The 245,132-nt window shown below is 38.0% G+C and overlaps 1 protein-coding gene across 7 annotated transcripts; it reads left to right on the forward strand.

Moving 5' to 3' along the window:
- The first annotated feature begins 9,224 nt into the window (after window positions 1-9,224).
- On the forward strand, window positions 9,225-233,877 carry MITF (melanocyte inducing transcription factor). Of its 7 annotated transcripts, none has more exons than XM_074404542.1 (11): window positions 9,379-9,469; window positions 129,048-135,634; window positions 148,375-148,624; window positions 203,002-203,229; window positions 204,283-204,366; window positions 206,419-206,514; window positions 214,035-214,152; window positions 216,665-216,739; window positions 221,212-221,287; window positions 225,162-225,309; window positions 230,372-233,877. In XM_074404542.1, exons 2-11 carry the CDS (start codon window positions 135,579-135,581, stop codon window positions 230,771-230,773), a joined length of 1,533 nt encoding a protein of 510 aa, XP_074260643.1. In that variant the 5' UTR covers window positions 9,379-9,469; window positions 129,048-135,578; the 3' UTR covers window positions 230,774-233,877. The 7 variants fall into 7 exon arrangements, with proteins under 7 accessions (XP_010348415.2, XP_003939510.2, XP_074260640.1 ...); XM_074404544.1 differs by having other exon boundaries at window positions 216,683-216,739; XM_074404543.1 differs by having other exon boundaries at window positions 148,378-148,624.
- The last annotated feature ends 11,255 nt before the right edge of the window (window positions 233,878-245,132 follow it).

Here is a 245,132-nt window from a genome sequence, read left to right on the forward strand (position 1 = left end):
CTCCTATTTTGCCTAACTAAACAATCTTTTTTTTTTCTTTTTGTTTTTTGGAATGGAGTCTCACTCTGTTGCCCAGGCTGGAGTGCAGTGGTGTGATCTCAGTCCACTACAACCTGTCTCCTGGGTTCAAGTGATTCTCCTGCCTCAGCCTCCATAGCAGCTGGGATTACAAAAAATTACCAACCACCATGCCCAACTAATTTTTTGTATTTTTAATAGAGACAGCATTTCACCATGTTGACCAGGCTGGTCTTGAACTCCTGACCTCAGGTGGTTTTCCTACCTTGGCCTCCCAAAGTACTGGGATTACAGGCGTGAACCACCACACCTGGCCCTAAACTGAACAAATTCTTAAATACTTAGCTGGATCCCTCAACTAGTCTTTCTCACTACGTGACTGGCACCAGTATGTTTAGTATCATGTAAGTGATAAACACATTATTTTTTTTAATGAAGAAAAAATACAGATTTATTTATTTTGCAAAAATCTTGGGTGATGCTGGTTATGGATCAAGCACTGTTCTATGCACCTGACATATATTAACTCGTTAGTCCTCTGACTGTCTCCTGGTGTCTGCTCTAATTCATCTCTAAGAGGTGAGGTCCCAGACAACTTTCCTTCTTCACTTGTCCCTAGGTGGGATGTTCTTTGTGTTTGTAACTTCTTGACTTTTGACCCCTGGATCTTGCTATTTTAACATACTACTTTAGCAAGTCAATTCAATAGCAGTACATTGAGCACCCATTCCTTACTGGGTTCTATGGGAAAACTAAGATGAATGTATTTTCATCTGTAACCTAATGCCTGAATGCGTGTCTTTAAAAACTCTCAGACAACGTTTTGCATTAACTTGAAGGGAAACATCAAATCCCTTGAGGTTTATCCCTGTAAACTTCACCACAGGAAGTGTATCTGCATCTTGGCTTATTGAGCTTCTTATTTCAGTAACCTTAATAAGTGCTAAATACGCTTCTTCCAGTTATTTTTCAGCATATTATTTCTCCAAATAACCCAGTAGCAAGTCTTAACATGTCTTATTGTTGTTTTAATGTAAAGATCTCAGCTCCTTGTCAGGAATGCCACTGGGACACAGGTTAAATTCTACACTGATAAATCAGTTCAGGCTAGGATAAAGCCTAGTGATAAAGCAGTTAGTTATTTTGTTCAATGAATATTTGCCTAATGGACACATGAACGCTATGGAAAACTTAGTCAAAACCCCATTTTCATGAGCATTGTCTTTGCTATTACTGAAAGAAGCCAATGTGACTTTACTAGAAAACATTTTTTCTTTTACTTATAGCTAATTTATTCACTCATACAATAGACAGGTACTGAGTATCTACCGTGGGCATGGTCCCAGCCCCGCAGGAGCTCACAGTCTGGGCAAGGGTAAGGGTGTACTGGGCATGTTTGTGATGGTGCTGGTGGATGTGTGTGAAAAGTTATGCAGATAATTATCATCCCATGTATTATAAACAGTGTATATGAGGGATCTAGAAATAGGGCCCCAAACCAGCCTGGGCATCTGGTGAAGGTTGGTAGAGATGGGTAAGGCTTCCTGAAGAAGAGCACCTTTTTGACGTTTTCCTCTCTCTCTCTCTCTCTCTCTCTGTCTGTCTCTCTCTCTCTCTTTTGAGACGAAGCCTCACTCTATAGCAGAATCTGAAGTGCCTTGGTGCATTATCAGCTCACTGCAGCCTCCACCACCTGAGCTCAAGCGATTCTCGTGCCTTAGCTTCCCAAGTAGCTGTGACTACAGGTGTGCACCACCACTCCCAGCTAATTTTTTGCCTTTTCCTAGAGACGGGTTTTCACCATGTTACCCAGGGTGATCTAAAACTCCTGAGCTCAGGCAATCTGCCCATCTCAGCACCCCTCAAGTGCTGGTATTACAGGCATGAGCTACTGTGTCCAGCCTGATTGAGTTTTTAAGTCTAAATAATTGCGTTAGGCCGAAAGGGAAAGGGAAAAACAGAGTGGCAAATTCTGAGAACTTCAAGTAGTCTGGGGTTATTGCAGTTGCTTAATGTGAAACTCAGGGGGTGATCTGAGAGGATGAGAAGGGTGGGTGGACCCAGGACATGGAGGGCTGGGTATCCAGTGTTAAATAGCTTGGCATTTTACTCATTAGCAATGGGAATCCTGAAAGCTTTCAATCAGGGAAAAGGGAAGGTGAGATATGTATTCTAGAAAGATACCTCCTCACAAAAGTTGTGCTTTTATGGCCTGGCAATTCAATTTCTAGAAAATTAATGTGAATAGGAGAAAATATGTAGCTACTAGAAAAATAGAGAAACTATCTTCACCTATAAGAGTGAAATCTTGGAAATGAATTAAAGGTCCAACAATACAGAGATTAAAAAAAAAACTCTAGTAAATGTATATAGTGGAAAGTATATATTTTTAAAATTTTAAAATAATTTTATAGACAAGGAAAACACATAATAAATTCAAGACAGGGAAAAGTCAGTGCCAACACTATATTCAGTGTGATCTCCTTTTGAATATTTCTTTCTATATATACATACATATGAACATATTGAGTTACATATACTAGGTATAAATATATGAATAATAGGATTATGAGTGCCTGTTTTTCTTTTTACTTATCTGCATTTTCTAATTTTTAAATAACAAATGTTATTACCTTTCTAATACAAAAATAAGTTTATTTAGAATATTTTCCTAAAAGCAAGTAACCTTGCTTTGGCAGCTGTGTAAAGGAAGACAGAGAAATGTCCACTTTGAAGTTTATATTTCTTTTTTTGCTATATTATGTCATGAAATATTTTGTGTTCTTCTTGCTCTAATCCTGCTATCTCAGACACTTTGGAAAAAGAATTAAAAGCATGAACCTTCAGTTACTGCTCAGTGTTAGATTTGGAGTCTTTAAGTCTACATCAGAGTCCAGCCCCTCTTCGCTCTGGGGTGACAACCATCTCTTGCCATCTGCCTGATTGGGGCTCATGAGCTACAAAGACACTTAATTGTTTTAAACAAGGTAACGCCATCCTCAAGCTCACTGCTCAGTTCTGAACCCTGTTGACTTTTCACAGTTGCTCCATTGCAATGAGTTACTCTTGAGACCTATCAGAATATCATTTCTAAATCATTTAAGTCACCTTGCAGGTCTCAGACAGTCCTTTCCTAATCCCTTTATGTGGCCTTTTATATTTCAGATCCAAGCTTCTCAGACTTCACATTGGATTATTTTCAAATTGTCTTCTTTTCATTTTTGTTGTGATTTCTTTCAGCCTGGTCTGATGTTGATCCTTAAAGTAGTGGTTCTAAAATTCTCACATGCATAAGAACTAGCTGGGGAGCTTGCTAAAAATACAGATTCTTAATCCCCGCCCCTTGGAGATTCTGATTTAATAGTTCTAGTTATGAGTTTGGAACTCTGCATTTTAATGGCACCCCAAGTGATTCTCACGGACGTGGCCCATGGCTGATGCCTTAAGAAGGGCAAAATACCTTCTTCTCCTGGTCTGCACCACACAGCACTCTTCCCCTGCCCTCTTGGCCTCTGCAGTGGCTCTAGAAAAGTACATTATACAGCCCTTTCAAGAACAATATATTTAGATGTTAGTCGTTCATGATACACAGACTCCAGCAGGAGCCATAGTAGACCACAGGGTGGTCATTGGTGCTTCTGAACTTGCAAATGAGATTTTTATTGTACACTTTTTGTTTTTTTTCTGGTGAGAAGGTCTACAAATTCTTGGAGAAGTCTACAGTCCAAAAAGTCAAAAGACCCTAAAAAGCTGTTAAACAGATAGATTTATGCCTGAAAAATTTTAATTTATAAAAATTAAAATTACCTTTGTATTTGACATGCTTCATATCTAAACTTAGATATTATTTTGGGGGGGCAGGGGCAGGACCCATGCCTTGGCATATATCCCACTGCCTTGGCACACATAGAAAGAATATATATGCTTGGGGGATGATGCAGAAAACTCTGCTGTTGATCATCTCCTCCCTTCAACCCCATCACGCTGTTTCCTTGGTATTTCTCTGTTATTTATGTTGTTCTTCAAGTATGCCGATCTTACCCTCTTTTTATATAACTGAATAGCCTCCTTACTGTTCACTCCTGTCCTCATTAGAATGTCTTTCAAATAATAGAAACAAAAGTTGAATTGCATTTAAGAAGGGAGGGGAATGGGAAGATTTTTGGTTTTTTGGACACATGACTGAATATTCCTCCCAGGGAGGCTGCAAAATAGGCTTTTCATTTTATAGTTTCTAAAATAGAGAAAGAGTTTTGGATAGCTAGCTTCTTTTGCAGTTAGGGCTTGAGCACAAAACCTAGATCCACCAACTGGTTAAGCAGGTGAAGTCGCTAGGACCTTGCTGAATCCATTTTGGTGGTGGATGGTGGTAGCAGCATTTCAAGTGTCCTGTGTGCCATATCGGAGGTGCAAGCTGGGATGGTTAGTGACACAACTGTGGTGGGAGGTGTAGTGGGGTGGGGGTGCCTTCACTAGCCCAGTTGTATGGCATAGATTTTGGAGTTTGTTCCCAGTTGTATAGTTTATATGCTAGGGTCTGCTGCCTTTTCTTAGGCTTGGTGAGCTACTCAGTCGACTTTCAAAGTTTCCTTTCTGCTGAAATATACCGAAGTCAGTTTCCATTAGCTCTTTTTCCCAAACATATTGGACACAAGCCTTCTGTATCTTCATCATGTCCATTTTCTCTTTTTGAATAACATGCTTTTTAATTTCATCAGAAATTATAACCCACTTAAGAAATTATGATAGTTGTTTTTCTTTATTTTTTTTTTTAAAGGTTTGATCATGACAATTTTCAAGCTTACACAAAAGTAGCAAGAATAGTATAGTGAATTCCCATAACCTGTCACCTGGCTTCAACATTTTACCATTTGCATTTCATCTTTCTTTTCCCATGCCTTTTTGAGGACAGAAGGAGAGGAGATGGAGTATTTTATGGCAGCTCCAAGACATCATATAATCTGACTCATAAATATTTTATATGTAATCCTAACAGAAAGAGTATAAAAATGAGATAAGCGCAATACTATTATCACATCTAATAAAAATTAACAATAATTTCAAATTACCATTCAATTCCAGCTCATGTTCAAAATCTCCCAGTTTTCCCCAGAATGAATTTTTACAATTGGTTTGTTTGAATCAGGGTTCAAATAAAGTCCACACAAAGTATTTCAGTAATATGTATCTTTTTGTAGTATTTATTTATTTATAATTTTTAGTAGATATGCAGTCTCTCTGTATTGCCCAGGCTGGTCTCAAACTCCTGGGATCAAGCAATCTTCCCACATTAGCCTTCCAAACTGCTGGGATTATAGGCATAAACCCCTAAGCCCAGCCTCTAATTTATTTTTTATTGTGATATAATTCACATGCCTCATATGTCTCTTAAATCTTCTAAACCTGTACTAGTTCTTCCTTCCCCTTTACTTCATGCTATTTATTTTTTGAAAAATTTCTCAATGTCCTACAGAATTTCTAAATCTCTGTGTTGTCTGATTCTATTTCTGTGATGTTATTGACATGTTTTTCTCTCACATTTGTTTTTTTTCCTGTGAATTGGTGGTCAGATCTAGGGGCTTGATTACATTCCATTTTCATATATCCTAGACTTTTTCCCTTTCCTTTTTTTTTTTTAAGATGTAGCTTAGTCTCGTCTCCTCCAAGAGTTCTTAATATCCTTACCCCCAATGATTGCTCTTTTCTTAGACACTTGTGGTATTTATCTATTGCTCTTGTTATCCATTAAATCCTGCCCATTTCTATTCTTAAAAAGACAAGGACCGTGTCCTAAGTGCAGGTACCACATATGTGTCATCATTGCTATTTCCTCATACCTAAGGCACAGTGTGCCTGGCACAGAGTGGGTGCACCATAAATACCTGTTGAGCTAAGAGGATATGAGAGTAAAGATCATACACCGGGTATCTGCTGCTTAGCATTGCTGCTTTATGTGTGGTTTCTCACTGTGTTACAAGCCTTGACTCAACTAGTGGACTGTACGTGTCATGAGGGCAGGGAGGACATCAAATACATTTTTGTACTCCAAGTACCTAACACATTGCCATGCCCATACCTTTCACGTATTTATTATAGAGTAAACTGGGAACCCTTGCTTATCCATCTCTGCAGGATTTTTGTGAGCTCAAATAAGAGATGCATGTGACAAGTATATGTAAAAAGTAATGTATTCCATAAATATATGTAATATTAATAACAACAATTATAATCCGTAGTCATTGCTTTTGTACATTTAATAGGTATAGTCTTTAGTTTAAATGTATAGATCTATTGACTGTTATTGTCTATTTTTCGAAGCAGTACCTAATCCTAGGGTTCAAGTCATTAATGAAGAGGGATTACGGGGGACATCTATCAGGTGGCCAACTTTTGGTTATGTGGATTAATGGTATACACATAACCAAAAGTTGGCCACCTGATAGATGTTCCCCATAATCTCTCATTACAAATAATAATAATAATAATAATAATAATAATAATAATTCTAGCAAAAAGGATTTTTTTTTTTTTTGGTTCATGTATCTAAAATGTCCAAGGATATCTGACTTCAGGTATGGTTGGAACAAGGAAGTGAAACAATGTTGTTGTACTTTCCTATTTTTTATCTTTGCTTGTTTCTGCTTCTTTTGGTTCATCTTATTATCTTCCATTTTAAATTGGCTTCCCTAAGTGGCCATGGGTAAGTAGTTCCAGATTTTCTTCCTTCTAGCACTCTGCTTTTAAAAAGCAAACAGTCTTCCCCTGGTGCCCCAGCAGCGGGGTCCTACGGAGGACTTCTAGTCATGTCAAGGTCCCCTGTCCAGTCTCAAAGGCATCAGACTGCATTGGGTAGCAGACTGCATTGTAATGGATAACCCTGCCATATGCAATGGAAAAGAAGTTTTCCTGAATAAGGAATAGGATGAGAGAAAAAAAAAAAAAAAAAAAAGGTGTAGGAGAAAAAAGTAACAGCTCTCTGTGTGAACCTCAGCTCAGAGGTCTGCATCCCAGAGATCTCTCTTGCAGGTGTACTTAGTTGAAGATAAATTCAGGGATCTTGGCACTCCTGATGTTTTTTTTTTCCTTTGAGTTTAGTCCCTTAGGTCTGAAAGGTCACTGTTTGATGTAATAAGTGACAGATAGACTGTTTCATTGCAGATCAAAAGATGTTATTAACTGCAGTTCTAACATAAAGTCTGTGATAGCCTTCAATAGATCAGCTGACCAAAATTATGCACAGTTTTGTTTCTGTCTGTATTTTCTGAGAAGAGGGTCTATAGCTTTCCTCAGATTAAAAAACTTCTGGCGAGTGCAAAGATTAGGCAGCCTTCAGTGTTTCTCAATGGGGATACATAGCACTGACATTTGGACAAGAAAGTTTATTATTGTGCAAGATGTTTAGTGTCTCTGGCCCACACCCCCTAAAGGCCTGTAACATCCATAAGTTATTATGACAACTCCTCCTCCCATATTGCAAGCACTGATAATTGAAAGCCCAGAAGAGATTAAAAGTCTAGACTGCATGTTTCCTTCATGTTTTATTGTTCTTTCTCTGCCAGAGAACATGAAGGAAACATATTTTCTTTGTTGGCTTTTGACAGCTGATTTCCAGCAGTCCATCTATTAAGGAATCTAGGATCCCGCTTTCCTTAGGGGTGTTCCCAGGTACTCTGATATATTTTAATAGTTTCAGGGAAGGGCCTAAAATTCTATGTTGAGGGCTAATTTTTATTCTGAGAATTTGGTAATTGATACTGCAACACAGTGTGTCTTTTGCATTCTTTCCAAATCTCCTTGAGAAGCCCGCCCTAACATCAATCCATCATGCTGGAGATCTTTTCTGATGTGAAATTAAAATGTTTCAGTGGGAGGCAAAGCATGCAAAGCGGCAACTCCTGGGAGGTGCTCAATCATCACTGTAGCCTCTTTAGAGTTTTCTCCTTGGATAGTCATTTAGTTTATTAATTCTAAAAGGCCAAACACCAAGATGAGATGCTAATCTGAAAGGAATAACTTCAAGACCTAATAAAGAATGACCACTGAACAGGGTTTTATAGATTGCAAATGACTTTCTCTTACATTTGACCTTGCAACATCTTCTAAAACTGGTTTGCCAATCTCTTCTTTTATGGATGAAGAAATGGAGGCTTCTAGGAACCAAGTGACATGCTAAGGATTGCACAGCTCTTCTTAGAAGCACTGGCAATTTTAACTCTGAGTCTTTTACCTTTAAATGCCACCGTAACTCTATACTGCCTCTCTGATGCCTCAAAACACTTTTAAAAAGAAGGAACACCATCTACTGGCACTAATCAGAGGGAAGGACTAGAAGTACAAATGAGCCACAACGGAGAGTTTTAAAAATTCTCTTCCCTAAGTGCCTGCCGGGAAGCTCGATAAGGGGTTGACACTTTTACAGTTCACTTGCACATCTTCACTCCTGAAATATTAGGACAATCTCATTTGAATTCCTAGTCAACTGAGAAATTAAAAGCAGAGAGCGACGACATCGTTTTGTAACTTCGTGCCTTTTGAAATTAACCGAATCTTTCAGTTGCTGCTTTAGATTAGAAGTAGCTACTTGGATAAAGGGGAGGAAAGAGTCACTCAACTGATGAACTGTACTGTAGAAGTCCAGACTTAGTTCTAGAAAAGGAACTCTCCAATAACGTTTTCATTACAAAGTGAAGGAAAGTTCTTCCTCGTTGTTCCAATCCGAGGACAAGCTGATACGTCGCAGTAGCCCAGGGAAGCATGCGGGCTGATAGGAAGTCTTTTTATTTTAAGACAGGCTCGAATGCTAAAACTTTCTAGTGCCAAAACCCTTCACTATCTTATTTTTAAAATAAGCACACGGCGTGCCCTCGCAGATGTCTGAGCTGAGAGGTGGGGGTGACGGTAGGAGAGCAGGCTGTGTCCGTTCCTATTCATATTAAATAGCCAAGTCTGTACCCTTGAAGCAAGTGGGGAGAGAGGAGGGAGAGGAGCTGCTGACATTGAAAAGGAATCCAAACAGGAGTTGCTCTAGCGGTGTCCACCACGTTGCTTCTCCCCCGCCTGGCCTTCTGGGAGTTGTAGTTTTTGTGGGTGTGGCTCCCCAGGCGAGCCGGGAATATCCCGCCCGGGCCGAACTACAGATCCCAGGCGGCGCTCGGCCTTCGGCCCCTCCCTCCCGGGTGTCAATGTAAACTCCCCGCTCGTTGGCGGGCGGCCGCGAGCCGGCGAGCGGGCAGAGCTCGGCACTGCGCGGGGGCGCACGACTCGGGGGACCCAGGCCCAGCTACCTTCCCTCCGCCCCTGAGCTCTGTTCTCACTTTCGAGCTGTGGAAGGACGGGAAGCGGGAGCCATGCAGTCGGAATCGGGGATAGTGCCGGATTTCGAAGTCGGAGAGGAGTTTCATGAAGAGCCCAAAACCTATTACGAACTCAAAAGTCAACCGCTGAAGAGCAGGTGAGTGGTGACAGCTGGGCAGAGGCGCGGCGGGCGGCTGGAGGGCTCTGCGTCTGCCACTCCGGGGCTAGGAGAGCGGATCGCGGGAGCTCTGGGACAAGGACCCAGTGCCCTTGCCCCGGGGCAGAGGGCGAACTGCCCCTCGCAGTTGGGGGCCGCGCTCGCCCGGCCCAAGTGCGCTTCTAGGAGGCTCGGATGGAGCGCACTTCGGGGGGCGCTGTGGGTATCCGGGGGCGGAGCGTCCCGGCGCCGGGACCCTCGGCCGGGGATGCCAGCTGCTGAGACTGAGTGGGGGCTGGGGAGCGACCTGGCGCGATGTTGGGGGAGGAGGAGCGCCCGGCCGGGACGCTGCTGTCCCGGTGAGACGGGGGAGAAAGAGTTCTAGTGAACTCCCTTTCTGAAGATCCCAGCGGGTTGACGGCTCGGAGAGGGAGAGCTTTGAGTGGATTGAGATGCAACATTGGAGGGAAACAATTAGTTTGCTTGTAGTCACCTCTGGGGAGTCCAGTCCTTGTGGGGAAATCGGCCCTTGGCCGCTTGCAGGTGAGGGTTCTCTGGGCTCCGCCTCTCACCTCCAGACAGCTCCCCGCGGGCGCGGGAGGGGCGAGTGCGGCGGTGGGTGTGTCCCCTAGCCCAAGTTAAACTCCCTGGAAATGGAGTCCCATTCACAACCAGGCCTTCCCTGCAGAGCGCAAGTGAGCCTTGGTCTTGGGGGTTACTGGGACTGTACCCTGCTTGGCAGAGACACGTGTTTAATTCTCTGGGGACTTCAACAACTTTTTAGGAGAGGAGTAAATGCATCCACTGCTCTGACGCCCCATCTCTTCTACTGCCCACTTCCTTTGCGCCAGCTTTTTTGCTGCCTCCATTCCCACTTGTCTGTCAAAATGGATTGGGTATCCTCCGTTCTCTCTGTCCCGCGGCCACTCTGGACTCATCGCACTTCTCATTTACAGTGTTTACTAAAAGGGACATGGTCAGTGGAGGTTGGAATAGCAGAGAAGGGTTTATTTCCATCCCGCTAAACTGTGAGCTAGGATAAGGCTATCTTTGGAAGCATCCAGCAGGACTTCTGCACCCGGCTGTACCTTCCTGCCCTGCCCTTCGCCAAGGGTGGGGCCTGGGTGAATGGGCCTGGCTGGCAGAGTGAGAGAAGGTCCTGAAATGAGGGTGAGTGAAGAAGGGCAACCGAATGAAGAGCCAGGTGGTGTAATCTTGGCCTCTGGCTAGCACTGGGCTGGTTCTTTTTCTAGCGGAAGGTGCAACCAGGTTTATTTCCTTCAGGGCTGTGGCAGGACTCTTTATCCCACTTGGGAAAGAAAATCTGGGAACAGCGGACCCACTGACTGCCACTGCTGAAGAAGCCTCTTTGTAGATGTTTCATGGCAGATTGGAAGGAGACCGCCTAAGCAGTTCGACCTATAAAACCAGCCTTTAGTTGGTGGTTTTCCCTCATAATGGCTGTTTTGTGTGTGAGCATAGATTGTGTGTGTTGGGGGCTGGGGGTTTTGAGTAATATTGTGTGAAGGGTATTGTTGGTTATGCTCATCAGGGCTTTATCTGCATTCGGCTGAAGGGACCAGTGTTTTACTGGGCAGTCTCTGCTTCTGCTTCTATAAGCAAATGCTTACATGGCCAGAATGAGGGAATGAGTGTGTGTGTGTGTGTGGAATCCTGAAAGAAATGAATTAACCGGACTGTTTGGAACATTTCTGATGGTGGCTGATACATAACATTAAATCAGTTTGAGAGAGCGAGGAAAATACCATCTGGAAAAACCCAAATGAGTGCCGTGAAACTCATGTTGAACGATTTGGGCTTGTTCTTTTTCAGAGTCAGCAAAAAATGACTTGCAAGGGTGAACATCCTCAGTAGCTAGCTAGCAGGCACGTGTCAGGAAAAATATGGGTATGTGGGAAGAAATGGCTTCACACGTTAATGCTAGAAACAGGTGTAGGCCTGAACCAGCAGGGAAAGGAAGGCTAAATTAAAAAAAAGTTGTTGTAAAACTTGTATATGGAGCACACACATGCTCTTTGAAATAAACCAGTTAAATAAAATCTGTGAATAAATATATGGAGTTGGCGACATTTCTCTGTACTGTTTCCCACAGTTGTCTAAGGTATTGTCGTCGGCATCTGTTGTGTGACTTAAAAGGGCTACGCATTGTTCTGGGCCTCTCTCATTGCTTTTTGTCTTACGTCTTTGCTGGGGCACCTCATTTCTTTTAAGTCTTTATTGGAAAAAGTTGAAATTGATATGTTAAGACTGCTGTAGCCATTCTGCCTATCAACTGTCTTCTCTGGATTGTCAGTTAGAGTTGAAAATATGTCCAGAATCTACCCGTTTCTTACCAACTCCTCTGCTACCACTTTGGTCCAAGCCACCATCAGCCCTTGCCTGGATTATTGCAGTAGTCTTTTAAACTGCAATAACCACATTTAGTGAATTTTCAGCATAATAGTCACAATGTTGCTGTTAAAACTGGTTTTCAGTCGGAGAGGATTTTGCCCCTGTGGTCATTTGACAGTGTCTGGAGACATTTGTGATTGTTACAGTGGAAGGGATCATTACCAATCTCTGGTAGGTGGAGACCAGGGATGCTGCTAAACATCTTACAGTGCACTGGACAGCCCCCACAATGAAGGATTATCTGGTCCCAAATTGTTAATAGTGCTGAGGTCAAGCAACCCTGTGTTAAACCTCAAGTCAGAACCCTGTCATTCTCTGCCCAGAACCTGTCCATGGCTCCTAGTTTCTCTCAGTAAAATTTGAGGTCCTTAAGATGTCAGCTGTGACCTTATCTCTTTCTGCCTGCCTCCTACCTCCCTCTGCTGCAGCCAGGTTGGTTTCTTCGCTGTTTTTGGAATACCCCAGGTCCTTCCACTGCTGGACATTTGTATATTGCACTTGCTTTGACCGTCTTTTGCCTAGACAGGCCCAGTGCTCGCTCTCCCACCAACGAGTAGGTGCCTGCCTCAAGGGTCTTAAGAATATTAAGTGTGACACTGAATGTGGGAAAGTATTAGCATGGTGCCTGGCACTTAGTAAGTGCTCAGGAAATGTTAGCAGATGTTTTTGTTATTTTCTTTACAGTTCTTTCTTTAAACATCATTCCCATCACACTGATAGTGTGGCCCTTTTTGATCACAGTATTTGCAGTTGCTATTCTTCCAAACTCTCAGTTTTCCTTGTCCAGCTATGTTATTTTCCATAGTGCTTATATTATAATCTACTGCATAATTTTGTAATATGTTATGTTTATTATGTGTATTTCCACGCTAGACTGCAAGCTCCCAGGGAATAGGAATTTCTATTTGTTCCTTATTCACTATTGTGTCACTAGAGCATAGAAAAAAGTTTCATGACCTCAGTGCTGTTAATATTATGGGCCAGATAATTCCTTGCCATGGAAGTTCCTATGCATTGCAGAATGTCCAGCAGCATCCTTTGGGCTCTTCCTACTAGAGGCAGTACTGCTGCTTCCATCAAATGTGGCAACCAAAAATGTCTCTGGACATTATCAGATGTCCCATGGTGGGCAAAGTCACCCCATTTCAGAACCACTGGCTTAGAACAATGTGTAACACAATAAACATTTGTTTGAACATGTCTTCCTGTCTTCCTTAATACTATAACCCACTCAGGGTAAGGTGTTTGGTTTTTGGTTTTGCAATGAGCATTTTGTTCGTTTTAAAATAGATATCAGCTGAGATTTCTCCAAAGAGGAATGTATATATTGTTCACGGGGGCTCAGCTCAGATATTCAAGTCTTTCATGAGGAAGGACATGTTTCATTTCTAACCCAGACATCCTTGCCTTCAGGAATCTGAAGTTGTTGCTGCATTTAGATTATATGAATCTCATTTTGGTCATGTTGGTCGGTAAGGCTGCGTCATAGGAAGACACATGCTATGGGGAAAGGTTCTAATGAATTGTTTGCACACTGTTTCCTCCAACAAGGTTTTTGAAACCTTTGTGTGTTCTCCTGGGAATGAGTTCTGAATGGTGGGTGGCAGAGGAAAAGTGCTGAATATTTAGAGAGAGTCAAGAATTCACACAGGCATAGTCATGGCAGGGAAACAAATGTGAAACTGTTGAATGAGCTCCTAGGGGCAAGGGAAGTCTCTACAGGTCTTTTGGACTTGAAAATATTTTAAAATATAGTAGCATCTTTAAGGCTCACAGTCTTTTTGTTTGGTTTACTCAGTGCATGTGGTTTTGTAGTCCTTCATGTCCTTTTCCTGGATAGACTTCACAGTTGGCTTAATTTAATTCCAATTTCTTCTTAAATCTTTAGTACTATTTTAGACAGCTCTTATTAAATTTTCTGCAAATTACAAATGGGAACGAAAGTGAGTATTAGGTTTACCATGGCAGGATAGAATACAGTTGTTATTCCCAAATGCTGATCAAAAAGGTTTATGAATTTTTCAAGGTTCAGGGTGAAATGAGAAAGACAAAGACTGTTGTGTCATACGCATACCTACATGTATTTGGGCATATGGCTGCTGCCATTTCTTGGACTTATGCTAAGATATTTCCCTCCTGTCTTCTTATTAAAAAATGACCTTTCTTTGATGACATGATAATTCATTCTTGGCAAAACAAAACTGTCAATCAATCATTTTTTGGTTTCTGAAAGTTTTCTTGATGTTTTTGGTCTGTCCAATCTGCAGGGAACCACTAGCATAGAAATGAAGAGCCTTGTTCTAGCATCAGTGTCTGTGCCTAACTAGTTGGGTGACCATGGGCAGGCTGGATGACGTCTAATTTCAGTTTCCTCAACTGGCAAATAGGGGCCTGCCTCCAGGAGTCTTAAAAACATAAGTGTGATATTGACTATGGGAAAAGTATTAGCATGGTGCCTGGCACATAGTAAGTGCTCAGTAAATTTTAGCAGATGTTCTTGTTACTTTCTTTATTACTTATCAGTGAGCGCTGGCATTTTGGAGGGTATTTGCATTTGCTTGACTATGGTTGTCTTTTCTGAGGCAGGTGGTGGTGTGCAATACAGTTCTTTCAATGTTAGTAAATTCATTTTTGCTTTTCTTCTAATGAGGTGTTCAGATAAATAATTTGCATTTTATAGTTTTTATCTAATCGTTAATAATTCTTTTATGCTAGTTAAATAATCTGCTGTATAATTTTCCAATACTTTATGTTTATTACTTGTATCTGTCTCCATGCTAGACTGCAAGCTCCAAGGGAACAGGAATTTCTGTTAGTTCCTTGTTCACTATTGTGTCCTCAGAGCCTAAAACAAAAAAATTCAGTGCATCCATAAAAATTCAGGTTCAACACGTATTTATTGAGTCCCAGTACGTGCAAATTAATACTAATAATGATGGGTAACATTTATTGAGTGCGTACTGTGTGTCAGTCTGTTCTAAGTGTTTTTACGTGTGTAAAACATACTTAATCTTTGTGAAATATGCATGAGGTGATCATAATAAACAAAAATAGTAATGATATTAATTATAATTTTTAAAACAGTTAACACTTACCTAGTGCTTCCTATGTACCAGGCACTATTCTGAATATTAACTCTGCATTACCTATGTTAATGCAAAGTTAATTCAACCTTGGGTATATGTATTGGTTTATTTTCATTCTACAGAGAGGGAAACTGAGGTATGCCAAGTAGGTGGAGCCTGGATTTAAACTGAGGCCATGTAACGGTAGCTGTGTGCTCTTGACCTCTAGTCTGTGCTGTGCCTGAGTGATTGTGCAAAATTCAAAGATAAATCACACTGTGCCCTCCCTGTGTGGTGAGAGAAAGAGAACTCACAGATCTAGCTAATTATACAAGGTAGGGTGGTACCTGTGGCAGGGTGGGCATCAGTAGTGGGTAGCATTTAAGAGAGGAAGGGGAACTGGGGAGGCGTTTTTTTTGACAAATAGGGGTATTTGAATTTGGCCTTCAAAGTGAAACAATAGGCAAATGTGTTTCTCCACACTATTAAATAAAATGTTAGACACCTTGGAGGGCATGATCCTAAAGTAGACATTTAGGGTTTTTGTTTGCCTGTTAGACTCCTAACATTTCTTTAAGCTCTTCTTTGTGGTCTCTGGGCACTTGGTGATAACTTGTGGTGGTAGAGAGGCTGCATGCATGTGGACAGGTTTAGAGGGAGCCCCGCTTAAGTGCTGTCCTTGGTCACTGCTTTGCCACTTAACTACTACATCTGCGTTCAAGATATTTAACTTCTTGCAGTCTCAATTTCTTTAAGCTGTAAAATGAGGTCAATAATACTCATCCTCTTAGGGTTGGTAGAACTTTTAAAACTAAGCAAAAATGTATAAATATGTTTAGCATAGCACCTAGCACTGTTAGTGAATGAGATTAATTCCTCCTTTTCTAGTAGAGTTTTACCATGATAGCAGTTTTTACGCTCATCTTAAGAATAACTAAAATGTGTGTAGAATCATGCATCCAAAGCAAAATAGACAAGATTGAGGTGCCTCAACCTGCAGATGTTCAAATTTTACTATGCTGATTTGTTTTGTGATATGATTAGATGGAACACTTGATTAAAGTGGGATTCTCAGTGTTGGTTTTGTTTGTTATTGGAGATTTCCTTTTCCCGATTACTACTATTTATAGATTTTATTTAAGTGGATGTATGCTTAATTCCCTTTGAGTTCTACAGTGCAGTTTGCACAGGCTGATGTTTATATCTGCTCCAGTTGTGCAAGAAGTGGAAAATATCCTTTTTTTAGAACAGATCACATGTGCTTACTGTCAGGAATAGGACCTCAGTGTAAAAAAATGTATCTTGGGACAAATCAGAGTTACTAAATTTCCCCCTCCAACTGCTTTGTTTCAGAACTGGCAGTATTAGGATAAATAATAGGAAAAAAATCCTTGGCTACTTTTTTTTTTGTCATCTTTCAAGGACAATAAGCAAGAGTTTCATTTGTTTTTTGTGTATGTGTGTGTGTGTGAAGTATAAAATGTACTTTGCTGAGGGTTTGTCTAATCGGAATAAATTACAAAAATATGTTTGACTACACTCCAAGTATGCATTATTTGGAAAAAATAATCATCAAGACAGGTCAAAGAGATTGAATGCAGTCACCACAAGCTTTTGATATTGTAAAAGCAAATTTGCAGTTTATTAGAAGGTTTTTGTGACTCTGGTGAACACTGTGTACTCCGAGGATAGGAATTATACCAAGGAATAAGTCTACATCTTTATTGATACCAATGAGGTCAAGAAGACCTACAAGGAGGTCTGGGATCTCTGTTGAAATTTCTTCCCCTCTCATTCTGTTGCAAAGGATCTTGGGAGAAGGACCAGGTTTGCTTCTCAATGGTAAGCTTTGTTTTCTAGCCCAACTTCTGAAATGTGGCTTTCTTATTTCTTTGCCTCATCTTTCCCTCCTGTGGCTTTGGATGCTGTGAAGAGTAAAGAAATGTACCTTTGGAGTGTTCACCTGAGACCTCTGTCCTGGGATTCAGAGTGATGAGGCCTTTACCTTTAATGGTTAACATTTCTGGGGACTTCTCAAGCACTGGGTGCTGAGTGTCAGGCTCTGTGCTGGCCATAGGGAATCAAGTGGAAAAGCTAATGCGTTCCTGCTAGCATGGTGCATACATCTTGGAGGTAGGGCACAGTTAATAATAAACCAAATACATGAGCAAGATAAGTTTTGCTAACTGCTATGGAAATCAAACAGAGCATTATTGGTAGAATGTGCCTGTGAAAGAAGGGGGCTTTTTATTAGGTTGGATAATCAGGAATGACCTATTGGAAGAAGTGATTTTGAGGCAAGACTGAATGTCTGACGTAAAGGTACAAATCTAGACACTACCATGCACTAGCTCTGTGACTTTGGTCAAGTTGTACAACCTTTATGAACTCCAATTCCTTCTTCTGTAAAATGAGACAGTTGCTACCTTGCAAGGCTGTTGTGAAGATAAAAGTAACGTATATAAAGCAGCTAAAGTTAGACTCGGGGCTTAATAGGTGTTCAGGGCTACCCATAGGATTGGTTGAAGTTAATATATGAATAGTGGAAAAAGAAACACAGACATTAATCTTTTTTATAAGTGTTTATAACTCAGTCTTAAGTGTTTTCCTAATGTTGAGTGAGTCAGAGATTCATGCTTGTCTTTATAAACCTAACCCTGGACTGAAAGAGGATATGGGTCTTGTTATTTTTATTATCCTTTCTTTCCTCTAGGATCATCCTACTTGATGTCATCCCTTGTTCTCCTGACCATTGTTGTCCTGACATTATTCATTTCTGACCATTCTTAACCTAGGTACAGTTTTTGGGGCTGGATTTTTAATTACTTTTTTGGTGTTAAAGAGAGGTCCAAGTAACTGAGGATTAAAAAGGAAAGCCTGAGATTGATTTCACAAAACATACACGCCCACCATGAACAAATAACCAGTGTAGAACTCCTGACTACTAGTCCTGTGTTTCAGTCCTGAGATCACACTTCCTGTCCATTCTGTTGTGAAAATGTCAGTGTTGGTGCAGAAACAAAAAAGAAGAAGTTCTCCTCCTACACACCACCTCCAGTGTTCACCAACTTTGACATCCACAGGCAATGATGTATATTTAATTTGACTTCTTTAAAAAAATCTTCAGAGCATTTGGATTTTAGTAGCTGTGTTCTTTGATTCAAGTACCCTTAGATTGATAACTTTCTTTTTTTTTTTTCTTGAGATGGAGTCTTGTTCTTTTTCCCAGGCTGGAGTGCAGTGGCACGATCTTGGCTCATTGTAACCTCCACCCTGGGGTTCAAGCAGTTGTCCTGCCTCAGCCTCCCAAGTAACTGGGATTACAGATGTGTACCACTATGCCTTGATAATTTTTTTTGTATTTTAGTAGAGGTGGGCTTTTGCCATGTTGACCAGGCTGGACTTGAATCCCTGACCTCAGGTAATCCACCTGCCTTGGTCTCCCAAAGTACTAGGATTATAGGTGTGAGCCACTGTGCCTGGCCAGAGTGATAACTTTCAAAAGGAAAAATCCTGGGTTGTGTGAGAAGAAATATTTTAAATCTAAATGCATGCCCTATAGAGGGCACTGGTATAATTCTGTCTTGTAAGAAATTGTGCCTTATTGAGTAATTTCAGAAAGGGATCTGTGGTCTTCACCCTACCCAACCCTGCCTCTTCTTCAAGGAGGGGTAACTTGCTGAATCATTCACACACATTTTTCAGTTTTTCCATGTGATTAAGGGCATCATTGGAAAAGTGGTTGTCCCCACTGTTGTGAGAACGCATAGCTTGTATTTGTAGTATAGGTTTCCTTCTGGGAAGGTTGACTTGTCTTGATGGGAATAAGACTTGAGGCAGAGAGGTTTCACTTAGCCTGGTGGCTGTGGTTATATATGAAATTATGAAATGACAGACAGGAAGGCTATATTTACTTTGGTACCTTTACCATAAAATGTTCCTAAATACTAACTGGTTCTAGGAGGCATGTTTTTCAAAAACATATATTTTATTTTCACAGCTGAAGATCTGAAATTTGGTGAAAGGAAATGCTCATGGAAATCCTAAAGATGGTTTCCTTGTTTAACTCAGGACCTAGCTCAGTCCTGGTGAAGGCTACCAGAGAACCTCACTGAGATGTAGCCACATCGTACCTCTTGCCTGCAGTGTGTCCTAAATTGATGGAGATAGTGCTCTAAAATTTTCATGAACGAACACACCGATATGTCATTGGTCAAATCGTAACATTCCCTTCCATCCAAAAGACTAGGTATATTTTTGTTATTGCTATGTTTTGTTTTTGGCATTTGAATTTTTTCAGCAAAAGGTGGGAAGGTATTATTTCAGTGTTAGCTTTGCTCTGTTGTATTAGTGAGCCTGCATAGTTGCACCATCTAAATTTAGGATGTTGGTACCTCAGCCAGTAAGAACCCACTGTAACTAATTCATAATGCTTTTGGCAGAGAATGCCTATGAATAAACATTAAAATACTGTTGGCCAGTTTAGGTCATTTACTTTCAAGGGAAGAGGGTGACCCCAACTATGTATTCTTGAAAATTTTATTTATTTATTTTTAAAGGAAGAGTTTACACTAGCTTATGTGAAGCAATACCTAAAAATAGAAGCAGCTGGCATGATTCCTGGTGACATTCCAAATCGAGGTTTACCCATTTGCTGCAAAGAAGTATGTTTGAAGGATAACTTGTAAGAGGTTGGCCACTGGCTTGTGTGTGTAATCAATCAGTGCATAGACTTTTTGGAACTGCACCTTGTATCATCTTAGCATGGTAATTTTTCCACTGGTCTTTGGGTAGGTACACACTAATAATGTTGTGTTTTTTTTTTTATCTAGGCAAATGTGGGATGAGTAAATGCGAAATGATAGGATTTTGGAAGGTAATTCTAACAATACTGATTATATATGTAAGTTTTAAATCTTTATTGATTCCGCAATTAATGAGAAGGTTTGATGGTGCTTGCTCGGTCATAATATCAAAATCAGTAAAGTGCTTGATGTAACGGCAGGGAGCTGAATGGCAAGGACAATTAATTGGGATTTGTTTTTGGGAGTCAATGATACCACATGCCAATCTGCTGTCTAGGGAGTCTCTCCCTAATGTAACCCCTCTTTCTAACTTTTGGGTTCATATACCTCATATCTTTCTAAACAGTTCAATTTCATGGCCCCAGGAGTAGAGAACTGGTTATAGGCCTTGCTACATATGCTTATCGCAGGGATTAGTTTCACAGAGGTACACATTGTTCAAAGTGAACCCCAGGATTTTCTTGGGTGCTACCACAACAGTAATGTAGATCTGATTACTAACTTTCTAGAGGAAAGTAGGGAGCTTTTTCTTTTTCTCTGTTCTTTTCTTTGCTTTCTTTCTTTTTTTTTTTTTTTTTAACAGTGAGTAATTATTATCAATGATTATTTCTGGGCTGACAATACAGCAATACAAGCAACACTTCTTTTTTTTTTTTCAACTAAATGTATTCTGATCTGGTGAATTTTTCATTTCAAAATAGCAATACAAAAGTATTTAATATGGAGATACGAGATTTGTGGTAAAATCATTAGGGCAATGGCTCTTAAACTCAAGTGTGCATCAGCATTCCCTGTAGGGCTTATTAAAACAGATAACAGGGATGCCCTCCCACAGTTTCTGTTCAGTAGGTCTGGGGTAAGGTCTGAGAATTTGCATTTTGAACATGTTTCTGAATGATGCTGAAACGGAACTTATTTCAAAGTGTCTGGGAATCACACTTTCAAAATCATGGCACCAAGGTGGTGGTGATGGTGTTGGGGGATGATTTGCTCAAAGAACTTGGAATAGAAAGCATAGCATATAGGTGGGATACAAATAATATATAGGCTTGGGTGACAGAACACCCACATTTACCATGTTTAATCAGAAAATGAATTTATTGGTTAAATAACAGAAAAGTCTAAAGATAGGGCTAATTAGGCCTGTTAAGGATAGGATTCTTTGTTGTGTGATATGATCTCTGAGTGACTTAGAGTTAACCTAGCTTTACTACCATAAGGAACCCTGGCCCAAATCTCAAAAAGGGGTTCTATTTTAATCTACACTCTTAAAGTGTGAAACTTGAAGCATACTGCAGTCACTTGACTGAAAGTTTTGGTTGAGAAACAGCATGATGGTGGTTTTGGGCATGTCCACATGACCAAATTGTTTTTCACAAAACTTCTGCTGAATAAAATGTGAAATACTACTGTCAGCCTGTTTTCCTGTCTTAATGAATTCCAGATAGTTTGTAGAGTGTGGGAGCTTCCAAAACAGAGAGGTGGAATGGATGTGACCAAACAGCATCTGTTTTGTCACAAATGAGGATGTCCTGACATAATGGAATCGTTCCCCTTGTTCTGAATCTCACCAAGCTGTTCACTTCTCTGATCGTGAGGTACAGACTGTGAGAGGGAAGGGCAAGGCCAATGTCATGTAACACAAGCCAAAAGAAAAATTCTAGATTCCTTACTTACCAGGAAATTTAGCCTACCCCTATGCTTCATCCACTCAGACCCAAGCATTTTGATTTTTTGTTCCTGCATGTTGACGTTCTTTAGAGAAAAAGCCCTGATCTGTTATTGTAAACTGGTCAAGAGTTCCAACCAGTCTGAGAAGTCTAAACTACAGAATAAGACAGATTTGAACTTAAATTCCAATTTGGCCACTTACTGGCTGTATATGTGTGTGTGTGTGTGTATATGTATATATATATATATATATATATATATATATATATATATATATATCTTTGGGCGAGTGATTCTTGTGGCCTCTGTTTCAGCAGAGGCAGATATGGTTTGGATCTGTGTCTCCACCAAATCTTATGTTCCATTGTAATCCCCAGTGTTGCAGGTGGGGCCTGGTGAGTAAGTCTTCATGAGATCTAGTCATTTAAGAGTGTGCAGCACCTCCCTGTCATTCTTTCTAGTTTCTGCTCTCACCATGTGAGGTGCCTCACTCCTTCCCTCCCCCTTTGCCTTTTGCCATGATTGCAGGTTTCCCGAGGCCTCCCCTGAAACTGAGCAGATGCCAGCATCATGCTTCCTCTGGAACCATGAAGCACCATGGTTCAATCACCCCATGGAACCATAAGTGAATCAAACTTCTTTTCTTTATAAGTTACCCAGCCTCAGGTATTTCTTTATAGCAATCTGGACTAATACAGAAAATTGGTACCAAGGAGTGGGGCATAAAGATACCTGAAAATGTGGAAGCAGCTTTGGAATTGGATATGACAGGAAGAGGTTGGAAGAATTTGGAGGGCTCAGAAGATGACAGGAAGATGAGGAAATGTTTGCAATTTCCTAGAGGCTGGTTAAATGGTTGTGAACAAAATGCTGGTAATGATATGGACAGTGAAGTCCATGCCGAGGTGGTCTTGATGGAAATGAGGAACTCACTGGGAACTACAGTAAAGGTCACTATTGTTATGTGTTAGCAAGTAGGTGGGCTGCATACTGCCCCTGCCCTAGGGATCTGTGCAACTTTGAACTTGAGATTTATGATTTAGGTACCTGGCAGAAGAAATTTCTAAGCAGCAAAGTATTCAAGATGCAGCCTTGCTGCTCCTAACAACCTATACTTATATATATGAGCAAATAAATGACCTAAATTTGAACTAGTATTTAAAGAGAGAGCAGAGCATAAAAGTTTGGAAAATTTGCAGCCCGGCCATGTGGTAGAAAAGAAAAGCCTACTTTCCAGGGAGTAATTCAAGAAACCTACAGAAATTCACCCAAGTAAAAAGGGGACAAGTGCTAATATCCTAGACAACGGGGAGAGGGCCTCAAAGGCATTTCAGAGAACTTCATGGCAGACTCCCTCATCATATGCCCAGAAGCCTAGGCAGGCATCCCTGAACTACGGCCCGTGGGCTGCATGCGGCCCCCTGAGGCCATTTATCCGGCCCTCCGCTGCACTTCAGGAAGGGGCACCTCTTTCATTGGTGGTCAGTGAGAGGAGCACAGTATGTGGTGGCCCTCCAACGGTCTGAGGGACAGTGAACTGGCCCCCTGTGTAAAAAGTTTGGGGATGCCTGGCCTAGAGGGACTGAATGGTTTCCTGGGCCAGGCCCAGGGCTCCGTTTACTTGCATAGCCTTGGGATACTGCTCTCCATATTCTAGTTGCTGCAGCTCCAGCCATGGCTCATAGGGGCCCAGGTACAGCTTGGACCACTGTTTCCAGGGGTGCAAGCTGTAAGTCTTGGTAGCTTCTATGTGGTATTAAGCCTGTAGGTACACATAGTGCAAGAGTTGGGGCTTGGGAGCCTCCACCTAGATTTCAGATGATATATGGAAAAACTTGGATATCCAGGCAGAAGCCTGCTGCAGGGGCAGAGCCCCCTTAAAGAAACTTTACTAGGGCAATGCAGAGGGGAAATATGGGTTTGGAGCTCCTATACAGAGTTCCCACTGGAGCACGGCCTAGTGGAGCTGTGATTAAGAGTACTACCATCCTCCAGACCCCATAATGGTATATCTACTGGCAACTTGCATTCTCAGCCTGGAAAAGTGACAGGCAGTCAATGCCAGTCCTTGAGAGCAGTTGTGGGGGCCGAACCTTGCAAAGCCACAGGGGTGGAGCTGCCCAAGGCCTTGGGATTGCACTCATTGCACTAGTGAGCCCTGGATATGAGACATAGAGTCAAATAAGGTTATTTTGCAGCTTTAAGTTTAAATGACTGCCCTGCTGGGTTTCGGACTTAACATGGAGCCTGTAGCCCCTTTCTTTTGGCCATTGAAACAGGATTACTTACCCAATGCCTATACTCCCATTTTATCTTGGAAATAACTTACTTGTTTTTGACTTTACAGGCTCATAGGCAGAAGGGACTGACCTTATCTCAGATGAGACTTTGGACTTTTGAGTTAATGCTGGAATAAGTTAAGAATTTGGGGACCATTGGGAAGGCATGATAGTATTTTGCAAAGTGAGAAGGAAGAAGGACATAGGATTTGGGGGTCCAGGGGTGGAATGATATGGTTTGAATCTGTGTCTTCACCAAATATGTAATCCCCATCTCAGATTGTAATCCCCAATGTTGCAGGTGGGGTCTGGTCAGAGGCAATTGGATCATGGAGGTGGTTTCTCATGAATGGTTTAACAACATCCTCTTGGTGCTGTTCTTGTGATAGTGAGTGAGTTCTCATGAGATCTGGTCATTTGAAAGTGTGGCACCTTCCCTTTCAGTCTCTCTCTCTCCCTCTCTCTTTCTTTCTTTTTTTCTTTTTCTTTTTTCTTTCTTTTTTTTTTTTTTTTTTTTGAGACAAAGTTTCACTCTGTCGCCCAGGCTGGAGTGCAGTGGCACAATCTAGGCTCACTGCAATATTTGCCTCCTGGGTTTAAGTGATTCTCCTGCCTTAGCCTTCTGAGTAGGTGGGATTACAGATGCACACCATCACACAATGTTGGCCAGGCTGGTCTTGAACTCTGTTCCCCTTGGCCTGGCAAAGTGTTGGGATTACAGGTGTGAGCCACTGTGCCTGGCCCCCTGTCACTCTCTCTTTCTCTTGCTCCCACCATGTGAGATGCCTTGCTCCCACTTTGCCTTCTGCCATGATTTTAAGTTTCCTGAGGCCTCCCTAGAAGCCAAAGAAATGCCAGCATCATGCTTCCTGTACAGCTTGCAGAACCATGAACAAATTAAATCTCTCTCTCAATCTCTGTTTTTTTGTTGAAATAAATTACCCAGTCTCAGGTTTTTTTTTTTTTTTTTTTTTTTTTTTTTTTTTTTTTTTTTTTTTTTTTTTGTAGCAGCGTGAGAATGGACTAATACAGAGGCTAAAAGAGGACACTGCATAATAATATGATCTAAGTTATGGGGTAATAGTACAGATTAAAAGAAATAAATGGATGGAGTGCTCAGCCCAAAACTTAGCTTTTAGTTCCCTCATTCTGATTACCTCTGTATCTATAGCATCAACAAGGTATTTGACTTGAATTTCTAGTTTTAGACACCTTAATAAAGAAAAAAATGACTCAAAGAATATGTAGATTGCGGGGAGAGGATCCATAGAACAACAGGGAGTAAGAGGGTGAGGGAGGAAGGAAGCTAAATAGTCTTTAAGTTAGATAATCAGCATTAGGCTATTTGGGAGTTGATAGAGGTCAAATAGTGGCAAAAGGTGGGATGCCTAAGAGAAAGATATTTAAGGATGGCATATGCTATTTACATGCATGGTGTTACTTTTGTTGCCAGAGCAATTTTTGTCTTTATCAACATGTTTCCTTTAATCATAATTATAGACTATATATAGCTAGGTGGAGGAATAAATAATGAAAAGCACTAATTGGAGTTACACAATACCAGGGCTGTGTAGCATTGCTGTCTCAACATAGAAATCTCTAATTCCTAACTGTCCTGTTTCAGCCTTGGCCATTGTGATTTCATGCCTTATCTTTTCCCACTTGACTTGGCAATGTTTATATAGTTATCTTTATCCAATATAAGCCTTAAGGCCCTATATTCTTGAGCCTCACAATCTTTGTATCTTTCACTCTTCTAGGATTTGCGTGTGTGTGTGTGTGTGTGTGTGTGTGTGTGTGTGTGTGTAATAGCAGTATATAGCCACTTTGGAGACTAGGATCTAAGTTTTCAGTGTTTTTTTCTTTTCCCCACACCAATATGATAGTTTGCTTTTCTTGATCATCACACAGTTTCTATTCTAAAAATTGTGGCTTAACTGGTCACTAGATAACATAAAGGGGGGAAAAAAAAAGCAGAAAGGGGAGTTAGCCCAAATGGTATCCATCTTTCTCAGGGGAGAGATTTCCAGTATATTGCACATGTATGTGGATGCCTTCATTAGTCATTGACTGAACTGTAACTTGGACAAAAGGGTGCCTACCTCATTGAATGCGACAAAGATTCAATAAGGTGATGAGATGCTACCTGTAGTAAGGATACAGTAGAGACCAGCTGCTGCTGTTCACCTTACTGCTGTTCTTCCTCTTATACTATGGTTATTGCTCATCTCTGCCTATTGCTGTTTTGTGCTACTACTGGTGTCATTGTTCCTAGAACTTAGAAGTTTGCATAAGAATGGAAGAAATGGTTAATCACAGAAACATTTCTCTGTGCAGGTGGTGTTGACTCTCTCATTGCCTTGTCATTATTGAGTAAATAAGCAACAGTTTGATTCTCCATAGCTTAAACAACTCTAACCACATAGTCAATTCTCAAATACTTGGGGTATATGTGGCAAGTTTTTTTTTTTAGAACTTTAAGTTTAGAGATACATGTGCAGAATGTGCAGATTTGTTATATAGGTATACATGTGCATTGTGGTTTGCTGTCAACCCATCATGTAGGTTTTAAGCCAGAATGCATTCGGTGTTTGTCCTAATGCTATCCCTCTGCTTCCCTCACCACCCAACAGGCCCTAGTGTGTGATGTTCCCCTCCCTGTGTCCATGTGTTCTCATTGGTCAACTCCTACTTATGAGTAAGAACATACAGTGTTTGGTTTTCTGTTCCTGTGATAGTTTGCTGAGAATGATGGTTTTCAGCTTCATCCATGTCCCTGCAAAGGACATAAACTCGTTATTTTTTATGGCTGCATACTATTCCATGGTGTATATGCGCCACATTTTTTAAATCCAGCCTATCATTGATGGGCATTTGGTTTGGTTCCAAGTCTCTGCTGTTGTAAATAATGCTGCAATTAAACATATGTGTGCATGTGTCTTTATAGCAGAATGATTTGTAATCCTTTGGGTATATACTAATAATGGGATTGCTGGGTCAAATGGTATTCTGGTTCTAGATCCTTGAGGAATCGCCACACTGTCTTCCACAATGGTTAAACTAATTTACACTCCTACCAACAGTGTGAAGCATTCCTATTTCTCCACATCCTCTCCGGCATCTGTTGTTTTCAGACGTTAATGATTGCCATTCTAACTGGCGTGAGATGGTATCTTATTATGGTTTTGATTTGCATTTCTCTAATAACCAGTGGTGTTGAGCTTTTCTTCATATGTTTATTGGCTGCATAAATGTCTTCTTTTAAGAAGTATCTGTTTATATCCTTTGCCCACTTTTTGATGGGGTTGTTTGTTTGTTTCTTGTAAATTTGTATAAGTTCCTTTTAGATTCTGGATATTAGACCTTTGTCAGATGGATAGATTGCAGAAATTTTCTCCCATTCTGTAGATTGTGTGGCAAGTTATTAAACCCTGTATTAACATTGGGTTGCAGCCCAGGAGTCTTCCAGACCATTTCCCCCAACTATCAGATGTTGTGTGCATAGAAATGAGATTACCAAGTTTGATTATCAACTAAAGGAAAACATAATCTATCAGAATCCATATATATATATATGTATATATTCATACAAACATATGTAGGATTCTCAAGGCAGTATTTTTCAAAATATTTTCAGACTTTCTCTAGTATTCTTACTAACCAAAACTTGACTCTTGGTTAAATATTTCCCATCCAGAGTTTTATAAAGAAAGAGGAAAAATGAAATTCTCCTCTTTTTGTGTAATTGAAACAAAAAGACAAATACACTGAAGAAAAAGACAGACAGTTGTAGGTGCTGTAGAGTAAGTGCTTATGTGTTCAGAGAAACTGTAAGCACAGCAGAGAAGGCAGCTGAGGACTGGTCAGAAGTGGATTGGTGTGATGGGCTTCTGAACTCTGCATTTTAGTGAGTGTACAGGATGAATCTGCTGTGTAGGCTGGTGTTGAAAGTTAGGACACCCTGAACTAGGGGAAGAGCTAGCCATCGAAGATGAAGAAAACAGTTTTGGACATTTTCAGAATAGATGTATTTCTTGAGCATCTAAGTGCGCAGATTTTAAGACTCTTACTCTTGTTTTCCCAGAGTTATGGTTTAAGAATCATTTGTAGGATCTTCAGGCAAATTTTCCTTACCTTGTAGTATAAAAGGATACTTAGTAAGTATTTTTGAGCTGGGATAATGGGGATCAGGAAGGGTCAAACTTGAACTTGAACCACTGTTGCCTTTGGCAAGTGGGTGGCTGTTGAGTGATGGCATGGACCCCAGCTTAGACCATCAAAGACCAGAGGAGGTCTTTCTGGAAGAGGAAAAGAACATGCTTGGTGGTTACATCAGTTACCTTGAGGCATGTGTGTGTGTGTGTGTGTGTGTGTGTGTGTATACACACACACATATATACATATATACACACATATATATACATATATATATATATATATGTTCTCTCACCACTCAGAAAGCATATAAAATATGTAAATAAATATTATATATGTATATGTGTGTGTATATATATGTGTATGTGTATATATATATATGTGTATATATATACACACACACAATTTCCCACTACTCAGAAATATATTTTATTTACTTTTTTTTTTTTTTAAAGACAGGATTTCACTCTGTCTCCCAGACTAGAGTGCTGTGGTGCTATCATAGCTCACTATAGCCTCAAACTCCTGGGCTCAAGGAATTCCCCTGCCTTAACCTCCGAGTAGCTGGAACTACAGGCATACACCACCATGCCCAGCTAATTAAAACAAAATGTTCCTAGAGATGGGATCTTGTTTCATTGCCCATACTGGTCTTGAACTCTTGGCCTCAAGCAATCCTCCTGCCTTAGAGTCCCAAAGCACTGGAATTACAGATGTGAGCCTCTGTGCCCATCCTGGAAATATATTTTAACTGGTATTCACTGAAGATGGCCTTTAGCTGTCACTTAGTTTAAAGGCTTTATTTTTTAAATGTGTCTTTTAACAAATCAAGTATCTTCTTATGTATCAATAGCTTAATCTGGTAATACTTACTTTATTATCTGTTAGTCCTCATGGGAACAGGGAATTTGTTAGTTCACTGGACATCTCAAGGTTCCAGGATACTGAGTGTCCAATAATATTTGTTGAATGAAGAATGACCTAGGTGGCTGATGTGTTTCTGTTGTGTTAGAAAGGGTCAATAAGTTTTGGAAACTTCATTAAATCCTTTCAGGAAAATGTGTAAGACATGATCCTATCTTTTCTCTTGTTAGCTATGATCCCTTGTCATGTGTTACTGAGCCTTAATATCTTTACCTATAAAATGGGGCTAATGGCATTTCCTTCCTGGGATAACTGAGGATTCTAGAAGATAATATGTAAAATGGCTAGCATATGTACATTCTCAATACAAAGTTAGTAGTGGTGATGATTGCTACTGCTGTTGGTGCTGAAGATATAGACTGCCAAAATACAGTCAGTTCTCATTATTTTTGTTTCATAAAACTGCTACAAATACCGAATTAGCAAATACTGAAAGATTACCAGTAGGGATATACAGGATAAGTTCCTTAGACCCTCTGGTCACGTTTAATCAATCCATCAATACATAACTTTATTTTATGTGTGTTTCTGTGTAAAGACACATTATTTAGTATATATTGTTGATTCATTAACATTGAACTCATGGCCAGCAGCACTATAACTTCACTGACTTAGGAACACTAGACAGCACTTTAGCACTAAGTTTGGGTGCCATATTGAATAGGGGAGTCACCAACAAAAACACAAAAGTGCAAAAATTATGGCACTACATAGACTGTGAAAAGGACACTTGTTTACAATATGAGTGACACCTGAAAGGAGAAGGCAGACCATCACCTTGATTGACCTCAGTTGGTAACATGAATGTTGGGAGGCTCAAATTTCTTGCTGTTCTGTGCATGTGATTGATTGACTGTTAAAAACTTTGAGAATATTGATTTTGGGGTTACAAATCAATACTTTTAGTAAGTAGGTGAATTTGCAAATAAGGAATCCATGAATAATAAGTGTTGACTATATTAAAAACTGTTTTCTTGCATCTGTATTTCTCTAGTGGTTTTTCCTCTGGACTAAAAAGCTTACCCACTGGGGAAAATATTTTAAAATACTGTGTGCTCAGATGTTGTGGATTACAAAGGAAGCCACATTAATAAAGATCTTCCATGTATTTGATCTCTCATTTTTATCAGTTTGTTTGCCAATAAAAATGGCTCATCATTTCCAGATCTTGAAAGTTAACTGAGGCTTCACTGTTCAGATATGGTAGAATTTTGATAGAATTTTGATCATTCTTTAATAAGGTGGAGTGTGAGAGTGGGGACCTGGAAAAAGAGCACAGAGAGATAATGGGACCATTGCTGAAAAATCTGGCAAAAAGCAGTAGGATGACACAGGGTAGGTGAGCCCCCAAACTGGGGGTTAGCCTGGGACGATTCTTGGTATTGTTCAGGAAAGAATTCACGAATGAGCTGGTGGTGGAAGAATGCAGGTTTAATGAAGCAACAGTGTACAAGAGAGTAGCTGCTCCTTGCAGAACAGGGCTAACTCATAGGCAGTGCACCCAAAGTAGCAGTGTATGGGCTGTAGATTGGCAATATTTATACCCACTTGGAATTACATGCAGATTGAGGGGTAGGTTATTCAGAAATATTTTGAAATTTTGGGGGTTGCCTTGGCATTTGTAAACTGTCATGGTGCTGTTGGGAGTGTCTTATGCTGATGAGCAGTGAGGGCATCTAGAGGTTGCCTTTGGTGCTATTTGCTAGTTCTGGTATGTTTCTTCATTTTATCCTGTTGAGACCAGGAAATAAGTCCAGATAGTCTCCTACTTCAGGATGGCTTCCAAATTCTGGTGTAGGCAGATTTTGAGGTAACCAGGCTCAGCTTACTCAGGGCCTGGAGGATAAAGGTGATGATTTTGACTTCTGTAAGCATTGTAAATTAGCATATTATAATTATCAGAATGATCATTGTTATAAACATTAACTGAGTACTTGTTGGGATTGCTTGGAATTCTTTTAGAAAAAGGGGGAAAAGAATTGGTTTCAGTAGGTTCTATACTTCCAAGTTGCCTGGCCGATAGATCACACAATTTAGTGACAACAAAGAAAACACAAAGAACAATAATAATAACAGTAGCATCTAGCATTTTTAAAGCCCTCTTTACAGGCTATGCCTTGTATTAGTGTTTTAGCCTACCTTTTGTATATTTCTATAGTGTTCTTATGTATGATACTGGGGGTAAGGAAGGTACCTATGTAATTAAAAAATTCTGCGTTAGAAAAATGAAAAAACAAAAACGTCAGGAGTTAATAATTTACATCTAGGTGAGTTATAAATATAATAAGGCACTACTATCTACCAGGTATGGTATTTAAGTGTTTTGTACAGTATAATTCTAATATGAGGTAGATAGGAACCCATTTTATAAATGAAGGACCTTGTGCTTGTCTGTCTTCTGTCACTTGTCTATCTTAAGTTATTCAAATAAGGTAGAACTGTGATTCAAACTGAGGACTGTCTGACTTCAAAGCTCACTCTTTTATTCATCATGCTGCAGTGGTTTCCATGTATTTTGGTGTTCAGAGGTTTGGAGGGAGAGGCAGGAGTGATCGGGGGTGACAACTCATGTTGATTTTGGAATGGAAAGAAGACTAGGTTTCTTATGAAGTAAAGGCAGAAGACTCAGGGTGTGGTTAAACATTCAGATCCAAAATAAATAGTTATACCTATTAAAGGTGCTCACAGCATGCCTGTCTGCATAGATTTTTGTTTCCAAAGCTACATCTGAAAAAGGAAAGTAAGTAGGCTGTGAAGGCTCCAAGAAAGATAACAAAAGATAGAATGGTGGATACTTAATCATTCACAAGGGTGTGGGGTATAAGTAAGTGGTAGATTTTTCTCATTTCTTATTAATGATCTTCAAATGTTGCTACTTGATGACATTAAGTTGTCTTGTCTACATACCCAAACTGTGTTCTGCTACTGAACATGGACACGTAGCTCCTAACATCTGGATGTTTTTCACTTGTCTCTCTGTTTTCCCCCTCTTTTGTTTTCTCCTAACCTGACTTGTTAATTGCTTTTTTGTGTGTGTCTTCATAAATTTATAGCCAGTCTGTTCTATTCTGGACTGTTTATCTTTAACATGCCAGAGGTCTTGAAACATCAGAGTGTTGTGTAATGAGCATAACTTCTGCCTTGACTTGTGGGTGTTAAGAGCATTAGTCAGTGCAAAGTATTGAGTTAAATATTTTCAATGAAGGGATATAATGATCTAACATAGAGGAAGAAGTTATAAAAATCCTAGTTAGTGCCATTAATGGTGAGCCATATACTTAGGGGGTTCCTTCCATGATGAGTTAGAGATTCACAGGAAGAATGTAAAAGCATTCTTACTCTTAAATTAGAGAGAGGAGAAAGACCAACAATAATAAGAAAAAATGGACTTAATTCTTATCCATACCAAGAAAAGTGTAAGCATCCAAGTTCCCAGTGATTCTAATCCTGATTCATTACCTTGCATGTATCTTTAGTTATCACAAGAAATGTTAAAGATTTCCATGAGATATTATTGAAAGGGACTCCTGGGCTGCATCATAAGCCTGATTGAAAGCCCTTAGCCTTGTAATGATCTCTTCTTGGAGGACCATCAGGGAATTCTTTGCAGCTCTATCAGAGAGTCAGGGCTTTCCTGAGCAAACAAACTAGGTCTTTACCTACAGAGCTGATTTTATGAAGAGTTTTGGTCAGCATTAGTCATTGTGAAACTATGGGCCTCCTGCTTTGGTTAATCTCTACAGACATCTCTCTATAGCAGAAGATTGAATCCTCATCTCTCCATGAGTCTGAGCATCTAAAGATGTTAGAGGTACATTAATTTGCTTCTTGCTGGGGAATGTGTATTGGGTCTTCTGGGAATAGTGTCTAGATGAATGTTTAATAATCAGTTTAATAGGTTGATGGGCTGTCTTATTTCCTGGGGTTGGAGGTTTAAACCAGGACACCCTGTGCTAACTCTGCTCTTTACATTGCCAGCAATCCTTAGTCGTCCGGTAAACAACTTCTGAGTTAAATACCTTTTCTTTTCTGGAGAGGTTAGGAACAAAGCAAATGGCTTTGATGTCAGGACAGGGGGCATAAACAGTGTTTATGGCTGCTGTTAAAAATTTCTCATCTGGGTATTTTCAAAAGAATTTCAAGTCAAAATGTATCACTTATGGGAAGTACCTTCTTTTCCAATATGATATCTTATACAAATTGATAATTATTTTCATGGTTTGAGTAGTAATTGGTGGCATTTTGGGGGCTGGAAGATTTGTGGGGAGGAGGAGATAGATTTTTATCAGATTTCCTCCCATCCTTTCCTCATGAGGATTATTGATCTCTAGTCCTCATATGTAAGGTGTTGAATTTATTTTCTAATGTTATTAACTGAATCTATAGATAAAGAGGTAGTTTTGAATGGGAGCCAAGTAACCTGTTGATGTAAAGTCTATTTTACCTTTTATGATTACCATCTAGCACCTCCCTCCTTCCTGGCTGAATTCCCTGTCATTTTAAGTAGGCAGCAATTACTGGTTTACTAAAGAAGCTGGCTCCTGCTGCCAAGGATCCTGTTAATTATCACTCTATCTCTAATTTAGCCTTCCTAGTGTTGAGAGAAGGTGCATGTAAGCGTGTGGCAGAACGTCTGCAATCTCATCTTTGTAATAATCTCCTTTCTGAGACGGTGCAGTGGACTCAATGTTCCGCCAAAGGGCCCAGGCGGCCCTGGTGAGTGTTTTCAGCTCTCTTCTATAGCTTGCTTGGTCAGTCCAGTTTGGTGTGATTGTCCTCTCCTTTTGCTTCTGACCTGAGTGAAAGCTAATGGTTAGCATTAATGTTGGGAATTCAGACCTATTCCTGCTGCATCTCCGAAGTCAAATGGGACACCTTGAAAATACTTCCCGTGGTTTTCCCACGAGCTATTTTTCTCTCTCTGTGAAAAGGAAACCATGGAATTGACTGTGTGCCTGTTTTCAAGAAGGTAATACAGATGATAGCCAAAGTACCTCAGTTTACAGGTTCTTATATAGCACATTTTTAAAGGTTTGTCAATCTTTGTATTTTATGGAATCTTTGGTTCTTGTTTATAAATGGCTAGATTGCTTTCTGTTTGTTTTCAGAAATGTTCAGTTCACTTGTTTCAGTGAACATTTTTTCAGAAGTTCCACTGGCTCATTTGATTAGGTTTGGAGTGCTTATGCTTCCTTTTCCACTTTTTATGTTATTTTTGGCAGTGTTGGTGTTTGAAGCTGTAGAAGTGATTCACTGCAAAGTGCATTAATTTTCCACATTTCCAAATGCGTTTTCCAGTGGCCCCCAAATTTATTTTCCTCCTCTCAGATGATTCTGCAGTTGTCCTTCTGTCATTCTGCTGGCTCAAACATAAATGCTGATGTCACTGAATTTCTTAAATTACAGCTGGTGGGGATTAACAGAAATTGTAAAAGAATACCACTTCCTCATTTTGCTATTTTCTTGACTAATTATTATCCTTTCAAGTACTGTAGGAGGATAGAGATTTGGAAATGAATTCTTTGTCTTGCAATTTAAACAGCAATTTTCCTTTTCCTTCTTCTGTTATACTTCAAAAATAATGTAGTGCTTAGGATGCTTCTCTGATGTACCCTTTAGTAACCCCAGACAGAAGAGTCTCACTCCTGATTTTGTACTTTGGACTGTCTTCTACCCTGGGTGAAGGGTTTTGAATACTTCCCTTAAGTAAGTTTCCTTATATAGAATATTTTTACTCAACAGTTTTTCTCCAACTCCAGGCTGTTACTGGTATTATGTGAAAGGTTGTGATTGCTTTATTCATTTGTTCAGAGCCTTTGCTCATTTAAGGAATGCTTAGCTCTGTTCTCATCATTTTATTGTTTAGAATCTGTGTTATTTGTGACAATTTTGATTGCTCCAGGCCTCTCCACATTAATTTTTCTGGCTTGCCTTTCCTTATTTTAACAGTGGAAGTCTGGGCCTCAGGCTTTCTTATCACTTGCTTTGTAGTTTGAGTGATGGTTTCGTGAACCTTGTCCTGTGAGTTCTCTGGGCTTCCATGCCAGATGCTGGAAGCCACCTGGAAGTGTGCACACAGGATGGCTGGGTGCTGCTGGGTGGTATTGATTGAACTGCAGTCCCATGGAAACAGAAATAGAAAGGGTTCAGCATTCGCACTTTCCTCTGGTGGCGTTTTTGCTTATTTTGTGTATTTAGAAAAGGTAGCCATATGCAAACTGCTGACTTACTATTTCCCATGGAATGGAAACCATTTGGATTATTTCAAAGAGTTTTAGCGAAGATTTGTTTGTTCACAGTATTGGTTTTGTTTTCTGGTAGCCTGTTTAGAATAAGACCAGAATGTGTCTTTTTACTTTATGGAAATGAGTGCTTACTTGGTGTTTGGAATTTTGCAAACCAACATGAATTTGAAAAGTCATATGTTTATTCCAGAGTCAAAATAGAAACTCTTTAGTGAAAATTATAGATATTTCCATCTTGGATCATTTACTTTCTGTGAAAAAAAATTTTTTTGACAAAATTGTTTAAGATTTCAGAGCAACCTCTTATCCTGGTTAATTTTCCCACAAATTAATTTCTCTCAGTTTTAAAAAGCAAAATAAGATTAAACTAAAGAATTGCAGACCAAGATAATACGTGCTGCAATATTTGCTGTAAGCTGGTGACTGGTTCTTTGCTGTTGTCTTGCATGAGAGAGTGGATTTATTTTAACTCTTAATAGTTAAGGTTTGGATTAGAAATACAAATAGAATTTCTTTACTATAAGACCTCTTAAGCACTGATTTGAGTTCCTGAGGTTATGATTATTCAGTCTCTGAAAAATTTGCATTATAAGATTCATATATACTTAGCCAACATTTCCTTCTAACATTGAAGTGATAAGTTCTTTCAATTGAGATTTTGGAATAGTATAGCTATCTGGAAAATATTTCACATGCCATTGTAGAGATTTTGGTTTAACGTGAGTTTTAAAAGTTTGATAAATAGAATAAAAAGGGGAAAGAAAAAATAGTTATGAATTGCTTGAATTGTTTGGGCTATGAGGTATCTTTTTGAAAACAATTTTTATGGTTATGTAGAAAATGTTACTAAATATAAGAAAATGGAAGATTAATAGCTGAATCAGGTAGGAATTGGAAAGATACCATGAGATCGTAACTTAATTGGAGTACGCATTAAACTAATTGATATTTCACTAGCTTGGTGACCATGAATGGTTTTGTTTATCATTTTATCTATCTTTTTTTTGAGATAGAGTCTTGCTCTGTCACCGAGGCTGGAGGGCAGTAGCACGATCTCAGCTTACTGCAACCTCTGCCTCCCAGATTCAAGCAATTCTGCTTCAGACTCCTGAGTAGCTGAGATTACAGGTGTGCATCACCATGCCCAGCTAATTTTTGTATCTTTTTTTCTTTTGGTAGAAATGGGGTTTCACCATGTTAGCCAGGCTGGTCTCAAACTCCTGCCCTGTAGTGATCTGCTTGCCTTGGCCTCCCAAAATGTTGGGATTATAGGCATGAGCCACTGCACCTGGCCTCTTTATCCTTTTATCTTATCCCAGAAAATAGCAGAATGCTGGACCTTGTAATTCTTCAAAAAAGTTGAATCAATGAATGAATGAATGCATGTTTTGAGAGGCCTCGTTGCAGATCCAGCTGTGCTGCTACCTAATCATGTGACCTTGGGGATCTGTCTCCTGTTATGTACAATGAAGGCTAAATATGGCATCAGGGATAAGTATGTGGGATTGTGTTGCTGCCTCCCTCTGCTGTAGCATGGTAGATATTGCCAACTGTTACCTCACTCTTTCCTGTGAACCTAGGAAGAGACTTGAGTCCTTCTGAATTTAGTGCATCAGGCTTCCATGACTCACTGTAGATCCAAGACTTACAACTTACTCTACCTTCTCCTTTTGGTTTTGGTCCCTTAAGTCCAGTTACAAATAGGCAATATTCTATGATGTTTCTTGGTCAGCAGATGTTTGTTTAAACAATAGCAACAACAGCATACACCATTATCCCTCCGTTCAATAATTTTTCTGATAGGTTTAGCAGATATATTAATAGATAGAACTTAATGAATGGGTATAGACAGTATTATTCCAGTGGGATAAGATATAAAGATAGAATTATATTAACAGAGTTTTTCACTTTTACTCTCCAAAGCACATGTCTCCATTGGGTGCACAATTATGGAGCACCTACTATATGCCAGCACTATGCTATTGATAAATAAATGGGCAGCCTATAATACATGGGCTCTGCCTTCCTGTAACTCACAGTGACATGAATATGATGCTAGGTCTGTAATTATTTCTTTAAGGACAAAAGATGGAGGGACATGTAATTCCGGCACTTTGGGAGACTGAGGTGGGCGGATCCCTCAAGTGCAGGAGTTCAAGACCAGGTTGACCAACATGCTAAAACCACGTCTCTACTAAAAATACCAGAAATTACGTGCCTATAATCCCAGCTACTCGGGAGGCTGAGGCAGAAGAATCACTGGAACCTGGGATGCGGAGGTTACAGTCAACTGAGATTGCACCACTGCACTCCAGTATTACTCCACTGGAAGAATACTTGTCTAGACCCATTCATTAAGTTCTATCTATTAATATATCTGCTAAATCTACCAGAGCAACAGAGCGAGATTCTGCCTCAAAAAAACAAAAACAAAAACAAAAACAAAAAATGATTGCCAAGCAGATGAGAGGAAAGCATTCCAGGTAGACCTAGGCATGGAGGTGCAGCATGGTGTGGCACTGAGACAGTCTAAGCATGGAGCATGGCTGGAGCACCAGGGAGTGTGGCCAGCTTCATGCAGAGGAATAGCACTCTGGCTGCCAAATGAAGAATGGGTTGGAGGGTGGCCAGGGCTGGTGTCACATAGACCAGTTAGGATGGTATTAGCTGAACTGTCTTTGTGAGTAACGATGATACACATGCACTGTTCAGCCTTGAAGATAGCTTGTGATTGCAAGAGGGTAAAAACCTTGTTAAAGATTTCAAGGGCAACAAGGACAAAAGTTAGGCTATGTGTAAACTGATTACTGCTAACAATAAAGTGACAGCTTGTCCATTCCTTTGTCATGTAGGTGGTGGAAAAGGGTTCCCCTCCTTTCCTGAAGTTGATTTATGGTTTGAAAACATGTTCTCTGCCCTCTATATGAAATTTTGCATAAAGTTAGATAAGAAGATAAGCCTCAAGGTCTGTGCCTTATATGGAGCATGCTTGCATGTACACAAAGATACATGCTCACATATACACCTTCCTCCCCTAATAAAAGATACCTGTCTTCATTCCATAGGTAGACAAGCACCTAGAATAAGGCATATGAGGATTCCCATAAGAAAATCTGCTCCAGGAAAAGTTTTAGGTATCTTCTCATATTTTCTGAACACTGATATTTTAATGGAATAATTCTGGCTGTTTAGTTGCAGATCCAAGAAGAAAAGTCTTCCGTATATAATTTGGCTTTGGTGGCTGCTTCAAATTAGCCATCCTGTCTGTATTCCAGGTTATTACCAGTGTTTGGAATTCATGCACAGAAGCAAGAATTTGCCTTGAGGCAGAAGACTGGTAGACACTAGATAAGCGGCTTATTTTAAAGAGATGTTTTGGTACAGAAATGGCAGTAACAACAAATTCCTCCCCCTAATAGAAATCTTCCCCCATTCCCTATCCAACCCAGAATCCTTTATTATAATATAGAGTCAAAATTCAGCTGAATGGGTTTTATACAAATTCATAGGAAGTCATTGAAGTTCAAGCACAGTGCTTTGAAGATGAAACATTCAAATTTATTAGGGTGGTAATTGCAGCTGTTGTAGATGGGGAGGGCGTGTGTCCCATTTAGCATGATTTGGAGAGGCAATAGCCTGTTGAGACTAAAACTCTGGAGTAGGACTGTTCTAGGTTTGCATCTGAGCTGCACTGATTGGTAGCTTGTGAATTTGGGCAAATGACTAAGATTCTGTCTTCGTCTGTAAAATGAGGTAGTGGTTAAGAATGTAAGCCCTTTGTTAAGTTTGCCAAGGTTTGAGTCTCTATTGCACTACTTTATGACATTGGCCAACTTGTTCTCTTTGAATCTTGGTTTTCTTATGTGTCAAATAATAATGATAATAGTAATATGATGATGATGATGATGATGATAATAATAATGGCCCCTACCTCATAAGGATGTGGTAAGAATTAAATGAGATTATGCACACATAGGGTTTTCAGCTTGGTAATCTGGCTCTAGTTAGCACTCATATCTTATGCAACTATTTTTTCTACCATCATTATATTGACCTTTCTAAAATATTATTTTTTTGATTACTTATTTTGTTCTTTCTGAAAGTTAGGGCTTCACAAAATATATTCATTGCTATGTGATTTTGTTTTTTCTCTTTTTGACATGGGGTCTTTCTGTGATGCCCAGGCTGGAGTACAGTGGCTATTTAGAGGTGAAATCCTACTACTGATCAGCATGGGAGTTTTGACCTGTTCCATTTCCATCCTGGTATGGTTTACTCTTCCTTAGGCAACATGGTGGTTCCCCAGGAGGTCGCCATATTGATGCAGAGTTCTTACCAGATCAGCAAAGTGCACTGTAGCCCAGAACTCTTGGGCTCAACCTATCCTTCTGTCTCAGACTCATGAGTAGCTGGGACTACAGACATGTGTCACTGCCTTTTCTTTCTTTAAATTGAAGACTCAATAATACAGTTTCTGAGTTTGGGGCAGAGTTGCCAGATAAAATCCAGAATGTCTAGTTAAATTTGCATTTCTGATACAGAATAATTGTTTACCATAACTTTGTTTCAGGTATTTCATGGGATAGCTAGACTAGAAAAAATTCTTTATTCATCTGAAATTCAATTCAACTGGGCATTCTGTATTTGCTAAATCTAGCAATGCTAGTTTGGTATTAAAACATACTCCTTTGCCCTCTTATTCATTTTTTTTCACACATATAGATTTATGTAGATGCTTATACAAACACAGTGAATGAGATCCTTGGGGCATAAGTATAGAAATAGTTTCATAAATTTGAAGAAAGATTTCTTAGTGTCTCTAGTAAATTTGCCTTCTAATTCATTCTACCTATGTAAGCCATGAGACCATCAAATTGATATTATGTTGACACCTGAGTATATAGTGTCAGGTTGCTTGAAAATTCTGAAATGTTCTAGTGCTGCTTTTACCCAAAGGGAATGATTAATGGTGACACATTAATGGGTAGGTATGCATTCCAGAGAATCCTGAAAGCTTTGTCATTTTTGAAGGAAATTACCTCATTACTTTTAGAGTCATCTATCCAAGGAAGGTCGGTCCCTATGGTTGACCTGATTTTCCAGGTAAGAAAATAAACACGTGGATGGTTAGGTTAATAACTTGGAGTGATTTCATTGTACTTACAATTCAAGTTAATTTTTAAGTAGGATTGGTCTTTAAGCTACTAGACTAGTTGGACACTCTGAGAGAATTGCATTCTAAGAGTGAGATCCTTTCAATTCAATCAGTGTTTACTGAGCACTGACTATGCAACAGCAACTGCATTGCTCCGGCCTGCAGAGCAACAGACAGGAACCCGGGCAAACCTATCGTGGATGAGAAGGGATGGGACAAGAGGCGCGAAGAATGGCAGCAAGACAAAAGTTCTGATCAAGCTGCAAAATTTATTTCAAAATGGGTTCCTTATATAGAGAGGGGAGAGGGGAGGGGAAAGTGGCTCTGATAGGTTGAAAAGCGAGTGCTCAGCTTGTGATCAGCAATCCCATTGGTGCAGCCGCACGTGATCAGCAATCCCATTGGTGCAGCCGCACGTGATCAGCGATCCCATTGGTGCAGCCGTGCGTGATCTTTGGTGGCCCGCCACCACGTCCGTGGTATGCTTCTGGCGGGAGGCTGATGCAATCTTTTGCTTTGATTGCAGCAGCTTAGCCTGGGTTCCCAACACTGCATATGAAGAGAGAGGAATTTAAAGTGTTTTTGAGTTCCTGCTCTCAAAAACCTTACTGTTTAATGGAGCACGAAAGCAAAAAGCAATTACGACAAAAGGCAGAATAAATCAGGTCAAAATTGAGGTCTAGTAAAGCCAGGTCCCAGGATGGTTGAATGTAGGAAGTGGTTAAATCTGGAGGCCAAGTGGAGTAGGAATGGCTTTTATTAAAAAGGGTTTCTTTGAAGGCAATATGGGAGAGAACTATCCGAAAATGAGAATGATTTCATTTGGGAAATGAAATGTTCCAGGTGTGGGCTTAGCATTAACAAATACCCAGAGGTGGCCACATTTTGAAATGCATGTGTTACTTAGACGTGACAAAAATATATACAGCACCACCATAACTGACCACAACCTCTTCTCTCATGGGTGACTGTTTATGATCTAGAATTTCCAGATCAGAAACTTAATTTTATGTAGGTGTACCTGAATTCAATCCATATTGGTTTCCTAACTATTTGTCATGCACCTGCTGTTGCTATGTATGAGACAGCCAAAGAGACTTGGGCAACATTTAGGAATTCTTTAAGGTGGTCACTTAAACCAACTGAATGTCACTCCATTTAAACATGGGATTTTTTTTTTTTTTTCTGAAATAAACACTTCCAGTGAGCTCTGATTTAAATTGAGCAAAATCAACAGCAAAATAATTCCATGAGAAGCCTCTTTGAGGCACTCTGACTTTTGAGTATTTGCTTAAATGACTTTAAAAGCCAGCTTAACTCATTTCCTGTTGGATGACACTTGTTTATTAGACTTGGCCCAAGTCAGAGTTAATAGCCTTAATGGTTTTGAATGGTCCCAAGTGACTCTCCAGCAGTGTGCCATTAGTGAACGGGGAGAATTCTACAGACAGGATGCAACACACACACAGAGCTGCTGCTTCAGCCATCATAGATTTAAGAGAAGAGCTATACCCATCTTAGATTTAGCTATGGAAACTGAGAATACTGGAAAGTTAAGCATTACCATTGCAGTAAGTGCTAAAATATTTTTCAACAGTTCAAGTAGTTTTCCTTTTTTGTTTCTTTGAAATGATTCCATGTGAAATTAATGCCACTTAAAAATGGCACCAGCATTTGGAACTTGAATCATCCCAAATTCTCTAGCAAATGAATTAAAATGTGACATGGGGTTTATGTTGATTGAGACAGATGGGTGTAGAGAATTGGATTGGGTAGCCTGCCCAATGCATGCTTGACGCATGAGAGGGATTGCTAAGACTGGGAATGGAAAACTTTTCTGTCTTTCCATTTATGTGTGTGTTGGTCTATAAAGCTTCAAGTTAGACTGGAAATTGGTGATGCATGTAGAGATCCTTGGTTTTTAATTTTCATCAATTAGGATTGATGTATGGATTTGGACAAATTGTTCTTTGTGGATGTTTTTGCTACTTCAGATACTGGTGGGGTAAGAGAAGCATGGATGCAAACCTTTAATGGGTTCTTATCCATGAAAAAGCATGAACTGCTTATGTTGGTTTGGGTCAGCCTGAATGTTATTAATTTTTTTTCCCTTGATGGCCAGGCCAAATATTATGTAGTTTTAATATCTACCCTTAGTTCCTACTGCCTTGTTTTTGGCCACTCTTAATGTCTTCCTTTATATATCTGTCATTAAGTTATAATTGAAGCTTCATGTTTTATATTTAGAATGATACATGGAGGTTCAGCTGTGCCAGCCATTCAGGCTTAATGGCAAATGTTGGTTCATGCCAGAAAGTTTTTGAAATCTGGTCTCTTTTTTGAAATGTCCAATCTAAGCAAGCCATCCTTTTATATCTTAAGCTGAGGGGCACAGGGAAGCAATTTAGAAGTGATTTCTGCTTCTGTGCATGTGAGAGCATCTTGTTTCTGATAAAAATTGTTTGTTAGATCTCTCTTTAACCCAGAGAGTCATGCAGCCTAAAAAGGGTTTGCTTTGACAAGTCTTTATGTCACTTTATTCCTTAGTATACTGACTTTCATGTAGAGTATCAGTGAGTGTCAGTTAAAAGTGGGCACATAGTGATAATAGATGACACCCATGCCACCAGCTGCTTCCTGTGGGCTGCCAGATGCTATGAAACATTTCACAGCTCTTGAATTCTCTGGATTTGGGCCTCTCTTGAACTCTATCCAGCAATCCATGCAACCACGTATTGACTAAAATTTAGTGAGGTTTTACTATGTTTCAGGAAGTTGTCTAGGTATGAAAAATACAGCAGGGCACCAAACTGTTGAAAATCCTTGTATTCATGGAATTTACATGGGTAAGCAGGTGTAGAAATAAATAGGTTAATGAGTAAGATGCATAATATGCTAAATGCTGTTAAGTGTTCTAGAGAACGATAAAACATGGATGAGTTTGGGGTGACTTGTAATTTAAAATTGAGTGGATAAGGACTGCCTGTGAGAAAATGACATTTGAGAAAGGACCCAAAGAAGATGAGAGAGTCATGCCAGTATTTGGGGACAAAGCACAGCAGACAGAAGCAAGAGCAGGTACATAGTATCTGGACAGGAGTGTCTGCTTCAGCAACAGCATCATGGCCATAGTGGCCGGACCAGGCTGAGCAAAGTGGGGAGTTGGGGGAATGGCAGAAGGTGGGGTCAGTGAAAGAATGGGATTGGGGCAGAGGCAGACCCTGTAAGAGTTTGTAAAGATTTTGCCTTGTACTCAGTAAAAATTGGGAGCCATTGGAGATTTCTGGCTAAAGGAGTAGCATGATCTGATTAATTCAGGTAGCAGCCCATTGTGGTAGGGGAAAACAAGGGTCTGTGAATTTGGAGATCCTGTAAACCATGGCTTTGTCACTACGTAGGGGCAAATAAATTTAGTGTCCTTAGCTTCAACTGTATTCCTTCTTATAAAACAATGCTTGTGGGTTGGATAATTTTTAGTGACCTTCCAGGTTTTGATACTGCTACTCTGGATTAGTTGCTTTCCTTTGAGTATTTCATATATGTGGCTGATTACATTTCTCCTTGAGTATACAGAGCTGGACCACAGATGCATACATTATCTTTCTGCACTTTATTTAATTAAAAAAAATTTTTCATAAACATCTCAAATTGAAAACTGTGAGGTATTAATACTTTCATATATTGATGTTAAAGGTTACTTGAAGACTAAATTGTATGGGTAAACACAGATTATAAGCTTTATCACATAGCCTTAATAAAATTTTTTCTTATAGAAAATAGAATTGACTTATAGAGTATTGCACTGTGCTGTTAATTGAGATGCAATGATAAACATGACACAGCTTCTTAAGGAGTTGAGTGGGGGAGAGATTCCTGGATAAAACAGTACCTCATAAAGTGTTGTTAATGAGGGAGACAGTGTTGGTTAAGAGAGTACCCTACAAAGTGGTGTTAATGGCAGAAAAAAGGGCCAGAAGCAATGACTAGGTGCAGGCCTGTGGGAGCCCAGGCAGACTATTATTTGGGTGCATCTTCACACCAATATTCTTTAAAAATGTTTAATATTTTCAACAACCAGTTAGACCTAGTGCCACAAATGCTAGGAGGTGCCGGAGGCCTGGCAGGCTTTCTTCTACAGCCCAGAGCAATTTGACTCTGTCTCAAACTTGCGTCATGATGTTTGGCACACGAAGTTCTGGTAATTAACCCTTATTAGAAGGTGGTTAAGGGACTATGTTTTATTATTCAAGAATGTCCTTTGGACATCTTTGTCCTCTCCCATCCATCAGAATATTTCTTCTACTTGCTGTGGTGTTGTAGTGCCACTTCTAGACTGGTACCCCAGGTAGCAGCGTGGCTAGTCAGTTTCTATATTTCCCCTGTGGAGAAGTATTGCTTTAGTTTTGCCTTGTCTTCAGGCCTCTGGTGCGAACTCTGTTGGGAGTCAGGTGGAGCCCCAGTCGTGTTATCCACTGACACAATCTATTCCTTGTGTTCTGTTAACTGGCTTCTTGGGAAGCCTAGGAGTATTATAAGTTTCCAGGTTGAAGATTCTGGAAGCAGCTTTCCAGGAGGTAGGAGGGCTGCCACTTTCCCAGACTGGCCCTTCAACTGAGGCTCCCTGTGTATGTTGGGGAGTGAGGTGCTAGAGGCCTTGTTGCTGAGGGAAGTTACCATGGTTACCAGCACTGTGGTTCTCAGGAGGAGGCTGGCATGTTAGCACCCTTGCCGTCCTGTGGTAGCGCTTAGGGGGAAAATGACCATGCCAATGAACACTGTTAGAACTGGAGGGGAAACGGAGGCTCAGAAGGTGAAGCTGGAAACAGGAGCCAAGAGCCCTTGACTTCCATATTGCTTTGTTCCTTTCAGTTCTTTTACCCTTCAGGCCTTCACACACATTATTCCTGCCATCTTGAACATTTTCCTGCCATTCTTCTGTTTTCTTTGTACTCATCCTTTAGCCTCCATTTAAAGGTTGCTTCCTACTCCACCTCCTTGCCCCTCATCTGAATTAGGTTGCCATGCCTTTCTTTTATGGTTTCCTAATCTTATCCTTCATGCTGCTTACATTATTCTATATTCTATATTCATCTGTATGTTCGGTGTCTGTTTCCCTACTCCAAAGGGCAAGGAGCACAGCTGTTTTGTTCACCGTTTTATTCTCAGAGGGTGAGCCAGGCTCTGACACAGATAGGCAGTGTATAAGTCCATGAATGAAAGGGTAATGACTGAAAAGAAGACTGGTTTTCTCTCACCTATTTATGTGAAATGTCTCTGCCTTTCTCAGCTAAGAGTAACAACTGTATGGATTTTGTGTATTATTGAGGATGCAGAAGATGTGATTCTTGTCTCTAACATCACCAAATCTGTGGCCTTGTGGAATTTTATCAAGAGCTGTCTCTGCGAAAATCAAAACCCAATGATACACACAAATCAGCATTCTCTAATTGGTATAGGCTTGACATGTGAAGCTGTTATTTGTCAATTTATTTTGCAATAGTTGCATTTTTATTTCTTAATTCTGTTTCTGGAAATGAGCTTTAATGCCATTTGGGTCCCCCAGTTTTTTTTTTTTTTTTTTTTTTTTTTTTTTTTTTAATAAAAAATGAATAGAGAAAATACTGCTTTTCCTTAATAGAATTCATAATGTTTTTTTTTTTTTTGGAGGAATTTGTTTTGGCTTGTGTAATGGAACTTTCAAGAGGGTAGGCATAGAAAACTGACTGGAACTCTTTCTAGAAGAAAGAGCAGAGTTTCCTACTGTGTATAAAAAGAAAAGCAGCAACAGCGGACTTTATTTCTAAAACTAAATTGCCCTAATTGTTCATATCAAAAGATGGGCTTTTCCCAAGCTGGGTTGGTATTTTTAATTTACAGAGAATGCGTGCATTGTTATGCAGCGTGCATTGTGGTTACATTGGCTCCAAGAAGATTAGCTCAAAGGTATCTTTGAATAGTCACACCCTAAATTACATGAACTGAACAGTTTTAAAGAGGTGGAAAATCTGATGCATGCAATTTCCCAGACACTCATGCCTTAGGAAAATAACTGGGGAAGTGGGAGAGTGAAACTTAGAAGTTGCTACTTTATATTCACCAATGTGACACTTGTTAACTGTGTGACCCTGGGCTACTGAATTAATTTCTGTGAGCCTCAGAATTGTAAAGTGAAGATAAAAATACCAGCTACCTTCAGAATGACTGTGAGGATTTCATGAGATAATATTGCAAAAGTGTCACAATGCCTAGCATGTTATAAATGCCTTATAGATAGGGGATAGTGCAGTACATAGGATAGTAGTTAAGGGCGCAGACTCTGGAGGGCCTGGCCTGGGTCTGAATCCTGAACTCATGGGCTGGGCCATCTTGGGCTAGTTACTTGACCTTTGCATGTTTGAGTTTTCTCATACGCCCAATGGAGATAGTAATAATACCTGCTACATAGGGTTATTATGAAGATTAACTGAGTTAGTATGTATCAAGTGATAATAACAACTCATGGCCCATGGTAAGTGCTATATAAATGTTAGTTGTTGTGATTAAGAAGGCTGGGTCTTGCAGACAGATGGTCTGGGTTCATGAACCAGACTTCATAATGTACCAGGTATGTATGTGAACATGAAGAAGTTGCTTAATGTTGAGCTACAGTTTTCTCTTTTGTAATATGCAGATGATTCTAGTTATAATGCCAATTTTTATGAGAAATCAGTGAGAAATTGCAGATGTAAAGTGCTCAGCATAGGGTTTGGAATGTGGAAAATACTCAATACTCATAAATACAGCAAAGACTTTTCTTGTAATTGCCCCAATTACTATGATTATTTTTATTATTTTTAGTTCTACTGTGGATATGTCTCTGGCTTATATATAACTTATGTTCTAAGATGAATTCCACAAACACTCTATGGAAATGAAAAGGATTAATATGTAAAAAATAATGTTGAGAGTAATGTTACTGTTGGTATATTTCTATAAATGGAGCTGTTTCAGCAAGTTGAAAAATGTCCAGTAAAAGTCTTATAATCATGCATTTGCAATTTTGTAGATCACAAAAGATCAGAGTTAGTCAGGGTCAGTGTTGGGTGGACAGTTTTATATTCATGGAAAATGACTCATAGGAAACATCAGGAACTAAAATTTCCAAAATAAAAAAAATTTAAAAAGTCATCATATAAACTATGTTTAAGTCAAGTCTATTTCCTATCTTAACTGAGATTATATTCACGGAGTAAAGTTTTGACATGGCCTAAATTTCAATGTTATTTGTAGTATCACTGGAAATGAATAAGTCCTGATTCCAGTGATGGTAACATTTTCCACTTTAGTCATTTGGGTCATTGTTGCTACAATATCCATATTTAAACCTGCGTGTTATTTTGCAATATGTCTTTAAGTTCAACTTCCCTTTTTGTTTCAAGTGAATAGGGAAGAAAAAGCAGTGATTATAATACAGAGCTACAAATGATGTTTGAAAAAAGCAGAGCTTTGACTAGCATTGGTACTGAAGTCCTCTGTGTTTTAGTGAAGGGTGGGAGCTTGCACTGAGAAGTTAGGTGTGCAGAGAAGTGCTAATGGTCGCATCAAGTCCTGGATGTCACATCCTCTCAAGTCAAAATATGGAAGTGCTGATAAAATTCCTAGATTATATCATCTGGAAGGACAAGTCAAGTTATCCCATCAAAAATACATGGGAGAACTTTCTCTAGGCATGTGCATATCTCTGCTAAGGATATAGCATGGTTGAAAGGCTGGGACCTGGAAGGGAAGATAAATTCAAGTTCTGTATCACGGGGACCACAGATTGGATTACTTTTTAAGCCATGGTAAGAAGGGTGGGCTTTATTTGAAGGCCAGGAGAGAGTCACGGAAAGGTTTTAAGTGGGAGGGAGGACATTCTATTTGTGTTTCTGAAAGATCATCGTAGCAATGCTGCAGAGAATGGATTGTAGGGGATGATGACAAAGAAAACCAATAAGGAGCAGTATAGGCAAGAGATGGGGCCGCCCTGGACTTGCCTGTGGAGGTGGAGAGGAGGTGGAGCTGAGAGATACCAGGGAGGGAGAATTGTAGGGTAGGTGATTTGTTGGACTTAAGTGGTAAGAGAGAGCAAGGAGGGAAGAATGGCTTCTAGATTTCTTACATGTGCAGGTGGGTAGAACAAATGGTGCTATTCAAGGAGATGGGGCCATTGGGAGATAAACAGATTGGGGAGGATGAATGTTAATTCTTCTTTGTATATGTGGTGTAGTAGATTGATGTATATGGGGTATAGTAGATGGGTATAGTCATTTGATTGTTTTAGGATGAGTCTGCTTCTTGGGGTAGAGTCTGTGTTTCAGTCAGGTTTGCATTTTGAAGCATGAAATTACATCGCCAATTAACAGTTGTGTAAACAAATAGGAATTTATTTATCTTCATACAAGAAGACCAAGCCTCTGTAATCACTGCCGTTGTTTTAGTGGCTCCATGATGGCAGAACCAGCATCTCAGTGTTTTGTCTTGACTTTTTTCTAATGTTTGTCACCTCTTGGTTGCAAGATGGCTGCTGCTTCTCCGGGCATCACACCTGCTTTAAGAGGAATGGAAATCAAGAAGGGAGAACAGCTATAATTTCTATACAGTATGAAGTGTGCTGAAAGTTTGACTATATTTTTCTTAGATACCTTCAAACACATATATCTGAGTGGTCTTTAAAATATGTTAAATATATTTTTCTCTGATTAAAATTCTCAACTTGTGAAAACCATTTTTTTTTTCTCACAGATGTATTCCAAATCTTTCTTATTACTAAATTCTCAGTGGACCTCTTTGGGTTTCAAGCAAATGTGGAAAATTCCATTTGGTGTTCGCCAACTGATGTGCAAGTAAAAGCAGGGAATGTATGATGGAAAATGTCATACCCTTTACTGTGACTTTTGATCTGTGAAGAATATAATTATTCTGTGTTTAAAACTACAGAAGGGAAATGTTTATTCACCCTTTTTGAAGGTAACATTATTCAGGGTATCATAAAGTTCAAATATTTGTCCTTTGCTTCAGTTTAACTCAAGATCGTCTCACCACCAAATGTTTGCAGAATTCTGTTAGTGACTGTTTTAGCTAACAGTGAGGCATAGCAGAAGGTGCGGAGATTTTTGGAAAGAGACATCTCAAGTATACCCCAATGCTGTGTGATTTTCTTTAACTTCTCTGAACTGGTTTGTTCTGTGAAATCAGGATAAGAGAAGGAGATATTCTTTACATCCTTTCAACAAACATACACAGAAACACCTATGAAACAAGGGTGGCTATGACACACTGAAGGTACAAGTTAAATATGGTGGAGTGTGGAATAGGGAAAGATTAATTTCTGCTGGGAGATATTGTTAACTCCATGTTGGAAAACACAGAAGATTTACAGGATAATGGAGGATGGCCCCAGGCTTATCACACACATATAGTATGCAAAGTAAGTTAGAAGATTTTAGGGATTTACTGTTTTTGAAAGGGTCAGAATCAGGAGACTCTTGAAAGTCTGGCTGAGTGAACTTGAACTTTGTTCTGTACATAATGGGGAGCAACTGGAGACTTAAAAATTCACAGAAACTTGGCCGGGTACAGTGGCTCACGCCTGTAATCCCAGCACTTTGGGAGGCTGAGGTGGGCGGATCACGAGGTCAAGAGATTGAGACCATCCTGGCCAACATGGTGAAACCCTGTCTCTACTAAAAATACCAAAAAAAAAAAAAAAAAAAAAAAAAAAAATTAGCCAGGCGTGGTGGCACGTGCCTGTGGTCCCAACTACTTGGGAGGCTGAGGTGGAAGAATTGCTTGAACCCAGGAGGCAGAGGTTGCAGTGAGCTGAGATTGTGCCACTGCACTCCAGCCTGGCAACAGAGCAAGATTCTGTCTCAAAAAAAAAAAAAAAAAAAAAAAAATTCACAGAAACTTAATGTTGATAGAAGTGAAATTTGTGGGTCAAATAATATATACAATTAAAATTAAACTTTTCATTTTGAGATAATTATGGATTAACACACAGTTGTGAAAAGTACTGAGATATCCATGCACCTTTTATCCAGTGTCGCCCAGTAGTGACATCTAATATAATTCACAACTGGGAGATCAACTGAAATCTTTTGAGGGGATTCCATGATATGCTGAAATCTGTGTGAAGTGGATTGTCCTAGTAGCTGTGGACTAGAATGGATTGGAAAAAGAACATGGAAGCTAAGATACCCTTGGGAGGCTCTTGTAATAATCTAAGAGTAGGGTCATAAGGATGGGATTGGGAAGAAGGGATATTTGGCAATATGGGGCTGATGAGAAAAGTTGATGCTCTGTGCAGTTGCTCAACAAAGAGGTGTTGAGTGTAAGTTGCGTGCCATGTAGTCTGATAAGTACTGTAAGTACTATAGGGGTTAAAAGATGATCTAATAGACACAGGGCGATGCAACTGCAGAAGGATGGGCCAGGTTGAAGCTATGTTAGATTGGACAAGACAGTGACTTCTGTCTAGAGGGATAACTACTATTCTACCACTGGTTATTACCGTTTGTGACTACAGGATCAGCATGGCTGGTATTTTGATTTCTTAGATGCCGGAAATCTAAATTTCTTTGTAAAATCTTCCAATTTTTAAATGCTACCTAATATAAAATTACAAAGAAGATGGATGCCAATGAGCAGTCATCTGTGAGCTAGAATCACCCCATGCATTCTTTGTTTTCTTGATGGAATGTTCAGAGCTTATTTCAGTTATCTACTGCTGGGTAAATTTAGTGGCTTACAGAGATAACTGTTTTATCTTCTGATCATTGACTGGGGAGCAGTTTTCCTGGTCTTGCTTGGGGTTTCTCATGGAGTTGGAGTTGGATGGTGGCTGGAGTTGGAGACATCTTGAAGTCTACCTTGGGCTCTGAGACGGCTATGACTTTCTCTTACTCCAATGGTTTCAGGACCTCTTGTGGCCTTTTCATGTGGCCTCTTCGAACAGGGTAACCAGACTAATTACATGTTAGCTTAGAACTCCTTATAGACTGTTTCAAGAGGGAATAAATGGAAGTTATTAGTCTTCTTGAGGCTAGGACCAGAATTGCTACCACATCACTCTTGCCACTTTCTGTTAGTTAATGCAAGATGCTCCAGCCTGGATTTGTTGTAGGAAGGGACTGCACAAATCATGAATGGGAGGACTTGTCCATTGACAACCATCTTTGGAGACTACCTACAACTGAAATCAAGATGTCTAGATAGTGGTGACACTGTTTATCGAAGGTAATGAGGAACATAGCAAATTCTCCTGCTTAGCAGCTCATGTTACCTTGAAGTTCTTAAAGAACCACGTAAGAGTAAGTCTGTTTTTTTTTTTTTTTTTTTTTTTTAATAGTAACTGTAATTCTGGAGAAACCCGGTTTTTAATACAGTGGCTTCCTTTGGAAGCATAATTGGTTTGTAGCTATTTGGTGTCCAGTTCTTTAAAAATAATACTATTAAGTGATAAGACAGATCTCTTCTGCTTTGGGTGAGCATGTTCTTTACAAATATGTGACCAGGTTGTTAATGTTGAGTCCATAATCATGTGTCTGCAGAAAAGAGGTCCTTAAATAAAGCCTGTTACGTAAGACTTCCAAATCTTTATTAGCCTGAAGACATGCAGTTAAAATGTCCTTTATCACGGCACTTTTCATGCTCCTGAGACTCAGAACTGGCTGCACACTGTGCAGGTCCCAGTATGAAATGAACATGTGGAGCCCCTTGTTAAGAATGTAAAGACGATACCAGCAGAACGTTAAACCAAGCCCAGGGCCCTGTGTACCTGCATAGATCTCATGCCTATGAAGTCAGCCCTGCTTAGACTTTTGAAAATGTGTGCAAAATGTGGGAGTATACTGTATTTTTTCAGTAAAGGGCCATTAACTCTGATGAAATTCTCATTAGACTTTGATACCCCAAAAAGATCTGGAACTACTGCTTATGCAAATTAGAAAAGTGTGAAAACTCTATGTTTTAAAAGATCTCTGCTCCCAAACAGTCCCTGTACCTTTAGGCACAGCAACAGGTCTTGGCAGGCATTAGTCTGAGCTTTCTGATGTTCGGCCTTTCTGAATTCCAGTGATTAAAACACAGTTAGGGGCAGCATACGTTGTCGAAGGCTTGGCATGCTTCTTCCTAAATGTACTTTCTCCCCCTTTACTGAGCTCTGTTCCTGAAGCATCCAGAATAGATTGCTGTCTCATTGATGTATTCTTAAGTTCCTTTGGAATACACACTGACATAGTTTATTACACTAAAGATTTAAGGGTCAGCATCTCCAGAAGGTAGCTGATAGACTCCAGAGAGCTTTGCAACATTGTACAACAGCAGAGGGCATGTTCAGATCATGGTCTAGGAATGGCAGCCCCTGGCATTGTGCAGTACACAGCCTGAGTGGCTGTACACAGAGGCCCTGCCCTCTGAGAATCTCAGTCTGCTATAATAATTTAGAGAGGTGGTTGTACAGTTGACTTTTTTTTTTTTTTGAGATGGAGTCTTGCTCTGTTGCCCAGGCTGGAGTGTAGTGGTGTGATCTCAGCTCACTGCAACCTCCGCTTCCCAGGTTCAAGTGATTCTTCTGCCTTAGGTTCCCCAGTAGGTGGGACTACAGGCACATGCCACCACACTCGCTAATTTTTTGCATTTTTGGCAGAGATGAGGTTTCACCGTGTTAACCAGGATGGTCTTGATCTCCTGACCTTGTGATCCACCTGCCTCGGCCTCCCAAAGTGCTGGGATTACAGAAGTAAGCCACGGCACCTGCCAACAGCTGACTTTTTAAATAAGGCATAAGTCATTTTGAATTACTTGTTTGGCCCCCTGACCTGTGGCTTCATAAGCTCTTAATTTTTTTTAATCATCTCTATCAATCAGTGGATGCCAAGGCCAAATTATCCCTGTACCCACACACCTGACCCTTATAACAGAATAATTGAATACTTATTATATGCTAGGAACTCTGCATGCATTATCTATTTCATCTTCACAACAAGTCTTTTATTTACTGTTATTCTTCCATTTAATTGATGAGAACACTGAGATTAAGTGTGGTTGCATGACTTACTCAAAGTCACATAGCTAATTAAGTAGTAAGCTGTGACTCGAACCCAGTTCTGATTTCTAAACCCAAGCAGCATTACAGAGGGCGTGTTTTCTCTATTCAAAGCCTGTTTTATTGTAGGCTGTTTCTTGCTTCTAGATCATTCCCCGGTTAAACATTATCTACCCACACTTATTTCTCAGGATTTTTAGCCCTTTCAAAGTAACCATCAGACCTTTAATAAATTTTGAATATCCTTTATTGCTGTCTACTTAAGTAAATCTAGGAATATTTAATGTCTTGTTTGGAATTACAAATGGCAAATGCTGAGAGGATTATGTTCTAGGTGAGTGTTTTTGTTTTGCACATACCTAAGAGAACATAAAAATTGACACATTTCCTTGACACAGAACAGAATAGAGCCCTAAACATCACCAGAGAATTTGTTACTAGTGATAAGAAAAAGTACTCTCATTTAATTTATACTGCTTTCAGTAAAAATTACTCTCATCTAGTTTATACTGCTTTATACTGTAGTATAAACAGTACCAACATGTACTGTAGGGTGAGAGGGAACAGACTACTTTCCTTGATAAACGCCTTTTGGCTTTATTCTCTCCTTTCCAGGAGGTGCCTAGAATTCTGATTCTCTATTGGAGTGATATTTCAGTTCATTTAATGGGTGTAAACAGACAGGTTCTTTTCCAGGTGTGAGAAAAATACTGGTTTGGAAGCAGAAATCTAGGTATTCTCTGACAGATTGTGGGGAAGTTGATATACCAATTATATTTTGCTTGGATGCCCCTTGTCTCTCTTACCCATCTGTATAGTATTAGATTTCCAACAATGTGATAGAATCTTCTAATATTCCTAGTTATTCTTGACTGATATTTATGTTGAACAAATAGAAAGGAAAGGTAAGGTACTTCCTTTGAATACAGAATACTTAGTCAAGTGTGTGTGTATTCAAAGGAGATTTCATATTATATGTGATATATAGGATATATATTATTTATATATTTAATAAAGGAGATTTTATATATGTACATATTTACATATAAATATACATATACACATATATAACATATGTATGCATATATAACACATATAGCATTTAATAAAGGAGATTTTATATGTATACACATATACAACACATGTGTATATATACAATTAGAATAAATAGGTCCTTAGTTACTATCTGTGGTGTAGAAAGCAGCATAACCCAACTTGGCACCACAAATTAGAGTGGAGACTAGCATAACTCAAGTTGGGTTATGTTGCTTTCTACACCACAGATAGTAACTAAGGACCTATTTACTCTAATTGAAATATCTGCCCAAAGACTAATGGTATACTTTATTATACTTATTTGCAAGGTTCTGATAGGGGATGTTTTAAATTTTCCAGAATATGGGTGTGTGTGTATATGTATGTGTGTGTGTAAAAGTGGTGTTTCACAGAGTGGAATTTGAGAGTCACCTGTGTCAGCGTCACCTGGGGGCAGGTTAAAAATAGGAGTTCCTGGATCCTTGGACTCCAGCTGTCTCTATTGATTCTTAAGGAATCTGCATTTTGCTCAGCTTCTCCGTGATTTTTACCCCCCTAAAGTTTGAGAACCATGGCCTGAAATGTGTCAACATGGGGATAAAGATTAAATTTAATTTTGCCTTTTTTTGTTCCCTTCCTCTTTCCTGTCTCTCTTCCTCCTCCCCTTTCAAATATTTCAGAGACAACTCTTTTAAGGAGTATTTTGTTGGCTTGTGTTTTGTATTTGCAATGAAAGGCTTTTGATAATGTTATCAACATCACAATTCCATCTTTTCCTTTGTGGTCTGTATAAAAGGAGCCATTGGGGAAGAGTTGTTTTTTGTTTTGTTGTTGTTGTTGTTTAACATACCCACTATTTTCCATACCACATCTCCAGGAAGTAACAACATGCTGTTTGTTCTTTTTTCAGGATAAACTCTGGCTTTCTTTGCTAGTGGGTGTTGTAATTAGTGCTTTTTAGAAGCAACTTAGGACTCCTCCTTACTATAAATCCCAGAATTTAGTGCAAAGATTTCTAAAGTTTATAGAGGCTACTTTTTGGGGTAAGAAAAGACAGGAATGAGAATTATTTGAGAAAACTTTTTGAGGATTCCGTGTGATCTCAGAATAGGTAGTAATGATTCCCTTAGTTTTAGTGTAAAAGATTTTGAGATCTTTTAGTATAGAAAACAGTTACAAAGCTAGAAGCTTTAATGGATTTTTTAAAATACAAAATTTTAACATCAGGAAGATGTTCCTGAAAGGCAAATTCCCTCCCTCCCTCTGCCTCCCCCATATTAGAGAAATTCCTCTGTTGAGGAAGCTGAACTAGCCAGCTAGTCTCTACTCTAATTCATGGTAGATAACTAGTTGGATTATCAGAGGTTAGAAATTTTCCTCGTGACTTGGATAGAGACTTGCTGAAGATATATTAACCCAAGCAATTTTAGAGGCAGATTCTTCTTTGTAAAGGACTCCTTAAAATAGGAAAATGATGATCTAAGTGTCATAAAGTTAAGAAACTATTGTGGTGATTTCTTCTGAAGGTCAGATCCAAGATTTGTGTTTTATTGAAGATCCCCAGGGAAGTCTCAAGGGTCCTGTGTACCAGTCTGGAGAGATTGGCTTGGACTGTGGGCTCCTGCACCCAGCTTCTTGGTTTTTGTTTATTTGCCTTGTTATCTTTGTCAAAGTGCTGCAGTTGGGTTTTTCTTTTTAATAGCACAAGATTGTCTTTCTGCTGTGTCTTTCACGAAAGCTTTGTATTAGTGGAGAACTTTTGGCTGCAGAGCTGGGCTCATCTGTGTGGCGCTGAGCATAATTCAGGTTCTCCTGCAGAGTGCTTGAACATTCCTCATGAGGGCTGAGGCAGGCAAGCTGAGTGGAGCAGTGAGTCACGGCTTGCTGCGGCAGTGGTGTCCTGAAATAACAGCAAGCAGCAGCAGCAGCAGCAGTAATTTAATAGCAGTAGTGAGCATTTATTGATGCTTCCCATGTGCCAGGCACTCTGCTTAGTGCCTTCTGTGTACTATCTCATTTAAATCAGAACAATCCCTTGAGCTCAGTACCATCTTTCATGTCAGTTTTTTACAGATTCTTGTCTCAAGTTCACATGACCAGTAAACAGTAGAAGTGATTGCTTGGGTGCCCAAATTCATGCATTTAACCACAGCACCACACTCTTTGACAGAAATACACATTGTTACTGCCTTTTTTGCTTTGCTTTTTCCTTAAATCACATCAGAACTGGTTTTTGCTTAATAATTTAGGCTCCATGACCTGAAGGTTGTTTTTTCCTTGTATTTATGAGTTGAGGTTTTGAATGAGAGGGAAATGCAACCTGAGAAAGTTCATCCTTGGGAAATTGAGCATGGCCTTCTGCCTGGGACCATGTCCATCTACTGAATGATCAAGGGACCAAAAAAGGAATCATAGTAGGTGAAAGTTGGAAAGGTTAGGCTAGAGAAAAAGTGATAGACAAGTAGACACATCCAGGGTGATTTGTACCCTGGATGAAGGAGGAAGAGGGATATTAAACATAGTTCAAGAACTGAAGTTCAAAGGTCAGCTGGGTAATAAAGCCATAGAGGGCTTAATGGGGGGAAAAGAACGTTCAGCGATCAAAGAATTGGAAATTGTACATTCTAGCATCTGTTCGGAGGACAACAAAAGCCCTGCAGCACCTAAGACTTCTTGAGTGCTTCTTGCTTGTGCTTTAAGTACCATGTCCCACTCTTAGATTCTAAGGTGGATAAGCTCTGCTAAAGGAGGTTTGACTCCTAGAGGGAAATCAGGGTAGCTTCCAAAGTAAGTGAGAATAGATGCAGATTTAAATATTTGAGGCTCATGCCACAATTTACCTGATGGTTTTCTCAATCTGCAACTGCCTGGTGCCTGGTGACCTTTGTCAGTGGCTTCATCTTGTTGTCTCTAGGGCATGAATCCCTTCTTCTCTCTGCTTTAGGGGATTGTTAACAGTAAATAAGTATGAAGTTCTTTGGGATCTGTAGAAGAAAGAAGATTTTGTAGTTCAAGGTCTTCATAATGTCATATCAAATATCTAGAGTTCCTTCAATGTAGTAAATGTTGAAAAATGAATGTATATCCTTTTAGGACAGATTAAATACCCTTAGCTTTCTCATGAGAGGAAAGGAAATGTATCTAAAAAGTGTTTACTGCTCTCAGGAGGCGTATCTTCAAGTTCTCATGGGTTGCACTGAGATGACTGGTGACAATCCTGGAGTAACATTAATATGGATTTCATATAAGACTGTGGAAAATGAGACTGTTTGCTTGTATGGGCTAATCCTTTTGAAGCCGAGTTATCTGGGGCACGCATCCGTGGAAATGCTATTATTGAAAAAAAATCTTTAAAATTAGGCTTGGAGGAGCATATTAGGTAAACATCCATTCAGTTGGAAATGAACAAAAGTTCAACTAAAGCATCAAAGGAGATTTATTCATTCATTTAGGTGAAGAGTTCAGATCCTTTTGCACTTGGTTTGACAGTCATGGTTGGATTGAACATAGGTCTAGAGTTATCATCATGTACCTGATTTCTCATCCAATCCACTCTGCCTTCATGGTATTATGTCACCTTTAGACTGTTGCTGGCTCAGTTCGTGATGATAAGATGTCTGCCAAATAATTTTGGGGCTGCTTATTTTCTCCTGCATGTGGTGAGAGAGAGAGAGAGAGTAGGGGAGAGAGAGGGATGTTTCTGGGAACACTTCTATGATTGCAAGAGAGAAGATAAAACCTTTCTTATTGGTCACCCTTAAATCATGTTCCATTCATGAGCCAGTACCTGTGATGAAGAAATGTGTTTTAGGCTGATTAGTATAGACACTGGCACCGTGTTTCACTCCAGAGTTCTACTGGGGGACTGAAGTTCGCCAAAGAAGGTAGAAAACCTAGAGGAAAATCAGGGTAGTTTCCAAAGTGAAAATGGATGCAGATTTAAATAGTTGAGACTCATGACACAATTTACCTGATGGTTTTCTTATATTCTCATGTTAGCAGTTATACGAAACTGGCCTTTTAATTAATAAATGACTAGATCAAGATTTAACTTCTGAAGGATTTGGTTCCAAGTTCCTCCTCATTTCTTAGTAGTATAGGCCAGACTAGACCAAATTGAGGCATTCTCTTTCTTTCAGCTTTTTGAAAAGTCTTGGTGTTTGGTTTTTGAATTTGTAAAGCATTAAGTTGAATCTGTATCTGGCCAGTGGTTTTCTCTTCCAAATGCCTTTTGGATGAGTTAATGTGAGGTTTCTTTAGGGCAGTATAAATTACCCTCACTTTATTTCTCTTTTTCTCTTTTTGATCTCAGTATGACTGCTCCTTGTTTCTGACATTCAGCTTTGTGCATTAATGAGTAAAATATATCTGTTATCAGATGGATCTCCTAAGTGTCCAACATTACATTTTATCCTACAAAATTACACCACTGATAAAAACAAAACAGTTAATATTGAAAGGCATAAATAACAAGAATGGTGATGGTAGCCAGAAGTTACTGAGTGCTGACTGTGTGCTGGGTAAGCACTGTGCTAAGTGCTTTACTTGCATTGTTCTGTTTATTCATCACAGCAACCCTGCGAAGGAGGTACTATCATTATCTCTGTTTTGAAGATGAGAAAACCGAGGTTAAATAAGGTTCACAAGGGTGCATAGACAGGCAGTGGTAGAGTCAAAACTCAAACCCCAATCTCTTTCATTCTGAAACCTGTCTTCTTAACCACTATTTTCTCTACCAGGAAAGCCACGATACTTTGAGTCTGCTATACCTAATGCTACTTTAAAAATTTCTGGAAAGTTGCATTATGTCTGTAAATTCTTCTTCAGTTAGTGCTTCTGTATACTACTAGTGGTAGAAGATTGGAAGAGAACACTTAACTACCTTGAATCTTGGAAAGACTTGATCCAGAAGTCTTTTGCCAAAAATTTGCATTTACCTGAACAGCCAAAGCAATTTTGAGAAAGAAGAGCAAATTTGAAGAACTCATACTTTCTGGTTTCAAAACATTACAAAACTACAATAACCATAACAGTATAGTATTGACATAAAGACACACAAATAGACCAGTAGAATAGAATAGAGAGCTCAGAAGTGAACCCTTGCATATATGGTCAAATGATCTTTGACAATGGTGCCAAGATGATTTAATGAGAGAGGGCTTGTCTCTTCATCAGATGGGGTTGGGAGAACTAGATACATGCAACGGAATGAAGTTGGACCCTTATCTTACACCATGTACAAATATTAACTCAGGATGGATTCAAGACCTAAATGTAAGAACCAAAGCTATAAAACTCCTAGAAGAAGATGTAGGGAAAATACATCATGATCTTGAACTTAGCAATGATTTCTTGTATTTGACATGAAAAGCACAGGCAACAAAAGAAAAAATGGACATAGGACAGTCTTCTAGGTGCTAGACAAAAAAAGAAAACAGACAAATGCTACTACATCAAACTTAAAATCTTTTGTACATCAAATGACACAGTCATCACAGTGAAGAGGCAAACTACAGAATGGTAAAAACTATTTGCAATTCATGTAAATGATAATTGGTTAATATCCAGAGTGCATAAAGAACTCCCACAACTCAATCACAAAAAATAAAATTACCTGATTAAAAAATGGACAAAGAACTTGAAGAGACATTTCTCCAAAAGTGGTATACAGATGACCAACAAGCACGTGAAAAAGTGCTCAGTGTCACTAATTATCTGAAAATGCAAATCAAAACCACCGAGAAGTAGCACCTCGTACTCATTAGTATGGCTACTATTAAAGAAAAATAATGAGTGTTGTTGAGAATGTGGAGAAAGTGGAAGTCTTGTGCAGTTGGTCGTATTGTAAAGTGGTACAACTGCTACAGGAAGGAGCATAAAGGTTCATAAAAAATTTAAAATGCTAATCCCAGCACTTTGGGAGGCCCAAGCAGGTAGATCACTTGAGGCCAGGAGTTAGAGACAAGCCTGGGCAACATGGCAAAACTTCATCTCTACTAAAAATATAAAAATTAGCTGGATGTGGTGGCACATATCTGTAGTCCCAGATACTTGGCAGGCTGAAGCATAAGAATTGCTTGAACCCAGGAGGCAAAGACTGTAGTGAATGGCCATCTCACTACTGCATTCCTGCCTGGGTGACAGAGTAAGACTCTGTCTCAAAAAGAAAAAGAAAAAAAAAAAAAAGAAAAAAGAATCTTGTGTGATCCAGCAATCCCACTTGTGTGTGTGTGTATATATATATATATCCAAAAGTATTGAAAGCAGGATAATTGCACATCCATGTTCATAACAGTGCTAGTCATAATAACCAAGAGTGGAAGTAACCCAAATGTTCCTCAGCAGATGAATGGATAAACAAAATGTGCCATGTACATACAATGGAGTATTATTCAGCCTTAAAAAGTGAGGAAATCCTGTCCTATGCCATCCTACAACATGATGAAACTTTAGGACATTATAGTAAGTTAAGTAAGCCAGTGACCAGAAGGTAAATACTGTATGAATCCACTTACATGAGGTATGCAGAGGAGTCTACCTCATAGAGACAGAATGTACAATAGTGATTGCTGTTGGGAGGGGGTCGTGGGAAAAGAGGAGCTGGTATTTAACAAGTATAGAGCTTCAGGTTTGCCAGATGAAAAAGTTTGGAGATCTGTTGCACAGCAATGTGAATGTACTTAACATCAATGAACTGTGTGTTTAGAAATGGTTAAGATGGTAAATTTTATGTAAGATGTTTGTTTGTTTTTTTACCACAATTTAAAATATTTCACATTTATCTCCTGGTACTGATTTTACTACTTCATTGAGTATTTCGACATCTTACTTGAAGTTGCAAACCCGAAGGCCACAGGCTTAATGTGGCTCTTGGACAATCAGCTTTTGACAAATGTGAAATAGTAGTCAACATTTTTAAAAAATTAGGAACTTTCACATCAAAACCCCTATTTCTAGGTTCTCTTAGAAAACTGGAAAATCTGGAAACTCCATGTCTCTAGTCTGTCCAGTCAACAAATGGCTGGAGCTGAGAAGTAACCACCCCCCTCTCAGACTGGTCATGAAATTCAGATTACATTTCTGTCACTCTTGAATTTCTTATACAAGACAGAAGTCTTCATGCAAGTATACTAACTTTCTGGCCATAGCATTTGTAGGTTTAAGACATTAAACTTCTTAATTCCAAATGCGTCCAGTAGCAATAGACCATAGATGGTGGATGCTCTGCAAGCCCCCACACTAACTTCTTCTTCGAGTCACTAATTTCTAGGTTTCCCCTTCTGTTTGAGGTCTGAGAGTTATAATCTCTATATTTCTATAGGAACAAATACAGTCCCAATGACCTTTCTTCTTTTGCTGTTTTGCATACAGCAAATGTTGTCCTGCAAGTCATGTTCTAAATATAGATGTGTTAAATTTCAAATGTGAAAGTTTTTGAAGGGTCTAAAGACAGTTTGCTAATCAGGGGAAATGCTGTGATTGGCGCCAGCGCTTGCAGTCCCTGAGGGGGATTGTGAAATCCTGCCTCCACAACTGTGATTCAAGTCTGGGATGAAAGAAAACTCCACGACTGCTGAAGAGCTCTCCAAGTTGTTTTCTTCTCGGCAGGGTGGTGGCGGTGCTGGTTCTTTCAGTGTCATAACATAGAAAAGATAAATAGTGCTCCTGAGTTCATTTTACTAGTACTGGATTAATAGTATGGTAATAAATCATTATTTTGCAAGCAAAAACAACCATGTTTTGCAATTCTGTATGTGCAAGCTTTAAGAAAATGCCTGTCAATAGAAAGGAATCTAGAGACCCAAGGGGTTACCTCTTCATGGCAAGTTAAGAAGAATGGCTACTTATGGAAAATATAAAAACCTTTGATATTTGAAGGTTCAAACTGGCCCAATTTTTTTTTTATCTTTTAAATATTATTATTCTGTTATTTTTAAAGATAAGGCTGGTGGCATCTGATGCAAGTAGAGGCAAAATACTGGAATGCAGCAGTTGTCCATTTTTAAAGCTGTGCACTGCATGACATCCGTGTGTGTGCATTTGAGTGTGTATGCAAGAGGCATTATTAGAACTGCCTACGTGTTTCATGCTGGGTCTGTTTCATTGGTGCAGTAGAAGTTGGAACGTGCATTTTCATGCTTTGAATAATAGCGAACAACAGTAGAGGAGGCCTTAGTTTCCAAGACTGGTGGAGCAGAGGTATTCAGGGAACTTTCTGGGAATGAGACTTGGATAATGAAGTTGCTGTGCCTGAGAGTTGGTCTTTGAAGTGGAGACGGATGTGCTGAATCCTTATCTGCGCTTACCAGAAGTAAAGCTGTCATCTAGCACAGTTGGTGCCTCTGTTTTTGAAAAGAGATATGACTAGTTGATGCTGTTACTATCTGATGCAGAATTTTCAAAGATGAGTAGTGGATCAGAGAAACAAAACAAAACAAAGCCAGTTGATCCAAACTGTGTGTTGCTAGCTGAAAGGGCCTGATAGTGAGCAAAGGGCCAGATGTTTGGAGTTGCTTTCTCCAATTTTATTTCACTGCTTTTATCCATTAAATTGGTCAACAGCAGCACTCACTGGTAAAAACAGGAACAACAGACTCAAGTTTTCCTATCTGCTGATACAGTAATGCTCTTTCTTTTCTTCTTTCCCCTCTCATCTCCTTCCTTTTCTGCTTTTTCTCTCCCTCCCTTCTGAAGCTCAAGCTTACATTATATGATTTTTTAAATTCCAAAATAATAATGATAATGTATAGATAAAATATGGTTAATTTCCATACTCACCATCCCTAATCCTACCCTTTTAAAGAAATCAATATTGAGAGTTTTGTTTGTATCAACAATCCCTCCCCATCCATGCAAATAAGATAGGTATCTAGAGAAATTTTTTTTTCTAATTTTTACAGAAGTGGACTCATTCTATGAACAGAATCTTGTAATTTTATCTCCCTGGCTTTATTTTATAGGCATTTCTCCAAATCAGTACATTTAACCCAAAATCACTATTTTTAATTGCCAAAAATTGTTTATAGTATAGTTTTATCACAATTTATTCACAGAATTCCTTATTGATTAATTTAGGTTGTTTACAGTTCCTTTTCCCCACTAAAAAGATAGTGTTGCCTATTTTAATTACACATATATGTATATATTTTTAAAGCTTTACCCTCTGTAATATTTGAAGAGGAAAACTAAAGGGTTTCTAAATGTTTCATTTGCTCTGATTTATTACTTTATAATTTCTTCCTGTTTTATGAGCTACAGCCTTTAGCTTTTTTTTTTTTGAAACAGGCCTTCCTCTGCTACCCATGCTGAAGTGCAGTAGTGCAATCACAGCTCATTGCAGCCTTGATTTCCTGGGCTCAAGTGACCCCCCCTTACCCCTGCACTTCAACTTCCCGAGTAGTTGGGACCATAGGCACTTGCCACCACACCTGGCTAATTTTTTGTATTTTTTGTAGAGATGGGATTTTGCCATGTTGCCTAGGCTGATCTTGAACTACTGGGCTCAAGCAGTCTGCCTGCCTCGGCCTCCCAAGGTGTTGGGATTACAGGCGTAAGCCACTGCACCCAGCCAGATTTTCTAATTTGCTAATTTACCTATTTGAATATTTGCATTATAGCTGTTTATGCTATATAGTGAAGGACTTCTCAAGCTCAGCATTTTAGTCATTTTAGGTCATATAGCTCTTTGGTGTGGGGAGCTGTGCTGTGCATTGTGGAGCACATAGCATCCCTGGCTTCTGCCAACTAGATGTTAATAGTGTGCACCCTGTCCCAACCCTCAAGTTATGATGACCAAAAATGTCTCTAGTCACTGCCAAATATTCCTTGGGTCGAAAAATTGCTCCTGTTGAGAACCACTGCTATAATGCATATAAAGAAGATATGTATAAAAAAACTCAGTTATGTGGCAGAACATTACTTTTCTTTATATATTCATCAACATTTGGCGACATGAACGTAATGTCACATTGCATTAGAAGTGAATCTCAGTGTTGGGCCTCAAATAGTGAGCTTCAGTTAGCTCCTGTGTACAAGCCAGCACTAGAAAGTTCTTCAGTTTATGTATGCCATTTTGGTGCCCATAATGGTACACAGACCCCAGTGTCCTCATCTATAAGCTGTACTATCTAAATCAGACAGTTTGAATATTTTCTGGCTGTGATTGGGGCAACACCTACTCAAATGAGGCAGGAATGCCATTTGCATCTGACATCAGTTTGTTTGACTGGGATCTGGGCAATTCACGAGGTTCACATTGTCCTATCCATGTCACCCCAGCTATATGAAGTGTGTAGGAGGCAGTGGCATCCAGGTAGCCAACCACCTCTTTCCTTTCCTTGTCTCTTTTCTACAGAGTCTTCCCAACTTCTGTCCTTGAGCAAAATAGCTCCCCTTGGGAAGTTCACTATCACTGAGAGAATCTGCTGTTTCCACACATTCCATAATCTTTTCTGGTGAAAATATGAGCTATATATATATAATTCTTTAAGTTTCTTCACATTTACAATTGGCTATTCTGGTTGGTTTGCTTAATTAAATGAGATGTGGTGTTATTGTATTTGAACAAAGCTGGGCATCAGGCCCTTCATCAGAAGCGTGGCCCCTTATTAAAACATTGTTTTTTGTTTTAACAAAAAGTCAGATGGCCTTGTGCTGTTTGACTTGGTGCCTTTTCCAAATAGGTGACTCTAAAGATGACCTGACGATCCTATGGACTGGGTTATAAAATCTGTACATCTCCCTTCTTGTGCCTTAATGGCAAGGTAAGATGTTGGAGAATCGATTCTCATATCTTTGGTTGGCATTTTAATCATGATAGCTTGGTCATCAGGGTAATGGTAACACATTAAAAATCAGATGCATTAAAAAAAATAATGTTATCCAAGCTGCTTTGCATTTGTGATTTGCTTATTTATTCCTGTATGTATGTATATAAATGTATGTATACACACACACCCATGTAGTTACTGCCCAGGTCAAGAATTAGGACATTTCCAGCACTGTAGAATATTCTCTTTTTCCCATATTAGCCGGTAAGCACCAAATCCACTAGTCTGACCTCAGTTGCTCTGACTTAGTCTTGTCTATTCTTGAATTCCATGGAAATAGAATCACATAGTATTTGTTCTTTTGCGACTAGCTTTTTTAATCTAACAGTATATCTGAAATACATCTGTGCTGGGACATGTAATGGTAGTTTGTGCTTTTTGATGTGTGTGTGTAGTAGGCTCTGTATGAATAATTTATTCAATCTTTCTACTCATTATGGTGGGCATTTGGGTTCTTTCATAGGTGAGGATACGAGGAAAGCTTCCCTGAACATCCCTCTACATGTTTTTAGTGGATGATGTACTCTTTTCTTTTGGGTAAATACGTGGGGGTGGAATGGTTAGCTCATCTTTTGATAGATTTATTCTTATTTACATGTTTTGATGCTGTTGTAAATAGATCTATTTAAAAATTTTAATTTTCTACCAAGTGATGTATTATGTTTTTATTCACAAACTAGTATATTTTAATAGATGCCATGAAACATGCATTAAAATTAATATTTGCCTCTTTTTAAGAGAGCCTAATATAGAACACTTCTAATTTTTAAAAATACATACAGAAACTTATGATAACTCTTGAAATAAAGATTGCATTTGATTTTTAAAAAATAATGAACTGTTTTACATTATTTAAAAATAAATAGGATAGGCATAGTGGCTTATGCCTATAATCTTTGTACTTTGGGAGGCTGAGGTGGAAGGATCTCCTGAGCCCAGGTGTTTGAGACCAGCCTGGACAACATGACGAGATCTCATCTCTGTGAAAATTTTAAAAATCAGCCAAGCATGGTGGTTTGTATCTGTGGTCCCAGCTACTCAGAAGGCTGAAGTGGGAGGATCGCTTGAGCCTGGGAGGTTGAGGCTACAGTGAGGCATGTTTGTACCACTGCACTCCAGCCTGGGTGAGAGAGTGAAACCTTGTTTTAGAAAATAAAAAAAATTAATTTTCTGTTGCTATGTTTTTTTCTTTTCTTTTTCTTTCTTTCTTTTTCTTTTCTTTCTTTCTTTTTTTTTTTTTTTTTTGATATGGAGTTGCACTAAGTTGCCCTGGCTGGAGAGCAGTGACACAATCTCAACTCATTGCAACCTCTGTTTCCTAGGTTCAAACAATTCTCCTGACTCAGCCACCTGAGTAGCTGGGATTACAGGCATGCGCTTTCATACTGGCTAATTTTTATATTTTTAGTAGAGGTGGGGTTTCTCCGTGTTGGCCAGGCAACTCTTGAACTCCTGACTTCAGGTGGTCTGCCTACCTCGGCCTCCCAAAGTGCTGGGATTACAGGCATGAGCAACACGCCTGGCATCTGTTGCTATTTTTGAAGGCTGTGTTTAGTTTGTATTCATTTAAGAAGTATGGCAGTGCAGTCTCTCTTATTTAGAAAAGGAAATCTAATCTGAAAGGATTTTTTTTTTTTCTTTTAGTGCCTATGAGGAATTTCTTAAATAGTTTTGCAGGTAGTAAAACCTTTAAAGCTGCTTGAGTGCACAGAAGTTTGTGAAGCTTATAAACACATCTTTCTACGATAATCATGAAAGAAAACCTGGGACAGAGTGACTTGTTAGGCCATATCTATTGCCTTGACAACAAACTAAACATTTCAAAATACTTGAGCAAATGCCAACCCCAACAAGTGATGTGTAGGGGTTAAATGTTTAAAGCAGAAGCACCAAGACTGTGTTTGTATGATAAAGGTTGCAGAAACCATACCCATTTTCTAGGAAACTTTTATTGCAGGTTTTCTGACTCTAACATAAGCTAAATACGTTAGCAATGAGAACATCTACTATTCTAAGTTTATAACTTATTTTTAATGGTAGTATGCAGGGATTTGCGTTATAATTTAGTCCACGGGTATACTTCTAATTCACTCTCCTCAAGCCAATTTAGTGCTACACATGGATGGGAAATTGTATCACACCTATCCCAGTTGCCAAAGGTCAGGGTGATACAGGAAATTAAAATACCAATCTTTGTGCTCAAGGAGTTTTGATTTTTTTAAGCTGTGTTCTCAGATTGTACATATTCAGAGAGGTATTATATTTTTTGCCTGGATGGAAATTTCTACGAATCATATAAATGAAGATTTATTATAACATCTACTGTCATATTAAAGATCATTTATTAAATATTTTTTGGGAATGAATAGATTACAGAAAAGAAAAGGATTCTTTTTGGCCAGGCAGAAAGGATTTTCCGTTTTGGTGGACTGAAAATAAAAAATAAATAAATAATAAAATCTTGTTGCTATCTTAGATTGTTGAAAAGGGACAGATGTGATGGTGGAGTAGTTAAAAATTTAGAGATCTCATTTCACTCTTTTCCGTTATCTTGAATTCTCTTAGTTTAATATTGTCCTCTTTGGTTGAAAGCAACATCTATTTTCATTCTTGATTTTAAAATGCTGACGCTTTCATTGTACATTTTATGAAGAATAATAGGATTCCCCAAGTTGGCTTGATTGTCAAGAGTCATTTCTTCTGCCCATGTTGGCGGAAATACTCAACATTTTTCATCTATAACCAAGGTTATCTTTATCCTTTGGCGGTCAGTGCCATGGTAACAGGAAGTGATACAAATCTGGGACCCCTGAGTGCTGTGAGTCAGAGATTGCAATAAAAATATGAATGTTGGTTGCAGAAGCAACGTACATTTTAGATTTTTGTGGAGGGCTTTAAACTGATCAAAGATAAAGTGGTGACTCATAGTTTTCTTTTTTAATTAATCAGCATCCAAATTGAAAAGGAAAAACCTTCCAGAACTTTTTGTTGGCTTCAGTGGATCTGAATCCCAGTACTGTGGCTTTTAGCTGGGATGTATGTACCCAGCTTAGGCCTGCAGCTTATCTGGTTCTTCCTCAGTCTTCTCATCTGTAAAGTGGGGATAATACTACCTACGTCACGAAGTTGGGGGGATTAAAAGTCCAGCTGATAGTAATGTGTGTAGCACAGTTCCTGGCTCTATATAGTAGCTGTTGTTCTTACTATTTTTGTACTGAAGAAACCGTGTTGTATTAGTGGAAGCCAGGCAGATAGACTTTATTGAATTCCTGCTGTATGTATATGTTAGCTGCACACTCTTGGCCAAGTAAATTAAGTCACTTAGTCTCCTTGGAGTCCTGCTTTTGTCACATGCAGAATGGGGGTCATAGCATTTATCATTCAGGGTTGCTGTGAGGAAAACAATGTATTTAAAGCACATAGCATGTTTCCTGGCACCTAATAAGCATTCAGCAAATGATAGTTGCTGCCATTATTATGGTTGTGGTTGTTATTCTCGTTTTTATGATTAGGCTATATGTCCACATCTCAGTATTTTTACTGCTATTTTCATAGCTCAGCTACTATCATCTCTTTGTGGATTATTGCAATAGCCCTCTAATCCTTCCCCCTGTGTTTCTATAAAGACCCAAATGGTCTGGCATTTGCCAGCCTCCCTGGTCTCCCACATTGCACCCCCCGCCCCCATTTCCCACAGTGCTTTCTGTGCTTCAGCAACAGTGGACTTCATTTATTCCTGCAAGTGCATTCTACTCCTTCCCTGCACAGGGCCTTTGCATATGCTGCTTTTTCTACTTGGAACAGTCTGACTTCTTTCCACCTCTCCTTCCACCCTTTCACTCCCCTATTCATACCACTGTTAATACACTCCTAGGTCCTGGTACCTCACCTTCATTTTGCCTGGTACTTAATTGCTTTATTTGCTTGTTATTTTACATTTATTTGTATGATCATTGGTTCTGATACAGCAGAGAAGCATCAGACTTGGATTACCACTGTATATTCCTTGGATTACCACTGTATATTCCTTGGATTACCACTGTATATACCACTGTATATCCCACCACACTCATTTGTTGAGGGAGTGAGTGATTATGACGATCATCTGATGATAATGTAAAATATCTGGGCAACAATTGAGACAGTAGAGGAGGCTATAGGATTTGAGGTTCATCCCTGGGAGAATGCATAGTGAAAGGCAGATTTGCTAATGATTTGGGACACCAGTGAGGAAAAGTGGTGTGTCTGTGCAGGAGGAAGAATGTTTAAATGAAGAAATGCAGGGATGGGGAAAGAAGTTTATCAGGAAATAGTTATGGAGTGTTGGAAAGAGGAAATAACTGGGAAATGACCTGATAGAAAATTGGGCATTTATTTCCTTTGCCACAGTTTTTATTTCTCTGATTTAAGCATTATCACATTGGTTCTTTTTTTGTTGTTTTTTTGAAGTGTGATTTACAATATTCTTTTTGCCTGTAGGACGCCACATCCATTTACTTACATGGAAAAACTTATACAGCCAAAATGTGCAAAGACACAAGAGCAGTTTAGCCTTTATTTTGTTTTCCTTTCCTAGGACAAACACCCCCCTCCCTTTATAACAGTTTCTTTCACTGTCTTATTTCTTTGGTCAAAAATCCACCAATTTTTTTTTTTTTTTTTTTTTTTTTTGTAGTTCTCTCTGATGTATGCTCCTTAGTATGCTCTTAGGGTAAACTGTTTCTCATTATTTAAAGTTTCTAGCATTGGTTTCTCACTTTTGTCATTCGTGTCTCTTAAGAGAGCACAGTGGTTTTCACGAAGAAACCTATGCTGGGACCACTGTCAGGTGCTGTGTGGTTGCCAGGGGTGAGGAACTAACTAGACATCTATAAATTTAGTGTTTTTTAGTCTCGAAGTTTTTGTTTTAGCATAATTTTAAATTGAGATGTAATTCACCTAAATGAAATTTATCATTTTAATGTGTACACTTCAGTGGTTTTTAGTCTATTCACTATGTTGTGTAGTTGTCAACATTATCTAATTCCAAAACATTTCCATCATCCCAATAAGAAGCCTCATACCTGTTAGCAGTTAGTCCAGACTCTCCTGCTTCTATCCCGTGGTGGCCATTAATCTACTTTGTCTTTATGGATTTGCCTACTGGACATTTAATGTAAATGGAACTATGCATTAATGTGGCCTTTTGTGTCTAGCTACTTTCACTTAACATAATATTTTCAAAGTTCAACCTTGAAAGGAATGACCATAAAAAGGTTTTTCCTTTTTATGGACAAGTAATATTCCACTGTAGGGATATACCACATTTTGTTTATTAATTCCTCAATTGATGAACATTTGAGTTGCTTCCACTTTTGCCTGCTATGAACTTTCTTGTACAAATTTTTGTGCGAACGTATGTTTTCAGTTCTCTTGGGCATTTACCTGAGTGGAATGGCTGGGCATCATGGTTAAACATACCATTACCATGGGTCATGTATGTTAAGGAGCTGCCATGCTGTTCTTACAGCAGCCAAACCATTTTACATTCCCACCAGCAATGTGTCAGGGTACCAGTTTTTCCACATCCTTGCCAACACTTGTTATTTTCAGTTAAAAAAAAAAATTATAGACATCCTAGTGTTGTGAAGTGGTCATTGTGTCTCTTTTATTCTTTTGTGGTGGCTCTTAGTGGCCTTAATTAGTTTCTTCCCTGCTTTCATTTAAAAAAAGTGGATATTGTTCTTGTTGTTTTTATTATCACTGCATTTTGAATGGGCCCGCTCTAGCACAGAGGGAATCTAAAATAGAATTTGAAATACTAGTTTATAATTGGGAAACAGCATGCTTGGAGAAAGCGACTGAACCAGAAAAAGGCAGTTATGGCCTACAAATTAGGATTCATTCTACCAAAGGAGACTTCAAGTAAATATTCTTATGTATAAATTATAGAAACTTCTCATTATAGAAATAAAAGTCAAAATAGGAAATTGGAGTAATAACAATTCCTCTTTATGGTTTGTCCTTTTCCCTGTATAACTTTTTTTTTTTTTTAACCCTTAAGTGCTATTCCTTATATGCTCTTACCATGAAGATTGTTCACTTTATAGACTACTCTTGTAAGATCCTTGAAACCCTGTAGAAAAAGCTCGGCTGACATTACCCAAAGCTCATTTTGTATTCCATTGTTTCAAGTGGCTAAGACATCAGGACTAAAGGCCTAGCATTAAGAAGCTTAAATAATTATAGATTCTCTCCTCCCATTCATTACATGTAATTTAGTATTGAAAAAAGTAAAATTACTCAACTTCAACTGAAGTTCAGCAGTCTTAAATCCTTCTAAAATTCTGAATATGGCTTTTTTGTTGTAAACTGTGACAATGTCAAATCGATAACTGTATAGTTTTCTTTCTACCCAGGGTCACCACCATTACACAGAAATGTGTAATGAATACTTTATTTGTGTTCTCTGATTTCTAGGAACTTAACAGTTGAATATAGAGAGCATTGATGCCAAGAGATATCAAGGGATGTGAAGCATTACTGTAAATACCAGGCAGCAGGAAGTCATTATTGATAAGGCTGGAAGAAGCAACTGTAATATGTTTTACATGGGGACTTTAATAGACCATTTTCCGTTCTGCGGTGGGAAGGCATACCAAACTTTGATTATTCTGGGAAAAGAAAATTAAGAAAAATGTTGGAAGGAGGCAAGTATTTGTTAAGGGCCTACTGGGTGACAAATTGCATTGGGAGATGGGTTGTAGAGTATGGTGGAGAGCTCAGGGCCTTGGAGTCAGATGACTTCAGTTTGAATTTTGGCTATGACAGCTGGTAATTTGGGTGCTTATGGGAGCAAGAGAACTACTATTTATATGATTGTTGTGAGAATTGAAGGGAATCAAGTGATTTCTCTGTCTTCCATGCCTGGCATGTAATAGGCCCTCAATAAACATGGGTCTTACTATCATTAGTATTGTCATTATTGTTATTTTTGTAATTAATTACTGCAACCATTACTTGAGCAAAGTGGTATTGTGCACATTTTTTTTCATATGAGAAAACAAAGGTTAAGTAATCAAGAGATTTGCCTAGAGCAGTGGCTCTCATCTGAGGATGATTTTAGTTCCCAGGAGACGTTGGGCAATGTCTGGAGAGCTGTTTTTGGTGGTCCCAATTGGCAGTGCAGGGTGTTACTGACATCCACTAGGTACAGGACAGGGGTGCTGCTGAACATTCTGGAATGCACAGGACAGACTCTGCAGCAAAGAATGATCCAGCCCCAGATGTCTCATGCCAAGGCTGACAAACTCTGGCCTAGAGTCATGGACCTGCCAGATCAAGCAGAATTCAAATCCTTTTCTGATTCATGCATTTAGATGTTCTCTCTGAAACTGTTTCATTTCTTCATGAGAATCAAGGGAGTGAAATAAAGTTAGTTTTTGGCAAACCCCTTTAACTTTTAAGATGATATTCTGATGGCTTGAGACTCAAACATGGTATCATGGGGTGGGCAAGAGGCCAACTACAGGGAAACTGAGGTGATGTGCGAGGGAATGGCTATCCATTCATTTGTGTATGAACCACTGTTGATCATTATTTTTCCAAACAGTTAGTGAGCACCTACTCTGTGCTAGTTCACAGTCCGTATTCTTATTCAGCTTCTGTTTTGCCAGACATACCTTACTGAGAAATAAAAGATAACATTTCAGACAAGAAACATAAGAAATGAAAAATATGCTTCATTATGCAAAAGTCCCATTTATGAAGCTGTGTGTTTGGAGGCCTCACACTGATCTTTGTTCATTTATTCATTGACTATTCAAATACATTTGTACACCACCATCTTCTTGGGCATACCCCGCAAGAAATTCTGTCATCTGTTTGTCTTTTCATAAACCATATGTTTAATGGCAGTTTTATCATTTCATTACAAGTAAAAATCCTTTCAGAAACAGGGGCTGTATTTGTCTGTGTGTCTGAAGATTTTTGGAATTGAGGTTAATGATTAGGGTAGGAAGACTCTTCCTTGGACATTTCCTGAGCCCTGTGGTTTACTTTTAATAATTATTTTGGTCATAAAGTACCTAATTTCTCTAAAGAAAAATAAAGCTTTGACCTTTAAAAAGATTGAATTGAATAAAAGTAAATCTAAGTTTTTACAAAAGTGTCTATTGTTGTAGAAATTTCTTTAATGACAGAAAACAAGCACATGCATGCACACACACATATGTGTCTCAAGATGATACATCTAAGGCCTTGCTGCTCAACAGTTTGTAATTTCATTCTAGGAAAAAACAAGAATTGTTGCTGCTGTTATTTTTATGAATTCCATTGATCCAATAACTCATTTTTTTTTTTTAATTAACCACAAGTTCTCCCATAGTGAGGAAGAGGTAAACAGTTTCCTTGCTGTTGGGAAGTCCCTTTTTTAGAATTGTATAGTCACTGTGAATGAACTAGGCTGTTAATTTTTTTTTCTTCATTTCTGTTCTTGTCGAAATAGAAGAATCCATGAAGCAGATGTATCCAGTGCTGTGCTTGTGGAAGAACGTGCAGTTCAACACCATAAAGCACAGTTTCCTTGGTCACTCCTTTGTAGTCTGAGCTGTTCAAACAGTTTAATTGTATATGCACTGTCTGAATAGTTTGATTCTTTGACTCATGGGACAGCCAATTCTGTGATCTTTCTGAAGTACTGAAAATACATGAACAGTTGTTACGATAGACAATGTAAGATTTTGTTTCTTGATCAATTTTTGTTGATTCGTTTTCTCTTCTCTTTTTCCCTCTCTTCTATTCCCCTCCCATCTCTTCTCTCCTGCGTCTCTCCCCTCCCTCTCCCCTACCCCTTTTCCCCTTTACTCCCTCCCTTCTCTCTTTCCCCTTCTCTGCTTTTTCCTCAACAGTTAATCTCTTTGAACCCTTTGCACCCTTTTGGGGTTGAGGCCCCATCTTTTTTTTCTGGCTTTTCCCTCGATTTCTACATTCTTAGGCATTTACCTTTTCTTTCTGTAATTCTTCCGTGCCCAACATTTACTACACTTTCATGAATAAATCTTTAAAAATCTACAGTTGATATTATTATGTTTACTCTTTTAACTTGAGTTTTGGAAAGTTTATGTGTGAAAGTGCAGTTAAGAATTGGTAGTTTCAAGATGTGGTTTGCTTTTGTGGTATATGAGGACAACTTCTTTTTGTTCTGCTTTTGAGAGTCTCTGCAGGGTCTCAGAGTCTTGGAGGCGCAGAGACTATCTTCAGTGAGGAGATAGCTCTGAGTGAAGGAAGATCTGGGTGTTGGCTGTCTGCTGGAAGATCAGCATGATGCTGTCTTTAGACTTCATTGTGCTGAATCCTGTCCCTTGAATTTGAAAGACTATACCATAACTTTGTTCTGCTTATTAGAGTCATAAAACCACATTAAGGTATAGATAGAGGGCACACCTTTTCACACATGTACATTGCTAATGGTTCTGAATCTAGTTTTTGAATAAAGCTTGTCATTTTCTGAGTGTATTGTGGAGACATGTTACAGGGATCATTTGCTGACTCTTCATGCTTGTTCTATTTAAACTAACAAGAAACCAAGGCTACAATATGACATAATTTTGTCTTATAACTTTTTTTCTGACCTTCCCTTTGTCTTCTTAGCTAATCCATTTAAGTTAGGAAGATAATTGATCTATTGCCATGTATTTCTTAACCTCCTCTCCATTTCTTCCCCATTTGTAATTCTTTCTGCTAGGTTGGAAGGAAACTAGAATTTAAAAATAGCTAACATTTTGATGACCATTTGCAATTTTATCTAAAATTTTAATGGTAACTTTGATATTTTAAAGGTATTCCACACCTCATAATTCCCCTCTAATTCTGAATTTTTAAAGATTTTTTTTTTCCATGGGTGGAACAAAAAAGAATGAGGTCTTCCCTGACCATCTTATGTGTTATACTAAATCACAGCTACCTACTGGTTTCCTGTTTGTTTTTCACAGTGATTAGGAGCATTTGTGATGATGTATTTTAATCACCTGTGTATTTGCTTTTTTTGTTGTTATCTTTTCCACCATGTGTTACAAGGGCAGGAAGAATGTTAGTTTTATTCACAATGCTGTAATACTTAATATGTGCATGGTATGTAGCAGACACTCAGTAAATATTTGGTGAGTGAAAAAATGCATTTCTTTTTAAGTGACAGGGTCTTTCTCTTTGTCACCTAGGCTGGAGTGCGGTGGTATGATCATAGCTTACTGTAACCTCCAACTCCTGGCCTCAAACAATCCTCCTGCCTCAGCCTACCAAATAGCTAGGACTACAGGCATGTGCCATAATGCCTGGCTAATTAAAAAAATTTTTTTTTTGTGGAGATAAGATCTTGCAATGTTTTTGAGGCTGGTCTCAAACTCCTAGCCTCAGGTGATCTTCCTGCCTTGGTCTTCCAAAGTACTGGGATTATAGGTATGAGCCACTGTGCGTGGCCAAAAATGCATTTTCAGAAGAATGGATATATAGCTATTATAACTTAGTCTATTTAATATAGACTGATTACCTGAAAATCACTTTGCAAAGTGGATTTTGGGTCCATGGCATCTGTTAGCAGAGCTAATTTTTTTTTTTAAACATAGTGATTCATTTTATTACATTTTTTTTAGACAGAGTCTCACTCTGTCACCCAGGCTGGAGTGCAATGCTGTGATCTTGGATCACTGTAACCTCTGCCTCCTGGGTTCAAGTGATTCTCCTGACTCAGCCTCCTGAGTAGCTGGGATTACAGGCACCCACCACTACATCCGGTTAATTTTTGTATATATATATATATTTTTTTTAGTAGAGATGGGGTTTTATCATGTTAGCCAGGCTGATCTTGAACTCCTGACCTCAAGTGATCACTGGCCTTGACTTTCCACAGTTCTGAGATTACAGATGTGAGCCACTGCACCTGGCTCATTTTACTACTTTTAAACTGAAGAGTTGATTTTTCAAATAAGAAATTCACTTGATAATATGAAAGGTTTTTTAATTTTGGGGGTGAAGAAGCAATTTATAATTTGAAGATAAAGATCCTTTCCCCAGAAAAATGTAGTTAGACCATTACAAATTTGTGCAGATACCATAAGATTTATGGACCTTTGGAGGTGGGTCCTTGAACTCAAATACTGAGAACCCAGGCTAAGAACCAATATGCAACAGTTTCACTTAATTTTTAGGTTGGGTTTGCATCTGTTTGTGAGGATTATATTTCTTGCTGAAGATAAAAGACAAAAGTGTATCAGATGCTGGCTGAGGACAGTGCTATCCACTATGGGGTTTAATTCTTGCCTCCATTCTTTCTGAGGCTTTTCTATAAATAACAGGATTCTGATAAAGATTGAGCTGTTTCACTTAAGACTCTGTGAGCCTATGGACTGCTAATAAAACCACAATTATTGTTAGTTTATTTCCATGTGTAATTAAAGACAGGAAAAAAAATACAAGCCAGTAAAATGAGTAATGTAAGGAAATTCTGATGTACAGCTTCCTTTTGAAGATGGTTTTATACATTCATTCCTGTCTAGTTCCCTGCTGAAGATTCTTATCTAGGCTGCATAGACTGTTCCAACTTTTCATCCCTAAGGAAAACAACTAAACTGGTTTGCATTTTTTGGGGGGAAGCCCTCCAAGCAGACATCCTGGCTGGGCCATATTCTCTCTCAATTTACATGATTTCACCTAGCATGTTACTTGGTGGTCTTATTGCCTGACTTCTCTTTTATTCAAAATTCCTGTGGTACATTATAGCCTTCTGGAACAATGTTGAGAATGAGATAGTATGCCCCCAACCCCAGGAATGCTTGGATGTTATTTTCTGGTCTTGGCAACCTAAGGATCTCTTAACTTCTTTAATCTGATTAATGGGGAATTCAGAACTATAGTTGCAAAATAGTTTGCCTAAGCTATTACTGCTTTGATGGAATTAATGATCAAATATTGGCTAATGCCCAAAGCAGATTCATGAACTGTGCTTAATTTTACATTTCCCTCCTCAAAGGGAATTGTGGAACAAAGACCTTTTATGTTGGTTGAACCCAATTAATGAATGAAAATGTAATTTCATTTCTTCTACACCTATGGTTGAATTTGATGAGGCTTGCTTGTCTACAACAACATGTATTACAGATACCACTTTGTTTTTACTAAGTGATTAAGACATAACACTTTTGCTGAACTTCTTTGGTGGATAAACCACTTTGATACCTTTATTTGGGTCAAAATGTTCTTTAACGGCCTTTGAGGCATTGACCTCATCGAAGCAGTTAATTTTCCAATGACCCGTTTTGGAGTAACATGGACACAATGGCAACTTCTCTAGAGTTGATCTAAAGTGTAGCATAGTTGGTAATTAAGCTTCATGATTGCAAATGCCAGAGACTGTTAAGAGCTCTGTATATTTGATGATTCTCTCTGTTTAGCAGTTTGGTAGATTGGAAAGCTACTTGGTTGATCTTGGCTTTTTGCCTGATATACATATGTGCGTGCATGTGCGTGCGTGCGTGTGTGTGTGTGTATGTGTGTGTATAGACACACACATATATATTATATAAATAATATGTAGGCATAACAGGTCAGACTGTTTTATAAATAAAAATGGGATCGTCATTCAGAAAATGGCATAAGGATTGAGACATAATATGTATTTATATATACATATATAAAATATAAAAATATACATAGTATAATATATAATATAAAAATATATAGAGTATTCTGTTTTAAGATTTGTACTGATTAATAATTCAATCAATTTTAATGACTACCTTATGTAGTTGTATAAGTAGTTACAGGGAATTCAGTGATGAGCTAAAACCAGAATAACCATACCAGTGTTTTTGTTTGTTTGTTTTAAGATAGAGTCTGGCTCTTTTCCCCAAGCTGGAGTACAGTGGCACCACCTCAGCTCACTGCAAACTTTGCCTCCTGGGTTTGAGCGATTCTCCTGCCTGAGCCTCCTGAGTAGCTGGGATTACAGGTGCAGATTACCACACCCAGCTAGTATTTGTATTTTTAGTAGAAATGGGGTTTCACCATGTTGGTTAGGCTGGTCTTGAACTCCGGGCTTCATGTGATCCACCCACCTCGGCCTCCCAAAGTGTTGGAATTACAGGTGTGAGCCACTGTGCCCGGCTAGTCAAACAAGTTTTAGTTCAGATATATGTCTTTGAGAGTCAAGGGGAGCACTTTTAATTACTCTAGGGCAGCAGTATAAACTGAAACTATCTCAGGAAAGTTGAGATGAATGGTTTCTGTAATTAAAGCATTCATAGTCTCTGTCATGGGGCTTGCAGGCAATGGGGGTGACATAGATGAATCCAAGAATCAGATACTAAATAACAGTTTACAGCTGTAAAAAATGATAAAGTGTGTATAGTAAGTAGGAGTAGAAAAGGAAAGAAGGGAGTATGATGTGACCAAGGAATTGCCAGAAGACTAGAGAGACTTAACCATGGAGATCAGAGCAGAGCCTTGTGAGGGAAGAGGCTAGGAAGCTGGGTAGAGTTCACACCATGCAGGATCTTGACCTCCCTGGGAAGGGTTTAGATCTTTACTCTAACTGCCATGGGAAGCCATTATAGATTTTAGTGGAGGGGGTGAGGAGGAGGGATTTTTAGATGGGTGGATCAAATGATCAGATGTGCTTTGGAAAAAATCATTTGGGCTATAGTGTGGAGAAGAGATCGAACAGGGATGGGTAGGGTGAAGTGGGGCTGGGGACAAAAGTAAGTTTGGAGAGAGTGGTTGAGTGGCTCTTGCATTAATCTAAGTGACAGACTGTGATGACTTTAAGGTAGTAACATTGGGGCGGAGCATATGGATAAATTTAAGAGATATTTTGGAGCAAAACTCAACAGGACTTGGAAACAAACTCTTATGGCGAAGGAAGGATATTTGAAATTCTTTTGTGACCTCCTATAATAATATTACAGTTTTGTTGTGTCTTGTCAGCCTGTTTTATAAATAAAAAAGGAAATATTGCTCAGAAAATGGCATAAGGAATGGGGTGAATGTGGGGGAGAGTACAGCTTTTTAAGCTGTTATGCAGGAGTTGAACTATAGCATGATCGCAACCAGTATTGCTGTGTCATTGATTTCTTACCCTGATCTCTACTCAATTAGCCTTTTGGACAGCCGGTCCAAGATATCATTTAGGATGCTGGAATAATAATTTTCTAAATAATACCTTGGTGCCTTGAAAGGGTTAAGGTAAGGATTCCCAGATGCTTTATCTATGATGAACCTGCATCTCAAACACTGGGCCCAACAGGTCGATCACGTGATTCTTTTATAAAGCTGTTGTTCACATTAAAGTATGATGTAATAAAGAAGGTTAGGAATTAAAAACACACAGGATCACATGAGTGCCTATAAGCATCAATGAATTAAGTGCATCTTTTTTTTTTTTTTGTAGAAGACTTGCAGTTGCATATAGGATTGCATCAAGCTGACAGTGGTATTTAAATGTAAATGTTAGCCAAGCAATGACATATTGTTTGCTTCTTTTGTAGGCTTTGGATTCTTATATCATTCATTCTGTCTTTATTGATTTACATGGCTTTTAGCAACAGTTGAATAGGCCTATCTCTTGGGTCATCTTGCAATCTTAGTGCAAGTACTATACTAAGAACATTTAAATTTATATTAACAAACAAAATTGTTTACTCTTTAGAAATTGCATATCAATTTTATAGCATTCTAAATTTCTAAAGATAATACCATGAATATTCTTCCAAAACTATTCTCAATTAAACAAGAAGCAGAGACTCTCTTATGGGCCTGTCTTTTTTTACTTCTCTTTTGAATCTTGACAAATTATGAAATTTCAGCTCTAGTTTATACTTAGAGATTCGGTTTTCTTTAGCAGTCTTTTTCGATTGAGTTGAGGTGAGGAAGGATGTTTTAGAAAGCCTCATTTTCACCTACTGTCTCTTTCTTTCTCAGTTTTCTTTTGTGTGCCCTGAGCTGAGTATTCATTTTAAGCAGGCTCATCTATCCTTGGTCCTCTGTCCTGAGCCTTGTATTGACTGGACAGAAAAACCGGATGATATTTTTCAAAAGTTTAGTACAGATCTTGATATCTTGTTGTAGCATTTGATACTGAGAATGACCAAGGCCAGTGTTCAGGGATGATACAGATGGTTTTGATGACTGATTTCTAATCCATTTCTTTACAAAGCATTGTGTCATATTTTATCTTAAATGTGGTTAATTCTTTCCCTTCATTTCTTAAATCTTTCACACTGACTTGGATAGGTGGTTGAAATTCTAACTGTGTTTACTGTAAGCTAGGTTCTTGGATACCTATCAAGTGTGAGCTTGGCAGTCCAGGGATTTATTTGATGCCAGTGTGCTCAGCTTCTGAAATTAAGTAATAGAAGTAGGATTTAAAATAACTTTTTTAACATACTAGTTTTGATTTTTTTCAAAAGATCGGTTTTGATTAACTTTTTGAAAAGACGTGTAATTTCAACATTATCTGTGTGATAAGTGGAGCATATATATTGCTTTAAGACTACTAGTCTTAGCTTACAAATCCTTATCAGTGACAGGGAAACAATAATGCCTACCTTCAGAGGCCACTGTGAGAAATAAATGAGTCCGTTCATGCAATTGTTCATTTGACAGATGTTTACAAAGCATCTGCTGTGTACCTGGGACTGGTGCTAAACATTGGAAATGACAGGGAACAAAATCAAGTCTTTGGCCTTCATGGAGCTTATATTTTACCTAATACTTGTAAAACACATGAGAGATGATCAATAAATGGTAACTGTAATTGTCACTACCTAAACTTTGGATAAAACTTTGAGATCTAAAATATATTGTATTTACATGTTATGGCTAATGATAGATTTGCTATTTATATATCAAGTTACATAGCTTGTTATGAGAGAAGAGCTGTGGCATTAGTTATGGATTGGACAAGTTTAATGATAGGTTGCAGAACAAAATATGTGGCTTCTGAGAACCCAGGGGTATGAACTATAGGCATGACTGCCACAGTACATCTGTGTACCCTAGACAAGTCACTGTACCACTAAGACTTCAGTATTCTTATCCGTAAAGTCTGGTTAAACGCAATGAGGATACCTGCCCATACTACCATTTTGCTGCTCTATAGGGTATTGATTTAATGCTCCAGTATCTGAATTATCTGTTTCCTAGAATCCTTTCCAGCCTGATGCCTTGCTCCTTTCCTTTGCCACAACTAATCAAGCCAGTAGTGAACATTCAGTCAATGCCTGCCAGATTTTCAGCTGGCAAACACACAGCTAACTCATTCTCGAGAGAGTTTGAGTAATGATACAAATGTATTATCATCTGGGAAGCATAGAGTGACAAGGAAGGGATGGGAGAACTTGATGATTGCCTTGGACTGTGTGTGAGCTGAGGAAGACTGTGTACACAGAGAGAATCCTAGAGTAGGTGTGCCAGGGAAGGGGCTTGCACATTCCACAGGGATGGAATTCGATGGCCCGTGAAATAGAGAGATGGCAAGGAGAGCTTTGTTCCTGACCTGATTCCAGTTCCAGTCCCCAGGGGCCCACTTGTATTTTACTCTGTCTTTGGGCAACTGAGATTTCCTGCTGTTTCCTTATCATTCCTCCTTCCTTGTACTTCCTTCACTGGGTTTCTGTCCTTAGGCAACCCCAGATGCTTTGAGTAGAACATTAGATTAGTAGAAACTTTTCAGTAACCAGTGGGGCAATACTAAAAATAGAAATGGGGTAAGGAGAATAAGCAAAAAAGTGGAAAGAATGAAGATAGTAAGTTATAGTTTTAGCTCTGTCCAAAAATAGCTCAGTGACCTTCTCCAAGGTGCTTGACTTTCCCAGGTTTGTCAAAAATGGAAATGGTGCAGTCTCATAGGGCTGGGGTAATGAAAAAAAATAGATTATAGTTGTATAAATGCCTTGAAAAGGTAAAATGGCACGTCAGTAAGGAGATCATCTGAGATCTCCTCAGACATTTAGAGAATGTGAGATTTGAGTTGTTTGCTTTCAGAGACAGAGCTAGGAGAGAAGAGAAACTGAGTCACAAAATATGCCTGAGGGGCCAAAATTTTAAGTGTTCATTGAATTGTAAATGAAATACTTCACTTCTTTACTCCTGTCAACTTTTAATTTTCACGGCTTTATTATTCTCCCAATGGTTATTATTTCTTTCTCAGAATTTCTAATTATTTGCTGCCTCAATTGTCTCAGAGTTTTTCAAATATATATTTTTAGATAGAGTTCAATGTTTTCATGAGGTTCTGCTCACAATGTGGGTGACACAGTTCTTTGTGTTATGAATTCGTGATAAAGTTACTGATTTTCTTTCTTTGCATTCAGTGAAGAACACGAATTGGGGCATGCATGTAAACGATTTGGTTGGTTGGCCTTCTTGTCCTCACTTGGCATATCCTAAAATCATTTTATTGTCTCCTACACAGTGGATTGGGCAATGGGAAAGGTTTACAATTGGAAAGGAAAGTTGGCCTAGGTCTTTCCAGCAGTAAAATCTATCAAAGATCCTTATGCTTTTGCCTCTCACATAAACCGAATTTGTAAGTGGCTCTGAGAAAGGCAATGATATTAATGCCCAAATGTACACTTACAATATACTATTGTAAGTATACTTAACAATGAGCCACTTGCAATGTACTATTCCAATGGAATAGTAAGGGTGTCAAGCATTCAGAACTGAGGAAAATTGGCCTCACAGTGAACATGCTTCGTTTTGGACACTGACATTAAACCTGACTCAGACAAGGTTTTCTCATTCCTTGGTGTTACTCTTCAAGATAACTTTTCTTTGGCACAGTCAGGTAGCTAAGGGAAGATAAGGTAAAATCAAAGGAAGATTGGATCTGTCAGTAAGTAGAATGTGCACAAAAACTTTCCACTCCTTTGCTTCCATTATGCATTTACACCAAATGGAATAAGTCTCCCTCTGGGAAGTGCTGTTGTAATTCTCAGTACATTTGGACATTAATATCATTCCCTTTCTCAGAGTCACTTACAAATTCAGCTTATGTGATAGGCAAAAGTAAAAGGATTTTTTTATAGATTTTACTGCTGGAAAGACCTAGGCCAACTTTCCTTGCATTCCAAACTGTTTCATGTTGCTTTAGTGGAAAAGGAAGATCACTGTTGCTTGTAGATATGGCATTGGACCCCAAGTCTCTTGAATCGTTATCAGCTTTTCTGGAGTGATACAACTTCTTTATATTTGAGATGTCTTTAAGAGGTATAAAGTTCATTTTCAGTGAAGTATGAATAGAGTATACAATACCGTCTTTTTAACAACTGACAAATTGATTAGCATTTATTGAGTTAAATCTAGTTGAAAGTCAGTATTTTTTAAAGGATGCCTTTTAAAAAATTGGTGTTATGAACAAAAAGTGAGAATACTTAAGGATCTTAGATAAAATTGTGAAAACTACTTAATGAGGCAGTGAAAGATTGCTAATCCATTGTTTTCTGGGGACTCATTAAAATCTATGGGAATTTAATGGAGGGCCACTAGGTGTTTAGATGTCACTGGAAGATATTAGATGCCTATCAACCGTATAGTTCATCACCGTTTTATATACCCTTCAGTCCATAGGGTAAACGACGGTATGGCTGGCTCATGGGAACTAAGGAAAGCATTATATGCCATTGGTCAGGTCTCTGGGCAGCTCCTTGATTTATTTTTCAACCTATTTCCTGTTTAGAAAAAAAAAAGTGCAGCTTGCTGCCAGTGCGATATTCTCAGGCCAAATAAGAAACAGGTTAAATAATAAATTAAATCATCAATTCTCCATATACATTTGACCATCTTCCCAAATGTGATGATTTCACAGTGTCTGATAACCTGGCCTTGTGGTATAGTTTATAAGGTACAACTTCATTCATTCATTCATTTCTTAAGTCTTTTTCCATTCTACACATTTTTGTCGTTATTTTGATACAGGGTCTTGCTCTGTCACCTAGGATGACGTGCAGTGGTGCAGTCATGGCTCACTGCAGCCTCAACTTCCTGGGCTCAAGCAATTCTCCTGCCTCATCCTCTCAAGTAGCTGGAACTACAGGTGCCCACCACCGTGCCTGGCTAATTTTTAATGTTTTGTAGAAACAGGGTCTTCGTTTACTGCCATTTTTGTGTGTAGTCTGAAATTTTGTTATCTTTGTATACCAAAGAAGCATGCCAGTTATTAATCTATTGTGGCGTGAAAAACAAGGTGCAAGCTTCTAGGTGTCCCCTTCCAATGGAGTCACATGGGGATTTGCTTGATTCTCCGAGCAACAAAGGCAAAGTAATACCAGTCAGGAAAGTTTACTGGTACTTTGATATTCAGGAATTTTACTGGAGATCTGTGTGACTGACTTCAACTACTTAAGACTTCATCTCTTCCTTTTTCCCTGGGCAAAAACAAGTGTTTGCCCTACATCGCACTGTGAGGATAAACTTTTCTGGTAAACTGGTACAGCATGGCCCAGGGCCTCAGGTTCATAAAAACAGATGCTAACCGTAAATACAGTGAGGCCCAGGACCTCAGGCATACACAAACAAATGTTTACCATAAATACAGTATGACCCAAGACCTCAGACATAAAAAACACTCTGAACCAAGCAGAATATTCCAAGGGCTCAGAGGTTATCTCTTAGGAGTTAACAAGGGCCAGTCCTGAAGATAGGCCTTTCTTTGGAATGTACAGAGTTCTGGCAACCCAGGCCTACCGAGTTAACTCTTTCCTGCCCACATCGTCTAGTAATAAGGTTGACTCTGGACAACACAGGTTTGAACTGCACGGGGCCACTTGCATGTGATGTTTCTTCTGCCTCTGCCACCTCTGCGTCTGCAAGACGAAACTCCCTCTTCCTTCTCCTCTTCAGCCTAATCAACATGAAGGCGCCGAGGATGAAGACCTTCATGATGGTCCACTTCCACTTAATGAATAGTAAATATCTTTTCTCTTTCTTGTGATTTTCTTAATAACATTTTCTTTTCTCTAGTTTACTTTATTGTAAGAATACAGTGCATAATAAATGTAACATACAAAAATATGTGTTAATTGACTATTTATGTTATTGGTAAGCCTTCTGATCAACAGAAGGCTATTCCTCTTTGAATAAGTTTTGGATAGAGTCAAAAGTTATATATGGATTTTTAACTCTGTGTGTGGGGTGGAGGAGTTGGCATCCCCAACCCCTACATTGTTCAAGGGTCAACTGTATTTTACTGAATGCTAGTCATTGTGAATGTATGCTGTGTGTCTCTGGATTTTGTCATTTTGTAAGGAGTGTTTAATTTTGTCCTGGCAGGAAGTTCATTTACTTGGGATCAGCTTGATTCTTTTGAGGTTTGTTTTTAAACTTTCTGACAGTGAATCTAAAGTAGCCTTATTATAGGTTTAGTTTAGCCCTATGCCCAAGTGTGGTCTCTTGGGTCTACAGAACACTCCTGGTGTTTAAAGAAGTCTCTCTACTTTTGCAGGTTGGAACTTGAATGTTTCCCAGCCCTTGATGAACTCTGAAAGTTGTTCAGTTTATAGCTTTACTACAGATGCTCTCTTCCTGGTAGTCATTCTTTCTGTAGTAGTTGCTGTTTGCCCTGCACAGTGACATCTCACCCTCTGCACGTGCATACTGCTATTCAGCCAAAGACTCAAGGATGCCCCTAGGAAGATTTCTAGGTCTCTTCCTTTCATAGTTCTGTCCTTTGCTGTACCCTGGCCTGCATGTTCCAACCATTTCATTCTCCTGAGCTGTGCTGCTCAGGTTGCTTCTCTCTGCTACACTATCTGGAAAGTATTTCTAGACAGAAAGCTTAGGTGTCACACTGCTCATCTCATTTGTTCTTACTTTGAAAATCAAAGTTGTGAACTGTTGTTTAGTAACAGAAAGTTGTTGTTTCATATACTTTTGTCTAATTTTCTAGTTGATTATGGTGGGAGAAATAATCTGGTACCAGCTGCATTTCATGGCTGAAGTATAATTTACTCTAACAATTTTTATGTAAGAGCTGGGGTTTGAGAATCAGACATGTAGACTTCAGATTTTGTCCCCAGCATTTGCTAACTTTTGATCTTGGCAGTTAGCTAACATATATCTGACTTAGCTGCTTTATGTGTAAAATGGGCATGGTAGTACCTAATTCATAGGGGTTTATGAGCATTATTTGTGATAGTGGAAGTGAAATGCTTAGTATAGTTCCTTACACGTATTAAGGCTCATTCATTGATGATGATGAGGATGGTTATAGGGGTGGTAGTGGTGGTATTCGTCAGTCTGTATTTTCACTATAAGTAAGGATGTTATATAGAAAAAAATTACTTTGCTATGTTACAAAGTAAAAGTGCTGCAAGTCTTCTGGCAGTTAATTGTCACTAATGTGATAGGATCAAGGAGAGCTTAGACACTTTTCCTTTTCACTGATTGCAGAACTGTCACAGAAATTACATAAAAATTCATTGATGACTTCTGGGTGTGGTAGCCAGAAGAGTTGATGCTTGTTCTGAAAATACTTATACAACTTTAGGGATACAAAGCTCCTGAAGACTGTATTCAAAATGCCCTTTAAAGTGAACTTGATTATATCTTTAATGTTTTACTGTTTAAGCTGTGTGGTGCACACATCAGTGCGTTTATGTTTTTTTTTTTTTTAATTCTATTTGATATTTTGATATACCTGAAATGGTTCATAATTTTCCAAACATGTCTTGCCCCCTCAGAAGCAGGGCCTTTTTCCAGAATCAGTCTGTGCTGTTAGTTTAATCTGTTAACTTTTGAGTGGATCAAATCTTAAAACCCTTAGACAGCTTCTCATTAGTAATGTATGCATTTGAGAAATTGTTGAACTAAACATGCAGGTTGCAGTGTGGTGTGTTCAATGGTACTACTCAGGTAAAATTTTAAAATATATAAAACATCACCATATACTCTAGATGGATTTTTTTTGTGCGGTGGTGGTGGTGGTGGTGGTGTGTGTGTGCATGAAACACTTGGTTGGTAAAGAAACTTGAACTTTAGGAAAACAATTCTTTTCTGAGAAGAGATGGGAGGGAGAACAGGCAAGAGTTGAAAATGGTCTTAAATTGAATCCATCATATTTTATTTCTGAAAAATTGAATCAGATATTCCAGATGATATTTTAAAATCTGAATGATGCATATATGAGTATCTGTTATATTTTTCTTTGTATTTTTCTATATGTTTGATACCTGTCTTGAAAAATCAATGTAATAACAATAATGTTCAAGTTGGTGATTGAATTAAAACTTTTGGCTCTAGGGGCTTGTTTGATCAATATCAAGCCTTTTGGGGTTGTCTTCAGAGATTTGATTATAATATCCTGCATTGTGTCTTACTCCAGGACAACCTAAGAATGTAATGTTACGCTTAGGAGTCAAGAACACCTTCCTTCTGTAAATATATATATGTTAGATACTGTTAGGATAAAACTTGGCTGCTGGTCTACCTAGGTATGAAGTTTGAATATTGGAATGCAGGGACTTTTTCCAGGGCCAGTCTATACTCTAAGTCTAATCTGTTCCCCATTGAGTGGATCAAATCTTAAAATGTTTAGATAGCTTCTTCTTAGTGGGACAAAGTTCATGCAACTTAAGGGGGCATAGGGAGCCTGCCTCCTCTTTTCCTCCATTGCTCCTCCCACCATCCTTTTTTCTTTCTTTCTCTTATCCAACCACACTAGACTTTTTATTCTTCTGTTTCATCTTAGGTGTCCTGCTCATCCTCTTGCTTCCTTTGCAGATGTTGATTTCCCCCTTCCTCTTTAACTCCATCCTTTTCCCTCAGTTTTTTTTTAGCGGGCCACTGTACATCAGTCAAATCTTAGCTTCAGTATCCCAGTGTAACCACAAAAATTCCACCACTGTATGCTTTCTACAATTCTCCAGTATTAATGCTTATATCCTGTTACTACTCACATACCCAGTTTTCAGTCTTCAGTTTAAGCCCTGTTTGGGAGAAACCATGTTTATCTCCATTTCTCTAGCACTCACGTAGCATTTATAATATAAGCACTAAATAAAATACTTGTTGAATGAAAATGTGAATTAAGCACAGTTTGGGCTTTTGACAAATTGTATACTCACTAGAAACTTAATTTTTTTAATGGAAAATACTGGATTTAAAGAAAATTTTTATGAATATTTTAATGAACACTTTCATAAAATATTGAGAAGATTTATGGTCAAAGATGTATTTTTAGATCAAAGAAGTAAAGTGTTACTCACAAGGAAAGTAACGCTAGAGCTGGGCGCGGTGGCTCAAGCCTGTAATCCCAGCACTTTGGGAGGCCGAGGTGGGTGGATCACGAGGTCAAGAGATCGAGACCATCCTGGTCAACATGGTGAAACCCCGTCTCTACTAAAAATACAAAAAATTAGCTGGGCATGGTGGCACGTGCCTGTAATCCCAGCTACTCAGGAGGCTGAGGCAGGAGAATTGCCTGAACCCAGGAGGCGGAGGTTGCGATGAGCCGAGATCGAGCCATTGCACTCCAGCCTGGGTAACAAGAGCGAAACTCCGTCTAAAAAAAAAAAAAAGAAAGTAACGCTAGAGCCTCATGGGCATTAACGGGTTAATTTTCTTCTTTAAGTAAATTAATTAAAATATTTGTTTCTAATACATGTGTATGGAAACAATCAAAGAAGACTGAAGTGCTTAAAATGAAAAGCAGTAATCTTATGCTTCCGTGTTTCTCAGTTCTACCTGATTAATAGGTTAAAACTTGAATAAGATTCATCTTCAAGAAGAAAAATGTGCATGCACATATATTAGAACCCTGTAGTGGTTTAGGAAAAGCAACTATCGTTGTTGAGTTGAGGCTAGAATGGGAATAAAGCCTCACACTAAAGGGGCTTTTAAAGTCATGATTTGTTTTTAAAAATGCCATCTAAAGGGCACAGTGATTCCTCCAATGTTAGCTTGTGTTTTCTATAACCTTCTTCCTCAAAGTCCCATCCTAAAAAAGATAACGTCTTTGCTTTTTTGCCCCTCTTTCCAAAGATGTGATCTCAAAAAATGGTAACTAATTTAAGCCCTGCTAAATGTCCAGATGTTGCACCTGGGAAAAATGAAGTTCAGAAGTTCAGAATTTGGAACTGCTTCAGCTGGAAGAATCTTCTTGCTGTGGTTGCATGTCTGGTTCTGGAAGCTAGTAACTTCTTTCAGGCAGGCATTGTTCCGTTAGAACAGATGGCCCAAAGTGTGGCTGTGCCAGAGAGCAGAGACCGAGTGTGAACTTGTCCAGGAAGTTGAAACACTTCTCAGAATTTCTTCTGATGATGATCACCCTGCTGCCATTGCAACTAGAACTTTCTGGGTTGGAAGAGGGAACTAAAAGAAACATGAGGCTGGGAACACTGGTTCACACCTGTAATCCCAGCACTTTGTGAGGCTGCGGTGACCGGATCCTGATTTAAGGTCAGGCGTTCAAGAGCAGCGTAGCCAACATGGTGAAACCTCGTCTCTACAAAAAAAACAAAAAACAAAAAACAAAAAACAAAAAAAAAAAAAAATTGAAAAATTAGCAAGGAGTGATATGGTGCATGCCTGTAGTCCTAGCTACTTGGGAGGCTAAGGCAGGAAAATCGCTTGAACCTGGGAGGTGAAAGTTGCAGGGAGCCAAGGTTGTGCCACTGTCCCCCAGCCTAGGTGGCAGTTGAGACTCTATCTCAAAAAACAAACAAGCAAAAACATGAAAGATGGTGTTAGAATGTTGATATCCAATATGGTAGCTATCGAACCCTTGAAATGTGGCCAGTCCAAATTGAGAGGTACTGTATGTGTGAAAAGCACACCAGACCTCATAGATTTAGTATAAAAAATAAAGTAAAATATCTTGTTAATAAAGTTTTAATGTAGATTCATTATGAATTATGTTTTGGGCTAAATAAGGTAATACATTTGACTTCACCTGTTTCATTTTGTTTTTCTTTTTAATGTGGCTACTAGAAAATTGAAATTTATATGTATGACTCGTTTTATATTTCTATTGGGCAGTGCTGCTTTTGAGAGAAACTTTACCAGTGATGTGCATGGAGCTCTGTCCAATTTGTACTTTGATATGACTGTGTATTCTGGAGTAGATCAGATATGGAACCTAAGCCTTGGCATTTCTAAGTTAGTTTCTTAGTCACTTATAGTTTAAATGTAGCAATGAAAACTAGAGTAGGATTTTTTTTTTTCAGTTGTAAAAGAAATTTCTAGAAACCAAGAGCTTTCCAGAGCTTAAAGTTTATTTTCATTGTTTTATTTTTAAACTCTAAGTTTCTGCCAGGACAAAAATGTTCAATTCTTTTTGGATTCTGATGGCCTGGTAAAACTTCTTTGTAAACCCAGGGGATGTGATAGAATTGGCACAGGATAAAATTAATTTGGTTGGGATCCATGAATGGAATGGAGGTAATGTGCAAGGCTTGCAGTCTTTTGTAATCAATCATTGCAGAAGTTTTGCTGCGATACAGGGCTGCCCAACACTTTGGGCAGCATTGTGACAAGATATCTTCCTGTAGAACCCTACTCTGGTGCAATAAGAGAAAAGTGTAAACATAGAATGTGTGTAATTATAGGCCACATATATACACATTCAATAAAATGTCTTGCATTTATATGTGTGTGTGTGTGTGTGTGTGTGTGTGTGTGTGTGTGTGTTTTCTGGAAAAAAGTTAAATGAGATTTTCCACAACTTTTTTTTTTTTAATTTCAGCCTAGTTGTAGGATATTTTCCAAACTCACATTTTCCAGCAATTTGAGCCCCAAGCTCATAGCAATGAGGCACTTTCTTGTCAAAGGTGAGTCAAAAACAGGAACCCTTTAATTCTTTTTGTCACATGATGCTGGGTGTTGTAAAATAATAATAGCAAGAAGTTCATTTCTTTCCCTTCGATCATCAGACTTTTAGCTGCTTTACTTCCATTGCTAAAGCCAGGAATTCAGAAGTGTAGGTCAGATGCTCTGTGTAGAAAATGCATTCGGGAGCATACACATTAAATGGGTTATAAATAGTATCTGCCCTGACAATGCTGGAATTTTCTCAGCTTTTAGAGACATTGAAGTCTTTGTTTTGTGGGTGGCTGCCCTCCACCCCCCAACCCTCTAAGCTTGAGTCATAAAGGCTGAAAAACTAATGAGGTTGCTGAAACTTAAAATCTAATTGGTAGGATATATAGGAAACAATGAGCGATGGCAGAACCCGTACACTTTGATTCAAGTCGGCTTCTCTGTTGCAGCACTGCAGCTCGCTTTGCATTTTATTGTTCCAGGTCCTTGAAATTATTTTTTTCCTTCAATAGCATCAGACCTAGATTAAAAAACAAAAAACAAACAAACAAAAAACCTCATAAATGGTTAACCATCAAGGCTAGTATTAGGATTCTAAAGTCTCCATTTAGAATAGGAAACAAAACAAAATAAAACAAAACAAAAACCTACCCATGAAAGCAAAAGTACAAACTGGATTTTCTTTTAAAAAATTTTAACATTTTATTTTATTATGTTTTTTGAGACTGAGTCTCACTGTGTTGCGCAGACTGAGGTGCAGTAGCATGATCTTGGCTCACTACAACCTCCACCTCAGGGGTTCAAGTGACTCTTGTGCCTCAGCCTCCCAAGTAGTTGGGATTACAGATGGATGCCACCATGCCTGGCTAATTTTTGTATTTTTAGTAGAGACAGGGTTTCACCATGTTGGCCAGGCTGGTCTAGAATTCCTGGGGCTCAAGTGTTTCACCCACCTTGGTCTCCCAAAGTGCTGAGATTACAGGCATGAGCCACCACGCCCAGCCCAAACTGGATTTTCTTGATAGTCTCTCTCTCTCTCAAAAATATTTTGCTCTTATCTTCTGAGTTTACAGATGACAATTTACAACAAACGTCTGTAAACTGTAACCCACATCTGGCCTGTCAGCCTCTTCAGTGATGCCCCTACATCCAAGAATGATTTTTACATTGCATGTTTTTCCCTCTCAACCATTTAATATTGAAAAAACAAACAGAGAAAGAACATGTGGTAGACACCATACATAGCTCACCAACCCTGCAATATTTGCTATCTGGCCCTTTATCTACAAAGCTCACCGGCCCCTGGTTTCGAACGTGCTTGCTGTGTGACCCCTTGCTATTAGATATGTAATCAGATAAAAAGTTTCTTTCTTGGATTTTGTTAATTCCTCAATGAATACTTCTGGAGTATTTATTCCATTCCTAACACTGTCATAGGCACTGGGGAAATGAAGTTTAAAAAGTGACACCAAAACACAGACTAGAGGGCATATTTGAAAGTGACAGAGCTTGCATTCCTGTCGAGAGAAAAAGACCAAACCTAACCAGTCCATACAGGAACCAGAAATCAAAAACTTAATTACCAGAAAAACAAGCCATCTGAGTATGAGATAGAGAATAACAGCCATTTCTATGCTTCCCTCCTTGAACTATGCTATGGAATGGTGACTAAGTTATTTCCCAGATTTTGAATTCACCCACCCACATACAACATACTTGCTGCTTTTCCCCAAGTCATTTCCTCATTTTTAATTTTATTTCTTTCCTAAAGTCTCTTTTTGCCCCAACTGAAATTCATTATTCAACCCCATCTTATTTTTGAGTGCTTTAGTTTGTTGTTTCCAAGGCTTATTTATTTTGTGTTTTTGTTGTTGTTGTTGTTGTTTTCTTGAAACAGAGTCTCATTCTGTCACCCAGGCTGAAGTACAGTGGTATGATGTTGGCTCACTGCAACCTCAATCTACCAGGTTCAAGCGATTCTCCTGCCTCACCTTTCTGAGTAGCTGGACTACAGGTGTGTGCCACCATGCCTGGCTAATTTTTGTATTTTTAGTGGAGATGGGGTTTCGCCATGTTAGCCAGCCTGGTCTCAAACTCCTGACCTCAGGTGATCTGCCTGCGTCAGCCTCCCAAAGTGCTAGTATTACATGCATGAGCCATTGTGCCCAGGCTCATCTTTTTTGTTTAAAATCAGATTTTCTGTGTCTTTAGACTTAAGGTTTGTTGCTTGTATGCAGCATATAGTTGGGTTTTGAACCTTTGTCTTAGCAGCTCAGGCTGCTATCATGAAATACCATAAACTGGTATCTTACTCAATATTTTTATTTTTCATGGTTCTGAAGGCCCGGAAGTTCAGATCAAGGTGCTGGCAGATTTGATTCCTGATAAGGGGTCTCTTCCTGTCTGGCAGATGGCTGCTTTCTTACTATATCCTCAGAGAGCCAAAAGAAGCTCTCTGGTGTATCTTATAATCAGGGCACTAACCCCATCCTGGGACCCCACTCTCATGGACTCATCTAAACTCAATTACCTCCCAAAGGCCCCACCACCAAATATCATCATATTAGGGTTAGGTCTTCAACATATGAATTTTGGAAGGATGCAGACATTCAGCCCATAACAGTCTTTTATGCTTTCCCCCCTTTTTGGTAAACATGGATTATGGATTATAGTTATTTTATTTCTTTTAGTATCAGAATCTTTCTCAGATCTGACATTCTCTAAAAGTTTTGTGATCTGCACGAAAGTAAGTTACAGACAAATGTTTGGTTGTTTCCTTTATTTTGGAACTTTTTTGTAAGAATTCTTTGGGATACTACCAGATTATTAATCTTGCTCTCCTACGCATATTGAGTGGTAGACTGTGATTTCTTTTGTGGTTCAAAATATGCCCTCTAGCCTGTGTTTTGGTTAGCAGAATGACTAGAGCTTAGACTAAAGGCCACGACTCATGCATTTGAAATACACACAGGCTTGAAGTTACCCTATTACAAAACAGTTACCACATTCATGTAAATGGCCAGGCAAAGGTCAAAATATGAGCAACATTATTTGTGGCTCAGTGAGAGATTTGATATTCAAAGTCTGTCAGCATTTGTCAGAAGACTGGTATTGTCAATGGCTATTCCAGGTTAGGACCAACTAAAAAGCGATTTGATATGAACTCAGAATATAGAGAAAATAAGACAATTTGGATGTACCCCAGGAAACAAGAGCCCCGCACTTGACTCCAAAAAGAATTCTATTATTCTGGCTGTTACCAGACTTTCTTGCATCTTGTAAGAGAATTTTTTCCCCTCTAAATCAGTTTCATCATCTGTATCAAGGGTAGTATTCACAAGAACATGTTAATATCAATGGCATGCATATGGGGTATTGGATTCTCAGAACTTACTGCAATTGCTTCCTATAGGTTCTGTGATGATTATCAGTTTATTGCCTCTCAGGTCCAAATTCACCCTTTATTTAATCTGCTCTGTGAAAATGGACCTGAACTCTTTAAATGGTATGATGTTAAGGTTTGGCAGGAGAGGGTGCTGGAGAGATGTCACAGGAAGAAGGGATTTTCCTTCTTAAATCTGGTGTGTGTGCTTACGTGGCTTCTGCAGCATCCATGGCTTCTCCAGGACCCAGCTCCTGCAGCACTGGAGACATCTTCAGTGCTTGTTTCCCACAGCACTTGTGGCTTCTCCAGCACCATGTTCCTCCAAAGGAAGCTCTGGCTTCATTTGGCTTCACTAGTGCCTGACTCCTGCAGTGCATAGTGTCCACAGCTGCACCTGGTAGCCAGCAGCTTCCTTTGGCACCCCTTCTTGGGCTGTTTTTTAGCAGGTTCCTCTGGCGAAACACCTCCCTATGAACAGCTTCCCTGAAACCCTAGAGGATAGATTCCAGTAAGCTCCACCACCGAAGCACCACAGCAGCTTCCCTGCCTACAGGGATGTGGATCTTAGCTCTGGGAATAAAGGCTCTCCCTTGGGCCTTTTTTATCTCCGTCTTAGAGTTAATGGCTATTCCTTGTGTTTGCCATTCCTATATTCCTTAAGGTTCCCTTCTTGCTTGCTAAGTCTTGTTATAGTTAGTAATTTCTTCCATTAAAGTTTCTATTTTCAGACAGTAGTTTGAAAAAATATAATTTCATAGAAGAAATAACTAACCATCTCTCCTAATTGGACCCTGGCTTAATATAGGGTCTCATCAGTAGAATTACGGGGTTCTGTGCTCGCATTGCAAAAAGCAAGTGGTTGAAAGAGAATCTAATTGATTTGTTCAAAGGACTATGAAATCAGAATGTATATCTGTTATATATTTCCCTGCACTCTTCTGGTTGAATAAACCAATTTTAGGAAAATCTGGAAGTTTACTGTTATCTGTAGTGGAGTAGGAAAACAGTGGTTCTGATGATATTAGAGTGAAAAAAAATCGTGAAAGGTTTTGTCTGACAAATTGACCATTCTGCTTTGTGTGGGAGCTTCAGGTTCTCACAAAAAATCTGCTGAGGGGACCTAGTGGATGGGTCATAATTCAGTTTCTGGGGATTGTCTGCAAAGTCATAATATCTACATTGATAATCCTAAGTTGATTAAATGTACATATCAAGTGTTCTTTCCTTCCACTCTCCTATCTTGTGATAGGGCCATATCAGTTGTTCTTTCGTTCCCCTTTTCTGTGTGAATCCTTTAGCAGTGTGATATGGGCCAGTGTATGACGCAGAAATGAAAGAAAAATCCGAATGGGGTGGCTTGAGGATTATCTGGTCTGATGCCTTCATTTTTAAGATAGTGAAACAGACCAAAAGTAAGGTTAAGTGTATTGCTCTCAAGAGTATGCACCTAGTTAGAAAACACAAAAATATATCAAAAGAGATCTGATTCCTAGCTGGTTGTTTCCTGCCATGCTTTAATGTATTTACTTTTTAATCTCTAATAATTTATTTGTTTATATTTATATATTCATATATTAAGCTTTACAAAGGTTGGAAAAAGTATATGTTATATACTTTAAAATTAAATAATATTTTAGTCTACATTAAAAGAATAGATCAGAAAATGTCTTGCACAGATACATGTTTTTAAATTTTTACACTACATATATTGAAGTGGAAGATATAGAGAAGAGAAAGTACACATTATAAGTATATAGCATGAGGATTTATTGACAAACTGGACTCTCGTTCTTCAGCCCTCAGGTAAATTAATCGAACTTTGCCTGCACCCTATATGCTTCCTTCCTGTGCTCTTTATTTACTACCCTCCCAAGGTTAACCACTATCATGACTACTAATTGCATAGATTAATTTTGCCTGTTTTGTCCTTTATAGAAATGGAACCAGCCATATGGTCCTGAAGTAGGTACTCACTTGGGCTTGGCATCTTTTGTTAATGATTATGTTTGGGATATTGATTTTTCCACATTGCTGTAAGTTATAGTTCATTCGTTTTCATTGCTTTATAGTATTTCGCTATGTAATGCTACTAGGATTTAGTTATCTATTCTACTGTTGATGGACATTTAGAGACTTTTCTATTTTGGAGTATTTACAGTGAGGCTATGAACATTCATTATAATTCCTTTTTAAAACTTTTTGGACATTAGAAGACAGCAAAGTGTGAGGTTGAAGACACAAGCTTGGAGTTGAACAACTCATTAACTGGCAGTCTTGGTCTAGTTCTTTAAGTCCATGAACATATCTCCTCATTGGCAATGGGCTTACTAACACCAGCTGTGCAGGATTTTGGAAATAATGGAATAAAATGATGGATACTGTGCATAGTGCTCGACACATGAGTACTCAAATAAAGGAAGTTGCCATTACTTTTTATATTAAAATTTTATACATTATAGCGAAGTATCAGCCAAGTTTTCTATTTGTGTCTGGTTGCTTGTACATAGTGGTTTTTTTTTTTTCATTTTCTCAGGGTGTGCACATGCTTTACCTTTGGAGTAATGTTTGATTCTTTATCTTTCCCCTCCCTTCCTCTCTGCTACAGTTATTACCTGCCTGTTGTATTCCAGGTACTGGGAACAGGAACTGAATAAATGAGCAGACTTTATTCATTCCTGAGCTTTCTTTTCAGTTTTTGCTGTTATATTAGCTCACATCCTCCTCTTCTCATATGAGCTTCTGAATGCTACTCTCACCAGTGTAACTCATCCTATTTGAGGGAGACAGGATCATCTTTCTTTAGTACTACCACTTCCAGTTGAGTTCTTTAGTGAGGACTTGAGAAAATTCAGCTTTACCATCAAGTCTTCAACAGACACCGTGGTACAGGCTCTTCTTCTAGAGATGTGGATGCACAGTGAGACAAAGCCGCTGTATCAGTCAGCAGAAGCTAAGTTTTGCTGCACTAACAAAGAACTTCAAAATTTTTTGGCTTACAAAAATCCCAGATTGACAGTAGCTCTGATCTTTATCCAATTTCTTCTGAAATTAAGGCTTAATGAGTATCATCTATTTTGGATATATTTGTTTTGAATAGAAGAAAAAAGGAAATGGAGGAACCACAGAGTGGCTCTTAGAACTTCTGCTGGGAAGCATCATATGTCACTTGTACTCACATTTGTTTGCCTATAACACGGCAAGCCTGATATCAATGGGGAGGGAAATAGAAACCTCCCAGAGAGAGCAATCAGTAGGAAGGGACTTGGCACAGAGGCCAGCTCAGTCATGTTTTAAACACTTCCATTGAATCAGTGGAAATGACCTTTGGAATATAATTCCCAACTTGTTTTCCCTTGTCAGTTTTATTCAACAGCTTTATTCTTTTTTTGATCTTCACATCACTTTACTGTCAAATCAGCAAACTGGCAATGCACAAGATATACAGAAGACCAAGGCTCCAAATCAGTGACCCAGGCACCCTGATGACTTCCTGTTTCTCACAAAAGTAAGCCTGGATAGCAGTGACCTCCACAGCCTACAATGAAAGCGGAATCAACAGTTGCATTCCATAATTCAATAAATAGTTATTCCTTCTGCCAGGTGATGTGATGGAAGCTCTTTGCAGCTTCAAGGTAGCAGTTGAGTTCTGCCTCTAGAAAATTCTTGTCACAAATATGATCAAGTGTATCTTTAGCTTTCTATACAGTTGGCCCAAGTATGATTACTGGTGTGGGTGCCAGCTAATGAGTAAATCAGTCAATGTTGACACCATGTTTAGCCTCAAGCATGCTTTTCTCTGGAATGAACGTTTGGATGAACTTTGAGGAAAATTATTAACTCACCCCAACTTAAGGAGATTTGACCAGAGATTTCAGGATTATATGTACATAGTTTCAAAGGTTGTATTTTAAGATGAAGAATAATTTAAGAAGATTAGTGAACATTCTTCATTAATCTGGAGCTATTTTAGTAATAATAAAAAAAGGCAACTTGTTTTCGTTTTAGAATAGTAATGTGTCAGTTTTGTTAACAGGTGATATGTAATCAATTTTTATTTAGTTTGTATAGGACGATTCTCAAGTAGATAATGTTAACTCACCTAGAATAAAGGAAACCACATGTTACCAAAGTATATACCATTTTAATAGCTTTTAAGAAATTCACTATACTAGTTTACACAGTAAATTTGTTTCTATAAATCTGTGTATATGTATATATAAAAATATAGAAGATAAATATATAAATATTATATTCTATAAATAGATTAGTATAACATCACCATGGTATTTTTATATATAATATGAGTCTGATTATAATTATTCCACTAAATGTACAACCTGTTATAAAATGAGTGATAATCTAATCCTAATTTTTGTGTTTAATTCTTGGCATGCTTTGAAGTGAGGCATAATGATGTATTAACGTATTCTTGGAGTCTGACATGACCATCATGGACTTGCTAATTTTATTCATTGATGGTTTACGTAAGTATCTGCAAATTTAATAGGAAGCAGAGCTTTATTTTTTTCATTATCAGTTAGAGAGCAAAAACATTGGCATCTGAATTGAATACTGGAATCTCCTGTACGTGTGTGTGTGTGTGTGTGTGTGTGTGTGTGTGTGTGTGTTTACTATGGTGCATGCCACTCAAAAGTGTGACCCATGGGCTGAATTGCTTAATGAACTGTGTGTTGCTGGTCTACAATATGCCAAGAATATAAATAGAGTGTTCTGAAACTTTAGAGCAATCAGAAAGAGTAATTTTAGGTCTGTCTAACCTAATAATACAAATTTGGGTTTGCATATTTGTGTTTGTTTTGTTTTTCCTCTCATTTGTCTAAGAATTTACTTTTATTATAGTCTATAAAAGTATCAGCCTATGATGGATTTGGAGTTAAAAAGACAAACAAACTAATACCATAGATGGTTTAGAAGCATTGGTGCGGAACCTGCATCATGGTGACAGAAAGTAGTGTAACCTCTGTTATTCCATAGGCGTGAATTATGACATGGAGTACTGTGGCTTGTATTGCATTGAGCTTTTAAAATTCATGTCCCCTAACCTTTAAGCCATATCCCCTAACCTTTCCAATACAACTATTCTATTTAACTGTGACTTTTGATCCACTTATTTTCTGGATTGAGTCACAAAATGGAATTCTTTGGATTTATTCATTTGTTCAGCCATCATTTATTGAGAAACTACTTTGTGCCTGACACTATTGCAAACACTGAAAATTCAGCAGTAACAAAACAATGCTTGCTTTCTTTTAGCTAATATGAAAACAGCTCAAGTATACAAATATATGTGTATTTACAAAGGTATGCACACACACAGCAACAGACACATACACACACACATACATACACAAACACAAACACACACACACACACACACACACACACACACACACACACACACACACCCCAATTGCCAGGTGGTAGATTGGTTCCATCGGTCATTTGGTTCCATTTGGACTGCTAATGTAGGCATTCTTTCTCCCTATGGATGTTAAAATCACTATTGGTGTGGTTTTCAGCTGATGAAGTAAGTCCCACTTAACAAATGTAAGTGACCTCCCTTAGGGCCAATGATGCTTGAGGATGGCCTTCCCAGTTTGGTGATGACAGTGGAATGAGAGGAGCCTCAAACAGTGGAGGAACCTTGGAATTCACCGCCCTGAATCACTGTTTCCTCTTGGGATATCGTCACAGAGAAGGTTCCATCTGTGTGTTTCTTTGGTTCAGCAGGATGGACTGTGATCGGGACAGTGTTTCAGTTCTCAGAGTCTAGGACGGATCAGAAAAGTGTCAAGCCTTGAAATTAGATCAGTGTTTTGTGTAGGTGCTCTTTTTAGGATGAAGGTCTCCCTTGCTTTCATCAGGTTCTACTAGTGATTCATGACCCTCAAAGTCAAAGAATCATTGGTGTACAGTGGCCATAAGAGCCTTCTGCAGTTTGGCCCTTGTTACTCAGTCTGGCTTTACCCTTTGGGCCTCCTTAGTGCAGCTGGCCTGGCCTCCTCACTCTTCCCAGCGTGCTTCACAGGACCCCACCAGGGTGTGTGCTTCCTGGCAAGTTCAGCCTTGCTACCATGCATGGAGCTCATCTTCTCGCCTCCTTGAAGGCTTTGCTCAGATGCCACCCTCTGAGCCTACCCTGGTTACCATGTTTAAAATTGCATTCCTCTCCTGGCCCCCAAATCGTGGCCCTTTGGTTGTTTCTTGTTCTGCCTCATTTTTAACCCTGGCACTTGCTACCTTTAACATTTTCTGTAGCTTAGTTATTTGGTTTATCAGGTTTATATTTCCCTCCCCATCCGGATGCTTCATCAAAGTGGGGATGTTTGTCTCTTTGTTCATAGCTGTGTCCCCCACACTTTGAATACTGTCTGGCACATAATGACTCAGTAAATGAAAATGGGGTTCAATGAATGAATGTATATTATAACTGACTCTCCCTTTTAGTGTGCACAACGTGGAGCTTAAATTTGGCTGGTGTAGCTGAGATTCCTCATTTTGCTCCACGTATACTGCATCTCATTGGTTATGGTTTCATGAATCTCATGTCTTATGTTGCCATAAATTAGCTGCTAATGTATCTCTGTATTTTCTTTTCAGATTACAAATATTCCCATTAGGCATTTTCATCTTTTTCTTATTGATTTTTGCTGTCTGTTTCATTTTGCTTTACGCTAGACCCTCAGAGTGTTTGTGGATAAGACCTTAGGCAAGTTAGCTGATTTTTCCACCTCTCAGTTTTCTCATCTTGTAAAATAGGAAGAATGATACACAAGTTTGCGGGTTGCTCTGAGGGTGAAACGAGATGATGTGTGTCAAGCAGTTAGCATACTGCTGTACATAAGTATCAGTTGCAATAATGCCGATGAAGATGTAAGTATCTTAAGGCTCAACATAATGTCTGACACATGATGAGCACAGAGTAAATGGCAGCTGTTTATGATGACAATTACTTATGTCATCATAATTTATAATTTCATAATTATATTTATTTAATTATTAAATGACAATTACTTATGTCCCTCCCTCCCATTATTATCATCACTAATGATATGATCTGGACAATCAACATGGAGTAGGCCACTAGTAAAAAATTCTTGACAGGGTTAAGGGTTGATTTCTCTTCTTTTTCTCTTCCTTTTTCTTTCCCTTTCAATGGTAGGGATAAACTTTTTCTCTCCTTGCCATGCAAAGGAAGACCTTTCAAGTTTAAAATCCCTTCTTTGCTGTGTGCTGTTATGTTGGTTGTCACCGTCATAGTAATACCATATTTTTTGTAACTTTTTGTTTGACTAGATTGCAGTAGGTAACTTGTCTGGTCCCCAAGACATATTTCTATGTATGGATTTCATAACAATCCTGATTTCTGGCAAGAGTTTCATTTTTGTGGAGGGCATTTCAAGGAGCTACCTTATACGTTTCTGAATGCTTTGTTTCTTTCACCCCTCAGTGCTCTGTAAGGAAAATTCCCCAGATTTGAATCTTACAGTTAATCAATCGGCAAATGCTTATTAAGTATATGCATGGAAGGTTATTTGAAGAGCAGAATGACATGGTGAAAGGTTAGCTTTAGAATGATTAATTTGAGGGTTGTGTGCCTAATTGGTGGAGGGCTCTGGTCACCAGAGAAGGGAGAAAGGGTTTGTTGTGGGAGTCCACAAGAACCAGTGGTGGAAGGGAGCCCAAAGGAGTGGGAGCTGGGGTGGTACACAGGGTGTACACATGCTTGGCTTCCCTAGGTACAACCAGCCAGTCTCCCGGAGCTGGTGCCCCAATTTACACTTCCATCCACCATACTCAGCATTTTGGCTGCTCTCTGGTCTTGCCATCGCTTGGTTATTTTACCATTGCGACATAACAAATCAAGGTCAAACTTAGTGAGTGAATACAATATGTATCATTCTGTTCACTCTCATGGTTTCTGTGGGTCAGGCATTCTGGAGTGCTGGGCTGGGCAGTTCTGGTTCAGCATCTCAGGAGGTTGTAGACAGATGATGGCTGCCAGACCATCCGAAGGAGGAAGCCATGGGTGGTCAATTTATACCCTGACTTAACATCTTTCTCTATCTCAAGGAAGAGGACTGGGCTAGGATGAGGCCAAAGAGGCCAAAGAAGCCTCTTTCCCAAGATGCAAAATGAAGGAGGCACTTTTTCTCAGGGTTGTACAGGTTCTGGCCCTGCCAAAGAATGAAATGAGCATTTGTTGTGCTAGACCTTGGGCAAGATTCTCTACATTTATATAAGGTGACTTATTTCCTTTAGTGTGATTTTTTTTCAGGGTTAACTTCCTAGATAGGCCTTTCCTTACCTTCCTCTCTTCGTGCTTTCCATTTGTATTTTCATCTTATTGCCCATTGGATCACCTTCATAGCTTGTTGTTTTCCTATGACACTGTAAGCAGTTTTTTCCCTGTTTACACTGTATATTGTTGTTTGCCTAGTTACACTGTGTGTGGTTGTTTGTCTAGTTACAAAGTATGTGTCTTTTTGCCTAGTTACACCATATATAGTTGTTTTCATATTTACACTGCATGTGGTTATTTCCCTGTTTATACTGTATGTGGTTTTTTTTTTTACCTAGTTACACTGTATGTAGTTATTTATCTGGTTACACTATTTGTGTTTGTTTCCTTATATACACTGTATGTAGTTGTTTGCCTATTTATACTGTATGTGATTGTTTGCTAGTTATACTGTATGTTGTTTTCCTGTGTACACTGCATGTGATTCTTTGCCAAGTTACACTGTATGTGGTTGTATACTTGGTTAGACTACATGTAGTTGTTCCTCTGTTTAAACTGTATGTGGTTTTTTCTCTGTTTATACTGTGTGTGGTTGTTTTTCTATTTGCACTGTATATGGTTGCTTCTCTGTTTACACTGTATGTGGTTTCACTGTTTAACTGTATGTGGTTCCTTCTCTGTTTACACTGTATATGTTTGTTTCCCTGTTTACACTGTATGTGGTTATTTTTCTGTTTAAACTGTACGTGTTTTTTTTCTCTGTTTATACTGTGTGTGGTTGTTTTTCTGTTTATACTATATGTGATTGTTTCCATGTTCATACTATATGTGGTTGTTTTCCTGTTTATACTGTATGTGGTTGTTTTTCTATTTATACTGTATGTGATTTTTAAATTTACGTTGTATGTGGTTGTTTCCCTGTTCACGTTGTATGTGGTTGCTTCCCTGTTTACACTGTATATGATTGCTTCCCTATTTATGTTGTATGTAGTTGTTTGCCTATTTATTGCCTGTCCACCTGCATTCCCTCAACCTCTATTACTCAAGGCACTACTGTGCACCCAGTAGCATTACCAGATTAAATATGAATACTCAGTGAAATTTGAATTGTGACTCAAAACAAATATTGCTTTCATTTTATTTTTAAAATTGATACATTATAATTGTACATATTTATAATTTGATGTTTTGATACATGTATATGTTGCATAATGATCAAATCAGCATGGTTGATGTATCTGTCACCTCGTACATGTATCTTTTCTTTGTAGTGAAAACATTAAAAAAACTATTTTCTAGCTGTTTTGTAAAATATGATACCTTACTTTTAACTACAGTCACCCTATTGTACAATAGAACACTAGAAGTTATTCTTCCTATCTGATTGTAATTTTGTATCTGTTATCTCGCCTGTTCCCATCCTCTTCTTTCCCAGCCCCTCCCCAGTTTCTGATAACTACTTTTCTATTTTCTACTTTTATGGTGTCATCTTTTTCTCCCTTAGATTCCACATTTGAGTGACATCATATGGTATTTGTCTTTCTGTGTATGGCTTTTTCCCTTAACATGATAGGATAGCCTCCAGATTCATCCATGTTGCTGCAAATGATAGGAGTTCATTCTTTTTTATGGCTGAGTAATATTCCATTCTGTATACATACTGCATTTTCTTTATCCATTCATCTGTTGTTGGACCAGGTTAATTCCATATCTTGGCTGTTGTAAATAGTACTGCAATAAATATGGGAGTGCAGATGTCTTTGGCATACTGATTTTATTTCTTTTGGATGTATACCCAATAGAAAGATTGCTGGATCATATGGTAGTTCTATTTTTAATTTTTTGAGGAAACTTCATATTGTTTTCCAACATGACTGTACTAATTTACAATCTCTCTAACAGTGTGTAAGTGTTCCCTTTGCTCCACATCCTCACCAATACTTGTTTTCTTTTGTCTTTTTGATAGCAGCCATTCTAACTGGAGTGAGGTGGTATCTCACTGTGGTTTTCGTCTACATTTGTCTGATTAGTGATGTTGAGTATTTTTTCATATCTGTTGCCATGTGTATATCTTCTTTTGAAAAACATCTGTTAAGGTTGGTCTTTTGCCCTTTTTTTTTTCTTTTTCTCTGAGACAAGGTCTCACTATATCACCCAGGCTGGAGTGTGATGGTGCGATCATGGCTCACTGAAGCCTTGACCTCCTGCCTCAGGCCATCATACTGTTTCAGTCTCCCAAGTATCTGGGACTATGGGAGCACACCACCATGCCCAGCTAATTTTTGTAGCTTTTGTAGAGATCAGGTTTTGCCGTGTTGCCAAGGCTGGTCTCAAACTCCTGGGCTTAAGCAATCTACCTGTCTCAGCTTCCCAAAGTGCTTGGATTACAAGCATGAGCCACTGCACCCAGCTTCTATTTTTTAATTGACTTATTTTTTTGGTTGGTTGGTTGCTATTAAGTTCCTTAGCTATTCTGGTTATTGACTCATCAGATGTTCAGTTTGCAAATGTTTTCTCTCATTATTAGGTTGTCTCTTTACTTTAATTGTCCTTTGCTTTGCAAAAGATTTTTGGTTTGATATAATTCGATTTGTCTATTTTTGCTTTTGTTGCCTATGCTTTTGAGGTCTGATTTAAAAAAATCCTTGCCAAACCCAGTGTCATGAAGCATTTTGCCTGTGTTTTATTCCAATAGAGTTATAGTTTAGGATTAACATTTAATTCTTTATTTCATTTTGAGTTGATTTTTATATATGGTGAGAAGTAGGGATGTAGTCTCATTCTTCTGCATATGAAGATCTGGTTTTCTAAGCACCATGTATTGAAGAGACTGTTCTTTTCCAATTAAGTGTTTTTGGCACATTCATAAAAAAATCATTTGGCTATGGGTGTGATAATTTATTTCTGGGTTCGCTATTCCATTTCACTGGTCTTTGTGTTTGTTTTTATGCCAGTACCATGCTGTTTTAATTACTATAATCTTATAGTATATTTTGAAGTCAGGTAGTGTGATGCTTGTGGCTTTTTTCTTTTTGCTTAGAATTGCTTTAAGTATTCTGGGTCTTTTGTGGTCATAAATTTTAGAATTTTTTTTTCTATTTCTATAAAGAACGTCATTGGTATTTTGACAGCAATTATAATAAGACTATAGATTGGTTTTATAGGATGGCCGTTTTAGCAGTATTAATTCTTTCAGTTCATAAACATGGAATATCTTTTCATTTATTTGTGTTTTCTTCAATTTTTCATCATTGTTTTATAGTTTTCATTGTAAAGATCTTTTACCCTGGTGGTTATTTTTATTTTTAGATGTCTTATTTTTTGGTAGCTATTGTGTGGAATTATCTTCTTGATTTCTTTTTCAGATAGATCACTATTAGCATATAGAAATACTACTGATTTTTGAATGTTGATTTTTGTATCCTGCAACATTATTGAGCAAATAATATTCTAGTGTAAGTATATCCCAAATATAAGACATGCTTACACTGAAAAATTATTTATGGTTTTCCTGAAATTCAAATTTAACCAGATGTCTGGTAGTTTTAAATGCTAAATAAATCTGGCAACCCTCGTACCTGGTGCTAGGAGCTCAATAAATAGTTAAATGAATAACAGAGTGAATGAAATGAAAGATCACATTTCTTTCTCATGAACAATTTTACAAGGTGGATCTTATTATTTTATAGACATGATGAACAAATAATTCAATAAGCTTGTCTATGGATCCACAGCCAGTTAGGACAGGGTGGGATAAGAGTTAAATTTTGAAACTGCTCTTTTCAGCTTTTCAGTACATTGTGCTGCCTTGCTTTGTTAAATACAATTTCTTCCTTGTAGCTGTCAGATTTTTTGGTTGCATCAACAGAAACCTGACCTCTCCCTAGTTGAAGCAGAAAGAGAGGTTATTAAAGGATTTTTAGGAGCTCTGGGTCCCTGGTGGCCAGAGAAACAAACCAGAGTCTGACTGGCCAGGATTGATTCCCCCAGCGTGTTGTGGAACTGATCCAATGGAAATATTGATGTTGCCCTCACTGGGCACAGATACTGCAGCCCACACCACTGACATCCCCAGTGTGGACCACTAGACCACACAGCCAAGCCCCTGGCCCTTAGGGCTTTCAGATGTAGCTACATCTTTCCTTGCAGGGGTACACTGCAGTTTCACACTATTTGACCCAGATATATCTGATTGAGAAACTGAAGGCATATATCTCCATGCTAGCTACAAGAAAGTCTGGAAAAGTGAATCTTTGGTTTCTAAAGTCAAAGCTATGTCTATCTTCCTCTACATTCATTAGAAGGGGAATTTTTCAAGCACAGGAAGTATCTTAAAAGATACTGGACAGCCTAAAAGATAGTATGTGTCCACTTGACACTGCCTTTGAGCTTTGAGCTTTGGACAATGCCTTCTGATTTTTTAAAACAGGTATTACTTTCTACCTTGTTTGAAAACAGGATTTGTGTTTGCTTCATTTTTTTAATGTGCCCGCAGAGTACTGAGCCTGTACTCTCAAGAGGCTCTCAATATACGACTGAATAAAAGCTGCATTCTCTGTCTGGTGGGATTTTGTAGGTAACTTAAATTCTATTCATGTGTATTTTTAAAATTTCCTATCATTAACATTTATAATAAAAATAAAGTTTCCAAAACTCGATCTAACTGGGAGGAAAGCAATAGGTCTGAAATCTCTTATCTACAAATCTGAAATCCAAAATTCTCTGAATGTCGAAGGATTTTTTTTTTTCCAATATCTCATTTGGCAGAATTACCTGACCTGAAGTGACGCAAGGCTATTTATAGTCTTTATTATTCCACATAATTGAATATTCATATGTTTCCCATCAGAAATATTAATGTACTTGATTATAAGCTGTTTCCCTGATCTCACTGGAGATACTATATTGTATATGACCTCTATTATCTTTATAAAACCTGGGAAACTCTGATGTTCAAGACTCACCAGTCCCCAAGGTTATTTTCTGAAGTATGTATGCATGTGCATATGTGTGTATACACACTTGCATAATATGTATATGGAATGTTCTGGAAGGATACATTCAAATTGTCAACAGTGATTCGTCTTAGAGAATGGATTAGAGGAGACGGTAAATCATGAATATATGCTTAGTATTCTTTAGCATTTCTAATTATTATTATATAAAACGATTGCCTTTTTAAATGAAAGAGGATAGAGTTGAGTGGAAATGTTCTTGTACTTAGGAAGATAGCGGTTATATTAATTTTAAAAGATGGTTTGTCAAGTAGGCTATGCATTTCACATTAGCTCAACATTATAACTGATGAAGACTCAGAAAAAGTTATACACAGAATAGGCAGCCTCCTGTCTTTTGGACAATAAGTGCATGCCCTAGTGGCAGGGAATTTACATCAGCAAAAGCATTAATTTTGCTAAAAAAAAAAAAAAAAATAAAGGCACACAAAAATGTGATGAGTAAATGAAACTACTGTTATTAGTGATGGGTTTGGTGTGTTTTACGAAGTCTGAATGATTACTCATCCACTGTACATTTGCAGAAGTTCTTTAACAAAAGCCAGATGCATACGTAGTAGCAGGGGTTAGTAGGTGGATGGGAGGATTAAGCCCTGTGAGTTTCTGGAGCATTGGTTTGTAACTGTTTTTTGGCTTGTCAACAGGCTACTTTACTGAGTCAGCCTATAGGATGGCTTCCCGGGGTAAGTCTGATTTTGCTTTTCTGGTTTTAAGATATAAAGTGGTAATGGAGATCTGACTAGTTGTTCTCTGCATTAGATTCTGTAAATCAATAGTGCCTGTGTTTCTTCTGTAAGAAAGATGTTGGTCACATTTCAGCACATTCTGGTGTTCTTACTGCTGATTTTTATAGCTTTGCCTTAACTCCCCCTAATTTTTAAAGTTGAATCCCCAAGTGCTGAAAGGATTTGCAAGGGGAATTGCAAAGGTCGTGTGTAAGTTCTGTGGCTGAAGTGTGGAAAGCAGTATGATTGAGCTGCAGCCCTTCATTACCCTTTCTTTTCAAGAGGAGGTTTCCAATAAATTAGTGTAGCACACTGTATATGCTTGTTTATGACCTTAAAAATGATTTAGATTTTGCTGAGTGGCCATTACTGATGCTTTATGACATGTAATAATGGTTTCAACCTGCACATTTTTTCATTTTTTTTTCATTTTTATACTGAAACAATGTCATGCATCAGTCAATGTAAAGTTCATTTTTTTTTTCCTTTAAAGGGACTTGGGAGAATGTTAGATATTAGAATAAGTCACTGGATTCTAACTCTAGAAAATGTTGGTTCTTGAAAAAAAAAAAGTGAAGATTCTCTAAGCTCTTACAAATGAGCTTTGTAGTAATCTCTGATGAAATGATAAAAACACTGCTTTTCCCACTGGAAGTTAAATGCCCCTTTTCATTAACTATAGTATGAGGAACCAAATCATGTGATTTTCTGTTTTTAAAATTTAACCATAATTACTTTTTTAAAGGCAGTTTTCATTCTGTGGCTACTTTCTTTTTACTTCTGGTGCCTAGCATAGTTGAGGATTTTATCTTCTTGTCTATTTTAGGATACTCTAATGAATAATGGAGTTCTAAGATGCTCTTTCAAAGGAAGAGCCCAATTGCATCCTCCCAGCCATGGGCTGGTTGAGCTGTCCTACACACTTTGCTCCAGCTTACGGAGACCACCATGAGGGGCTGGGGCATGTCAGTGGCCCACAGCTATTCTGAATTGCAGTTGTATCTATGTGAGGGCTGAGAAGGGAACTGATCTTCCATTTATTAAAGTTTAGCACTCATGAAAAAAACTGATATTTAAAAAAAAACGGAAGGGAATTTCAGTTGATTTTTAGAAAAATGAAAAGGTACACATTAGGACCTTTAAAAATGAAGGCACTTAGGTCCTTAGTGCAGTGGATCTCACATGCAAATACTTGCACCCTGTTCCCCTCCCCTCTTAACCCTCCTCTACAAGTCTGAAGCCTTGTGCCAAGGGCTGTGTGAAGTGGGAGGTTAATGTGGCCTCTCTTTCTGGGACATCAGTAATTCTTGAATATTTGGGGTAAGGGTGCACAAGTATCCCATTTCAGCTGATCAGTAATTTAAGAACTTTTAAATGCAGATGTAAACGCGGACGTATTATGGAATGGAATGTGAGATAATATGTGATACTATAAAGAAACATCTCTGTTGTGAAGGGTGAGTCCAGGCCATACTCCTAGACCTTACTTCTGGGCCTCCTTGCAAGGGTGGCCCTCTGTCCTCTGCTGTAAGATCTTTTTTGGTAGAAAAGTGATGAGGTTTGCTTTCACCCCTTCTCAAAAGGGTATGCCAGGAACACTTCTATGGGCACAATAAGGTGAACTGCTGTGAGGTTTTAGAAAACTTATTGCCCAGGGTGAGCTGGAACATGTAATCCATCATGTCACATATACACAGAGGTACTTGGAAAGGGACAGGAATCTTGATGGAAGGCTCAGCTACCATCTGGAAATTGTTAGAATAAAAAGACAATTGTTTCTTTCAATGAGAGAAAAGGAAGAATAAAATGTGGTGGAGATTGGCACCTCTTCTGCCATTCTTAAACCTCTGTAATGACTTACCAAACAGCTTTTTGTTTTTTAAAGAGACTGACAAGAAAATTAATTATCAATGATTTTAGAGCAGATTATTATGTATGTGAATTATCTAGCCTTTTTGGATTTTGTCCTGTTGTCATGATTTGTCAGTATTTCTCAACATGTCATCAATAGGTGAGACAGGATGAAACCCAAAACTGCTTTTTTTCTTTTGAACAGAGCCTTGCTTTGTCACCTAGGCTGGAGTGCAGTGCCGCGATCTCAGCTCACTGCAACCTCTGCCTTCTAGGTTCAAGCAGTTCTCATGCCTTAGCCTTCTGAATAGCTGGGATTACAGGCACAGGCCACCATGCCTGGCTAAGTTTTGCATTTTTAGTAGAGATGGGGTTTCACTGTGTTGGCCAGGCTGGTCTTGAACTCCTGACCTCAAGTGATTCATCCTCCTTGGCCTCACGAAGTGCTGGAATTGCAGGTGTGAGCCACAACTCCAGGTCCCTAAACTGCTTTTTATTCCTAGTTGTTTGTTTCCAGTTCAGAAACTTAATTAAGTATATGGAATGACAGACATATTTCACCTTTTGTAGATGAGAATACATTCAAGGTTGGACTTAAGTACATATATCTTCGATGTAATTTCTTAAACTCTTAAATTCATATTTACACATAGAAAATATCATATTTTAAAATAACTGTTGGAAGAAAGAAGAGGGGAAAATAGTAGACAATCTTCCTAACACTTTAATGTGTATATTTATTGCTTAAAATGTTCAAACACAGCTTTGTTTTGTATAGTTAATTTTGATGGTACAATATTTGAAAAGGTGATAGATAAAAAATGCAGGATGCAATTCATGAAGCTGTAATTTGCAGGAGACTAATAATACAAGTCCATTCTTTTTTCTAAATGTGCTATTTATACAATTTATATTTTTAACAAATCTTAGAACTGTAATGAAAATAGTAATTCATCTTAAGGGTAAGAAAGGTTGCAGCTGTGCCAAATTTGGAAACTTTAATACGTCCTCTGGTGGTTAAGCACAGTCTATGGAATATTCTAATTTGTATGTCACAGGGCACAGTGCTTAGCAGAAAGCATGCACTATCTTAAATTAATGTTAACTAGTTAATGTTAAATGATTGAGTCAGTTTGGCAGTACTTCTTTTCATCTGAAAAGTAAGCATATTTAATTTAGAAGTGGCAGGTCAATTTTAAAGCCAAGCTAAGATAAGTAGGTCAAGTGAAATTGTGCACAGAGCAGGGATAGTGGTGTTATATGTACAAAGAAAAAAGACTGAAAGGAAAAGCATCAAAATGTTTACATGTGAAGATGATGTATAATTTGTTTTTTATAAATTTTTGTTTGCTTTTAGTTTTCCACAGTGAGCGAATACATTCTTCAAAGCATAATACTTTTATAAAATACATTAACTTTATATAACTCTTTGTTAAATCTCCAGTTAGTGAATTAATAGTAAACATGAAACATATCAAATATGATGTGAGTGGTGTCCTCTGTAGTTGGGCAGCATAGTAGCTTTGAGTGGAACTTACATTCTAGCAAAATTCATTTTTTTAAATAAGATTTTGTGGAAAAATCCCAGTCTAGTCAGTTCTGCTATAACACAATATATGTGTTTCTAAAAAATCATCAGGCTACTGCAAAATTACGCAGTAGACAACAGAGAATGTATAGGAAAAATGGGGCTAGGAGCACAATTCTCAAAAATTTCATCAGTGACATCTTAAAAAAGAAAAGATAGGAAGCTAATAAACACAGTTAAGTAAAAAGATTAACATCCTTTGAATGATTAAGCACTACAAAAAAAACTTGCTACTTTGCCTTGAATAAGACCTGGATTTTGCTTGTAGAAGTGGTCTCAGAAGAGTTGCAGCTGGTGAGTTATTATAAAGTGGTAGAAGGAAGCTTATCTGAAACTGAATAAAAATTATAGCATCAGAAGTGAATGAGTGTGATGCATAACACTCTTGGTAAACTGAGGTAGCTGGTAGATGTTTGAAGTGTGTGCTTGGTGCAGCTGGGTACAGTTTTCAGTGTGTTTTCTTGAAGGCACAAGCAAACCAAAATTCTTTGGGGATGTGTTCAAGTTGTCACTGTGTAACAAATTTACATTTCCAAAATCGGCGTGATGGCAGAACTGACTGTGTAAGAGACGGATGAAGAAAAGCTACACTAGCTCTAGGTATGTCAAGGGCCCAGTATGGAACCCAGCCTCCCCATCGCTGCCCCAGGAGTTCCATAGAGCATTGCTGTGCAGTGTAAACTTGATTGTTCTCTTGTTTGTGACCTGGAACAGACACAGAAAGTTATTTTTCTTGTGGAGACATTCAGTCCTACCTATGTATCCTTCCTGGCTGGAGTCTGGAGGTGTGCCAAGGGCTTTGGCTTTTACAGCTTTCAGTTCTACTGCCAGATGGGCTGTCCAGCAAAGCAAATGGCCTTGAACTGAAAACTCTATAGAATACCTCGCTCCAGGTCCTTGCCAGGGACTATAACCTTGAACCTAGTGGTACTCAATACTTATGAAATGCTGCTATGAAAAACAATATTTATGGATTACAGTGTGAAGGACAGAGGTTCATTTGTTTCTCTGGATAACCAACAACAATGAGGGAGTAAGGGGATGTTGTTTGAGAAATTATTTTCCAAGGTGTCAGTATTGAAGGAAGGTGTGAGAAATTTACATTTATCAAAAGGGGTCATTGGTTATAAAATAGTTTGGGGAAATCAGTAAAATCTCTGCCAGAAATATTATAGACCAGCAGAAATCTCTACTCAGAGATTTTGATATCCCTGAGAATTTGTGTGTCCTCCCTCCAGCCCCAGCAATCAGTTTTACTGGATTATACTTAAAATTATGTCTCTGCTCCCATTGAATCTTGTTATAAGATAGAGCCTTATAGATTTTTATTGGAAGGGGGATCTGTCTTGTGGGTGCTACAATGTCCTCTTTATGAAGACTCTTGGAAGAAGTGTCTCTCTGGTTTTAATACCACAAATGACTGTACTTCCACACAACTTTGGGTTTTTACTTCATGTATATAGTTAGTCATGGAACTGATCATGTTTTCTTCCTCTTTTTGGCCACAGACATATTTTCTTTGACCCACACAATTTTTTAAATATATACATTAAGTTCTGGAATACATGTGTAGAACATGCAGGTTTGTTACATAGGTATACATGTGCCATGGTGGTTTGCTGCACCCATCAACCTGTCATCTACATTAGGTATTTTTCCTAATGCTATCCCTCCCCTATCCACCCACCACACGACAGACCCCAGTGTGTTATGTTCCTCTCCCTGTGTCCATGTGTTCTCATTGTTCAACTCCCACTTATGAGAGAGAACATGCAGTGTTTGATTTTCTGTTCATGTGTTAATTTGCTGAGAATGATGGTTTCCAGCTTTATCCATGTCCCTGTGAAGGACATGAACTCATTTTTTATGGCTGCATAGTATTCCACAGTGTATGTGTGACACATTTTTTTTTATCCAGTCTATCATTGATGGGCACTTGGGTTGGTTTCAAGTCTTTGCTATTGAACAATGCTATAATAAATATACGTGGTATGTGTGTTTACAGTAGAACTATAGTAACTAAAACAGCATGTTACTGGTACTAAAACAGATATATAGACCAATCAAACAGAACAGAGGCCTCAGAGGAAATGCCACACATCTACAACCATCTGATCTTTGACAAACCTGAAAAAACAAGCAATGAGGAAAGGATTCCATATTTAATAAATGGAGTTGGGAAAACTGGCTAGCCATATGCAGAAAACTGAAGCTGGACTCCTTCCTTATATCTTATACAAAAATTAACTCAAGGTGGATTAAAGACTTAAACGTAAGACCTAACACCATAAAAATCCTAGAAGACAACCTAGGCAATACCATTCAGGACATAGGCATGGGCAAGGACTTCATGACTAAAACACCAAAAGGAATGGCAACAAAAGCCAAAATTGATAAAAGGGATCTAATTAAATGAAAGAGCTTCTGCACAGCAAAAGAAACTATCATAAGAGTGAACAGGCAACCTATAGAATGGGAGAAAAAATTTGCAATCTATCTATCTGACGAAGGGCTAATATCCGGAATCTGTAAGGAACTTGAACAGTTTTTTTTTTTTCTTTTTTAACAAAATGCCGAGAAGATTGTGTTTGAATTACCAGCATCTATTGAAAAGTCAGATCTGGTAACACTGAACTCTCATGTCTCTATGGCAACCATGGGATTCAATAAAGTATTGCCATTTTTCTTAAAATAGAACAGGCACTCTTCAGTTTTACTTTTTTATTTTACCTACTTGGCCCCTGTAGATGTTTAACTGTAAGCCCCTTGGCTTAGAAAGCAATTTGTGACCCATCTCTAGAAAACGTGCAGGCTTTTACTTGCATTTGTGTACTAATCTTATTCCTGAGCTTATTTTATTTTTTTCTTGAATTATCTTTCCTTCATTCTATTTCCTTCATCCACTTATATTAATTTTCCATTGTTGGTTCATCTTGGGATGTTGTGTGCTTTTTCATAAATTGCTTTAGGTCCTTTTAGAAAGAAGCAAGGTATATTAAATATATAAATATTAACATTAAGGGAATGACTTTTTTCTTCCAGATCTTTTTTTAAATTTTTTGCCTAGTAAATTTAAAGTGATTTCTGCTTTTTCTCTGACCTATTTTCAAGTCTACTTGATTCTAGTACGATTCAGAGCTCTGCTATTCTTTGTTTTCTTTCTTTCTTTCTTGTCTTTTCTCTGTTTTTTTTTTTTTTTTTTTTTTTTTTTTTTTTTTTTTTTTTCCTAATTCTCCACAGAGACTCTGAGAAAACATGAGACATTCAGGAGACATTCAGCACATACACTTGTTTTGTATCTAGGGTTGGTTGACTCTCCATGATTTTGCATTAAGAACTAAGAGTTAAATAATTTCACATACTGTTTGGGATTTCCATATTTCCTTGAGAAATATGAAGATACAACTAGACCCAGTTAGACCTTAGATGTGTTTGTGTCTAGTTCATCACATCTTTTCCCTGTCCGCCCCCACTGCCTCCATGACGCTGAGGCTGAATGCTGCTTGTCTGGTTTTCCTTGATTTTCTTAATCTGCAACCCATTGTTATTTAATGCCATGTTGGTCCACCACCCCAGCTGATCTTGCTGTCAAAGCAAGTCCTACTCTTTGGCAGGCACCGGATTGGCTTTTCTTTAATGTCTATCTTAGGGTTGCAGGCTTCCTTGGCAGAAGTGTCATGGATATGTGTGAGTGTGTAGGTTAAAAGAACACTAGGATCATTCATTCACCAAATACTTACTGAGCACCTGCTCTGTGGCAAGAACTGTTCTGGTGCGGGGGATAGAGCAGTAAATAAAAGAGGCAAAGATATGTGCCCTACTGGAGTTTACATTCTAGTGGGAGGTGGTAAGTGCTATGAAGAAAAATAATACCAAAGGGCTTTCTCTTTAATTTGAGGCTGATAGGTTAGACCTTGCTGCCAAGGTTTTTTCTGGGGGAGAGAGATCTAAGTTAATTGAGGAGTGAGGAGTGAGCCATGCAGCTGTCTGGGAAAGAGCATAGAGGACCAAGGGGCAGCAGTGAGAGTAAAGTCCCCGAGGAGAAAACATACTGGATTTAGTATTCAACGTGGCTTTTATTTCAAATACTGCCTTGCCTAATGGTGTGAACTGTGACCTTCTGGACAATGTCTGAGAACTTGTCTCCAAAATGCTAAGATTTTATGTAGGAGAAGGACCATGCCTTACTAGTTTCTACCCAGTGTCAAGTCTGGTCCTTGGCTCCTGGTAAGCATTTGGTAAATACTCGTGCAGTTAAAAGATGGACACAACAATGCTTTAAAAAGATTATAAAGCATCTTGGCCACATGTGGTGGCTCACACCTGTAATCTTAGCACTTTGGGAGGCTGAGGCAGGTGGATCACCTGAGGTTAGGAGTTTGAGACCAGCCTGGCCAACATGGTGAAAACTTGTCTCTACTAAAAATACAAAAGTAGACAAGCATGGTGGTGTGTGCCTGTAATCCCAGCTACTCAGGAGGCTGAAAGACGAGAATCACTTGAACCCAGGAGGCGGAGGTTGCAGTGAGCCCAGAGCATTCCATTTCACTCCAGCATGGGCAACAGAGTAAGACTCTATCTCCAAAAAAAAAAAAAAAAAAAAAAAAGAAAGCATCTCAAAAGCAGGATCTTAGCTAGTTGGATCTTAGCTAATATAGTCCCAGAAATTAATGACAAGGAAGATCCCTAGCCCTGAAACATGTGCCCAGGAATTTCTCTTCAATGATGATTCTGTATTTTCTACACTTAGCAAGGCACATCTACACATCGAACTGGGGATTTTTATGACCAGGAAAGGGATTATTATGACCTAGGATTCTTTGACTGTTTCCTCTTGAGGGCATTAGTGTCATCGATTGGGAGACAGTCCTCTAAATTCAGCTAAATATTGGTCATCCTCTAGAAGGACAGTGGGACTGTAGGAACCAGACTAACTTCAGGGATTGTGTCTTAGTTGTTGTACTTATTTTTTTCCATTGATGTATCCCAACCTCTAATATAGTACCTTTGAGCTCAGAGTAAGGGCTCAGTACATATTTGGTAAAGAGTGAATAAAATAAAAGGATGCATTTTTAAGCTCTTTCAGAAGACAGTTTTGGAGTCACCCTGGAAAGACATCCTTTCTGCCTGTTTCCTTCCTAAGAGGTACACACTAGAACTAGGGGAGATTGAAAGGCTAAAAAGTGGCATGAAGTCCAGACCTAATGATGATGTCTTATTTGCTTAACTCATTTAGTTATTATCTTTATTCACAAATGGGGAAATGAGGTCAGAGCTAGTAAGTAGCAGAACCAGGTAGTTTGACTGCAGGGGTTATATTTTTAACTCCTACAGTGTGTTGTGCACAGAGAAGGATAACTAGTAGTTATAAAAACAGAAGTTTGAAAAGAATTCATTCACTAAGTGGCTAAATGGATTCTGTTAGTGGCATTAGTGACTGATGATCTTTCCTGGTGAAAATCACTTCTTTCACATGGAACACGTTTCAGATGGAGAGAAAGGTCTACTCCATAACTCACACTTCTCTGGCTTTCTTATGATCTATTCCAAGACTTTGCCATGGTTCAGTTTCTTGAGATTTTATATCAAATTTTCTAAAAGCCATTGGGGAACCCCTTCATAACAGGAATTCTAGTTTTGATTCAGATAACACGTGGGTATTTACTAACTACCATGTTCCCAATCCCACATACTTCATAGCCTAAGAGCCCTTTCCACATTGAATGATGTGCTGAGCACATTCTCTCCCATCAGCCTCAACTCCTTCCTTTTTTTCTATTTCGTGAAAAAATTCTTGTTTGTGAACAATTAGATTTTCCTCTGCTTATTTTCGGTGTAGGTAGAATGAACTCAATTATTACTATGCTCTTGCTGAAGAACAAAATTAAAGCTGGAAGAAATCTTTGCAAATTTGTAACAACAGTCTGTTGGGTTCAGCATTGCTGGAACCCTACACTTTCCTTTCATTTATGTGCTTTCAAATGAGGGGAACACTGTGATTTTTGTAGATGGTGTCACTGTAGATGGCAGAGATAAGCAGTTATCCTGGCCAGAGTTCTGGGGAAGATGAAAATGGTTATGTTTTCTCATGACTTTATTTTTTCCAGAGCTGACTCTATGGCATTATCACTCTGACAAATATTGGCTGGCCATGGAATATTTTAAAGAGCAAGGGTTTCATGAATGTTCTGTCTATTACCAGGGCTGAGGCATCAAAACACAATATTCTCCACACATTTCCTCGAGCACTCATGGATGGATTCCAGTATGATGTTTTATGTCAGCTCTTAGACCACAGGAAGAATTTAAAATAAATGATTACTGAAAACACAATACAGAAGAAGAATTAAGTGGAATATTTTGTACCATTTTTCTCTTTCTGCACGATAATATGCTCAGAGTGGTGACAAAGACCGAGTGCAAAAGGGCTTTGCAAAAATTTATGTTTTCAGATGCTCATTGTGAACATGATGGCAATGACAATCATATGTAACATCTGCTTGGCTCGTGATCTCTCTCCTTACCTAAGGCAAGAGCAGGCACTGATGATGTTCAAAAACAAACCCACCACAGACATCCCAAAGACGTCTACAATTTCTCCCCCTTCTCTAGATATACTTCTCACATGATTATGATTAATGAGAATAAATATTATTTATTTAATATTTTTAAAATATTATTTAAATAAATATTTAAATAAATATTATTTATTCTCATTAATCATAATGAGCGTGAGTATACAAAGGAAGTATTTTGAGAGATGGCTTTTTGCACAGGAACTAATTGGTCAAAGATTCTTCTACAGTACCTCCTGTATCTATGAACAAAGCAGGATGGCCTGGATGTAATTAAGGATTTCAGTTATAGTGCTGTTTTAAAGGAGTTCCCTTTGTGATGCCATGTTCGTATCAGGCTCTGGTGACCAAGGTAGTGGTAGCCGTGATGATAATGTTGTTTATAATAATAGCTATAGTGTTTTCAGTGCTTGCTCTTCAGGTTCTGTGTGAAGTGCGTGTAAGCATTAATTCATGCATTGTCCACAACAGCCTGTGAAGTTCAGACTGTTCTTATGCTCATTTTGCAGATGAGGACACTGAAGCTTAGAGGGCTTGAGTAATTTCCCCTTTGGTGCATTGCTAATGAGAAACGGGAAGAGTTTGGATTTGAAGCTAGTGCTCTGATTCCAGAGCCTGGTCTCTGATACCTCATTCTCACCACACCCTTTCTAGAAGTAGGAAACTCTTTCTTGGACCATTACATGGCCTGTTGCCTCTCCCTGCCTTCCTCCTGTTTCCTCTTTGGCTCTTTTTCCTAGCATGCACCTCTTCACTGAAGGTCCACCATCCCCGTTTCTTTGCCTGGCTTAAACCTCTCAATCTTCAGGACTTTTTTTTACCCTGGGGTCTCTCCTTTGAATTCTCATAATATTTTGTTCTTATCTTAATCAAAACTCTGTGCAATTTGTAGTCAGCTACTTAAGTATTTCAGGGATTCTTAACCTATAGTCTGAACAGTCAATCGAGTTTTTTGGTGTGTCTATGCCTGTATGAATTTTCTTTGGAGTCTGTAGTTTCCATATGAATCTCAGAAAAGTATTTCAACAAAACGATTAAGGTATTATTGTTTATAGGATTCCCCACTCTCTCATAAGTAATGAGCACTCAGAGGAAAGGAGCATATCTTATTTATGCCTATTTCCCTGGATGGATATAAGAGTATAATATTTCTGGAGTGTTTGGTTGAATGAATGTAGTTACTAGTTGGACAAGGAGGTGGTATAGCCTGTGGCTTAAGAAGATAGGATCTGGATTCCAGCTGTGCCTTGGCTTGAATTCCTTCTTTGCAAACTTTTTCTCAAGTGATACAGTCTCTCAAAGTCTCATTGGTAAAAGGGATACTATAATAATATTAAAGGTAGAAGGTTGTTATTAAAGATTAAAATAAGGTAATGCATGTGAAATACTTAGCATGGGAATACATAGTATACCTTCCATAATTAGCTGCTATTATTATTATTATTACTTGAGAACCTTTTGAAAGGGGATCAAAAAATGAGGCTCTCATGATTTTCTTAGTGACTATTGCAGAGAAACAAAAACTTGCAAAGCAAAAATTGTTTGCATGCTGCTTTCGAGTCTTGAAGACTGATAACCGATGTGCTGTCATTACCCATGGTGCCAGGTGCAAGGCAGCTACCTCCCTAAAATGTTTTTCTTGGGCATTTCCATTCCCTGTGGCCTTGACCCTGGACAGACATTGGCTCAGGCTCCCCAGACAGACACTCAAAATGCCAGCTAATGGAAATTTTGTGATACTCTGCCCCCGAGGATTTGGACATATGTTGTTTTGTGTTTAAATCAACAGAAATAAGTGCAGCTGTGGCCACCCCCTCTGCATAATCATCTAAGCAGCCTGTTTCTTCACATGCTCATGGAGCCCCCAAGTGCTGGGCCCATCACTTGCCACCTTCTCTGTGCATCACAAATGAGCATAGTAGGTCAGATGAAAGGCGGAGGCTGGTCGGGCATCATTGCTGATTTACACAGCAATGATGAATAGTTACACATGGATCAAGACATAAACATTATTTATAATAGCCTGGTCACTGGGGTCACATTAGCAAGAAGGAACCTTTAGAAAGATGCTTTAGTTGGATACTTCTTAACTGTGGCTCATTAATGTGTACCAACTATAGAAAAGGTGGTTTAAAATCTCTTTACAGAAAATATGTTATGAGTTGGATTTTATTGATGTAGGAGGAATATTGTTGACTTATACTTTTCTCATAGGTTTCTTTTAAGTATGTACTGTCTCTTTTTGTTATTGGTAACTGTGACCTAGTCTCAGCCACTTGCAAATTTTCTTTCTTTGGTAAATATTAAAGATGAGTAGCACCTTTTTTTCATAGTCACCCTAAACTGGAAACAGCCTGAATGTCTTCATACTAGTGAAAGGATAAATAAGCTGTGGTTCATCCATACAATGGATTACTAATTAGTGATAGAAAGGAACAAGTTACTGATACCTGTAGCAGCATGGATGAATGCTAAATGCACTTGCTAAGGGACAAAAATCAGACTCAAAAGCCTAAACGCTATATGATTCCATTTATATGACATCCTCAAAAAGGTAAAACATATGAACAGAAAACTCATAGGTGGTTTCTGGGAATTGGAGATGGCAGCTGTTTTGACTACAAAGTAATAGCACAAAAGAGTATTTTGAGGTGATGGAACTGTTCTGTATCTTGATTGTGGTGGTGGTGATATGGCTTTGTGCATTTCAAAACTTAGGAGGTGAATTTTTATGTATATAAATAAAAATAAAAGAATTAAAAAGGAAATGATAGGCTTTACCCGATATGCTCACATGCTCACAAAGAAATGTTGCTTTGAAAGGGTAATATATGTCATTTAAATTCCATAAATTTAACTTAAAACTCTGATGAACTGCTATAGTGCAGTGCTTTTTGGGTTGGGAAATCCTAAAGGAAATACTGATCCATGCACTCAGTTATGTAACCATCTCTTTTGGCAAACATATACAAACAATTTTAAGGTAAGTTTAAGGTTATAATTATATTATGGGACATAAGAGGAGAAAGAGGCATCTAGTGGGATCAAGGAAGATTGCTAAGACAGTGAGGAAGGTTTGTCAAGGATTAATCTTAAAGAATAGGTAGATTTTTGAAGTATTTTTTAGTAAACTTTTAATTGAAATACAATATTCCCACAGAAAAGTATGCACATCTTACATGCACTGCCCGATGAATTTTCACCAGATAACCAGCAGCCTATCTCTGAGATAGAGCCTCACTAGCACCCTTGTGCCTTCTCCTAGTCAACCCCTCTTCTGAGTATAATCACTATCCTGACTTCTAACACCATGGATTAATCATGTCTGAGTTTATTTAACGCCATACAAATGAACTCACACAGCATGTACTCTCACATATGGATTTTTTCGCTTAACATCATGTACGTGAGAGTCATCCCTTGTTTGTATGTAGCAGTTCATTCTCATAGAATATTCTTTTGTATGATTACGTCACCCTTTATCCATTCTACTGTTGATGGGCATTTGGCTTGCCTATAGTTCTGCACTATTATGAGCAGTGTTGCAATGAACATTATTGCTATATGCTTTTTGGTGAACACACATAGACATTTATGTCTGGTATGCACTAAGAAATGGAATTACTGGGTTGTGAGGCATGCATATGTTCAGCTTTTTGTAGATACTGCAAACCATTTTCCAAAAGTCTTTCTATGAATTTACACCCTCAGCAGCATCTGAGTTTTCCAGTTGCTCTGTTCCTCACCAACATTTGGTAATACATCTCCCTTTCATTTCACTGAAGAATACTTAGTGTTTTTTGATAGGGATGGTGCATGAAGAGTACTCCAGGCAAGAGAACACCCTAAGCAAGAGTGTACAGCTAGAGTTAGAGAATGAGTAAGTTGTTTATATTGGTTTGAATCATTACAATAGATAAGTCCAGAAAGATAAGTTGCTACTTGATTGCTAGTCTAAATAAAACATTTTCAAAAATTCAACAATTGTACAGTGATGAACCATTAATATTGTGACAATAGTTGCCTGAAAACATCAAAATTATGCTTTAGGAAGGGTTATCTAGTAGTAGGTGTATAATGTTTTAGGGGGAGTTGTCAGGACAACTTAGTAGTCCAGGCCAGAGTTTAACTATGTCAGAATATCTGTGAGGACAGAGATGGTGGTTGATAGATAAAATGTGGCAAGTGACTGTTCCGTAGAGGGTTAAAGGGAAGGAAGAGTAAGAGATACCTCTGACCGTGGTGATACATTAGCCCATTATGTCAAAATTCACTACTATTTTTCTTAATACCTTTAAAGAGTAATTTATACTTCTTGTCTCTATTTCTTTCTTCCCTACATGCCTTTTTTTTAAACTTTTTCATTACTAACAATATTCAATATTATTATCATTAAATATATCATATGCATAGAAACTAAAACCTGTGGGTTTAGTAAAGACCAATAAAATGAATAACCATGTGCCCACTATTCATCTTAGAAAAAAGGCACCTGGGTCGGACACAGTGGCTCATGCCTATAATTCCAGCACTTTGGGAGGCCAAGGTGGGTGGATCATGGGATGATGAGATTGAGACCATCCTGGCCAGCATGGTAAAACCCCATCTCTACTAAAGTACAAAATATAAGCCAGGGGTGGTGGCGCATGCCTGTAGTCCCAGCTACTCAGGAGGCTGAAGCAGGGGAATTACTTGAACCCGGGAGGCAGAGGTTGCAGTGAGCATAGATCATGCTACTGCACATCAGCCTGGTGACAGAGAAATACTCCATGTCATAAATAAATAGAAGCCTCTGGCGGGGGGAAGCCTCATCTTTGAGGTATTCTCCTCTTATATGCCTTACCAAGTTAACTATCTTTCTTTTTGTTCTAATCACTCCTTTGATTTTTGTTATAGTTTTGGCATATATGACTACATCTCTAAACTATACATTGAACTTTAAATAAATGAGGTCATAAGGCAGGATTCTATGTGATTTCTTTTTTCATTCCACATCTGTCTCGATTTTATCCATGTGGAGACATACCACTCATGTTCACTGATGTGTACTGAGGCATTGTGCCAATATTATTCCTCAGTTTATTTATTTATTTTATAAATACATATATACATTTTATTGCACTTCAGGTTCTGGGGTACATGTGCAGAACTTTCAGGATTGTTGCATACGTACGTACATGGCAATGTTTGCTGCCTCCATCCCCCTGTCACCTACATCTGGCATTTTCCCCCATGTTATCCCTCCTCAACCTCCCTACCCCACAATGTCCCTTCCCTATTTCCCCCCAACAGACCCCGGTGTGTGATGCTCCCCTCCCTGTGTCCATGTATTCTCATTGTTCAATACCCACCTATGAGTGAGAACATGCAGTGTTTGATTTTCTGTTCTTGTGTCAGTTTGCTGAGAATGATAGTTTCCAGGTTTATCCATGTCCCTACAAGGGACACAAACTCATTGTTTTTTTATGGCTGGATAGTATTCCATGGTGTATATGTGCCACATTTTCCTTGCCCAGTCTGTCATCGATGGGCATTTGGGTTGATTCCAGATCTTTGCTATTGTAAACAGTGCTGCAGTGAATGTATGTGTGCATGTGTCTTTATAATTGAACGATTTATAATCCTTTGGATATATACTCAGTAATGGTATTGCTGGGTAAATGGAATTTCTGTTTCTAGGTCCTTGAGGAATTGCCACACTGTTTTCCACAATGGTTGAACTAATTTACACTCCCACCAACAGTGTAAAAGTGTTCATATTTCTCCACGTTCTCTCCAGCATCTGTTGTCTCCAAATTTTTTAATGATCGCCATTCTAACTGGCGTGAGATGGTATCTTAATGTGGTTTTGATTTGCATTTCTCTAATGACCAGTGATGATGAGCATTTTTTTCATATGCTTTTTGGCCTCATATATGTCTTCTTTTGAAAAATGTCTGTTCATGTCTTTCACCGACTTTTAAATGGGTTTGTTTTTTTCTTTTAAATCTGTTTTAGTTCTTTGTAGCTTCTGGATATTAGCCCTTTGTCAGATGGGTAGATTGCAAAATTTTTTTTCCCATTCTCTTGGTTGCTGGTTCACTCTAATGATTGTTTTTTTTTTTTTTTTTTTTTTTTTTTTTTTTTTTTTTTTTTTTTTTTTTTTTTGCTATGCAGAAGCTCTGGAGTTTAATTAGATCTCATTTGTCTATTTTGGCTTTTGTTGCCAGTGCTTTTGGTGTTTTAGTCATGAAGTCCTTGCCTATGCCTATGTCCTGAATGGTTTTGCCTAGGCTTTCTTCTAGGGTTTTCATGGTGCTAAGTCTTATGTTTAAGTCTTTAATCCATCTGGAGTTAATTTTAGTGTAAGGTGTCAGGAAGGCATTAATTTTAGTGTAAGGTGTCAGGAAGGTGCAGTGGTGCAATCTGGGTTCACTGCAACCTCCACCACCTCCCTGGTGTATACCTTATAACTCATTGGTATTTAACTTCTTTATTAACATATATTTATTATTATAGCTTTCTAAACTGACAATTTTCTTTTTTTTTCTTGTTTGCTTATGGGAAATGGAAGCAATTTTTAAATGCTCATTGCATTGCATTTAAAAATTGCTTCCATTTTCCATAAGCAAACAAGAAAAACAAAGGAAAATGAAAAGAAAAAAAGAAAGCACATCTTTTTGAAATTAGTTTAGAAAGCTGTAATAATAAATACATGTTAATAAAGAAGTTAAATACCAATGAATTATAAGGTATACATATTTGAAATATACATTTTATAGTATTATTGATACTTTGATATTAATTTAAGTTTAAGAGTTATGGAAAATGCTAAAATGATAGGGCCTTTTTACCTCTAAAATGAAAATTTAAAACATTTAAAGTACATTTAGTTAGCGCACAGCTCTCTCATAACTTTGTGTAAGGATTTTTTTTTTTTTTCCAAGTACAACACAAAACCTGCTCATGAATCCCAAAGCATTATAAAGCTGGCTCCATCTAGTGTATGAAGTACTATATAGCTAGTACTGGGGGGAAAAAATTGTACTAGGAATCTCTTTTGGTACTTCATTATGAAATTAGATAACCAAAACAAAACTGGACTGTAAACTAAATTTATGTTCCAGGAGATAACTCAGGCCAGAGTGACCTTCACAGCATTAGAGGAGAGATCTTTATATATTGAAGCATCAACCTCTAGCATGCCTGACATTTTATTCTGACAGCCTTGTTCCCCGCCCCCCGGGCAGAGGTCTTATTTACAGGCACTATCAACAAACACAGCGTGTCACTTCCATTGTGATATTCTCACTCTGACTTGGCCAGCTTCCCACTTTTCCTGTATGGAATCATATCTGAGAGTCATGCTCACTTCCCACAGTTAGGGCTGAGCTCACACTTACTATGATTTTAGAACTCTACATGGTTTTCTTTATCAGACTGAAATTCTTTGTAGCTATTAACCTCTCATCACAATAGAGTGGGCCACTATTTTGGGGCTCTGTTTAATCTTGTTTCCACTGAAGGTTTCTGGCACATTCTTTATGTCTCTCAATCAATGTTTCCTGAATTTTAGCTATTCCCATGCTAACTTCATTACTTTTGTTTGCAAAAACCACATGGAACTTAAAATATTATATGTTTTAAAGGAAATGTTATAATACATGGAATATAATACACAAATGGAAATATGCATTAAAATCAATGCAATGAAACGGAAAGAAATTTGTTAGATTCTTGCTAGGTATGTTGTCTGGACTGGCGGGCATCTGAGGTCTGAGTTTTATTGGGAACAAAGGGCAAGTGTTGAGAGATTGAAGACATATTAGCATCAAACAGAGACTTCCCTTAGATGAAAGAAATTTGAAAGGGCCCTTCTCACTGTGTAATTCCATGGTTATTTAATGTGAAGTCTATGTGTCTTGATTTGAGATCATCTTGTATTCCATACTTTCGGAAACTTTGCTTAAGATGTGCCATGTTTCTCAAAGGAAGCCAATCATTTTCCCCCAAATTTCCAGACTTTGTTTCCCCTACAAAGCCTTTTTGAATAATCATTTCCTTTTTTGAGAACTTTCTTCTTCTATCAAGAAGTATAAATTGTGCTGATATGTTGGGTTACTTTTTTTTTCTTTCTTGTAATCTCATATTTTCTTAGTCTCTTTTCTAACCAGATGAAGTTATTTGAGGACAAACATTGTTTCTTTCTAATAAATGCCATTAATTGAATTCATGCTTGTATAAATATTCTGCTTCATTCTTTCTCTCTCTCTCTCTCTTTTTTTTTAAAGTCAGATCATGGTTAGAGGTGGCCAAGAAAAACCATTATGGTCAATTAATTAATTATTTAACCTATTGATGAATAGTTATTGAGTGCCTTCTCTGTGTCTGGAATTATATGTGGTGAAAGAATGAAGCAGTAACCTAAACAAACATAGTTCATGCCTTTAGGGAATTCAGAATCTAGTGTGGGGTACAGACAAGTAAAGAGGCAAATCTAGTCCAAGGTTCTAATTTTAGAATTAATTTGCTTTTTGTGCTCATTGGGTAGATTACAAAAACTTGGAACAGAGAACCATAGAGAGGAAAGTGTGGGTTCTGGAGTTTCAAACTCCAGATCTGTGGCACATTAACCTCTTGATTTTGGGTAAGATACTCATCTCACTCCCTGCCCCTCAGTGTGTTTCTTTAAATAAAAAAGAAGATTTATTTAATACTAAACATGAGTTATGATATGCAAATATGATGTACAGTTGTCAGTGTGACAATATGATAAAGAATTCTTCATGTCCTTTCTCTCCTCCCTCCTCTTTTTTTCACATAAGGCAGAGACATGATCTCATTGTTTTTTTTCAAATTTTCAAATTTCTTGCCCAGAACACTAAGAAATGAAAATGCAATGATCCTAGATCAAATGTAGAAACCAAACATCTTTGTTAATGGTAATATCATTGTGGATGGTGTTTACAGGTTGCAAATGCATGCAATTTTCACATTGTTTGTTTAAATTAATAAATAATTTGAGCATTCAGAGTTACCCCAAAACATTTTTCTCTTAATTATTATATGCCATTTATATATCTCAAGCTTGTTGAACAGTGCCTGGGGCATAGTAGGTACTCAATAAATATTTCTTTAGTGAATGAATTTTAATAATTTTGACTCTTCCTGCTTTTATTCATGATTTTGTTAATATCCTTTAAAAATGAACCAATATTATTTGATATTAGGAGGAAGATATGCTTGAATTAGGGTTTATGTTATCGTCTATGTCTGTATTACCAGCCTTGCTTGTAATATCTGGCACACATAGTAAATGTTAAGGGGAGAATTTAGTAGCTTTTTTAGGCATTTCTTTTTTTAAGAACACATGACAATTTTTAAGTAACGATTTAATTTTTCTTTTATACTATTTCATGGTAGTATTCCTTGGAATTATACAGACTATATTTAAAATATTGGTTATTTGAATATTTTACTATCAACATTAATATACACTTTGATTATAAGTAAGACTTCCTAGAGTGTCAATTAGATGCAGAAAACTAATGTGTATTGAGTTTATTATGATTGATTTGAGTTTATTATGATTAATCAACAGGAAGGATTTTTGTGCAAATATTATTTTTCTCATTTTAAATCCTGTTTGCTCAGCATAACTGACACAGGATGTCATTAGTATGAGAGTTAAGTTTTGAGATGCTTTAAAAGTTTGGAAAATTTGACTGTTAGCACAAATTTAACATAAGGTGATTTATTTAGCATAAAGAGGTTTGACTTTTTATAGTTTTACTTATTTAAATACATGACTTCCTATGTGATTCCTGGGTATGTTTACATAGAAAAATATAAATTAAAATTATAATTTATATTTTATAATTGGTACACTGAATAAGAGCAGAAGGTTTCCTAGAGCAGAATTTGGCTTGTAGCTAAGGCAATCACTGAAAAGGCATAGTTTGTTGTCTGCTATTAGAAGTTGCAGATACCGCCAATATTTAAGTCTTTAGTTATGCATTATAAATATATTAGTCACAAACTTATCTATAACTTTCCTGAATGAACTTACATGTATTTTGAATATTTACTACCTCTTAAGATATCAAAATTCAAAACTACCTTAAGCATTGTCTTCAAATAATAACTTCTATTTGCCCTAGAATTTATAGTTCTTTGAGGCTCTAAAGGTTGACTTTTCATTACCTAATAATGTTTTGAAATAGAGTCCTCATTTCTTGTGTCGCATTCATTGAGTGCTATTTTTCTTGTTGCATATTAAGTACTTTACATACTTTATCTCATTTAATCATAATATTAGCCTATGAAATAGGTAGTGTTAATATTCCCGTTTTATAGATGCAGATCTTGAGACTCATAAGTTGAATGCCTTACCCAGAGTAAAGCTAGGATATGAAGGGTAATGTGTGTGTCTGCATTGAGTCACCATACTATCCTGTCTCTAGATGGACAAATGGTGCCAAGTTTATATCCATAGGAGTGACATGTTTACTAAATAGTAGACCACTCAGAAGTTTGCTGCCCACAGGTTGAAACCAGTGCCCTGGATCCTTCCCACATCTTATACAAATTGGAGTTTTTACACATCAGTGACTTCCATACTACCTTCCACAGTGGCATCATTGTCTGCAAGAAACAATGTCTCTACCTTCTGCTCACTTCTTGGAATACAAACATTTAATTTGTATGAATAGACTACAAAATCTAGATGACAGAGTATCCCTGTTTTCTTTATCTCAATCCCTTCTTTTAGCTTCTCCTTAGACCAGAAAGGACTTAGATGATCTGTGGAACTGCTGATGTGCTGGGATCTCCTCATGAGATGAAATCAAGGGACGGGTGAGTTCATCTCAGCAGTTGTCAGCTTAGCTAAGGTAGTCCATGGAGGCCATTTCTGCAACTGAATTGCATGCTGCTTTAAAATATTGTAATATCTTGACTCCTGGTTGGAAGAAGAAACTGATATTGTAAATGAAGATGATGGTGGTGCACTCTCCTGTTTCAATCCACAACACCCTTAAAAGATAGGCAGAGACATTTATATTCTTATTGCCCTTCAATATTTCATAACATAAAAAAAGTTACAGTCAAAAAGATGTCCACATTTTTCTTTTTAAATGAATAAAATGTTAACCCATAAATTGAGAGAAAAACACCGTGATTTTCAGATCCTTATGTGGACAATTTTATTTATTGTAAAGTCATTTTGTGAATGATTTTGCCCCCCACAGTGGCGACGGCCTTATCTTTTCGTGTTTATTTACCTTGACAAGATAGTAAATCGCATTTTTACTAAATTTCTCGTTTTAAAATATTATCAAAGCAGCATAATTTCATCAGTGTGTTCTCTCCCACTTTGTGTTGTCTCACCTACTCCGTTTATATTATAGATTGTAGTTTTCTTATTGCAAATACTGGCTGCCATTTATAGATAATAAACGAAGGCCTCTAAATAACCTTTAATGCAGGAACAAGTATTTCTTTTGAAATGAACTCTGAGAGAATATCAAGGAGTTTAAGGTAAGGGATTAATCTGTTGTATTGATTATTATAGTAAATGAAAGAGTCAAACTAATATTTTATATGTTTTTCTTCATTAATTGATTAAAACTCCACTTTAGACAGAATTTGAGATGCCTCTTTGTAGATTTTATTTTTATCCCTAGGACAGATTGCTTGAAACAGTTTTTCAAAACATTTCATTTTTCCTTCTGGGTGTTTGTATAAGCATCGTAACAGTTCTTTAATAATGTTGGGCTGCATCCCAGTCAGGTTTGCATGTGGTCACCTTAGTCCCTTCTTTATTTTCCTTTTTAACCTGGAAGGGTTTCTTTGGGTGCCAGGTACAATGAACTGTCTTTGAGAGGATGCTGTAATATCACTGTTATAGGCAGATCTGTTCTTGGTTGGAGAAAAAAATAGAAACAAGATGAAAGAGATAAACGTGAGTGCTGCTGCACAGTTATTTCTGTAAGTAGGTAGTCATTAAAATTTTTCTTCAGTCATGCTGTGATGATTTCACATTAGAACTGCTGGACCAGTTCCTTGAAAATTTAGACCCCAATACTTTATCCATGAAAATGAGTTGTACTCAGCCACTAAAAGCTTGCAAATAAAGAGTACATAGTTATATATTCCATTTGTACCTACTGACTTTCTTCATAATTAAATGCCATCCTCAAATTGTACTTCAAAGATCCTTCCTTACCTGATCTTTTTTTGTTTTTGTCAGTCATTCATCCATTCTTCTTTCCTTCTATCCATCCATCTGTCCATCTATCCAGCAAATATTTGAGTACTTACTATATATCAGGCACTGAGTACAAGATAAGTACAAAGGACCCTGCCCTTAAGAACATAAGAAAAATAGATAAAAGGATTACAAGGCGGATTAAGGGCTATAAAAGCAAGAACCTTGCTGCAAGAGCACAAAACAAAAGTAAATGTTTCTGCTTTAGGAAGGATGGTATGTGAAGACCTCTCTGAGGGAAAAAGGTAAGACCTGCAAAACTTCATCTGCTGAATCAGGAGGGGCCAACTCAGGGAAGGAATCTCAGAGGAAGAAGAGGGTTTTAGCATTCTGTCCTCCCTGCACACTCTTCCCATGGGCGTGTGCATGTGAGTCTTGGGTTTCTCTGGAGTGAACCCCTGGAAAGCAGAGCCTCTTGCATCTTCATCCTTGTCTTTCCGACGGCACTGAGAACAGTGCCTCTCACACACACACACTGGGCAAACCAATACATGTTTGGATTGAAGGGCCTTTCAGTGGCATCTGACTTTTCCCAGAACATGAGTGTAATGGCATGTGGAGAAGAGATCTGTGCGTTACTGTTGACAGTACTTTGTGAGTTTCATTACTACTTTGATGAAACTCTTTAATTATCCCACAATAAGGCTTTAATTGAACATTCCACATGGATATTTTAAAAAATTAAAATGTATGAGTAACTTCTTCCTTCAACAAGTAAAAGGAACTTTTATTCTTGAGGAGCCTTCTCTTAAGAGGACATTTACATAGATAATATTATATATAGCTATATATATTATAATGTTATATTATATATTAGTGGTTTCTATACTTGACTTCACTTTAGACCCTTATGAGAATCATTTTTAAAAAACAAAGAATTCCAAACCTGCAGAATCTCACTCACTTATCTGTTTGGGGAAAGATCCTTGACCTTAATACTTTTTAAATCTCCTGAATTTATTTTAAGAAGGTGGGGTAAGGAGAAGGCTCCTCAGATGTTTCTGATAGGAAGACAGGTTTGAGAACCATTGACTGGGATCAAAATGAAACATTTCAGGACCAAATAGATGCTTCCTAAATTTTTTGTAGTTCTTGGGCCAATAAAGGATCTGGCACATAGTAAGCTCTCAAGTGTTAACTATTGTGGGGCTGGTGAGTAGAAGCATGAGTAACAATGACTATCAAAAGAAAGAACACAAGAAAATATGGTGTGCTTGGGGTAGGCAATAAAACATTTACTGCCTAAATAAAATAAAAATTCTGAGCTGTGATAAAACAGTAGGATGACTTTTCTTCGGCTAAGTTTTAGACAGAATCACAAGTGAAATTCCTTATCTCTTCCCTAACCCATTCAAAGTAGTGATTGAATTTTTCCTTCCAAAAAGATTCTGAAACCCACTTTAGCCCCCAAGGAAAAAGTTGGCTGTCACTTGGATGGTTGATTATTTTAAATCCCATTTTAGTTAAGGCTCAGCTTTTAAAGGGTCAGTAAGAATTCTGATGACTGTAGTTGATTTACTACAATTCAGGGCAAAGAGTAGTACTTACTATTTCAGAAGTGTTAGAGTACAGGTGATGTCTTTATTCACATTCTGTGCTTAATTTTTTTGGTATTATTTTTTCCTCCTCAACTTCACTACAGATTCTGTTTGTGTTTAAACTTGGGTCTCTCTCTCTCTCTTTCCCTCTGTATGTGTGTGTGTTCATTTGCATATACATATATATACAAACTTAGGAAATACATCTGAATAGTACAAATGTACCCAGGACAGTTGCTTACACATTTCATTGATTCATTTTAAAGATATTCATCAAGCCATAGACTGTATATTCTACTGGGTTCTAGGGATACAATAGTAAACCAAATAGACATGGTTCTTGACATCCAGAAGATATGTGTTGGTCAATTTGGATGATGAGTTGAGAGGTAGTACTTTAGTGCTGGGAAATGCATGTAACGTTTTATGAATTTTGTATATAGTGGTATGTGTTCATATTTAAGGCAAGCTTTGGTCCATTTGCTGGTAGACATTTCATTGCTGTATCCAAGATTGCCTGCAAACTGTAATATAAGCTAGATTATTTCTAAAGTACTTGTATAAATTATAAATGGAAATATTTCTTGAGGTGGTGGATTGTCCAGCATAAAAAAGTCAGGTGATATTATTGGCTGAACCTACCAGGGGAACATTTGGCACCACATTGTGTCCCCTTTGGGAATGGCTGGAATTGATACCATTGGTTTTGTGGTCAACATTTGAGAACTCATGGAGGGTGTGGATTTTCCCTGTGTGTGAGCATGTAATAAATCAGAGTTTCAGTTCTAAAATGTACCCGAGTGCCTTGTAGCTTTACTTGGCTCTAAATAGTGTGTAAGGTGAGAGAGACAATCTGGCTTGAACTTTTATTTATTTTATTCCATTAAAATTTATTTTTAAGAGATGGGGTCTCACTCTGTTGTCCAGGCTGGTCTTGAACTCCTGGGCTTAAGCAAACCTCCCACCTTAGCCTCCTCTAAGTAGCTAGGGCTACAGGCATGTGCCACTGTCCCTGGGTTAATTTTTTAGAAAACAATCCCTTAAAGTTTCTGATATGGTTATTCCCTATTCTTTCTTTTTTTCCTTGCTCTTCCACTTTCTTGATTTTTCTTTCTTTCTTTGTTTATTTTATTTTATTTTTTATTTATTTATTTATTTATTTTACACTCTGTCCCATTTCCCTTAGTTCTCTAGATTGGTCAGTATTAGCCCAGGAAAGGTAGCACTAACCATGATTGTAACTCTAAGAGCTATTTAAAAAATTGAGCATTTGTAATGCATCAGAGATTATGCTGAACACATTATTTGTTATCTGTTTCAGTTCCAACAGTAACCTATGGGTAGTCACTTATCATTTCTCCTTTCTCAGATGAAAGAACTGGGACCCAGGAAGTTTAGTAAATTTGTACAAAGTCATATAATTAGTAATTGGTGGAATCTGAACCTGGATAAGTCAACATCAGAATCCACGTTCTTGATTTTCATGCCAAACTGTGCTAGAGACAGGAGAAGCGAGGTGGGATAGATTAGTAAGAGAAATAGTGTAGCATCTTAGTCATCTATTTACCGCAGTACCCAGCACAGTACCTGGCATATAGAAAGTGTTCAGTGACTGCTGTTGAGGAATTTTCTCCTCTAATCCTATGTTTTTGTTCCTTATTTTATGAGCAGGCTGCCCACTTTCCTCCATTTTGCACCTCTCCCCTTCCCATGAGCTGTCATGACCTCCTACCAGGACTATTGCAGTAGCTAACTCTGCCAGTCTTCCAGTTGGCTGTCAACATAGCAGCCAGTGAGATCTTTCTAAAAACTCAAATCTGAGCTCATCACTCCCCTGCTTGCCGTCTCTCAGTGGTTTCTTGTTCATCTTGAAACAGAATCAGTGACCTTTCCCTAGCCTACCAGATCTTTCATTGTCTGGCCCTGGTCACTGTGTAGATCTCATGGGCACCATGTTTTTCCCTCATTCTATGTCCTTCAGTGATTGTGAGTCTGCCTGCCAACTTCCCACCTCATGGTTTTTACACATGTTGTTACTGCTACTTGGAAAGCTTTTCTACTATACTCCTCCTCACCCCAACTCAGATCTCAGACCAGAAGTCCCTGCCTAAGGAAAGCCTTTTCTGACACTTAAATTTTAACTTTTTCACCTCTCTGCAGCAGTTACAACATTGATCGTTATATATTTATGTGATTATTTAAGATGTGTTTCCCATTAGACTGTAAACTCCACGAATTTACACAATGCTTGGGATACAGGCAGTGTTCCATAAGTATTTATTGAACAAAAGAAATAAAGAATGAATAAAATGAGCAGAGAATAAACAGAACCAGAATAGTTTGGCTGATACTCCTGGCTAGATATTTCCTAGTATTAGAGGGAAGTTAAAAAAAAAAAAAGATACATTCATTATATCATGTAATTTAAGTTTGATTTTGGCTGAAAGAGGTTGCTTTATTTTCCAACAATTTATTATGGAGATCAATGTAGGCACAGAGAGGGGAAGTAATTTGCCCAGAATATGCAGCTAGTCAGTATCAGATGTCTTTGTTGTGACCTTTGAATTGTGTGTAGGGAGAAACATACATCCAATATTTTCATAACTCTGCAGGGCATCTTTGGTGTGCTGAGTCCTGTAGAAGCTGCGTAAATATTTAATAATATTGATGTTGTCATGTCTGCATTTTAAAGTGTTTTTTGAGAACATGTATTGCTGTTTTTTCTTCTTGTCTACCAATGTGTTCAGAATTGGATTGGATGACAATCTAAGAATAAACAGTTTATGGCCTAAAGATTTGTGTGTCCTGAAAGAGGGTGGCCATAATTAGAAGCAGTTTGTGTTTTACTTCCACCAGAACCGGGCAAGGGCAACCCTCCTAATGTTCTTGGGGTCTGAGGATAAGGAATGCTGTTTTGGATGTCTGGCTTGTCAGTAAGGAGGGCATATGCAGTTATCAAGCTCCAAAAATGCCTGTACACAGATGCAAAACACCTAGAACTGTGTAATGAGATGATGCCCGAAATCTCCCAAACTGAGAAGAGACACAAGCAGTTCTACAATCCTCCCTCCTAGATTCTGTGACTCCATTAAGTGTTAAAAATTCACTGGTATGTGAAATTGCCTCTCCTTTTAAGTTCTCTAATAATGTGCAGCCTCTGCAAGCCTCAGCCAGCACCCAAGCTGGGTAAGACTAAATAAGCTTCCGGAGGTGCTCGCCTGACTGCTGGGCTGCCTCCCTGGCTGTGCCTGGGTCCTGGAGTAGCCCCTTTTGTGGTGTGAGGCAGCATTTTTGTCCTGCAGGTACAGTAGGTACTGGATTAAACAGGTCTGCTATTGCAGACAGACACCAGGCACCGTTCTAGCACAGAGCTGTGTTTGGATTGGAGTTTCCAGGGCCTTATCAGGAGCCACCCCTAGTGACACAGCCAGTGCCAGAACTAACTTTGACTTTCACTCTTCGCCAAGGGCTTGCAGAACACCTTAAAGGAAAAAAGATGGAGGCGCTTAGAGTTCAGATGTTCATGCCATGCTCCTTTGAAAGCTTATATCTGTAAGTGAAGTTTTATTCTGGAAATAATCCTGGGACCACTTAACAGGAGCAGTTTTTTTTTCTTTCTTTCTTTTTAATGGGGAGGATAGAGGAAAAGAAGGTTTTATTGTGAGTTAAAAATACTGAAGCTGTTACTTCTGACTGTGCCTTTAATCAGCTTCAGCTGTAACCTCTGGTAGGTGGCTATGACAAGGATAACAACTAATTTGGGGGTGGGGGTGGGGGTGGGAGATAGAAATGCTAGCCCAGTATCTTTGCCCTCTCCTTTAAAATGGAATGCTGGTCTTAAGTTAATAATGACAAAAATACCCTGACTGCTTGAAAAATCTGACTTAGAGCAGAGCTTGATTTGTGATTGCAAGATAGACTGCAGCCCAGCTTTGCTATGAATAAAACGGGATTTTCTTCAGGAAAACAGTGTGCTTAATAAGTAGTAACATTTGTCAAAACTCTCCCATTGTAAACACTTTGAATTTTTGGTTTCTCCTTTTTTTTTTTTTTTTTTTCCTGAACTGTGGAATGGTAACAGTTGCATTAATGAACATCTCCTTTGCATTCTTGTATATTGATTTTTTTTCTCTTGGAGCAGAAGACAGACATCCAAACATCAGAATTATCTGCCTGGCATGTAAATGTAGAACAAGTTTAAAAACTGGCAATTTCAAGGAAATATTAAAATGGAGAAATAATAAACAGAGGATAGTTCCCCCCCACCTCCTTTAACATTTACTTTCACTGTTAGGCGATAAGATTTGAAAACAATACTAAAAGCTGTGTCCCCAAGTGAATAGGCATTCAAGCAAATCAACTTATGCAAAAGCCACTTCTGGAGCTTAATAATTATTTACTGAACGTTCCTGGGTCATGGGAGAGGTTCTGATTAAGTCAGAAAGGCATTATGTTCAGCAGCTTGTGAAGGTGTGTTTAAAGACAGCAAGAATAATGGAAAAATACTAGATGTAACAGACCTATATTTAGAATTTGATTCTTAAATATATATATACAATTCCCATAAGTTTAAGTGTGGGCTAAAGTTCATCATTTTCAGTAAATACATCTTTAAAAGGTTTTATAAAAGGTAGTTTTAAAAAATGATTTTTAATTTCTTGAGCTTTTATTTCTGCTGTAGTTTGTTTTAATAGATACCTTATATTTTTTTCATTCTTTATGTCATTAGAACAGGTTAATTACCTCTACAAAATGTTTGAGCATTTTATGAACAAAGTATAAATAATTATGTATTTAAAATGTCAGTATTCTAGAAATGTTGTAAATTTTTGCCTTATAAATGAGATAATAGCTGGGGAGATGATGTCTACTTTTTGTGCTTCACTCTCTACAAGAATCTATAACTTACTATTTTTTTTAAATATTAATAATGGATGGCATGAACAAATGAAACTTACTATTCTTATGCAACATGCAAATGGTAGTAATGTCACACCTGAATTTACAGCCAAATCAATTCTCAATTTTGAATTTATTTTTTTAGTTAACTAAAATATTTGTCATAAAAGCATACTTCCCTTATACACTCTCAGAATGAAATTCTTAGCAAGCATGTTTGACAAAACTTGTTCACTGAGTTATTGCTCATTAACTTTTTTGTGCCTGTTCTTTTAGTAGGGCACACACTGTGAATTAATTGTTTTGTGTTTTCCTCTAGGAAAGAAACAGTACATGATAGCAGAAGGCAGCATTCTAGAGTTTTGGCTGCCTAGAAAGTAACTTGTTAGCTTTCACTTGGTTTTAGATATTAAGATGTTCAGGCTGGGCGTGGTGACTCATGCCTGTAATCCCAGTACTTTGGGAGGCTGAGGCAGGTGGATCACGAGGTCAGGAAATGGAGACTATCCTGGCTAACACAGCAAAACTCAGTCTCTACTAAAAATTCAAAAAATTAGCTGGGTGTGGTGGCATGCACCTGTAGTCTCAGCTACTTGGAAGACTGAGGCAGGAGAATCACTTGAACCCGGGAGGCAGAGATTGGCTCACTGCACTCCAGCCTTGGGGACAGAGCAAGACTCCATCTCAAAAACATACAAAAAAAGATGTTCAGAGGATACCATTTCAGGAATTAAAATGCAGTCTAGAAGAATTCATTGCCTCACCTTTACTCATTATTGTTCACATGGTTTGAGGGAACCACGCTAAGTGTTGCTCTTGTGTTAACACATGTAATTCTCACAACTGCTCTATGAGGAAGATACTTCTTTCCACCCCCATTTTGAAGCTGAGAAAACAGGCTTGGACAAGTGAAAAATCATGCCCAAGTCATACAGCTAAGAAATGACAAGGCTGGGACTTTGACCCAGGGATCCTGGCTTCAGGGCTTAATGCTATTATGTTGTGGTCTGTGGATTTTCACTTAAGATTCTAAATGAATCAATATTTCTTCTTCTGCTTTTTTATCTAGTGGGTTTCTTCTATCACCAGATTTCAGAATTATCAAACCATTACTCATTTGAGCTTTTGAGGGACCAGGATTGGTCCTGATGCCATGAGTTTGGTCTATCAGGTGTATTTCCCTAAGTCCAATTCGCTATTGATTATAAGACAGCTATTGGCTTGGCGCAGTGGCTCACGCCTGTAATCCCAGCACTTTGGGAGGCTGAAGCAGGTGGATCACGAGGTCAGGAGTTCAAGACCATCCTGGCCAACGTGGTGAAACCCTGTCTCTATTAAAAATACAAAAATTAACCAGGCATGGTGGCATGTACCTGTAATCCCAGCTACTCAGGAGGCTGAAGTAGGAGAATTGCTTGAACCTGGGAGGCGGAGGTTGTAGTGAGCTGAGATCGCACCACTACACTTCAGCCTGGGGGAAAGAGCAAGACTTCAGCTCAAAAAAAAAAAAAAAAATACAGCTATTTGGGGGATAAATATATTCATTGATTATAAAATCTCTTCTGACTTGGGAAATCTTAACATGTGGTGGGAAAGTGCCTCTTAGAATTAAGGAACTATAGTAGATCCCCAGAGCCCAGAGTTCTCCATCTCTGGATGATTGAAGCAAATGGTTTGAATAAGGGTGTACCGACACCCTTATTCGACACCCTTATTGAAGCAAATGGTTTGAATAAGGGTTCTAGTATTATTTGATTCTATTAGGTAGAGTGTTTGTTAGGAGAGAGACACCAACTTTACCCCCTGAACAAATATTTATTTGGTTCTGTGTGCTGGGGAAATAATATGAGAATAAAACATATAAACATCTCTGCCCTCCTAGAGCAGATTGGACCAGGTCATGAAGGACCAGGAACATACTAGTTTCATTCCTAAGTCTGGCCCTCATTCTTATGGTTCAGGATGGCTTCTGAAGCTCCAGCCAGTGCAGCCAGATAACAGAAGACATGGTGGCAGAGGGTTCGGAGAAGGGGATCATTCGAAGGAGATTTTCTGCAGCTGATTCTGATACTCAGCCATGTTTGGAAATGAATACTAAAACATTCAAGATTATCTGTTTGTTTAGCAGGCGAGCTGGGACATGAGCCCACGTACGTCTCTCATTCTTAAGCCAGAACACTTTCCTCCATGTCTGAGAAAATTCACATTCCATTCCCCACCTGCAGTAAGCCTGGCCAGAGGTCTGGAGAGCCTTTCTTAAACTGAATTCAGTATGTTGGATGGAATCAAATGGAAAGTACTACTCATAGCCCCAAAGGGGCTATGAAACCACACAAACACATCTATCCAAAACTGCCCATGGCTCTTTATGGGTATAGCACAACTGCTTTATCATAAATGAAAGGAACCAATAGGCTGAATCTATAGGAACTGCCTCCCCTGTGGGAGGTACTATGAGGTGGGTCATATGAGGGCCCTCCATTTCATATGACCCACCTCACCATACCTCCCACCCCATCTCCTTCTCCAGCTGAGGATCCCACAGTCTCCTAAGATGTAAAATTTAAGTTATTTTGAAATGGGCTCTTACCAAGAACTCCAGAAAACAGTTTCAGTGGCATTCTTGGGATTGTCTTAGAAGACTCTTAAAAGATCTTTGTTCTTTCCTATTTTTCTTTACCTAGAACCATCATGTAGATGTATAAATTTGATCTGTATGTTATGCTATAGTACAGCTGCTATAGTCAGTTGTATTTGAATTAATAAAAAATTATCAGGCAAAAAAAGGTCAGTCTGTTTCACCACAACAATAAATTCTTAAGAAATGGATATACATTTTTAAATGGCAGTCTGAGTGTCTAACATTTCAGAGTGATTGGCACTTCTGTTATTTACTTAAATATCATTGGCAAAACGTAGCATGTAGCCAGGCTAGCTCTGGAAAGCTTGGAAATGTTGTGGGTGGGAGTGTGCCTAACTAAAACAAAGAGAAAATAGGAAAATAGATGGGTGCTAGGTTTCTTGAGTTGTAGGTCTTAGGCTGAGACTTTGACTTTTTCCCCAGTATTACTGATATTTTTTAAAATGTTACAAAATCAGCTGTAGTATCGCAGGTACATCAAACTGACTTAAACAAAAATAGAGTTTGATTGGCCCTTACAAAGTCACTGTCCAGGGTTAGTCCAGGGCTATCATGGCAGGTGCTCAATGCCATATAAACATTGGCTCCCTCTTTCTTCTTCCTTCTCCTTAGTCCTCTGTTCTTTTGTTACTGTTTCCTTCAGTTTGCCTTTCTTCTCAGATAGATACAGGAAATTCCAGATTTGTATCCTACCAGTGTGTCAAACCTTAGTATAAAGAGAATCATTTTAACCTAATAGTTTCAGTTAAAGACATAAGGATGACTCTTACTGGATTATCTTGGGGCACAAGCATATTTCTCAGTTGATCTCTGACCAGAAGGATGGATTTCCTGATTGGCCAAGGTCATACTTCCATGTCTGGAGGTAGTGGCAACACCATGACCTCATGAGTTGAAAGTGAAGGAGGCTGGTTCTTCGAGGTTAAATCAGGTAGTTTACCAAACAAGTGGGACAGGATGCTGGGCAGCTATAAATGCCATGTTGCCACCATAAATCATTACTGCTATGTGTAAAGTTGCCTATTAAACCATGACAGGTGCACCCATTCACTGCTCCTTAGATCACAGTTTGTACTTTTGTCTTGATTTCAGCACAATGTTGGAAACTTTCCATCTTGGTTGATGTGTCCTAGACATGCAGTAATTGTTAAATGATGGTGGTCTAAGGCTTTTGAATATTCTCTGATCTGTTATAATGTTGTCTAGAAAAACAGCCAGAGTATGCCCTGTGATTGGGACTATTATTTGAGTACAAATAGAAGGGCTTTCTACTTTTAAAAAGTTCCTTCCAATTGCTTTCACACTCATGTCTGAATTCTTTCATTAGTTTGTCATTGTGTTGGATTTTTTCAAAATTGCTTTTTCTTTTAAAATACTCTGAGTGGAGCATCTTGCCATGCCATATTACTTACTTTCAGGGGTGAATTTTTCAAAACCCTTTAAAACATGGCAGTTAGATGTGAATGGGATTCCATAGTTGGACAGAGTAAGCAAGAATTCTATAGTACAGTCTAGTGGAAGGAAGCTGGATATGAAAAACAGAAAACTTGAGTGTGGGGCACTTCAACTTTATCTGCTTTATAACTTTTCAGTGGTCTGGCTCTCAGAGGTGATTTCTTTGAAAGGAACTGAGTGTTAGGAGTGTGCCAACCCATAGTGGCATCTGTGAAAAATGGAGATCAGTCATGGTCATAAAATGAGGAAATGGCAAAAGTCATATCCTTGGTTTAAAATATCTTTTAGTAAGAGCTTGATATTCCTCTTAGTTGCAGTATATGGAAGTGGGAAACACTTTGGTAAAAAAAAAAAAAATTAAAAAAAAAAGTTAAAAAAATCTGCTAATGAAAATTGCCTGGAAGAACATTGTTCATATATTACAGAGGTCTCTAAACATTTTCAATCCTTTTTCCTAGTTAATTTTTTTTCAAGAAAACCTCAACACATTTTTATTTGATTTCTAAATTATATACATGTGCCACACTACTAATATATTATACCACATGTACAAAAATTAAAAAAAATATATAAAATATATATAAAGAAATATTTTAATTTTTTCTTCCTGGACCCAGGTTGTCATTTTGATACGGATTTTTGGAGAGTATTGATATATTGAGAACCTTTTTAAGGTTCTCTTTGATTTTTATCTAATCATTCATTGAGATTAGTGTTTCCTAGTACCTACTGAAGGTCCGGCTTAAACAAAAAAGTGGGGAATCCCAAATGAATATGAAACATCTCCCATGTTTAGCAGCAAATTGGAGTCTCAGTGTTAGAAAGAAAAGACCTCAGATTTTAACTTATATGTGATTGGTGGTTCTTAATTTTTAGAATGCTTTTCTCCTTGTATACCATGAAATGTACAAAGCTCTGGAGATAGGAACATTGTCCATTTCAGACACTATGATATACTGCATGTCTAGCAGCATCTGGCCTTTCAAAAGCATTTTCATGGAGCATGCAGGCCATGTTTTGCAAGGCTTTGTATTTTCTCTATGCCAAAGACCTGGAGTATTTATTATCTGAGCAGCTAATGTTACCCTTAAAAAGGTGGAATCTTGGCAGATCTTCTTTCTTTTTCTTGTCAACTAAAACCCAAGTTAGGTGTTGACGGAAGTCCAGAAGATCTCAGTGTGAAGCCAAACTGTGATATCTGGTACTTTCATATTTACATGTATTACACTCCCAGCTATTTGAAGTACAAGGGATGATATAGTTTCTTATTAGTATTTTCTTCCGCCATACACAGTGAAAAAGTCATCCTGAATCACTTTGGAAGGAATGGAAAGTTTGAGATAACAGAAATGTTAGTCACAAACAAAACAGAAGTTTCACTCACTCTGAAATGTTAGACACCTAGACTACCAATTTAAAAAGTAGCCATTTATTAACTCTGATTTTTGCAGTAGGTAGCACTTTCAATAGATTCTTAAGAATTTCTTTTTGCTGGTGGAATAGACTGGTTGGAGGTAGTTCCTGTAGATTCAACCTATTGGTTCCTTTCATTTATGATAAAGCAGTAGTGCTGTACCCATAAAGGGCTGTTGGAAGTGTCTGGATAGATGTTTTTGTTTTGTCTTAAAGCCTATTTGGCAGGAGTAAGTAGTCCTTCCCCTTCTATCCCATCCAACATGTTGAATTGAGCATCAGAGGGACTCTTCAGACCTCTGGGAAGGCTAATTGGAAGTGAGAAATGAAATGTGAATTTTCTCAGACATGGAAGAAAGTATTCTGGTCTAAGAATTAGAGATACGGGTTCATGTCCCAGGTCTACTATGCAAATTGGTGATCCTGGGTATTTTACTATTAGTTTCCAAACATCAGAATCAGCTAAGTGTCAGAATCAGCTGCAGAATTTTTGTAGACATATTGATTCCTGGGCCTTACCTAAACAAATCAGAATTTCTGGGAATGAGCCTGGGCATTTCTATTTGAGGCAAAGTTCTCAGCTAATTTTGTTATTTCAGCTAGCCTTTTGCATTTTGAAACTCCTGTAGCTTAACTCATCCATGACGTAGCTTTCTCTTTTGCACAGGAGGTTGATACTGTTGAACCTCCCTGTGTCTCTGCTGTGTATAAATATCAACCACTGTGCTTCTTTCTGGACATAAATAAATTGTGCATCAGTGCAAGTGAATACTAGGCTTTGAGCTCTGTCAGCCAAATGACTATAATGAAGATGATTTTTTATTGAAAAAATGCTACAATTCTTATTTTATGGCTCTTGAGAGATTTGCAGAATAAATGATCTCTCTCCATCCCTGCAAAAGTTTGAGTTCCCTCATTTAAATAGATATTGCCTAAACTTTACAAGACATGTCTTCTGTGATCCAAACTTGCACATAGGCATATGAAAAGTAGATTCCTTGTATCCAAAAGAAGAAGCATGTTCATGTATTAATATTATTATTTTTACTACTAATTTTTGAACAGTGTTCCAGTTTATTGGACCATGTTTCAGTCGTTATGCTAAGCTTTTTATATCTATTAAAAATTTTAATCCTCACCACAGTGCTGAGAGGCAGATGTATTAGAAAGTGCAGAGTAGATTAACTGGGCCACAGTCACAGGTTACTGCACAGAGCTGGAATCTACCTGAGAAGGGGAAGAAAGGAAATGCAAATAAAAGAATAATGGTTCCTTCAGCATCTCCAGGTTACTACTGATGACCAGAGTACTACCTTAGAGGACTGTGATATTGAGACCAAAGACCAGTACCTATGAGATAATAAGAGTATTAGCATCACTGTCAAAGGTGAGGGTTGGGCAGACAGATATTTGGATGCTGGGGCATTGAATTTTTTTTTTTGAGACTGAGGTTCGCTCTTGTTACCCAGGCTGGAGTGCAATGGTGCGATCTGGGCTCACCACAACCTCCGCCTCCTGGGTTCAGGCAATTCTCCTGCCTCAGCCTCCTGAGTAGCTGGGATTACAGGCACGCGCCACCATGCCCAGCTAATTTTTTGTATTTTTAGTAGAGATGGGGTTTCACCGTGCTGACCAGGATGGTCTCGATCTCTTGACCTCGTGATCCACCTGTGGGGCATTGAATTTAATGGAATTTCTGATACTGTTAAGTGGTTGATGAAGATAGTAGAATAAACTATTGGGATTTAGTTTATGCCAGATAGTTCAGAACCCATGTCCAATACACCTATATCATCATAGAGAAGAGGGAGGCTTTGAAGGTTCCAGCCACTGTGCTGAGCACTTTAATTTAGTGAACATTAACTGACCCAATCCCTGCAGCACATTAAAGTGCTGGCTTTTGGAAAAGCCCAGAGAGGTCAAGTGGCTCATTAAAGGTCATGCTGCTCAGCAGTGACTGAGCTAGCACTTGAGTCCAATCAGTGGCTGTCCTCCTTGAGCTATTGTTGACTAATTCCCAGTTCTCAGGGGAGTTTCATGCCTGGCTTCAGTGATACCAGTACATGCCAGTAAAGGCATTTGTCTCTCTGCCCATTGGCTTTCAAAGGGTGCTCTCTGATGGTGAGATGTACACCCTCCCACGTGGAACTGGATCAGAGTTCTGTAATCTAAGTAATTGACTTAATTTTAAGGCATCTCAGAAGAATTATGTGACTGTGGCATTAAACCCTATGAGATTAGAAACCAGGTATTCTCAGCACCTGGCAATAACTATTTGTTGAATAAATGACCTTTACATAATCTGATTAAAAGGAATCAGACTCGTGGAATTAGGATTATCTAGTGAAGATTCAGCTTCCTGGCCTGGGATGAGTTCAGTTAGCTTTTAAAATTAAATACATTTGGACATCTCTCCTTGTGTATCATTAGTAGGTTTAGCATTACGTCCTCATTTTTAAAAATGAGCATCGTTGCCACTCGTAAGGTTCTCACATAAACCTCAATTTGGTGCTTAAGACATTATGCTCATTTGTCCTGCTGACATGACATGCAGATATCATCATTTTTGTCTAGAAGATGATAATTGCAGATTCAGTTACTTCTAAGAGAAAGAGATGTTTAGAAGATTGAGAGTAAAGCTGAGAATCTGGGAGTCATCTTTAACAAAGTGGAAATATCCCGCAGGGAGTGTGTGCCATGATGCGACTCTAATGCTTCCTTTGCACTTCTGGGCTTTTGGGGGGAAGATTTATTAAAACACTGTCAATTAGCTGAGCTGTACTATATTTATAGAAATATAAAATATATATTTGCTCTATTTTTAGTGGGGTTTCTTTTTATTTATACTGGTCTACTTCATACATGTTTATTTTTTTTAGAAAGGGTATTTCAGAAAATGTTTTCAGTGATGTTGTTGTCGACTTTCACGTATGAAGACTTAGTGTGGTTGATAACTAGAAATTTTAATTTAAGATGTCTGAAGAATGCTTTACTGTTAATTGAAAGGATTTTTTCCCCAGTATCACAGCCAATGACTCGTCTTGAGCAGCTAATTAGTGCGATTATTCCACAGCTGCATTTGCTACAGCACAAAGGTTTGCTCCTGTTTTTATCAAAAGGATCAGTCTCTCTGGGAATGTTTTAACCTGACAGGCTTTGAATAGTAAGGCTGCTTATTTATTTATTTATTTATTTATTTATTTATTTTTAGATAACCATCCCTCCTTAACCCCCACCATGCCCCTCATCACAGCTCTCCTTCTTTTCTTGGCTTAGGAAGGTACACTTGAGCTTTGAACACATACTCTAAAGTGGGAAAATATATTTTCTTTTTATGCTCTTTTTGTGAGCTGTATCAAGTGAATAGATATTTTGAGTAGAGTAACGGCTAGGTGCCCTTAATATGTGGATGAGTACATGATATTAAATAATAAGCAAGGTATTAACATTGTTTGATTTGTGCGTGTGTGTAGAAAATGTGGGAAAACATGAAGGAAAGAGAAATTGTGTTTTCTGGAATGCTGAGCACTTCGAGTGCTGATGTGCTGGATACAGCCACCACTTTCCCATCGGATTGTCAAAATGTTGTCTATGTTGGATTCTGTCTCCTTTCTTTTAGCCAAATGGTGATTTTGATCACTCAAGTCTTTTCTTCATGTTCTTAAATTAGTATCTAGAGGCGTATATTCTGCCATTGAAAAAATACTATGACTTTAGGGGAGAAAAATGATAGAAAAAAAATTACCTATATTTCTGTTCTTACTCTGGCAACTGTAATGATCTTTTCCCGTTCCCTACTAATCATGTTGCATACTCGTATACATTCATTTTAAATTAGAATGTAAATATACTTTTGAACCCTACTTTTAAATTTACTCTTGTAGCATATATTTCCCACTTTGCTCCGTAGTTGTGCAATTTAAAGAAAAATTAGGTAGTATTTTATTGAATTCATGTATGATAATATACTTAACCATTCTCATAATCTGGGCAAATTTTTGATGATTCAAATATTTTCAAGTTTGTAAAGAGCTTTATAATATCAGTTGTTGCAAGTTTAAGTTTTTAGGAAAATTGTCCATCACAACATTTCTGAATCAAATTGTATGAACAGTTTTTTAGCTTTTTGGTAATGTTGTTTTAATATAAACAAGCAATGGTGTAGAGTAACATTATTTTTACGCTTTTTCTTGTCATGGGCAGTTTGTTTAAAAACAAACAAGTAAACTAAACACCTCGGATCTTATCTTAAATGCTATTTTGTCCATGGCTTTTCTAAGTTCATTATATTGTGTAGTTTTATTCACGTCAGTAAATATATTTTTCCACTGTTTTGAATGGCTGCATCATGTTACATTATGATTCTCTGACAATTTACTGAACTGATTTCCTGTTGTGAAAATAGGTGAACTGTTAAATTGTTATTGTGTAGTTTTTCTGGAATAGTGTGAGGGTAGAACTAACACTTCTTCATCCCCTAGCATTTTGTTACCTTCAGAGTTTGAAGTTTTTGTCTTTAAGGAGTTCATGAAGAAGGTCAATGATATTAAGGCTTTATTTTTACCTTGTATTAGAAGATAAAAGATAATACTGGCGTTTATACTCAAGGAAAAATTGTTCAAAATATAAATATGTACCTTGAAGCATGACTTTCTCAAGAGTCAATCTTTTCTCAAATGTTCCTTTTCTTCTGTTCCAGGTGCTAAGGCTTTGAGCTGTTAACCTAAACAGAGATATTAAAAAACACACACACACATAAAGAAAAATAAACAATGAAACGTTTTCTAGATATAATAATAGTGAAAGCAAACATTTGTTGAGGGAGTACTATATGGTACTCACTGTGCTAGGGGATTTATATGCCTTGTTTTATTTGATCCCCCCAAATGCCTAGGAAGTAGGGCTTTAAAATATACATGATGCAATAGAAATTTTAAAAGAACACCCCTCACCTTTATAAATGGTAAGTGGGTAGAAAACTATTGTTATCCTTCTTTTCCAGATATGGTAACCAAGGCAGAGAGAGGTTTAGTAACATGATACTATAGAGCTGGAAAAGCATATTTAGGAAAATTAGGAAGTCTTTTCTTTTTAATTTGTGAGTAGGGTTTCAGCATTTTAAGTAATTTTGGGTAGAGTGAATACCAAAAGCATTAGAAGTAGTCCTCATGGGGAATGCACAGAGAACACATAGTAATGTAGCAGAGGGCATGCCAAAGTGAATCAGAAGAAAAGACAGCACAAAGAAAACCAGGCAGAGAAGTACTGGCTTGTCAGACCAGCTTGTCTTCAGCCCCCTTGCCCAAAGACTGAGGTCTAGTTCAGTGTTAACATTCTGGCCCAAATGCTTCCTTCATTAATTATTTTTACTTCTCATATCTTAGAAAAGTTTCCTCTTGGCAAAGCTCACCTTTGCTTTAATCAATTCCTTGTTAGTAAACATTTTAGGCCTCTTCAAAGAACTTAGATAACATGTAGGAGTAGTTATTTGGTTAGATTCAGTTGTACAAAAAAGCAAATCAAGCAATTTATTTTTAAATGTGGAAATTTGGGTGCCATTAAGATGCTTTGCTTCTTGGCAGTGCATATGGCGGCGCTATATTTGGTGGTGATGAGTAGTGTGCAGCATAAAATGTCAAAAAAAAAAAAAATTAAGCCGCCTGATAAAAATGCCTAGATGCAATCAAGCTGACTTATTTTAATTCAACTACTAATGACTTAAATCCTGTCACCTCTTGATTTTCAATTATGTGGAGTACCATTCTGTGACTTGATTATATTTGCACAGACTCATTTTATAGTTTGGTGCAATTTAGGATACCCCAAAGTGCAAACGGAGGGTCTCATTAGGAAACTAAATGTATGCCTTTTGGTTTTCCCACAGCAGTTCCGCGGAGCATCCTGGGGCCTCCAAGCCTCCGATAAGCTCCTCCAGTATGACATCACGCATCTTGCTACGCCAGCAACTCATGCGTGAGCAGATGCAGGAGCAGGAGCGCAGGGAGCAGCAGCAGAAGCTGCAGGCAGCCCAGTTCATGCAACAGAGAGTGCCCGTGAGTCAGACACCAGCCATAAACGTCAGTGTGCCCACCACCCTTCCCTCTGCCACCCAGGTGCCGATGGAAGTCCTTAAGGTATGTGAGTGTCACTCTGGTTGGTTAGACTAAACTCTCTTCTATTTTCAATTTGCTAGGTGTTTTGTATATCTGAATGTGTATTTCGTTAGACTGGCCCATCAGAATTATATTTGAAAGCTCCAACTCCCTTAATTTTTACCTGGCTTTACGTTTTAAAAGAAGGATGCAAACACATTGTAACTGTAATAGTAACCTTCAATAAATGGTGGAAAAGAGTCAATGTTCCATGAGAAATTGCAAGTAGGAATACGTGTTTCTTGTAATGACATCTGTCTTTGGGAAAGTTTCAAAACATTAGAGCTATCTGAGAGGGCCTCTTCTAATAACTTGTGTATCTTAAATATTTTTTCTTAAATACCTTCCATAGCCACTCTTTAACTTTCTTTTTATTTAGTATGTAATATTGGTTGTAGAATCTGACTCTTTTAGAAAGCTCTTCAGATATAAGACTGAAGAAGAGCTTTCTGCGCTTTAATAACCAGACTACATAATCCTTTTACTGAAGTGAGTTGTCTGCTTTGGGTCTCTTTGATTTCTTGCTAGAGTAGAAACTGCAGGAGCTTGTTAGCATCATTCTATTAGGGACATATAGCTTCCTAATTACTAGAGAAAATTGTGACAAGTCTAAGAATAGAATTCCATCTCACACATGTGTCTTCCACATCACATAGGGAGATACTCCTTGTTTAAGGATAAACATTTCAGTTCTTAAATATGACTGATTCAAGGAAAGTTGAAAGTAGGGGAACTTCCTTATTTTTATTTTTATTTTATTTTATTATCTACTCACCTAATTGATTCATTCTGAAAAGTCTCAAGTGTTACTGTTCATTAAACAATGTGAACTTTACAGGCCGGTGATTCATTATTAGTTTTCGCATTCGTTCATGTGCACAGAAAAAACGTCTCCCACTATTTAAAGTTTACTATTAAAGTAAATAGAGAGATGATGTGTTATAATCAGGAATCAATCTGTGAACCTTACCAGGAAGTAGGAAAGAGGTTCTTTAAAAAACAAATCAAGAGTCAGTTATGTTTTAGTTGCGAAGACTTAAAATGTGGTGGTGAAATAATGGAACTCAGATGAAGAAACCAACTGAAATTGCATTAGGGCAAAACAGATCCAAACGGTTTAGCATAAAATTTTACTCTAATGTGATTGTTTGAAATTCTGAATATGGCCACAATTAATGGATTTTTTTCCTTTTTTTTTTTTTTAACTCCTCAATTAACCCAAGATTTTCTCTTTGGAATTGATGACGCATTGAATCTTTCTGTTTTGCTTGCATGAAAATTGATGATCACTATTTAAGTTTTTATAAATTTAGGTATTATTTAAGATTTAAGTTGTTGTCTCATGTCTGCAGGGGTATAATTGTTTTGTATATACCTTAGGTTATTTAAAATTGTATTAATTAAATAGTAATAAGATGTGGAGAAATATGTCTATTTTAGTCATCGTGATAGTTTACTTTTTAAATTTCAAGGGCAAATTTTGGAAGAGTTGATGTGGATTTGGGCTAGTAGTGGTTTATATCCAATTGAAGGTAATGTTTGATACCATGTTAAAGTATATTTACTAAAATTAATATTCCTGTTAAGGTAGCTATGACTGATAGAGAGGAAATTACCCAAATGAAAATGTGTTGAAACATCATTTTCTGATTATCTTAAAAATGTGCATAATTTCTAAATGTTTTTATCACTTTAAATATATTAGTTTTGAAAATGATTAAAATTGAAATCTACATTAAATTGTTTGAATAACATAACAATTTTTTTATATGTTGCTGTGTCCAGGTAACACTGGATTGAGCTGCAACCCCTAACTTAGGTATGCCAGAAAAATGTTTAAAGTTAAAGCACAAATAAATTGTTACAACTGGAAGGCAGACTCTAACTAAAAATAAGTATTTGGTAAATTTCTCTTTTATATTGAATATAGTTCATATCTGTTTCACTTTTGCTTTTTTATACTTCAGTTATATAAACTAGCAAACTATGTCATATAAATAAAAATAAAGAATTATTGGCATAACTATATGGTTATGTTTGATAGTGATTTAGGCAAATTTTAATATCCTTAAATTAGGAAACGAATAAGAATATATTATTTCACTAAGGTAATATTTTAAGAAAATAAAACAACACTTTAAAAGAATATCATATAAGTGATTGCTTCAGATACTTAAAGACTTAGGACTTTATAAAAATAGTTGGTAGTTTCAAAATTTTGTGTATAAAAGTATTATGAAACATTATAGAAAGATAAGTGAGAGAAAGGTGGTTATTTTTTTCTTTTTTATAGTTTTCAAATCATAAGCATAGTTTTATGAAGTAAATGGTTAATAGCAAAACAGTTAATATGCTTAATCTTGGAGCATTTATTTCTCCATGAATATATATTTTCAAAGAATGGTAATACCACGTATACAAATTGAGTGCATTATGATACAGATTATATTTAATAAGTATTTTTCTCATAGTATAGCCTGAGCAAATTCATTTAATTTTTAAGGGTTTAAAGTGCTAAAACAGAACATACCTACTTCTCAGTGGAGGTAGATGTATGCAGTTAGTCACACTGACATGCACTGAAGGATCTGGTTAAATCTCTCCATCTCCCAAGTTGTTTGTAAGAACTGAGAGAAGAAAGGTCATAGTTTAGTTTTCATACACACCCAAAGTTAAGTTACTAACATTCTACTATCTGGATGAATGACTGATTTCAGAAAGCTAAAGCAATGTTTTCAGGTTAATCCCTTTCTTTGGCAGAGTTAAATTTAAAATATGAAGCTTTATAAGGCATGTTTAAAAATTACTGACATCTGGTAAACTTAGGCCTAGTCAGATTTGGGGTTAGAGGTAGAAAATCTGCATCACTAATTCCTCAACACATGGTCATTATTCAGTGAGTAAGTTCATGAATCTTTGTAGGATTAGCTTCTGATTTCTATATTGATTTAATAATATATGAATTTTTCTCCACATTGATTTTCATTTTGGTGGACATGGAATGATTAGTCTTATTGCTATATATTTACATAGCCAAGATATTCTCCAAGTTTCTTAAGAATAATCTTACCCAATTGGGTATTGTAATTTAAGGATGCTCTTTTACCATAAATTAACCAACACCTGGAGTGCATAATGCATTTTTTTTTTGTAGTGGGAATACACTTTGTATTTTGAATTGTGAATTAGCAACAACCAAAAACGTCATCAAGAACCATTAATAGAATCAGTTTCTTCCACAAGTTCGTTTTGTTGACATGCAAGTGATACAAAACTGAAGTTTGAAATTTAATGTAGCTTTTTTCACAAAATAAAAAAGAGTAACTGTGGACCGACCTGTAGACTAGTTCAGCCTTATTGCTGAAGCATCATGGTACAAACCACCGAGTTAATCATTTGCATAGTCATCATGCATCTGTTTTCATGGTTTTGTCTCTCTGACTTTGATGAATTATAAAAACACTTGGTTGCGCTCATCCTGGACTGACAAGTTCATCAGGATTTCTTCCTCTTCCCAACATGGATTCTGACAGTTGATAGCTTCAAAACATTAGTTTACAGCTTGAAAATGTTTTTCTGTTCAGAAATCTGAAGGGAGTTGCCAAGGATTCCCCACTACCACTCTCTCTCCCTCCCTTCCTTTCACCTTGAAATTTAAAATCGCAAAGGCAAAGGCAAAGTGTCTTCTCTGGAATAGATTGTCCATTGAATTTTTCTGTTTTGCTTAAGAGAAAGGTTATGTGCATTTTAAAAAGAAAAAAAAAATTTATTACTTTAGGGTATTTCTCAAGTACTTTGAAGAAATTTATTTTTAAATTTTCCCTTTTCTCCAAATCATCTCAAGAGTTGGGCAAATTGCTCTGTAATTAGTGATGATGCTTGCTGTTTGTCAAATACAGAAGCCCTTTTTCTGGGCTCCTCTACATTGTAAACTAAATTTACTTGGGTGTTTATTTGGTGGTTATCTCATCAAAGTTGCCTCTTGTTTGGATTGAGATTCTAGCGAAGTGGGCTGGAAGTCCTGCTCCTTGTCACCCTGTTTCAAGAACTTACATTCCATATTTCACTAGTGAGGGGAAGAGTCGATGACTGAACTGCTGGTCTTTCTCTGTAAATTATGGAATCTGTGTGGAGTAGATTTTCAAGGTGTGATTTATTTTTTAGGTAGAACACAGAAACATGAAAATTTGTGTGTGGAGTTACAGGTGGATTGGTGGGCTACAGATTGGCAGAAGGGACTTCTCCCACAACCTACCCTTAGATTTTGTTTCACATTTATTTAGCCAGGAATACAGATCCTAAATAGCATCACGGTGGCTGCAAGAAGCCAGAACAGATGTAGTGTGTCTCGGATCAGCTTGCCTTGGTCCCTTCAGTTAGGGGATCTGTTGCGAGAGGTGTTATTCTCACAAGATGAAGACCTGCTGTGTCTGAGATTTCTTCTAATAGCACAATCCATTCACACATGGACCAGCATACACTTATGTCCCCTATAGTGTGGCTTACACAAACAACCTGTCAGCCTTGATTTCAAGGATCATTCATAAATATTGGTTCCTTTTGTTTTTGAATCAATGTTGGTGTTTCAGGGAGAGAAAGGGACAGATTTCAGGTTCTACAAACAACACTTCATCCTCCCAGAAACCTCATTTCCCTGCAGAATCTGAATCATTCAGTGTCACACATTAGTTCATTTTCTCTCTCTTTAAAACTCATGTTACTGATTTTTTTTAAGTTGTAGACAATACTTGTTAACTTTTAACAGATTTAAACAATGCAGCAGAACAATTCAGTATCTTAACCTGCCTACTACCGCCTCCCTTCCATCATGTTCCCTGGAAGGAACTACTGTTAACAGTTAGGGTGCAGCCTTCCTGATATTTTCTGTTTTCTAACCCTGCCACCAATTGCCTTTTATAGGAGTGAGGTCTGAAGAAATATATTAGGCGGTTTTCGTCAGATAGATATAAATCCTTTATTTTTCTTTGTTCATGTTTGCAAACAGAACAAAAGAAATAGAATTTATTTTCCTTCTGAGTTGTCTCTAACTTTGAGAATCCTGCTTCAAGCTCCAGTCTTCCCTATGTGGAGTAAGGACTTCTCACTCTGTGTCTTGAGAGCAGTTTGATTGGTTCAGTGTACAAGTGTATACCAGCCTGCACGACACTGAGTGGTAGCCCTTTTGCTTCCCAGGCTGCTTTATAAACACTTGTGGGTGAGGATTTAGTGATCTCAGGGCTGGCATAAGAAAGTGCTCCACAGAGTTGTCTTACTTAGTAAAGTCAAACTTAACACAGGCTCAGTAGTGCAAGAATCACAGTAAGTGCTTGTAGATTAATGTCGGACTTGGTTTTTCTGTCTGCACTGCTTTTAGTGGCTAGTAGCTAGTAATGAAATGTTGGCTGAAGAAAGTCATCTTTGCTTAAATTTTTAGGTTTCATCCACTTAAAAAAGCAGACCCATGAGACCAACTATCTGAAACAAAATATTCAGCCTTTTCACAGCTAAGCCTATGAACTAATCGCAGTTTCTGAAACCATTGACATTTCAGCTCTCATTACAGGTTTATTTGGCAATATTGGTACAAAATGGAAATGATTCCTCCCTTTATGACCACAAGGGTATCTTCATGTAACTGAAGGGTTTTGTACCACAGAATCTGGGTGTGATTTTTATCAGGTTGTGGATAAGGCCTGATGTACGTGGTGGATACCTGACTAGTAGCTAGTAATGAAATGCTGGCTGACATGCAGCATGGTGCCCCCTCTTTAAGTAGGAGAATCTTTGCCATCTTCTCCACGAGCCTTTTTGCAGACACTAAATTCCTCCTTTGGGTTCCCGTGAGAGAAGACACCTCTTTGTCTCCTCCTTGTTTCCTCCTGTTATAGGAAGCTATACTGATAAGTACAGTCTCCTTTCATTTACAGTTCTCATGATTCCACACTGCTGGAAATGAAGGTACTATTGTAAGGAAGATATTAAGGTCTGGGGCCTAGAAGTAAGGCTCCAAAATGGTAATTGCTTTTTTTTTTTTTTTTTTGAGACCGAGTCTTGCTCTGTCATACAGGCTGGAGTGCAGTGGTATGATCTTGGCTCACTACAACCCCTGCCTCTTGGGTTCAAGTGATTCTCCTGCCTCAGCCTCCTGAGTAGCTGGCATTACAGGCACCCGTGACCACACCTGGCTAATTTTTATATTTTTAATAGAGACAGGGTTTCACCATGTTGGTCAGGCTGGCTGGTTTCGAACTCCTGACCTTGTGATCTGCCCACTTGGGCCTCCTAAAGTGCTGGAATTACAGGCATGAGCCACCACACCCAGCCAGTAATTTCTTTTTTAATGTGATGAGACCAGTAGAGCATTCATCCTCAGCAGGGGTGGAATCACTTCCCACAGGAGGGCAAAAATGGATTGCTGGAGGACAAAAAGTCTTAGATGTTACAATGGTTTGTAAACTTCCAAAGCCCCAGTACAGAAACAGATAAACAGTATATGTGCCTTTTAAAATTTAATGGTGATGGGGATGAAGGAGAAGCAATTAGGGGAAAAATGTCTAAAAAGGTGTTTTATTGGGATACTAATGAGTAAAAGATTGAGAAACATTCCTGCAGAGGAACCAGCATCTTTCCCAACCTTTTGTGTTTTGCGTAGGGACCATTTATGGAGGCTCCTGTAGGTGTGATGCCTATATTTTGGCTAGTCTGTGTCTCCCCAGGAGAACTGTTATAAGAACAGTCATGATCAGCATGTGCCAGCATTGAGCTTTACCTGTATTGACTCATTTAAATTCACCATTGCTCTGTGAGGTGGTTATTATTAGCATCCCCATTTTATAGATGCAGGAACTATCAAAAAGGGTTCAAGTCAGTTACCAAAAAGTCACCCAAGTAAGTGATGCAGTCAGGATTTGAACTCATGCAGTTGAACTCCATGGGCCACTAGTGGTAGTACCTCTCCTGGAGGAAGTGACCTGAGAAATGTTAGGAGGGAGAGATAGCAGTGTTCAGCCTCTCAAAGGACACAGTAGCTTGGGGCTTGTAGCAAATGTTTACTACAGAGCTTCAAGCCATACCTTAAACTTTTAAGGAATTAGTGTTGTGAATGTGATGCTACCTAAAGCACCTGGGAGGAAGAAAGGCAATTGTGCTTTCTTGACTATATGGACATTAATTATAGGATGTATTAGATGGTGGGATGAACACTTCATGTCTTTCAGCTCATTTATTCTTTTTACTAAAAAAAGGAAACAAGTAGGATAAGCCTCATTTTCCAGATAGGGAAACTGAGGCATAGAGGATTATCACTCGCCCTAGGTTACATAGACTCCACACGCTACCTTATTTACTTATAACCACATATCCTACTGTCACCTGTGTTTTCTTTGGGGCTTAGGAGATTCTGTAAACATTTCTGAAGAATCACCAGTAACAGAATATATTAGAGCAAAATGAGAGGTGAAAGAGAAACTATAAAGGAGTCTCACAGGCTTAACAGAAAGATACATGATCTTAAACATTTGAATTAGTAAGGGGCTTCCTTATTAAATAGTTAAAATATCCTCATGAGTCTCCACAATACGCCAGATGAAAGAACTGGATGTGTTTTTATTATATAAAAAGACTTCTTGTGTACATTGGCCCCATGGTAATTTATGCTTTAGTGATAGTCATCATTATGGCTTAAAAAGCACTACAGTGAAAGTTTCTGTAACAACACCCAAAAATAATAACTCAAGTCACTTATATTCTAAAGATCTTGATGGTTCATGCTATTACAATTCATATGCTTCATAGTTCTGAATATTTCACTAACATTTGTATTAAGTTATTTTTGAAATAATTCGGTAAACTCATACACTTTTGATATCAATTTTCTTCTGAAATTATGGTTGGATTTTTGTTTTTTCCCTCCCCCATATGCCCTGTAATATTAGAGCTCTTGCCATATTTTAGGACTTAACTGGAACTTCAATCTGGTTGTTTTTCTATTTGCTTTTAAGTAAACATCAGTGGTAATAAATCTTACATTACTGTATTGAAGGGTCATGAGTCTCTTTCACAAATATTACTTACTTAATCCCAACAATTAAAGAAAGGACTTCGCTTTGAAAGACCACTTAGTTTGAAAGACCCTTTAATAACTACGCTTTTGAACAGAGACAGTGGACATGTATAAGCAAAATCTAATTTTAACTTTGTTCTACTAAAATCGGTGAGTGTGGTCTGTGTTAAAAATATGTAAATCTGTACAGTGGCTTCACTCAAGCTTATAACTGCAATCAGTACTAGAATATTGGCTCTTGCCCTGAATGTGTCTCTTTTCATTGACTTCCTTGAGGATCATTTTGAACTTAAAAAAAATTTAGCTTCAGATAATATACCAGTTATTCAGATCTTATTTATAAAATTAGCCTTTTTTTATTTAGCAATTCATAACTTTATGAAAAGGAAATGAATCAAAATTGGAGCATATGAGTCAGTTAAAGCAGGGGGTTGTTAAAGGAGAGAAGGGTCTTAAAAAAGGAATTGTTTTAATTACTCTTTTAAAAAATAGGGAACATCCTACAAAAGGGTCTAGATGAATCTATATCACTGTTTCTACCAGCTGTCTCTGGAATGAGTATTGGGATTGGAAGTGTTGGTGGTCAAAGGCTTTATCATTATTGTTATGATTTTTTTCTAGGACTGCATATGCATGCATTCTTTATGTAAAGTGATATCTCTAATGCATTTTATTTAAGAGTCACCCACAACTTTTTGAGGAGCACAGTTCTTCTGTCAGGGGAGTTTACTGGACTTAGACACATTATGTAACTCTAGTGGTCTTTCCTAGAAGAAAGGTAACAAGGTGTAGGGATCCTGAAAATTAAAAGTGAGCAAAAGGATTTGAATCTCCCGATCGGGAAATAATTTTTAAAAGTAGTTAAGAGGCCCAAAGTGAAAAGCAAAATTCAGATTTCTAATACCTTACTACCATGCATAACTCTGTTGTAATCTCCCCTGTTGGCCCTGGGTTTTGTATAATTAAAATTTAGGGGCTGGAAATTTTGTTGAGACTTAATTGAAAGTGACAAACCAGAGACATTCCTGCTGGTTAGGAAAGGCTTAAGAAATTCTTATTGGCTAAATTACAAGTATGTAACATTTTTTCTGAACACTGCATGGTAGTTCAGACTGCCTAAAGGTGACAAGATTAGCTCTGTTTTTCTAATGAAGTAGTAAAAATTAGATTAATAAGTACCAGGCAAAGAACCTTTTCTTTTTTCTTCTTTCTTTCTTTCTTTTTTTTTTTTTTTTGAAAGAAATCTTACCTTGAGTACTTCTGGCAGTGGAGATCGGTGCCTTAATTAGCCACATGTTCTTTTTACCTCCTGGGAAATAAGTACGGGATAAAATTGGGGATCAAGACGTAGACGTACATTGACTTAGCACACGCCGCTAAGTAATTCATCAAGGAATGTTGGTAATTAGTCCTGCCTCTTTCAACTCTTGGCTTATTTTATAAAACCGGTTGATTTAAAATAATGCCTGCTGATTTATTACCCACACGTTTCAAGACTGGGACTTGGCTCCTAAACAAAAGCGATATTGTGCAGCGATGGAAACGTGCCCTGTTGTTTTTGTGTTTTTACAAATTCTGAAGGGCCGTCTATGGCCCCCCTATTAACTTTGTTGCATTTTCTTTTGCCCCATTCAACATTTTACTGGGCTTTTTTTGGTGTGTCTTGGTGAAGAGAAAGAGGGAACAAATTTAAAACAAAAAACAAAAACATCCAGGCTCTTAGAGGTTTGGGATGTGAAGTGCTTGTCAAAGGGTATTGGCTCCGTGTGATTTGATGGAATTTAATTTGAATCCTACGTCTGGTAAGACAGGCTGTAGTAATGGCCTTTGGGTCTTTTTACTGGTTTTTTTTTTTTTTTTTTTTTTTGCATTGTTAAATGTTTGGTGATATTTATCACAGCCAGGTTAATCTTAAAAGATTGAATTTATGAGAAGCACAGAACCTCATGACTTCAGCCTCTTAGCCTTGGTATTCAAGCACTGTAGTACGTTATAATTTGAATGCCAGATTCCCATTAATGCTAACTGATGGACCTCATTATGCTTTGAGATGGAACCTTAATCAGCATCCCTGTTCAAAATCTACGATTAGGCTGCCTCTGATATAAAACTCTGTAAACTTGGGCATGTTTCCTGTTCTCTCTGGGGACTCAGTGTCCTCATCTATAAAATGGATGTAATATAGTACTTGCCCTGGGGAGTTTTTTAAGAGTTAAATGAGATAATACACAAAAGCAGTGCTGTCCGATAGAAGCAGAATATGAACCAAGTATATAAATTTAAAATTTCTAATACTCTCATTAAAAACAGTAAAAAACAAAAAACAGGTGAAACATTTTAATGTATTTTGGTTAACCTATCTAAAATACCATTTCAACATGTAATGAGTATAAAAATTAACAAGATATTTTCACACATTTTTTCTAAGTCTTTGTGCTGTCTTTAAAATTGCATTTGTATTTTATACCTCCAGCACATCCCCAGTTTGGACACTAAATGTTCATCAGAAAATTTGCTTGACCTATGTTTAGAGTTTAGAAAATGTGTAGTTGAAAAAGTTAGATTCATATACCTAACTTGTTTCAAACATATTCAAAATATTTCTGATAAATAAATTGATTATGTCTTTAAATTTAGATTTAAATTAAACAATATAAAAAGTTCAGTCCGAAGGAGTCTGAACAAGCCACATTTCCAGTGCTTAGCAGCCATACATGAGTTATGGCTTTTGCATTGGACAGCACAGAACTAAGGCATTAGCATAGTGCCAAGTAGATAGAAAGTGCTCGAGAAAGGATTCTGCTCCACTATTGGTAATAATAAATCACATAATTACAATTATTAATCACATGCATATAGAAATTATTATCATCTCCAAGTTGCCATCTTCATATGTCACTATTGTATCTACACAATATTACTGCCTTCCTACTGCCTGCCCCAAAGAAAACACACAAAAAATTAATCATTATTTTCTTGCTCATTATTTGGAGCCCATGTTAGCTGACATATCTTACGGGTAGTTGATATCTCCTGTCAAAAACAGTGTCTTATAGCAGAAAGCAGAAAAGAGTCACCCTCGGTAACATGGCATTTTGACTCATCTCTGCCTATAGCCTTCCATTCAGACTTGAGCATGGTGACAGCCTTCGACTTGTTAGTCACACGTCTTACTCAGACTCTCGGTCCAGGTTCTTTTCAAACCTGTGCATATCACACTTACATAGCACCTGTCCGGCATGTTAAAGGTGTCTCAAATCTTGCGAATATATAAGCATTTAATCAATGTACTTGGTGTGAAACAGATATTAGGGGACCAGGAGATTAGTTAACTGTATGTTGTTCTTTATCATACATTACATAATAGATTAATTAACATGAAGGATATTGAAAACTGGTTTTTTTTTTTTTTGGTGGTGGTTTTATATATGATTTTTATTTGTGCTGATGTCTCTAAGGCAATTTTCTTTCTTAGTTAACTTGCACTATATTTTTAGGAAGTTACAGCACAGCTCATAATGCAATGAAACAATTCTTTTCTAATTCACTAGGCACCCAAGTTTTCTGTTTTGATAGTGATTTTCAACCACTTATTAAACCAAAAATAATATCTAAGTGATAATTTACGTTTTGTTAGTCACCTTTTCATTCCTAATGCAAACAATGAGTCAATTATATTGGAATTAGTAAACTGTGTTAGAGAGATTTAATGTGTTCTTCATATAATACTAAGAGCCTATAAAGTCGCATTCTTGTGCAATTACAAAAAGCAAGAAAGCCAAGGGAGCAAAAATGTTAACTATGCTATAATTTCCAGAAAGAAAAATCATCACATTGTCAGATTTCATGATTTCCTTAGTTTGGAGTCAGATCTATTTTCTGAGTCTGTATTATTTATTTTAATACTTACTTTTTTTTTTTTTTTTTTTTTTAAAGACAGTCTCGCTCTGTCACCAGGCTGTTGTGCAGTGGCGTGATCTCAGCTCACTGCAAACTTGCCTTCCAGGTTCGAGCAATTCTCCTGCCTTAGCCTCCTGAGTAGCTGAGACTGCAGGTGCGTGCCACTATGCCCAGCTGATTTTTGTATTGTGAGTAGAGATGGGTTTTCATCACTTTGGCCAGGATGGTCTCGATCTCTTGACCTTGTGATCCACCCACCTTGGCCTCCCAAAGTGCTGGGACTACAGGCATGAGCTGCCGTATCCTGCCTATTTTAATATTTTCTTAACATCTGTTAATTTATCTTAATAAATATTCAGGCCACTGCAAAGTTGATTTCAGTTTTCCAGGTTTGTTTTCAAATCACATACCTAAAGAATTTTTTCAACTAATTAATTAAAATTATCTTGATAGAACTCATAATAAAATGTTATGAATATGGGTAATTGTGTCCATTTTTATTAATACATAGGACTTCCCAGTGTCTCATAGAGAGGGAAGACAAATTGAACATTCTGACAAGACATTTAATTTTAATATAAAGTCTCTATTCATTAGTTTGACATGAAGCTAAGGTTTTAGAACTTAGCCTCAAGTGGTGGTAAGTATTCTACAACTCAGGGGTTCTCAAAGTGTGGTCTGTTAGCCACAGTGTGGAACTGGTAGCCGCTGCATGGCTTGAGATCTTGTTAGAAATGCAGATTCCTTGTGCCCATCCCAGGCCTACTGAAGCAGACACTCTGCCGGTAGGGCTCATTCATCTGTGTTTTAACCAGCCTTCTGAAAAATTCTAAAGTATGCCCAGGTTTGAGAATCACTGCTGTAGAAACCTGGAAGTTCATTTGTAAGAAATGTAAGAAAAATTGGGAAATGCAGATGTAAATAAAGTCAAATAAATTTCTTTACTGTAGAGCCTCTGAGATCCTTTAACATGTAAAAAGTTATGGTGAATCTCCAACAGTGGCACAGTGGGCAAAAACTTGGAGAAGAAAGGGGAAGAGTAAGACAGGCAAAGGAAATGTTGCCTTGAGTTGCTCAGTGGAAGATGCAAAATATCTAATAGCTATTTAGGATAGTTTGTACATGCGGTACATTCTATTATATGCATATATTTATGCTGAGTTGCTAAAAACAGATTAATTCTGTTAAGTCTTGAGGAGGTGAACTGAGGACAAGATAACAATCAGAAACTCTAAAATGACTTGTTTTATATGTACCATGCATTTCTTTTACTAATAAATGTAGATGTTGCTGTAATAAAGTACAAATTGATATCAGAGCTCTGTTTCATTTTTTTTCTCATTTTTAGGGATTTTCCTGACCAATAAAAACCAAAGCGCAACTCCTAATCAGATAGGGCCTTGAAATACTTGACTTTTAAAAATGAAAGCTTTTAAAATTGAAAGCTACTTAAAAATAATATTTTTTATTTTTTAGACTTTATTTTTTAGAGCAGCTTTAGGTTCACAGCAAAGGTAGAGTGATATCCTGTCTATCCCTATCCATATATATGCACAGCTTCTAACCCCAGGGTAGTACATTTGCTTCAATCAGGTAACCTAGAGTGACATATCATTTTCACCCAAAATCCATACTTTATATTAGTGTTCACTGTTGGTTTTGTGCATTCAGTGAATTTGGGAAAATATGTAATGACATGTATCCACCATTATAGTATCATACACAGTATTTTTACTGCCATAAAAATTGTCTTTGCCCTGTCTTGCCTGCTCCTCTGAAGAAAAAAGCCATTTTTCTTCAGTAAATGTTTTTTAGCTATCAAGGATTATTTAAATTCTACTTTTAGAAGCTACTCTTTTTAAAAAGCTGGATTTAGATAAATAGTAGCACAAAATGGCCCTTTCATTTTGTCTGAGAGTCTGCAGACCCCTGACATCTGTGATTTCCCAAGCAGCAGGCCCTTGATGATCTGTCTCTGACATCAAAGGTCTTTCTACTGACGTGGCTATAGTCTTGGCTTTGTCTTTTACACTGGGGCATTGACATCAAGAGAAAGTGTTTTTCTTCCTTTCTCTTTTCTTTTTTAGTATGAGTTTTCTGCCTGAAGGCAGTATATCCAGCGCATGTGGCCAGCCTGCCCTGCCTGTTGAAATAAAACCAACGGTCATTTTAGGAAGCTCCACGGGAAAGATCAACTCTTTCTGATGCTAGAGTCCTTAACATGCATGTCCAGCAAGCTGACCAAGTCCAGCCTTAGATGAGATCTGGCTCGTATATAGCAATGAAGTGTACTTTTCTTCTGCCAGAAGATACTGATTGCCTTCTCACCTTCTTACTTCTCTTTTGTGCTTACAGTCTACCTAGTAAGAGGAGAAAAGGAGAAACCATCCTAAGATACCCCCTGGGGACCTCTGCACTGGATCATGAACCTTGTTTCCTAGAACAACTTTGCTTTTCTGTTAGGATTTGCATTTTTCATTAAAATTCATTCAAAGAACTACTGCCCAGAGGCATGTGATTATGCCTACACCTGCTATCTGGTTGCAGTGTTGAAAGGCATAGGCTCTGGAGTTAGACTGGTTGTGTCTATATGTTTTCTCAACCTGAATTCCCTTGTTTGCATAACACAGATAATAAAAGTCCCTCAATCATAAGGTTGCTCTGAAGAGTAAATGACATGATGCTTGCAAAAAACTTAGCGTGGTGGTGCCAGCACAGTACTTTTTAATGCTGATCACTGTCATCAGCATGTCAACCAGAGACAGACACCCAGTCCACAGTAACTGAGCCACATAATGGGTTCTTGAAAAGTGACTAAAAGGTTTAATGCTTTGGTAAAAGGTCAGGAAAGTTGATTCTACCTATGATCTACAATTAATATCTCTAGAGTGACTCAGATGTGTAAAGATTCTTTTAATCAATTACTGTTGAATTACATTGCAGCAGCAAGGAATTTTAATTCTTAAAAACTGCCTGGCAATGTAGAATCCTCTAACAGTATTTTTTGGGGAGACAGGGAGTAGTGAGATGCTTGACCACAGTTTTTAACTTTCCTCCAAATTACATCCACTACATGAAAGTCTTAGATGTTGTTTTGATGATTGACAGCCAAATTAGGCAGCTGTTAAATCCTTACTTATAGAAAATTCTGTGGAAAGTGGTAAAAATTGGGGTTAAAGTTTCAAGAAAAATTAATAGACATCAGGCTATCAAAATGTTTCTTGATTCTGAAATTAAGCTTTCACTTATAAGCTGAGAGGCCAACAATTTTTGGTTCTAGGAGTGACTATATATGATTTCATTAACTGTTCACTTTTGAAAGCCTTCTTATTTTGGGGCAAGTAAAGGTTCAAAATACATTTAATCACAGCCTTTCACCCCTAAGTCACAGGACCTACATTGCAGAACCAGTCAACTGATGAAAACAAGTGATCTATGTTGTGTTTTCATTGCTAATGAAACTGCATAATCATTTTTATCTAGTCTCTAAGTGTTTTGACTCATTTGCTTTGGAATTACTTGACTTCTTCCTCATATATGTCCATTTATTTTTCTTGGTCTAAGACTGTACTGTGCTGGCCTGGCGCGGTGGCTCATGCCTGTAATTCCAGCGCTTTGGGAAGCTGAGGTGAGTGGATCACCTGAGGTCAGGAGTTCAAGACCAGCCTGACCAACATGGTGAAGCCCCATCTCTACTAAAAATGTGAAAATTAGCCAGGCGCAATGACAGGTACCTGTTATCCCAGCTACTCTGGAGACTGAGACAGGATAATCGCTTGAACCCAGGAGGCAGAGGTTGCAGTGAGCTGAGATCATGCCATTGCATTGCTGTCTGGGCAACAAGAGCAAAACTGTATCTCAAAATAAAAAGAAAGACTGTATTGAGCTGCCCTAACTCCACCACCCCCAATCTCTCATAATTTATGGTACAAGTTTATTATTATTATTTACCTTTTAGAAACATGTCACCTTGACTGTTCTGTAGTCAGTGCCAACTGCTTGCTGTCCTTTATTTTTGCTTTTAAACCATTTATCTTACTTCCATTATATATACTATCTTCAGATAAGACCAGAGGCCATTCTCTCCAACCAGTCTTGCAAAGTTCACTACTTTACAATTGATACTGCAACCATGAAATCAAACATGCCTCTGCATGGACCTGTAGTATAACCTTGAGGAAGTTGCCTTTCTGGACTGAGGAGTCACTGTCTGAGTAGTCTCAGACTTCCCTCCTAGCCTTGACTTTTTTTTTTTTTTTTCTTTTTTTTTTTTTTGAGACGGAGTTTCGCTCTTGTTACCCAGGCTGGAGTGCAATGGCGCGATCTCGGCTCACCGCAACCTCCGCCTCCTGGGTTCAGGCAATTCTCCTGTCTCAGCCTCCTGAGTAGCTGGGATTACAGGCATGCGCCACCATGCCCAGCTAATTTTTTGTATTTTTAGTAGAGACGGGGTTTCACCATGTTGATCAGGATGGTCTCGATCTTTTGACCTCGTGATCCACCCGCCTCAGCCTCCCAAAGTGCTGGGATTACAGGCTTGAGCCACCGCGCCCGGCCTTAGCCTTGACTTTTAATGAACTGTCTCCTTTTTCCTGGAGAATCACCCACCTACATATCACTGAAGTTTTATTTGTGATAAGATGAAGGTGACAAAGGACTTTAAAAGCCCTTGAAACATTAAGCTTGTTTTAAGGGTTGAATACGTAAAACAGTTGTCATGATAAAGAACATGGTTGTATGTAATACTTACAGTTCCGCTATAGCTGAAGTCACCAGTTTCTCCTTGAGGGTGGCAACAGGTGAGTTGAGAAAAACCTCTTTTTTAGACATACTGTTATTTTGTCTAAATGTGTTTTGCCAATTAGAATAATAATATTAATCCTGGATATCACTTAATGTGTTTCTGAGACTCTTCTGAAGGTCTTTTGAGTAGAGATTGAGCACAGACTTATTCAGAATAGGTGGTGAGGATGTCAACTAAACTGCCATGAGTTTATTTACACAAATGTCTGAAAGTCTATATTAAATATTTAGTTCTCAAGTACACTAAATTCCTAATATTAAAATTTATCTCTGGCACAATTTTTGGTCACAGAATGTTCTATAGCTCTTATTTTTCTTTCTTTTATGAAGCAGAAAACAAATAAAGGTTAAGAACGCTTTTTATGTTTGGTCAGTGGGTTTAAGGACAGGAGAAGGTGAATTTACAATGTGATTCACTCCTATAAATATTTTGCTCACTTTTCTTTAGTTTACATATTAATACTTATTTTATTTCTCTCCTTAAGAGAGAATGTGCAGAGAGAGAGCAAAAGTGAGCGAGAGAGAGCGAGAGCGAGAGAGTGTGTGTGTTTTGACCATTTTTCTCTCATTTTCCTGTTTCCATACTTGGAGAATACCTCTTCAGAAACTAACATCCCCTCCCCTATTTACTTCCCTCTCTCCCTCCCTCTCCTTCCTTCTTTCTCTTGACTCCTAGCTCTGACCTTAGCTAAACTTGGGCAAGTGACTTAGTCTAAACCTTCGTTTCCTCATCTGTTGCAGTGTGTTTCTTTAACATGAAAACCTCTTATTGACAAATAAGAAAGTTAGGTCAGTATAACGTGAAAATCCTTTTGGTTCATTTTCCACAGCATATTAATGCTTGAAGAAGCCAAAGACAAGTTTTATCATATTAAGAGAAAGCCTTAGCCCTAGATAAAGCATTATTTGGCTTTCCACAGGGCACTGCTCTCTGGAGAAGTTGAGAGTTCAGAGGCAGCAGCTGCAGAGACACTACTGTCTGTGCTAACACAGGACACTCATAAAGAAGGCTATCTCTGGGATCAGATTTTAATTTTTTAAATAAGGATCAGCATTAGAAGCATCCATACTTGTTATCCGTGGTCTACCTTTAGAGAGAGGAAACAGGAATTTTAGTGTTTAAGGCTGTCTGGGATGCTGGCTGCAGAATCCAGTAGAAATTTAACCAGCTGGTGTTGAATTAGGGTTTACTGATTGTTGTTATTCGTGATCTGGTTATATAAAGGTGCATAGGTTTCGAGGTATCTGCCCCCAATTTTCTTTTTTCTTAATATGCCCTATTATTCATAGTGTGTGATTTTTGCAGAACGTGATGTTTTCCAGGACTGTAGAGATGAAGTTAGAGCAGAAACACCTGAACCAACCTCAGAGTTGTAATTAAATGAATTAATGTATGTAAGTACCTAGCATAGCTCCTGAGCTGGTTGGCTTTGATTGGGTCTTGAAGGACAAGCAGGAAAGGGCTGAATTGGTATCAGCTCTTACTTTGAACCTTTTAATATTGCAGCTTAGCCTAAGAAGGTGAGGGACGTATCCCTGTAATGGTTTGTGTTGAGTGGAAACTTGAAGAACAAGTAGGGTTATAGCCAAAAGACTAGGATGAGGGGGCATGGCAGGAGGAGAGAAATGAAGCAGTAATACATACTCCAGATTTTGGTGTGAAGCAGTGAAATCAAGGCAGCAGAAGGTAGGACTAGGAGGGTGTTGGGAACTGAAGCTGGGTGAGCAGGGCCCAGGACCTTGGGTCTGTTGCAGTTGGGATTGGGTAGCCATCAATAGCATGTCTTCGTTTCCTTTTAGGGAAGAAGAGGGTTCTTAAGGTAGACTTCTCAGGGAGCTGGTGGAGGTGTTGGCTTTGATTTTAGAGCAATGCAGTTGGAGGTGGGAGGTGATCAAAATGATTTGGGGAATAAGTGATGAAAGTGTTGGTTCCAGAAGACATAAGAAGAAAGCACTGGTTAAAGAAAATTAATAAGTAAAGTGTATGGAACCTTGTTAGGCAGAACAAAGAAGGCATAATACTATAATACTTTATATAGAAGAAGACTGAACATAGTAGAGCTTAAGAAACTGGTCTATATTGGGAGTTGGCAAACATTGTCCATGGACCGAATCCTGCTACTGCCTTTTTTGGTAAAGTTTCATTAGAATACAGTCATACTCATTCACTTTCATAAGGTCTGTGGTTACTTTCACACTACAGTGACAGATTTAAGTAGTACAACAGAGACCTTGTGGCCCACAAAGCTGAAAATAATTATTCTCTGAACATTTATAGAGAAAGTTTTCTGACTGCTGGTCTGTGTGCATGGCTAATAAGTAGAACTGGGATTCAAATCTTCGAGAGTTGAGATCATATCTATTTTGTTCACCTCTGTATCCTGGGTATTTTATATTGTGTCTAACATATATAATAAGCTCTCATACATTAACATTTATTGAATTAATGTATAAATGAATGAATAAATGAAATAACAAAGTCAAGTCTACTTGTTTCACAGCTTGTGCTAGTCATTATTATGCCGTACTGATTCTTACAAAGATATTGAATGGGAGTTGATATGCAAAACAAATATTTATTGAATGCCAACAATGTGTAAGGCATGTTCTTGTTTTTAGGACATAATGAAGAACAGATTTTCATGTGCCCTTGTGGAACTCATTGCTAACAGGGAAGACAAATATTAATTAAATAATCACAGAAATGAATGCACAGTTTCAACCTCAACAGGTGCCAGACAGGAGAGGGGCACAGAGTTGTAGGATCTCCTAATGGGAGAATGTGATGTAAAGAGTCCAGAAAGGCTTTCCCTGTTCACCTGTCTTGTGATCTGAAGAGTGAGTGAACTTTAGTTTAAAAGGAATATAGGAAGAGTATTTCAGGTAGCAGGAACTGCATGTGCAAAGGCCCTGTGGCTGGAGAGAGCAGGCATGAAACAAAGAGAAGATTGGTCTTGCTCGAGGAGTAACAGCAAAGGGATCCTGGTAAGGACTGAGGCTGGAGAGATAGGCATGGGATCTGGTGATCAAGGTAGGGAAGTCTATCTGCTTCTAGAGCCAACTCTAAACTGGAACTGCAAGTTTAGGACTCAGTAACAGAATAAGTATTATAGTTAAAGAAAAGTATTGTAGACACCAGAGAGGGAGGATTGTGAGAGAAGATGTGATCCTCGAGAAGTACCAGTAGGACAGAGGGGGTGACCCTATGAAGCAAGGTAAAAAACAGTAACAAAGCTTGGAGAACCAGGATGGGAGAGTTTTTGAGATGGAAGGTTATGGCATGTGTATCTAGGATTGAAAATTGTCCATTGCATAGGTCTTTTGTGTGATCACTGTGACCTTGGAAAGAACAGGTTTGGGAGAGTGAAGGGGAATGGGTGGAACTGACAATTTGTTGAATGAATGGGAAGAAGAAATAGAAACAAGCACATATTCATTCATTTATCTAACAAGTAGTTATTGAACGTCTTTGTATTAGGGGTCTAATGGTGAGCGAAGATACACAAGAGCCTTATTCTCCCGGGGCTAACTGTTAAGTAAAGAGGTGGGTACTTAGTCAAATAATTTCCCTATCACCACCCAAAAAGATGAATGAACACTAAAGGCTACAGTAAGTGCTGTAAAGGAAAGAAAGAAAGTTCTAGGGGAATATGTAGCAGAGGAGGGGGGAAGTGTTTGCGCAGGGGAGAGTTCTCCACCTAAGTAATCCCGGAGCTGAAGGAAGCGTAGGTGTTAACTTTGTGATGTCTGTGGTGAGAGAAAATTTCAGCAGGTAGAGAAAAAGCAGATGCTCAGACGCTGCGGAGTCAGAGAGTTTAGAAGCTCCAGGCAGTAAGAAGTGAGGTCTAGGGTGGTTATGTGTGAAGAGCAGGGATGAGAATTGTGTAATACAAGGCTAAAAGGTGGGCAGGGGCCAGGGCTCTCAGGCTTTTGTAGACCATCTTAAGGATAATTGTCTTTATTTTAAGAGCAAAGGGAAGCCACAGAAAGGTATAGGCTAGGGGAGCCGTACCTGGGTTTTAAAAAGTGTAGTCTGCCCTTTGCAAAGAGAACGTAAACCTGTTAGTCCTTTCTGAACCAATGTGGGCACATGGCCCCAAGGGAGTTATCATTTCCATCTTCTGAGAGTGAGATCACCTAAGCTCTTCAGAAAAGTACCAGCTCAGATATCTTATGTCTGCCTTGGCAGAAGAACATGAAGATTTCTCCTAAAACCCACTTGGAGAAAATTCTGCTGGGTAGAATAATATCCTCTAAGGACTGTATAAGGTATAACTTCAAAACACGTGAATTTCTAGGTTAACCAATTGCAGGCAAAAAGAAAAAGGTATAGGCAACTTCTGCGAGAAATGATTTTAAGAGCTTTAGGCTTGAATAATGTCTGAGTGATGTCTCTCATTGGGGTCTGCCAGGGTACGTGATGCAGCAAGTGTTTTAGAGACCTCTCTCTAAAAAAGCCATTTTGACACCTCTCCATTTAGGCACCCTTCGGTCCTCAGATTTAATGTAGAGAAAGCTTTGCTAAGAATAACTGACTTGGGCCGGACGCGGTGGCTCACGCCTACAATCCCAGCACTTTGGGAGGCCGAGACGGGTGGATCATGAGGTCAAGAGATCGAGACCATCCTGATCAACATGGTGAAACCCCATCTCTACTAAAAATACAAAAATTAGCTGGGCATGGTGGCGCACACCTGTAATCCTAGCACTTTGGAGGGCTGAAGCAGGTGGATCACGAGGTCAAGAGATCAAGACCATCCTGGTCAACATGGTGAAACCCTGTCTCTACTAAAAATACAAAAATTAGCTGGGCATGGTGGTGCACACCTGTAGTCCCAGCTACTCGGGAGGATGAGGCAGGAGAATTGCTTGAACCCAGGAGACAGAGGTTGTGGTGAGCCGAGATCGTGCCATTGTACTCCAGCCTGGGTAACAAGAGCGAAACTCCATCTCAAAAAAAAAAAAAAAAAAAAAAAAAAAAAAGGATAACTGACTTGCTCAGTACTCCCTAATATTCAAAGAAGTCTTTGCATATTAGGAGGACTTGATTTTGGCCAAGAGGTAGGGGGAATGGTAGACTTTCAGAGGAGGTAATAGTGGGCTCTCCTGGGGGCTGGAAGAAGAAAACAATGGCCTTCTTGGCCACACTTCTAATCACAGAGAGTGGGAGAGAATGGGTGACTGTCTCCTCTGTGCCCAGCTAAACACACCTCAGGCACCCTGTTGCAGCCAGTTTAATTTGGCGTCAATAGTAACCGTCCTCCACAGATTTAAAAAATTGTGATACTTCCCTGTGGTTCTTGCCTACATTCTCCTGTTTCTGAACCAACTCACTCTCTCTTCCTTTTGTTTGGGGAGCATACCCTTAATTAGTTTTGCATAAAATGTGTGATACAATTAGCTGAATTCCTTCTCTTCCTTCTTGGCTCTGTTTAACCAAACACCTCCCACGTGTTTGTTCTTTGCGCTCATCCTGATTGACTCATGAGGTGACACCGGCTGACACTTGGCAAACCAGTGACCTTCTTTTTGAGCTAGAGTTGACAAAAGCTGATAGAACATGGTAAAAAGCGGGAAGCAGAAGCCTGCAGCCAGCCCTTTTTTCATTAAGGAGGAAGCAGCATGGGTAAATATGTATAGAAGTTCTGCTTTGAATACTTTGGGAATATTTGACTAAATTATTTGTTGAAGAATAAAAGTAACATATTTAAGGCAAATAAAGGAAGAGGAGCAATGCTCAATTAGGAAAGATGAGGTAGATGGATATAGTACTGATTATACCATGTCTATTTCAGAGATATTATATACTTTATTAAATTCTTGCATTTGTTAACTATTAAAATAACAAGAATTTTCCTGGAAAAGTAATAGAGAGGAAAAGTAGGTTTAACACAGATCGAGCACCAGAACCTGTCCTATGTTCATTTTCCCAGAAAAGATGTTTTCAATTAAAAAACAAAATGAAACAAAAAAACCTGTGAGGATGGAATGAGATATGTGTGAAGTGCATTGAGCCAGTGGGAGGAAGGTAGCAGCAGTATAATATTTTGTATTTCCACGACTTAGTTTTCGGTTGTAATTTAAAGCAACACACTCCTAGACCAGCTAGATAAGAAGAATGGCTTTTAAAACCAAATTGTCAGTGGTAGTGAACCAATGTGATTTAAAAAAAAAAAAAAAAAAAAAAAAGAAGATAAATCTTTAGTTGATGTTGCCACTATCTGTGTTAAAATTAGTTGTATTTAGCTTCATATAGAGTCCTTTTCCTAAATATAGTATGTTGTTAATAATGAAAATGTCTTGGCTTTAAAAATTACTTTTGATAACAATTTTTACCATTTCCATTTTACAGAGATTTAGATAATTTTCATGGGTTTAAGCATAATCCTTTAAACTTAACCCAAGTTTTTAGGCATATCTCCCTGACTCTATCCTTCCTTCTGTTTATCTCCTAGCCGTCCTCCAAACTCCATACTTCAGGAACCAGAATCTCTGGGACACATTTAAAGCAGTGTCTAGAGGGAAATTTATAGCACTAAATGCTCACATAAGAAGCGAGGAAAGATCTAAAATTGACACCCTATCGTCACAATTAAAAGAGCTAGAGGAGCAAGATCAAACAAATTCAAAAGCTAGCAGAAGACAAGAAATAACTAAGATCAGAGCAGAACTGAAGGAGATAGAGATACAAAACTACCCCTTAAAAAATCAATAAATCCAGGAGCTGGTTTTTTAGAAAAGATCAACAAAATAGATAGACTGCTATCCAGACTAATAATAAAGAAAAAAGAGAAGAATCAAATAGTTGCAATAAAAAATGATAAAGGGGATATCGCCACCGATTCCCCAGAAATACAAACTACCACCAGAGATTACTACAAACAACTCTATGCACAGAAACTAGTAAATCTAGAAGACAGGGGTAAATTTCTGGACACTTACACCCTCCCAAGCTGAATCCCTCAATAGACCAGTAACAAGGGCTGAAGTTGAGGCAGCAATTAATAGCCTACCAACCAAAAAAACGTTCAGGTGCAGACGGGTTCACAGCCGAATTCTGCCAGACATACAAAGAGGATCTGGTACCATTTCTTCTGAAACTATTCCAAATAATACAAAAAGAGGGAATCCTCCCTAACTCATTTAATGAAACCAGCATCATCCTGATACCAAAACCTGGCAGAGACACAACTAATGAAGAAAATTTCAGGCCAATATCCATGAAGAACATCAATGCAAAAATCTTCAATAATATACTGGCAAACCGAATGCAACAGCACATTTAAAAGCTTATTCATCGTGATCAAGTAGGCTTCATCCTGGGGATGAAAGGCTGGTTTAACATATACAAATCTAAGATTCTGTTAGAGTACACTTAGAGTGAATGCAGTCTGAGCCCATGGAAGTTTCCTATTGCTTATTTTTCTCCCAGTGGCCCATTGTCTAATCACATGTTAGACCTAGAACTGATGGTCCTCCCCTCTGAGTAACTCCACACTTCTGCACAGATTGTAACCAGATGATGACATTAATTAATATGTTGAATTCTGAAAACAAGCATTTAAAATGACCGTCCCTGTCTAATTCAGAGATCACAGAAAGACTTGGGCAGTACTTTGAGCCTTGACCACATAGTGTGTGCTGAGCATGGCTTCCTTTCCTTATGTCATCAAGAGTCCATGTAGCATAGGCCATCAAGTGATCCATTTCTCCCAGCATGTGTCATGTTTGCCACTGGAAGGTGTCTGCTATTCTGGGATTGCATGGGGATAGTAGGGGAAGCTGGCTTAGTCAGGCAAAGTTGGCAATGGGTAGTAGTAATATGATTTGCTTTCTAACTGTTTGCTTTGCATTGGAGATTGAGCTGTGGCACCACTCCACTGGCAATGGAGATGGAACCTTAATTCTAGATTGTGTCTCCTATATTTGGTGAAAATAAAAATGGAGAGGTGACCATGAGTCGACTTGAGATTTTTTTTATGTGAGTGTTAGTCTCCATCAGGAAGAACTGCATTTGTGTTATGTGGTTATCCTTTCTTTAGTTTTTCTTTTGTTTCTCCAGTGATGACTAGTTCTTATCATCTCTTTTGGATCCTTACTTAATATTTTACCCATTTACATAAATTCTTAAGGCCATGACTGCTAACACCATACAAAAAATATGTGTGTGTGTGTGTGTGTGTGTGTGTGTGTGTGTGTGTGTGTCTGTATGTATATACTTGCAGCTTGCTTTGAACTTCCTGAATACATGTCTATTTGGTTTATTACTGGGTACCCAGCACCTAAAAGATTACAAGGATATACCACGAACTCCAGAAATATTTCTTGAATAAAATTGCAGTTTAATTCGTGACTCATTCTTCACTCTTTGATTCTTACGTTTGAGTGACCTAGCTGTCCAGTGGATTTTTATGAATGATTTATATTTTCCTCCACATAGAGGGATAAATAGATAGCTAATAGGTTATTCTGGTATAAAATAGAACCCTTTGAAAACCAGCCTGAGGCTCTTTTTTCCTTTTAAAACATATAGAATGCCAGTTTGATCTTCAGACAAAAATACTACTTTTAATTACTGTGCAGTCTTTAGTTACACCCATAACCTCTGGGACACTGAGATGGTAACACATTTAATTCTTTGTTTTTGACTTGGTTATTGACGTGCCTTTGCCATCGTTATTGTTAGCCTATGATATTTAGTGAAGTGCCTCGGAAACATTTTAATGTCTGCTTTATTTTTTTAAGGTAAGAAGCAGAAGAGAACCCAAATAGAATTTTGAATTTTAAAATAAATTATTTTGTATTATTTTTGTTTTATAAAAATATACAGTAATTAGAAGAATGCAATAATGCTATTTTCTATCATGTTTTATTATTTCAATTTTGTTGGTAGAGGTTGTAAGCTATGATCTCTAAGTCTTCAAAGAGATTGGGAATTTAAAAGTTGACCACAATCTATGGGTTTTGTTTTTCATTATTATGAAACCATAGGGATGAAAATGCAATGTGTATCATAAGAACAGTTTTTCTCTAAGATGTGGATTGAGTTTGTAATTGAGAATAGTGATTTTCAAATTAGCTAATCTTTGGACTGCTCTGGTGAGCTTTTAAATGTAAAAATAGCTAGGTCTGGTCCTAGAGTATAGGAGTGGCCTTGCAATCTGTATTTTTATAAAAACTCTTTGTTTATTTCAGATGGTAAGCATAGCCTGGTTTAGAAGATTAGATCAATGAGCTCAAGGTCATAGGTATGATTTGTTGGTTGGCCTATTGATTGTCCTCTATTCTGTGACCTGAGACCTGCTTCTGAGACTGGCTAACTATCTTGGAGATGGATGTTCTTGCTGGGGTGTAGGTAAGAGAGTGTGGACGGGGGAGGCACTGAGCCTAGATCCACTTTAATTACCCCACAAATATTTTAGGTGATAAGGCACCTAGGGTCATAATCTCCAAGGGCAGCTAATTTCTTTCTTTCTTTCTTTCTTTTTGAGACGGAGTTTTGCTCGTGTTACCCAGGCTGGAGTGCAATGGCGCAATCTCGGCTCACCGCAACCTCCGCCTCCTGGGTTCAGACAATTCTCAGCCTGAATCAATGCCTCAGCCTCCTGAGTAGCTGGGATTACAGGCACGTGCCACCATGCCCAGCTAATTTTTTTAATTTTTTTTTGTATTTTTAGTAGAGATGGGGTTTCACCATGTTGACCAGGATGGTCTTGATCTCTTGACCTCGTGATCCACCGGCCTTGGCCTCCCAAAGTGCTGGGATTACAGGCGTGAGCCACCGTGCCCGGCCAGCTAATTTCTTTACCTATGCCAAGCATCAGCCTTGTCACTGCAGGCTTTTTTCTTAATTTGGCTTTGTTTTTTTAAATTTTGTTTTGTTTTTTGTTTTATCATCAAGAGGAGTGTTGTTAAATTGCCAACCAATTGGGACTTACTGGTTTTCTCCAGTATATACTGGAGCTAAAATTCAGAAACCCAACTCTCTTCTAGAAATTGTAGCTTCTGACTTTGCGTTGGCGTGGCAGGTGTTTGGGCAGCATGTGAGCAAGGGGCACTGGGATCAGATTGCCTGGGTTCTGAACCCGCTGCTCCCATGTGTTGGATGTGTTAGAAAAAAAAGTTACTTAACCTCTGAGAGCCTCTATTTTCTCATTGGCAAAAAGGTAATAATAGTAATACTAATATAAAGTTGTCAGAGGATTATATGAGATAATGCCCATGCATCTAAAAAGGTAAGCCACTCAACACATGTCAGTGGCTGGTATTATTACTGTAATTGTTACCACAGATTCTGAATAAGCACCTCTAGAAACGAGGTATTGTCATGATTAGCTTAAACCAGTATCATTCATAATTGTTTATTAATTATTGCCTCCCTTTGCACTCTCTGGGACTTCCATTCATTTATTTCACAAATACTTAGTACTTACTATCCAAGTAGGATACTAGGTACTGATACACTAGTGAACAAAAGAGACAAAACATAAATGATAGTTTAAAATTGATGTTTCACTGCATTTTAATAGCCCCACCATTTAACCATACTGAAAACTGAGAGAATAACTGAAATGTGTGATCATATTTAGATTTTGTGCATTTGCCCATACTGGGTACTGACTAGCATGAAAAATAGTGACAGAAATGCTACATAATTTCCTCCATGTGTCTTCTACTGGTCTGTTCTTCTGTCTCCATCCATTCTTGGCCAAATCCTGCCCACCCAATAAGGCCCGCTCAAACACTGCTTTCTGTGTGAGGTGCCCCTTGGTTCTCCCTCCTGGTCCCTCTCTACCTCTCGCTCCTCCACTCTCCACTCACTCCTTTCATAGAATTTGGCTTGTATTCCATGTATAGTCTGTATCAATCTATCCTCTGTATTCCCGGTGGTTATTTTCACCCTTATAAATGATAAGTAATGTGTAGGACCACATGGCTTCTACATCTTGAAGGCTTCTGACTCTTAAGACCATTCCAGATAAATACTAAGTAGTCAGTATGACACAGAGTTCATAGAGAGAGAGAAAAAAGTTTTAGTCTCCAAGTGAGATTTTTCTCTCTTTGCTCCTTTGTAAAATGGGAATAAAGATAGCTCACAGGCCAGTATAAGTGTGTGAGACAGATGTATATTGATGGAAATGTTAGCACAGCACATTTACAGTATAGTTTCGATCATAGCTATTTCTTGTTATTTTGTGAAACAGTTTTATTGAGGCATAATTAGCATAAAATAAAGTACACTTGTTCCAAGTGTATAGTTTGATAAATTTAGGCACATTATACCTCTGTGGAATGATCCCCATGATCAAGAAAATCAACATATCCTTGTATCTCTTTGTAACACCTCCTTCCTTCCCAGCTTAGCCCTACTCCCCTTGTCCACAGGCAACCACTGATTTGATTTGTATTGCTATAAATGAGCTTGTAATTTCCAGAGTTTAAAAAATATGGATTCATACCTTATGTAGTTTCTTGGGAGAAAAGCCTGGCTTCTTTCACTCAGCATAACTAATTTGTGATTCAGCCATTCTGTGGCATGTATCAATATCTCATTCCTTTATATCGCTAACTAGTATTCTTTTATATAGATAGACCACAGTTTTTTATCCATTCACCTCTTGATGACCCTTTGGGTTTTCTTTTTCTTTTTTTTTTTTTAGTCTGAGAATATTACAAACAAAGTTCTTATGACTATTTATGTACAGGTCTTTGTGTGGATTCATTCTTCACTTCTCCTGGGTAAATATTTGAAAGTGAAACAGCTAAATCATATAGTAGACAAATATTTAACTTTTAAAGAAAGTGCTAAACTTTTTTTACTCAGTAGTTTTGTCATTTATATTCTCACCAGCAATGTGTGAGAGTTCCATTTCCTTACATCTTCTCCAAACACTTGGTATGGTCAGACTTCAAAATTTCTGTTAGGTTTGTATGCTGATAGGTATGCAATACTATCCCATTGCGGTTTTTAAAATTTCCATTTCCCTAATGACTGGTGATGTAGAACATCTTCTTATGGGCTTATTTGCCATCTACGTATTTTCCTTTGGTGAAGTTTGTGCAAATCATTTGTCCATTTCTTAATTGGGTTACTTGTGTTTTAAGAGTTCTTTATTTGTTCTGGATATATCAAATATATGCCTTGCAAATATTTTCTCCCAGTTTGTGGTTTGTCTTTCCATTCTATTAACAGTGTCTTTTAAAAAGCAGAAGTTTTAAATTTTAATAAAGTAAAATTAATTGGTTTTATAAATTAATCATACTTTTAATGTCATATTTAAGAACTCTTTGCCTAACCCAAGGTCATAAGGATTTTACCTATGTTTTCTTTTTGAAGTGTCATAGTTTTAGGTTTTATGATTCATTTGGAGTTAATTTTTATATATAGTATAAAACATCGAAGTGGTTTTTTTAACATATGGATGACCAATTGTTTCAACATCATTTGAAAAAATTATCCTTTTTCCCTTTCATTGCCTTTAGACTTTTGTCAGAAATCAGTTGAGCATATGTGTGGGTCTATTTCTAGAATCTCTGTCCTGTTCCACTGGTCTATTTGTGTGACTTGACACCAATACAAAACTGTCTTGATTACTGTAGCAAGTAAGTCTTGGAGTCAAGTATTGTCTGAGCTTCAAACATTTTTTTTTGCTGTTTTTTTGTAGTAAAATATTCTATAATATGTAAATAGTTGTGTATATGATGTCAATCGTTAGAGGTAAAACTGAAATCTTGCTTTATTCCTTTGGTTAATAAGCACCATGATTTGTCTTTCTACTAGGAAATGATTTATCTATTATTTTAATAGTTTCAAGAGTGAGGGAGGTAAACCAAAATATCCATATATCAGAGCCATTTCAGAATTTTCCCAAATAGCAGAGGGATGAGTTATAAAAGTGTACTTGTATAATCTTTAACATTTTCTAAGTCTTATTTTACATGGTCTTTAATGCTGTAGTTTATCATTTAGGAAGTGACTTCATAGTATATGTCACAAGGCTGATTAAACCCTGATAGATTCTGAAATGGACTATAGAATCTGTCTAGGAGGACTATGATTGGGTTTTTGTTTGTTTAGTGTGTAATATGCCCAAATGGAGAGCATCTGGAATGGAGACTAGCAACCTATAGACTGTTGGATGTGAATTAAAATAGGAGTTGTCAATGCACTCCCTTTTCTATTTCTTTGACCATGCATCCACAATAAAAATAGCAGCTTTTATATATTGGCTGCTTAATATATGCTGGTCACTCTGCTAAATACTTTATGTAAATTGTCCTATGTGATACATTGTCCGTGTGAGGTAGGCACCATAAATCCTTGTTTTGCTTGAAGAAATGTTTAACAATTTGCCCAAAGGTACACAACTAGAATAGAGCTAACATTTGATCTTCTCCCCTTTTCCTCCATATCTTGTGTTCTAATCACTATGCTACAATACCTTTGGTACTAAAGAATGAAAGGGATTCAAACTTGAAATATAACTTAAATAGTCCATTGAACTCTGGAGTTCCTACTTTCTATGTCCAAAATTTTCCTGTCTATGATATCTTATAAATCACTGGATGAAAAGGGCATGTGTGTCAAACTGGTTGAATAAATAAATAAACCAGTTATTCATTATGTAATTCAGCACAATTCTATTGAGTATCTATGTACCACCAAGCATTGTTATAGGTACCAGGTATATTACAGCAAAACAAGCAAATGAACAGACAATTCTTTTTTCATGAAAGTTATATGCTATCAGAGAAACTCATAATGGACAACTTTGAGGTCATCTGGATGAAATTAGTTCATAAGCAGGAGGTAATATCCTTCTCAGATATTGGTCTAATGGCCTGTATTATGGTGCCAACATTTATATTGAAATCATCCTTGATTTCAGGCAGGAGGCCCGACCTGTCTGTCCCTGGTAATTTTGAGCACTGTGAAGTCTGGGTAGACATCTGTTTTACCTAAGCTTAGATCATTGGCTCTCTTTTTCAGTAGTGGTTTTCCTCAGGCCAGTCACCTCTCCATGGACATGTTAATTGTGTGAGAGCAAAGCCCCCAAACACAGTAATTACTCTTGAAAATAAGTAATCATGTCTATGAACACAAGAAAATCATACTCTGCTGGACTCAAAGAGAATTTCTTAAAGTTAATTTGGAAGAGGCTTAAAAACTGTAAGTGTTACCAATGGTTTTTTGAAAGGAAGAGGAAATGATTTATCTATTATTTTAATAGTTTAAGAGTAAGGGAGGTAAACCAAAATATCCAGTGTTGTTTTTTGTTTATTTGTTTGTTTGTTTCCCTAAAACAGTTTTGCAGGAGACCTTATAGTATTTGCCCTGCCCTTTTGCCTTCCCTTTTACCTTTTAATCTTGCTATAAAGTCTAGATGAATATGTAAGATAGAAAGGCACAAAAATGTTCTCAAAGTGGTTGGGCCACCTAATTAACTCTAGGGGTGTGACTCAATTTTGTACGAAGCAGCTATGCTCTCCTTGAGTGTAGGAATGCCTTTTCTGGTCTCCAATGCAGTTGAAAATTAAAGAATAGTCTCCATTTTCTGCTTTGTCAATTGAAATAAAAAATACAAAGCAAAAACAAAGAAACAAATCGACATCATTTATCACTCCTGTATTTGGCATGAGTTTTCAAACTAATATTTTTCTTTTTCACACCAGCCCCATTTTTTTAAAAAATTACTGAATAGTGGAAGGTTTTTAAATTTGGCTATTTAAAAAATAGTTTTACTTTAATAAACATAGCAAAATCATTATTCTTAAAAAAAATCATATGGAAATAATAGTAAGATTTTTTTTGTTGGTTTCTTTACCACACTGATATTTGTGGTTTGTTTACCACACTGCTATTCAACCTTTGATGAAGATATGGGATGAGTGTGCTCTGCTGGTGATAATGTAAATTAGGTACAATTCCCTAGAAGAAAATTTTGCAAAATGTATCAGAAGCTTCAGTGGTTTTTCTGTCCTTTTATCTGGTAATTCTTCCACTTAGGATTTTTGTTCTTGTTAGGAGAAAGAAATAAGCAACAATCTGAGAGTATTTGTTCCTAAGTGAGTTAATAATGCAGTCTTTTAAGATTTGTATTAAAGTTAGTTACTTTTCAGTATCAGTTCTGCTTTTAAGTTGACATTATTTGTGTTTGTTTAATGTGAAATAAGTCCTCAGAAAATATCTTTGATGCTTAAAGTTTTAGGATATGGTGGTTTCATTTATCAGCTGCTAAATTCTATTAGTTTTTTTGTTTGTTTGTTTTTTAAAGACATGGTGATATGGCTTGGCCATGTTCGTAACCAAATCTCTACTTGAATTGTGTCTCCCAGAATTCCCACATGTTGTTAGAGGGACAGGGTTGGGGGCGGCAGAGTGAGGGGAAGAACAGTAAGTAATTGAATCATTGGGGACAGTCTTTCCTGTGCTATTCTCATGATAGTAAGTCTCATGAGATCTGATGGGTTTATCAGGGGTTCCCACTTTTGCTTCCTTCTCATTTTCTCTTGCCACCACCATGTAAGAATTGCCTTTCACCTCCTGCCATGATTCCAAGGCCTCCCCAGCCATGTGGAACTGTAAGTCCAATTAAACCTCTTTTTCTTTCCAACCTCAGTATGTCTTTATTAGTAGCATGAAAATGTACTAATACAGTAAATTGGTACCAGTAGAGTGAGGCGTTGCCGAAGATACCCAAAAATGTGGAAGCAACTTTGGAACTGGGTAAAAGGGAGAGGTTGGAACAGTTTGGAGGGCTCAGAAGAAGACAGGAAATGTGGGAAAGTTTGGAACCTCCTAGAGACTTGTTGAATGGCTATAACAAAAATGCTGATAGTGATATGAACAATAAGGTCCAAGCTGAGGTGGTCTCAGATGGAAATGAGGAACTCGTTGGGAACTAGTGCAAAGGTGACTCTTATTAAGTTTTAGCAAATAGGCTGGAGGCATTTTGCCCCTGCCCTAGGGATTTATGGAACTTTGAATTTGACAGAGATGATTTAGAGTATCTGGTGGAAGAAATTTCTAAACAGCAAAGTATTCAAAAGGTGAATTGGGTGCTGTTACAAGCATTCCATTTTAAAAGGGAAACAGAGCATAAAAGCTCAGAAAATTTGCAGCCCGATGATGCAGTAGAAAAGAAAAACCCATTTTTGAAGATAAATTCAAGCTGGCTGCAGAAACTTGCATAAGTAGCAAGGAGCCAAATCTTAATCCTTAAGATCATGGAGAAAATGTCTCCAGGCCATTTCAGAAACCTTCATGGCAGCTGCTCCCATCACAGACCTGGAGGCCCAGAAGGAAAAAGTGGTTTCATGGGCCGAGTCCAGGTTCCCTGTGCTGTGTGCAGCCTAGGGACTTGGTGCCCTGTGTCCCAGCCTCTCCAGCTGTGGCTGAAAGGGGCCAATGTAGAGCTTGGGCTGTGGCTTCAGAGGGTGGAGGCTCTGAGCCTTGGCAGCTTCCACATGTTGTTGAGCCTGCTGGTGCAGAGAAGTCAGGAACTGAGATTTGGGAATCTTTGCCTAGATTTCAGAAGATACATGGAAATGCCTGGTTGCCCGGGCAAAAGTTTGCTGCACGGGCAGGGCCCTCATGGAGAACCTCTGCTATGGCAGTGCTGAAAAGAAATATGAGGTTGGAGCTCCCACACAGAGTCCCTACTGGGACACTGCCTAGTGGAGCTGTGAAAAGAAGGCTACCATCCTTCATACCCCAGAATGGTAGATCCACCGACAGCTTGCACCATGAGCCTAGAAAAGCTGCAGACACTCAATGCCAGCCCATGAAAGCAGCCAGGAGGGAGGCTGTACCCTGAAAAGCCACAAGGGCAGAGCTGCTCAAGACTATGGGAACCCACATTTGCATCAGCATGACATGGATGTGAGCCCTGGAGTCAAAGGAGATCATTTTGGAGCTTTAAAATTTGACTGCCCTGCTGGATTTCAGACTTGCATGGGCCCTGTAACCCCTTTGTTTTGGCCTATTTCTTACATTTGGAACGCAGCTGTACTTACCCAATACCTGTACCCCCATTGTATCTAGGAAGGAACTAGCTTACTTTTGATTTTAAAGGCTCATAGGCAGAAGGGACTTGCCTTGCCTCAAATGAGACTTTGAACTGTGGATTTTGGGTTAATGCTGAAATGAGTTAAGACTTTAGGGACTGTAGGGAAGACATTATTGGTTTTGAAATGTGAGAACATGAGATGTGGAGGAGCCAGGGTCGGAATGATATGGTTTGGCTGTGTCCCCACCCAAATCTCAACTTGAATTGCATCTCCCAGAATTTCCACCTGTTGTGGGAGGGACCCAGGGGGAGGTAATTGAATCATGGGTGCCAGTCTTTCCCATGCTATTCTCATGATCACGAATAAATCTCACAAGATCTGATGGGGTTATTAGGGGTTTCTGCTTTTGCTTCTTCTTCATTTTCTCTTGCTGTCACCATGTAAAAAGTGTCTTTCACTCCCTACCATGATTCTGAGGCTTCCTCCACCATGTGGAACTGTAAGTCCAACTAAACCTCTTTTTCTTCCCAGTCTCAGGTATGTCCTTATCAGCAACATGAAAACGGACTAATATAGACAGGGTCTTGCTATGTTGCCCAGGCAGGAGTGAAGTGACATGATCAAAGCTCACTGTGCCTCAGACTCTTGCGCTCAAGCAATCCTTCCACCTCTGCCTCCCCAGTAGCTGGGACTACAGGCATGCACCACTTTGTGTGTTAGGTTTTTAACCACACTTCTAGTGTGGTTAGAAAGATGGTGCTTAGAAATATGGTGTTAATTAGAAAGACAAAGTTAAAAAAAAGTAATAAATAGGAGAACAATATTGATAACATAAATAACAAGCATAGGATTAGTACCTAGAATATATAAAGAACTCCTGAAAATAAGAAAACAATAGGATGGGAAAGAAGGCAAAGAATATGGATAGGCAGTTCATGAAAATTCAATCTGATTTGTAACTAAAGAATTGCATATTAAAGTAATAAACAGATACAAATCAAATTTTACAAACAATCAGATTGGCAAAATTTAGAAAGCCTGATAATGCCATGTTTGGAGAAAAAAAAGAAAATCAGAACGCTCATACATTGCTAGTAGGAGCAAAGATGTACAAATACTTTGAAGAACAATTTGGTGATACATAATAAAGTTTCCAGTGTGTGCAACCTACCACTTAATGATTCCACTTTAAGGCTTTCACCCTGCAGAAACCCTAAAGGAGACATACTTGGGGATGTTCACTGCAGCATTATCTGTGGTTGCAACAAACTGCAGTCAACCTAAATGTCCATTAGTAAGGGAATGGATTAAATGGCACATCATAAAGCAGAGAAAATAAATGAATTAGGTGGGTGTGACTTATCATGGATAGATCTCAGAAACCAAAAACTGAGTGATAAAAGCAAGTTTGTTCAAGTGTACATACGGTCAACAGTTACACAATTTTTAAAGAAAATCACACAAAATAACAGGTAGGTTATATGTACTGTCTTGCAAAAGCATAAACACATGGATTGGATGGCTATACATCAAATTCTGGGTATTAGTTGCTTCTGGGGAGGGAGAGCAGGGAATTTATGGGGTTTATTTTTATCTTCAGTATTTAATCCAAAGCAAACATGGTTGTATTTTAGTTTTTTTTTTTTTCATTCTGGGAGACAGAACAATGACTATTCTATTGTTTGCCACAAATTTAAAAAATGAACAAAAAAGAAAGGAATAGTTTCAGGGAAATAAAAATAACAAGGTGTATCTCAACCAAGGTGTTCATCAGAAACTTGCCATTACCATATTTGCTTGAATATGTTCTAGTCATCTTTGTTGCTGTTTTCCCTCATGCTATCATAACCTTTTAAGACAGGAGCTTTGCCCATTATTTCTTCGAAGCTAAGCCTCATGCTATTTACCAAAGAAAATATGATCATCATGCTCTAAGCCATTCACAGAAATTGTCAGAAATCATCACAAACCTTCTAGAGCAGGCGTCCCCAAACTACGGCCCACAGGCCGCATGTGGCCCCCTGAGGCCATTTATCTGGCTCCCCGCCGCACTTCAGGAAGGGGCAACTCTTTCATTGGTGGTCAGTGAGAGGAGCACAGTATGTGGTGGCCCTCCAATGGTCTGAGGGACAGTGAACTGGCCCCCTGTGTAAAAAGTTTGGGGATGCCTGTTCTAGAGTCAGTGTTGGGGAAAGTGTGGGTGAATGGATGCTTGGATCCTCTGCTGGTTAGAATATAAACGGAATCTCTTTTTGCAAAGAATTTGGGTTGCATCTATCAACATGGAAAATAGGTATTCTCTTTGGCCAACTATCCTCTACCTCAAAGACTCCACATGCCAGATAGCCTATATAAAGGTACAATATGTTCATAGTGCAAGAATATTCAATTCTACATTAACTACCATAGTGAAAATTGAGAACAATCAAAATGTTCTTGAATTTGGGAATCATTAAAAATATTAGTAATAAAATGGATTTGGTGGCTGCTTTTGAAAAGAAAGATCTAGGTGTGTTGACATGGAAAGTTGTCTGGGATATATTATTGTTTTTTAAAAAGCAAGCTGCAGAAAAAATATGTATGATGTAACCAGATGTTTGTTTTGAATGGATGTATGTACATATATAATTATATTTTTATTTAATTTTATTTGAATTAACCTAAAATTAATGTAGAGAGTGCATGTAAGCTCTAAAATTGATTAAAGAGTAGAGATAAGAGAGAATAGGGAGTTGGAGCTTTTTGTATTTATTTATATTTGTCTTATTATTTTAGAATTTTTTGATTACTTTGTTTTCTTATTTTTAATGTACAATGTTAGTAGTATTACTGATGTTTGAATGACACTTTCACCCTAAAGATACAAAGGAAGCATGTCATGTATTGCATTACCTGCTTTACTACCACTGTTTTTCTCTAGGAGATGAATTCTTACTTGAGAGATCTCATTTACCATGTTAGTAGTCTAAGGTTTTTTTAAGACTGCAAAGCAAGCTGAGGTAATGGAGCAGTGACAATGGTGCACAGCTGAGTTTTCATGAAGGTGACTCAGATTTCAGCCCTTGAGGTGCCTGATCATCATGCATAGTGATTGACTGCATCTCATTTATGATGGGTGCAGTTGACTCTTTTCAGACATAAATAATAGCACAGCTCATTGGACAGAAGGGGAGAGCCGGGTAGTTCCCTGGTTGCATGGGTGTGTAAACTAAGCCAGTGATTTTACATCGTCCTAACAAACGTATTAATAGTGTGATAAAACGAAGGTCCTTGAATTGTTTTGGTGGTGGTGTCTACTCAACCTTTCCATATTCAAGAGGACATAAAGCTGTAACAGGCTTTCAGGAATGCAGTCTAGATTTGATATTGTGCTTTTTATTAACTGTGACACAATGGATTATGGCACTTTAAATGAGAAGGAGAATTTTATTCCTTTTTGAAATGTGAATTAACAAAATGCTTATTCTGAGTAGTAGTTGTTTTCATGGTCTTTTCCATTTGTATCTGCTGTGGTCGCCTTCCTTTACTGCCTCTTTGCTAGACAGACAGACAGACAGTCACACACACATAGTTCATATACCCATTAAATCTTGCTATGAGAGACTTTTAAGTGACACTCTCGGATATGAATAATGCACTCATAGCTGATGTTCAGAATGACCCAGAAACACCAAAAGCAGATTCCTAGTGTGCTTTTAGAATCTTTAGAATTGTACACTTTCATTCTGTATTGTTTTAGGGCATAGTTTACTATTATAGTGTTGAATTGATAATTCTCGATTTATAGCATAGCCTTTTCTGTCCATGTGACTGTCCAGAACTTAAATCAGTTGAATTCTTCAGTATTGAATTAGGCTATTTATAGTGAAGATGATGCTTTCTGCACTCTCCAGTTAGCTAGATAGGTCTCCCTTGCGTGTCAAGACAAGATGTTAAATAACTCTTAGAAACTGTGAATGTCAGATATAAGAAGGAAGCATGTCAATAGTTCATGAGACACCTGTGTGCTTTTTCTGAAATATTCCACTAAAAGGAGTTGGGTAGGAAATTAGTACAGCCTCTCTTAGGGTAGGATTTCTACATTATGGCATTATTGACACTGGTATGAAAAGTTCTTTGTTTTGTAGTGTTGTCTTGTGCGTTGTAGGATGTTTAGCATCACCCCTGAACTCTCACTTATTGGATGCTAGTAGCAGCACCCACTCCTCACGTAGTTAAGACAACCAAAATTGTCTCGAGACATTGCCTAAAATTCCCTGAAGGGCAAAATTGCCTGTACAGTTGAGAGCTCCCATCTTAATAGGCGGGAGCACCTTAATGTAAATTTCTGGGTTACCCTCCCTGTTTCCCCCACCTAACTCTTCTACTGTAAGCTCCTTGAGGATAGAAATGAGGGGTTTTCTTTCATATTGAGGTCCCGCTTTCTGTCTACTATGCAATATATAGAGATTTGGGGATTGACTACACCATTGCTTTTTAGTTCTTGTTTTTATCCAAGCCACATAATATCGTGGGTTTTTAACAAAAGGACAATCTTGACATTTCTCTTCTTCCCTTTTTTGTTACTGGTTTACAACAGAGTATGTAACAACTGGTATTTCAGTGATACAGTGGCCTATTTTCTTTCTTATAAAAGGCATTACTATATCCTACAGTATTTTAACCTTTCCTTTACAAATCTCATGATACAGAGATGCTTTTGGTTAACAAAAATTGCTATTGAGTCTAGAAGATTATTTGTCTGCCCGCTGATCAGCCCCCCATCTCATCCTTCTCACGAAAAAAGAAAGAAAGGAAGAAACCATCAACCCTTAAATTACTCAAAGTCCTAAGGCAGTTTTCCCAGAATAAATGTCCATATTGACTTTCTCCGTTGTTAGGTTCTGTCTTTGTTGAAGGGTTGCTGACTTGAGGGGCTGCTTCTATTCACTTTGGAATTGGGTAGCACTTTGGTTTAACAACAGTGTCCACCCAGCTGAGGACCAGATTTTCAGGAGAAGACTTATTTATAATGAAGTACAAAAACAAATACTCAGAAGAAATAGTGATGACATAGATCCTCTGAACGGTTTCAAAACCAGAAATATTACATTGAAAATATGAGTCCTATAAATAACTCATAGTTTGGTAGTGCTTCATAAGGTAATTAGAGGTAAACCTCAATTTTCTCATCCTAAAAATGTGGATAATAACACCCACTACTTCACAGGATGATAGTGAGGATTAAATAAGTGAATCCATTGAAAACTTTCATTAAAACTACCTGTAACATAGTAAGTACTCAGTAATTGCTCTTGTTCTTGTTCTTGTTCTTTTTCTTGTTCTTGTTCTTGTTCTTGTTCTTGTTCTTGCTCTTGTTCTTGTTCTTGTTCTTTTTCTCCTTCTCCTTCTCCTTCTCCTTCTCCTTCTCCTTCTCCTTCTCCTTCTCCTTCTCCTTCTTCTTCTTCTTCTTTCTTCTTCTTCTTCTTCTTCTTCTTCCTATTTTTTTTTGAGACAGAGTCTCACATCTCACTTTGTCGCCCAGGCTGGAGTGCAGTGATGCAATCTTGGCTCACTGCAACCTGTGCCTCCAGTTTCAAGTGATTCTCCTGCCTCAGCCTCCTGAGTAGCTGGGGCTGCAGGCACACACCACCATGCCTGGCTAATTTTTGTATTTTTAGTAAAGAGGGTGTTTCATCATGTTGACCTCAAGTGATCTGCCTGCCTTGGCCCCGCAAAGTGCTGGGATTACAGGCATAAGTCACCACACCCAGCCTATTTTCACTTTTTAATTCTTCTCCTAATTATGAGGAGTCTCTATATCTGCCCATTTTCCTACATCCTTCAAAATTCCTACCTATATTCTCCAAAGAAATACTTTGTCCTTTTCCTCTTTATATGCTTTATCCATTATTTTTATCACACAAATCCAAATGGGACTATTCAAACCACATATATTGGTCTTGTACAGGTGTGTCCTCTCTTAAAAGATTTTTATGGATTTTCAAAAAATTTTAAATCTCTGAAAATTTGCTTTGTAGAGTATGATAACTCATGGTGTTTCTGCAAATGTACTTTTTATAGTGAGGAAAAAATAAAGCTCCACCTAAATACCTATGTAAGCTTAAGTTTCAGTTGATTACATGTTTTATATGACATCCATGTAGATCTTTGACCAGTTTGTTTGAAAGAGGTAGTCCTGATTTTGTTGATCTAAAAAGGTCAATATGAATTCAGTTCTGTACCCTCTGTGTAAGTTTTGTAAAAAACATTTCATTTGTGGTTAAAGCACACACTCCTGATTAAATCAATGAGGTACTCCATGGGCAAATCCAGCTTATTTTGCTTGTTAACAAGATGTTTCTCTGAGTTCTCGTGCTGGCAACACCACAGAAGAATCACGGGGATTATCCTGAATCCATAACCAATGCATGCAACACCAAATCAGATCCCTTAGAAGAAAATTGCTAGTGAAGGTCCAGAATAGCAAGCTTAAAAGCAGCTATTTGATGCTTGCAATAGGCTTGATACTTGATAGATGTGCTAAGTGCTTGCTTAATAAATACTTACTACCATAACACTTTTATTTTTATGGATAAAGTGGATGTAAATGAATAAAAATAAAATATTAGATACATAAGTGTGTGTGCACTCTGTGAATGTGTACAGGTTGTTTCAAATTTACACAAAAGCAAACTGAATAATGTAATGAACCCTTCATATACTCATCACTCAGCTTTGACAGTTATTGACTCTTGGCTCATCCTGTTTCATGGATACTTCCCCCTAACTTGCAAATCCTAGACACAGTTTCATCTTTAAATGTCTCTCATAGTTTGTTCAACCTCTCCCCAGAAAAATGTCAAAAGTTTGGATATAATTTTCAGGGGTTTACAGTTTCCCTAAAATACACTTAAAGGATCACTGAGCCAGCTCATTTGAAAGTAAGAGAGGAAAGATATCACAAAAGGCTTCTGTGTGAGACTGTGGCCCGCAAGTGTCCCAGTCCTAACATTCTTGTTTTCCCCTTTTTCTCTTATGCTCATCATCTATCTGTGATATTTGAGTTGGCTAAAGAGAATAAGATAAAAAGATATGGGAAAGAGGCTGAATATTTCCTTCACTTGTTAATGTCCTCTTCTCTTTTTCTTGGCGGCTTTATATTTTTTTGAGATTGATGAGCTATATGCTTTAACACTAATCCACTTGGATGTGAAAGCAAAAATTCCAAGGCTAACAATCCTAGAGAACATTATTTATTTATTGAGCATGTGTACATGTGCCAAGTACTTTTCATGCATCTTGTCACTTAAGCTTATCATCATCTCCAGCAAATATTTGGTAGGTTGAGTCCATTTTGTAAACAGAAAACTGAGGTCCAGAGCATTTAAGCAACTTGCCCAGGACTTGAACTCAGATCTAGTTGAAATTCCGGTCAGATATTTAACTATACTAAACTGCCTCTCTCCATTTTACTCTGGCAGTGGGTCATATTCCTAGCTGTGTGTCCCAAGCAGGCATATGTGGAGTGTTTTATAGCTGTGTGCACCATTTATAACAACTTCTTCATGGTGGTGAGAGGCATTTCAGAGCATTATATAAGAAAATGTCTTAATGTATGTGATGTGTGTGTGTTTTTTTAATTTTTTATTTTTTTTGAGACGGAGTTTCGCTCTTGTTACCCAGGCTGGAGTGCAATGGCGCGATCTCGGCTCACCTCAACCTCTGCCTCCTGGGTTCAGGCAATTCTCCTGCCTCAGCCTCCTGAGTAGCTGGGATTACAGGCATACGCCACCATGCCCCGCTAATTTTTTGTATTTTTAGTAGAGATGGGGTTTCACCATGTTGACCAGGATGGTCTCGATCTCTTGACCTCGTGATCCACCTGCCTCAGCCTCCCAAAGTGCTGGGATTACAGGCGTGAGCCACTGTACCCGGCCATGTGATGTTTTTAATTTATACTTAGTCCAAGCCCAGAAACCAGGGGCCTTTAAAAGATGCTCATCAGATCATGTCAATTCTCTATTAAAACATCTCAATGGCTTCTTACAAGTAGCAGAGAATAAAAATTAAATTTCTTTCAATGGCCTGCAAAGCCCTACAACATCTGGCCCAGACATCCTCTTCAGGGCACTCACTGACCATGTCACTACTCCAACAGTGCTGGCTTTGTGGTTGTTGATCTCATTCTTATTCATCCAATATGCTGGGCTGCTTTCTACCTCAGTATCTAATCTCTTCTGTATCTCACCATAGCCGGCTTCTCATCATTGGGGTTCCAGCCAACATGTTGCCTCTAGAATATCTTTGTTGCAATGGCCCTTTTTTCTCTTTTATTGTCTGCATTGCACTTCTCATTGTATGAGATTCTTGTTCCTTTCTAGATTCATTACTCTGTGTTTGTCTCTGCTTCCCCACCTTAAATATGATTTTGGGGGGGATCAGGGTCTGTGCTTTAGTTGCTGCTCAGTCTTCTGCACCTAAACAAGTGCTAAGTAAATCCTGGTTGAATTAATGAATGGTTTGTTAAGTGGGGATGGTCACATTAAACCTACATGCAAAACTCTCAGCACAGTGCATGGCACAGTTGGAAATCACTCCCAAGCTGCTGCTATTGTTGGTGAGGTTAATTCCAATCTGGAATTTCATCATCACATAATCTATAAAGCCAGTTTTAAGAATTTCCCATGACAATGCAATTTCTCAAAAACCAGAAGAACCCTCAGTCTCATGATATAGATCCTGAAGTTGTGTTAATATGAGGCAGTTGCTTTTTGCCAGTTTTTAGCTCGTGCGGGCTTGACCTTCAAACCAGTAGCATTCAGCAGCTCTCATCTCTAACTAGGGGCTTTCTGACCTTTTGCTTAGGCCCAAGGCAATGTTCTCATCTCTGACAAACTTGACCACTGCCAGTTTCTTAAGAGTGTCGGTTCTTATGAGAAGGAGTTATTCTGCCTGTGCTGTAATCATCTCTAATACCCGATAAACTGCAAACAATGAGGGCATTTGAGGGGGGAAATGCTAAAACAAAAAGACGTCTGCAATTCTGAGGCAGGGCTAAACTGGGGCACGTGGAAAAGTTCTAGCATGTGGAATGCTGCACTCGCAGCTCCCATGAGGAGGGGGGACCTGGACAGTCCTGACAATGGGCCATTATAAGGGCACTATTGAACCACGTAATTGTGGCCCTTTATAAAACCATAAAAATGTGTCAAATATTATACAAACGCAAACTGTATGAGCTTGAATGTTAGATCAAAAATTTCAGAGAAAACAAAGCTCTCTCCATCCGATCAAACAGTTCAAGAAAAAGTTGAAACAAGGCAAATTTCACCATTGTGTAACCACTTCATGGGTTTATTTGTTGTTTGCAAAATTTTCAATAGAGGAATTTTGCCTGAATATATTTTTGTTTGTCCAGATCTGTAGGCTTTAATTCTCATGGAATGTCTAGCTTGTTTAAATTTCAAAATCAGTGCTATGTACATTATAGAAAATAATAAAATAACAATCACTGAGAGTTTATCGCTTGGGAATAGTCATTGTTGAGACTTGACTGAATAATTTGTCATTAGTTTTTTTGGGGTGATGCATATATATAAATAACGTTTAAAAATCAATTTTGGATAGCAGCATATATAGTGTTTTTATCTTGCTTTGTGTTCCCACTGACATTAATGAACTTTCACCCTCATTAAATATTGTTAGGTAAACACAGAAACAGAAAACCAAATACCACATGTTCTCACTCATAAATGAGCGTGGAACAATGAGAACACATGGACACAAGAAGGGGAACATCACACACCGGGCCTTTTGGGGGATGGGGAGCAAGGGGAGGGAGAGCATTAGGACAAATACCTAATGCATGCAGGCCTTAAAACCTAGATGATGGGTTGATAGGTGCAGCAAACCACCATGGCACGTGTATACCTATGTAACAAACCTGCATGTTCTGCACATGTATCCCAGAACTTAGAGTAATTAATAAATAAATAAATAAACAAATTTGATATATGAAATTCAGTGTGGTGTACTAGACAAGAAATAAATTATTAGATAAAATGTGGATTGTAATGACTGCATAGGATCCATTTATATGTAGCAGTTCTCAAATCAGGGCTGTTTTGTCCCCAAGAGGCATTTAGCAATATTTGGAGCCATTTTTCGTTGTCATAACTGGGGTGGGACATGCTGTGCTACTTGACATCTAATGGGTATAGGTAAGGGATGCTGGGAGACAGCATGTGGTGCGCAGATTCACCCCCACAACAAAGCATTAACTGGCTCCAGTGTCAATAGTGCTGAGCTGAAAAGCCTGAACTATATGGCTCCCTTATAATTAATTTAATCCATGATCTATTATTAGATATTTGTTTTTAATTTACTATTAGAGATTAATGGCTGACAAACTTTATCTATAAAGGACCAGAGTGTTTTAGATTTTTGGGGCTATTAGTCCATTACTCAACTATGCTCTTATACTGTTATCACTTGAAAGCAGTCATAAATTATACATAAATCAAAGTGTGGCTGTTTTCCAATAAAACTTTATTAACAAAAATGGGTGACATGCCTTAGGCAGTAGTCCATCTACTTCTGTTAGAGATAATGTTCTAATAGATGTCTGTGTACATAAATCTTTGTCCCATATCTGATCATCTCCTTAAAAAAGTTCTTGAACAGCGTCATTGCCTCATGGGCATGTATGTATCTTTTTAAAATTTATATCCATTTTTAAAATTTTTTCTGTTACAGTTCTGCTGATTTATTTTCTTATATGAGATTGTTCATTTAATGTAGCTTTCTGAACACACTTATGTCACTATTATTCTATCAGATTTAGAACCATGTTCAGGGATATGAAGTATGAATGGGTCAGGTAGGGTTTGCAGATTTAAAAGTCTTCAGAAATCAGAAGGGTTAATGAATAAAGCAGGTCAGTTGTCAGTGTCAGAGTAAAATGTAATGGGAGTGTTGCAAAATGAAGAGTTAGTGCTCACTAAAAGGGAGAAGAAGCTGCTTCTCAACTCTGTTACTTTCAACTCTGGTAAGTTGCTGGCCCAGTGGGAGTGCAGTTTGGTATCACTAAATCTTCTGATTTAACAACCAGAAAAGAAAAATCCAAACTCTGGTTTGAGAAACCAGAAACCAAATTTTGGTTTGAAAACTCCCAGTTTTTCATCATTGGTGACAAATTCGTAGACCACTAAATTCTGTCTAGGTGAACAGCCTTGCTTGTGGTTTGTGTCCACGTACTGCCAGCTTGGGGACCTTGGAATAAGGTGCTCAGGTGTTTGGGACCCACAAATCCCTACTGGCTTGTTGTACTGCTAGATGAGAGCTGTAAGAATTGGCAGTCTTTGGGCAGACTCTGATCGAAAAGGAAGCTTAATCATGTGGAATAGGGTGGCATGCTGTGAATCAACTGCCTGGCCTGAAGACTTAGTTTCTCTAGAGCTTTCTGACTTAGGAAGAGTGAGGGACTGTCACACTCCATTTTCTCAGGACGTTTCCAGAGGTGGTCAGAATCCTAACCTACAACCCCTGCCTACACAGTGTGGCCTCTTGTTCTTCGGTTCTGCCTCTTAGCCATGCACGCCAGCCACACTGGCTCCACACTGCTACATGATGTACCAAATATTTGCTGAGTGCCCACTGTGTGCCAAGCCATGTTCTGGACAGAGCAGAGCAAAGGACAGATGATCAGGAGTGCTGGTAGAGTGTGGGCTGGAAATGTGAATATGTCCCGAGGATAGTTATAGGAAACAAGATTAATGAGGTAATGATCCTGGGGTGCGGTGGAGTGGGAGGAGGAGGCATAGTGGACAGGAGTCCATACACTCTCTCTGGAGAACTAACAAACTAGTACGGATTTCTGAATACCGTATCCAGAGATTCTGATTCATTAACTCTGGTTTGGGGCCCTGGAATGTGCTTTTCTAATAGACATGTGATTAGCATTGATATAGGGACTTGTAGGCCATTGCAAATACTTGTTTTTGTTTTGTTTTTTTTCTCAGGGATAAGTAGGGAACCATTACAGAGGTGGGATTTTTTTTGTTTGGTTTGTTGGTTGGTTTGTTGGTTTGGTTTAGTTTCAGTAGAGGAGTGACTTGATCTGACTATATCACAAGGACCTCCCCCCCCACCCATTCATTGTATTGAAAATACTCTGTCCAAGTGCCAAGACAGAAGCAGGTAGAAGAGTCACAAGGTTTTCCTCATCTAAGTTTGAAGAGATGATGGCTTGGATCAGGTGGTAACAGTAGAGTGTGAAAATCCATTAAATTTTGGATCTTTTCTGAGATAGAAACAATACTTCTTGATAGGTTGAATACAGGGTATGAAAGAAAATAGGAGTCAAAAATGACCATGGTTTGTAGAATGAGCAACTAGATTGAGCCAGAGGAAGACCATTTTTTTGACAGACCAAAAAAAAAAAAAATTGGCAATTTTGTATGTTTCAACCTAATAGAAAAAAATGGAGTTGCCAACTATGAAGATGCAGAAGACCATAGGAGGAGCTGATTTAGAGGAGTGGATGAACATGCTGAGCTTAAGATGTCTGCAGTCCTCCAAACGGTGCCATCTCTCAGGCCAGTGGAGATGAGTCTGGTTCTCAGAGACCTCTCTGTTCTGGGGTGCTTAAATCCATGTGACTGGGTTAGATCACCGGTGCTCTGAGTGTACATACATGAAATCAAACTCTGACCCTTGAGGCACTCTGACATTTAAGAGGGAAGAGAGGAGAAAGCTAGATAAGGAGAGTGAAAAGAAATGAAGGAGGCAAGAGAAAAACCAGACAAGTGTGGTGAATTAAAAGCCAAGTAAATAACATATATTAAGAGCCTCCTTGCTATTCTTTGAACAACCAAGGCTTGTTCACACCTGAGGGCTGTGTGCTTGGCTGGGATCCTGTTCCTGCCAATCTGCCTGGCTCATCTTACCAACTTCAAGTCTGGGCGTCAATCTCATGCTCTCTGTGAGGCCTTTATCTAAACAATCTATGTAAGATTTGCACAGTTGCCTGGCATCTAGTTGGTGCTCAAGCAGTGTTTGTTGATTGAATGGTGAACATATAACTTTTGATGAAGGCAGCAGTCCAGGTGAGAATGTATTAAAGCCTTGCTGCTTGGGATGTAGTGTGTTCCCTGGACTGGCTGGGTTAGCATCCCCTGGCTACTTGTTAGAAATGCAGAATCTTGGGCTCTAGCCCAGACCTGTGGCATCACACTCTGCATTTAACAAGATCCTCAACTGATTTGTATACACCAGGCGTCCCCAAACTTTTTACACAGGGGGCCAGTTCACTGTCCCTCAGACCGTTGGAGGGCTGCCGCATACTATGCTCCTCTCACTGACCACCAGTGAAAGAGGTGCCCCTTCCTGAAGTGTGGCATGGGGCCGGATAAATGGCCTCAGGGCTCAGGGGGCCGCATGCGGCCCGCAGGCTGTAGTTTGGGGACGCCTGGTGTACACATTAACATTTGCACCCAGTCCTGTATTTAACTGTCTATGAATAGCAAGAGGACAATTGAGTATACTCTCTCAGATGGGAACAACTCAAAGTAAGAGGTTAATCAAAGTCAAATCTCTTCAATAGTTGCTTCTGTATTTAACCAGAAAGCTGGGAAACAATTTTAAAAACAAAACAAAACTGTGTATTGAGACTTTGAAGAATATTTTATGTGGTTTATCCCTGTATCTTTTTTACTTTTATTTTATGTGGTTATTTCACATATCTTTCTTACTTTTACTTTGAATTGACATAAGCTAGGAGTGCATATAAAATGTGTGACGTCTGGTTCCTGGTAGACAAGTTTGAGAGAATGAGCATTAATTCTGTTCTTTGTATTTTAAGACATCCTGGTGTTTAATATGACATATTGACTCGTAATGTATTATAAGATACTTGTTTAAGAGAAATGGTTTTCTGTTAAAGTGAGTGATGGGCTAAGTGTATTGGTCTTGCTGCAACTTCTCCCATAGGAATTTGATTCTGAAAGTGGTGTTTTATTCTCTAATTGTCAATACTCTGTAGGTAGATGGCCACCACTCCTAACTCCCTCCTTCTTCTGTCGGCTGTGATGAAAACTACACGTTATTTTTATTATCATGGTCTTTGGCTTATTTTAGCCTGAGGGAGGAAAAAAATAATGTATATATTAGGAATTTTCTTATCACCTTTTTTCCTGAGGCTAGTAAATATTGTTTGTCCTAAAACCAAAGTATGTCCATCTCATGGTTTATAATAAGCACAGTGTTTTATAAGTCATTAACCAAGGATAAAATACTTGCTGGGAATTTTTGGTGGAGCTAGTCTATTCTATGCTAACATCAAATTTTCAGAAAAGTACATTTGTTATCCTTTCCTTTTCTTTACATATTTACATATTTCCTTTTTATTTACATATTTATAGCTCAGTTATCTGAATTCAGAAGCCTCCAAGGTAGTAAGACAGGAAGCAGTGTGAAACTATACAGACCCATAAATATGCAATATTAATTCATATATACGTATTTGTGCGCACTGGGATATGCAAATACACCTCTGGATTTACACAGTTTTATCTTTCCCTCTATATTCAGTTAAAGCCCTAGATCAGAACTGATCCACAGTGGAGGGCGCTTCTCTAGTTTGCCACTGTGGACAGAATAATGGAGACGTGACCATGGTTTCTAACCCTGGCAAGTTGTTTAGGTTTCCTCTCAGTTTCTGTTTCTTTATCTTTAAAAGGGGGGAAGGGGATAATTAAGCATATCCTGTATTCTTACAAAGATGCTTGTCCAGTTAAGACAATAGTTGGAAAAACAACTATGAAATTATTTATACATATACTGTTTCTCTTTATCAAAATCACCTCATTCTTTTCCTCCAAATCCTGCTAAAACTTCTGTTGAGTAGGAAAGCTCAATTCTAGTTTGGTGAAACTTTCCTAGAGAGCAGGGGTCAGGATTTTCTATAAAAGCCACAGCATAGATATTTAGGCCTTGGGGGCCCTGCAGACTCTGTTGCTACTACTATTCAACTCTGCTGTTGTAGCAAGGAAGCCACCCTGGACAACATGTAAACTAACGGGTGTGGCTGTGTTCTGATAAAACTTTATTTATCCACATTGAAATCTGAATTTTATGTAACTTTCATGTGTCATGAAATATTATTCTTTTCATTTTTTTCAACTATTTAAAAATGTAAAATGCACTTACTTTATAGACCACATAGGCAGCAGATTGAGTTGGGCTGATGGGTAGACAGACTTCTGTTATAGAGAAAAAGCTCTGAGTTAGTCAGCCATAGCTATTTTGAACATTCCTTTCTTTAAGACTTCTTTCTTTAAGACTCTTTAGTTTGCTTTGTATTTGCATCTGATTTTGATTCTTCTCCATTAGGTCAGGATTCATACCCTTGTTGTTTTTATATTTGGTTAAGGATACCTTTGTGCAGATTGTACCGTAAACAAGATTATGTATCCAAGGACATATGTTCTGGGCTTTTGTTTTCTTTGGTGGTAGTATTGTAGGACTGCAAAGAACCTTGGCACTTAATCAGTTGTGACCCTGTGCAAGACTATCCCAATTATTTTAGAAAGCTAGCTGTCTCTGTTTTACCATTTTTCTTCAGGAAATATGATTGCATAACTGACATTCCCTTTGGATTGCCATTTTAAAAGCTGTATGAAAACGGTAATGGCATGGTGGTAGATAGCAGTTGATTAAAGGATAATCCATTTAGTTTTCTTTAAACTTACTGAGCAAAATAACAAATTCTCTCTCTAAACATAAGTGATAAATCTGAACATTTTGTTGAACCATTTTTTAAAAATATAGTCATTTGGGTGTAGAATCATGTCCTAGCTACTCAGGAGACTGAGGTGGTAATATCACTTGAGCCCAGGAGTTCAAGGCTGTAGTGTGCCATGATTGCACCTGTGTATAGCTACTGCACTCCAGCCTGGGCAACATAGCAAGACCCTGTCTCTAAAATTATAATAAATAAATAAACTAAAAGGATTAAGAGAAGCTACACTTTTTCTTAAATTCTTGTTCACAAATAGTAAAGAAAATAGAACAGTGGATATCTAGATAGGGGTATTTTTTTCTTCAGTGAATTCTGTTGTCAGTCAAGATGGTAGTATCTACAGCCACCATCTTAAACTGACATGTGATGTGCTCCAGGATCTCTTTAGAATGAAACGGATGGAAAATAACCTGTCAGTGTTACACAGGAAGTGGCAAAGCTAAAGTGTAACAGTTAGGAAGTGATCCATTCCAATTCTCTTGCTATCAATGCAAGATCTGAATGAAGAAAAGAAACAGGCAAAGTGATAGGAGCAGTAACAACGAATAAAAGTTGCAAAGCCTTAGGCTGTTTGCCCTTTAACTCAGATAGCTAGCATAATGTATATGAAATATGAGTTATATCAATAAATAATATTTCATGATAAAGTATTTTAGCTTTATTTTTGTGGTCTGTACTTCAAGTGTTTAGCAGTACTCAACTTTTGCTATCTGAATCCCTTAGTGTGGTTAGTCAGCTGGAAGTTCAAAAACATGCAAACATTATCAGGAAATCATAAGATGTTTCTGTCTTCTTTAACGCTACATATATGTTCTCATTTGCATGCTTGTTTGATTGGCTATTTAAAAATTAATGAAAGCAGAGTTATTAATTAAAAAGCTATGAATTAGGATGACTGAAGACAGAAAATTATATTTATATGGCTTTTTAAATTGTCAAAGGGCTTTAGAGCCTCATAATAATGCTATGAGGGAGTTCAGGCCAGGATAATATCTTTCTGCAGCATCTTCTGGGGGAGGGAAGTGGACATAGAGAGGCTATGTCACATACCACCTGTCCACAGTGGGGAGTGACATTGCTGATGCAGCGATGATGCTAGAATGCCAATCACATTCTAGATCAGGGTTTCTCAAAGTATAATCAGAGGGCTGTGGCTATATCCAAGACTCTTGCAGGGGTTCTACCAGATAACACTAAGATATAATTTTCCTTTTTCACTCTCATTTCACCAGTATACAGTAGAGTTTTCCAAAGGCTACATGTCATGTTGAGATGTCATTGTTCTGACATCCTGTGAGATATGTGCTAATGTATAATCGTGGGTTTTCAAAATTTCTCAATTTTAATTTCTAATATGCTAAATATTGATAGATATAATCCATGTAAATACAATAAATTTGAAGAGTGTAAAAGGATCCTAAGACAAAAATGAGAATTGCTGTTTTAGATATTGTGCTAAGGCCATTATAAACATGATCTCATTTAATGCAAGAAACACATTTAGTAGGCAAGCTCTACTGTCATGCCCATTCAATATACAAGGAATTGCGAGCCTGGAGAAGTTAATGATCTGCGGAAGGTACGTGGTTAGTAAGTTGCAAAGACAGAATTTGAACCCAGGTTTCAAGTTCTTAACTACTCCGCTGACTGTGTTGTCAGGCACGTTGTCTCTCAAAGAAGCACCAGGAAATGCCTGGATTTGGGCATTAACTTCTCAGAAAAAAAAACTTCTTCTTCTAACTGAGGCCATCTCCAAGGAAATGTAAATATGAAGATTATCCTTATAGATGTGTAAAACAGAGATTATGTTCTAGTGGTTTGTGGGCTGAGGCTTGTACTTTGTGAAACACAAAACAGTTGGGCATCAGATTTTTAAACCTAGAGGATTTTAATTGAAAAAGAAGTTTGGATTGCCAGCTACCATTGAAAAATTGGGAGATCGAGCTAGACTGGACTGGTATTCTCACATGGCTACAATCAGCTGCAGTTTATATCTGCTGTTCCTGCTAGGTAGATGTGTGTCCTCTAGTGTGCCACAGACCTCACTACTCCTTATTCACTACTACCTTCCTCCTAGCTCATGTTCCTCATTTATGTTGCCTGTTTGAAGTGTTTGGGTTGGAAACAGCTGGAGATGTTCTGTCTACTGCATAGTGTTTATAGGCCATCTGCTTTCAACTTCATTGAAAAATAAAAAAGTTATTGACAGTAAAAGAGCCAAATATATCCCACTCTGCTTACCCAAACCTGGATGTAATGAAGACCTCACTGACAGTGCCACATAGAAAGCAAATTGCTTCTTTATTTACTAAGGCATAATATTCTGATTCATTAAAGAATGAGGATCTGCCAGTGAATTAACATTTATTTTTTAAATGTGAATCTCTTTCCTTTTTAAGTATAATAGTGAAATAAGCACATTCCACTCATTGTCCTCATTTTATGTTTATTTTAGTAATATCTGTTGTCCTCATCGTTATCATTTCTGGACCCTTTACAAAAAAAAATGTCTCTGCAAACCTCTGTGTACATGTTAAATCAGCCATTTGAAAGAGCTTAAGATTGTCAACCTAAAGGACTGCCTTATCCCAGGCATTTAAACAACATTAATGCATTTCACATTTTTATGCTTAACATTTGTCAGCAGTAGATATTAAGCATTTATCATAATTTATAGGTATATATTTGCTTGCCTCTCTTCTTTTTTTGCCTCACCCCAGAATATAAGTTTCATGAAGCTGGAAATTATATCTGTTTGTTCACATGTATATTCTATGCTTTGTACAGTGTTTAGCATATAACAGTCAATGATTAATGAATAAATGAATAAATATGTAAAGGTATAAATTGTATACATGATAACTCATTCTTCTGTAGACTTAAGAATAATATTTAAAAATTCTCAGTAAAAATGCTCATGCTTTTTCATTTGAGAGTCATATTTATTTCTTCTTATCCACATAAATATTCCTCTATTTCTGTGTGTGCCACGTTCTATTTAGGATAGTTCCTGGTCTTCCTGATGTGAGGTCAATAGGCAGGTTACACATCTACCTAGCTAAGAATAAGGTGCATATTAAGACCAGGACGCAAGAAGAGGCTGTTGAACTTGAACGTTCAGCACAGAGTCTCTTTCTATACTAAAAAATAAGTTGTCCTGCAGTTGGAAGTGGCAGTTTATTCAGCCACTGGAAAAGTCTCATGTAATAGTAGCTTTTAGATGATGTCTCCTCCAAAGGGGCATCCAGCTATTAACCTATTGATGAAAGAGAAATACCATTGTCTATTAATACTACTGGAACTAAAGATGAATAGTGAATTGGCCTTGATCTGACAGTGAGTTTGACTTTGATAGCTCATCACTTAAAAAGGTTCTTTTATATCTATGAAAAAAAGCATGACATCAAGCCAGGGGGAAAAATTGATACCAATATTTAAGACCAAACTCATAGGGCTTCCAAACAAACAAAAAAAAGGCCCTTGTGTGAACTTTTTTTTTTTTAACATGCATAACTAATTAGCTTAGGTTATTATAAGCAGGGCTTCTGTGATAAAGTTTCCGGTGGTGTCTCGGGATACCTTGTTTATAGTGCCTTCTCCATGCCAGTCTGTCTTCAAATTGGAATTACAGAAAGTAGAGGAAGCAATAGTCTACTGTCTCACATTGGATTGGGGTCACTTAAAACGTTGTTATGCTGGAAATGCTAGAATATAATCACTATCAGGTGAGCTTATTCTAACTCATATTCAGTCTTTCAAATATAGTGCAATAAATTGATTTAATCCACGTTTTATGTTATTGTAATACACATACTGTTTTCAATAAGTACAAATATGCACTTTTAATGCTGTTTATTATTTGATGCCATAAGAAGTAACTCATTGTAGTATTGAACAAAGTAAATATTAGTAGAATTTTTGTTTTGCCTACTGCATGGCTAAACCATCTTCGTCAGCTCCTGTTCAATTGCTCATAAGATTAAATTGTTTTTATCAAGAGAAAAGTGACTTAAAATTGAATAATGTTGTTTTTTGGGGAAAAATATTTCTCATTCTGAATTAATGTCTCTGGGAAAGGAGAAAAAATATCCTGGTGGTTTGTTAATAGTCATACCTTTTAAAACGAATACATATAAGTGTTATGCATTGGAAAGAAACTGCTTAATGTAGAATTGTTTTTATGTTGAGTTTTTTCTTAATTAAAATGTTGAATAATCACATCCAAATGAAAGTGGGAGAATTAATCCACAACTAGTTGGATTTAATCATTGGAAAGTTTCTATTTTCTATAGCTGTTTTTACACAGTTGGTTCATAAGGAGGGGTGTGTGTGTGTGTGTGTGTGTGTGTGTGTGTGTGTGTGTGTGCATGCATGTGTGTGTTTTAAAAAGAAAGCTGTTCTGTTTGCCATGGTAAATGAAATAAATTTAATTATGCCCCTTTTTCTAAATTGTTGTTTTCGTCTTAATAAACCCTTTCATGTGTGTTGGGGAAATTTTTCCTCTAAGAGAGTTTCAAACTTTTAGTTATTAGATATGAGAGGAAGGATGTAAGGTTTGAAAGAGATGTATAGTTAATTAGCAGGGAAATAAAATAGGGCAAAGTATTACCCCAAATCCTGCGAGTTAGACTTTAAACTTCAGTAATATCAAAATCCGTTAGCACAGTGCCTGGTACATAACAAAGGCTTAATGATTTCTTCTGTTGGTGGACTGGTCAGTTTCATGTTTGTGACTGAAAGAAGAGCTGTCTGAAACTCACAAATAATCGTCCTGTCTTCTTTTCCCTCCATGGCTATGTTCAGGTGCAGACCCACCTTGAAAACCCCACCAAGTACCACATACAGCAAGCCCAGCGGCAGCAGGTAAAGCAGTACCTTTCTACCACTTTAGCAAATAAACATGCCAACCAAGTCCTGAGCTTGCCATGTCCAAACCAGCCTGGCGATCATGTCATGCCACCAGTGCCGGGGAGCAGCGCACCCAACAGCCCCATGGCTATGCTTACGCTTAACTCCAACTGTGAAAAAGAGGTAATTTATGTCTCCTCTCCTCTCCTGTTTTCTTAACGCTAAATAACTTGTCTGTTGAATATGACTCCCACACTTAACTGTGGACTCTAGTTTGTCCTTATGGCCACACGTACCACCAGCCTGTGTCACCGATTCACCATCATGGCTGTGGCATTCCAGCCTCTTGTCCCCGTCGCTGGGTTATTGGGTGTAAAGCACATGACGGGAGACCTGGCCCGCTCCAAGTAAAACGTGGAGGCGAGGACACTTTTGCCACTAGCTTCTTCTTCCTTAGCTAAGTGCTCTCTTCTCTTCCATGCCTTTCAGTTTATGAAGAGTGAAAATGCAGAGAGAGGAGAAGGGGAGGTGGAAAAGGAAAAGCAAAAATAGAAGAGGTGTGGGACAGGCGGTTTAGAAGTTCCGCTTGTTGTGAATGTCTGGAATATTATTTTTATTTCTCCCTGAGTTGGGGGAAAAAAAAGCATGGAATGTGCATGGATGGATTTGAATCATATAGCACATGAGAATTTAACAGAAATGCAAAGGTTTAATTCCTGGATATACTCTGTTTCATAATAAAATTGCCGCTGCCTGTTAAATCTGCTTTGGTAAAGGCTGGATTGGAGACAAGACTCACACTACCTTCAAGCTAATTGGTACATCAAAATTTGGAGCATACGAATACCCGAGAGTTGTGACTTAATGCTCATTATTTCCAAATTATGAGATGATGAGCTTCATCTTAATGGGATTTACTGTACTATATACTATGAAGTGTTTATGCAAATTCAGAGGCAACTTTTCTCAAGTTGGGTTGATTTTAATTTCTAGAGGGACTAAAATCTTTGCCCCTATGCCCAAACCAACGGCTTTATTTTCCTCTACCCATATTTGTCATCTAGCAAGGCGATCTGACAAAAGTTCTTCCTTCATTATTTCATCTTTTGGTCAGATTCCACTTTGTTTGAAAGCTTAATTCATCTTATTGCTGTGCCACCAGCTTTGTGTGAAGCAGTCATTAAAAAGTCATTTGCAAATCCAAGTTATAGGCTGTTTTTGCTTGTGTTTTTGCAGGGATTTTATAAGTTTGAAGAGCAAAACAGGGCAGAGAGCGAGTGCCCAGGCATGAACACGCATTCACGAGCATCCTGTATGCAGGTACTAAGTGACTTGGCAGCCCGAGGATGTAACACTTTGTAATGAGAATCTATATTCGTGGTGGATCACACCTTTCTGAAAACTTAAGGGTTTTTTTTTTACCCCATTGATTTTTTTTTTAATAGAGAAGGCTATAAACAGTGCCATTTTCCTCATAGTATCTCATGATTAAATAATGACAAAGGAGAATAAACTAAAATGTGTTTTTCCCCTAAGTTGTTCCAAAACATTAAAAACTTCTTAAAGTTCATAAATTTTAATAAATAAGATATGAAATATGTCATTCAATATCATCAATATATGTTATACAAATTTGTAGGTTAGCAATTTTTGTATTAGTAAAACCAAAAGATGTGTGTGTGTAATCTTTATGTTGTTTCCTAAATGGATCTCATGGAACATATATTTTAAAACTATCTTTATTAATTTAATAGTACTTAATGGATGCTTTCCCAAGTAACTATTTTCTTCCATTACATCCTATTTAGTGGACATATAAACCATGCTATATCTATGTATCTATGCATGTATATAGATATAGGAGAGAATAATAAGCAACATAATTTTTTGCCTTTATTTCTTGTCATCAACTTGCATTACTTTTGTCATAAGAGAAAAAAATTATTTAAACAATGCTATCACATAAGCCCACTAATTTAATTTTCTAAAAACAAAATTAAAAATGGCAAGGCAATGTTGTTCATAAGTTTCCTAGCCTGTTTGCCTATTTACCAACTCAATTAGAAAATCATCTCTTAAAGACAAACAAAACAAATAAAAGCGTTGTCAATAGAAATGGAACCTAACAAACACTGTATAGTAGTTATTCAAAACTGGCCGATTATTCTTCTTAGGGATCACTTAATAAGACTTCTTTTTTGAGTGTTCACTATATTCTGGTACTTTGAACACTCTGTACAGTTTGTCCTGAAATCATATAAGAATCCATATGACAGTAAAACTAATTACCCCCCATTTTATAGATTGGCAAACCGAGGCTTTAAAAGATTGGAGGCTTTGCCCCTAATCTAGAAAGTGGGAGAACTGGGATTCCAACCCAAACCCATGATGTTGGAGTCTCTTCTCTTTAATGGAAGTGGTAAAAGAAGCGGAAGAGCATCCCTGTTAGGTCTGAGATTTCATGTGCAACTATGAAGCAGTATTAAGACCCAAGCACAGACACACCAACTAACCCAAATACATAGGTGCTTACAAAGAAATCTTTTCACAGGCTTGTCTTTGAAACTGCTGCAATGCACATGTAATCACTGTTGTTTATTATCGTAACTGGTGTTTTGGTACTTCAGAAATGAAATTGATCTAGTGGGAATGTCAGCTCCACGACTGTAATGATAACCTCGTCCTGGTGTACTCCTTGGGGAGTACCAACCACACTGGCAGCTGTACAAGGAGAAACTTATTTTACGAGTCACTGTAGGATGGGTGCAGGGATAGCCAGTGGCCTGGGAGCCACACTGTCCACACATCCCTGTGGAACGAAAGGGCAAAATCATCATTTGCTTTTTCCTTTTCTAAGAAAAGGGTATGGGCCATCGTCTTTAGGGAAAAAAGGAAGTAGATTGACAGCTATCATTCATGATGAGGTGCTCTGGTATACCTTCCTATTTAGGGCACGCGGTTTAGCATAGTTGTGAAAGGATGAGTTCAGTCATGCCTCCAGTCTTTCTTCAGTGTGTGACTTTGGGCAAGCTGCTTCTCATTTATTTCAACTGGAAAATTGCTATAATAATAGTACCTGCCTGATAGGTTTTTTGTTAGGGCGAAAACTTAGCCCATAGAAATCCCTGAAACCAGTGCTTGGCAACTCATAATAACTCATTAAATGCTGGCTACAAGTATCATTCTCATCACCTATTAGTATTAATGGTCTTTAGTAACATTTTATTTTAGTGGAAAGAGGTCAGTTACTTCTTAGAATCTAACTAAAGACCATTATTGCTTTGGGTAAAAAAAGACCATGAGTCTCTTTTTGGGTTGTGTTACATAGTTTTATTTATTTTTGTCTCTCTTTTGTTGCCCTTTTTCCTACAGATGGATGATGTAATTGATGACATCATTAGTCTAGAATCAAGTTATAATGAGGAAATCTTGGGCTTGATGGATCCTGCTTTGCAAATGGCCAATACGGTATTGATAACCTTTTTTAAATACAAAATCTTGAGGTGTTTCCAGGGTTCTCTTCTTTTTTCTTAAACTTTTAGTGTGTTTTTGCAACTGGTTCACTGATGAAATGTACTAACTGTAAAATGGAGAATTATCTCAGGATTAAAAGTAAGTGACTTTGTCATCAGAAATTAAGAATTTTTTATAAGTTTATGAATAACTCCATGATAAAGTCTACATTCTCTGGAGTCCAAGAACAGTTTCAATAGGACATTAGCCCTTCCAATTCCCTTGACGTCTAATGCCCAACCCTCTAGCCAAAGGAATTATTTGCCCAACCCTCTAGCCAAAGGAATTATTTTGAATTGCACTGTTCACAATGGTGTTCTAGTTGGCCTGAAAAAGTTGGTGCGGTTTTTCAAGAAGTTATTTTCATATTCTTAGGGGATAGAGGGACATTGGGATTACCCTTCTCCAACAGCAAAATTTATTCCAACTTCAGTTTATAAACCAATGGTTCTATTTACTATTGTATGTTACTTGTTATTCTCTGTAATTTTGAGTCTTGCCTATATGGTTTATTTTCCTTCATTCCTTACATTTTAGTGTTACGTTACTGTTTTACCAAAGTCTTATTGCAGATGTTATTTAGTCTTTGCAATTATTCTGTGAGTCAGGTTCGGAGGGTATCATTGCCCTCAGTTTTAAATGGTAACTAGGTTAGACGGTCTTACACAAGATTACATATCTTGGGTGTATCAGAGCCAGGCCTTCTTGGTAAGTCTTCAAATGCCTCTGTAATCCTTTTCTGTCTTCTCTGACAGCAATGCTATCAGGCTGTATATTCTTAATAACTAGTGTTTTAAAGACTAATATTTATTGAGAGGAAAGGGAAAAGAGGAGTTGTTTAATGGGTATGGAGTCCCAGATTTGCAAGCTGAAAAATTATAGACATCTGTTTGATAAAAACGTGAACGTACATAACACTACTGAATCGTACATTTAAAACCAGTTAAGATGGCAAATTTTATGGTATGTATTTTTTGCCAAAATAACTTTTTTTAAAGATAAGACTAACTTCTAATGGTAAATTCCCTTGGCCGGGGAACAAGATAGCACTTATTTATGTACACCAGAATCCACAGAAAATTGAGTCTTATAGTTAGCATTTTTTTTCTTTTTTCTTTTTCTTAATCCATCTTGGTCCAGTTCTTCAAGTTTACTTCCTTGAACTCGTGTGGGGTGAGGACTCCCCTTGAAACCTCAAGCTTCTTCTATGATATTTAGAGTTTGTCTACTTTCCACCCATTTAAACCCATCCCCTGATTTTGGAAGAACCATATGTTCTGCCATTGTGATAAAAGTTTCCGTTCCAAACTCTCCCAACCTCTTGGAATCCTTGGTTGGCTTCTATGGAACCTTTTTGCTTACAAGTTGGTGTATTCCATGAGGCCAACTACACTTGTCTAGCAGTCAGAATCCTAGGATGAACATGAACAAAACACTTGGGGGAGCATGCCCTGGGGAATTTATAAATATACCCAAAGACATGGGTGTATTTACAATGTTTCACTGTCCTAGCAGCATTAATTAGCAATGGCCCAGTCATCTCAAAAGAACTTGGTCATGAGAGCGGTCATTTTGCTGGTGGTGTCAGATGGGTCCCTGGGCACACTCAAGTGGACTGTAGAATTGACATGATTTTGCAAAATCATTGACTTCTTTTTTGTAATGGCAAAGACCTTTGATATCATTTGGTCTAACTTAGTAATCAGGAATTCAGCTTCTTGGAAGCCTCCAGAAAAGAATCTGTACTAGCTCACTAGGAAAACAGCAAAGCACAATGGTTAGGATTTAGAGATTTTTGACCAGATCTGGGGTCACGTCCTGAATCTGCCATTTCCTTTGTGACCTTGCACGTTATTTAGCTTTTTGAAACTCTACGTTTCTACATCTGTAAAATGGGGCTGTTAAATATACCTATATTATGCAGTCAACTCACTTGATAAAGTATCTGTAGCATTTGGTATTGGAAACATTAGTTGTATTCAATAAAGTTACCTAAATTATTAAGTATAACTTTTTAATTATACTATTAAATAATATTGATAGTATTTGTTTATTCAGCTGATCTTCATTGAGCCCCTATACTGTGTCAAGCTCCATGTTAGATATCCGTGAGACATATCTATCTCACGATATCCCTCACAGTAAATCACTCTGTAAATTGCAGCATGGGTTCCAGTTTGCTTCATGGAGAACTTTTCCACATACCGTCCCTTCTGAAGACAGTTGTCATGACCCATATATGCTCCTGTCCTTTAGAATGAACACCTGGCTGGGCCTATGGCTCACACCTGTAATCCCAGTGCTTTGGAAGGCTGAGGCAGGAGGATCTCTTGAGACCAGGAGTTGGAGATCAGCCTGAGCAACATAGAGAGAACCTGTCTCTATTAAAAAATGTAAAACAAATAGTTGGGTGAAGTAGTAGTACATACCTGTAGTCCTAGCTGCTCAGGAGGCTGATATGGGAGGATCACCTGAGCCCAAGAATTCAAGGATTCAATGAACCGTGATCATACCACTGTCCTCTAGCCTGGGCAGCAGAGCAAGACCCTGTCTCTAAAAAACAAATTTAAAAATAAAAAAGTAGAATGAATCCTCATGCTTCTTCATTCAGTCTACATTAGCCTTGAGGCCTTGTTTCTTCATTATCTTGTTGCTCCTAAACTATATTAAATATTGATTTAGCATTTATTAATATGCCTAATAGGTGGTCTGCACCGGGCAATGTGCTTTGGATGCAAAGATGACTCAGGTATGCTTTCTGTTCTCATGGAGGTGGGTGGGTACCAGTCTAGAAAGGGGAGACTCTTTTAGCTCTTTGAAGGGAGAAGGCTAATTTGGGAGCAGAAAGGTCATCTCAAGGGAATTTCCAGATAGCAAAGATCCTCTGGGCACAGTTGAATTAATTCCCAGACAGGAAAGGAGTCCCCTGAAACCACCCTTAGAAGTCACTGACTTTATCCCAGCATCCTCTTCTCTTCTATATCCCCATGCTGGAAAGGCTAAATGTGGCTCCATTAGAGTTTTCTTCCAACAAATCTGTTTTAGCATTTTGCCATTAAAGGAAAGACAATGTAACTTCAACATTAGGAGCACAGACTCTGAACCAGACATCTGAATACATACTCTCAAGTGAGTTATTTGAGCTCTCTGCTTCTGTTTGTCTGTAAAATGGGGATCATAATAGCATCTACTGCCACAGAATTAATGTGAGAATTATAGGAGGTGATCCACAAAAAGTATTTAGAACAGTTGGACCCTGATAAGCTCTCACTAAAAGTTAGTTACTAGCTCTTATTCTTGATGAACTTGGGTTTTGATTGTCAAAATTAAATAAAAAAGCTACTACAACCTGTTAACATTTTAATTTTTTTCCCACAGTAAGTTTTAAATTTAACATTCTTCATGTTAGGCATTTTTTTTCTTTTATTTGATTATTTGAAATGCTTTATTTCAAGTTAACTACTTAGAAAAAAATAAAGTGGAAGGAACACTTAGAGAGGAAACTGTCCTAAGGGAATTGAAGTCTAGAAATAACTATTCTGAGAGCACAAGGGCCCTCTTGTATTATCACAAACAAAGAATAAAAGTCCCAGTTTACTTGTGTTAACAGTGCTCAATTGATATTCAGAGAAGGGGACCATCCAGAGAGAAAAAATACTAACATTTTACAATTATCATTTACTTGGAAAAATATTGATTTTGGTGAAGCACAGCATTGAAGAACTCAATTCAGACCAAGATGGGGGCATAGACCCAGGCGCATCTACCTTCAATTTATATGTCCTGATTAGACTGTGTTGCATTTGTTTAAGGTGCAGCTTGTGCTCTGGAAGTGAAGTCTTGTCATTTAGGTAAATGGGCTGGGTAAAAACCCAACAAATATAGAAAATATACATGTTAATAGAAGAAGTTTCTTCCTCTTTCTTAGCTCCAAAGGTGTTATTTTGACCTAATTATGATGTTAACTATACTTAGGGGGGAAGTTTTCAAAAGAACCACAAAATCCTTTCTTTAAAGTGCGTGGCTAAATGACATATTTTAAATTACTTCTGTCAGCCTTCCTTTTGGTAGCTTCAGCAAATAACAGCTGATGATACAAAGGACATACAGCACCATTTAGGACACAGTTTCTCAACTGTGGAAGTGATGACATTTGGGATGGATAAGTCTTTGTGGTGGGAGACTGTCCTGTGCATTTTAGGATGCTTAGCAGCGTCCCTGGCCTCTACCCACTGGATGCCAGCAGCAAATCCCCCACAGGTGTGTCAGAGGAAAACACCTCCAGACATTGATCCAGGGAAACAAAGTCAGCTCCCGTGTAGAAGCCTTGACTTAGAATAATGAGTGGTCACCTCAGCCTTGCAGATTCCCTGATTTCTGTGCTTAGGTTTGCATTACAGTCTGGTAAAAATTGTCTATTCATTGACATGTACTTAGTAATTAACATGGCAGGTGGTTTTGTTGATCAAAGGGAGAATTAGCTCAACTGTCAAAACTGCAAAGTGGGAATCCAGTACTCCCTACAAAATTATAATACTGTATTGTTAGTCATAGCAGTTACCACTTATTGATCACTTAGGTAGCAGGCACTGTGTTTCACCTACTTTATTAAATTTCATAAAAACCTTGTAAGAAGAATGGTTGTCACAAGCCTCAGAGAACTTGCTTAATATCACATAGCCAGAGTAAAGAGGCAGGATTTTAATCTGGGTCTCTGACTCCTAAGCACAGGCTATAAAGCTCTGCCCCATTAATCAGTAGATTGGAGTATCCACATTTGGCTAGTAAGTGGCAGGGTTTTTATTTCCTCAGGTCTAATTGGAGATGAGTTGAATGTTGCAGTTTCTAATTGGTTAACATCAGCATGTTGATATTCTCCCCACCCCCAGTTCTGCTGTTAACATGGGACATGAACCTCCAACCAAAAACTTCCATTCGATAATGGCAAAAACCTTGGCTTTCTTTCTGTAAAAATCAGTAAGATGCTGTACACGAAGTGCCATTTTAGTTCTGTGCTTTGCCCAAAGCAGGCCCCCCAAAATGACATAACCCCCAGCAAAGTATTCTGGTATGCTCCACTCCTAATCGGCAAGTATGGGAAAAGCAGCCAAAGCAGGGAATCTTTCAGAGAAGTAAATAGAGGGCTATAAGCTGCTTTTTCAACTGGAAGTAATGATGTCTGACCTCAGTAGAGTACTCAATGAGGCATCTTGCTATAGGGATTTTGATTCATTTCCCTTATTGGTGTGCCCTGTCGTCAATCCATGCTAATCACAGCAGTCCTTTCTATAGTTTTCACCCATCTGAATCCATTTCTCACTCGACTTTGCTCTTTGTCTCCCCGACCCTGTCCGTCCGGCTCTCTATGGCAGAAAGCATTCTCTCTCTTACTCATGGACGTATCTCTTCTTTGGAATGTAGTTAGAAAATATGTTCCTGTCCAGAAGAAGCTTAGAATTGATATCTGTTCAACGTAGGTCTATCAATGACTTAGAGATATGTATCAATTGCTATTATTTATCCATAACAAATCATCATAATAACACAGTGAGTTTTGTATACAATTTGCGTATGAAAATGTAATATATATGATTTGCATTTCTAGAGCAAGGGGAATCTTTTTTTTTTTTTTTTTTTTTAGCTTATTGCCTTGAGTTTTCAAATCACATTCTTAGTTTGTTAAAATCCAGAACTTTTCCCGAAATCTGAAATTGTCAAAAGATAGGGGAATAAAGCTTTGGAATCCAAGGAGTTACCAGACATCATGGCAGCTGTATAAGTTTAGACTCTCTGGTACTTTTACAGGGCTGTTTTGAATCGTGTGAGTGACTTTCACTTTGCGTTAAATTGGACAAGAATAAAACTAAACATACACAGAGCAAAGCTGACCCCGAGAAAGTGACCTATTTCAAATAAAACCACTTAGTGAAATGACAGCTAATAATCAAAGTCACTTTTTATCAGTTACTTAGAAGGCCTTGAAATAGGATTCAAGGGCATTTTAAATGACCACAATGTCTATTTTTGTGCATGTATATGGGGGTATGTATATTAGGTTTTATGCATATACTATAAATGCAGCTTTCGAAAAGGAAGAAAAGAGGGAGTTGTATTCTGCTGGTCTGTCTGTCCTCCCTGCCCACTGCAATCCTGTTCGAGCCTTAGATTTGCCCATTGGGAAGTATCTCTCCATGTCCGTTGCCTCCCACCCAAATCTTCTTAGCTAGGGGTTTAATTCATAGAACATATGTTTAGAAGCCATCACAGATATGGATGCAATGGCTACCAGTGAGGGGAAGCACATTTGACTCTGCTTGTATTTTGTGGTATATTTTCATCTGTGTGTTAGTGTTCATTTGAGAGGATACAAGCTACTCTGTTGAGTACAATTTTTACTGGATACCTCTCAGTCACTAAACACTTTAATCATACCTAAATGCTTTATGAATGTACTTTTCTCAGATGTAGAATAAAATTGTGTGTAATCAAGAAACGGGAGGGCTAAACAACATAGTCTTACCCAGTAATCATGGTTATAGAAATCGTTTGAATTAATCTAGAAATGGCACGTGTCTGCAGTGGAAGGAGTGAGGTCACTCAACGATTTCTCCATAGTTACTATTTCAAACTGTATTTCAGGGCATGGGAAGGGAGTTCATCTTGGGCCTCTTCTACAAAAGCAGGCCTATAAACTGCTGTAACCAGCTAGTTACCAAGAAAAGCACACACACAACCAAAGAAGAGCTCGCTGCTTTAAAACATCCCATTCAGGACGAGAGGAAAAACTCTTGATGCTAGCTTGGGGAAGGCTAAATATTTCTTTTTTTTCGTTTTCGTTTTCTTTTTTTTTTTTTTTGAAAGTGTAAATTTTTGCCCTTTTATAAAGTCTATGGGCTCCCTCTTGTGGCTTTGTGGAAAATTTCAATTTCAAGGAAACGCTTTTTCTCTAGCAATAAGGAAATCATTTCTTTTCCACTTAAAAAAACAACAACATGCTTTTATTACTTTTCCTTATAAAAGAAAGAGAGAGAATAAGAGGTGGAAAAGAGAGGAAAGGAACAAAATTAACTTTAATGAGAAGTTGTATTTGGTGAAAAAGTCATATTTTATATACAATCTTGTTTTACAATAATAACCAACATTGCCTGAACACCTACTGTATGCTACTAGTTGTACTAGATAATGCATTCACCACGTTATGCTGAAAACAAACCTATCAGCTAGTTAGTATAATTATTTTACGGATGCGAGACTCTACTTTTCTCCCTCAAAGGGAACTAGTTGAGGAGACCCTGTAACTCTCTTTTATTATCTGTGAGTAAATGAAAAAGTAAACATTTCATATTTTCCTATTTTAAAAATGAGTTTTTGTATCAAATAATTTTTCTTAAATAAATCCTAGAGTAGAAAGTAGGTTTTATTTGAAAAAAGTGGGAATTGTTCAACAGTTAATTTCTGTTACTGTTTTTCTCTAGTTACCTGTCTCAGGAAACTTGATTGACCTTTATGGAAACCAAGGTCTGCCTCCCCCAGGCCTCACCATCAGCAACTCCTGTCCAGCCAACCTTCCCAACATAAAAAGGGAGCTCACAGGTAAACATTTAGCAAATGTGCCTCTTACTGCGGATTTCTGTCCACTTCCTGATAAGACAGAGTTATCGATATAGTGATGTGCAAACTATATCCAACTTATGGACATAACTTTTATAGTTCCCTGCAGTGGTTTAAGCATTGTACAATATTTTAAGATGGAGGATTTATACTTGAAAATCCTGTTTTTTTCAAGGAGATCCTTGAAAATCTACTGAGAATACTGGGAATCAGGGCCACCATTACCACATGTCACTAATCACTGTGTCTATGGTGAAGGTGCCCTTTGTGTTGGATGCAGTAGGCAACACTTTCAGCTGTAGCTGTCTCCACCCTACCTGATATGTATGTTTCTTACCAAGCCTCTGAAGGCATTTGAGTTTGAGAACCCAGATCTAAATTTTCCTTTGACACACATTCGAGCCCACAGTTAGGATAGCGGAAAAATATATTTCTTACATCTTCAGATGCCTCCTGTTATCTTTTGCTGTATTGTGTGCAAAAGATTTATTATACAGAGGGAAAAAATTATAAAATGGAGCAATGGGCATTATTTGTTCTTGAGGCAAGTATGAAATTACCTGTTTCTCCACTTTGTTTAATGCCTTAGGGAAGGCATTTATTTGGTCATTAAAACATGGCAGAAACTATATTAGAACTGGCATTCTACCATGGTGAATTTTATGACCCTTACCCCACCCCTCTTTTTATTATTTGATCCTTGCATATTGCTGGATTGGATGAACAGACTGAGAATATGGAATATGGATTTGGTACAGAGAATTCCTGTGCCAGTCGTGTGTTAAAATTTTTTTTTTTTTTTTTTAGAAAATAAGCAGTAGAAAGATGTTTTTAAAAAACTATGGATTTGAGTGGAAAAAAAAGGGTAATTAATAAGTAAAGACCACCCAAAACCAAAACACAAGTAGCTACCCTACCAAAAAGGAAAATTACTGCAAGACAACAACAAAAGCAAGAATATCAGGCAGGCACAGTAGCTCATACCTGTAACCCCAGCACATTGGGAAGCCAAGGCAGGCAGATCGCTTGAGCTTGGAAGTTCAAGGCTGGGGTGAGCTGTGATCGCACCACTGCACTACAGCCTGGGCAAAAGGAGGGAGCCCATTCAAAACAAAGCAAAACGAAAAACAACAACAACAACAACTTCAGAATCACTGAAGTGGAGGGTATGTAAGTCATGCTTCTGTGTGAGGGAAAAAAACTAGAAAATGATTTGGATTGACCATCACAATTGAGAGAATTCATCTTCTGAATTATATATATACACACACACATAGATATGCATATTATGCATATATAAATGTATGTATGCATATATATATGCATATATGCATATATAACACTCATACAATAAATATATATGGTGTATATATATGCTTCAGTGGCTATAAGTTATGCTAAAAAGTTTTCTATTTTGAGATAAAATTCTAAATTATGATAGTGTAATGCTTCAACTATCACTTCTGAAAAGGAAATAACAGAGCTTTCTGAATCCCGACTGGTCAAGTAACATTTTTTAAAAAATTCTGTTTTGTTTTGTTCTCTTTAAGGCAAAAAGTAGTCTCTTATCCCAGAGATCTCACAAGAGTTGCTATGCAAATAGAACTCTCCAAATGGAGTTGCCACCAAATGCCTCTGTATGCTATTTCTATTTTGTTTTTATAGACTCAGGCTAGTAAATAGTTGTTTCTAAGAGTTATTAGATGATTTCATTATAGCAGATTTTAACATAATCTGGCAACAACTTCTGAAAAAATGAGTTTATTCCATGAACTAGTCAGAAGACACAGAGATCCAATTTGGAAGCTTTTTTTTTTTTTTTTGAGACAGGGTCTCACTGTGTCTCCTGGGCTAGCATACAGTGGTATGATCATGGCTTATTGCAATCTCAACCTCCTGGACTCAAATGATTCTCCCACTTCAGCTGGGACTGCAAGCATGCACCACCATGCTGGACTTATTTTTTGTAAAGACCCAGGCTGGTCTTGAACTCCTGGGCTCAAGTGATCTTTCCAATTCTACTTCCCAAAGTTCTGGAATTACGGGCATGAACCACCCATGCTGGGCCTCTACTCAGCTTTTATATCAGCATGTTACAAAGGCATCAAGAAAGGACTGAAAGGTTCTATGCCTGAAAACAAAACATATCAGACTCCTGATAATAGAGTATCAACAGCAAATTGACATAGTTTTCTAATTGTCGATTTCTTTCTTGCTAGTATCTGTATATGTTTACCATATACAGAAAATTTTTACTGGGTTTTTAACATTTTGTGGAAGGGCAGTTTTTGCATACTGTATATTTGATATATGTATATTGCTTTTCAAAAAGTGCAAGCTTTTTAAAAAGATATCCTTTTTTAAAAAAAACGTATTTGTACTTAGAGTCAAGTCAGATAAGCTTTCATATGTTGGGAAATGAGATATTTTGTAGTTTACATTTTGTGCAACCATGAACAGTTCCAACTTCTAATGACTTCATTCACGTGCACAGCGTGTATTTTTCCCACAGAGTCTGAAGCAAGAGCACTGGCCAAAGAGAGGCAGAAAAAGGACAATCACAACTTGAGTAAGTTGGTTTTATTTATGTTCTTGATGTTTGATATTAGAGTTAATGCTCCCCCATGTATCAAAAATGTTTCCAAAAATTCTGTGGAGGAAAGTTGATTACTACAGCTGTTAAAATTATCTCTTATGGAAGAAAATTGTGTTTGACAGAAACCAAGCTATATATTTTCCCCATATTTTATCTCAGATCAAATTAAATTTTGTATATATACTTATTTTTAGTTTCTGAAGAGTTTTTATTTACTTTTTTGTTTATAGTAGTGGGGTTTTCTCTCTCCTTCCTTCCTTCCTTCCTTTCTTTCTTTCTTTCTTTCTTTCTTTCTTTTTCTTTCTTTCTTTCTTCTTTTTTGCTGAAAAGGAGAATTGATCCCCAATTACCCAATTATAAGTATTGCTCACACTGGAACTTATTAACAAAAGGGAATTAGGTGAGCACCTTCTCCAATGAGATTTGAAAGAAGAAAAAAACAGTCTGAAGAGGGGAGTAAATGCATGAGGTAGCCTCCTAAATTTCTTCTGTTATTCGTGACTTATAAAACAAAAGTTCTAAAGCATTTAAACTATTTTTATGTGTTTAATTTACTCTTGATCAATTCTTCACCTTGTTTCCTATGAATACTTCAATTTTTGTTTACTATAAACAAGTAAAACAAGTTGCACAGATTTTTTAAAAAGTGGGGGGATAGGGCTTGCAGGTAGGAAATATTTTGTGTGTGAATTTCTCATCTCATGGCCTCATAGCCTCTGTTTTTTAAATTAATTTTTAAGAATGCGAGTCATATACAAACACTTTCTCCTTATAAAAATAACACAATAAGGCCAGAGTTATCCTGTAGTTCCCAGGAATATGCATGTTGGTTTCAATTTGGCGTTGCTCTTCCTGACCTTTTTCTGTGTATTAAGAATATAGACACATGCACACAGAAAAGAAATAATATGGATTTGTATATGTTTTAACACAAACGGTATTCTGTTGTCCATTTTGTGTTGATTTTTTTTTTCTACTGAGCAGTATGTTTTGAAAACCTTTTGCTGTTAGAAATCTATATCTACTTTTTGAAAACGAATTGCATAGTATTTTACAGTGCGACTGTATGGTATTTAGTAACTTCCCAACTGCTGTGTGTTCATGTTGTTTCTAGTTTTTTCCTATTATAAACAATGCCACAGTGAACATTTTTATATGTGTCTGTTTGTGTACAAGAAAGTTTGTTTCTCTCTGTTAGAAACGGAACTGACAAATAGAACTGCTGGGTCCTGAGGGTGCTGGTTTTCACTTTAAGAGCTATACCGATCCCCAGTTCTCATGTCAGGTGTAAGAAGCTTTCCTTATCTTTTCACCAAAAGATATAAACTATTATCTCCAAGGCCTCCTCCAGCTTCTAAGTAATTTTACCCTAAGATATTAATTCCTTTAAAACACTTTAGAAACAAGATAATTAGGCATTATCCAAAACTACTTAAGTGAGATGTGGAAAACTGAGTTGGATCTTATGAAAAACAATAGATACCTATAATTAGGCACCTGAACTCTCGAGGTCAAGGTTGTCAGTAAAGTGCAAACATGATCCACTCAAACTCTGACGGCTATGAAGCAATCTAAAAGTATCATCCAACCACTGGGAAGTAATACTGAGAGTTAGATTGCTCCTTGGTCTAGCTGTGTCTCTTCTAGGAATTTATTTTGTAAGAATACTTGCCAAGATGTACAAAAGGATACATCCATCTATTCACTCATTCATTCATTCACTCATTCATTCAGCCATTAATATATGTTGAGCTGCTGTTTTGTGTGATGTGAACCGGAAGATGAGTTTCCCATCCTGAGAAGCTTACCTTTGAGTTAGGGGTCATCTACCATGTATTAGTGAGTGAGATGAGCAAGGGGTAGAATAATATCTGTAATATCCCAGTGTGTAAAAGAACACACTGGGAGAGAAATGCTTGTGAGTATGTTTATGTGGATGTGTATGTGCATGGGAGATGATCTAGAGATCACCCTTATCAGTGACAATTTACCCAGGCATATAGACGTTGAATGGTATAAAGACTTGGCTTTTACTTTTTCCTTAATACACCTTTGTATTTTTTGAAATTTTTTACTAGCTTATATCATCTTTCTAATAAATGATTGGAAAGGGAAGTCACTAAACTAAAAATAAAATGTAGTACACCTAAATATTGACAGCGAAAGATGTCAGCTATATGCTGGTGAGTGAAAAAGAAAGATAGATGCAGGGTCATTTTTAGTATGATTCCACTTTAAATGTTTTGTTTCTTATTTAATACATATTCGTTGAGGGCCTACTATCTGCCAGACACACACAGTTGCTTGGGATGCACCAGCGAATAAACATAAGAAATAGACAAATGGGACATGTGAATATGGGATGGCAGAAAGTTCCATGTGGAGTCAAAGGACAAGCAAGGGAGTATAGTGTCAGCATGGACATGGGAGGTGGTGGATCAGTTTCAAAGAGGGTGACCAGAAAGTCTCATAGGTAATCTGAGTCTACCTGAGGGAAGTGAGGGCAGTGCCATTCACATATCTGGAGGCTGAATGTTCCAGGCAGGTAGAACAGCTGTATGAAGTCCTCCAATGGAACATGTCTGGCTTACTTGAGAAATAGCAAGGAGCCAGAGGGGCTAGAGGAATTTTATGCTTATTATGTGCTTGGAAAAAAAGAAGAAGAAAGTGTCATACTTCAGAGTTTTGGGGAAGATCAGCTAGTGGATCAAGGACCCCACAATTCCTTCTTCAAAATCATCGAACATCACTTAGGGTTTCTGTTTTATTAAAGTCTAATGGTAGGACTTAGTATTATACAAAACGGATTTCATCACTGGAATAATCTCTCAGCCAAAAGAAACTGCCATTTATATTGGGAAAGCAGGAAATAACATTATTTATCTAAGTGTACAGAATATTAGTGGATCCAAAAGAAGCATATATTACGGTATTTAGAGTAAATACTAATAGTTTTAATCCAATTTCTTAGACTTCAAATTATTAGGAATTTATTTGCTTGACTACATTCATTAGAGACTTTCATCATTTCATTTGCCTTATTATGTCATCCTCCCCTAAGAAGATGATAGTTGAACTTACACCTAGATTCATAAAACAGGAATGCTGTGAAGATGCATGGTATAGCTAAAAATGCTAGACTTCAGTTCTAGGGCTGTGCTATCCAATACAGTAACCATTCACCACTGATGCCTACTCAGCCTTGAAATGTGGCTGGTCCAAATTGCGATGTAAAATTGAAAGTGTAAAATGCGCCCTGGATTCCAAAAACTTAGAATGAAGAAAATAATGTTAAATATTTAATGTGTAAATGTTTATATTGATTGCCTGTTAAAATAATAATATTTTGGACATAATTGGTTTAATAAAATGTTAATTTCATCTCTTTCTCTTTACTTTTTAAATAGGACTACTAGAAAACTTAAACTTACGTACGCAAATTATATTTCTGTTGCGTAGCACTAGGCTAGAGCATAGGGTTTTTTTGTGTGGCCCATGAGTTAAGAATGCTTTTTACATTTTAAAATGTTTTAAAAAGGCCATGCACGGTGGCTCATGCCTGTAATCTCAGCACTTTGGGAGGTCGAGGAGGGTAGATCACTTGAGGTCAGGAGCTCAAGACCAGCCTGGCCAACATAGTGAAAGCCCCTTCTCTACTAAAAATACAAAAATTAGCCAGGCATGGTGGCATGTGCTTGTAGTCCCAGCTACTCAGGAGGCTGAGGCACAAGAATGGCATGAACCCAGGAGGTGAAGGTCGCAGTGAGCCGAGATCATGCCACTGCACTCCAGCCTAGGTGACAGAGCGAGACTCCATCTCAATCAACCAATCAGGCTAAAAAAATATGTTGTTATATGAAAATTATATACAATGTAAATTTCAGCATGACAAGTAAATTCGAATGCTTTTCATTAGTAGATTTGCCTTGTAAAAAATTCTCAATTATTATATTTTGAATTTTGTCAGTAAAAAAAATTGTGGAAATTTGTTTTCCCTCCAGTTAAGTAAATACCTGTATAATGTCCTAAATTTTGCTACTTATCCCACAAAGCCAGAAGTGCTAACTTCCTGGATCTTTGCAGAAAGTTTGCTGACTTCTGCTCTACAGGGTTAGGTTAGAGTTCGGGCTATTCACCAAGTATTGCTGGATGTCCTCGCCAAGTCCCTAATAACAGTATCTCCAAGGCAATTTCATTATTTGTAACTGAGGATAGTAACTGATTTCAGGGTTGTTAAAAGAGCAAATGAGAAATCATATGTATAAGAAAGGTTGCTTATTTTTAACTGCAATATTAAAAACATGGTTAAAAATAGGGATAAAATTGGTTCAGGTTTCCATTGTCCTGACCTGGCGAAGTTAATATGCACATGTCTTTGATGAGATATGCTAAATGCAGACATGGCACTGTTACTAATAGCCCTTTCCTGTGCTCTTTTCTTGAAGTTGAACGAAGAAGAAGATTTAACATAAATGACCGCATTAAAGAACTAGGTACTTTGATTCCCAAGTCAAATGATCCGTGAGTACAATTGCATGTTAATCTGCATCATATATTTTTCATACCTGAATGTTTTTTTCATATGTTGTAAAAAATGCATTTGTAAAAACTAAAGTTAAGAAGTCTCCCCTTCTCCCTTTGGTTCTGTTCCTAAATTCTTCTTACACCTTTCTTTTGGTTAGTCTCATCAAACTAAAATTTCAAGACAAAAGCATTGAACTGTGCAAAAGGACTGTTCAACACTAGATGCTTTGCTTGTGCCTTTCTGAAACCTAACAATTCTTTGCAAACAAATACTGAGCTTAAAAAAATTCCTATAATGGTTCATGAAGTGCAGTGCTTTCAATAGCTGTTAAAGCTGGATTTGTGGACTGTTTGCTGTTTGACTTGTACAGTATCTCTAAATAGGCACTGATGAACAGACATTGGAGACTTCAAGTTTAATGATATTGAACAGACAAAAAAGGTCAATTGTTTTTATGAAAACTTGCCTACTCTTTGTATGTTTTACCATTCAAGGGGAAAAAAGTAATGTTTTAATCCTCCTATTAAGTACAGGTCAGCTAATTTGGATTTCAGCTTTTGGTCTCTCTTTACCTGCCCTGCTCCTTTCAGAGATTACAGCTGTGAAGATAATTTTCTCAAGTCTTTCTTAACAGCCTATAGTTACCTGCAACATCAGCAGATAGGACAACAAAAACACAGTTTTTAGCCATTAGAACTTGGCCCATTTGAAGCAAGTGCTAGAAAATGTGTACATTTTAATGGCTCCCACAGGCATTCTATGAAATTAGCCTTTGAATATGACCTTTTAGCTACCTAATAAAATATAAAGATGAAATCAAGTATTATTCATGCAAGGCTTATTACATTTGCTATTCACATTATTGTTAAGAGAATTTGTAACAAAATAAAACCATCACCTATTGTGAGGTGATTTTCATGAATGTACAGGTACAATTTCATCTTCAACGTTTTGCTTTCCCAGGTTTCAAGGAAAGGCATTTTCAAACCCGAAACATTTCAAATTCTCAGTTCTGCAGCACAAATTTATCCTACTAAAGGGCTGTGACCTTCATTTCCTATAGTCAGTCTTGCATGATAGTTGAAATTGAATTCCCATTTTCCTGTTCTTTATCAGCTTTCACTTTTTAGCATATTCTTTTAAACTGTAGCATGTGAATCTCTTTAGCAACGTATTATGAAACTATGGGGCTACAGTGAAAGCCTCTATTTGCATATCTTCTTTCCCCATTGTATTAGAATACTTACGTGTTTATAATCTGAACTGATAGTGATCTTTAATTGTAGGCATTGTTTTAAGATAAAACTGACTATAATCTAAACCCACACCAGGTTTCTATAATGTACCTTGGGGCTGCTATAGAGACACAGTCTTACAGACTGGGGTCTCAGCCCTGTACCTTTTCTCCCACCAGAACAAGTCTGCTTTTCTTGATCTTATGTAATGGAGACCTGTGTACACTATTCTATGAAAAAAGAGTCCCTCTTATTACCGAACAAAATAAGTTTGAAAACGCTTTCTTAAACTCAGAAGCATAATTGATTGATTGGATCTCACAAGGAAGCAAAACCCAAGATAACTGGTTGAAACAATCATGTCTTTTAAACTGAGTGATCGCTCAAATATCCCAATTCTGATTTCTCATCTTGCTAGCCTATATGAAGCATCATTTATTTTAATTACATTTCTCTCTGGCTGCTAAAGTTACTTCTCTTACTTTGATCTTTGCTCTGAATATTAAGTCTCTGTGCTCACTTTGGGTATCTCAGGACGTTTGCCTGGGTTGCCATCTTTGGTGTTCAGACTCCAGGGATCAACCCCAGGAAATTCTCTGGGTCCTGCAACTGTCCCTCTCATGGGAGAACGTCTGTTTTGTTCTTAATGTAACCCATATGAGGATCAACTGTTTGGTGACTTGTTTAATGACCCTTCATTCATCAGTTCTACCTGATACTTCCAATCTGGTTTTAGCAGCTATAGATTATGGGATGGATGGTTCTCCGTACATCACATTGTTTTTGTTTTCATCATCATACTTGTCATCACTATGATGGATATTGTCTATAAAAGGATTCAGATAATTTAAAGCAATATAGAAATATTACTTATGTAATTATAGTTCATTATTATTTTTCTGGAGTGCTCTCTTATTTTTTTTAAAGTACTTTTACCCACATATGAATGGTGTTCTTAATTTTCTCTTATACAAGTATATTGAAACTCTACTGATTAAGAGCTGAGAGACATCACTTTAGGCTGCCTGGCTTGGAATTCCAAAACAGTTTCTCACTAAGTATCTAACTTTGGGGAAGATACTTGCATTCTTGTACTTCAGTTTTCTCATCTGATAAAAAAGGGACATCAAAATCTTCTTAACTAGTCTAGTTGCTTTCAGGACTCAATCACATAAAAGGAAGTATGATATAGTGGTTTAGAGCAGGGAGTTGAGAGCCAGAGTCCCTAGACTTCCTGGCTCTGCCACTTCCTAGCTCTGTGACCTTGGGCAAATTATTTAACCTCTCTGTGCTTTAGGTTCCAGTCAGTAAAATGGGGATCATGTTAGTACCTACTCATTAAGGTTGTTTTGATTATACAAGTTGTAAAATATTTTTGAAAGTGTCTGGCACGTAGTAAATGCTATTGAAAGATAGCTATTAGCATTACTATATTGAGCCTAAAATACAGTGCCTGTTCCATGATGTGAATTGTGTTTTTAACTTTCCAAAAGCACATTCATGTAAAGTGGCTCCTTTGATTCCAATAACATTCTTACTAGGCTGCTTACACAAGTATAGTATCATCATTTTGTATATGAGGAATCAGATACAGAGAGAGGCTAGATAGCCTGCCCATGATAATTCATGATAAAAAAAAAAAGAAGAAGAAGGATGCCAGTTTTATGCCACAAACAATTTAGCAGTGAAATCTCACAGATCTGTTTTACCATAGTTTATTTTTAGTGAGTTAACTTTTATAGTTTTAGAAAGCTGTAACTGTTTAATATAGTGTTTAAGAAAACTGACTTTGTAATCAACAGACCTAAAGTCCTGGCTCTGCCATATAGTAGTTGTGGGGCCTAGGACAAGTTGAATTGTCTGTGTTTCAATATGTGCACAAAGTCTCTGTCTCACAAGGTGCTTGTCTGGTTTAAGTAAGACAATGTATACAAACGGGGTGGGCAACATTAGGCACATGGCAAACACTCATGAATGGTAGCTATTAGTAATGTATGGTTATTTTATCTTTTTTTTTTTTTTTGAGACAGAGTCTCACTCTGTTGACCAGGCTGGAGTGCAGTGCCACAATCTCAGCAGCTACCCACAACCTCCGCCTCCTGGGTTCAAACGATTGTCCTGCCTCAGCCTCCTGAATAACTGGGATTACAGACGCACACCACCTTGCCCAGCTAATTTTTGTATCTTTAGCAGAGGCAGGGTTTCACCATGTTGGTCAAGCTGGTCTCAAACTTCTGACCTAATGATCTACCCACCTTGGCCTCCCAAAGTTCTGGGATTACAGGTGTGAGCCACCGCGCCCAACCTGGTTATTATATCTTTAAAATTGAATGCTTTTAAAAATAATACAATGGACTTTGGGGAGTTGAGGGGAACGGAGGGGAAGGGGGAGGTGGATGGGGGAATAAGAGACTACACTCTGGGTACAGGGTACATGGCTTGGGTGATGCGTACACCAAAATCTCAGAACACCACTAAATAATTTATCCATGTAACCAAGCACCACTATTCCCCCAAAACTATTGAAATAAAAGAAACAAATGTTCAGAAAAAGAGAAATGGAATGCTTTAAATATCGAATTTTCATTGAGCCTCAAATTCTAAAAATGTCTATTTTCCTTCATTTTCATCGCAGAGACATGCGCTGGAACAAGGGAACCATTTTAAAAGCATCCGTGGACTATATCCGAAAGTTGCAACGAGAACAGCAACGCGCAAAAGAACTTGAAAATCGACAGAAGAAACTGGAGCATGCCAACCGGCATTTGTTGCTCAGAATACAGGTACACAGCCTGAGTTGTGTAAAGTTTACTGCTTGTTACCACCTTCAAGACAGGAGAAAGATGGATATAATGAGCCATAGGAGAGTTGACTTACGTGATCCTAACACAGTCAAACCTTATTATTTGTGGATTCTGTATTTGTGAATTTGCCTACCTGTAACTCCAAAAGCAGTATCTGTGGCACATCCACAGTCATTCTCGGACATGTGCAGAGTGGCAATTTTGAGCTGCCCATGGCACGCATTTCCAGGTGAGGTCGAGTGACCCTACCCGAAGTTCACTGCTTTCTTGTTGCAACTCTCATCCTCTAAACAAGTACTTCTTTCATGGTTTGTTCAGTGCTTTCTACATTTTTGTGGTTTCTGTTGGTGATTTTGCTGTTTAAAGTGACCCCCAAGCATAATGCTAAAGTGCTGTCTAGAGTTCCTGAGGGCAAGAAGGCCGTGATGTGCCTTACAGAGAAAATGCAGGCGTTGGATAAGCTTCGTTCAGGTATGAGTTACAGTGCTATTAGCTGTGAGTTTAATATTCATGAGTCAACAACATATGTTACATAAGGTTACCTTCAACAGAAACATACATAAAACAAGATTAAGTGTTATGACCAGGGTCTCACAGGAACCTAACCCTGCAATTCCGCTAGGAACAGTGCTTCAGTGTTCACCAGTTCAGTGTTCACAGTGACTTTATAGAACATAAAAAAATAAGCACTGACTATACACATTAAATAAGAAGATGCCTTACTATTTGCAGGGTCGGGGAAGCAGTCGATGGTCAAAGTGTGTGTTTATAGGGAACTTGGGGGCACCCAGAAGATCTTACATTAAGTACATAATTCTTGGAGATAGTTATAAATGCTGGAATTGTAGCATATATATCTTTAACTTAAACTATACACCCTTAGAAGAAGACATGCTGATTTTATTAACCATGTGCCACTTGTACGTCATTGCGTTCAGTGAGTATATGCACCAGGGTAAGCAGGAGATGGGGAATTCCTCTTTAGTATCAGCTCCTGGAACTACTCTCAGGTGCTCGGCCTCTCTTGCTGAGTGAAAGGACACTATTTCCTCTGAAATGATTCTCAAAAACAGACTCTCTCTTATTGACCAAATGGGGTTTGTGAAGGTAATTTTAATTTGCTGACTTTGAACACAACCTATCTGAAAGAGTCAATGCCACCATATTTTCTTCTTGAGTAGATTGACACACCTTTTACTAGATTTTGCCATAAAGCAAGGGTTGTCTTTCAACTTTTCAGTGCAACTATTCATGGAGTTGTTTTATGAAACAGGAATGAGAAATATGACATCCTAGATACCACTGTGTTTCACTTAGTGGTGTTCCTCCTGAAAGTTGAACTTTTCAAACAGAGCAATTCATTTATTTATAATAATGGTCTCCAGTCTTCTGAATGCTTATATTTTGAGATGCCACATCTCTCATTCACTGCAGCGATTCCTTGGCTGCGGGGCGGAGAGGTGGGAAGCCACTGCTCTGTAGGGGTGCATTTAGACTCTGGGTAGTGAAGTAGAGGTTGTGTGTAACTTGAAAGTCCTGCTTTCCCCTCCCCTCCTCTACTTTGGCTTCATTTGTTGGTTTTATGTTCTGTCTCTTCAATAAGTAGCTGTAAGTATTTAATCTCTTGAACATACTCTACACATTTATAAAAGCAGCTTGTAGCCGGGCACGGCGGCTCGCGCCTGTAATCCCAGCGCTTTGGGAGGCTGAGGCAGGTGGATCACAAGGTCAGGAGTTTGAAACCAGTCTGGCCAACATGGTGAAACCTGTCTCTACTAAAAATATCAAAAAAATTAGCTGGGTGTGGTGGCAGATGCCTGTAATCCCAGCTACTTGGGAGGCTGAGGCAGGAGAATCACTTGGACCCAGGTGGTAGAGGTTGCAGTGAGACGAGATTGCACCATTGCACTCCAGCCTGGGCAACAGAGCAAGACTGTGTCTAAAAAAAAAAAAAAAAAAAGGCAGCTTGTACTAATCATTCCTTTTACAAGTATTAAAATATAATAACTATTTTGAAAGAGAAACTAGGTTTTGTTTTATTTTAGGGTTCCAAACATGTATATTCATATGAAATACGAATATTGTGAAATATGTGCATTGGAAATTCCATGGTGATGCTATCTTGGTTTTCTTCCAATGATGGTGTGAGGCAGCCTTTAGAACTTTTGCATATCACAGAAAACATTATTAATTAGAAAAGCTCACGATGCAATAAAGCCAGAGTTCTCTAGGTAATATTTATCACCTTATTTAGAAATCTGAGTAATGCTTTAATCAACTGAAAAATATTTTTAATTAAACAACAAAGGATTAGAGTGAGATGTTCGCCTCTCTTAATCCAACTTTATTATTCTTTTTCTGAAAAGACAGTCTGCATGTATGGAGGTGCTGGTCTTACTAGCATGTGCTGTAGATTTGCAGGAGTCCATGTTTTCAGCCTGGGCCTAAGGTCTTTCTTTCATTTTCACTCTAAGTGATTCACGCAAAAGTTTTCACAGAAGAAAGAGCATGACACCTTAATATCAGTGGAACTGCCATGGTATTAAATAGCCCAGGGCTTTAAAATGATGCCTGAAGAAACTTGTGTTTCTGGAGATTACGTAAAGGAACTTGAAGATACTTGTGTGACATCTCAAGCTCCTGGCTCTTACTCATATTGCATCCAAAAAATGATTTTGCAGACCCCAAAACCTTGAATTTAGACTGAATATGGCTTTTCAGGCACATATGTTTCTCAGCTTGTGGGCAAAGGTTGAAAGGCCATGTCATGTGGAGAGTCCTTCCCCTCTCTGATAAGGAAAGGTGACTTGCTTTGAATTTCTATTATATTGCTATATGTTATTGTTTCACAATCATGGAAGGGAGCATTTGAATGGAGAAGCAGAATGTTTATCAGGACTCTATTATAGTCTATGGTTCATTTTCGGAATGCCCAGGGATACTCAGAAAGGAAAAAGGTAAAGAGCTTGTCTGGAAGGCATTTTGCCATGAGATACAGGGGGAGTCAATGGCATTTAGGAAGTGTGTTAGTCAGCTAGTGCTGCTGTAGTGAAGTGACACTGGCTGGGTGGGAAACAGTAGTTATTTTCTCACAATTCTGGAGGCTGGTTGTCCAAGATCAAGTTGTCAGCAGGGCTGGTCCCTTCCGAGGCCTCTCTCCTTGGCTTGTAGATGGCTGTCTTCTCCCTGTGTCTTCACATGGTCTTCTTTCTGTGTGTGCCTGTCCCAATCTCCTCTTCCTATAAGGACACCAGTCCTATTGGGTTTAGGCCCACCAGTATGATCTCATTTTAAATTAATCACCTCTTTAAAAGCCCTATCTTCAAATACAGCCACATTCCAAGGTATTCAGGTTAGTACTTCAACATTCAAATTTTTTCCAGGACACAATTTAGCCAGTCATAAGAATGTATGTGAGGAGGAAAGGGAAAAAGTTGTTCATCTTATAGATGAGAACTTACTTGTTGAGTTAAAAAACATACTTTCCCTTTGCCTTGGTGAGATGGGTTAAATGATGCTTCTAAAACTTTAGTTAGTTGCATAGAACTTTCATAAACTTTTGTTGTCACTACCCAAACTTTTTTACTTTATGGTACTCTTAGTGTTTTAGCAATCTTTTACCATCTCCCTAGACCCAAAAAAATACTCACTCTTTTTGTTAGGTCCAAACAACTTATTAAGTATTTAGGTTCTATCAACGTGGTAGCCATTTGAAAAAATAAAGCATATCAATTAAAAGGAAAATATCATTTTTATTTTGTTATTAAATAACCACAGTACTTAACTAACTGGACGTGTGTGCCTGTTGGGCACTGCACAACTTCTAAAGCCTTGGAACATGATCGGACACCACCACCTTTGTTTCCCAGTCCACAATGATGTTCATGCAGCACGTGTTTTTCTTTAATCATAGCAACTGCCAAAAGCTCAACTTTGCAATGATACTATGTGGTTGAAAAGTACATAGCATTTCAATCTGATGCTGAAAGAAAACTGTCTTGAGTTTAGTAGTTCTCAGGTAGTTTTGCCATTGCCCTTGAAAGGTAGGACATCTCCAGTGCTGTGAGTTCATTGCAGCACCCTTGGGGACCTCAGTGCACAGTTGAAGGACCATGAAAATACATTATTCTTTACTTAATATTATTATTAGCTCACATTTAAAACTTCATTCTTATATTTTTCAACTTATCCTCAGTGTGAATATTAATATATGTGAGAGACAATCTCTCCCTATTTTGCACACATAATCAAATCTATAGAACACCTAAAACTTATTTCACATACTACCAGTGGTACGTCTACTATAGGATATACAGAACTTACTAATTTAAAAGAACAAAACACTTTTATTTTGAGGATTTATTGTTTTCCAATTATTTGTTTTATTTATTTGTTTTTTGGAAACAGAGTCTTGCTCTGTCACCCAGGCTGGGGTGCAATGGCATGATCTCAGCTCACTGCAACCTCCACCTCCCGGGTTCAAGTGATTCTCCCTGCCTCAGCCTCCCAAGTAGCTGGGATTACAGGTGCCCACCACCACGCCCAGCTGTTTTTAGTCGACACGGGGTTTCCTCATGTTAGCCAGGCTGGTCTTGAACTCCTGACCTCAAGTGATCCTTCCGCCTTGGCCTCCAAAGTGCTGGGATTATAGGCGTGAGCCACCACGCCCTGCCAATCCAAAGTATCTGATTTTTAAAAATGGACTTTATTTTTTAGAACAGTTTTTGGTTCATAGCAAAACTGAGATGAAGCTGCAGATATTTCCCATTACCTCCTGCCCCCAAGCATGTACAGCCTTCCCATTATCAACATCCCGTACCAGAGTGGCACATTTATTAGAATCAAGGAACCTGCAGTGACATTTCATTATCCTCCAAAGTCTATACTTTACATTCCCTCTTGGTGGAGTACATTTTGTGGGTTTGGCCAAATGTCTAATCACATGCACCTACCATTACAGTATCATGTAGAGTGGTTTCATGGGCTTAAAAGTCCTCTGTGCTCTGCCTATTTCAGTATTTTATCTTTACTCTTTTTATAGGAACTTGAAATGCAGGCCCGAGCTCATGGACTTTCCCTTATTCCAACCACGGGTCTCTGCTCTCCAGATTTGGTGAATCGGATCATCAAGCAAGAACCCATTCTTGAGAACTGCAGCCAAGACCTCCTTCAGCATCATGCAGACCTAACTTGCACAACAACTCTCGATCTCACGGATGGCACCATCACTTTCAACAACAACCTTGGAACTGGGGCTGAGGCAAACCAAGCCTATAGCGTCCCCACAAAAATGGGATCCAAACTGGAAGACATCCTGATGGACGACACTCTTTCTCCTGTTGGTGTCACTGATCCACTCCTTTCATCAGTGTCCCCCGGAGCTTCCAAAACAAGCAGCCGGAGGAGCAGTATGAGCATGGAAGAGACGGAGCATGCTTGTTAGCGAATCCTCCCTGCACTGCATTCGCACAAACTGCTTCCTTTCTTGATTCATAGATTTAATAATTTACCTGAAGGGGTTTTCTTGATAATTTTCCTTTAATATGAAATTTTTTTTCATGCTTTATCAATAGCCCAGGATATATTTTATTTTTAGAATTTTGTGAAACAGACTTGTATATTCTATTTTACAACTACAAATGCCTCCAAAGTATTGTACAAATAAGTGTGCAGTATCTGTGAACTGAATTCACCACAGACTTGAGCTTTCTGAGCAAGAGGATTTTGCATCAGAGAAATGTCTGTCCATTTTTATTCAGGGGAAACTTGATTTGAGGTTTTTATGCCTGTGACTTCCTTGGAAATTAAATGTAAAATTTAATTGAAAGAATGTAAAGCAACCAAAAAGAAAAAAAAAAGAAAGAGGAAAAGAAATCCATACTAATCCTTTTCCATTTTATAAATGTATTGATTCATTGGTACTGCCTTAAAGATACAGTACCCCTCTAGCATTGTTTAGTGTTTATACTGCAAACTGTTTAAAGAAATACTGTATTCTGTAAAACACACACACACAAAATGCAGCCTTTTCATGAGAATCATCTGGTTAGAAAACATAACTGATACCAACTGAAATTGAAGGGAGTTAGACCAAGGCTCTGAAATATAAAATCTAATCTTGCTCTCTTTTATTCTGTGCTGTTACAGTTTTCTTCATCAATGAGTGTGATTCAGTTTTTCGTAAGATATATTTTATTTTGAAATGGAAATTAATGTCCTCTCAAAGTAAAATGTTGAGGAGCACTGAAAGTTTGTTTTACTCTTTTTTTTTTTATTCATTTTTGCTTTTGATAAGAAAACCAAACTCAGCATATTTCTAATTGGCTTTACTATTTTTATTTTTAAATTATGTTTTACTATTCATTTGCTTTGTACAGATTCTTTATTATCATCATTCTTTTCAATATGTTTGTATTAATTTGTAAGAATATGCATCTGAAAATGGCAAGTTTTCAATATTTTTACAATTCACTGGTAGTTTTCCGCATTCTTTGTACACCCATGAAAGAAAACTTTTATGCAAGGTCTTGTGTTTAAAAGACAGCTTTGAGAATATTTTGTATGTTACGGTCTCAACCGGAACTGTTTTTAGACACATTTTAAGGTGTAGTATTAATAGGTTAAAACCAGGCTTTCTAGAAAGAATAAACTTACATATTTATTTTTAGGGTATGAAAATAGCAATATTCTTGAAGATGGATAACCATAGCATTAATACGCCCATTATGGTCATTTAATTGGGGTTTATTTCAGCAAACTTGCTGAATTTTGTTTTAAAGAAAGAAATACTGTATTGGCAAATTACTGTTACTTGATAACCACGTTTTAACAAGGAGCAATGTTGTAAAGTTAGTTTCAGTGCATTATCTACTTGTGTAGTCCTATGCAATAACAATAGTGTCACATGTATCAAGCCTAGATGTTTTATACAGATGCCATATAGTGTTATGAGCCAGGCTGTTGAATGGAATTTCTCAGTAGCAGCCTACAGTTGAATAGTAAGTGGCATAAAGCATATCCATTCAGAATGAAGTGCCTTAAATATAGCAGTAGTCTTTTTTGGACTAGCACTGACTGAACTGTAATGTAGGGGAAAGTTTCAAGATGGTATCTATAGTCAAGAGGAACATGTAGCATGGTGCCTATGTAGACAATATAAGAGCTTCCAATTTTCCTTCAGATATTTTTAATATTAAATATATTTTAGTGACAGTGTGCCAACTTCTTTCATCAGGAAACTTTATTCAGGAGGGTTTTTAAAAAAGTGTTTAAATGTCAAATGTGAATTGGTGGTGGGTGATGGAAGGTTCATAGAGAAGGAGTGATCATCAGATGTGTGAATGAACGGTTTAGGTGAAAATAATCAACTGCATAGTTCCCATGCACGCTGGGCAATGAGAATCCTTGGAAACATTGGTGATGCTATCAGTTTTATAGCTTTATTACTTAAGGGGGTAGGGAAAATTACTTCCCGTTCTTTCAACCCCCTTAACTGTATAGCTCTTTTCCTAGAATAGTGATGCAAATCTGCATGCACAGCTAATTGTACCATAGTATTCACTGATACAATCATAGCATTGTCTATTTTTCTCTTCATATTTATATGGGGGGGGTGGGCGCTGGATGTAAAAGTTGAAGATGTGATGCTATGATATTAGTTTTCCTTAGCTGATTTTGAGGGTTTTTAAAAATAAAGCAAGATTGACTAACCTATGGCCAAGGGAACAGGACCATGGTTAAGCAACCATATAGAAAGCTTTGTTGAAAGAAAGTATGGCATCTTGTACCACTACCCTGACTGTCGCAACTCCTAACCTTGCCGTTGCCTGCTTCCCCGTCCCCTTCTCCTTAAGAGACAATTTCTGCAGGTGGCAGGTGAGCAAGCCCGGGAGAATGCTGCAATCTTGGGGGGTGGTTTTATTTATTTCTTTTTGCCAAATAGAGTGTGGATTCGTTTTAGGGACTAGTTAAGCCAAGAGGCAGTGGTTTGGGCTTGTCGTTTGTAACGAGAAAATGATCCACACCACTCCCCCTATCCTCGGGTGCAGAATTGTGACTCGAGGTTGGACCTCCATATGGAGTGACCAAAATGCCAAAATTGTCCGTCTGACTCTGGGTAGGGCAATGGAAATACCAAACCTTCTGACTTCGCCAAAAAGCATACAAGCAACCTGGTCATACATAGGATGACAAAATTCTTTCTGGTTGTTTTTAAACAATAAAGCAATAAGAACAAATACAATACATAGGAAGTTAAAAGATATAAAGCACAAAGGAATGCACTTATTAATATTTTTGAAAAATGCACTGGGAAAAGTTGATGTCAATAACAGTAGAAAAAAGCCCTATTTCTTGATAAAAATGACAAATGACTGTCTCTTGCAGATGCTAGGTACTGTAATGTTAATAATAGTCACCTGCTGTTGGATGCAGCAATAATTTCTCTGTGGTCCATAGCACTGTATATTATGGATCGATATTAATGTATCCAATGAAATAATTGACTTGTTCTTGATAGCCTCATTAAAGCATTTGGTTTTTCACGTAGTGGTGGCCTATTGTGTTAATGCCAATTTTGAATGTTATTTGCCGTATCAAAAAATGGTAGTGCACATTTGCTTCTGATTTAATGAATAACAAATTGCATGAAAAATTTTAAAGTGCCAGTAAGTACTTTTTTTTTTTTTGTTTAAAATGCCACTCTAAGATGTTACGTTTTGGTTTTAAACATTTTTGATTACTTTATGACTTACACTCAGATGAGCTATAATTATGCAGCTTTTTTATCCCCCTTAGAATTTGGGGAGATTTTAAACTCCCAAATGCCAAGACTTCATTTTAGATATAGGAGTTTTATTTAAAATGTTTCAGTGAGAGGTGGCTTTAAAAAAGAGAAATTGTCAGAGAAACCCTTGCATATTTACAGAAAAGATACTGGGTTTTTAAAATACAAATTTACAATAATGAAAGCTTAATATACCCAGGCTGCTAGCTCCTGGTTGCTTTTTTTTTTTTTTTTTTTTTAAATATACTACTTAAGAATCATTTGATAAATGCTGGATTTGAATCGGGAAGTGTCAGACAAAACATGTCTTTATTCCCTAGCTAGACCTTAAACTTCTACCCTTTTAAAAAATATATTCTGGTTTAACCTCTGGAGAAAATGAGCAAGAAACTTCCTGTAATGCTTCTGATCTGACTGTCAGCTTTTTCCTAAGTTTAATTTTCTTCTTAAATTGTAATATACAATAATCAAGGCCTTTCTTTTTCAGATCTATTTGAATTATTTATATTTTCCCTAGAAGTATTACTGTAGGATGTCTTTAAAACATGTAAAAGTAAGAAGATTTCCTTCTGGAACAAGAGAATATTCTGGGCAAAATCAAAAGCAGGTAAGTTGAAAATTGGGGCTTTTCATCTCCAGGGATCTGTAGCAATACCTTCACCCACATTTCTGTCCTGGCATTTACCAGTTAACAGCCACTTCACAGCCCATAAAGATCCTTCATATTCAGCTTCCCCCCTCCCACCTTCCCCCTACACAATTATGTATTACAATGGTGTTACCTGAGGATTGGACATTTGCCTACAATGTGTGTGATTTCATTTGATATCTACAGACTTACATTTCTTAAAAATTTATTAAGCCAATTTACTTTCAAATAAATTATATCCATTCAGTCACCACACATGGCCTCTCAGTTCATCTTTCTGGGTTTGAATCTTATCTCTGCCCATTTCCAGCTCTGTGATTTTGTGCAAGCACTTGGCCCCTCTGTGCCTCCAAAGTAGCTACCACATAGTAGTCTTGTGAAGACCATTCGAGTTACTAAAACTAGAATTTGTGCTTGACAGCATGTAATAAATGCTCAGTAAATGGTAGCTCTTATAATAATCATCTTCATTACTAAAAGGAAAAATACTTTCTGGACTAACTAAAATCATTTTATGTATTAGCAGTGACATGCACACCACATTTGGCAAAGCACTGAATCACAACATAGATTGAAGATGTGTATAAACTGCAAGGGGACAAAAAAGCCACAGATGATTTTGGAGAAAAGGACCTTCCCATCTGTAAGACCTAGGGTAAGAATATTTCAAAGAATTAATAATAAACTCAGTGTATCACAGGAAAATGTCCTCAACACAAATGAAATTTAAATTGCTTTAAACCCGTACATTCTGCATGTGTTCTTCTGCCAGGAGAATAATTATATTATTTCCAGAAAATATGCCTCACTGAAGCTGAAATCTCTATTATATTCCCTAGAAAATTAAACTTTTTAATCCTTTGTGATATACACTGATACTATACAGCTAAGAGTGGTGTCTTGACTATATCCTGTCTTCAGTTTTCTATCAATATTGAAATGTTTTTCAGGATTTTATTTTCAATTGTACTTACATTTGATGACTTCTTTGGAAAATGATCTGAGAAGTTAATCTTCATAATCCAGCCAACATAAATGAACTGTTAGAATTACCCTGTTTTTATTTTTTTGTGTATGCCAAGATTTAATGCATAGCCAAGTAGCGTGAGGAAAGCTCGTTTAAGAGGAGTGTTGTAAAGTTAGATTTTCATTATATTTAGAGAGAAGTGGTGATGATCTCTTAATTCTTTGCTGCCACATCTGAGGCTCAATTGCAGTGGCTTTATGTCTGCATCCATAATAACATGAATCCATAATACACGTCTGAACAGAGTGTAAGTGAAGAAGCTTGTATTATCCTGGTTTTCCCAAGAGGCATATATCCTCCTCCTCTCAAAAAAGTATACAGTAAATCTGCCATATTAAAATTGTCAAGGTCCTGTATATATGTAAAATTTACACATGGTTAATTATATTTGTGTTCAATATTTGTAGGTCTTTTGAGCCTATTACCTTTACCAGATACACTGGAAAGCAATATGAGTATACACAAAACCAAATAAATTTCAGCAACACGTATAAATGGTAAAGACAGTTTGCTTTTGAAAAATTTGCATTTTAAATTTCTAATTATGGAGTCAGTTGAAGATATATCCAAATGGGTGCAATTGTCACTCAAAATTCCTTACATATTATTCAGACAGCAAAATCTATGTAAATAGAAACCACGAAACTAGTGTTTCCCAAACTTCACTTTATGGAACTAGTTCCACAAGCTGTTGCACAAGTTGCTTTGAGGAACGGAGGTTTGGAGGTGGGCTGGGGTGGGGAAATGCTATATGGTAGGTAATTTTGAGGAAGTTAGCTTTGGGAAATGCTGAACGAAACTGACTTGAACAGGTATCTCTACTGCAAGACTTGTCACATTCTAAATTATACTAATGTGATTGAGTGTAATGTTTCCCAGTCTCCTTTGGCCACAGGATTGTGTGTGTGTGTGTGTGTGTGTGTGTGTAAGACACCTGCTAATGGTTCCAAAGAACAGAGTTTGGGAAATTCTGGAGATTTTACAGAAATAATTTAAACTCTCTCTATATATATTTTGTTTTCCTAAGGACAGTATGCTTACATTTGTTTATGATCCCACAGGTAGAAGTCATTGTCATTAAAAAATTGTTATTCTGAAGAAACAAATTAGCTTAGGTTTTCATCTCCATTGAAAATATAAAATTCTGGTTAAGGAAACCTTTACCATTAAAAAAAATATTATTTCTGAATTTAAAAAGTGACGTGTTTTCATTTTCAACGAAAATATTCACCCTGCTTATGCACATGTTCAATGTACCCTTTTCTATGCATGGTAAAATAAAACGTTCTTTATGTTGAATGTCTCCCACATCTTTAAATATGGACAACCTAATGTTTAGGAAATATTTGGTTTATAGCTTTAGGTTCTGCTCACCAGTTTTTTGCTGGAAGGACATTAGGAAGAATTATATGGTATTCAGAATTGATGTAGTCTTGTCAGTGACTCTTTTTTTTTTTTTTTTTTTTTTGACGGAGTTTCACTCTTGTTACCCAGGCTGGAGTGCAATGGCGTGATCTCGGCTCACCGCAACCTCCGCCTCCTGGGCTCAGGCAATTCTCCTGTCTCGGCCTCCTGAGTAGCTGGGATTACAGGCACGCGCCACCATGCCCAGCTAATTTTTTGTATTTTTAGTAGAGACGGGGTTTCACTATGTTGACCAGGATGGTCTCGATCTCTTGACCTCGTGATCTACCCGCCTCGGCCTCCCAAAGTGCTGGGATTACGGGCTTGAGCCACCGCGCCCGGCCGTCAGTGACTCTTTTTCAATGAAGGTAAGTCCTGACAGATGGACCAGGTTGTATCTCCAAAGTTCGGTTGTTAATTGGTTATAGGACAACACACAAGAGCTATATTAATCCTTATATACCTGTAGCATATTATAGGACTTACTAAGATTCTTCTGGAATTTAAACACTGTATTATGAAGCCCAAGGGAAAATACATTAGCACATCTTTTCTGCTCCTTACAGATGAGATCACAGATTCTTTCATTCACCATCTTTTAAAAAAACTTTTTTCATACTTCACTCTTTGCCTAGCAATAAACAGTGAACAGAGGAATGCTACTCCAGTGGAATGAAGGAATTTATTGGCTCATATTACCATAAAGTCCAAATGGCCAATGTAACTTCATGTATGCCTGGGTTCAAGGGCTCAAACAAGCGTTCAATCTGCCTGGGTCTAATTTTCTTGGCGCCAACCTCCTCTTGGAGATAGGTCTTCTCCACGAGGTCCCCTCTGGCAGTTTAAAAAAGTCCACCTGAAAGCCAGCACCTCTTTCACAGTTGCTGTGAAGTCCCTGTAGCAGTTCTGATCAGGCCTACTTGGTTGTGATCACCATAACCTAAAAGTGGAACACACCAGGTGGCCGTGTCTGGGTCATGTGTCCACCCTGCTAGATTCACTCAGCAGCACCTAAACCTTGTGGACCAAGAGAAAAGGAGGTGGGACTCACCCAGACTCCAAAGGGAAGTACTGTTCCCAAAGCAGGAAGAAGAGGAATCTCTGTAAGCAAAACAACATATACTCATTGCTTAGACCTCAGAGGACTGGACAAACTCTACCCTTGCCAATCTCTTGCCTTCTCAGATGCACAAGTTTGGGATAATTTTTACTCTAAGCCCCAGGGTGATGGAAAGGGAGGAAAAACACTAAATCTCTGTAACTGCATCTCCCTCCTCTTCATTATTCATGGCTCATTTCTCATAACCAGCTCTCCAGCTCTCTCTCCTTACTCAATCCTCTACCAGATGGAGACCCTAAGACCCAAGTTTTGCAATAAAATATAGTCGTGTACCACATAATGATGTTTTGGTCAGTGATGGATTGCATATGTAATGGTGAACCAATAAGATTACAATGGAGTTGAAAAATTTCTATCACTTGATGACATTGCAGCTGTCATGCCATAAGCTCAATGCATGACTGACATGTTTGTGGTGATGTTGGTATAAACAAGCCTACTGCACTGCCAGTCATATAGAATGATAGCACATACAATTGTGAACAGTAACATAATACTTGATGATAAATGACTGTATTATGGATTCATGTATTTACTATTTATCATTATTGTAGAGGGTACTCCTTCTTATTAAGAATGCAGGGCCTTCAGGAAGTATTCCAGAAGAAGGCATTGTCATCATAGAAGATGACAGCTCCATGCATATTCCTGCCCAGGGAAATCTTCCAGGGGAATAAGATGTGGAGGTGGAAGACAGTAATATTGTTGATCCTGATCCTGCGCGGTCCTAGGCTAATGTCTCTGTTTTTGTCCTAGTTTTTAACATACAAGTTGAAAGTTGTTTTAGAATGAAAAATAGTAAAAAGCAGTCACTTCTCGGCCTTTTGGCTAAGATCAGGTGAAAAATAGTAAAAAGCGTATTGAATAAGGATATAAAAAAGAAATTATTTTATTTTTATTTTCTTTGAGACAGAGTCTCACTTTATCCCCCAGGCTAGAGTGCAGTGGTGCAATCTTGGCTCACGGCAACCTCCGCCTCCTGGGTTCCAGCGATTCTTCTACCTCAGCCTCCTGAGTAGCTGGGACTACAGGTGCGCATCACCATGCCCAGCTAATGTTTATACTTTTTGGTAGAGACAAGGTTTCACCTTGTTGGCCAGGCTGGTCTCAAACTTCTGACCTCAAGCAATCTGCCCACCTCAGCCTCCCAAAGTGCTGGGATTACAGGCATGAGACACTACACCCAGCCAAGAAAATACTGTGAACAGCTGTACAATGTGTTTTTGTTTTACACCGTGTTATTATAAAATAGTCAAAAAGTTAAAAGCATCAAAAAGTAAAAAACTCATAGTAAGCCAAAGTTAATTTATTGCTGAAGAAAGGATTTTTTTTTTTTGGTAATGTAGCCTATGTGTACAGTATTTATAAAGTCTATAGTAGTGCTCAGTTATGTCCTAGGCCTTCACATTCACCACTCACTCACTGATCTACCCAGAGCAACTTCTACTCCTGTAAGCCCCATTCACAAGCCATATACAGGTATCCCACTTTTTAAACCTGTCATACTGTACTTTTTCTCTGTTTAAATATGTTTAGATACACAGATGCCATTGTGCTAAAATTGCCTACAAGATTCAGTGTTCAGAGGATTCATCAAGCCCTTGCTCCTCCATATACAACTGGACTCTTATTTCTGTCATTTCCAAAGCCTACATTGTTATCAGGATGTTTTCAGTTGCCCAAAGCAGAAAGCAATCTCCATTTGGCTAAAAAAAAAAAAAAAAAAAAAAAAAAAAAAAAAAAAAAAAGCAGGGAGGAGGAAGGGGAGTTTATTGGTTTCCATAACAAAAAACTCCAGGGTTAAAGCTCAGAATGGTGACTTCAGGTACTCAAATGACGACATCATGCATCAGTTACTCACTCTTCTTTTTAGACCTTCTCTCCTGTGTGTTGGCTTCATTTTTAGGCAAACTTTTCCTATGAGGTGGCAAAATGGCTATTGGCCCCAAATACAACCTTGCAGCTTATTAACCAGCCTGGAAAGAGTGTTTCTCTCCTCCTAGAGTCTCACTGGCCCATCCTGGACCATTCATTATTGCCAGGGGCATGTAATACACTGACAGGCCATACCTAATCATATTTTTACCCACTGGGCTAGGATTGACTTAGCCTTTTTGGAGGCTTGGCCTGCCACCTGTTTTTGAAGAGCCTGTGAGTTGAGTGGCTTTTACAGATAAGCATTTACAACCAATCTGAAGCTAGGGGACACTAACTTTGAACCCCAATTAATCAAAATGTTACTTTCTGCCAAAACAATTCTTAGTAGAGTTGTATTACAAGAATGATATTCAATTATTATTACACTTATCATTTTATCAATGAAAAATTTATGAAAATTTGTTTTCTCTCTTGTTACATAAGTACCAACACAGTATATTTGATTTTGCCTTTTGGCTAAAAAAGCCTCCCTCTTCTGTATGATGATATAGGTGTATTGGACATGGGTTCTGAACTATCTGGCATAAACTAAATCCCAATAGTTTATTCCACTATCTTCATCAGCCACTTAACAATATCAGAAATTCCATTAAATTCAATGCCCCACGGGTGGATCACGAGGTCAAGAGATCGAGACCATCCTGGTCAACATGGTGAAACCCATCTCTACTCAAAATACAAAAATTAGCTGGGCATGGTGGCACGTGCCTGTAATCCCAGCTACTCAGGAGGCTGAGGCAGGAGAATTGCCTGAACCCAGGCCAGCCTGGGTAACAAGAGCGCAACTCCATCTCAAAACAAAAACAAAAACAAAAACAAAAAAGCCTGAAGTATTTTTTTCCTGGCCCTTTACAGAAACGTTTGCTGATCCTATCATTGTCTGAGTTGGACTAACCTAGTAGAATTTCTACTAAGTGTAGAAAGAAATGGCTTACAAGCGACTTAACAAAATAAAATCTCATGACCCTAATGAGTCCAACCTGTGTTTCTAATTATAGAAAAACTTCTTTAACTAGGTCACAGATCCAGCAACTTCTAATTAACCAGAGTCCAGTGGAAAAAACAGGCAACTAGGGAAGGAAACGTTTTCTTCATAGCCAAAATCAAAGCACTAAAGCTTATGCGTTGCAGCACAGGAAGCAGAATGCCCAGATATTTACACGAGGCACATTTTCTGCTAACTGTTAAAAACGTAACTGGATTAGCAGTTCTCTCAAACCCACAGCAGAGCTGAAGCAGTAAATCTGAAGGGGTTTGGGAGGAAAGGAGACAGACTGAAACTGCTGCTCTCTAGGGCCTCTTCATATAGGGACCAAAACCTGCATTACGTCTCTGAAGCCCCCAAGGACACCTTTGTGTTACAGCTCAATGTAATAATAATCTTAAGGATGACCCTGAGCCATCACACACAGGTAAAATTATATTCATTATAGTCTGTTTCAAGAGGTAGAGAATCACACACTTGAGAAAACCTATCATCAAAAATAGTGAAGATAAAATTTTGGCCATTTAAAGTGCTAAGTTCAGCTATCTGTAAGTTAATTCACATGGAAGTTTTATTCTACCAAGAACTCATGTAAATGAGATGTGATAACATGCTGCTTGTAAGCAAATATTTCCACAGTCCTAGCAAACAGATGCTCTCAACCGAGCACTTTCATTTATGTTTTTTTTTTTTTTAAGAAAAATAGTAAGACTGTATTTTTATTGACAATATTGTGGCAAACCTTACCAACCTTTGTTTACTGATCACAAATATGAATATTTTCTATGAAAGCGACAAGAAACCAGCTCAAACTGGTAGAAAAGAAGGAGATGGAGGTCAAGAGATGGAGACCATCCTGGTCAATATGGTGAAACCCCGTTTCTACTAAAAATACAAAAAAATTAGCTGGGCATGGTGGAGCGTGCCTACAGTCCTAGCTACTCGGGAGACTGAGGCAGGAGAATTGCTTGAACCCAGGAGGCGGAGGTTGCAGTGAGCCGAGGTCATGCTACTGCACTCCAGCCTGCTGCCTGGTGATGGAGTGAGACTCTGTCTCAAGAAAAAAAAAAAAAAAAAAAAAAAAAAAAAGTTTGTGCATGTATACATTTGTACTAAGAAAATATCTTCATTTTATTTCCTTTCTCCTTTGTCACGTGACATGATTTACTGACTTTGCATCAACATTCAAATACTGTTAACTTTATGTAATAGTGTTTGAGTTGGCGATTGGTGGGTTTGCTGTTCTATGAAGGATAGTTGTATTATGTTAGGCATAATTACGACCTTATTGTCCTTGTTTGAAGATTATGTATTATCTCAGGAGATGCATGTGGGTTCAAGTTGAAAAAATGTGGGCTTGAGGTGGTTAATACTGAGTGTCAACTTGGTTAGATTAAAGGATGCAAAGTATTGGTCCTGGGTGTGTCTGTGAGGGTGTTGCCAAAGGAGATTATCATTTGGGTCAGTGGGCTGGGAAAGGCAAACCCACCCTTAATCCAGGTGGGCACAATCTAATCAGCAGCCAGCACAGCTAGAACATAAGCGGGTAGAAAAGTGTAAAAAAGAGACTGTTCTGGCCTCCCAGCCTAGTTCTTTCTCTCGTGCTGGATGCTTCCTGCCCTTGAACATCAGACTCCAAGTTCTTGGTTTTGGAACTAGGACAGGCTCTCCTTTCTCCTCGGCCTGCAGATGGCCTATCATGTAAGTTAATATATAATAATAATAATAATATATATGAATAATTTCATTAGTTTTTTTTCTCTAGAGAACCCTGACTAATACAACCTGTATTTGGGGTCTTTTATAATAACAGCTTAGCTATGCCGACATATACATTCTTTGCAATTATAAGCAAGGAATTTTTTTCCTCCTCTTCCTTCTCTTTTTCCTGCTGCTCCTCTTCATCCTTTTCTTGAATAATATTAATTCAGAATTTTCACTATTTCCAACTAGACTTACTACTCAGATAATCTAAATTAATGAGGTTTTCCCCGCTTAAGCAAAAGCAAATTAAATTCCCCTTTGTAGTTTCAATAAGAATAGTTGAATTTGAATTTAAAAGCTATCTAAGGATTGTATATGTTTCCTAAACAAAGCTAATGAGATGTAGTTGTTTTTTTGTAATGTGTGGGAAGCAAAAAACATGGGATGTATATCTTACTTTGGTTAGTGAAACCTGAAGGCAGATTTTATCTGTTTATTGGGATTAGCATAAAAGACCGGATAATATTATTTGATATTTATTTGTTTCATTGTCAGATGAACTTTTTCCTTAATTATATCTAGTTTGAGATGAGGAACTGCTGACTGTCGAGTGTTATACATATATACATTTTTCAAAATTGAAAATTAAACAAGAAACAAAATAGCACAAATGGTATTGTCTGTGCTATGATTCACTGTAGAAAAGGATAGTTATAATGACATTTTTCTTAACTTTTTTTGTTGTGTTGGGGGTGGCTATGAGATATATGTTAACTTGCTAAATTCAGACCTCTCCTGCCCCTCAAATGTTGACATCTCCCAACAAATTTAATGTGTGAGAAGGATCCTGCCCTAGCAATGTCTATCATCACCATAGTTTTCCACCTTTTCCTCTCACACCCAGTCTCTGCTAGTGTTTCTGAGTAGTAAGGAGGTTGAGGAAACTTTCTCTGCTATTGAAAATCTAGCTCAAGGATGGCAAAAACACAACCCTTGGTTCTCACATCACTACTTCCTGAAACCACTTTCATGGCTGACATTGCTAATCAGTGGCCACAGTATCTCTCTGAGCCTGGACGTGGCTTCACAATTCACAAAAATATGTTATTGGCAGCCACAGCTGATTGATCCCAGTTGTTTCTGAATGTGAAACCTACTTTCCAGCTCCAATCTACTTGGTGAAAAAGGCATGTATTTAGGAGGATATAACCAGTTCACAAATTTTCTTACCAAATAGGATGCTACTAAAGTACATTATTTGGCCCAGTTTTAGGACCACAAGTGGGTAGCTTCTCTGTCACCTCCAAAAACAAACAAACAAACAAACAAACAAACAAACAAATGTGTGCCATGTTAAAACTTAATCTATTCTTGGCATTCCTACATTAAACCTACAAATATAGGAAAACATATTTACTTCTCAATCTGGATCTGGAATACTTCAATACCAGTTATTCCCATGCCTTTCTTTTGTGTGTACCCAGTATTTAACCAATAAATATTTGAATGGATGAGCAAATGAATGCTCATGTATAACAGTTTCAAGTAATATTTTTGAATATGTTCTGAATGAAATTTCAAAATTTGGAGAGAAATTAGAAGCACCTATTCCAATGATTTATAAGACAAGGCATACAGTTTTAAAAAAGTATAGCAAATAGTATAAAATTTTTTATTTCAAAAAGCAAATGTAGCTATCTAATAATGTAGAAAGGAAATGTCTTGTTATTGGGGAAGTGTGAAGGTACCACTTCTTGAGTGTGAAAGACACATACGCAGAGGAGGGCAATAGAGGCGTAGGATTCTTGTTTCCAAAAGTGGGATATGTGTTATAAAATGTTAAGAAATGCTCGTCACTTGATAGATAAACAAATGGACCCAGCGAGGTTAACAGATATCCCTAAGGTCACACATCTGCTCTGTGGCAGAGTGTGGGCTCTGTGTTTCCTGTCTTTGCGTTCAGTGAGGCCAGCATGGGCGATGGCAACAGAATGTTTTAGAATATAGTGTATTTTGTAATTCTGAGGCATGATAAGACCAACAGATCAGGAGACATTTGCCATTGAAAAGACAGATCCAGGTGAATGCCACTCCATGCGATGGGGGCCCCATGGGGAAGCACCAGGGTAGGTCACAAGACAGAGCGGAGCAGGGAATTACGGACAAGAGCCTCTATTGTGGTTTCTGTGG

This window comes from Saimiri boliviensis, chromosome 8 (genome assembly GCF_048565385.1).
Source record: "Saimiri boliviensis isolate mSaiBol1 chromosome 8, mSaiBol1.pri, whole genome shotgun sequence".
NCBI lineage: Eukaryota > Metazoa > Chordata > Mammalia > Primates > Cebidae > Saimiri > Saimiri boliviensis.

Bases quoted from the DNA above. Each gene is read 5' to 3' on its own strand.
- MITF (XM_010350113.3), top strand. From the start codon at position 9,366: ATGCAGTCGGAATCGGGGATAGTGCCGGATTTCGAAGTCGGAGAGGAG. The intron at 216,740-221,211 runs GTAAGTTGGTTT...CTTTTCTTGAAG, and splicing joins AAAGGACAATCACAACTTGA to TTGAACGAAGAAGAAGATTT. The intron at 221,288-225,161 runs GTGAGTACAATT...TTTTCATCGCAG, and splicing joins ATTCCCAAGTCAAATGATCC to AGACATGCGCTGGAACAAGG.